Source organism: Engystomops pustulosus, chromosome 6 (genome assembly GCF_040894005.1).
Source record: "Engystomops pustulosus chromosome 6, aEngPut4.maternal, whole genome shotgun sequence".
Taxonomy (NCBI): Eukaryota; Metazoa; Chordata; class Amphibia; order Anura; family Leptodactylidae; genus Engystomops; species Engystomops pustulosus.
The window spans coordinates 57,386,770-57,675,127 of NC_092416.1; the positions used below are offsets into that span (position 1 = coordinate 57,386,770).

Here is a 288,358-nt window from a genome sequence, read left to right on the forward strand (position 1 = left end):
AAAAACGTGGCAACCATTTACTTGCCACAGTTGTGACAATTAGCAGAGGAAGAAGAAAAAAAGTCTTGATGTTGAGAAATCAGCAGAAGAGAGATCCAACTGGTAATTCTGACTTGTAACCACTGGAACAAAAAAAAAAACTAAAAAAAAAATCTGTATGTGTAATTATGTCTTCTGAAGTGACAATTGGTTATTAGAAGTTCAGAAATAGCAATCATTGAGATAAAGCAATCACGCCTGGGTTCCTGGTTTCCTGCCTTAGTGCAGCTCTTCTGTAAAACCGTAGAGAGGGGAGAAAAAGAGGGAAAATTGTCAAAGTAACTGCAGTCATTTGTAAAAAAGCAAATTAGGAGATACATTACTCAGAAAGTGTCGTTTACTGGAAGACGGCTTTCTCTTAGGACATCATTATTTTCTGCGGAGAAAGTTAATAAATATTCGTCGGAGATGCTTATAGTCTGTCTACATATGTATCACCAGAGACAACACGCGCCATGGTTAGCCAATTATAAATCCAACTCGCTCAGCTAATTTGTTCTTCACTCTAAACTTACGGCGTGGAAACTTCTACATGTGCACAGATTTATGCCAAATTTGCAATGCCATTAAGAAAATTTAATTTTTCACTTGGCTCAGATGTCCCAAGATGTCCATTCATTGTATACAGATTCCCATAATAAAAAAAAAATGAGGCATATAAATCTATATCTATTTCTGTCTTAAGAACCTGGGTCCCCTTAAATTATTTTCTAAGTTGTACAGTATTTGTTGACATGTCTACATTGGTGATGAGTGAGTATACACATCTTGCTGATGCAGCCAATCTGTGAGCTTAGCAGTCATTCGTTGTGTACTTCTGTGCAATGTCTTCACTGTAGGTATGTACAAACAGAAAGTTCACAGCAACACAAGTTGCACCCCCATAGGGGGGTGCGAGTAAGCCCCAGTGTTCAGCTTAGGAACCCATTTAGATCTCCAATTCCAAAGCAAGGCAGCACTCCATATCCAAAACAGGCCACATATTGTTTTTCACTTGAGAAAGAAGGTAATACACCGAAATGTTGCCTGTTTTGAAATAAACTCATCCCTATTTTTTCCCCATTTTGGATATGGAGTGCTGCAGGTATGTAGACAAATCCCTACATGGAAGTCTGATGTCCAACAGTGGGCGTATCAGGCATCACTTTGGAATTGGAATTCACAGATACATACATTCTCTCAATGCAATAGAAGAGAAATCAAGTGGTATGGATTTTCTCTAGGGACTTGTTGTGGGTTGTGGGGATATAGTTTGGTATCATAGTTTCATAACCAAAAATGCATGTTTGCATACCACACCATAACCCCTAGTTTATTTAGCTTATATTGTCCCATTTTTTGAAGAAGCCCCCTCCTCCACTTATATTGTCCCCCTTTCCCGCAGCATGCCCCACCATGTCCCCTTTCCTTTAACTGCCCCCACCCTCTCCTTTCAATGTCCCCTTTCCCAGCCAAACTCTGTTAAAAAACAAAATCTAATACTCAACTTCCATGTTCCTCTGCAGCAATCTTCTCTACATGAATGTGGAAATGAAGTAAAGGAAGAGAAGACTGCTACAGGAGAACATGGAAGGTGAATATTGTTTTTTTTTAAAAAGATTATTTACGACCCAGAACCAGGTGTTCCACGGCCCGGTCTTGGGCCGTGGACTGGAGGTTGGGGAACACTGCTTTAAACCTTTTCCAGATTGATATGCATAGTGCAACAACATTTGCTTCTCTAAACTATTGTCTGAAGTCTTTCCTCCTTGGCATTGTGTTCACATATGCTTAGAAACTCCAGCGCAACAAACTAACAAAGCTTGTGATTTTATAGAGCTGGTCTCACTTTCTGATGATCAATCAGTCAAGGGATTTGATTTTAGCAGCAATAGGACAGTTATCTGCAGTTAGGATGTACTTAGTGTTACACTGCTTCTACTTTGATTTTTGTTAGATATGTACTGATATGATGGAATCTGTCTGTTGGGTTCACTTTTTAAGATCTTCTTTCGGTATAAGTACCACTTTAGTCAGCATTGTGGCTGCTTGTTAGGGGGCAGCAGTTCAGGCCAGTCAGCAGACAACAGTGATGAGTGAAGGATGCAAAGACTTAATGCATGTCCATTCCTGGGACATAGAAACCATACAATTCAGAGGGTGCACTTCCTTTCTCTTGACTCTATTGATCTTACAATCTAGCTATACTCTACTCTAATCCTGGTCCATCTCTTTATCCTCACTACATCTATTTTTTGGTTAATAAATCTTTGGTTAAAAAAAAACCTTTTTTTTTTTGCTTTGTATGTTTCCATATATTATATGATGCCCATAAACACCATTGACTAGAGACCACATCACAAATACACATAAAACATATTTATTATAGGTTGCTAGATAAAGCCACAGAGACTTTTCATATCCATTATTTATACATTATTTTATCTCTTTATTTTTTTTTCATTTTGGTTTTATCATTTTTCTCTTTTTTTCTCTTCCTCACTTCAAACCTTCCATTGATGCATTGTGTGGACAAAGCGGGGAAAAAAAACCTCTTCTTTTTTTCTGTCACCCATATGACATTGCTTTTAAGATGTGCAATGAATTTCTGTCTATATGGGAAACTAAATTGCCTTTAGTGCCTTTGCAACATTTGACTTTAATGCATGCTGAGGTAGTCTGGATGCTGTATATTACTTCTTATGTAGCAATGTAAATCCTAGTTCATATCCTGTGGCTATAGAGATGAAGCTGTAAGAAAACAGATACAAAAAATGTAAAAAAGTATATACAAAATATACAATTATATATCACATCACAATGTTCTAATTGTTCAAAACAGCATCACGGGGAAGAAGTCGACAATACTTTACTGAAGGTCAGTGGTCATCTCTAAAAAACCCTTTATCCCCAGTCCTCCTTCCCATCCTGGAAAACAAATTTGCATATTTCCCAGAATCCTTCAGTGGATCATCAATAGCTATAAGTCTCCACATGCCTATAAGGCGGCCTTAATTGGCACAGTCTCTGTAAGGAGATGTTTTACTTCCGTACCTTAGTCACAAGCCTCTGACTCAGCCAAACCAGTTCCCTACACTGTACTGTACCTCTATACCTCCTAAACTTAAACAACTGCCAAAAGTCTTGGGTTCAGGGTCTGTGAATTAATTTATAGAGGAGGCACATTATCCTAAAGGAAAGTATGTGTTTTAAAGGGAACCTATCACCAGCGAGCTTCCGCCTCCAAACCCCACACAGTACCTTTTAGATGTTTTATGCTTTTGGGCATCAATAGAAGTCTTTTTTAGAAGAATGGTGGCTCTAATCCCATGGATAGAGCCACCAGCGCAACATGTATAAAGACATCTAACAACTACTGTGTGTGTCTTGTGGGGGTCGTGGGAGTCATTGGTGACAGATTCCCTTCAAATGAAACTCTACCATGGGAAATTTACTTTCTGAGATATTCCCAGTGGTAGATTCCCCATCTGGGCAGCAGCTGCATTCTGTTTTTCACTAATTTAGGGATGCAGCTGCTGCAGAAATAAAGTTTAATGCTGGAATATGCAAATTAATTTCTAAAGCTACTGGGGACATTCAGTAGGCTGGGCCCACCTTTAGCATCATTTGAGCTTTGCGCGTCATCTGCCATCAATGCACCTGATGCTGGGCAGCTCTGCGCATGCATAGTAGTTCCCGATCATCTGTCGGTGGCGTACGGCAGCAAGCTACTGTGCTCAAAGGGTCGGAGCGGATACAGGGAGGTTCATCTGTAAAATTAGTTAAAATTTATGACTAGAATGGATTACCAACCTGGTGAAAGAGGGCTTACAGTAGATCTGTCATGGATGAAGCTCCAACTTTGAAGGGTTTATGTAGCAAAGTGGAGAAGGGGAGATGATGCATCACCCCACAGCTGACAGACTACGCCCTAAAATTATGACAAATAGAATCCCCACCAGGACTACTGCAGGTATAGTAATGCAGTCATATTACTGTATTGTTCATATAATGAAACCCACAAAGGAACATTCCCAGTGCATGGAAATCCTGCCAGATAAGTTGCAACTCAGTAAAAAAAAGTAATCAAAATCTTTATAAAAACACAGACATGAAAAAACATCTGACGCCAGAACTTCCTTGTCAGATCTGCACTTTAATGCTGTTTTTCTAAAGACAAGCTCTGTTTTTATGCACGTGTTATAAGTCATCTGCTGCTCTGAGATATCTCCACTAACAGCAGATGCTATGCAGCAGATTCTTTGTGTTTTACAGCGTCACGCTTTACTGTAAATATCTGCTCTTTTCTTGGTGAAATGATAAATTACATATAGTGGATACATTTAACTGATTTTCCTAAATTGTATAAGATACAGGGCTCATCGTGATTACTTCATTACCACTACAGTCACATGGATCAGATACTGTGTCCAATAGGAAGCTCACAACATCCCAATATCATCCTCTAAAAGGGAACGTGTCAGGGGGATTTGGGACACTAAACCCAACACAGGTCTTTATGGAAGCTGTGGTCGCATAGCATTGGGAACTTCAGATGTGAGTCATTCTACTCACATCTAGGTAAGTACAGGCAGTCCCCTACTTAAGGACACCCGACTTACAGACAACCCATAGTTACAGACGGACCCCTCTGCCCACTGTGACCTCTGGTGAAGCTCTCTGGATGCTTTACTATAGCCCCAGACTGCAATGATCAGCTGTAAGGTGCCTGTAATGAAGCTTTATAAATAATCCTTGGTCCAATTACAGCAAATATTTTGAAACTCCATTTGTCACTGGGGCAAAAGAAAAAAAATTGTCTAGAACTTCAATTATTAAATATACAGTTTTGACTTGCATACAAATTCAACTTAAGAACAAACCTCCGGACCGTATCTTGTATGTAACCTGGGGACTGCCTCTCCTAGTTACACCTCTGTATAGCGGCCAACTTCTAAGACTTTATATAGATAAATCTACCGTATATGCTCGAGTATAAGCCGACCCGAGTATAAGCCGAGACCCCTAATTTTAACACAAAAAAATGGAAAAACCTATTGACTCGAGTATAAGCCGAGGGTGGGAAATGCATTGGTCACAGCCCCAGTATATAGTCTGCCATCCCCCTGTAGTAGCCAGATAGCCTGTCAGCCCCCTGTAGATGCCTGCCAGCCCCCTGTAGATGCCTGCCAGCCCCCTGTAGATGCCTGCCAGCCCCCTGTAGATGCCTGCCAGCCCCCTGTAGATGCCTGCATGCCTGCCAGCCCCCTGTAGATGACTGCATGCCAGCCCCCGGTAGATGCCTGCCTGCCAGCCCCCAGTACTCTGTACTCACCATTCCGACGGCCCGAGCAGCGGCAGGTCCGCGGCAGCTACGCCTGCAGTGCATCTTCTTACTTCATGCTGGCGCCAGGTTCGCGACGGCTCCCTGCACGCGACCCGACCTACACACAACAATGATGTCAGCCGCTGCTGACATCATAGTTGTGTGCAGGTCGGGTCACGTGCAGGGAGCCGACGCGGGCCTGGCACCGGCATGAAGTTAGAAGAGGCACTGCATAGTTGTGTGCCAGTCAGGTTGCGTGCAGGGATCCGTCGCGGACCTGGTGCCAGCATGAAGTAAGAAAGGGCACTGCAGGTGGACCTGCCGCGGACCTGCCCCTGCTCGGGCCGTCAGAATGGTGAGTACAGATTTTTTTTTTTTGTATAAGCCGAGTGGGGAATTTTCAGCACAAAAATTGTGCTGAAAAACTCGGCTTATACTCGAGTATATACGGCTTATACTCGAGTAGATACAAATATCTCCATCCATAACTTAGCACTCCAGTTTTACACAAAACTATTTCAATATTGCAACAAGCTGGCAAAATTATCACAATAAAACTGCTATGTGGAGTCTAAAAAATATGTTGAATTATGTTGTGCATTGTACCCTGTCAAGGATTCAGTTAACATGCAATGGTTTTTGTTTGTGAAAATGCAATATGCAGACTAAATTAGGAAAAATTAATAATAATCATTAATAAAATACATTAAAAAATTATATATAATAACCCACTCTACTAAATAATAAAATGTATTCAAATGACTGACTTTAAAGCACACCTGTCTTACTTGAGACTGTGTAATGGATGTGGCAATCAATGAGTGGAAAGAAGCACTTAAAATGCCCAGTATGGTCTCAAGTAGCACATACTATAATATTGCTCAATAATTCCTTTTACAAAATTTATATTATACACCTAAAACTATAAATAGCTTCAGAGGATCCTAGAATGAGAAATGTGCTAGGTGAGGCAAGGTGGATACATATACACATTACATGGAGCTGTCACGGATATTGGGTGGATATAGCACAGTAGCTTCTGTAGGCTTTTAAGGCAATGATTCCTTTGGCTGAATAAAGTTGTTTGTTGGGTATTTGGAGTCAGTTGAAAGGCCTATCAGTCAATGTCTTGTTCACAATGAAAGGGCTAATGATACCAAGAAGAAATATAATGTTTAAATGGAAGGATACAATCATTCCTATGGTAGAGGAATGGGAAAGAAGGATGGATATGGTAATGTTGGCTGAATGAAAAAAAAAAAAAAAATGTTGGCTGAATGGTACGCAGCGGTAGCGTCGGGTAGGACTGGAAGGGTTTGCCTAAGCTGGGATAAGACATAAATTAGCAGCTTGAAATGTATATAAGGTCAAAGAGAGATGAATTTTACTATCTTAAACTCTAGCACCCTCCGAGGGAGAGGTTTGTGGTGTCCAAAATAGACCTTAAATATCTGGAGCTATTTGGGTTGGGTTGGTACTTTCTGCAGAGGATATTCTTGCATAATAGAAATCTGTAATTTGGCTCGCCCACTTTCTCCTAGCAGGGAAGCAAATAATAAATTGTTTTCCTTTATTCATCTGCAAACCTATTTGTACAATCATTTGAATCTTATGAATCTGACCACTGCCCCCCTGAACCTGTGTGTCCAGAAGGTGTATGTGAAAACAATAGATAACTAATCTTGTGTACCTCTAGGGGTGCAGAACATCATGGCCACCTTTTTAGGTTGACAAAGACTTATGTAGGCCATTCATGTTCGCCTTTGATTTTTGGGGAAGCATATGCCAATATGTTTTCCCAGATGGAAAAAGGAAAACTGTGTTTCCATCCCCACCACAAAAAAATATTCAAACATGATTTGGTGACATGTAACTGTATGACGTTTGTTTATTGGTAAATTGAAATCCTAACCAAATTTGTGCTAAAATAATGGTGGTCATATATGTTTATCGTTGCTAGCAGAAGAAAAAGGCAGCATCAGTAGAGAGATCTTAAGATGGCTGATTGTCATGTAATATGACAGTTCCTTTTACCATTTCCCTCAATGTTATACCCCATAGGCATAAACCTAATGACTGCTAATTTCCTGGCTCAGCTTTTCTACCATATTGCTTCAGGATTAGTCTTTTTAATCATGCCTCAAACTTATTAAAGTTGTGCTTGACATATGTTCCCCAATGTCTTTTATATGGACAATGTTCATGATTATGCTACAGGATCCTCAATAGATAAGTTTAAATACTTGCTTATCAAAACTCAAATATATGTTTGCTCTGGTTGCTTAATTATTTTCCATTTCCTCTGAGATATTAATCAAATGGATCTACAAATTTGTCTTTTCTTTGTTTTTCTTGGCTTTGCAATTTTTACTGCTAGTAATACAATGAGGAGCAGAACTTTTGATCATGTAAATTAATCGAATATGTTTATTAGATGCTCAACTATGGAAGACATATCTTGAATGCTTATGTATATATAGATTATCTTGACATTTATTTGTTTTTGGTCTTTATGGGTGTCATTATGATTCTGGTGTCCAGGGACACATATATACATGAAGACTACCCAGTGGTAAGGGCAGCAACGGTTTCTTTAGAGTTTAGTTGTAGCTTGAATTCATTAAGCATTATTTTCTCAAGACTGTGTCATACTAGTAAAATCATGCAACACAGCACAACTAATTGGAGGCTACATAAACAGTGTGCACGCCGATCTTAAACCTGGAATTTGCAGTAGCTCTCGTCATCTGATTGCTTGTTCATGAAAATACTCTGCAATACTGATGTATTGCAGGGTATTAGCAGTGCCAGCCTATGCAGATGCCATAGCAGCGATCGCCCCCCCCCCCCCGAAAACGGCACGGGGGGGGGGGGGGGGGCGATCGTGGAGTAAAGACCCCCGGAAGGCATGTTAAATGCCGCGGAGCCCACTCTGTCCGCAGGTGTTAGCCGGGGATATCAGTGGTCGATTACCGTTGAAATCCCGCGGCTAACGATGCCGGTTCGGCTGCCGCTGAACCGGCATCGTCTCTGCGCAGTAGCTGTACTGCGCTGAGCGCTATTCGCGGGACTCAGCGCAGTACAGCTACGGCGCAGAGCGCTAAGGGGTTAATACTTCAGCATACAGAACTGTGTTAGGTATCATTGTTTGGGGGATAAGCTGATGTTTTGATTGATACCATTTTAGGAAGTGTAGCCCTTTTGATGACATTTTATTAAAATGTATGAATGAAAGGCTGCAGCCTGCTCATAGTGCTATGTTACAAGCTGTAAACCACTACTACATAGTCCAGACGAAAGTCTTTGCAGCTGCCAGAATTTCGACCAATGTCCTTTGGCCTCTCTAGTCGGTTCTCTATCACTGTGCTATGTACCTGTCTTTTTGTTGCCTGTGTTCCTGCGTTACCTGCTGCTGTTTTTAGCTCTCAGCTGTGTTAATTTATGTTATCCTATTAGGAGTGGCCGGGCTCCATTTAAGGCTGGTTGTGTCATTCAGTATTTGATAAGTATTGATAAAAGTTGTATCTCCAGCTTATCCCTGGCTCTGTTCAGTAGGAATATTTATTCTTACTTAGTAGCTTGTTTCTTTGACTGTGGTGAGAGATTCTGTGAAGTTTGTATGTTCTCTTGTGTTCTCTCACTACTTTCATATCCATTCCACTTTTATCTAATAGTGAGTGTTTTGTGGACCTGCTCTGGTTGTTAATCAGTATTCATGTCCTTCCTAGTTCACCAAACCCCAGTATCCCTTAGTCCTTTTCCCTACTATCGGGAGAGGTCTTCTTGTTCAAAGAGAGAGAAGTTGTCGCGTCTGGAGCTTGTCCAGGGATGCTCACCATCACCCGCAGGCAGGGACTAGCTTAGCCTTAGAGTAAGAGACAGTTCTCCCTTTGCTGTTTCCCTAGTTCTTGCTGCTCTCTTAATACCGTTTCCTGCTTCCATGTAAACAGTGACAGCATTGGGAGGTGCAGAGTTAATTCTAGCACTAAATAGCTGTTGCTTGACTGACAGCTCAACCAACCAGTGCATACCAGATGATAGTGCCTGTGTAATGAACAGTGAACGGACAGATAAATAAATGCATCTTTCAGGTGGACAGCTCCTGGAAATACAGTATGCTGACAAGGTACATTGGCTTTGCCCTCATCCCCAGCTATTTACTATGTTCTGCAGGCCAGGGTGCCTGCAAGCACGATGAGAGGAAACCTAGCAGAAGCTGCCACATGGTCACATGACCGTTTAGTGTTGGGGCCCACCAGATTCTCCAGTCCAATGCTGTTCATAAAACACATTTTTGGGCATGTCCATCTAAGAAGAAAGCAAAGAAAAATGACTGTACCTTGGCAGTTACAAGGCTCTGATTTATTTACTTTCTTCTTTCATAATGTCAACTACATAAAATAGTACAATAGAAACTGGTTGCTAGTAAAAGAGCCTGTTTTCATGTAGAAAATCTTAGTACAGGTCTTTAAATAAGAGTTGGAACTAAACTGAGGGCAAAGAATGGTTATAAAGGCTTGGCAGTGGCCATACCACACTATTTCCTCTCTCTTACTGCTATGAGACCCAGTAGATACTAAAATAAAATGAGCAGAATAAAATGCACAGCTGTGAGACAAACTTTCTAGATGAAAATAAAGTTTAAAACTTCCTATCAGGATATAGGTACATTATGTTGTAAGCCAAGTTCTGCACAAAGGAGTATGAACTTCTCCAATATAGTGCCTTTTGGTTCTTGTGCCAGGATCTTTCAATATCATTGCCAGGTAGAGCAACATCATCTTTGTATTTTCACACACTGTACTGGATTTCTTAAAGGAAATCTACCATAAAAATCCATCATGATAAACCAGGGACACTCATAGATCCAGGCACAGTGACTTTGGTAATCTTCTAATATTTTTTGTCCATGGCCTCCTCCATACCTCCTCTATCTGTGTACTAAAACATCCTGTGTATACCAGGGAGTGGGTAAGGGGAAGTGATGAATGAGCAGGGGGAGGGTGATATAGTTTATAGGGTGTAGGGGCCCTTCTGACTGATTTAGCATAATTTTCAAAGTTGAAGGAAACCATAGATAAGAAATATAAGAAGATTACCAAAGTCACCGTGCCTGGATCTATGAGTAAGTGTCCCTTATCATCCTTGATTTTGATGGAAGATTTCCTTTAATTCCTTTAATTCCTGATCTTTCAGTACATGGATCTGCATGAAAGCTGTGTCAGCAAAAGTGACTTCTAAGATATGATTCTGCCAAGTCTGGCGTGCATTACTAATCTAAATTAACAAGCGTTTACCTTCGGAAATCCATTGCTGGACATATGTCAAGTAAACAAATTAGGAATTAGGGATATTATGTACAGATTATATTCTTGGTGCAGTCTGTCCAAAGAATATTTTGAGAAAATGACAATGTCAGTATATGCTAGGCATGATTCATGTTCTTAACTGGTTGCCATGTACATTTTCGCTTTAAACACATTAATGCACCCATCAGAGTCTCCTGTCAAAGATTTAATGTTTTTGATTTGTTCTCCAAATGGTGGGGCCAAAAGTAAGAATCAAAATGTTCCATCATCCTAAAAAAAGGAAAGCCTGGCACCCATATAGGTCATCCTATAAACCTCTGTAATACATTACAGAGGTGTGAAGTCACTTCTGTATTAAGAATGATATTGACTTAATCTTTTGCAACAGCAAATATTTCTCTAAGGATGTGCAGTTGAATGGGAAAATTTGGCCAACACGTTCGCAGGCAGCCAGTGTTCTGAGCTGAATGAAGCATTTTGGTAATCTGAGTACAAGGTAATTGGGCATAGTTTCGCATAACTATGACACCTTCACCACTCTGTAACAAACCATGGTGCATCTCAAATCTTTGTAGAGTTTCGAATATGGTCTGTTTGAGTGGTGAATGGGATAACAGGGAAGTTGTTGAACAAGTTTTATTCAGATTTAGAATCTTAAGGACTTTTCTCTGCCTTCTTTTGTCAAATCTGGTACTTTGTATCAAAACTACAAATGATGAAGAAGCCATAATTAAAGATTGGAGAAGTTTGTGAGTTTGTGACAAAACAAATGTAAATGAATAAATGTTGGCATCCTGCTGCGTTATACTTCTTTTAGTGGGTCATACAACAGGTAGAGAGCACAGTGCTAAAGTATTTTGGGTGCATTGTGCACACTCCATTTAGATTAGAAAAGTTCAGGTGATTCCTGCCAACAAGTGTCGAAGTGCCAACAAGTATCGCCAGCAGAAGCCCCACTTTTAAACCACCAGACCAAAAACCTTCTTCTAAGCAAGGCAAACTCCTTGTCAAATGTCAAATAGAATTCTAAAATATAAATAAATAAATAAAGCTAATAATTGAGTAGGAACTGCAGAATTGGCAATGGTTTCCCTATAGTGTGCCCTAAATGCCTGCACATTATATGGTCATTGGTGGCACTCTCCTTTGTCAGAGGTATTGTTGGCCTTAGTCCAGCAGGTCTATACAATGATTTTGGGTCTGCCTTTCAGATTTAGATCAAACACCTTGTATAGGGGAACTTTAACAGTAAAGTGGTCATTACTGACACAACGCTCTGTTTCCACTCTCTACTTTGGCTTTATACAACTACTAAAAAAGTAACTGGAGCACCATCCTATCTGTCCGAGGAGTTCACCTCAAGTGCATTGTTCCAATGATACGATTCACTAAGATCATGCATCCAATATCCTGCATATGTTGCTTCCTGGGCTCAGGTCCGACAGAGTTCACCTTCTTCTTACTGTTGCATGTAAGATGCTGACATGGTAACTGATCGCCACTCCCCAATGGCGTCACGGGGAGCGACGGTCCCCAACAAGATGGTGGCGCCAACGCTCCATCTTTTTGAAGCCGCCGGCGGCTTTGCTTGCGGCAATGTGCAGGTGTTACCAGTAAGCCTTTGCTGTGAAATGCAGCAAAGACTTACTGGCTATGGAGAGGACTCAGCCCGTGAGCCCTCTCCATGCAACCGCAGCCGACCCGTGACGTGCCATTACATCACGGGTTGTGAAAGGGTTAATGGAGGCACTTGTAAAATGAAGGTAAAACTTAACATATATTAGTGATACTAAGAATACAAGCTCATGCTAAAAATGCATAATTGGACAAACAAATATATAACGAGTGTATTACTGGAACATTATATCAATGTATGCCCAATATTTGTGTCCATTAGTCTGAAGTGAAGTGTATGGGAAAGTAGCTGTATTAAATGGAGATGAACAGACACCCCCTATTTTATACCACAAGTGGAGATGTAAACCTCTGACCGGGGCTCAGAACATACACACGGGCCCAGATTAAGCCCCTGTGCCAGTTTTTTTGTCTGACTTTTCACTTTCTTTTCAGTGCAAACTGCTTGCCCAAGTGTCTGCACGATGCCTGACACAAAGCTCTGCACATAAAGGGACGTTCTGAAGCTCAGTCGGACCATGTGGCACATTTATTAAGCGGCGTCCAACAGAATTCTGTTGCATGCCCTACATTAAAGGATGCACCAAGTTTAATAGAGACACACCTTACTCCCGACACTACGGCCTGGTTAGATAGAAGGTGGGCATCTTTTGTTTTTCATTCTTGCGGGTCCGCATTCTCCAGGGGAGTATCTGTTCTTATTCATAATAGGGTGGATATTAAAATTTTAGCGGTTAAGACAGATAAAAAGGGGAGATTCATCTTCTTATTCTGCTTTATATAAAATCCTGTGTGTCCTGGCCTTTATATACATCCCGCCCCCCTTTTCAATGGAAGTTCTAAATGAGTTAACTCAGTTTACTAGAGATAGAGAGGACAATCCGGTTCTGGTCCTAGGGGATTTTAACGCAGTTCTCGATGGAGATCTGGACAGACGTAGCCTGAGCAGTTCTGCCGGGCATAGGGATAGGGGGTCCTCAGGCTTAAGAACTTTCTGCGAGAGTTGGTCACTTAAGGATGTCTGGCGCACTAAATACTTGGATAAACCTGCGTTCTCTTGTTTTAGTCGGACTCATTCATCTCTCTCCAGGATTGACTTATGCTTGGCTAATGATGCCTTCCTTGGCTTTATTGCGAGAATGAAGTATGAGTCTATAACGGTCTCTGAGCATGGTGGGATATCCCTCTTATTGAGGTTACAGAAGGGATCATGTTTGGAAAGAGGAAGCTTTTTTAGACTTAACCCTCATTGGCTTGCAATCCTGAATAATGAGGAGAAGATCAATAGACTGATTCAAGAATTCTGGTCTCGTAACTCAGGGAGCGGGGAACCATGGAGGGTGTGGGATTCATTGAAAGCTTATCTGCGCGGCATCTTTTTTTCAGAGATTAACTGGAAGAAAAAGGAATTTAGACAGATGGAGCTTAAACTTAAAAGAGAATTAGACCTTAACCAAAAAACCTGGGCTGCTACCTCTACGGAAGCAGATAGAGATAAGTTTCTGGAGTCCCAACTGGCTTATACCACCTTCATGACAGAGAAATCCCAACATAGAGCTTTCTTTAGGGGATATAGAAATTATGCGGAGGGGGGTAAACCGGGTAAACTTTTGGCTAACTTTCTTAAAAAAAAAGAGAGTAACCAGGGGGTTCATGCTATTCTGGACCATACTGGGAAACTGGTCCAAGATCAAAGAGCAATACTGGAGAGCTTTAGGCTCTTTTATGAGGCGCTCTACGCATCTGAAGTAAGGTATATGGATGGTCAGTTAAATGGCTTTCTGGAATCGATCCCTATCCCTGGTTTGTCAGAAGAAGAGAGGCTCCCTTTGAATGACCCTATAGGGGTAGAAGAGATTTTGGAGGCCATTAGGACTTCAACATCAGACTCAGCACCCGGACTAGATGGTTTACCCTCCGCCTTCTATAGAAAGTATCAAAATGTTCTGTCTCCAATATTAGAATCGGTGTTTACAGCAGCATATGTAGAGGGGGCGATACGGGGATCAATGACGGAGGCTGCCATAGTATTGATCCTTAAGAAGGATAAAGATGGAGCTGAGATGGGCTCTTATAGACCAATTTCTCTATTGAATTCTGACATAAAAATTTTAGCAAAAATTCTCTCCTCCAGATTAAAAAAGGTAATCTCCGTCTTTGTTCACCCGGACCAAAACGGGTTTATCCCGTCAAGGAGCACGGGACATAATCTCCATAGGCTGTTCTCAGATATGCAGTTGGGAAGTAGGGGGGACCGCTCCATCCTGTCATTAGACGCTGTTAAAGCGTTTGACAGGGTGGAGTGGCCTTACTTATGGAAGGTGATGGACAGATTTGGGTTAGGTGGGGATTTCGCTAGGTGGGTTAAGATCATGTATCACTCCCCCATAGCGAGGATGTGTGTTAATGGTTTGCTTTCTGAACCTTTCCAACTGTATAGAGGGACTAGGCAGGGATGCCCCCTCTCCCCCCTCCTCTTTGCCCTATTTATTGAGCCATTGGCTATTTTGATTCGGGAGTCCAACCACATCAAGGGCTGGGGGTGTGGGGGAGAGGGGGACAAGATTTCGCTTTATGCGGACGATATTTTGTTGACGATCCAGAGTTCAGATGACTCTATAAAGGAGGCCATTAAATTGGTGGATGGGTTCGGATTCTTTTCAGGATTAAAGATCAATTGGGGCAAATCAGTCCTCCTACCGTTGGATGGAGTGGGAAGAGAGGAAGACCTCCCTATTTCCCGGTTAGAAAGGGGTGCTTCCTTTAAATACTTAGGTATATGGGTTTCCGGGGATTTTGGAAGGTTTGTGGAATTAAACATAACCCCGCTCATTAATAAGTTAAGAAGGAATATTTCGGGGTGGATAAAAATGCCCTTTTCTAGAGCTGATAGGGTAGCTATTGTCAAAATGATCCTCCTCCCACAGCTCCTTTACCCTCTAGCGGTGTCCCCAATTTGGCTCTCCGGGAAACTGTTCAGAATTCTTGAAGGTTTGGTCAGAGATTTGATTTGGGGGAAAAGGCGGGCCCGGATCGGGTTACCCTCTCTCTATTGTTCTCTGGAGGATGGGGGGCTGGGGGTTCCCTATTTCTTTGGTTATTTTTTGGCCTCCCAACTTGCTTTCTTAGTTATAAGAAAGAACTGCAGTGCCTATGGTAGGTTAATAGAGCTTAGTGTGGGAAGCAGGGATTCCATCTTTTCTTTGTTAGAAATTGGGGAATTTAGATTTAATAATTATAAGAATATTCACATGGCGAAGTTATTGGATAGAAGTTGGGGAACATATAAAAAGTTAAAGGGTATAAAGGGTATTTTGTGGTTTACCCCAATATGGGAGAATTTTCACTTTGATGAATTTAAATCTATTCCAGATAGTGAGCACTGGTTTAAGAAGGGGGTTCGATTTTTCTCACAGATTTTGGATGGGCTTCATTTATGTGATTATAGGATGTTTGGGAATCGTTTCACAGGGATGGATTCGAGTTTTCTTCGATTTATGCAGTTGCAGCACGCATTTAATGCGGTGAGGTGTAAAGATAGATTTACCTTATGCACTGATGTAGGAATAGAATTTTTGACTAGCACTAGTCTTAGGAAGAAGGTGACTTCACAGATGTATAAATATGTTATGCACGGGTTTGCGAAAGGGGTGGTTCATCCCTCGAGAAATAAATGGCACATGCAAGTTGGGGAGATATCGGAAGAGCACTGGAAATTGTGTTGTAAAGGTATCGGATTGTCCTCTCAGTCTTGGAATCATAAGATAGTTCAATTTAATTTTATTCACCAGTTATATTATACGCCCAGGGGTTTATTTAAAATGAAACTTAGGGCCGATTCTAGATGTCGAAGGTGTGCCCTGGAGAATGCGGACTTTTTTCATGTAGCTTTCGGTTGTCAGAAGTTGTGGGACTATTGGAGTGAGATACTGGACTTTATAAATGGTACTTATAATTTGAGACTTACTTTTTCAGCCCGGGTTCTGCTCCTAGGTCTTATAGACTTGGGGAGAGATGAGTCTAGGAAAAGGCTGATAGTCCATAAACTTCTGTTCCTGGCTAGATTGATTATCGCCAGGAAGTGGGGTAGTGCAGTAACCCCGTCTTGCGGAGAATTTATGGCAGAGGTACAAAAATGTAAAAGCTACGAGAAACTTACCGCAGAAAGAGGTGGATTTATAAATAAATGGAAGAAGATCTGGTGTGTGGGTATATAAGACAGGTTTTTTTGTTACTATTACTATCATTATTATTTTTTTTATCTTATTTTTATGTTTTACTCTTTTTATTTACTTTTTATATATATATATATATATATATATATATATATATATATATATATATATATATATATATATTTTTCTTTCTCCTCTCTTGCTTAGTTCTGGTCTAGATGGTCAGTCTCGAGTCTCCCCATCATCCTCCTGGTAGGGTGGGAGGGGGAGGGGGTGGGAGGGTAGGGGGAGGCGGTATGGGTTTCATAAGTTTAGATCGCACTTTAATACTATGTGCAATATTGCATAACTTATATGGTATTTATTTGTTTGTACATATGTATTTTTGAGGAATGGTATTGTACATGTATATTAGAATTTTTTCAATAAAAAAAATTAAAAAAAAAAAAAAAAAAAAAGGATGCACCAAAAAAAGTGGTGCGCACTTCTAGAGCTGTACAGGGTGCACCGAATTCATGAAGAACGTGCACCACAATTCATGAATCTTCACTTTTTCTCCATATAATGCAAAAACTTCATAAAAATATAGAGGACATTCACACAGGAAATTCAGCCTATGTTGGAGACTTCTTAAAGGGAACATGTAACCCCAAGGCTGTTTTTCACGGGTGACAGACCCAATAGGCATGGTATAGTACATTCCATAACTCTTACTTTTACAACTGAGTTCCCCTCCAATTGTGTAATATCCATTGCTAAACCTGACCTGGCTCCCTCCCTGCCAACAAGTCCTGGTCAAGTCCTGGGGTTATGTCTCAAATCACAACGTTCACTTGGCTATTTCCATTGCACTCAGTCTGGGCCCCGCTGATATTCCATTTCTTCCCCTCCCACATCCTCCATGTGACTAACCCTCCCTTTCTGACGTTGGCTCACCACACAGGAAACCTCGCACCTGCACGGTGAGCTCTACACCCTAGTTGTGAGCCTAGTTGGAAAGATCAGGGATGTTGCGCATGCGCAGTTGGCTGAGAGGTGCATCGAGCCACTGAGGAGCTCACTGTGAGGGTGTACGGCTGTGAGCTGACGTCAGAAAGGGAGGGTGGGTCACAGAGAGGATCGAGTGTTCTGCTAATTACCCAGCGAATGTTGTGATTTGAATAGCGGGAACACTCCAGGACTTGAGCAGGGCTTGTTGGCAGGGAGCCAAGTCAGCTTTAGCTGTGAATATTACTCGAACAGAGGGAAAGTCAGTTGGGAAAGTAAGTGTTATGGAATGTACTATGCAGTGCCTATTGGGATCTCTCACCAGTGAAATTCAGCCTTCTAGCGGAAAGTTCCCTTTAAGCAGCTTTATTGTAGTGTACTCACATTTAAAAGGTTAAAAATGTGCATTTAAAAATCCATCTAACCACAAGGATGCAAACCATCAGTGCCTGACCCTGGGTATTGCCTACGTGGCTTCTTCCAGGGCATTGGTCCTCCCACATCATTTATAGACAGTTACAACATTAACATCAGATTTATTAACACATTTGCCATAAGGTGAATCTCTCTAACAACCTTATACATTACAAACCTCTCTTGCCTATTCAGAAAAACATACTGATTAAATATGTATATTCTTCAATATACCTGCCACAACTCCGTAGTTTATCTTTAAAGTCCCAGTATAATTTTGTCCTTTACTGGGAACCACAGAAAATAATGCCACTAGAGTCCTGCCCCCTGTCACCAGTTCTGTGTCTTATTTACACTATATTCCTGCTGACGTATCTGCTGCATTACGACCTATGTGGATTTGGCACTTATTGGTGACAAGCTGACTATGGCTGATTCTGCCTAACATATATCCACCCGAGGTCTATGTTAATCTGGCACAATCCTAATCTGATTGCCAGGTTCAATTTGCCCTAAGGAATGATGGATACATGAAATATATTAGGCAAAACCAGCCATAGTATCACCTTGCCATAGCCAGCTTGTCACACTCCAGCAATTAGTGCCAAAGTGACATAGGACGTAAGGCTGCAGATACGTTGGCAGGAATCTAGTGTAAGTGGACACAGAACTGCTGAGAGTCTAGTGGAATTGTTGGTCCCACAGTTGAGGACTAAAATAGCTAAAATATCACATGTTTGTCGATCCTTCATCAATATAGCTACTGTCCCTTGTACTTCAGACCTCTCGTGGACACAAATACTGGGTGTTCATTGATATAATGCTGGAATTATACATCAGATTCCTCTACACAAATCTATACATCATTACACGCTATTGTTTGTGCATTTTTAAGCATCATTAATAAAGGTTATGTTTTAACTTCTTGCCACATGTGTCCCCATTAAAGTGAGTGAAGTTTTCAAAGCGTAAGGAGAAAAATTGACCAATACATACTGCGGTAAATCTGTACTATTCTAAATATCCCCTCCACCATGAGTCTTACATAAGAACACAGCCTTTGGCAAGATGTAATATAAAACTATATAATACAGCAGACACCTGCCCTGTATGGAGGGAGCTCAGCTCCTAATCCCTCTCAGTTGATGTAACTTGACTCATTTTACTTGAATGCACTTGGACAAGCCCCTTAATAAAAGAGCAGATATAGTACCTATAGATTGTATACCAGTCACAAAAATTATGGCACTTTTACAATGCTTAAATGGTACAGTATGGAGAAGTAACCATCTGAAACTTAATCAGCAGCAAGTCCCTGGCATTTATATCTACCTAGAAACCTAAACCCAGACAGAAACACCGCACTATTGGCTAAACTGAAGACCTAGCAACCAAGTGACTAGAAGTATAATTCTAATCTCTCTTTACCTAATCACCAGGGGCTCCCCTATGATACCCACCCCAATCACCACCCCAGCAGTTGACTATATGTGTATCCTACATGGAAGAATTACAGACACTGTCATCAACAGAGAGTAAAGAGAGTAACAAATAGTTAATAAAATTCGATAGAAAGCCGAAGTGATGATCCTTCGCCCTGCAGCTATTAAGGCACAGCATTTCCATCAATTTAACACTAGGTGTATAATCCCAGGCTGCAAACCACTAGAATGATCTCACAGATATAGCAGTGCTGAATGTGTCACGTGTTGAAACTGTGCGTTGATAGCATATTGTGATATCACTATGAGTTGTAGCAAATGACACCCTCAGATCTGCCTTCTCCACAGAAGAATAGGTCAATTTCCATGATTCATAGGCAGAGGATGCATTACACACTGAGCGTTACATTGTGACACTATAAAATTTGGGTTACCTAACACAACAATTCTTAAAAAAGAACTCCTTCAGGCACTCCTATCAACACTAAGCATAATACGATTCTTTCAGTCAGGAACAGGAATTGTTTAGGGGTAAGAGAGTAGGGAGTCGACCGGAAAAAAAACATGCTCCTACCCAAGGACTTCCTATAGATAAATGCATTAAAAATTCTCAACAAAATTTTGTGAGAAACCAGTTTTGGACATAAAAGGGAGTGCAAAAGCAGCGTCCAAGAGTTCATGCGTCCAGAGAGATATGTTCAAGCGTCCAGAGAGATATGTGGAGCTGTGGTGCTTTGGGTGCCAACCTTGGACCGATGTCCACCAAAACCCCTTGCAAAGTTTAACACACATAATGGGGCTCATTTACTAAGGGTCGCACTGCTCACTTTTGTCAGACTGTTCGCCTTTTTGGGGGAGTGCATGGCTTGGACAGGTATTTAACTACTGTCTCTGCTGGGATTTTGGTGCAGACGATCCTATTGTGGCTCAGCTGCGCTGGTTTCCATGCAACATATATTAGGGGGCGTGCCGCTGGACGATCCGACTGATTTGGACTGAGCGCGGGATTTAACTTTCAAATTGAGTCGCAAGCCCAAGCACGTACATGCACCAGGAAGAAGAAGGTGAACTCTATGGGACCTGAGCGGGGATGCGACACATGCAGGATATCGGCGCACAATCTTAGTGAATCACTGCTGAGTGCATTATCGTCGGACAATGCACTTTCGGTGAACTACAGTGGAGGGGTAAGTAAATGTGCCCCAATATGTAGAAGTAATAAGTAAACTGTCTCTAAGTCTACAATCCTCTTTCCTGCTACTACAAGCCTGCATATATGCACACAAATTACTACTACTCTTGTATGTATGGCCAATGCACATATAACTACTCTCATTCTGCATATACAGTATATGGCCATGGAGCAGAACTACTTCTATGAACCTGCATATGTGACACTACATAGCACTACAGTTCTCATCCTACATACATGGGCAATGCAGTACTATTTCTCTTATCCTGCATATATAGGCACCACACAAAACTACTACTACTGTAAATCTGCATATCTGCAACATCACAACACAGTTTAGTTCTTTTTTGTGGGGGGGAAGGGGCGCAACTCCCCTACAGCCCAGGGCCTATGGCGGTGTTAATCTGCCCCTGCCTCTGACATGTGGTCATCTTTACTTAAGAAAATAGCAGCACCACAGTTTTATTACTCAATTTAACTCTTCGGAGATTGACATGGAGTAAGTGTATAGTGGGTAAGTAGCTTCACTGTGAGACGTATACCGGTAAACAGCAGCGATATCTGCTACAGAACAAGACATAGCAGTCTCCTATCCTCACTATTCTGTGTAATATCACTATCCTCCATTAGATTGTAAACTCTGAAGTCCAGGGTCCCCTCCACCAATGTGTCTTTTCTAATCAATGTTTTGTTTTATTTTCTTTTATTATATCCATTTTATTTGCAGACTATGGACAATATTCACTCTAGTAGTACTGATGAATAAATCAATCCGCTCCACTTGCTGATTCGCCCGATCTGCCAGCCTATAGTGTACAATGACTGAACTGAGTCTCCAATTATTGGCTAAAAGTGAATTAAAAAATGAGCAAATTGATTCAATAGATTCTCTGTATTGTAACAAATGCTAAAAACTCATATTGTAGGAATAATAATAATATTTAGACTTTTCTATTATTAGTTTGATAATGATTATTGTTATGATTATATTTTGTACATCTGTAATGATTGTTTTGGTTTTATTAGCATAATTGTGATCATTACAATTACTATTATTTTCTATTATTACTATTATTAGCATGTTATTCTTTATATTTGGCACTCATACTAGTATTTTTGCATTATTTTTTATTTAATAACAATATCTTTGTATTATCACTCCTTCTAGTTTCTTAGTAACTCCATCCCCTTCTCATACTTTGAATACTTGCCTCAGGTGCATTGGCTTGCGCTCAGCTGGCCCTTAAATCAGTGTGAAAGCTTGATATGGGGAAATTAGATAGTGAACCTCATTGGGGACAGGGACAAATGAGGCAGCATCAGCATCCGTCATTTTGTGGCTGAACTACACCCTCCATGAGGCAAGGAGAGAATTTTGCTTAGTTTCAGGTTGCAGCAGCTTGGCAGATATACAGTCTCATCACCAGTTTGGGGAAGGGGGGGGGGTTGTGCATTTTCCTTTTGCTTCAGGCAGCAAAATGACATATATATATATACATAATGACCTCCTTGGTACCATACCCAGCTCTGCCATAAAAGTTGCAATTTAGGATTTCCCCTTTACCACCAGTAAACCACTACAGCCAGTTCTGGGAAAGCTGTGGGATAAGTCAGTATAATGTACTAACTAGAAGACAGGAGACAAGTGCAAGAAATCCAGGAGAGCAGAGACAGGTGCTGGATGGGGGCATCACAAGACTACATTATTAGAGATAGGGGATTGGCCATAGAAGTCAGGGAGGAGATAAGGGTCAGAGCTGGGGGGACTACAATGTAGCAATAAGGTGAGAGTAGGAAGGTCACTGTAACTATAGACTGTCAGACAGTGTGACCAGGTGAGGACAATAGGAGCTCCCAGGGACAATCAAAAAGAGCTCCAGTAATAAGAATCCATGTTGGAAAAGAAGGGGTTAAGTGTGCATGCATTGCCTGTTACAGACAGCAGAGACCAAATTGCAATTCACTGGCATAGAGATTTGCAAAGCACAAGACAGCACAGTGCTGGAGATCTCTGGTCTGTGTAGGATAATAGACTGGGACCTTCATGGACTCTTCAACTTAGAAGCTGGGTATTTATCACTTACCTTGAACACCACTATTACCACGGGGACAGCTGGCAGCTAGCTCTCAGTTCTTGCTCTGTGAGGCTCAGTACAATGCTTTCCACCCATTCTCTCCTCTTCCTCTTCTCTTTTGCAGCCCAAAATATGAGACTCCTCTAAGGAAGTGGATGCAAGATCTCATCATCATCATCCCCATCATCAGGACCAGGCTGCACATCTTCAGAACTTGCTGCTACTGGCACTCAGCATCTCATCCTTCACCCTGGCATCTGGATGGCATTACTGGCTGCCTCTCTAGATGTGGACATGTGCATATAAAGAGCAGGACCCTCATGAGAAGGCTACATTCCTCATGCCTGCTGCCCAAATTTCTCCCCAGCACCACCCTGCCCTTCTCTAAACAAGATCTGAACATGTCCCTATAAGCAATCTATGCAGGAATGTCCTTTATGGGAGCAGCTGCTACTTCTCTGTATACCAACAGCTAGAACACATCTCCAAGGAATATCTCTGCTTTGTTTTTTGCAAATATCCTACATATATTGTAGTGAATAGTCATTCTGTATCTTGTACAATCACATCCTATTCTGGAAGCAGCACAGATGGATAAGTGCATGAAGATCTGATCCATAGAAACGTGACCATGTGGATTAAAGAGCTTTTAGGAATCAGGTAAGAAGAAGGGACATTGACAATGAACCTACATTATATTATGTCATGTAATAAGAAGAGGGGGGGGGGTGTAGACTTTTGCAAAGGACTGAATGATGTCTGCAAGAAATAAGGATTGCTCTTTATTCACATAGAATGTTAATGGATGTTGATTAACCTATTCAGTACTGAAGGCAAGTTGCTTTACCCCTTCCAGGGCTCATACTGGACGTGATTTGGCTAGTAAATATTATTAGTACAGTAGTGGACTTGTACTATTAGCGATGCAATAGAGAACAAGCATTGACATGAGTTGCCTTGACCTCTGTCTTAGAGAGAACTTGGACAGAATGTAATGTTATTGTGATCTTTATGATATACTAGGTTATTACTCCAACCATTGACTCACTCATGTAAAGCAATGTTCTGTCAAGGTCACATGAGCTGTGGGGGGCATACAGGACTGGGTATACCTGTGGCATACATGCTATAAGTGCTCCCTGTCTGCATGCTGTCATGTCTATACAGACAGTGGCAGAATAAGTATCTATACATAGATTCTTGTCTTATAATCCAATGTCTTTCCCTATAATACTCATTAAGTATTCCCAGGGTATTGCATTTGCTGTTTAGTCATGGTGAATGCATTTTGGGTATATACAGAAGGTTTACATTTTTGTCTGTAGCAAAACCTAGGTGTCATCATAGATTGTGCATTGCAATTTTACTCTAAAGTTATAACTAGACCTGAGTGTATGTTACTTTAAGGAATCTCTATAAGTCTGCTTATAGATTAATGACTCTACAGATAAGTCTACTATAGAAAAACTGAGTGTGATATTTGTAATCTGTCAAGGTTAATAATAGGTAACACAACATCTTTCTGATACTGTTTTTTCCAAGTTTGAAACAAACATGTTGTTTCACTTTTCGCCACTAGGGTGCGATAGACTCCAGGAAAATATCTCTCATGGCAGATTGTAAAATTCTTTTCTGTTGAGTTTTCCCTATTCTGTATAAATATATATATCTACAATTCTTCATAGATATAGATATATATGTTAATTTGAAACCATTTCTGTTGTGTGCCACCTAATAGGGGAACAAATGCTCTTACAAAAAGTGCAACTGCCAAAGCAAATGACTGTTATCCTCTAAACATCACTGGATTCAGTGAACTGAGGGAATTAGAGTGGACAGGAACAGAGACACAGAAATATGGGATTCATGAAGAGGATTCAGGTACAGAGGAGTTGCATAAATCCTTTGGACAGCGGTCTCCAATGGCATAGAAAGTGGCATGTGCATTCATATTTTGGGCATTTTTGGGAAAACTTTGGGCATTTTTTTATTTATTTGTTATTTTCTTAATCAACAAATTTACTTTAGGTATTCTTAATATATATTTAGATTGAAATATGTATCAGATTGACAAAATAACTTATTCAAAAATAAGATAAGATAGAGATAACCTGCAAAGAGTCAAAATAACAGTTATTGACTTGCTGTCTGTTATTTAAGGAGTCATTTTTCAATGACTCACGGATACAGAGAGATCGCCAATTAGAGGCAACTGGAGAGAGGTGTTTGTCTAAATCACACTAAATCTATCTCCTATCTATCTATCTCCTATCTATCTATCTATCTATCTATCTATCTATCTCATATCGATCTATCTCATATCTATCTATCTATCTATCTCATATCTATCTCATATCTATCTATCTATCTATCTATCTATCTATGTATGTATCTCTCTATCTATCTATCTATTTATCTATCTATCTCATATCTATCTATCTATCTATCTATCTATCTATCTATCTATCTATCTATCTCATATCTATCTCATATCTATCTCATATCTATCTCATATCTATCTATTTATCTTTTTATCTATCCATCATCTATCTATCTATCTATCTATCTATCTATCTATCTATCTATCTATCATCTATCTATCATCTATCTATCTATCTATCCAATATATATCTCATATCTATCTATCAATCTAAAACCCCTCATGTATCTATAATAGAATATATATCTACCAAAAAATGAATCAACACTCCAAATTCAAAAGTGAAGACAGGAAGGGTTTACTCCAAACCCAGCAACGTTTCGGTGTGTTACCACCTTTTTTAAAGCGATCTATCATACATATATATATATACTATTTTTTATCTTTCTATCTAAAACAATCCTCAGTATTACAAAACTTTTGTTTTACACCAATCTGGTAATGTAAAATGAAGCAAACAAAATCTAATCTTCCAATATCAGTGAAAATGCCTGAAAAGTGCTGAATTATCAGAATTCTGGATTACTGGATGTTCAGAGAAGAGTATATAACACTCCTTCCAGTCTAAAGAATAATGCTTAGATGAAATATGCTAGTATCCTTCATCTCATAGTGGTTATGCAGATTTATGCATCTGGCCTGTCAGATTCAAGATGTTATTGTAGTCCCTTGTCAGTCCCCCAGGCCAGAGAATTGAAATATATATTGATCATTGGATAGGCTACAGGAATTTATGCCTCATATTACTTTGATCTGGTATCATTGGTTACATAAGTGCTGGGTTATTAGATATGTAACAAAATATCAAAACGCTTCAATGACTTACAAATAATCACTGCAATTTGTATATTAGAGTCACATTTGGTTCAGAGTTTGGTGAAATGAAGAGAGAAACAGAAATTGGACAGTAGCAAATTCCAGGTGTAAGATCATTTATATTAAATGCATACATTAGGGTTGTTCCCTAAGGTATATTGCCACAAAGAGTTAATAAAAGAGGGTCTGGACTCTCATGTCTTGGTTAGAACGCACAGAATTCACAAAGACTTCTCTTCTCCTTTGGAGAACTAGTCCTACATTACAGACATAGCCCATTGATATTAATAGTGTAATGCTTAGGTACTCGTGTTCTGGAGCTCAAGACTTGGTTCACCTAAACATCTGCCTGAAAATCTGATCCCCAAAACACCTACTTTCTTACCACTACACTATGTCAATGCAGAACCCCAGGAGTTTCTGCCATGATTCCTCCTGTGAATAAGCCTCATATAATGAGAATTGTTGGCGCTTTTAGATTACAAAGAAAATCCTCTACAAACAATTTAGAACTTTGTTACTATTAGAACTAAAAGTCCTATTTTAGGAATGGTTTAAAATATGGAAGCCTTTCATACTCCAAGATATTAAACTAGCCTATTTCTCTGCTTGACTGGGGGCTTATGACTACTCATGTGGTAAAAAATAGTATGGTGGAGGTATTGGTTCAGCGTTGGTCATGCTTGACCTTGTAGTCGAAACAATGCTGTGTGATGAATAAAACACTTGGAGGAGTAGCACTTCACCTTGTGCTGTACTGCAGTCCTTTTACTAGTTATTGCATTACATTTGGACTATCACCATGGTCAATGAACTGTGGGCACCCTCCTCATCTGAAAGGTATGATGTCTACATTTTCTTTCTCTTGTTACTTCAGTGTGGTCACTTCTGTGGTCTATATATGATGGTAGAATCATACTTCAAGCACTTTATTTTTGAGTTGTTTTTTCTTTACGTTTGGTAAATCTATTTTATTACAAGTGACCCCTGATAATAAGCTCTTGACAAGGTGTTCAGCTTCTGCTACCCCCAGAGGTCACCCGTAGACTATGGAGCAACTTGGCAAGTTCCTCCAACTATTCATTTTCCCTGCAGCAGCCCACAGGATAACTGACACAAGACATCATTTTAATTGGAAACCTTTGGCAAGGTCCTTCAGAGCAAGAGTTGCACCTTCCCTTATGTCTCCTGGCAGGCTGATAGATAAAGATCTTATCTGGAGATTCAGAACGTTGTATGATTCTTCAGCCTGAAAATCTAGTCATATAGACAAAATGTGTGCTGTAGAATGTCATGCTTCCTGTTAGGTCCACCTAGATATGGGATTTATACAACGCACAGGACATTTTATGGCATCCACATAACATTTCAAAGTACTACATGGGAACCTATAACACTGAGGGTCAGATAATTGTAACTTTATTGAGAATATAAAAACTACAGTTCAATGATGATTATAGACCGGTCTTCTAACATGGCCTCATTAACACGTCCCATAAAACCTTTGTACACATCTTGTAAAGGTTTATCTCACACTTGCACACCTTCCTTGTACATGGTTTGGGGGTTTAATACCATTGACATTAGCATTATCATAAAATTCGATCTCTTAGGTCAATATTAGAACAAGAATGTAGCAAACCATAACCATTCATAAAATAGAAGACCACAACCACAGCATAACAATAAGGTCTACAAGGTAGAGATCAATGTATTATTTGGTTGTAAATATAAAATAACTGTTGGCTGGATGGAGTAGAACCTCTGATTCATCCTTGAATTATACCTATTGGTCAGCTGAAAAATGGACAATAAGGTCTAATGGTGGCCATGGATATAGTGGCATCAAATCTTCCCATAAATGTCATCCCTATATGATAAATATAACATCTGATCTATAGTGCTCCATATCAACTCCTCTGACCTCCCCTGAACGTTTTTTGGTTTTCTTATAAATCATCTAAAAGATTATTAGAGAAAATCATAAAAAGTGATTTGACCACAAAATACATACAGAGGAAAGCCAAGTCTTTAGAAATGTGTGGGTTTTTTTTCTTTTGTTCTTCTTTTTCTTTTCTTCTTTTTCTACTTTTTCTTTTTCCCTTCATTGAATTTTTCTCATAACATAAAGAATCAGATCCACACCTCAACACAACCGATCCGTAGAAACAGGACCAGCAATTGTTTTATAGGAGTCCCCCCATATCAGTATAAACATGACTTATCCATCCTAACCCATTAGTCTCAGAAACTTTGTAACTTTTTCTCCTCGGTGTTTGTTTTAACTTGCTGCTTAGGCCCAATTCACATCTCTGTGAGTGGCACAATGGCAGATTTGCATTGGGGCCAATAATTAGTCCAATCATAATGTTCTAAACTAAAACAGGCAAGGTCTTCAGTTATTGTAAGCCAAAAACAGGAGCTGTTGGAGACACAGAACAAGCTCAAGTCTTTCCATGGAATACAAGGTATAATAGAAAGACTTCCACCTGCCCTGTGTTGTCTACCACTTCTGGTTTTGGCTCACAATATCTGAAGAAAGTAACCGAAGACCTAAAGGAGATGTGAAGTGATCCTTACATGCTTATTTTAGTGTTTGAACTAAGATTAAAATAATTAAAGACTGTCCCTGGGTTACGTACAAGATGGGTTCTATAGGTTTGTTCTTAAGTTGAATTTGTATTTAATTCGGAACTGTATATTTTATAATTGTAACCCCAGAGATAATTTTTTTTGGTCCCTGTGAGAATTGGATTTTAAAAATGTTGGGTCGTCATAAGAATCAGGATTAACAATAAAGTTTGATTGCAGGCACCTGTGATAACTGTTACAGCTGTAAGTCAGATGTTCTTAAGTCGGGGACCGCCTGTATAGGACACAATGCAAATCTGCCACAAGTCTACCATTTATCAGCTTGCTATGTAGGAAATGGGCATTAGCTACCATGTTTCAGGGGCAAAGCGCTGCAGTTCCCTTGTAAAGTTTAGACCTCAGAATGAGGAATTGTAAGATTTTGACTATTTAAAATAACAATTAAAGTGTTTACCTGGGGATAATTTTCAAAAAGGTAAAATTTATCTCAGCCACTGCTGCTGTGTTGATGCTTCTTGATTCCCTTGTGACTCTCTAATTCCTGGCCCCTCTTGACAAGCTGGAAATATTGGTCAGCAAAATTGCAAAGGTAAAGGTAAGGATCAGTAAAATAATGCATATTTTATTTTTCTTGAAAATATGTTTTTTTGTTATACAATTTTCCAATATATTTTCTTTATATATATTTTCCAATATATTTTCTTTTCTACATCTCTGCTTGCTAGCCTCCTTTAGAAAGCTTAATTGTCTTTTTCCAGTGGACAGAAATCTGACCCTGGTCACGCAAGTGCGTGGCTAATTATAACCCACAGCTCTGATTACTCTCTATGATATTAAGGAGTCGCGCACCTGTAAAAGTTAAGCAAATATGCCCCTCAGGCTAAATTGCATAATTTATAAAGCCTTTTTTTGTAAAAAAAAAAAAAAAAAAACAGGGGCGACACACCAGCATGTAAGTGTGCTTGGTTTACAATCTTTATCCTGGTGGTAGATGTCTTTTAATGTTTTAAAGTCCAAAACTAAAGTAAAACAGGTAAGTCCACATCTTTTAGGTTTTCAGTTATTTCCTCCAGTTATTGTAAGTTAAAACCAGGAGTGGTTTAACATAGAGAACAGGTGGAAGTCTTTCAAAGCACTATAAAGTAAGACCTCCACGTGCCCTGGATGATGTAACTCTGATTATGATACTAAAGAGTTTTGATCAGATTTCTGTCCAAAGGAAGTAGTCTAATCTTAAACATAGAAGCTTTTCTATAGAAGGAAAGCAAGCAGAGATCTAGAAAACCACAAGGAATTGATACAAAAAGTATCATGGAAAATTGTTTAATTTTTCATCATACAAAGAATAACATTGATTTACCGAAGTGGGAATATCCCTTTAAGACAACCCTTTTCAGAACAATATTGATCATTTCTACACGATATAGATCCGGCTGATTATCTTAAGAGCTTCTTAACTTAATATCATTGCTGATGGAGGGTCCTTTAGTCTGAAGCCATGGGATTTTCTCTTTCATCACTTTTGTAGTCATGAGTTTTATCTTTCCCAATGATGATCCAACGAGTTTTCAGTCTTTATATGTCCCTATTTCTAAAGTAAAAATAAAACAATTTACGTTTCTTGCCTCATACAAAAACAAAAGTTCTGAATGAATTGCTTGTACCCTTAAACAGCACCACTCTTGCTTAGAGGCTGCCCCTGGTATTGCAGCTTAATCCCATCTTCATAAATTACAGTGGAACAGTTTTTCAAAAATTTTAAAAATCCTTCTCCCCCCCAGCACTTAGCAACTGTGTCCAACTTGGGGGGTTATCTAAACGTGTGGTACTCCGAGACCCGCATTTAATCAATGTTTTCAGAAAAAAAATTCTCTGCCCTTCAGTAAAGTTACAGGAAGGAGGATTCAAGTACATTAAAAAGTCCGATTTTATTTTTAATCTCCAGCATTGTCTTGTATCTTCGTGGAAGCTGCCGATTCAGCAGAAGCGCTGGCTGTGATGCCTCCCACCTCGTGCTTAGTCCTGACAGTATGTCATCACATGTCACTAGGAGACATGCCTTAGGTCACTGCTGACTGGCACCAGACGATAAGGTAGAGACAGTTATAATTGCTAAAGATGCAGGGAGGTTGTACGCTGCGGCCTCTGAAGAGTCTGATAAATGCTCGGTTATAGTAGCCATTTAGTCGAGTGAAGGGCTCTCTCTTTTTTGATGTTGCGCTTTTGTGGAACATAGGAGATAGTTTTACCGTCAAACCTACATAAGAAACACCTCCTGTAATGGTTTAATGAAGGGTATTAAATGACCTTGGAAAATAAAGTAATTTCTGCTTTCTCCTTTAAGATAAGAATACTTAATATAGGGATATTCAAGTATAAGTAAACGCTTTCTTATTCACGGGATATGAATCATTGATAAGTGCCCCCCATAGATATGACAACTGCCATAGACAAGGAATGGAGCGGCAGCGCTCGTGCTTGTCCTGACCATCCACCCATTAGTGAGACTTCCATTCCCTGGAGAGCTGGGGGTCCCATTCTCATGATCATTGAGTCAGACCATCAATGATCAGCTAATTATCCCTTATCCTGTAACTTTAATACTTGGGACAACTCCCTTTGGCTTATCTAGTAGTTGAGTGTGGCTTAAAAAAGGAAAAAAGGGGTGGAAAGATTGCAACCACACGTACAAATATTCATCAAACAATACTGGCAAGAGCTGAGCCAACCAGTAGGTGATATACTATCTAAGATAAATTCAAAAGATGTCATATCCACTGTTATAAATCTGGTGGATTTTCAAGTGGATTAGTCTAAACTTACAGGAGCACATTTACTAATAGTACAAACTGCACTAAATGCAGTTTGCCTGTGTATAGTGCAGGGGGTGCTGGATTCAGGATTTCTGGTGCATGTTCTTCATGAATCTGGTGCCCCCACACTGAACGGGCAGAGTGCTACAACTTTTTTTTGGTTCACCTTTAACATGGGGCATGCGACACACTTCTTTGCATGATAAATCAGGCTTTTTTAACTGAAGTTGAACACACACTATAGGGAAGGGGAGAAAACAAGGTAATGAGGATTGCTAGTGCAAAGAATCCACGATAACGTAATTAGCCTTCCCTGTAATATACCGCATGGGGCTTGTTGGAAAACATTAATCAAAACCTATCTTTCAACCCCCGAACAAAAAGGGGTGAAAAAGACCAACATGTACAAGTATAAATTTTATTGGGTCAAATGACAACAAAAGTGGTTAAAAGTGAACCCACTATGAGAGGGGACACAAGCAAGAGTTGCATCGCAGGCAACTGATCATAACACCTAGATAAATGGTATTGTAAAGACAACAATGGCCAAATGAGGGTGTAAAAACAGTCATAATGGGAAGCGTGGAAAATAAAGAATTGGTTACCTAATAATCAATACATAAGAACCTTGTAACGAGCTTACCCATATTGTGATCGTTGCCCAGGATAGCTGCTATCCTGGGCAACGATCACAATATGGGTAAGCTCGTTACAAGGTTCTTATGTATTGATTATTAGGTAACCAATTCTTTATTTTCCACGCTTCCCATTATGACTGTTTTTACACCCTCATTTGGCCATTGTTGTCTTTACAATACCATTTATCTAGGTGTTATGATCAGTTGCCTGCGATGCAACTCTTGCTTGTGTCCCCTCTCATAGTGGGTTCACTTTTAACCACTTTTGTTGTCATTTGACCCAATAAAATTTATACTTTGTATGACTATCAATGTTTTCCGGCTGGTCATGTTGGTCTTTTTCACCCCTTTTTGTTCGGGGGTTGAAAGATAGGTTATGATAAATCAGGCGCACAGTCCTACTGAGCACCGGAATGCCCCCTAATTTGTGTCGCATGATGCCAAGTGCAGCCGTGCCACAAAAAGGTCTTGTGCAACACAACTGTGGTGCAGACACTTCTAAAATACCTGTATAAGCAGTTTGTACCTAAAAAAACGTACAAAGTCTGACAGAAAACTGGAGCAAGGGCCTTAGTAAGTGTGCCACATTAAACTTTAACTATTTGTGAATGGAGATAGAATGGTTATTCAAGTGATTCACACCTCCCCCATACACTTTGTAGCTGTCGCTTTGAAATGCCAATTTAAGCATGTACCAATAACCTTTATAACTATGACCATTATCGTCTCCCCAAAAAGAAAATCTACCATCAAAATCCATCATGATAAACCAGGGACACTTACTCATCGATCCAGGCACCGTGACCGTGGAAATCTTCTTATATTTGTCATCCATGGCCTCTTTCCTTCTAAAAGCACAGTTTAAAATCATGTTGATAAGCATGAAGGGCTCCTGGGGGTGTTACCAGAGCACTACACTGTACAAGAGTATTTACCCCTCTCACTTTATGAGATTACATCAGGCAAAGGGAGGGAGCAAGTGCTAGGGGAATGGGGGAAGAAGGGGACAGGGTAACAGCCTGGGAATTTACAGCACCGAAAGGCTCTGGTAACACCATAGATAACAAATATAAGAAGATTACCCCAGTCACGGTGCCTGGATCTAAGTGTTCCTGGTTTATCAAGCTTGATTTTAATAGTAAATTTCCTTTATAGAAGACAATCATAGAACCCTTAAAAATGAACAGAGTTCTAAAACAGAGTTGTGCTTTCTGGTGTCGGAGTAACTGTAGTCCACTGTGAACCCACAGATTGCTCATAGAAATGTTCCATGCATTGAGCCATAAGGTACTCTCAGCTCTGCTACATCAGTATTTATTTACTACTATAACCTGTATATATATATTTTATATGCTGTGTCCTTTGGGGGTGCTGGTGATTTGATTTAGCTCCAGGCCCTGTGGTTACTGAACTTGTTACAAGTACACCATACACGGCTCACTGTCCTCCGCTTTATTCTTGATTATTGGGTTTGTTGTGTACTCAGCAGATCAAGTCTACAGCCTGAATAATTGAAAACCTGCAATCAATAAATCAGTGCAATACATGGTTTATTGTTAAAGTAGCAGTGACTACACCATGAACGTGAATAAGGTATAATGGAGGATTAAATAGTATAAAAGCCCTGTAAAATACAATATAATACAATACAGGGATTGTGAATTACTTACGATAAACTCTGCACTTATAGCAGGGCCACATTTTTTTTTTCTGAAAAACACAGTTCATACTCCTCTGGAGCTGATTTAAAGGGTTGGGGTTGATTTAAAGGGTTTTCTCATGTTTTGTGTAATGTGTGTGTAAGTGTGGGGGGAGCAGGATATTGGTTGATAATTGGGTAATAATTCTGCTCCTCTTTCTTCATATGTAAAGTGAAGCCTCCTGTCTTATACCTTATCAAACAGACATTCCTGAACATAAAATGGCTGCAGAGGGAGGGTCATTCTCTGTGGTGGCACGGTGGATGAGTGAGTAGCACTACAGCCTTGCAGCACTGGGGTTCTGGGTTCGAATCCCACCCAGGTCAACATCTGCAAAGAGTTTGTATGCCCTCTCCGTGTTTGTGTGGGTTTCCTCCAGGTCCTCCGGTTTCCTCCCATACTCCAAAAACATGCTGGTAGGTTGATTAGATTGTGAGCCCCATGGGGACAGGGATCAATTTGATATGCTCTGTGCAGCGATGTGCACTATATAAATAAAGAATTATTATTATTAATATTATCTCTATCTGTCCATGAACAATTGCCCTGCCAGGACTTTGATCTCATATTCATGAATACTATCTAAGGTCCTGGCATTATACATGTTTCTATAATGAACAGAGCCTGAGTAGGTTTTCATCATGACTGTTCTCCCATCAGAACACTGAATGAGGACAGAACGAGTGATCGGCATATGTTTATGTCATTTTACTCCTCCATCGTCTGCCAGATCCACGTTTGGTTTAGACCTTCCTATGCAGAATTTCTTAATATCAAAGTCCCCTGACATGTACCGTAAATGCTATGGATAAACATTAATATATAATACATGGAGCATATGCAACGTTCATTTACTAAGTAGGTTGTCCGCCTAGGGATAGAACAAGAAAATGCTCTCTGCACAGCTTAGCATAATAGTCGCTGTTATGGTGGGAAAATACTTTTACAGACCATTAGGTAGATTTGATCTCAGATTTGCTTCATTCATGTGACTGCAGGAGTTTACAACAATAGATATAGAAATATTTCTGTTTTCATAATTTGATAAATAGAGTGTAGAAAGCCATCTAGATGGTCAGTGCAATGATATTACTTTATGAGAACAAGTTATTTCAGTAAAATAAGCAAAAAAAGTGTCAGTGCTCTACTCCACAATAGGCTCCTATTCACATTCCGTCATGAGGAATCTCACCACCCCTTTTCTTCAGGTTAGGAATAGAGGTCTCCTGGGTTCAGCGTCCTTTTCCCCATCTCCACTTACTGGACCGAAGCGTGCACCCCTTCTCACTCTCGTGCCCGAGGTTCACCATCGTCCCTGTATCGGAGATTGCGGAAAAATAGTGTAGAACGCCAGGATAAAGGGTACAAACAATTTATTGTATATACTCACAAAAAGCATTTAAAAAGCGCGCATATCAAATCCTTAAAATCAAAAGACGCCAAACACCTTGCCCACTAAGCCAGGTATATGTGTAAAATGTGCTGAAAAATATTGTTGGGATACTTCCATGAGAATAGCCATGTTCTAAATATAAAAGGGCGGATGTATCATATGATGGTGCATATTGAGCCAGCTTATTATTTAAACCCTGCCGCTGGATCTCCACATATATCAGGAGGCTCTGGCATCCTGATAAATACCCGACGGTATGGGTGCATTTGGCCTGTCATAGGAGTGCACTATACCCTGCGCCTGGACCTTGGTCCACAACCTAGGTCCCGGCAACAACCCCTTGTATACCAGTATTTAGACAGGGAGTGTCATGATAAAGAGAGTAGTAAGCTATAAAAGATTAGTAATTCCTGATTTCTTAGCACATATTTTCAAAGTCTTTAAAAAAATTATAGTTCAAAGTGTCAGTAAAGCAATGGAAGGATAATAGATTTCTACTGTATCTTCTATCGTATAGCTCATAATGTGAGATAAAAGACTCTACTAAATATGTGTTCCTCTTCAGTATTGTATAGGTTTCTATAGAAGTAATACTGCTGCCCGGCCTTGTACCATTGTAACTTGTACTGAATGTTCCAGAGGTTGGTTTCCAGTCTTTTCATGTGGATACATGGTATGGTATTACCCTGTAGCCTGTAAGGTTTTATTTGTATACTCTTCAAGGTAAATTGTCATTGTCCACAGATAAGATACATTAACCTTCACAAGAAACTACAAGACCCTCTTATTCATGAACTACAATGTGATATTATATTGGGAATATCAAAAATAAATATACCAGATATAGTGGTTAAATTGTTGTACATAGGGGGCAGTATTATAGTAGTTATATTCTTGTACATAGGGGCAGTATTATAGTAGTTATATTCTTGTACATAGGGGGCAGTATTATAGTAGTTATATTCTTGTACATAGGGGGACAGTATTATAATAGTTATATTCTTGTACATAGGGGGCAGTATTATTGTAGTTATATTCTTGTACATAGGGGGCAGTATTATAATAGTTATATTCTTGTACATAGGGGACAGTATTATAATAGTTATATTCTTGTACATAGGGGGCAGTATTATAGTAGTTATATTCTTGTACATAGGGGGCAGTATTATAGTAGGTATATTCTTGTACATAGGGGACAGTATTATAATAGTTATATTCTTGTACATAGGAGGCAGTATTATAGTAGTTATATTCTTGTACATAGGGGCAGTATTATAGTAGTTATATTCCTGTACATAGGGGGCAGTATTATAGTAGTTATATTCTTATACATAGGGGGCAGTATTATAGTAGTTATATTCTTGTACATAGGGGACAGTATTATAATAGTTATATTCTTGTACATAGGGGGCAGTATTATAGTAGTTATATTCTTGTACATAGGGGGCAGTATTATAGTAGGTATATTCTTGTACATAGGGGGCAGTATTATAGTAATTATATTCTTGTACATAGGGGCAGTATTATAGTAGATATATTCTTGTACATAGGCGGCAGTATTATAGCAGTTATATTCTTGTACATAGGGAGCAGTATTATAGTAGTTATATTCTTGTACATAGGGGGCAGTATTATAGTAGTGATATTCTTGTACATAGGGGGTAGTATTATAGTAGTTATATTCTTGTACATAGGGGGCAATATTATAGTAGTTATATTCTTGTACATAGGGGACAGTATTATAATAGTTATATTTTTGTACATAGGGGGCAGTATTATAGTAGTTATATTCTTGTACATGGGGGTAGTATTATAGTAGTTATATTCTTGTACATAGTGGGCAGTATCATAGTAGTTATATTCTTGTACATAGGGGCAGTATTATAGTAGTTATATTCTTGTACATAGGGGGCAGTATTATAATAGTGATATTCTTGTACATAGTGGGCAGTATTATAGTAGTTATATTCTTGTACATAGGGGGGCAGTAATATAGTAGTTGTATTCTTGTGCATAGAAAGGCAGTATTATAGTAGTTATATTCTTGTACATTGGGGGCAGTATTATAGTAGTTATATTCTTGTACATTGGGGGCAGTATTATAATAGTTATTTTTTTGTACATAGGGGGCAGTATTAAGCAGTTATATTCTAGTACATAGGGGGCAGTAGTAGAGTTATGTTCTTGTGCAGAATGGGCAGTAAAAAAAGCATAGTTATAATCCCTTTTCCCATAATATTGTCTCACAGGCACAGGAATAAAATTTCGGGTTTTATTTTAAGATCTCAGGAATTCCATCATGGCATGCAGTAACTCTGCTTGTGCATTTGAGGCCCCTAGTGGGAATGTTGAGTGCAATTGTTTTTTCATCATATTGCAAAATACTTGTAATAGGGGCATATTATACTTTCCCTGATAAAGTTTCCTGTTTTCCACCCAGAGCAGAGGGCCACATGACCCCTAGGGGCAAAACTCAAGACTTCCTGTGACATCCCGTGATCTGCTGGGTTCGACCCCTAAACCATAACCTCTCCAGTATCAGTGCAGTAGTATAGTTCTTATAGAACATTATTGTAACCACATTCTTGTCCATTCTTGCTAGCAGTTTTATAGTACTTATATCAAGTCATGTCAGACAATGGCTCTAATAGAAAAATACAGAGCATCAAATCTGAAAAGAAATGGAAGGACTAGAGATTGGTGGAAAATTATAATTCAACCTCCTTAGTAACTGTAATAATTTTCATCATGAGGTAGGAAATCAAGACCTTTGTATTCCTCTCATTATATTATGTGTGTAGTGAAGGAAGCTTTGTGATGTTAAGTGCTGCCTTTGAAGGTACAGTACATCATCAAGTCTGGTGCCCCATGTAATTGCTCAATCTTCCACCCACTATAACTAGTCCATAACAAAGGAGAGTGAAGAATGGCCACCAGCCCATGATGACGGATGAAATCTCCTCTCCAATTCTCATCATAGAGCGCGCTCAGTGTTAATGGTACCTGTGTTCTGGAAATGGAGAAATTGAGTATGCGTTGTCATTTTCCCCTTATAATTAGTATTACCTCAATAAATTGTTTGGGTTAATAGAGTTATAGATAAAGGGATCATCAATTATTCATCTGTATCTCCCACTTCCCCCCTCCTCTAATAATCACCTCCTTGTCCTATTATATATAGGTCATGATAAGCAGATAGGACAGAGTGTAGCTAGATTCTATTACAGCACTCATATGCATGCATATAGAAATCCTTCACACTGTAAATACATCTGATAGATTGCAGATTATCGCCTCACTGCCAAATAAGACAAATCCATTACAATCAGGATGCTCCATGCTTTTATATGGTTTACAGTATATTCTATCTGATCAGCATAATATACTCCACGGGAAGCAGAGACGGGTGTTAACCTTGATTATCATCAGCTTTTGCCCTTTCCCATGTCTCGGCAGTTCTATCTCTTTATGGAATGGAGTTGTGTTTGTTTTAGACACACAGCAATTAGAAGAATTTCTTAGAAGAAAAAGATAAGACTTGACTTTAGAGAGCTCCTGCTTCTTCTTCCTCTTGACCTTTGCAAAATGTTCCTGCATATTTACTTTCGTATTAGCAGAGATGGCTCCATGGGACACCCCAACCCATTATAATGTATTGATTATTATACAAGCCTCACACCTACAAACACACCATCCTCTAAGGTTCATGGGCTGAAGTGCAACTATGTCTTCTGTCCCCCCCTACAACTGAGCCCAACTCCTGGGACGACCACCAACCATGGGAATGAAGAGGCCACAACACTGGATTAACAACTTGTCCTGTTTGGTGGTTCTAACCTATGTGAAGAAAACTGGAAAAGACCTACATTTAGCATACATATAAAGGGCTCTATTCAACCGAGGTAAGTCAGAGACAGTTCCTTTTGGGAATTGTGTAGTTGTTTTACCAGGAAACTACGATGAGAGGACCTGTAACCCAAAGCTCACCCCTACTAGGAACACCCGAGATCGGTATTGATCTCAAGCATTGCCCTTTAAATGCCACTGGCAAAGCATGTTAATCCGGTCACAGCACGCACGCTTCCATTTTCCTGGGGTTCATTGCTCCCCATATGTCACATGGAGCCTATGGAAATGCCAACGTGAACTGGTACCATTTCAGCACTAATCGTGGGTGTTACTGGCAGGGGTTGTGTTTTTTTTTTTTGGTTGAGTCACACCTCTGTTATTGCAGTTTGTGTTTGCTGATCACTACTGGAGACTAATGAGATGCAAAATATGTCATCAATTGTTGGACTGATAATGTGCCTCACCTAAAAAAAAACAAAAGATGTGACAAGTGGAGGTCAGTAGGTAATGGGAACAATTACTGCCCCATAGTGTTAGATGATTAATGACATTAATAAAAATTGCAAAAAAGCTGATGAGAGCCCAGATGGGTCAGGTTTTGTCTGATATGAGTAGCTTTTAAAAGTTTAAAGGGAATTGCCCTATATTTGGTTCTGTAGTAGCTGGAAACATGTTCTTTGTATCTTATCAAAGATAAAACTCAGTTTGTGGGTCTGTGAACTACAGATAAAGGCCGTTAAAATAGTTAGCAATGTAAGCTGCAGATAAAGATCCAGTTCCCGGCTATTTCTTTTAGTATCTCTGGTTATGTGGTACAAAGAAGCGCAATCCTGTTGTGATATGGAATGTGAAATTCTTATCTTGAATATTCTGGGTACTATAGAATCGATGATAGGGGCTTCTGGAGCTACACATCCTCTTCAGCCTCTAAAAGTAACTTACTATCTTCACATGATCATGTGACTTTGGTGGTGATTCTTTTTAAGTAAAGGGGTGAGAGTTCACATCACAGAAGTATTTCTAGAAAGGACATTTCATGCCCTACCCGAGTATTTCAATATCCAATGACAGTTTCCCTTTAAGTGAACACAGACCCTTTAACTGGATGCATTAAAAAGGCTGTATATACAGTATCCCTTCGTCTTAGGGGGTTTGAAAGACTAAAGTATTGTGTTATTAGACAGTAATTATTATTATTATGTTATACATATTACATTTAACTTGATATCTAAACCACACATTAAAGCATTATGATTAGAGATGAGCGAGCACTAAAATGCTCGGGTGCTCGTTATTCGAGACGAACTTTTCCTGATGCTCGAGTGCTCGTCTCGAATAACGAGCCCCATTGAAGTCAATGGGAGACTCGAGCGTTTTTCAAAGGGACCATGGTTCGGGAATAAAATGTGTTAATTAATTGAAAAAGAATGTCTTCTGATAAGTTAGCAGATGTATGCAAACATCTGCAATCTATTCTTCACTGTTCCGCGCGTATATTATCTCCCGACAAGTTATCAGATGTGAAGAACAGTGAAGAATAGAATAAAAACAGTGAACACAAGATCATTTAAGTGAAAAACACAGTGAAGAATAGATTGCAGATGTTCAGCACATCTGCTTACTTGTCGGGAGATACGCTGTCCTGGGATCCGCTGCTCTTCTTCCACTGAAGTCTCCCCGATGTCTCCGTGCCGCTGCCCGATGTCTCCGTGCCGCTGCCCGATGTCTCCGTGCCCCGATGTCACCGTGCCCCGATGTCACCGTGCCCCGATGTCTCCGTGCCCCGATGTCTCCGTGCCCCGATGTCTCCGTGCCCCGATGTCTGCGTGCCCCGATGTCTCCGTGCCCCGATGTCTCCGTGCCCCGATGTCTCCGTGCCCCGATGTCTCCGTGCCGCTGCCTGATGTCTCCGTGCCGCTGCCTGATGTCTCCGTGCCGCTGCCTGATGTCTCCGTGCCGCTGCCTGATGTCTCCGTGCCGCTGCTCAATGTCACCGTGCCCCGATGTCTCCGTGCCCCGATGTCTCCGTGCCCCGATGTCTCCGTGCCCCGATGTCTCCGTGCCCCGATGTCTCCGTGCCGCTGCCTGATGTCTCCGTGCCCCGATGTCTCCGTGCCGCTGCCTGATGTCTCCGTGCCGCTGCCCGATGTCACCGTGCCCCAATGTCTCCGTGCCCCGATGTCTCCGTGCCCCGATGTCTCCGTGCCCCTATGTCTCCGTGCCCCTATGTCTCCGTGCCGCTCCGTGTCGCTGCCCGATGTCTCCGTGCCGCTCCCCGGTGTCTCTGTGCTGCTCCCCGGTGTCTCTGTGCTGCTCCCCGGTGTCTCTGTGCTGCTCACCGTGTTCTTCAATGTGTTCTTCACACATATATATTGTTCTTCACATGCTATTTTGTTCGCACCGTTCCGCGCGTATCTTCCGACAAGTAAGCAGATGTGCCGAACATCTGTAATCTATTCTTCACTGTGTTCTTTACTGTGTTTTTCACTTAAATGATCCTGTGTTCACTGTGTTCACTGTTTTTATTCTATTCTTCATTGTTCTTCACTGTGTTTTTTTAATTAAATGCTCGATCTCGAGCAGGGGAAATACTCGTCCGAGCAACGAGCCGTTTCGAGTACCTTAATACTCGAACGAGCATCAAGCTCGGACGAGTATACTCGCTCATCTCTAATTATGATTATTAAATGTATTACATCCAGTAAATATAATGGGGCACATTTACTTACGCCATTCGCGTTCCACCGGCGGCTTCTCGGACGAGCGCTCGGGTCTTCCGGCGATTCATGAAGGTCCTGCGCCCGATGTCCACCAGGTGTTGCTGCTGCGCCGAGGTCCGCCGAGTTGCGTCGGAGTTCACTGATCTCTTCCTGGTGCATGTGAGTATGACCGTGCGACCAATTTTTTGTTTTAAATGCGGCGTTTTTTCCGAATCCGTCGGGTTTTCGTTCGGCCACGCCCCCCATTTCCGTCGCTTGCATGCCGGCGCAGATGCGCCACAATCCGATTGCGTGTGTCAAAATCCCGGGGCAATTCAGGGAAAATCGGCGCAAATCGGAAATATTCGGGTAACACGTCGGGAAAACGCGAATCGGGCCCTTAGTAAATTACCCCCATTGTCTACAGGCTGTTACTTCCAGGGTTTAAAGCAAAAGTTGTTTTAGAATTTTTTGAAGGCTTTTATATATTTTGTCATTTTTGTTTGCTGGCATGTTGATCAGAATGATTTACATGCTAATTAATGCTTTTTTGTGTGTGAAAATAAAATCTCATTGATATTTTATGTAAAAATAATAAAAGGAAACTGTGGTTCACAGAGCCAGCAAATTGTATTTTAAAGATTCAGTAACTTCTGGGAACTTTCATGATTGCTCTTGATCTTCCTTTTAATCTGTTACTTTATGATAAACATTAATGCAAATTTAGAGTAATATCCCTGTTAAATAAAGGAGTAGAAGGTGGTATTTTTATAATAAATGTAACCTCTTATGTAGGTCACGGAATCAAAAAGTAGCATTTCTGTGAAGTCAGAGGAAAAAGAAATCAGTCACACCAGCGTATGGTCCAAACCCTGGCACCTGATAGATATTCAGCTGTGTGGAAATGCAACTGGAAAACCTGACAGAGGCATTTAAATCCCGGGTACATGCACGCCGCCATGTTAGATTTGATCGCCGCCCCCAGTGATGTTATCGGGAGGGGAGTTGCAATCGGTTACTATGACAGTCGGGAGTCTATAACAGAAGATGGCAAACGTTCTTAGGCCTCTTGCACACTAGCGTTGCGTTTCACGTCAGGGTGCAATGCGTGAAAAACTGACGTTTTGGCTGCGTTTTTGTTCCATTTTTCCTTGGAGTAATTTGCGTTTTTGCGTTTTTCACGCGCGTGTTGTTAGCGTTGTTTTTGCGTTTTCGGCGCATTTTTGACGCGCGTTTCAATGGGAGACTCGAGCAGTTTTCAAAGGGACCATGGTTTGGGATTAAAATGTGTTATTTAATTGAAAAATAATGTCTTCTGCCTGCCTTTGCCCTAATCTGTAATTTAATAATTCGGGACCTAACCTAACTTGTTATAAACTTAATTGATATTAATGATGGTTTATATTCAGCATAGTAGGGCTGCAGGGTAAGGACCAGGGATGAGGTCCAATAATGGTCATTGAATGATCATGAAAATGTAAATATATTCTGACCTTTCATAACAGGACAAAAAAAGAGAAAATATTCTGGCATATAGAAATATACAATACAAGTACAACTTTTACTTTTGATGAAATTCATTTAAGGAGTAATAATGATAGTTAGTCTTTATATAGCACCATAATATTTATATTTAGAGATATTGGGGACATATTCAGACCAAATAAGAAATGACGCAGTAATAACATTGTCATATGAAAGAACAGATCATAAGAGCTTACAATCTATGGGTAACTGTAACATTTGTAATAGTTTGGAGCTGGATGAGGTTTGTACATGGTACCTCTGATGTAATGTATAGTTTTCATAATAAATGAGCCTATATAAATGGTACAGGTTAATCACATACTCGGGAGGTATACTGTATGTATTAATACTAATTAAATATTGATCTTGCTCAGTCAAGTGGCATGTACACAACAGCAGCCTATGTAGCTTACGGTCTTATAATTATAAACATGCGGAAAGGCAACATTTTCTAGACTCATCACCTTTGAATGCAAAATTGCCTATTCAGATATTGGAAGTTGTATGAAATTCATCTCATGCTTATTCATGTCAGTAAGCATTTATAAAATGAAATAAATACACATAAAAAGTGAAAAAATGTAGCATGAATAAATAATCATTAAAAATATGGCATGAATAAAGAATCTAACCTTGAATATAAAAACTGTAGATTCTTTTTATTTTCAGCTTGTAAAGTTGCTTAAAGGGAACCTATCACTGTGATTTGGGAAGCTAAACCACCCACAGGTCCTTATGGACTTGTGGTTTAGTCTCCCAAATCATCCCTGTATCATTTTTAAGCATTCAGGAGCAAAGCAGTGATATTTTTCTAGTTATCTACTATTTGCAACAGGTTAACCAGTTAGATCCCGCTTTAAATGTTGATCTACGTACCTATAGAAGGAGGGGGCTCCCTCCCTCTCCTCCCCTCACCCTGGAATGCTATTGCTGGGTGCCATCTTCATAGCAACACAGCTGGGGACCTAATGAATGTATGGGAGATACATAGGCTGGCACTTCTAATGCACTGCAATACATGGGTATTGCATTGCATTAGTATGAACTACTGATCACATGATCACTAGTTTATATAGTAGTATTGTAAAAATAAAAAAATAAAAAACCCACAAAATATAAAAATAAATAAAAATGAAATTCATTAAAATGTCCCAAAAAAACCCTAACACATATAAAACAATAAAAAATAAAAAGTAAAAAAAAAACACAACATAGTAGGTATTACCGCATCCAAAAATTCCCTATCTATAAAAATTTAAAAACAGTTATTTCTGCCGGTGACCACGTAACGGAAAAATTTGCTCAAATATCTGAATCACCACTTTTTTGCCATATAGCAACACATAAAAAAAATAAAAACTGATCTAAAGGTCGCACAGTCCCCAAAATGGTAGCAATAAAAATGTCAGCTCGTCCTGGAAAAAAAATGACACATTAACCAACTCTGTACTCTTAAGTATAAAAAAGTTATTGGAGTCAGAATATGGTAGCCTAATCATTGCCTGATTTGTGATATATATGTACACAGGCTGATGTTCGCTTATTCTTTTGCTCTTTTTAAGTTTCCTTTAGATGTCAAGAAAAGAGTTGCAATTTGTTGGTTAAGTAGAATATGGTACCTTTTTCGGTACAAAAGGTTTTAAGTTTTTTGTAAAATCTATTGTAAAATGTTTATTATATACAATTACATGTATACTTCCTTTTTTTATTTCCAATAAAATATTTCTTAAAAAAAAAAAAAGATAAAAACTAAAAAAAAATCTATTTACACCTAATAAAACCTACATTAATTTGGTATCCCAGTGATCATACCAAACCAAAGAATATGTTAGAGATGCCATTTGGAATGTACAGTGAAAGACCTAAAAACAGAGCCCAAAACTCAAACACAATCCAAAGGCTCCACTCGTGATCACATATTTTGGTAACATTGGGGCAGATTTACTTACCCGGTCCGTTCGCGATCCAGCGGCGCGTTCTCTGCGCTGGATTCGGGTCCGGACGGGATTTAATAAGGTAGTTCCTCCGCCATCCACCAGGTGGCGCTGCTGCGCTGAAAAGCATCTAAACGCGCTGGAGTTCACCGGCTGGGGCTGAGTGAAGGTAAGCGCGTCCCGAGCGACACATTTTCCGTTCTTAAATGCGGCGGTTTTTCCGAATACGTCGGGTTTTCGATCGGCCATGCCCCCCGATTTCCGTCGCGCGCATGCCGGCGCCGATGCGCCACAATCCGATCGCGTGTGCCAAAATCCCGGGGCAATTCAGGTACAATCGGCGCAAATCGGAAATATTCGGGTAACACGTTGGGAAAACGCGAATCGGGCCCTTAGGAAATGACCCCCATTGTGTTTCCAACATGTTAACTAAATGCATAGTAAATGCAATTTTACCTCAACATGGGATCGCAGATGGATTCTTTGGATTGCGTTTCAAAACGCAACCAAAATGTCATGTGTGAAAGTGGCCTCAGGGGCTCTACAAACACGTAATGGCACATGAAAACTATTCTGCCCTACAAAAGCTCAGTGGTGCTCCTTCCCTTCCGTGCCCCACCATGTGCCCTGACAGTGGGTTACATCCACATATATGGGGAGTCCTCTAACTCAGAAAAAACTGCACAATATATTCTAAGATGCATTTTTTACTTTTATTCAGTTAATGTGAGTAAATCTTGTGGCTAAATGAAGTATTAATGGTAAATGTTAGTGAATTCCAAATCAAACCTTCATTTTGTTTGAAGATCTGTAAAATACTAAAAGGGGTTAACAAGCTTCCTACCTGCTGTTTTGAATAGTTTGAGGGGAGAAGTTAATAGAATCGGTTGATATGTGTGGGATTTCTATTAACAGAACTTCCAAAACTGCTATAGAAATGAAATGGTCCCTAAAATAATTGATTCTAAAAATTTCTTGAAGATTTGAATGCTGTTCGATTTGTGATGTTTCTATTGTCATAATAAAACAAAATGACACTTATAAAATGACGCTGATACAAAGGTGAGATATGATAAATGTTAGTTAGTAACTAATTAAGGTAGTAAGAGTATCAGTTTGAAAAAAAAAGAACATATTGAAGTTTGAAAATAGCAATTTTTTTCAAAATGTTTACCAAATTCACCTTATTTTTCACAAATAACTGCTAAATATATCAACCAAAATGTCACGGAAAAAAACCTCAAACACACTTGAGTAACTTAAAGCGTTCTAAAGTTATAACCGGATAAAGTGACACATGCTGGTTTTCAAAAATAGGCCTTGGTCATCAGGGTGCAAATGAGCTTGGTCACTAAGAGGTTAAAGTAAAACAGCAAAGTATAAAAACTTTTACCTCACTTTGCACTAAGCAAAAGTAAGCAATTCAGTAATTTATTGTAATTAGCCATTTGCAGGTGTTTAAGAGCTAGCTGAGGTTTCACCTTTTCTTACCAGGCTACTCTCCATTTACCAGGCTTTCTGGTAACCATGGGAAATCCTATAGAACAGCTACAGAGGAGGCTTGTTAGGAGTAGCTGTAGGACCTGTAGTGATGTCACAAGCATGTGACTCATCATATGGTTCAGGTTGTCCAATTGCAAACATGCTGTCCTGATTCATATGAATACTCTGGATGCTCTGGCTTCAATGCCCTGAGCTGATGTCACAACCAGGAAGTCCCGCCCACTTCAGGAAAAGCTAAATGGGTTTAATAGATAACCTCCTATATCTATAAACCATTATGTCTCTGGCTAGGAAGAAGCCAGCAGTATGATACAGGTATCATTGTAATTGATGATCTCCAGCTGCACTAAAACTATTTTTTTGTCAGTAACTTTACAGTTACACTTTAAACTCTTACATATTCCAGGCAGAATTAAGTAATGCTGTACTCACATAATATTATTAATAGGTGTAATTATATATATTTATCTTTTGGCACATGGATATCCATTTTGTGGCATATTTTGTGGCACGTTATGATTGATATTCGCCTTCCATATGTTTATTAATGTTCCCTTGTTGTCTGCTAAACAGTTCTAAATACAACCATCATTCATACTCAGCAACATTGACAGTTTTCTACACTTTTTTTTGGTTGCTTACATTATGGAAATCAGGTCCAAAAACGTTTTTTTTTTTTTTTTGTTGTTGAAAAATAATTTCTACCACGTGTATTCACTTAAAATGCATACAGTACCACATCAAGCCAATGTATAGACATTGTACTGCTTCTTTAACCCCTTCCCGATGCGCGCCGTACTAGTACGGCACGCGCCGGGTCCCGGTGTGTGGAAAGGGCTCGCGGGCAATAGCAATAGCATATTGCAGCAAAGGCTTACCGGTAACACCCGTGATCGGTGCAGCCATTCTGATTGTTGCTCCCTGTGATGTCATCGGGGAGCGGCAATCTGTCACCATGACCGCCTCATGTCTAATGAAGACATTGCACATTGTAATGAATGAGGAGGAAAATCCCCATATACTGCCATACTGTAGTATGGCAGTATATGATAGGATCGATATGACAACCTAGGGTTAAAGTACCCTAGAGAGTCTAAAAAATAGTAAAAGTAAAAATAAAAAAAGTTAAAAAAAAATTATAGTAAAAAGCCTAAAAATTAAAATCATCCCCCTTTCCCTAGAACTGATATAAATATTAATAAGCAGTAAAATTCATAAACACATTAGGTTTTGCCGCGTCTTAAAATGCCCGATCAAAATATAATAACGGTTTTTCACTGTGTTTAAACCCGTAACGGAAAATACCGCCCAAAGCCGAAAATGGCACTTTTTTGCCATTTTGAAAAATATTTAAAAAATCAATAAAAAGTTATCAAAAGGTTGCAAAGTCCTACAAATGATAGCAATCAAAACGCAATCAAAACAGACAGCTCCGTACACCAAAGTATGAAAAAGTTATTGACGCCAGAAGATGGCAAAATCAAAAAAAAAATTTGTACAGGTGATTTTAATTTTTGTAAATCTATGAAACATTATAAAACCTGTACAAATTTGATCTCCCCGTAATCGTACCAACACAAAGAATAAAGAAGACATGTCATTTGTGGCGCACAGTGAAAGCTGTAAAATGCAACCCCAAGAAAATGTCGCAAATGCGTTTTTTCACCATTTTCACTGCATGTGGAATTTTTTTCCCGCTTCCCAGTACATGGCATGGAATATTAAACACCGTTATGTGGAAAAAAAGTTATAGATTTTTGAAAGTGGTGAGTGAAAAATGGAAGTGAAAAAACTAAAAAGGGCCATGTCATTATGGGGTTAATAAATGTAACTTTTTTCTCATTTAAATAAGTCCTCTAAGATATGGCATCTGACCAAGCAGCCATCCCCTTTAACACTTCAATTATATGTCTGAAAGTCCTTTAATTATCCAATAATTCTCAGTCTGGAATCCATGACAATGGCTGCTCTTAATTTGCTCTTGTACTGTTATGTTTTGAACTATGATACGGACCCTTGGATATAATAAACTGAGAACAGCAAAGGATTGAAATAGAAAAGCGTCCATGCAGCAAATTTATAGTACAGTAAAACAGTAATTAACCACTGCTGCCTTGTAATTCATGAAATTGCTTGCAGTTTATTATTGCTGAACTGTGATTGTATACTGGAGATTGTATGGAATAAAAACACTGCTTAATGTCAATGAAAACAATAATGATATGCGATCCGATAAAGGGCATGAACGATTCTGAAACAAAGTTTTATAGTCTATAGCAACCTGTAATGAAAAGTAAAGCATCACGCCTGTAGGCAAAACAAAAAAAAGTCCTGCCTTTTGTAGATAATTTGGCGTGCAGACTATGTATCTCCATGGTAACAGACTACAAACAAGCCTGGACTGTGGTCAGTTCCTTTGTCTACTTTTTCATATAGACTGAATTCATCTACATACTGCACCCCACAAATTTACTTCTATATAGCAAAAATTAACCCTTAATTTCTAAACATCACCCCCTATCAATTCATTTATACTCATCACCTCCTTATGAACTCATTTATATTCAGCAAACAATGGCACTTATCCCGGGCTGTAATCTGTAACAAAATAGTAAAAGACACTGATCATGGGAAGATCCTAAAGCTTTCTCTATCACTTGCATAAGCACCATCATAGAGATGGCTCACACAAAGGTATCTCTGCTGCCCTGTTCTTAAAATCAATAGTATCTGCGTCTTGAAGAGACAGTTACCATTGATTTTCTTATTAATGGGTACAGACCTCCCAAATTGCTTTCAGTCAATGATTTGGGTGGGTGGTTTGAGTGTAAACCGCCTATATCCAGTGTAAGCATTGATATTGGCAATTGTGCATATGCTCAACGTCTACTTAGATCTCCTGTACACGGTGCACCAAAATCCACGACCAGTCCATTGATTTTGAAACAGATTTCATTTGATTGAGGGAAGAGAAACCTGCTGCAAATACATAGAAGGGAGTTGACATGCTACAGAATGGTAGATCCACATTGTATGTGTAAGGCGGACCCAGGGGACAGACAGATGACACAGACAGTGGGCCCTTAAACTAAACCTAGTCTCCAGCTATCACTTTCTTCTGCATAGTCCCGGTAGGCGAAAGACAACTAGAAGACGATCCCTCCTTCAGTCTTCATGCACACACAGAACACAACAAACAAACAACACAATAAAAAGGAGTGCACAGCAACAGCATGAGCAAACAATGACAAACTCACTATCCAATAGAGAGACGTCAGAAAAACTGTCCAGGGATCAGAAACCAGGAAGTCAGCAAATACAAGAAGAGAGCAATGTGAACAGTACTTGTCAAAAACTTTGACCAGGAAGGAGTGTAGCCTATACTTGACACTTATAGAAAGGCTAGGCACTTCTGCAGGTGGAAGGAGCAACCCATCACAGGCACATACAGTTAACTCTTGTAAGTCAGGCGCAGAGTGAGGGGTGCTGCCGATACCAGGTGAGTCAGCCACTAGAGCGCAGTTCAGACTGCTGGATGAGACAATGAGAACAAAACTCAATGTCTCCTAAACCTACTAGCACAGACAGAGAAGGAAGCAGGTGCATACATGACAGTATGTCAATTAAGAAATTTCATAGATTTCCAAAATACTATCAAATTCCACAAACTTGCCGTAAAAAAAACCCATGTAATACGGGTGTACTACCAAAGTTTAATGGCCCATACACCCATCGATTAATATGATCTTGTTGACCCACATGAGGTGGTCTTGCAATGCAGGGGGGGGCAGGAGTCAGAGAGCATTGCAGTGTGCAGACAAGAGAAGATATTCATTAGAAGAATCTGACCCTAATCATAAGATTTACAGTTGGATAAAGTGACAACAAACAGTAAACACCAGGATTGATGAAATGCTGTATTTTGTTGTTGTTGTTGTTAACAATTAGAGAATGTTATTTTGTTATCCTGAGTATATTTAAGAATCTTGTCTTCGTGGGAATACCCCTTTAAGACATGTCCACTTACCAAAGCAAGTAAAAGAAATGTTGCTGCTTTTGACCAAGGTAGTGAAAGAACGAAACCAACCAGATTTCTTTGTGCAGGTGCCTGATAATTTTACATTGGTTGTTGCTTTTTGTTTGTTTTGCATAACCCCTTTAACTCAACCATTTTGTAATAGAAAGGACTAAATTTTCAGAATAATTTCTTAATTTCTAAACCTATTCTAATCATTTTAGCTTTAGTGTAAGAGAAATATCATGGTGAGTTGTACCAGTTCGCACCCTCCGCCCTGCCGCATTGGTGGTCCATTAATGATTCAGTAGTTTAGCAGATATAAAAGTGCACAGTATATACCTTTTGCCTCCCAAGCTGCCTGCATAGGAACATTCATTTTGTCTAGGGATGCCGCCTAAGCTCTGACTGCAGTCTTGGCTTTAGGCTAGTACAATTTGTCTGTTTACTTTGCGGCAGACAAGGGCTTTGTTTACCGTTCTTTCACTCTGTAATTTCACATATTCACGAAGAGCCAAGTTCCCTGCTTGTTCTCCACAAATAACATGTTAAGAGCTTCACCAAAACACCTGGGATTTCCTGTTACCTCAAATATTCTTAGTGTTAAAAATAAAATGGCAACATGCAAAAGAACTGTCGTGAGGGGACATTTAGCCTCTGAAACCTTCGTAACAGAGCTTTTGTTTGAAAGAAGCGAAATGCGCCAACCATACAAAATTCTGAATTATAAAATGGAAAATCGAAGAATAAAAATGACAAAGAAGGCTTTGTACTACCCAGCAGCATATGTATTGTATACTCTATATGGCCTGAATGCAGAAAAGGTATTAAAAACAGCTGCAATACCAGACATGGCCTATGGGTAAAGCTGGCTGTGTTTTATGATTAAAATAGCTTAAAAGGACACCTGTCATCAGGTCTGTGTCACTAGTCCTGTCACCTCTACCTGTTGGAGCAGCTCACAAGGATCAAGGATTCCATCCCAGCCTTTATCTAGTCTATTCATACATTAATCATTGTTAAAGCATCTTTTCTTTATTATGGAAATTAGGCTGGTCACATGGTCAGGGGCAGTGATGTCACCCCTGTTACCCCTCCCCTCTCCTCCCCCTGCTTATGTCTGCTTATGTCTGTGTGTAATGTATAGTAAAGCTTTGCTAGTGTGTGCTTTATCTGCTGACATGCTGCATCCTCCCATAGGGAGGACATAGAGAGACACAGACATCAGCTACACAAGTTCCTGACATGTTCTGCTATAACATGGCTGCCTGGAGCTGTTGTATGTCTCCTATACACACACAGGCTCCAGGGGGTGTGGCCACCAGCACCAGGAAGCACATGGAGGAGCCATTACACCATTATACCTCACATCATTATACAGGCTGTCAGTCATGTGTATAGGGGTATCTCATACTCACAGGCTGCATGGGGCGCCAGCACCAGGAATCACATGGAGGAGCCATTACACCATTATACCTCACACCATTATACAGGCTATCAGTCATGTCTATAGGAGTATCTCATACACACAGGCTGCAGGGGACGCCAACACCAGGAAGCACATGGAGGAGCCATTACACCATTATACAGGCTGTCAGTCATGTGTATAGGAGTATCTCATACATACAGGCTGCAGGGGACGCCAACACCAGGAAGCACATGGAGGAGCCATTACACCATTATACAGGCTGTCAGTCATGTGTATAGGAGTATCTCATACATACAGGCTGCAGGGGACGCCAACACCAGGAAGCACATGGAGGAGCCATTACACCATTATACCTCACATCATTATACAGGCTGTCAGTCATGTGTATAGGGGTATCTCATACTCACAGTTTTCATCTTCTCTCATAACCTTCAACAGACCACCCTACTGGGGTCTGACCAACAGTGTCGCTTATTGTCTGAGATGAGTCACTTTTAGAGGCTGGAGGGCTGGAGTGTCACTACAGATGCCCATATCTTTGGTTCTGAAGTACCTAGAACCATTCTTTTGATGTACATTTGAAGAATAGAATCTCATCTTTCTGCTGCACATATCTCAATTCTGAGTCTCATAGCTTTAATAATTTAATAATATTTTAATAGATAGACATCGGACTGTAGCCTCTTAAAGGACACCTACCACCAGGATGAAGGATTGTAAACCAAGCACACTGACATACCCCTCTAACAGGATATGTTCGTTTTGAAGCTTCTCTGCCCCTGTTTTTAAGAATTTTTTTTTTACAAATTATGCAAATGAGTCTAAGGGGCTCCAAGCTCCAATTACATCTACGGAGCCTCTGAGGCACATTTGCATAATTTTAAAAGCCCTTTTCTGTAAAAACCAGGGCACAAGAAGCTAAAAGACAAGCAGATCCTGGGGCACACACCAGTATGTCAGTGTGCTTGGTTTACAATCATCCGGGTGTTAGATATCTTTTAATATGACTTTGTATGGCAAGTCTTTCATATGACTTTGTAGCAGACTTGTTTATAATGTAAAGAGGAAAGATTTCACATAAAAGAGGAATTCCATACTCTTTCAGAGGGTGAAAGTGGGTATTAGGGTAAATCCTGGCAAGCAACTCTAAAAACTGCAACCCCCTCCCTCCCTTCCCCTAAGGAGGGACCTAGGTGTCTTTTATGTCTCACTTTACTGGACTACTGAGCTGCAGATTTTTCAGGCAAGGGGATTCTGCAATTATCTGTAATGACATCTTGTTCCTACATCTGGCCACCCATTGATTATGTTGAGGGCTACAAGTGGTTAAAAGGTTGATAAGCAGGCTACGATATTGCATTAGAAAAGAGAAATTGGAGTCTGTAACCAAATGTAAAGGTTAGAATCATCCATAACCATCCATACTGTCAACTTTATTAGGACATTTTCATGTACCACTATAGTAATGGGTAAGAAAATCATAGAGACTTAAAGGGGTATTCCCATTTCAGCAAATTAATGTTATTGTTTGTGTTATAAAAAGTTATACAACTTTCCAATATACTTTCTGTATCAATTTCTCATGGTTTTACAGATCTTGCTGTAATTCTATAGAAGCTTCTGTGTCTACTTTAAGTGGACAGAAATCTGACCATGGTCACACAGGTGCAGGGCTCATTATAACACCCATATCTGATTACTCTCTGTGACATAACGAGCTGTGCACCTGTATGAAATTCAAAAAATGGACTGTGCACAACCACCAGTTACATATCAAATTCTGTCACAAGCGGTATCTGTCAACACATCAAAACTAGAATCAATTTATACAAAAAGAGCAAGAGATGAGTCATCTGACAAAATCACTTTATTGGAGTAACAAAAAGGCATACATGAAAATTCATTTGTATCCCGACACAGACAAGAAAGGCAGATTAAAAACAATTAAAATTGTACCAAGTACATTAGTAAATTCATTGGCCAGAATTTCCTGTGAGGATAACTGGCAAAACACCTCCTGCACTATAACAGTACTCCAAAAGCACCCATAATCCCTAGTAATCAGAGTCAATGCAGGTTCAATATTTCATATATCTAGGATTAAAGTGCAAAAGTGCGATTATGTGCAACAATCCTAGATATATTTCATATACAGGCGGTCCCCTACTTAAGAACAATCGACTTACATACGACCCCTAGTTACAAACGGACCTCTGGATATTGGTAATTTATTGTGCTTTAGTCCTAGGCTACAATAAACAGCTGTAACAGTTATCACATGTGTCTGTAATGAAGCTTTAGTGTTAATATTGATTCTTATGACAACCCAACATTTTTAAAATCCAATTGTCACAGAGACCAAAAAAGTTCTGGCTGGGATTACAATGATAAAATATACAGTTCCGACTTACATACAAACTCAACTTAAGAACAAACCTACAGACCCTATCTTGTATGTAACCCGGGGACTGCCTGTATCTAGGATTGTTGCACATAATCGCAATTTTGCACTTTATTCTAAAAGTATTCATATTTCACTTTTTTATATTCTTGGGTCTCGTTTCTAATGGACCATTGAGATACACATATATTCTATAGGGTACCCGAGCTATATGCGATTCCAATCAGCTGCTTATCTATATGCGCCGCATTTAGTCTTGTGCAATTTTACCTGTAAAATTTCACAAATGGTATTTATTGTACCTTTATATAAGTGCTGCATTATATATAGTATAATGAATTAAAAGGTTGACCTTGATTTGATATATCTGGCGCTTAATAATAATATTGTATTGGGATTCCCTACCGTTCAAGCGCCGCACTATTTACAGTGTACAATATTTAATTGTAAGGACAACTTGGCTTTGATGTACCTAGTTCCTAGCAACATTGTATCTAGGGATTCTGATACCTTCTTGTATATTCGGCGCTTAGCAACCAAATATCGCAATATCTGATCAATTTCCAGACCAGAGCATGTCACTTCCGGTTTTGGCACTTCCGGTTTCGGCGTGCGAACGACTGCCTCGCTGATTGGGCACATAACAAATTCATAGGTACGATGGGGGGTATTTATGGGAGCCGAGCTTTACAGTGGGCTCTTCTTCCCCTGAGGAAGTCCCCCATTTAGGGTACGGAACGCGTGGGGAGCCCTCCATCTCCTTCACACCAATCATAGCACCCTAAGGCTATCTGACATGGGATGCCGACTGAGACTTCCCTGACGTACACTTAGACATGTATTGAGTATTGAGACCAGTTCACACTTAGGACTTACCTCTGTTGACCTTTTATTTTTTCTACATCAGGTTCTGTGTATTGTTCAGGTTTCTACTCAACATTGACTCTGATTACTAGGGATTATGGGTGCTTTTGGAGTACTGTTATAGTGCCAGAGGTGTTTTGCCAGTGATCCTCACAGGGATTTCTGGCCAATGAATTTACTAATGTACTTGGTACAATTTGAATTGTTTTTAATCTGTCTTCTTGTCTGTGTTGGGATACAAATAAATTTCATTTATGCCTTTTTGTTACTTCAATAAAGTGATTTTGTATATTGTCAGATGACACATCTCTTGCTCTTTTTGTATAAATTGAGCCATGCACCTGTGTGACCATGGTCAGATTTCTGTCCCCTTAAAGTAGACACAGAAGCTTTCTATAGAATTACAGTAAGCAGAGATCTGGAAAATCATGAGGAATTGATACAGAAAGTGTATTGGAAAGTTGTATAACTTTTTATAATACAAACAAAAACATTAATTTGCCAAAATGGGAATACCCCTTTAAGTGATTGATCTTATATAGCAGCACACAGGTAAAATAATATAACACGCTGTGTACAAGTCAGCTATGGAATAAATTCATCTGGAATATTCCTGTTATCTGTACAAGGCTGAGGGAACATAGTAACACAATCCCAGCTTGTATATGGCTGCGGGCTGTGATTAGAGTTGTGGGAACATTGTGAGACATTTTTACCATCCAAACACTGTACAGAAAACCTGCCTGGGCTGTAGTTTACTTCTACTGAGACAAAGTGTTAATAAAATCCTTTCTCTTTTTATGGGGTAATATAAACTTCTGATAAAAACTTTGATTTAAAACACCGTGCTTAGATTCATCATCGTAACAATCTATAAATATCATGTAAATATTCAATTGCCTTTTTTTATCTCATTTAGGCCTCGTGCACTTGAATGGATGCTCGCCCTGGCTGCGGCTCTGGTACATGAGGCCGGTTGGGTGCAGGAGAGAGGGGGGGGGGGGATGAGTGCACCTCACTCCTCCCCTCTCCATAGAAAGATTAGCAGGCAAATATAGGACATATCCTATATTTTTCCTGCATTGTCACGGTGCGATAAGACAGTGGGGCAGATTTATCAAGTGTCTGAAAGTCAGAATATTTCTAGTTGCCCGTGGCAACCAATTACAGCTCAGCTTTCATTTTACCAGTGCTCATATTTTAAAGGGGAGCTGTGATTGGTTGCCATGGGCAACTAGAAATATTCTGACTTTCAGACACTTGATAAATCTGCCCCAGTGTGTGCTCACTGCACCGTGACCGGGTGCCATAGACATCAACGGGGACCGTGATCCGGCTACAAATTGTGGGCATTACATATTCATGAGGCCTTGTACGTACTTGATCAAAAATACATAATATGCTACAACCTCACAGCTTTAGAGGTGAATTGCGTAGCAGAATATACATTCAACTCAATGAAAAGGGACAACATAGAAACTGATTATTAGTAGGGACCTCGGAGGTCACATTTCCTATCGGAAAATACTAATAACTTTATTATGTTCAAGGTTAATTTCTGGATGCAAAGTGTTTTAATCTTTATGCCAAAATTAAATGGCTTTTATCCAATGTATTAATGACACTGATTGGCATCAAGATGGAAGCTAACTCCATCTGCTCTATAACATACTGCCTGCAGAAAGGACATTATATACAATCTGTTCAGCCTTTTCTACTCGGCACTATAAACTGTTTCCTCCAGATAACATGCCACATACAATCCGATTAGCTCCTCATGTTCTATAACATGCTATCTGCAGATAGGACACTATGTACAATCTATTAATTTTTTCTGCTCCATAACATTCTGCCTGGGCATAGGATTCTGTATTTTCCTCAGTAACACCTGCTCTATAACATGGCACTCTAAAGGACATCTACCACCAGGATGAAGGATTGTAAACCAAGCACACATACATGCTGGTGTGTGCCCCTCAGCCAGGATCTGAGGCTTCCTTTGCCCTTTCTAAGAAAAAAAGGGCTTCAAATATTATGCAAATGAGCCTGAGGGGCTCTTGTCATCAATAACACCTATCCATACTACTGTTTGTACTCTGTAATGTAACATTATATATGTATATGTCCCCTATGATATGTAAAGCGCTGCGGAAGATTATTATTATTATTATGGAGCCCAGAGCCCCTCAGGCTCATTTGCATATTTGTAAATACGCTTTACAACCCCCCCCCCCAGAAAAAAACAGTGCATTATAAGTTAAAAGAAGAGCTGCTTGATTTACAATCCTTCATCCTGGTGGCCGATGTCCTTTAAACATATCTACAAGGGGAATTTGACATTCTGTAAGCTACTGTATAACTGCTATAAAGATATATTAAGAAAGATATCAGCACCAGCACCACATTTTGTTTAAGAAAAATGTTTATTTTGTGCTTTAGAATTATTGCTCTCAGTCAAGATTATAACTTCCCATTTGTGCTTTGCATTAATAGTCGGTAGAATCTGTGTATAAAAGGATGGTTGGTAAGATTTAGCCATTCACACCATTATCGATGTGATTTCGTTAAGACTTTTTTTTACAGAATGATCAGTGACACTTAGTTATTGATAGCATTATATCTTCCTACCATACATTCTGTTTTGTATTGTTTTGTCTATAATATTAATGTTTAGTGGACATTAAATATTAAAGTGAAGCTCAGCCTTTAATAAACACTGAGGTCAATAAATATGAACTTTAGCATTTTGTAGCATATTTATCCTTTAATAATTAGATGGTACTTGAAAACCATCAGTACGTAGGGTAGATCCTGAGATCTGTATATCTATTCTTAATATTTTTGAATCCTCAGGGCAGGAAGGATTTTTTCAAAATAAATTACTTCATCTAATATTTATCCAGTATTATTAGCATATGAATACTTAATTCATTCATGTGTTAGTGGGTCAGGCTATAGACTATGTAAACATGTTAATAAGTCAACTAGGTCTACAGACAGTTCATAAAAGCAAACATTGGATATACCATCAGAAGAAAAAAAACAAAAAAGTTAAAATCAGCTTGTTGGTTTCCTGGTTGGTTTCCTGATAGCAGATTTACACTTAAAAACAAGCAGAAAATATGTAGATAGGATCCAGCTTTGAGAGTTTCCTTTTAAAGGTAGTGGAATCATTCCGGAGACAAGTTAACACTGAAAAATTCTTCCTCAAATATAAGACAATATTATTTTTGCGCTCTGTCTCTTAAGGAGGAGTCTTGAGAAGACACCTCCTATATGATCTTCATATGATCTAATTGGATGTTTGGAAGAGGTTTGGTATCCCACTTGGTATACCATGGATGCATTGTGTGCATAGATAGTTTCTAGGTACTTGTTATGCAAAGTTGTGTAATAGACTGGTGAAAAAGACAAAGACCATGTAACTTTAACAATTAAATTAGCTATTCCTGCCTAATTTTCCTACCTGCCTTAAGCAGTACGAGATGACTGGTCAGTGTCCCTTTGCTGTGCCAAAGTGAAAAAAAGACAAGAAGAAAAATTAAATAAGGGTCAGAACCAAGAGGACAATGCACTACAAAATCAAAAGGCAAACAGATATTCAGACAGAAGGTCAAAGATACCAGAATATAAAAGATAAAATGAACAGCTAGATCAGTATCAGACTATAGCAAGACAATATCAAAAGTCCACAAAACCTTTTGAGAGATGCCAGAACCCTGATCCGGAAGAGGATTGAATCAGTTCTCTGACAACATGTAGGGCAGTAATGAGAAAGTGAAGAGGGAGAACACCAGCGTTGAGACTAGCAAGGATAGAATGAAACAAAATTACTTTACGGACAGAAGATGGCACAGGACCTGTTCTAACAGGACTTCTACCGTCTTAGTCCCAGCAGTCTATCTGTAAATAGATCTTTACCTGTGTATACATGGCCGCCCTTCTTTCTAAGCTAAACTTTAAGCTGACGAGTACAACTCACAATATCTGCTCCCTCTAACAATAATGAGACAACTCTTATCCCAGTCTACACAGCAAAGCTTGGAAACAAGATGGAGGAAATACCCATCATGTGTGTGGTTTTTATATCCAGTGTTAAAATTAGATTGTTTTGGCATTTATTTTAGATGATATAGATCTATACCTAAAAGTTAAACAGTACAAAGTAAGAAAAGACTTCTCTAAGTGTCTGATGCAGAGTCTGACATAGGAATTGTCTTGTCTCACTTGTTGGTTTCCCAATGTTGTGAGGCTGTGTCCCTTTTATCATATAATTGTTAAAAACTTTCTTAAACATGTGATATATGCATTGCCTTTGCAAGATTACAACAAATTGATGAATGAGCACTAAATAAAGATCTAATAAAAAAGATTTGAAATTAAAGGAAACCTACGACGTTTAAAAAGGTAGTTATAAGCCTCAAATACCTTGCGCCAGCTCAGGGTGAGCTGGTGCCGGAGCATATCTTCATAATTTTCAGAAACAACTGTATTGCTTGAAAAACTTTTTTATTCATTAGATTTCAACCCCCCTTTGGTGCACCATCATACGTTCTCAGCGCACCATGCATGCGACTGTTCTTGCACCTGAATAGGAAGTGCCGGAGAGCCGGTGATATCCCGAGCTCTCAGGCACCCTCCCGCTTGAGCAAATTCACTTGCGAAGCCGGTAAGGATAAAAATTTGAAATTGCACACCGAGCTCCCCGGCACTTCCTATTCAGGCGCATGCACGGATGCGCGCATGGTGCGCCGAGAACGTATTATGGTGCGGAGAAGGGGGTTTAAATCTAATGAATAAACAAGTTTTTCAAGCAATAAAGCGGCTTCTGAAAATTATGAAGATATGCTCCGGCTCCAGCTCACCCTGAGCTGGTGCAAGGTATTTGAGGCTTATAACCACCATTTTAAAGTGGTAGGTTTCCTTTAAATAAATTCCTGATTATAAACAGAAATTCTTCAATTGTCAGAAGGTCTTGGGTGTCATGAACGTAACAATATGCGATGGCTGGAGGCGTTCTTCATCTGTTGCTGATATCATTCTCTATACTTAGTGTTATATATGGCATTGGATGGCAATCTGCCTTTGTGTGTTGGGGGAAGATTACACTTGTCATTCACCTCTGTAAACTGATTGTATTTATTTCCAGCTCCCCCTGTAAAATATCCAGCAGCACTTGATCCTTTCCTGATAAAACGTCTACTTGCTCATGCAGTGTTGATGCCAGGCCTTGATGGAAATCAGCAATAGCATCTGATTTTGTTGCTAGTTTAACCAGCTGATTCATCCCCCTTCGCCGCTCTCCGAATCATGTTTTGAAAGCTTATGTATTTTTCACTTTCACAACCTCAGATTGTGCTGTCTTCAGTCACGTCTGCTCTTCCTCTAGAGATGACTGCTTCCATTGTCACATTTCATTACTTGCCTGGTTTGTTTTTTGGGTTTTATTGAAAGAGTTGTCTCATTTGGACAATTCCTTTTGTTAAAGCAATCTCCTTTTTGTGACGTTTGAATTAGGTGATACTTTTACAAACCAGAGACGGTTACATGTGGCCAAGAGGATGATACTGCAATCTGCATGTCCCCTGAACAGTCTGGAGATTTACTGCTTACAACCATAAGGAACAACCAGTAGAACATGATCCACTGTTTGGCCACAGCTTAGCTGCAACCATATATACATTGTGTATTGTGATATATTAGATCTGGTTCGGATGGTGTTCATGGGTGTGCCATCAGACTACTTTCTCCTCCCACACAAGAAAAATCAGCAATGATGTAGCCTTCCCTTGGTCCACAGTCAAAGTTTTTCATTAAAAGCTTAGATACCTACAGAGAAAAAAAGATGGTTTCTGCATCTTGAGTTCTTTTGCTCTCTGTTCTCTTTAGACAATTGTGTTTAAATGGTTGTCTGCTGTCATACACATGTTTGGACACCAGCCTTTTTAATCAGCTACAATTTGTATGATCACCTGTTGTTACAGCTATTTTTGACATTTTCACATCATTCTTGGTAGACTTTCACCACATCATTTTGCACAAAAAAACAAATCACTTTTAAAATTCCAGCTCGGCTAGTCTATCCATGGTGACCATGACTTGTTCGAAATTGCTGTGATTGGTCAATTTCTCCAGACTGAACTAAATCTGATCCGCAGAAGATTTTCTCATTTAATTCAATGCTTAAGTTGGTGATTATGATTGCCCACGTGTGAGTACAGTCCAAGAAAATTGCTCTATGTACTGGAGGGATTACCCAGACCAAACCTAGACTGACATGCTCAGTTTAGTCCAGTAATATTTGGTCTAGAAAATCCTACCAGTACATAGAGTAAGCTTCTAGGACTGAACTCATCCCATCCAATTCCTATGCAGGGAAGTTCATAACCAGAAATCGTCCCTAAAGCTCAGTTGACATTTTCGCTAGTGAGTCCCATCATGTTGTTCTGCTAATTAATAATAACAGAAATTTAAAACTGTTTAAATCTCGACATGCTCTACTTCTGCAAGTCACGTGCATGAAATACGCACCATCCAAGTCTATGGAGATTCATCGAAAACGCATCGCACTCTGAGACACATGCAAGTCCAATGCAAATGCAATGCGTTTTTCACTGATCAATTGCCATAGAAAAGATAGAGCTCAGTCCAGAGTCCTTTTCTTGCGCATTATCTGTGCATGAAAACCGCATTGAAAATGCATTGGAAACACCAAACAAAAGAGACATTGACATTGAACAAGCTCTGACTGATTGACCTCTGATGGAATATGTCAGTTTTTCACTGACAAACCCTGATCGCACTGACGTGATCTACCACGCAAGTGTGACAGGGGCCTAAGCCTTTCGGTTTACAATTAGTTACAATAGACTTGTGTACATGTGAGGGTCCCTTCTATCAATGGAAATTATGTAATTTTGGAAAATTTTCAACATAGACCACATCCACATCAGCACATTTTTGTCTCATGTATATAAAAAATTTATGGGAAATACACAAAACTGAACGAACAATATATCACTAGTAAATCCAATGTAAATGGAAAAGATTCACTATGCTTAATACTGAGAAAACTTTCGGAATAGCTTGAAATCAGGATCCTAATGAGCCCTTGCAGCTATAACTTTTATCGGAAGGGTCATTAAGCTGGAGAGAGATTCAGCTCTTGTTTTTGTTGCTTCGTTCTTACTAGAAAGAAATATGACCGCGTTCTGCGGAGAAATGCAATGCATTATGAGGGAATAAGGAAAATCACTGAACATGTAATGTGCAAAAGCAAAAAAAGCACAATGATCAAAGAGGCTGAGCCAGGGAAATGGTGGTGGCCACTAAGTGATCAATTTGAGGTAATGCCGGGCTCTTCTTTTTCTATTCTATTTTTATTATATCGTATTATATATATATATATATATATATATATATATATATATATATATATATATATATAAAGCACCAGCATACTCCACACAAACTAAAATCACCCACATATGCACAAGTTTTAATACAGCTCATCCATGACCTCAGCCTCATGTATACTTAGAGTTACAGGAATATTACAGTTTACGTTTACATCTTTATAAAGTTTTGACTTCCCCGTGTACTTTGTGTTCCAGTTCCGCACTAATCTCAAGATATTTTCTTGCTGTGTGTAAATAGGAAAATTATTACTTAGGTTTAAACATGGTAAGCCAGTTTATTTCTAGTACTTCTTTCCTCTCCATCACAGCTGAGAGCAGGACCGGTTACTGCATATACAGGCAGTCCTTGGGTTACGTACAAGATAGGTTCCATAAATTTGTTGTTGTATGTAAGTCGAAATTGTATATTTTATGATTGTAAATCCAGACAAAAAATATTTTTTGCCCCAGTGACAATTGGAGTTTCAAAATTTTTGCTTTGATCGGACTAAGGATTATCAATAAAACTTCATTACAGACAGTTAACAGCTGATCATTGCAGTCTGGGACTATAGTAAAGCATCCAGAGAGCTTTACCAGAGGTCACAGTGGGCGAGGAGTCTGCTTTGACTAGGGGTCATCTGTTGGGTGTCCTTAAAGGCAGGTTCCAATAGAGCCCTAGTAACTATCTGACCAACTTCTTTTATCTAAAAATAGTTTCCCTCAAATCCCCATAAAATCAGAGTTATTAACTTTCCTGGTACCTATGCATCTTTGGAGCAAGTTGAGGGGCGTGACCTAATGACTTCTACTCCTCTCCAGGCAGGCTGCTGTGATTTCATATGATACAATATGCTGTGATTTCATGAGATACATGCTTGGCTGACAGTTTTCTAATGCTAAAAGGCTGAAGGACCTGCAATGATGTCACCCTTGTCAAGTGACATTACAGCTGCATATAGAGATAGGATGGAGAGTAGCTGCTGGATTCAACCCGAGGTTGGCTTGGCCTCGACTCGCTGTAGCCATGCTTAGATACCAGGTAAAACTATAAAATGGAATATATGGGAATCTGCAACACAATCTGAAGAGGAAATCATTTCTGACAAACATAATTATTGAAGTGGTTAATAGAAATTATATTCAACAGAGAAACAGTGCCACTTTTGCCCACAGGCTGTGTCTGGTATTGCATCTGAGCCTTGGTCACAACTACAGAAAGGATGGCAGTGTTTCTGGTAGAAAACAAACACTTTTATTCATCAATCTCATACAATTTCTATAAACCGAAGACTATGACATTATATCCCTACTCTTAGAAAAACTCTTTCTACTGGATTCCAATATTTCACAGTTGTCATTTCTAAGCCATTCCATCTATTGCACCGTAACAGCCAGGAATGGAGGACACATTGAATCTGAATTTATGGCTCTTTTCCTAAATTTTAGGATCCAGTATTGGTTGTATGAACACCTCTAAATCTCATCTGCCACTTGGCAAGTAAAATGCCTGAATTTGCCTGAAGTCCTCTTTACATATGGCGTCTCTCGCGAGCAGCGCAGAATCCGAGTCTCTGTTGGGCTTATGGCGGCGAGTATCTGACATTTCCTAGTGGAGACTTCTGTCCTGTCTATTTAGGAGCCTGAGTAGTTTAGCATTTTAGGGAAGTAAATCAACAAGGCAGGTGCAGCTCTTAGTGGAAACAGACAAACATATACAATAAAGCTTTTGTCTGGCGGAGACAGCCGTACACTGTTCTGAGACAGTTTGATGAAACGCTCCACTGTTCTACTCCACACTTACTGCAGCCAATAGATGGGAAATGTCTCTTAAAGGGGCCGTGTTTCAAAATGACCAAAAATGAAATCAAAATTAGTCATTTATTTACTATAATGGAGTAGTACCAAAAAAAAAGTAAGACAGCCTTATGGCTTTTGCCGTGTGTTTTTGTTTGTTTTATCCTTTTTCCTGACCTTCTATAGCTATTACGCTTATTGTTTATGCTTTACGTTGCCCCATCATTAATTTTAGTCTTTGGACATATACTTGAGAGCTTTGTTGTTTTTTAATGAAGATTTTGTAGAAGTTTTTTAAGCCAAAACGGAAATAAAATCAGCATTAATTTTCCACTTCAGCTCTGAGGTTAGAGATATCGTTATGGCTATTTTACAGTGGTTTTGTTTTTCGAGACTAAGAACTTTTTTTTTTTCACGCACACACGCACATTTTTTTTAAAATGTGTATTTAAATCTCAGCATGCTCTACTTTTGCAAGTCACGCGCGTGAAAAACTGAGAACTGAGACACTGAACAAACTCTGACTGAAAACTGACTGAATTCTGATGCAAAATGTCAGTTTTTCACGGACCAAACCCTGATCGCACCCTGACGTGATCTGCAATGCAAGTGTGAAAGAGGCCTTAGACTAAAATAAATTTGCCCCCATATACAGGCAGTCCCCGGTTACGTACAAGATAGGGTCCGGAGGTTTGTTCTTAAGTTGAATTTGTATGTAAGTTGAAACAGTATATTTTATAATTGTAGATCCAGACAAAAAATTTTTTGGCCCCAGTAACAATTGGAGTTTAAACATTTTTTGCTGTAATGAGATCAAGGATTATCAATAAAACTGCATTACAGACACTTTACAGCTGATCATTACAGCCTGGGACTATAGTAAAATCCAGAGAGATTCACCAGAGGTCATAGGGGTCTGTCTGTAACTATGGGTTGTCTGTAAGTCGGGTGTCATTAAGTAGGGGACCGCCTGTACTTCAACAGAAGCCAATTAGGAACATGTATCAAACTTTTGGCTTGCTTTTTTTTATTTTTTGTGACTTTTCATGGCACATGTGCTCATTTGCGCTTTTTTTAAGCAGTGTTTCCTGAGTTATCATCTGAGTCTAGATGTGAAAGTTGTGACTTTCTAAGTCTAATGCTGCCCTGATCAAGTGTAGACATTAGCTTAGAGCAGCTGTGACTTTTGGCAACTTTTTGTTTTAAAAGTTGCAAATTCACTAAAGGCCAAATTCCACATGTATCAATAACTAAAAACCACTAAAATACATCTGGCCAGCAAAAAAGCCAAAAAAAGCAGAAGAACAAAACCAAACTTATGGTAATAAACCACAATGAGTCCTCAAAAAGAAAAAAAAGTATAGAGCACAGATGGCAATTATGTGCAGTCTGTTCTTTTTATCTGATGCTGCTTGGGAACCTACCAGCAGTTTCGATCATATAAAGCTGCAGTTATTGGCCCAGGAGAGCGGTGAAACCATAGCTTGTGGCCTGTCCTGTCCTCTGCTTTGAGTAAGAGCTGTATTAAGCTTCTAGTTGGATATTACAGCAGAGGGGAGGGGCTCAGAAGCAGTTTGAATGCGGAGATCAACTTCCTGAGGACACTCCCCTGAGTCCAGCTACAATTCTAGAATATACATGGATTTTTCTCAGTCTCCCCACACACACTATGGTTACAGAGACCTCAATCGCCAATATTATACAGGATCTTTGCTCCTATATGGTAGCAATGTCCTGGTATGGTACAGTAGCATCATGTATACTTTCTTCTTGTTACCTATGGCTCCAAGCCGATTGTACATATAGTTAAAATCGTCCTCGATAAGGGAAATAGAAGTATTGTGTAAGGTTTTACTTCTAAGCAGGTGGCCAATTAGAAGTAGAGGATTTAATAAAACAGTGTTACTTTACCCGTGATTTAGAAATAGTTACACAGTAATATATAGTACACTCTGAAATATTGTGCTTGCTGTCACTGTAGGTAGGCCTGATCAAAACACGGGAACTGAAAGAGGCAATTAACTTAATTACAAGTGGAACGATTAATTATCATACCATGAGCAATAGAAGCAAGATTGTGTTAGCCGACTGCCAGTAGCAATGATTAATTGGATCTATAACACCAATAGAAACACATGTATTAATTACCCAATGTCCATTGCTAAGATACTGTGACAAAAAATGACTTCTCCAGATGCAAGCAAGGTGTTTTTAAGAGTATGCAACGTGATTAAATTGATTCAAGTGGTCTGGCGCCTTGTGAATATTTAATGGTAAGGAGATTTGTTGTAAACCTCCCGCTTTAAGCCTGTTTCTGAGCTCGACATAGTCCAGAAAGCTTTTAATCAATGTGTTTTTGTCTTTACTATTTAAAGCGGACCTGTCACCCAGAAATTTGTAAGTAAGCTAAAGTAAGCAGCTCCTAGTGCTAAAACAAACGCAGCAGTGTTAGAATGATAGCGTTATCGGAAACATTGTGGTGGAGTACAATGTAAATGCTGGACCTCTCTAAAAGCTGTCCGGTGTATTCATGAGTGGGCGGGATTGTGGGCGGCACCGGCCTATGGAGTGAGCAGGCCGGTCTGGGGAAGAGGCAGCGCCATTTATATTGTACTCCGCTGCAGCGCTAGATGTTTCTGATACCGCTATCATTCTAACCCTGCAGCGTTTATCTTAGCACTGGAAGCAGCTAACTTTAGTAAGCTGCTCCTAGTGCCGAATTTCTTGGTGACAGGTCCTCTTTAAAGGAGAATTGCAGTGAGGCAATAAGAGGTTTATAGTATTTATCAAAATCCAAGATGGATCCAGGAGCCCAACAGTAAAAATACCTCACATACACTACACCACAACTCCTTTAGCATCCGTTATCATTTTCAGGAACTTCCTTTTTCCTGTCCGCATTCACAAATTATGTCCCTGTTGTTCCACCAAAAAAATTCTGTAAATTCAACACTACAGTCAGTATCTGTAGTCTGAATAGCTCGGTGTTGATGGAAGAAGACCTGGCTGCCTTCACTCGCTGGTCCCTTTCCCTTATAGAGCTTCTACATAATCTGTAGGACTCCAGTACATCTTGCTAGTAATATGTAGTTGGGGAGAGATTTCAGAGTGAAAAGCAGATAAGAGAGGGAGAAGGGAGGATGATAGAAGCAAAAGTACGTGAAAAAGAAAATATTATAAGGTTCCTTATATTCAGATGTACTATTGCATTATTAAAAAGGGTTGGGCACTTTTCAATAAATCTCTTCTATTAGACATATCTCTGCATCTATATGTACCTGTACCTGCCTCCCTCCAGAGCTTCAGCCTCTCCCTGTTCTCACCATGTTGCCCTCTGCATATATACACAACTTTCTGTTTCTCACTCCTGCAGTCCGTCCTAATTGTGTCTACCACTGTGTCTTTTTTTTCTCATAGTCCGTCTCATTGACAAACATAGGGAGATTGTAGGGGGTAGCAGGATAAGTCATAATCTCCTGCTGCAGCCCCGCCTATTCATCAGTGCACAGACATCAAACAAAGATCAACAGAGAGTTTAAAGGGATTATTCAGGGATTATTATTAGGGCAGTAAAGGCACATGGGTAACTTATGTCAAAGAGTGGCCAACCCATTTAATGTGGTTTTGTGATCGATAATAGTCCATTTCAAGTTCAGAATTTATTTGTGTTTTTGTTTTTCACTTTAGCAAATAAAAAGCATTATTGCTGCGTGGGAACCATCTGCAAGTTGTTGCTTATTGACCTTGACTCAAAAAATAGTCTATATCAAATGTCTGTACATTTGGTCTTTATAGCGCCTATAAACTTTTGCAAAGGGTTTTGGGTCTTTTGTGAATGGGTTGCCACACTTTAACACATCCATAATCTTAAAGGGGCAATCTCGCCTGTGATATTCCTGACAGTTAAATATGGATTTCTTGCAACTGTTAGCTTCGTCCACGTGGGAAGTCATTGCCACATATTTTCCACTATGAATTCACCAGCACCAAACCCATTGGAATTTACAGTTGCAGCATATTGGATCGTAATTAGACAAAAGCCAAACCATATGCTGCAAACTGAAATAAAATCACCCAAACCACAATGTTGGCACGGATCATGGGTGTTAACTCTTTAAATGCCAACGGCATGGACTTAGAGGACACTTTAAAAGACAGTGGGGGTCATTTACTAAGGGCCCGATTCGCGTTTTCCCGATGTGTTACCCAAATATTTCCGATTTGCGCCGATTTTCCCTGAATTGCCCCGGGATTTTGGCGCACGCGATCGGATTGTGGCGCATTGGCGCCGGCATGCACGCGACGGAAATTGGGGGCGTGGCTGAGCGAAAACCCGACGAATTCGGAAAAACCGCCGCATTTAAAAAAAGAAATGTGTCGCTTGGGACGCGCTTACCTTCACTTGGTCCGGTGAACTCCAACGCGTTTAGATGCATTTCAGCGCAGCAGCGCCACCTGGTGGACGGCGGAGGAACTACCTTGATGAATCCAGGCTGGACCCGAATCCAACGCAGAGAATGCGCTGCTGGATCGCGAACGGACCGGGTAAGTAAATCTGCCCCAGTGTGTCACCAGCAGGGTGAGCATCTGGGCTCAGTTTTGGTACCTGTCATAATAAAACCTGGCACCTTTAGAATGCAGTATAACTTTTCTTTTACTTCTTAAATACATGCATGTGTCATAACAAGACAAAGGAATAGTTTTTGTTTCCCCAAACCTTTGTCAGACACTTTATTCTTTATACCTCAGTTGTCAGTGAAAAACAGGGCAGAAAGATGATTTAAGAAAAGGACACATAAACTATTCATTTCTGAAATTTTGTTAAAAGTTTATCTATTCTTTAAAGTTCATCTACCACCAGGATGAGAATTGTACACCCAGCACACTGACATACTAGTGTGTGCCCCCTTTGACAGGATCTGATCCTCTTTAAGCTTCCTATGCCCTGGTTTTTAAGAAAAAGGGCTTTAAAAACTATGGAATAGAGCCGGAGTGGCTCCCAGCTCCATTAACAACTATGGAGCCCGGAGCCCCTCAGGTTCATTGCATTATTTTAAAAAGCCTTTTCTTGTGAAAACCAGGGCATAAGAAGCTAAAAGAAGAGCGGATCCTACAAGAGGAGGCATACACCAGTATGTCAGCTGGGTGTACAATCCTTCATCCTGGTGGTAGATGTCCATTTAGTCTGTTTTGCAAGTCAGAGATTTGTAAGCATGTCTAATAATTAGAGATGAGCGAGCACTAAAATGCTCGGGTACTCGTTATTCGAGACAAACTTTTCCCGATGCTCGAGTGCTCGTCTCGAATAACGAGCCCCATTGAAGTCAATGGGAGACTCGAGCATTTTTCAAGGGGACCAAGGCTCTGCACAGGGAAGCTTGGCCAAACACCTGGGAACCTCAGAAAAGGATGGAAACACCACGGAAATGGACAGGAAACAGCAGGGGCAGCATGCATGGATGCCTCTGAGGCTGCTTAATCGCACCATTATGCCAAAATTATGGGCAACAGCATGGCCATGACAGAGTGACAGAATGAAGCTAGATAGCATCTAAAACATCCAATAATTGACCCTGACACTATAGGGGACGGCATGCAGAGGCAGCGGCAGCAGGCTAGAGAGTGTCATGGCGACATACCCTAAATGGACTCAGGCTTCAAACCAATGGGTGGCAGAGAGGAACCAAAGGAGGTGAGCAAGAAGCGCTCAAATAATATCGGTACATGATAAAAGTTTGCCAGTATATTTTGTGGATTACACAGCAGGGTGGCGACAAAGTTAACATGGAAGCCATGAAAACAACCCAAAATTCTGCCTGACACAGCTCGTTTGATAAGGGGACCATGTATGGAGGCAGTGAACTAGTAGTAGATTAAAGGTGCTGCAGTTAAAACTATGTTAGTTGGATCTTGGCATGGAGCTGGCGCTCCGCTGCCAGGCGAGCTTTCGCCAATCCAAGCCCCTGTCTCTAGGCTACTCCCCAAACAGCACTTCTAAGAACCTTTTGTATAAGATCAAGTGTAGTAGCGTTCTTATAAGTTTGGGATATGACGGGTGAGGGGAATGTAAACAGATGCGCAAGAAGCGCTGAAATAATATCGGTAAATGATAAAAGTTTGCCAGTATATTTTGGGGATTACACAGCAGGGTGGCGACAAAGTTAACAAGTTTGATGTGGAAGCCATGAAAACAACCCAAAATTCTGCCTGACACAGCTCGTTTGATAAGGGGACCATGTATGGAGGCAGTGAACTAGTAGTAGATTAAAGGTGCTGCAGTTAAAACTATGTTAGTTGGATCTTGGCATGGAGCTGGCGCTCCGCTGCCAGGCGAGCTTTCGCCAATCCAAGCCCCTGTCTCTAGGCTACTCCCCAAACAGCACTTCTAAGAACCTTTTGTATAAGATCAAGTGTAGTAGCGTTCTTATAAGTTTGGGATATGGCGGGTGAGGGGAATGTAAACAGATGCGCAAGAAGCGCTGAAATAATATCGGTAAATGATAAAAGTTTGCCAGTATATTTTGTGGATAACACAGCAGGGTGGCGACAAAGTTAACAACTTTGATGTGGAATCCATGAAAACAACCCAAATTTGTGCCTGACAAACCTCGTTTGATAAGGGGACGATGTATGGAGGCAGCTATATGGACGACTTTTGGAGGTAGCAATGGAGACAACGTGTGGAGGCTGCTATGAAGACAATTTAATTTGGATAGTGCCTGTATGTGGCAGTCCAAAAAAGTTTTCAAACCAGAGGAGTAGGTAGGTGGCCCTCCAGAAAAATGAAATAGATTGAGTGCCTGTATGTGGCAGTCCAAAAAAGTTTTCAAACCAGAGGAGCAGGTAGGTGGCCCTCCAGAAAAATGAAATAGATTGAGTGCCTGTATGTGGCAGTCCAAAAAAGTTTTCAAACCAGAGGAGCAGGTAGGTGGCCCTCCAGAAAAATTAAATGCATAAAGTACTATAGCTAGAGCCAGTGGGCCCTGTCAAAAAATAGCCAGTTTCCTCTGCTTTAGTGTACAAAGAGGAGGAGAAGGAGGAAAATGAGGAGGAGGAGGAGTGCATAAATTATTCAGGTTGAGCTTCCTTCACCTGGTGGAGATTGGAAATTATGAGAAATCCAGGCTTTATTCATCTTAATAAGCGTCAGCCTGTCAGCGCTGTCAGTCGACAGGCGTGTACGCTTATCGGTGATGATGCCACCAGCTGCACTGAAAACCCGCTCGGACAAGACGCTAGGGGCAGGGCAGGCAAGAACCTCCAAGGCGTACAGCGCCAGTTCGTGCCACATGTCCAGCTTTGAAACCCAGTAGTTGTAGGGAGCTGTGTGATCATTTAGGACGATGGTATGGTCAGCTACGTACTCCCTCACCATCTTTCTGTAAAGATCAGCCCTACTCTGCCGAGACTGGGGACAGGTGACAGTGTCTTGCTGGGGTGACATAAAGCTGGCAAAAGCCTTGTAAAGCGTACCCTTGCCAGTGCTGGACAAGCTGCCTGCTCGCCTACTCTCCCTCGCTACTTGTCCCGCAGAACTACGCACTCTGCCGCTAGCGCTGTCAGAAGGGAAATACTGTTTCAGCTTGTGCACCAGGGCCTGCTGGTATTCATGCATTCTCACACTCCTTTCCTCTCCAGGGATGAGAGTGGAAAGATTTTGCTTGTACCGTGGGTCCAGGAGAGTGAACACCCAGTAATCGGTGCTGGAATAAATTCTTTGAACGCAAGGGTCACGGGATAGGCAGCCTAGCATGAAATCTGCCATATGCGCCAGAGTCCCAACGCGCAAGAATTCACTCCCCTCACTGGCCTGACTGTCCATTTCCTCCTCCTCCAACTCCTCCAACTCCTCTTCTTCTGCCCATACATGCTGAACAGTGAAGGTCTGAGCAATGCTCCCCTCTTGTGTCCCGCCAACATTCTCCTCCTCTTCCTCCTCATCCTCCTCCACCTCCTCCGATATGCGCTGAGAAACAGACCTGAGGGAATCTTCTTCCCCGTCTCTTGTGACGAGCGCAAAGCTTCCGACTTCATGCTGATCAGAGAGTTTTTCAACAGGCCAAGCAGCGGGATGGTGAGGCTGATGATGGCGGCATCGCCATTGACCATCTGTGTTGACTCCTCAAAGTTACTCAGCACCTGACAGATATCAGACATCCACGTCCACTCCTCATTGTAGACTTGAGGAAGCTGACTGACCTGACTACCAGTTCTGGTGGAAGTTGACATCTGGCAGTCTACAATCGCTCTGCGCTGCTGGTAAACTCTGGATAACATGGTTAATGTTGAATTCCACCTCGTGGGCACGTCGCACAACAGTCGGTGAGTGGGCAGTTGGAGGCGGCGCTGCGCTGCCATGAGAGTGGCAGTATCTGTGCTGGACTTCCTGAAATGCGCACAGATGCGGCGCACCTTCGTGAGCAAATCTGACAGATTGGGGTATGTCTTGAGGAAACGCTGAACTATCAGATTTAACACATGGGCCAGGCATGGCACATGTGTCAGTCTGCCGAGTTGCAGAGCCGCCACCAGGTTACGGCCGTTGTCACACACAACCATGCCTGGCTTCAGGTTCAGCGGTGCCAGCCACAGATCAGTCTGCGCCGTGATGCCCTGTAATAGTTCTTGGGCGGTGTGCCTTTTATCGCCTAGGCTCAGCAGTTTGAGCACCGCCTGCTGTCGCTTAGCGACGGCACTGCTGCTGTGCCTAGAGCTAGCGACTGATGGCGCCATGCCCAAGGATGGTAGTTAGGAGGAGGAGGTGGAGGAGGGGTGGGAGGAGGAGGAGGCATAGTAGGCCTTTGAGACCTGGACCGAGGTAGGCCCCGCAATCCTCGGCGTCGGCAGTATATGACCAGCCCCAGGGTCAGACTCGGTCCCAGCCTCCACCAAGTTAACCCAATGTGCCGTCAGCGAGATATAGTGGCCCTGCCCGGCAGCACTCGTCCACGTGTCCGTGGTCAGGTGGACCTTGTCAGAAACGGCGTTGGTCAGGGCACGGATGATGTTGTCTGACACATGCTGGTGCAGGGCTGGGACGGCACATCGGGAAAAGTAGTGGCGGCTGGGGACCGAATACCGAGGGGCGGCCGCCGCCATGAGGTTGCGAAAGGCCTCGGTCTCTACTAGCCTATAGGGCAGCATCTCCAGGCTAAGCAATCTGGAGATGTGGACATTAAGGGCTTGGGCGTGCGGGTGGGTTGCACTATATTTTCTTTTCCGCTCCAGCGTCTGGGGTATGGAGAGCTGAACGCTGGTGGATGCTGTGGAGGATCGTGGAGGCGACGATGGGGTTTTTGTGCCAGGGTCCTGGGCAGGGGGCTGACTATCAGCTGACACAGGGGAAGGAGCAGTGGTGTGCATGGCCGGAGGTGAATGGGCTTGGTGCCACTGATTCGGGTGTTTAGCATTCATATGCCTGCGCATACTGGTGGTCGTTAAGCTAGTAGTGGTGAAACCCCTGCTGATCCTGGTTTGGCAAAGGTTGCACACCACAGTCCGTCGGTCATCCGGTGTTTCCTTAAAGAACCTCCAGACTTCTGAAAATCTAGCCCTCGCCGCAGGAGCCCTCACCACGGGAGCTTCACTACGTGACACATTTGGCGCTGATGCACCTGCTCTGGCCCTGCCTCTCCGTCTGGCCCCACCACTGCCTCTTCCAACCTGTTCTGCTATACGACTCTCCTCCGTCTCAGAAGCACTGTGTTCACCCGGCCTCTCAACCCAGCTTGGGTCTGTCACCTCATCATCCTCCGATCCCTCAGTCTGCTCCCCCCTCGGACTTCCTGCCCTGACAACAACTTCACCACTGTCTGACAACCGTGTCTCCTCATCGTCGGACACCTCTTTACACACTTCTTCCACTACGTCAAGAAGGTCATCATCACCCACAGACTGCGACTGGTGGAAAACCTGGGCATCGGAAAATTGCTCAGCAGCAACCGGACAAGTGGTTTGTGACTGTGGGAAGGGTCCAGAAAACAGTTCCTCAGAGTATGCCGGTTCAAATGCCAAATTTTCCTGGGAGGGGGCAGACTGGGGGGGGGGAGGCTGAGGTGCAGGAGCTGGAGGAGTGCCGATTTCGGTGACATGGGTGGACTGCGTGGAAGACTGACTGGTGGACAAATTGCTCGAAGCATTGTCGGCAATCCACGACATCACCTGTTCGCACTGTTCTGGCCTCAACAGTGCTCTACCACGAGTCCCAGTAACTTCAGACATGATGAACCTAGGGAGTGTAGCTCTGAGCGGGGTCCCCCTGCTCCCTCATCAGCAGGTGGTGTCTCACCCCACCCAGGACCACGGCCTCTGACCCCTGCAGTAGATGGACGCCCACGTCCCGCCCTCGTCCTCTACCCCTAGCCCTCGGGTTAAACATTTTGAAAATGAAAGTTATATAACTTTAATTTTTTTTTAACTGTTTTTTGTGTTTTTTTGTGTTTTTTAGTGTTTTTTGTGTTTTTTAGTTTTTTTTTGTGTTTTTTAGTTTTTAAAACCAAACAATGCTATCCTATTGCTATGGCTATTTTCTAGCCAAGTATGAAAGCACACTGCTATGCCAGATGAGATGACGCTGAGTTATGAAAAAATAAACGTAAAATAAAAAGGAAATGGCAGACTGTGCCTAATTGAAATCCAACCCCTAATAAATTATCCCACTTCGGTCTTTGCAATGGATATGTGCGTCACTAAGCGCTAAACACAGCGGTCGCAAGTCTCACTCCAAATTCCTCACAATTGGCTAGTATATGCACTGCAGCAAGGACAGCCACCAGCAGATCAACCAGAAATAAAATATATATAACGCTATTGTAGGCGTAAGTAAGCCGTTTGGATTCTCCTTTGGCTATTTTCTAACCAAGTATGAAAGCACACTGATGAGATGACGCTGAGTTATGAAAAAATAAACGTAAAATAAAAAGGAAATGGCAGACTGTGCCTAATTGAAATCCAACCCCTAATAAATTTTCCCACTTCGGTCTTTGCGATGGATATGTGCGTCACTAAGCGCTAAACACAGCGGTCGCAAGTCTCACTCCAAATTCCTCACAATTGGCTAGTATATGCACTGCAGCAAGGACAGCCACCAGCAGATCAACCAGAAATAAAATATATATAACGCTATTGTAGGCGTAAGTAAGCCATTTGGATTCTCCTTTGGCTATTTTCTAACCAAGTATGAAAGCACACTGATGAGATGACGCTGAGTTATGAAAAAATAAACGTAAAATAAAAAGAAACTGCCAGACTGTGCCTAATTGAAATCCAACCCCTAATAAATTTTCCCACTTCGGTCTTTGCGATGGATATGTGCGTCACTAAGCGCTAAACACAGCGGTCGCAAGTCTCACTCCAAATTCCTCACAATTGGCTAGTATATGCACTGCAGCAAGGACAGCCACCAGCAGATCAACCAGAAATAAAATATATATAACGCTATTGTAGGCGTAAGTAAGCCGTTTGGATTCTCCTTTGGCTATTTTCTAACCAAGTATGAAAGCACACTGATGAGATGACGCTGAGTAATGAAAAAATAAACGTAAAATAGAAAGAAACTGCCAGACTGTGCCTAATTGAAATCCAACCCCTAATAAATTATCCCACTTCGGTCTTTGCGATGGATATGTGCGTCACTAAGCGCTAAACACAGCGGTCGCAAGTCTCACTCCAAATTCCTCACAATTGGCTAGTATATGCACTGCAGCAAGGACAGCCACCAGCAGATCAACCAGAAATAAAATATATATAACGCTATTGTAGGCGTAAGTAAGCCGTTTGGATTCTCCTTTGGCTATTTTCTAGCCAAGTATGAAAGCACACTGATGAGATGACGCTGAGTTATGAAAAAATAAACGTAAAATAAAAAGGAAATGGCAGACTGTGCCTAATTGAAATCCAACCCCTAATAAATTTTCCCACTTCGGTCTTTGCGATGGATATGTGCGTCACTAAGCGCTAAACACAGCGGTCGCAAGTCTCACTCCAAATTCCTCACAATTGGCTAGTATATGCACTGCAGCAAGGACAGCCACAAGCAGATCAACCAGAAATAAAATATATATAACGCTATTGTAGGCGTAAGTAAGCCGTTTGGATTCTCCTTTGGCTATTTTCTAGCCAAGTATGAAAGCACACTGATGAGATGACGCTGAGTTATGAAAAAATAAACGTAAAATAAAAAGGAAATGGCAGACTGTGCCTAATTGAAATCCAACCCCTAATAAATTTTCCCACTTCGGTCTTTGCGATGGATATGTGCGTCACTAAGCGCTAAACACAGCGGTCGCAAGTCTCACTCCAAATTCCTCACAATTGGCTAGTATATGCACTGCAGCAAGGACAGCCACCAGCAGATCAACCAGAAATAAAATATATATAACGCTATTGTAGGCGTAAGTAAGCCGTTTGGATTCTCCTTTAGCTATTTTCTAGCCAAGTATGAAAGCACACTGATGAGATGACGCTGAGTTATGAAAAAATAAACGTAAAATAAAAAGAAACTGGCAGACTGTGCCTAATTGAAATCAAACCCCTAATAAATTTTCCCACTTTGGTGTTTGAGGTGGATATGTGTGTCACTAAGAGCTAAACACAACGGTAGCAAGTCCCCCTGCAAATTCCTCACAATATGGTACTAGCTGCACTACTAGTGCCAGCAAGCCCAGCCACAAGCAAACAAAAAAAAAAAAAGTATAACGTTATTGTAGCCCTAAGAAGGGCTGTTGGGTTCTTGTTGAATCACTCCTGCCTAACACTATTCTAATAGAACACCCTAACGCTTTCCCTGACCAGCAGCAGCTCTCTCCCTAGCGGCATCCAGACACAGAATGATCCGAGCAGCGCGGGCAGCGGCTAGTCTATCCCAGGGTCACCCGATCTGGCCAGCCAACCACTGCTATCGACGTGTAAGGGTACCACGTCATGCTGGGTGGAGTGCAGAGTCTCCTGGCTTGTGATTGGCTCTGTTTCTGGCCGCCAAAAAGCAAAACGGCGGGAGCTGCCATTTTCTCGAGCGGGCGAAGTATTCGTCCGAGCAACGAGCAGTTTCGAGTACGCTAATGCTCGAACGAGCATCAAGCTCGGACGAGTATGTTCGCTCATCTCTACTAATGATCCATATGTATTTTACATTCAACAAGCCAGATAGTCTTTGTATGCAGGGTATCATTTCACATTATTCTGTTGACAAACTAAATATGAAAGAATAATATTTTACTCCAGTTGCCGCTTTTCCTCATAAGTCCTCGGCTTATTCTTATTACCTGGTCCCAGTGGCTTTGGAGGATGTATATTCAGTTCACTGATCTGAAGACTTACAAGATGAATTTTAATAGAGCAAATTAACAAATGACATCTCAAGGGCCTTGCCTCTTTTCTTCCTAAAATAGACTTCTTAAGTGAGCAGCTGATAGCATTGAAATGAATGTAGAGAAAATACCAAAATTATGTAAATGGGTATTCTGATATTCTTAATTTTGAGGGTTAAGTTGTTTAGACTTTTTATTCAATAATTTGTAATATTTAATTAACATATTACTGAACAATACAATTATAGAGAAACAGGTTGCAAACCATATATGATACTTGTTCCTGGGAAAGCTGTATGAGATCAGTAGTTGAATTTAACACATTACATAAAAAATAAAAAAAACTAATGAATTCTTACCAAAAATAAAAATTAAATAAAGATGAAAAAATATAAACATATGCTGTAAATTTAAAATATGTTAAAATGGATGAAATCAGCAAAACAAAAAAGCAGAAACACAGAAAAAGGGAGAAACTCCTTTTAAAGCATATTAAAGCACCACAAAAATAATGAGAAGAATATACATACAGTTAATCTAAATGGTCAAAGTCGAGTATAGTCAAAAAGTAGAACTAGTGCTTATAGTCCAATTAGTAAAGGGAACTTTATGTCCTTATTTTAATGCATTGTCATATTTACACAGGTATCATGGGTACTCCTGCGACCCATATCTCGGGTCGCAGGCGCACCCGTATACCTCTGGGTGCCCCAGCGTCTGCTAAGATCCCCATGATGTCCATGCTGCAGCACGCGCTCCTGTCTCCAAGGGTGCGCATGCGCCAGCTCTGTAAATTTTAAAAGGCCAGCGTGCCAATTATTGGCATCTGGCCAGCTGCCTTCCCTAATAAATTCCAGACCCTTCCTGTGTCCCCTGTCGCATCTTTGTGCCTAGTGGCCTAGAAAAAGCTGTGTTTATGCCTTGTGCTGTTTCTGAGAATCCATTTCTGACTTTGCTCCTTTGTCGGCTTCCCTGACCTGTTGCTACGTCTCCGATTGCCTGCCGTTCCTGTACCTAAACCTTGGCTGCCACTGCGGACAATTCACTCCTGTGGAGCGACCAGGCAGCATCACGCGGCAGCAAGTCCAACCTGCTTTGCAGCGGGCTCTGGTGAAAATCGGGTGCCACTTAGACTCCGCTCCCAGGTAGTAGCTTGTGTCATTGTCCACAATGGTTCAGAGGATCCACAACCTCTGAGCCTGACAGCAAGTTTCGGCATTGCCTATTTCTAAAGGTGGCTTGTGCCTAGTGCACCACAGATGCTGTATAACCAATAATGAGGAGTTGCTGGTCTTTCATTCCCATAATGGTGGGACTGTATCTTGGCCCATGGTTTAATCTGCAACTGAAGAGGAAGTTGGGGATAGACAGTTGTCCAGAGTTGAACTACAGCTGCACAGATTAGCAGCAGAACCTTTGGTAGAGATGAAAGCAAAATTCATAAAATATTATAATTTTTTGGATAAATTCCTAATTTGTTTAAAGCATATTTCAAAGGTAAACATTATTACCAAAATTTGCTACCATCTATCTATCTATCTATCTATCTATCTATCTATCTATCTATCTATCTATCTATCTATCTATAGCAATGTGCTGAACTCAACTATCTACAGGGGAACCTTATGGAGAGACCTGTAGTTCTATTCAAAGAGAGGAATAAGCTATCCATTCATGTGATAACTGGGGATCCCAGAAGTCAAAACCCACCGATCATCATATAACCCTATTACCCATATTACCCCCATATTACCCTCTAGCAGTAGTAAGGAGATACCAGCATGATCTCTTATTCTCACTGAAGACATTACGACACGCATATTTAAGAGTTAGTATGTTTCCAAATTTAACCTCTCAACTTTTTCCCATTAGATAAAGCTGCCAGCAATTCTAATCATCTCTACGGCAGAGGGTGGTCAATCATATCAGCATCACCTCGTAATGTTAACTCTATGACTATTACAATCTGAAAATGGCATTCCAAAAATAATTAGCAGCTACATTTTATCGATTCCCCAAAAATGCTCAGTGTGAGTCTCTGTGGAGAGAAAAGGTGACATTTCTTCACACCGACTGTACACGAGGAAGTAACCTTTAAAAATGATTCAACATTTTACTGTTTGCTTATCTAAATGCAAATGCAGGCACTCATTCCGATCAACACGGAGACGCTGCGTTTACTGAGCCAATACACTGGATTCAATTAAGAGCCTTGATTATATTAACCAATGGGGAATGGCTACTTCTTCGGCTTAGTTTACCTCTTCAATGGCGCTTTGATTTTTCTTATTTACTTAACTTACACTTCTTCAAATTATCACGTGCCCCTGGGAGATGTATAGATTTTACTGTTGTATGAAAGCCAAGCTCTTCAGGTAATGTGTGCCTTCAACAGATACCCAGCGTTCAACCTCAAAGAATACAAATCATAGAAAGAGTTGAGATATTGTCTGAACGGTTAATTACTTGAAAGGAAAAAGCGTGGTCTAGAATTAAGGTATATTCCTCTGGAGGTTATAGGAAGAAAACAAGGCTCCTTTGAATAGCAAATAGTATGAATGCTACCCACAGGCTACGCTTGGTATTGTAGCTCTGTCTTAATATATAACAAGGGTAAACAGCAAAGGGAAAAACCATTTTATGGACACTTTGCTCATAAATAGTTCATCTTAAGACTCATCATTTATCTCTATCCACCAGTAATCATGAGCCATGACATTCATTCATTTGCATCCTTACATACAATCTTGGAAACAAGAGCGATCTTGTGTTTAATCAAAAAGAATTAACCTTGTAAATTAAATATTGACTTATAATGTTTCCATAGTTACAGACTACAAATAAAATATGTGTGGTCTGAGTCTGCAGTCTGAAAATTTTTCCCTCTGGATGTGGTAAAAGGGGGGCAATGGGGTATAGAATAACAGCTGGATAAGACTTCAGAGAAAGGATCTTCTACAGAGTGTGAACACACTCTAGATTTTGCTTAATCTAGACTATTGTTTTCATATAGAACTGTATGGACCATATGACAATGTTCAAGGAGAATAATAAAATATTACATTTTAATCTCTCCTTGAACATAGGTGTATAATACAGGGTGTAACTTGGGATCAGTACCAGGGGCGTAACTGCAGTGGCAGCAGCCATAGCAGCCGCTATGGGGCCCACAGTGTCAAGGGGGCCCCGTCATCAACCTGACAATAAAGAATAAAGGATATGCACCATTATATATATGCTGTACATTTGTATATGGCACTGTATGTGTGTATATGTGATGTGTGTGTGTGTAAGAGTGTATAAATGTGTGTGTATGAACTGTATGTTTATGTATACAGGTATATAAATGTGTGTGTTTATATGTGAATGTAATATGCAAAATTTTAAACGGGAAAGGGGGTCCCTTTCAGAAGTCTGCTATGGGGCCCTGTCTATCCTAGTTACGCCCCTGATCAGTACCTGTGAGTAGGTAATGTATGTATACAGTAAATCTACCAGCAGAATAGTGCTTGCAGCTCTGGCATATAATCCAGGATTTGTGAGTAATGTAATGTATATACCACCAGTAGAACAGTGAGTACAGCTCTGGATTATAATGCAAGGAGTAAGGCTACATTCACACTGCCGTTGCCCGCCCGTACCGTACCGGGCAACGGCAGTGCACGGGGAGAGGAGGAGGAGGTGAGCGCAGCTCACCCCAGCCCCTCTCCATAGGGCTACATGGCGCATGGCGCCGTATTACGGGTAAAGATAGGACAGGTCCTATCTTTTTCCCGGGTACGGAGTGGTATGGTGCCGCACGTGTGCTGCACCGTACCGCTCCCGTAGGGGGCCGTGCGCCCATTGCCGTCTATGGGGGACGTATATCGGTAGAAGTCTGCTATGGGGCCCTGTCTATCCTAGTTACGCCCCTGATCAGTACCTGTTAGTAGGTAATGTATGTATACAGTAAATCTACCAGTAGAACAGTGAGTACAGCTCTGGATTATAATACAGGGTAACTCTGGATCAGTACAGGATAAGTAATGTGAATAATGAGTGCACCTCTGGTGTACAATACAGGATGTAATTGAGCTATTGTAAATATTTAGTATACATTGTATATAATGTTTGGCTTATGGTATGTATTGTTGTTATGTTCTATACTTCTACATTTTAACAAAAGACCTGCAGGATGTTACTCCTAATTTAATATACTCACACAACTTTTTATGTATACGATTATAGCCTCAAAGGTGGCCATAACCTATAAAAATTAAGTTATAAAGCCAGATTGCAAAACAATATTTGTGCTTTACTAGGATACAGGAGGTAATGATACTAGAGAAGGTGATGCCCATCTTATGGATCTGACAGTGTGATTGTTACTGGCATTGATTACTACTGGCACAGATCATGCCACAATCCCACTTCATGTCCTCCCGGGGCTCTCACTTCTGTTCCGCAGCTCCTATACTTTGTGACTATCCTGTTGTGTTACATTTAAAGCTGCATTTTTAACTGAAGCCACTTTCTTATAGACGTCATAAATGTTTATGTGCACTCGGCGAGATGGCTCCTCATTAATGCTTCAGAATGCCTCCTGGCAGCCTCCTTAATTGTAGTGCGTTTATCTGCTTTCCAGCTTTTTCAGCCTCTTATCATGTTTAATAAAACATCTTCAAGATTCTTTGCATTAGTTGTTTTTATAGTTGTGTATGCTGGATAAAAATGGATGACTGTTGCCAAAGACTTCACCGAGCCTGGGGCCCAATAGACACCAGACAGGCTGCTCACACGCTCCTGCCCACAGCTTCAATCACCCACTAAGCTTTCAGAGAATTTGACCCTCCTAGTGTCCTCTCCTCTACTAAGCCATGGCCAGAACTATGCATATGTTTGAGATTAATACACCATTTACATTAACTGGCCCTTAACAACACAACTTATAAATGTATCCCCACAAGAGCTTTAGAACAGCCCTCATAAAAAATGTCTATACATGTTGTACTTTAAAAGTGGGTCAGAAACTGCTTTATCTATTCTAATCATACTTACCCATCATACTTACCTCATTTCAATCAATTTTTCCACAGACCGAGTGTTCCAGACCAGTATTTTTAAGATATTATGGGGATATTGTTTAATATTGTCCTCTCCAGTTTCTTAAAGCACATTCCAACAAATAATTGATATTTTTGTGTAAAGAAAAGTTATACAAATTTCAAAAGTCAATTACAAAGTCAGCTCACTGACACACGCTGGAAATTTTCAGCAGGTACATTCCTGCATCCCGTTGTATCATCATGGTCCTCAATAAAGCATGAAGCATTGTCTTTAAAGAATTGGTGAGATTGTACTGTTACTGGATGCAGCAAGAAGCTTCACTGTTTACTTCCTGTAGATAATGATCAGTCCATGGTAATGTGGTCTGTTATAACACACAGCTCTGATATATAATGAATACATCTGTACGACATCATATGACCAGGGAGCGCTGTTTATCTACAGGAAGTAAACAATGAAGCTTCCTGTTGCATGACAGCAAGGACACAGCAAGCAGAGATTCAGAAAAACTGTAAAGAATGAATAGAGAAAGTATATTGGAAAATTGTATAGCTTTTTAATACTCAAACAATATCAATTATTGGCAGGAATGTGCTTAACTTGACCAACCCATTTAAGGAGAGAATAGCACCACCCTGCATGTTCTATCATTTCTGCCAAATAGTTTCACAGCCCCACATTTTCTACATATCTTTTAGTTACACTTAATGATTGCATTGGCTTGATCGCCTAAAAATAAAGTATAAAACATTATGTAACTTAAGTAGATGCTACATGTAGAGCGTCCTGCCGCTCCATTCCCTGACTCTGGTGCTCCCATATAATTGAATGGAGTAACAGGATATATGCTCGTCCTACCACTCCAGCATTAGTTAGAGAATTACCCACACAGATCACTTTGTTATTCCCTCTCCAAACTCCTACACTTGGGACTCTTTAAGGTAACAATTTTATTCCTACACTACTATATCACTTATCTCATTAGTATGTATGATAAGTGCGATCCCAGCCCTCAACCACCACGCACATACTGTATACCTGACCTGTGACCTGTGAACTGTGACCTTGCTGTTCACTGTTCTTGTATTTGTAGCACAAATTCAAGGCTGTATTATGTGACTTCTGTCTGTCATCTTCCCGCTTCTTCTGACATCCACACCAAAATGTACATTTTAGAATTCACCTTTCAGGTCAGGACTAGAGATGAGCGAGCACTAAAATGCTCGGGTGCTCGTTACTCGAGCCGAACATTTCCAGATGCTCGAGTGCTTGTTTCGAGTAACGAGCCCCATTGAAGTCAATGGGAGACTCGAGCATTTTTCAGTAAAATTATAAACTGAACGAGCACAGTGAAAGAACACAGTGCAGAATAGATTGCAGATGTTCGGGAACATCTGCGATCTGTTCCGGAGACACGCGTGCAGAACGGTGTTCTCCGCAATAGTATTTGAAGAACAATATGTGTAGAGAACAACTTGCAGATGTTGCCAAACATCTGCAATGTGTTCTTCACACATATTGTTCTTCAAATACTATTGCGGAGAACACCGTTCTGCACGCGTGTCTCCGGAACAGATTGCAGATGTTCCCGAACATCTGCAATCTGTTCTGCACTGTGTTCTTTCACTGTTTTCTTCAATTAAACAATTAAATTAAATGTTTTAATTGTATCTTTTTACTGTTCTTCACTTTTTTCTTTTTAATTAAATGCTCGTTATCGAGCAGGGCAAATACTCGTCCGAGCAACGAGCCGGTCCGAGTATGCTAATACTCGACCGAGCATCAAGCTCGGACGAGTATACTCGCTCATCACTAGTCAGGACAGCTTCAATCATGACAATTGTAGGACTTTGACGCAGCACTAGGTAATGTTTATTCAATCGAAAATGTCACTGTTATCAATTTTTCCTACGAACATTTCAATAAACCGCCATAAAATAAGTATGATTTAGTTAAGCCGTAATACCAGATTTGACCTATTGACAAGGTTAGCGCAGTTTATGATTAGGCGAAAAAAAAATTAAAAACTTTGTAAGTCACTGCCCTCGTCAGTGTATGGGAAGTGCAAAAACTAAGTTACTTTCAGAAGGTCAAAAAAAGTTCAACTTTGTCCTGTGGTGTCATGGAATTGCGCGCTTATACTACTGTGACAACGAGCCAATGTTTAAAGGTTAAAGATATTAAAGTCTACCCCAAGGAGAAGAAGTGACTTCAATGGATAGGTTCTTTCGAAACCCAGAAATGACAGCATAATATTAGACGACCGCAGGAAAAAGCTTCTGGTGAGGATTATAGGGTTATAAAGGATGAAGGTGAAGAAAGAAGCGATAACTTGGGAATTATCAATATCAATGAACCCCTCCCCCACTATTATCACATAAAGTACATGTATGTTGTAGCAAGAAACCCGTACAAGCATCTTGAAATAAATGCATAATGGTGATTACGTGGGAAATGCAAGTTGTACCTGTCTGACCAACTACTAGAAGTGAAGCATTAAAGAAATTTTCAGTCCAAGGGTTATTTATAGGGTTATAAATGATCATCGGGGGTAATTTCTCATTAGTATTTTTGTCTAGGTTTAGTGTTGTGTTGGCGCAAGTGGGTTTTTACTCAGTTTTGAGCATTTTAATTGTGACTAATGAAATAACATTTCAAAGTGATTTTGACATAGCCCTGGTTTGCGCCAAATTCATTATTATGTCTTTGCGTATTCCATGCTTTTAGACTGCATTCATGTTTTGCGACTTTTAAGGGAATGTTTGGCCATAAAATGACTCCAGTAACCCTCTGGCATATAAATAAGAGAAAAAGCACTACAAAATTTATCAAGACCAATTGTTTTTCAGAGGGAAATGTGTTCCAAAAAAAAAGAACATTATGTGACAAATGCAAAAACGCCCAATATTAAGCGACAAGTGTAAAAAAAAAATACAACAACATACATAGACTCACTTGATAAATTCAGATAAAACATAAACAGAATCACACAACCAATTCAAAGACAAATTGTAATAACAAAATCCCCCCCTCGACTTTTTAGTAAACTTCACAAAATTCATTGGTACAAGTGACTACTAATAATCTCATCAGAGGAAAGTTCTTCCTTCTCCACTTTGACTCTTATCGTCCTCCTTCCTTCCTGTTCTAAGTTTTACTGTACATTCCATCTTGCTTACAACAAGACAGAAGTTCCCTGAAGTATCAGATTGCTTAGAACTTATAAATTATATGGAGGTGGGTATTATTTTAGCTCTAATTGGTGGAAATTACTTCAGTATCACTGTAGAATAGCATATTGTTATTTTTAGATGAAATTATATTGAAATGTGGAATATATATTTCTAAATGACTTTCTTTTATGAAATCTAAAGTCTAAATGACCGTATGTCATGACTCTTGGCTTACAGGTCAGGGGACTAGTGACCACTAGTTTTGAGCAGACCCGAAACACAAAATTAAGAGTCTTAATGGGTTCATAACTTCCCCCCACAGTTAATGGCAGCACCAATTGATGGCATTAACTGTATAAATGCTGCTGACAAAGCCGCCAATGGCATTTTAATTGCTGCGGCCGTGCGTGGGGGGCGACCATCACTACCTGATGACAACGTGGCGCGCAAAAACTATCCCTAAAATGGGGGTGTGCTGAGCTGTTGTTATGTGAGTTCGAGCACATGCATGCCCAAATTTTAACAAATTAGACCCACAGATTGGTACCCGCAGCGGAACAGGATTTTAAAATTCGGATCTGCTCATCACTTGCAATAACTTTTTGCTTGACCCATTCATTTTCTCATTGTAATTATACTTTGAATTGCATTTACACTGGGGAATGCCCATTAAAGTTATTGTCTATTAAGGGGGCTGAGCAGGAATGTATTGATACATTCTTGTTGCAGTATAGATTATCTTTATCAATTTAGGAGTGAAGTCCAGTGGTGTCACTTCAAGTTACTGAAGTCTAGAGGTCATTACACCCCTTACATACCGGGTGCAGTACACCTGCTATGCATACACCCCTATACCCATTCCCCAGCTCCTATGCATTTCATACATAGTTGGATTTTACTGTAATTTATAGAGTATATACACTCACCGGCCACTTTATTAGGTACACCATGCTAGTAGCGGGTTGGACCCCCTTTTGTCTTCAGAACTGCCTCAATTCTTCGTGGCATAGATTCAACAAGGTGCTGGAAGCATTCCTCAGAGATTTTGGTCCATATTGACATGATGGTATCACACAGTTGCCGCAGATTTGTCGGCTGCACATCCATGATGCGAATCTCCCGTTCCACCACATCCCAAAGATGCTCTATTGGATTGAGATCTGGTGACTGTGGAGGCCATTTGAGTACAGTGAACTCATTGTCATGTTCAAGAAACCAGTCTGAGATGATTCCAGCTTTATGACATGGCGCATTATCCTGCTGAAAGTAGTCATCAGATGTTGGGTACATTGTGGTCATAAAGGGATGGACATGGTCAGCAACAATACTCAGGTAGGCGTTGTAACGATGCTCAATTGGTACTAAGGGGCCCAAAGAGTGCCAAGAAAATATTCCCCACACCATGACACCACCACCACCAGCCTGAACCGTTGATACAAGGCAGGATGGATCCATGCTTTCATGTTGTTGACGCCAAATTCTGACCCTACCATCCGAATGTCGCAGCAGAAATTGAGACTCATCAGACCAGGCAACGTTTTTCCAATCTTCTACTGTCCAATTTCGATGAGCTTGTGCAATTTGTAGCCTCAGTTTCCTGTTCTTAGCTGAAAGGAGTGGCACCCGGTGTGGTCTTCTGCTGCTGTAGCCCATCTGCCTCAAAGTTCGACGTACTGTGCATTCAGAGATACTCTTCTGCCTACCTTAGTTGTAACAGGTGGCGATTTGAGTCACTGTTGCCTTTCTATCAGTTCGAACCAGTCTGCCCATTCTCCTCTGACCTCTGGCATCAACAAGGCATTTCCGCCCACAGAACTGCCGCTCACTGGATGTTTTTTCTTTTTCGGACCATTCTCTGCAAACCCTAGAGATGGTTGTGCGTGAAAATCCCAGTAGATCAGCAGTTTCTGAAACACTCAGACCAGCCCTTCTGGTACCAACTACCATGCCACGTTCAAAGGCACTCAAATCACCTTTCTTCCCCATACTGATGCTTGGTTTGAACTGCAGGAGATTGTCTTGACCATGTCTACATGCCTAAATGCACTGAGTTGCCATCATGTGATTGGCTGATTAGAAATTAAGTGTTACCGAGCAGTTGGACAGGTGTACCTAATAAAGTGGCCGGTGAGTGTATATTCTATGGTCTCTACTGCTTTTCCAGCAAGAAAAAACATCATTTCGGAAAGAAACTTTGTAGCGAGGCGAGAAATGTTCTCCAAAGTAAATCGATCAGCGTCCAATCAATAGTTCACTTAATTCAGGATCATTTACCAGGCAATATATTTTTTCCTTTCTGGCTGGAAGGTAAAGTAAAGCTTAGTGCTAAAGGACAAATGATGTGCACTTACAGACCGGCAAAAAACGCTCATTTAAACATTCTCTATTATTGCAAGCTACAAGGTTCAGCATAATAACCAATGTGTACAACTTGGTGGAAACAAATGTGCGATAAAGAAGTAGCACAGCCAGATGTGTATAAAGGATACGTATTGAAGAATGGGGAACAACAGAATGTACAAGTACTATAGAAAAGGGGAATGTATCTAGGCTATAGAGAAATATAGCTCAATGTACAGGCAGTCCCCGGGTTACGTAAAAGATGAGCACTTTAAGTTAAATTTGTAAAGTTGGAACAGGTATATTTTATAATTGTAACTGCAGATAAAATTTCTTTCTGTCCCTGTCACAATTGGGTTTTCAAAATTTTTTGCTGTAATGGGTACAAGGATTATCAAAAAATCCTCATTACACACACATAACAGCTGATCATTGCAGCCTGTGAGTAAGGAAAAGCATCCAGAGAGCTTCACCAGAGGTAACAGTGACCAGAGAGGTCCGTCTGTAACTAGGGGTCACTGTAAGTTGGGTTTCCTTAAAGGACATCTATCACAAAGGTGAATGATTGTAAACGAAGCCCACTGACATGCTGGTGTGTGCCCCCTCTAGCAGGATCCACCCTTCTTTAAAGGAAACCCACCACATGATATGGTAAGATGGAAATACAGAGCACCAGCTCAGGGTGAGCTGGTGCCGGAGCTTATTTTTGTTAATGTCCTAAACCGCTGCATCGTGGTTTAACCCCTTAACGACTTGGCCTTTTTTAGTTTTTTCACTTCCATTTTTCACTCACCAACTTCAAAAATCTATAACTTTTTTATTTTTCCACATAAAGAGCTGTGTTATGGCTTATTTTCTGCATAACAAATTGCACTTCATAGTGACAGTATTTAATATTCTATGGTGTGTACTGGGAAGCGGGAAAAAAATTCCAAATGGTGAAAATGGTGAAAAACCACATTTGTGACGTTTTCTTGTGGGCTTGGATTTTACAGATTTCACTCTGCGTCCCAAATGACATGTCTACTTTATTCTTTGGGTCGGTACGATCATGTGGAGACCAAATTTGTATAGGTTTTATAATGTTTTCATACATTTAAAAAAATTAAAACCTCCTGTACAAAATTTTTTTTTTTTATTTTGCCATCTTCTGGGGCCAATAACTTTTTCATACTTTGGTGTACGGAGCTGTGGATAGTGTAATTTTTTGCAAATTTTGATGCCGTTTTCATTACTATAATTTTTGGGACTGTGCGACCTTTTGATCACTTTTTATGAATTTTTTTATATTTTTCAAAATAGCAAAAAAATGCCATTTTCGACTTTGGACGCTATTTTCCGTTACGGGGTTAAACATAGTGAAAAAACATTATCATATTTTGATAGATCAGGCATTTTTTGGACGCGGCGATACCTAATGTGTTTATGATTTTTACTGTTTATTTATTTTTATATCAGTTCTAGGGAAAGGGGGGTGATTTGAATTTTTAGGTTTTTTTATTGCCGGGGAGCAGTGATCCACGACAAGATGGCGGCGCCCATGCGGCGCCATCTCTTTGAAGCCGCCGGCAGCTTTGCCGGCGGCGATCGCGGAGAAACACCGGAGGGTGTTACCGGTAAGCCTTTGCTGCAATATGCAGCAAAGACTTACCGGCTATGGAGAGGGCTCGGCCGTACTAGTACGGCGCGCGTCGGGAAGGGGTTAAAACACTTTTTAAACTTTATAGGCGAAGTTGCTTCAGCGGACGGTGGAACGCGCTCGGCGCACCATGCGCGCAGCTCTCCTTCACTTCCTATGTAGGCGCGCGCACGGTCGCGCGCACGGTCGCGCGCATTGTGCACCGAGCATGTACCACCATGCGCCGAAGCAGCTTCAGCTTTAAAGTTTAAAAAGTGTTTTAAACCGCGATACAGCGGTTTAGGACACTAACAAAAATAAGCTCCGGCACCAGCTCACCCTGAGCTGGTGCTCGGTATTTCCATCTTGCACCTACCATATCATGTGGTAGGTTTCCTTTAAGATGCTGATGCCCTTGTTTTTAAAGAGGACCTGTCACCCATAAAAAGGCACTAGGAGCTACTTACTAAAGTTTGAGCGCGGTCTAGCATTCCTATTTTACTGCGCGTCAGTGTCTGCTAGCTTTATTGGAAGGTTCCGATAAAGCTAACGGTTTATCACTGTTAACAATGGGCTAGGGCTAGGCGCTGCTTACTTTAGTAGGCAGCTACTAGTGCCTTTTTTATAGGTGACAGGTCCTCTTTAAGAAAAAAAGGCTTTGATATTATGCAAATGAGCCTGAGGGGCTCCAGGTTCCTTTCACACCTATGGAGCCTGTGACTCTTTTGTATAATTTGAAAAGCCTTTTTTGGGAAAACAGAGCATAAGCTAAAAAAAATAGCTGATCCCACCAGAGGGGCACACACCAGTATGTCAGTGTACTTGGTTTACAAACCTTCATCCTGGTAGATGTCCTTTAAGTTAAGGACAGCCTGCATAAAGGAAATAGGGCTAGTTTACATATATGAGATAGCAGAGGATGAAGTAAAGCTAGGCATGATATGTTAAGGATAAAGTGTAGATATATGTGTATGGAAGGATCCAATATGATAGAGGATATAATACTGAATGTATCTGGAATATAGATAATAAATGTATCTGGGATATAGATGTAGCACAGCCGAGTATGAGGTAACAATAAACTGTAATTTGTAATCAATCTGTTAATGTCCTTCTCATCTGATGTAGGACTGCTGTTAAACTACAACTCCCAGCAGGCATCATAGGACAACTGGACAGCCACAAGTCAAAGGCCAGTGGTATAAATGATACTATAGCAAAGATCCAATGTATGAGGTCAGCAGTCGCTGGAAGAGATGATGGCAATGAGTCGCTACTTTAGATGATTAAACGTTTGTAGGAGGAGAGGCGGCAGCTTAACTTCGCTTTCATGTGCATCTCTTTTTGCAAGAAATTCAGCTCCAAAAAATCCCACGCTCCCTGTTCCTAAGCATGAATCTGGCATGGAGCGATCGCTACCTACAGGACAACAGAAGCCGGCTTTAAAAAGCAACAATTAGTCAGTATCAAAGTCGCAGCTTCGTTCTGTGTAATGCTCTCTTATGTCAGCTGAAAGAGCACGTTGCCTTTTCACATAAATAGTAAAGTCATGATTCACCAAGCAAATCACAGCTGGCACTAGGCGAACGTACACCAAGTCACCTACTACTGAACTAATGCTTTCTGCTACCCCACCAGCAGGAGGCGCTGTGTCCAATAAGATACATTTTGAGTAAAGGGAAGCTACATTAGCATTTGTGAAACAGCAAATGAGTTGTGATAACATTTCAGTGAACACAAACAAAACCTAGAAGAAGCCTGCCAGGAAGTGTTACAGGGAGCAGATTTAGAGACATTTGGCTGAAAGTTTGTTCAAGCTGACTACGGCATCCCTGCCATTACTTGGAACAGTAAATTCTCTTCTGTAACACCTAGTACTACTGTGTCATTAGTTTTTCAAGAGTTTTGAGAATCTAGAAACTTTGGGGGTCATTTTAAGGGATTTGCACCTTTTTACGTGTTGTTTTGTATATTAGGTTATGTTAGGTTCTGTGTTAGGTTTATCTTATCCTCGGTTTATCCATTTATCTTAGCAGAACAGATGTGCTCGTTTGATTTGCGCCTTTTTTTGGGCACAAATTGTTTGAATTGCACCAAAAATCGTCACAAAACTATGCCAGAAAAGCCATGGCTTTAGCAAGATTCTTTAATGGAAGGAGGAAAAGGCACCAAAGGGGCACTAAAAAGGTGCAAATTGTGACATTTTGATCAAAGGACATAAGACTTTTACATTTAAAAAAGACCAATCATGAGATTGAACACAGTTATCAGCAAAAAACACCAAAATAATCGCCAAAAAAAAAAAGGAAAAGAAAAATAAACGACAATAAATTACCCTTTTTGACTTTTACCATTATAGAAGATCCATCTCCAAAGTGGGAATTGTTAGATAATTCCCTGGGGCGGTGTAAAATAAAATCCATATTTTCTGCAAATTTTGGTAACTGTGGCAGCTGCTCCATTATTTTCTGTCCTCTAGCACCTCATTGATTGTACACTGATGCTCTGAAGATACCAGTCTCATCATGGCACTTGATAGGTGGACACACCTTTACACACACAGATTTTGCCCTGGAGTTCTAAGTTTCATCCCCGGTCCATATGAATACCATATAAAAATTGGGCAGACTTGTCTACAGTTTTATAGAAAAGTACAAAAAAAAATTGGGGCCAATGTATCATACCATGTGTGCCAGTTTTCTATTGTACAAGACATGAAAAAGTTGGTATCCCTGGTGCATGCATTGAAAATTTGTGACTTTTTGACCCATTTGTGGCCCTTAAAAAATGCCTTGGCCAAGTATATTTACAAGAACCTGTACCCAAGGGTTATAACGAAAATGTACCCCAGGTCAATGTGCCAGTCTTTTTACATCTACCCCATTGGAGGCAATTCGTGAATTTGCTGTAGAAAAGCTCATACACCTGGTTTGGATCTCTTTCTACTCCATTTCACCAACAGTTTTGCACTATTGGAGAGGAAGGTGTGGAAAAAGCAGGAAATTTGGGCCCTGACAAATTTTTTAACTCTCATAGTGGCTTTCTGGCGTAGGAAGCCGTGTAATGGGCAAAGGAGTAGCAGACCCAGTGTGGTTTTGATAAATACCTGTCATTGAGTTTTGCCAAATAACAAATTTTACACTACACTACTATAATAATGTTCTATTAATAATATAATTATAATTACTTTATTTATATAGCGCACACAGAGCTTGCCAGATCAGTCCATGTCCCCATGGGGCTCAAAATTTAACCCCTAGCTCTACGGCGCAGAGGTATAAGGAGTGTATGAAGAGGGTTCACGGGCTGAGTCCTCTTCATACAAAGGTGGGGGTTTTTGCATATTGCTAAATATGCTATTAACCCCTCCGTTGCCGCTGGCAAAGTCGCCGGTGGCATTTAAAGGACGGTTGCCATGGTAGCCTCGGGTCTTCGTTTGACCCGAGGATACATGGCTTCTGCATATCCATTACAATGAGCCTGTGGCTCATTGTAATGTATAGTGTGCAGAAATGCCATATACTGCGATACAGAAGTATTGCAGTATATGGTAGGAACGATCTGACCATCTAGGGTTAATGTACCCTAGATGGTCTAAAAAAATAGTGAAAAAAAAAAGAAAAAAAAAGTTTAAAAAATAAAAAAAATTAATAAAATATAAAAAATTCAAATCACCCCCCTTTCCCTAGAACTGATATAAAACATAATAAACAGTAAAAATCACAGACACATTAGGTATCGCCGCGTCCCAAAACTCCCGATCTATCAAAATATAAAAACGGTTACGGGCGGCAGTGACCTCCGAGGCGGGAAATGGCGCCCAAATGTCCGAAATGCGACTTTTACACCTTTTTACATCACATAAAAATGGAATAAAAAATGATCAATATGTTGCACAGACCTCAGAATGGTAGCAATGAAAACGTTGCCTCATTTCGCAAAAAATGACACTTCAGACAGCTCCGTGCGCCAAAGTATGAAAAAGTTATTAGCGTCAGAAGATGGCAAAAAAATGTTTTTCTTTTTTGTACAAATTCGTTTAATTTTTGAAAATGTATTAAAACACAATAAAACCTATATAAATTTGGTATCACCGTGATCGCACCGAACCAAAGAATAAAGCTGACCTGTTATTTTGAGTGCACAGTCAAAGTCGTAAAAACTGAGCCCACAAGAACGTGCCGCACGTGCAGTTTTTTTTCAATTTTTCCACATTTGGAATTTTTTTTCAGCTTCGTAGTACACGGCATGTTAAAATAAATAACATTACCGGAAAGTAAAATTTTTTACGCACAAAATAAGCCCTCACACAGGTCTGTACACGTAAAAATGAAAAAGTTATGGATTTTTGAAGGTGGAGAGCGAGAAAAGAGTGAAAAAACCCTGCGTCCTTAAGGGGTTAATCAACCTACCAGTATGTTTTGGAGTATGGGAGAAAAACGGAGGACCCGAAGGAAACCCACACAAACACGGAGGGAACATACAAACTCTTTGCAATAAAAAATGTCTGCACACAGCAGCCAAGAGTAAAGTGTACAGGACGCAGAGCTGATAATGTAATTCTCATTTTCGGTTTCCGAGGGCTTTGATATTGGAAGGCTGCAACAGAAATTGATGCTAAGTAAGCAAATGGTGTTCAGTGCGGAGGGTTTAGAGCAGCAATATGTTCCAGAGCTGACATTTTATCCATGGACCAGTACTTTGCACTGTCTGCCGCCTGACTTAGTTCCCCCAGGTGTCTCGGCTGAAGGCATTAGTAAACAAAGTTAAGCTGTTGTTGGAGGGGATGGTGAAAACATGGCCTAGTTTTCAGTACAGCACAGGAATTTTTCTTCCTACAGTAAATCAAAGCATTTAGCAAGTCATGAAGTCTTACAGCTCCCAGAAGAGAAGCCTTTACTTTTACCCAATTATGCAATGCACCAGAACCTTGCAACCCCCCCGCCCCCCAGCAACATGTGCGGCCCCTGGAGGAATACAAAATAATAACAAGAGGTAAATGCTGGAGAGGAGACTGGAATTTAATTGCCCTAATAACATATTCAGTTACTATGATAGGAGGCAGGAGCGCAGGTCCTAGTGCTCATCGCATCTCACTTCTGCTACCTACATTACACTACACTACCATATTGTATTCGCTATATTAATATGGGTTATCTACTTCAGCTTGAGAAAAGGCCTTTAAATTAATTATGCATGAATTAAAGGAACAAGCTTAGAGTTGATCCTTAGAGTTTAATTTTTAAGACCGATAGATATGAAATAGATAGATCGATGACAGTCCAAGTCAGCACAGTGTTACGAAAAAACACCTACAAAGGAGGAGTGCAATGCCAACGGGTCCTGGCTATTTTTATATATTTATAGATAGATATATAGATAAGAAATTAAAGTCCTGCCACATCTCGGCTTTCAGTTGTTTCAGAGGACGGCTCAGATACAGCTCAAGTAGAAAGTCAAGTGTTAGTTCCTAGGGGGGAGTGAAAAAAAATTGATGACGCTGTCTGTGTATTCAAACGCCTTTTATTACATCAGACACCATGTCCTGGAAAAAACCTGAAGAAGCGACACCTGAATTTGGGCAAGTTGTCTTGACATTTTCTAACATTTTAATCTATGCGCACTGTATTTAAGATTGCTTTGTGATTATATGTATAAAATATCTTTTATCCCTACATCGGAGCGATCTATGCAATGTTGTATACCTCTCCTCATGTAGGATTCCCAACTGGAGTGTGACACAAATTTTTTTGGACGCCAGTGGGTGGACGTTCCAGTGAAATATTTATTGAAAGATAGACTTCAACATGTGTAAAACAAAACAAAAAAGCAAGACGCGTTTCGAAATCGGACTGGATTCTTCCTATTCCAGCAGCCTGCATATTCATTACAGGAGGGGCCGTCATGGGTCGATATACTGCACATGCTAGGCAGATGTGACAGCAATGTTTCAGGCCCTTCTCTTCCAGAGGCCCAGTCATGGTCGTACCCTCTACAACTGCAATCATTACACACCTGTTCTTGTTCTACTTGAGAGGGCTAATAGATTTGTGGGGTAAAAGCTGGTGACGGGTTCCCTTCGAGGTTACCAAGGATGTTAGGAACTTTATAGACTCACACTACCACAATGGGTGATGTGTCTGCCTTACTTCAGAATTCAGTATGTGTAACACTTGTATAGTCCATCCTATTATTTTACACCTATGAAGTTTTGTAGCTTTGTTTTATTCTATCAGCTTTTTTCATGGCTGTGAACAACTATTGTTGTGGCCGTCAGTACTGTTATTATATAGACTTCAGAGCAAGGTCATCCACAAGTATACAAAAAGAAAGTGGCAGCACCCAAGATTCCTACAAAAATAGTGTACTTTTATTACTTTTATTACTAGATACATGCATATATGTAAGAAGGACTGCCATGATCACTTTTAGGGCCTTGATATAGAGGGATAGCATCTCAACAAGTTAATGTAATCACTTATAGTGCTATTATATTATACAATTGAACCTCAATTCTTTCCATAAATAAAGGAAAATAAACAGCATGGAAGAGTCGGATTAATAACGGATGATTAGCTTAAAGTGATAGTCATTACCATAATTGCTAATAAATAACATTTCCATAATTGAAACCTGTGCTAAATGTAAAGATAAAAAGCTGAGAACTGATTCAGTTTACTTGCCAGAGGCCATTATGGATATAAAAAACAAGTACTTATAGCTTTGAATCTGCAGCGCTAAATTCCCTGTAGTTGACGTCAATTCCATACAGAATCTGGTTATTGCTTTTTCCTGTAAATATGGTAATTATAGAGAAAAAGCTGGGAACGAAAGAAGGTTCTAGTAAATATTTAGGGTGAAGACTGATGCGGTCATCTACTGAAGGTCTAACCTGAGATTTTTACTGGAAGGGGTCAAATGCGAGAACGATATACATAAAATTAATAACAAAAGCAAATATTTATTTTTTGTATTGAGAAGATAAGATGAAAGTATTTTGTTTAAATACACAAAACCCACACCCAAAGTTCTGTATGTGAATCATGTTGTATCAAGACAAAAAGAGAATAATCGTTATGAAGTTTTTCGAAATGCAAAACCATAAAAAAAAAATCACAAAAAGAGAAATGTCATCCTCAATGGCATCTAATACTGTGAATGGAAATGACCAGTACAGTTGCATTTCATAAAACAACATTTAAAGGGGTTTTCTGGGAATATGAAAAGTTTGATACAAAAATGTAATTAAATCTCTCATTTATATCGCCACATTTAATGACTTTGGCTGTGTGAGGGCTTATTTTTTTGCAAAAGGACATGTAGATTTTATTTGTACACACTTGGGGTTCCTAAAGTATTTTAATCACAATTAATATAATTTTTTGTGTCATGGAGGATTAAAAAATGTAAATTTTTGCATCTTTTCTGCAGCCTGGGTTGGTAGGAGTGTGGCATTATAGTTTTTTGTGTATATTGGTGGGGTTTTTTTTGCATTTTTTAGATGCCTGATGAAAGCTCCGGTACGGAGCTGAAGCGCGTCGCAATATTAAAGCCTTCCTCTTGAGACGAGGCTCTTGATATTCTTTCATTCATTGAGCACTGATCCTCCATCATCCTCCTTCCAAACGGGATCACACACATTTTGCATTTTTTAGACATTAAAGTTTTATATTACTTTGTCCCACAAGGGGACACTGACATGAGATCCTTTGATCTCTTATATAATACATTGCACTGCTATATATGTAGTGCAGTACATACAGTATGTCCCGGATAGGCATGGGCCTAATAGATAGGTACCCCAGACAGGAGCTCTTCCAATCTTAGGTGTTTGTGCCGCTGCTGTGAGAACACAGCCAGGACCCTACGTCCTGCAAACTTCTTCCGATGCAGAGCCATAGAAAAGTGTCACATTATGAGAAGTACCCTTAATGACCACCGTAGAAAGTCAATAGGGTGGTCAATATGGATGCAACTCTTTACAAGCTATCATAGTCAGAATTCCAGTTGCAGGGTAGTTTTAGTACCCAATATGCAGTTTTGACTCTCTACTGCCAGATGGGTGTTCTTGGGCTGATACAGACTACCTGGTTCTGCCCATCGGACTTCAGAGATACAAAATTACTGGAATACCTATCACGGGAATTACCGGTAAAAGGTGCTTGATTGGATACAAGCAGCATCTCCTCTCTTTAATTTTCTAAGTTTGTGCATTGGACATTATTATTCCCTCTCTTCTGTGTGGACTAGAGAAGAAGCACTAATATCATATGTTACCCATGTTACTTACAAAAAACTTTATATAGTTTCATATATAATCTCTAAACCATATTTTTGATGTCCAATGCCACTGCGGCCTCCTGCAGGGTTATGAATATTATTAGGCCGGTAAAGACTGGACAAATACACAAGGGCCAACCAGATACTGATTTGCATATGTCAGTGAATCTCCAGGGTGCTTCTGGTGAAGATTCTATAAGACTAGAAACCAGTCATATGTTTCACCCTCGGTTGTAGACAATAGGTTATACAATGCATGTGATATACATACTGCTGCATCGGTCACAGGGTTCTACCTCTCCTGTGTTCCAGAATCTTTCACACAAGATGAAAAAAATCTATGAAACCAGCTCTAGATCTATGCTATGTGATGACACTACCTGTGTCATATCTGGACACGATATCAAAAGACATGTGGTTATCAGAGTTAAAAAAAATATTTGTATATTTGTATATATATATATATATAAATATATATATTTTTTTTACAGTTATAATGACAGAGACTGGATTATTTTCCTTTTTTATAGTAAGCAGGGAACAATCTATGTACCTGACAAATCTGAAAAATGGAAGGTGTCTTTACAGCAGTAGAGACCCTCACAGTGACTAATGAGGTTCAGTCGATAGTACGGTATTATTCTGCTTGGAAGATAATAACATCCCCTATAGTATTATACAATGTACTGTGGGAGTCCTGATCTTCAGTACTTTGGCATAGGAAAACAGATAAAGAAGAACAAATGGGACCAGATGTATTTTATCTGCTATTGAATCCCTTGTTTATCATACATCAATATTGTATATTATATTATAGTGAGCGCTCCTCATACAGCTCTGTTATCTCCCAGTCCCCAGGGTCTGACTACAATGCAGGTCTGTTACTAATACTCGTACAGTCGAGCAGAATATCATGTCAATTACAGAGAAGTGTCTGTGGTCTTCAAAAAAGAGAGTTATAAAAAGCGAATGTCAAGAGTAAATTGGTTTAGAGGTCTACTGTATGTGGGATAGATAATGAAGAGCTTAAAAATTGTAAACCACATCATCAGGAACCCAGAAAATATAATAAAGTTTCATGCAATGCTGGTCCCATCCACAGAACCCTCTATGTGAAACGCCCCCCCCCCTCCCCCATTTTGTTTTTGAGGAACATTTTGATGATATATTGGATATGGGACATGTTTGAAATATACTGCTACCATATATGGTTGGGATTTTTTTTAAGTGTATATAGATGGGTCTAACTTGAAAGTGCCCTTAAAAAACGTTACGTTGAAAGTTTTGATTACAATGATGAAGAAGCCTTCAGGCCTAGTTGTTTTAAAGAGGACCTCTGTCAGGTCATTTTGGGACCCTAAACCAACTATGAGTCCTTATGCCCTTGTGGGCATGTGCCCTTAGGGTCCCAAATCAACCTTTTTAACGTCTTTTCTTTTAAAAAAATGAAAAATCGAAACATTTGATAAGGCACATCAGATCCACATCTTCAGGAAGTGAAGCTGGGACAGTATGCAGCCAGGTTGTAATACACCGACTTCATTTGCCAAAATTCGCAAGCATCGAGGGAGTTACATGTGTATAAATATTGTTTTTCATCTTAATTGCTTAAATATCCAGGGCAATGCAGGGCGATTTTTGACACTAAACCTCTGGTTCATAAGGACCTGTGAGTGGTTTAGTGCCCATTACCGCCCTGGTTCCCTTTAAAGGAATTTTTACATAAATTAAAAAAATTATCCAAATAAGAAAAATTATAAATCTGATTTAATTCAAAATATTCTACAAAAATGTTAATGTAACATGCATCATTATTTTGGCGTGCCGAATTTTTGCAACTTTTTGCATTTTAGGAACTTTTCACTGCAACTTTTATTGACGTTTTTCAAGTGCACCTCAGTCTGCACCTTGTGTGTTGTGCCATACGTATCATTACTTCCCAGATGTTCTTTTCACTTATGTATCACTTATTTTTTTATTTTTGTGACTTTTAGGCGCAAATCTGCACCTGGTCCAGGGCAGGTGCAAAGGAAGGATTTTTTTCATGGATTTTATTTTAACATGTATATTGGAATTATTTCACATGCTTTAATTGTTTAAAATTTTGTACAGTAACCTCTTTTTGGAAAATTAATCAATATTTGCATTGCCTTTATTAATTCATTTTTTGGTTACATCTAATGGTTAGGGCACATGTTGTGTTTTGATTGCGTTTTAAAACCTATTACAACAGCTAGGAGTGGCGATTTTCCTAATTGCATTACTGTTAACATTTACATTTACAAAACGTAATATAAAAGGGATGTTAACTCATGTGTTAACATCTAGTTTACTATGCATTTTGTAAATGCAAATGCTACAGTAATGTAATTAGGCAAATCACCTCTCTTCAGCTTCTGTAGTAGGTTTCAAAATTCAATCAAAACACAACGTGTGACCACACTCTTAACACCACGTGTGACCGCAGCCTCATATGTAGTCATCTCCCTGGGGTGTGACTTAAAAATGCAAGACACAGCCTCAAATCCCAAATTATTAGTAGTGTCCACTCCGGCATATAACCCCCTCACATGACTTGTGTCCATGTGGATTTGAGACATTTGCAACAAAAACTGTCAAAAAGAAGCCAAAATTTCCGCCTGCCAGGATAGGAAAAACTGAACATGTATCACAAGTAAAAAGCCATGATCATACATAAGGCGCAAAAAAGAGCCGCCAAATGTCTCAAAAATTCCCCAAAAGAAAAAAAAAACTATGATACATGTCCCCCTTCGTGTATTGTTGGGTGACAAAGGTTAAGTTATGCTAGGTTTTCTAGTGCAGGTTTGCTAAGCCGCAGCTCTGACATGCCCCAACCACCAGTGCTTGAATGTGGCAGTCACATGGACTTACGTGACCTCATCACTTTAGACAAAAACCTTCAGGGAGTATTCCGATATCAGAGCTCTGGGGATGTAACCGGTTTGAATTGGTAATTTTTTTATGTTACATTTTCTACTATCAAATTAATTTTTTAAGCTTCTGGAAAACCCTTTAATAACAGTTCCTGTAGTGTACTTATAACATTTATTGAGAACAAAGAAAATTCAATATTTAATATCTTACTTAATCATGCCAGCTCTGTACACTTCCTCTGCTCTGTCAAATTCTCTGTGAGTCTTGGCAGTCAGCTTTAACAACCCTTTCCATGGAACTGTCGGAGACTCGGCGTACCTTACTCTATTATTATTACAATTATTATTATTATTGCAGGAACACTAAATGTGCAATTTGAGGGTTTGCTTATACAAAGCAAGATAAGGCCACAGAAATTATCTAGCTGCTCGACTTAGTGTTTGTCACCTACTCAGACAATGCAAGGCCAATAAATGGAGGAATGGCACATTTTTCCTCTCCTTAACTGTGAATAATGGAGTTCTTTTAGAAAGTGGAGACTTTCACAGAATCTGGACACATAGTAGCAAAAAGTACATAGACTGGACCCCTCTTCTTCAGGGGCCCCAAAGTAGCTGTAGCAACTAGTAGTAGACCGACCAGCCCTATCAGGTACACACCCCATTCACACCCCTCCACAACCACTTAGCATGAAAGTTGCATAAGGGGAGAAAAAGACACAATTCCTGGCCAGGAACATATTTCCTTGTCTGAACAGTTTTGTACATATAGACGTACCCAAAAAGCTAATGACAAATTAGCACTTCTGTATTTGTATTTGGTGATTACTAGCATAAAATGCAAGTATTTTTTAGGTAGGGCAGGACATAGGTTTCCCTTCAATCAATATAATTAATGGAGCTTATGGTTGTGCTGAGACTTCCCACTAGTAGAGAGGAAGAGAGAGTTGCTTAATTCACGTCATAGCAGTGCTAACATTACTGCTTACAATATATCCTGAATGTTCTGATATGTGGCCACCTACAGGTTTTTCAAACTTCTCATAGCCGGTTACAACTGTGTTTTATGTTTATTTGCAGACAAGTAAGTGAGGGAGTGGACAGTTCATTTAATAATAAGCCTTTGGCTTCACACCGCAATGTGCTGTAATTGTTAGCATAAGTTAAGTATTGCTAATTAATGTCTCCTACATTTTTAACTTAAAGGGGTATTCTCGTCTCGGCATTCACATTCAGTTTCATTAATCTGCCATATATAAACATTTCTTCAATTGGATGTTATTAAAAAAAATGTTCCTGTGTGAAGATAATTTCTCATAAATGTAGCCATGTTGTCCCTTAGAAACAAGATAGCTTCCTCGGATACGACCACGTCGCACTCTGGCAGCGGTGGCCAGACTTGCGCTATAGGGTCCTGCCGGACTACCAGGATTCAGCTATCATTACCATAGGATGGCTGTGCGACATGTAGTAACTCCCGGACATTTTATATACAATAACCTTTTGTTTATTTGTGCAATCCCTCCAGCAGAGGTGGCCGTATCCTGGGAAGCTATCTCGTTTCTAAGGGACCATATGACTACATTTATGAGAAATTATCTTCACACAGGAACATTATTTTTAATAACATCTAATTGAAGAAATGTTTATTAATGGCAGATTAATCAAACTGAATGTTAATGCCCAGACGAGAATACCCCTTTAACTTGTTCCGCTACCTTAAATGTCCCTGCTTTGAAAGCTTAGCAATAATGCACATTTGTGATTTTTCTCCTTCCTTCCACTTGACAGGAAGAGAGAATAAATAAAAGAACTTGCAGAAAAACTCATTGATCTCCATGGAAATTCCCTAGTGAAATGCACAGGTTTTCCCAAAGTACTGCAGATGACAGTGCACGCTCTAGTTTCCTCTACTCTACCACGTTCATCGTGTACTTGCTTTGTTGTCTGTGTCTTCAACACTGAATTTTTCCATAGAGAGCAATGATGTGATGTGAGTTTTCACTGCTACATCTTTAAGCCATGGATTCTCAAAAGCGTATGGGCGCCTGCAGTACAACAGTGAGTAGATAACCTAGAGACCAGTGTGCAAGCAGCAGCTCCATCCCTTGAATAGTGGCCAGCTGTGCACACTATGCTTACTCCATGGTTCATGGGAGCCAGTGTCATGAACTAAATACCTATATTACATAAAATGATGACTACAATTCTGTACAATTATTTTATTAATAGCAAGGTAAGGCTTTGCATTCATTATTATCCATTTTATTGATTCAATAAATAATAATTAATCAAATTTGTAGCTGATGTTGATTCAAAATCCAGTACTATTTTTGGCCTACAGCTGCAATATAGACCTATGTGTTGCCATGGTAACAGACTACCATTCAACCCTGTATACACCAACCAAATGTTGCAAAAATAGAGGAAAATACAAATACCAATCTCATAAAATTATATGTTTTATTTAAAATGTACAATTCATAAAATCAAGATGACTGACCACAAAAACAGACCCTCACAGTGACTCTACATTGCAAAGTTTAAGCAAGTAAGCCAATTTGCATAATCTAGATCTTTAGAAAGCTGAGATACCAAACATTACTCCTATTATATAAAAGCTAAATAGCAGGTATTTATAAAATGGCAACACACATTGAGTGCTTCACAGATTGTGTATATGGTTAAGATCAATCATTAAGCAACTCAGTTAGGGTAAGTTCCCTTTTCCAAAATGGCGCCTGTGGAGGAAGCGCATGCGTAGCTTCTTGAGGGGATCTAAGGTCTAATAGACATCATGCCGATGCATCACTGGGATTGCATTGCCTGTAAGCAGTGGGTGGGCTCTCCCGCTCAGGCCCCATGAGTGGTAGACATCCGGTTCGAAAGGATCCAGCAGGTAGCATTTCTCCCTCACGCCCACTTGTAAAGGGTCCCCACTTGGTCCCACTCCCCTTTTGAAAATTGGTTGGCATAAACATCATGACGCTCAGCTGCAGAAGAGATGAGTTGCCTTAGAAATAATGCAGCCGCACCCCAAATTTGATTTTGGCTCTTTTGTGCAGTGCTTGACAAACAATTGGCATGCCAAAATGGGAATACCTTGGCCAGACGAATCTACTATAACAATCCCAGGCTATAGCCAAACTCTAGTAACAGTGATGCAACCTGATTATTTTGGACATTGGTTCTTAACTGTCATGGGTGCTCCTGCGACCCTCGACGGGTCCCAGGCGCACCCGTGCTCCTCTATATGGAGCACGGGTGCTGTAAGCTGGTACATCAGCCCAAATACTGTCATGGCTCTCACCTCTCCTCAATCCAGCGCTGTCTCCGGAAGGCCGATAATTGGTGCTAGCCGGCTGCTAATTCTGATAAATTGTCAGCCCCTTCCTGTCTTCCCTGATGGATCTTCATGCTCTATGCCGTTGAAAAATCTTGTACCCTTGCCTGTAGCTTGTTTTCACATTGTGACCCAGTCCCATGTTTGACTTTGATCCTGTTCTACCTGTCTTCACCTGTTTCTACATCCCTGACTCTGACCTTCTGCCTGTCCCTGACTATCATTCTGCCTAACGTCTGTGTACCTCGCCTTGGCTGCCACTGTGGACAAAGTCGCACCTGTGGAATGACCTGGTGGTACCACACCACAAAAAGTCTAACCAGTTTTGCGGCAGGCTCTGGTGAAAACCGGGTGCCACTTAGATTCCAGTCCAGTCGGCTTACATCATCCACTATCCCTGGAGCCTGACATTAAAGGAAACCTACCACTTTCCAATAGTCCTTCTAAGCAAATACTGTGCACCAGCTCAGGGTGAGCTTATTTTCATTATGCTCATAAACTGCTGTAATGCTTTTAAACACTTTAGTAATCTTTATATTGGAAGCAGCTTCGGTGCACAGTGGTACGCACTCGGCACATCATGTGCGCGACCGTGAGCGCATGAAGTCACCGGCTCTCCGGCACTTCCTATTCAGACTGCTTCCAATATAAAGATTACTTAAGTGTTTAAAAGCATTACAGCGGTTTATGAACATAACGAAAATAAGCTTACCCTGAGCTGGTGCACGGTATTTGCTGCTTAGAAGTACTATTGGAAAGTGGTAGGTTTCCTTTAACTTTGTTTGAGGTACCGAACCCACCAGTTTCATATGCACAGTCATCAAACCCTTCTTTAGTGATAATTCAAATATGTGTGTGTCTCAACCTCTGTAGCAGAGGCTCCGCCAAACCCCTGAGACGCCTCACTGAACCCCAGGGGTTCGAGCCAAGAAGGCGTGTCTGGTGCCAGTGGTGCCATGAGCCTCATTGTATCTTGACCATAACTAGTATATTCAAACAATTCTAGGAGACCTTTTACTTGTTTGAATGTGCTTGTACTTTATTATGCTCTCAAAACGCTTATTTACAGGTTCAGGGTCATAATCCTTTAAATATCACAGTATTTTATCATTTCTATTTGTTGATGATGAGACTTCTCACAAGATCTTTATTCTCTGGGTGTTTTAGCCTTTGGTTTACGGAATCTGCTGTTAGCATAAAACTGACTTTTTAAAGGTCATTCTCTTCTATGTCATGTAAAATTTGTTATGCTTTGCTTATTCCTGTTATTTTTATTCCTTATAGGATGGTATGGTAGGGCAGACAAATAGAGAGTCATGTGGAAGCCATAAAATGGCAGAACTAGCTATTCTGTATAGTTGTTTTTTTCAGTCTCCATGGATATAAAGTGACATCACATCTGGAGGCAGAGTAGGTTGTATAAAGTGCATCCCAACCCTCCCCTCCATCTTTTTTCTCTACTATCTCAGTTATCCTTTAATATGGAGATTTCTTGCCATTATAGATAAAGAAAAGTGCTTCTTGACTTTATAATACTCTTGCGTCATTGTTTTAAATGGAATAGTGAAATCCAGCAACATTTCTATAAAGTGCATTTCCATTTAAAAGATTTTGTCGATGTTCCATGGGATACATCATCTATACTGGATCGGTGGAGGATGCATACCTCATACTCCTATTATCACCTGCATCCAGTGCAAAAAAAATAACACAGAATACAGACAGAAGCACCTTTCTGTGTATATTGGTCAAACTAGGTTATTGTGGCTTAATGCCGTATTTAACAACTGTAACGGTACAGGCTTAAGTGCAATCCGTTGCTAGTAAATTATGCGAGAAGATGCACTACTGACAGCGCTATTGTACTTAGTTTACATTCTTTTCTGCACTAGTCTGAACACTGCCTCACTTCCCTACCGGCTGTCTCAATTGATTTCCAGCCTGCCTCCTGTTGACTTTGTTCTGGGTTGCGTATGGTTAACCTAGCTGTAATGGAAAAATGGAGAGGAGATCTCGACCAATTGTCACGTTGTATCTAGGGTAGGAAAAGCAAATAGCTGGGTGAGTCTCACATTAGGGTTCACTGTTTGTGTCTGTCCATAACTTTTCCATTTTATTGTCCATTCCCAAACAGAAGCATTACAACCTACCTTTTATTTCAGTCTAGTATTTCTGAAGGGATATGGTCTAGTTGTCAAACCTCTCGAAATTGCTGACCTATGCTAATGATAGGTCATTAATATTTATAACTCGTAAATATAATCAGATTATAATTGATATTAGAAATTAGAAAAATAAACCATTTTCCACCAAAATCTGTTGCCATGTAAGCTGGTACATTTGGCCCAAATTTCCACCAAAATCTGTTGCCATGTAAGCTGGTACATCAGCCCAAATACTTGAATGGAGCTATATTGCAATGCCAAGTGAAAGATACAGAGAAATGTGGTGCTATTGAATAAGGCTAAATTGCATAAACAGCCTGCTTTTTACATAGAGGGATATTTGACTATGTAAATTTATATTTCTACACATTAGCGGTAAATGGATATCCTAATGGAAAGAACACAAAGGTCACTAATGACCATTTATTAACAAATGGTTTATGTACAATTTTCTTCTGAATGCCTTATTGTAAAAAAGACTGGGATTTTTTATTTTTTTTCTATAAAAATTGACCTCAATATATTTAATGATAAGCGAAGCATGATAATTGTTTGGAGACAGTAAAAGACACTGAGTCAGACGGGAAACAGAGCAGAGATAATGGGAATGAGCAACCTTATTGAGTCGTAACAATCCAGTGCTGCTGCCTGTGACTTCAGTGACTCAACACCAGGGCCGAGAGAATCTGCTGTCAGCAGCTATTACTCCCAACCCTGATTCCCACTATCAATGGATTGGAGTATTGCGGGTCCACCTTCGTAACAAGCACATACTTGGTGTTTTTATCAGCTCACCCACATGTGTCTATGCTATACTCAGATACTCCAAGCTGTGTGACAAGATCAAAGAAACAATCATAATATTGCAATAGTCATGAAGTGTGTATCCACGAGCTGTCTAGGTGTGGCCCCCTGTAATGTGGATTGCAATCTGTCAAGGGCTTTGCTATCTTATGGCTATATTGAATCAGCACACCACAATGTAACTGTGCATCTTAAAATAATTTAAAAAAAGTTTCAAAAAATTAAATAAATAAAGGCAAATTTTAAATTACTCACTTTTTGCTTGAACACATTTATAAGCTAATAAACAAATAAAATCAAAAGAATGATGATACTGTCTATCCCATACAGGGACCCCATAAGGAAAAAAACATCCAAATAACCAAATTACTATTTTTTTCCATTTTGCCAGCCATAAAAAATATGATTTTTTAATGAATAAGACATTTTTCTTTACTACATATTTTTAGACCCTTTTTTTACAGCATTTCATTGTATATTAACAGATTATAAGCCTTAATACAGTACTGTAAATGGAATAGTAAAAAGAATAGGGAAGTGAAAAATGGAAACACAAAAATGAATTAGGGCTATGTCCTTGAGGGGTAAAATATGAAGCAAATAGATGTATAATAAACTACAGTACTGGGGAGAGGCAATGTTGTAGGTAATGGCTGTTTTCAGATTAGAACAGCTACCTACTTCCCAAGGGTCCCCAAAACTGCTTTTCAAAGAATTGTCTCTTCTCTGTTATTATCCCAGCAGGAAGTGTACCTTTATATTCTCAACTTCCAATTAGTTTTTTGCCAATGTAAACTTTACAGTTTTTGGTGTATTTGTATCCATTACATTTAAGACTACCCAAGTTGTCAAGGAAGAGAAAGAGTTGCAGGGCCTGAGCTCACCCATGACCCTGCCTAATAGCCCAGGCTGCACTAGCCGCAGAGGAGAACTGTCAACTATCCTCAGCCGGTGTAAGTGCTCAGAGCTGATAACAAACAGACAGGACAGTAGTCAAAAAACAGGTCGAACAGGGTACAGAATTGAAGGCAAGCCAGTAGTCAAAAACACAGCAAGGGTCAATATACAGTAATATAGCTAAAAAGAAGTAGAACAACAAGTATCAGGAGAAATTATTTGAAGAGTTCCTGGACACTGCATTCCAGCAGCAGATCTCCTGACACACACAGACCCACATTCATTAAAGCCCCACACAAGTTATTTGTCTGATTTTGCATGTTCTTTTCAGTGCAAACTGCTTGCAAATGTATTGTATTGTAAGTGTCCGCAACTCATTTGTGTCGTGGCTGCAATATTCTTCAGCACTGAAACGGGTGTTCCAGTGCACAGGCGGACCGTTTGTCACATTTATCATGCAGGTTTTTGACAGAAATGTGTCACATGACCTATGCTAAAGATGCACTCTGCCGTAGCAGTGCAGGTAGAGCCAGATTCATGAAGAACGCATGCCACAATTCCTGATGCACTCTGAACACTTCACAGGCAAACTTAGTGCAGTTTGCACTGTTTTTGGAAAATGTCTCCCACTGGGTCCAAAAAGACTCCACCCAGCTTTTCACAGAATGCACAGCCAGCTCAGCCAGGTAAGGCAAGCTGCTCCCAGAATAGTTACCCTGGCTCAGAACTGATCCAGCAACTTCTGGAGATTGAGATAAAAAAAGTTGACTATCCACATAGCCCTATTTGAAAGATGTATAACAGTTTTCACCCCTTTTTTTAAAATAGTTGTGAGAATATTCATAAAAATATTAGTAGTAATACTTCCACTGCTAATAATCATTATTATATATTGAGTATCTTTATGAACCACATGTGTGATGTACTATTACGTCACTTGTCTGTTATAGGAGTATGGAGAAGTCTCACGGGCTAGCACAGATTGTGGATGTTAACCCTTTGATTGCCGCTGGCAAAGCTACCAGTGGTGGTCAAAATCCGGCAGCACGTAGGTGCAGCCATATTGGCTTTGAACCCTGCTCCCTGTGACATCATATGCAAATTTGTTATAATGTGCTGGTGCCACATTGTAATAAATCAGGTGCGAAAGCCACATATATTGTAGTATGGCACTATATGGTAGGATAGATCAGACAACCTCGGGTTAAAGTACCCTTAAGGATGTGAAAAAGGGCAAAAAAAGATCAAAACAAAAGCTTAAAAAAATTTTTAAAAAAATTCAAAAATAAAAAAAGTTCAAACCACCCCCCTTTTCCTAGAACTGATAAACAAAAAAAATCATAAACATGTTAGATTTTGCCATGTCCCAAAAGTCCCAATATATCAAAAAATAAAAAATTTATAAAAAGTGATCAATAGTTCATACAGTCCAAATGGCAGCATAGAAAACCGAAGCTCGTAAATTGAAAAAAAAAAATTTGAAGAGTTAGAGATTTTGGAAGGTGGGGAGTGAAAAACACAAAAACAAAAAGGGCCAAATTATTAAGGGGTTAAGAAGCTTATGAAAAAATAGTTTAAAAGTTTTGGTTTAACTTAGATTGTTATTTTGATAACCAGAATATTAGAAAAATTCGGAATAAGAAAAACTAGAAAGAGTTGCTTCTGTTTTATGAGTGAAACAAGAATTACTACAATGGTTCAGCCAATTAGTTAATTATTATGTGATGAATTTCACTTGTGTCGCTTGTACTTACAAAATTGCTAAAAGTTATGTTGCCATGAAAATTTTTTCTGCCAAAAGAAAAATGTTGAAGTACACTTTAAAATTTAATTGGCGAATCATCATTGCAATATTGAATCTAATTACTGCTCTAGATCTCCAACATGAGCAGGCATTTTTAATGAGTATTATTTTAATGCTTGTGCTGTCAGTACAGATGGAAAAGTATTGTATTGAGGCCATGGGCATGTTTTGGCACCTCACAAAGGAGTAGAGAAAATGCCATTATGCGAGACATGTTATTCACCCCATTATGTGATTTTAAAATGGTTTGATAAAAAATGTGCTGAAAACCCCAAACTCGGCTTATACTCGAGTCAAAAAAATAAATAAATCAAAACTCGCCTTTCTGGTGGCACCCGTAGATCTTCTGTACGATCCATCCGGTATTGTTGTGCTGCACGATGGGGAAGGGGGGGCTATATACACTGGGGCAGGGGCTGGCAGGCTATATACACTGGGGCAGGGGCTGGCAAGCTATATACACTGGGGCAGGGGCTGGCTGGCTATATACATTGGGGCAGGGTCTGGCAGGCTATATACACTGGGGCAGGGTCTGGCAGGCTATATACACTGGGGCAGGGGCTGGCTGGCTATATACACTGGGGCAGGGGCTGGCTGGCTATATACACTGGGGCAGGGGCTGGCTGGCTACATACTGGAGAGGCTGTGACCAATGCATTTCCCACCCTCAGCTTATACTCGAGTCAATAGGTTTTCCCAGATTTTTGTGGTAAAATTAGGGGCCTCGGCTTATACTCAGGTCGGCTTATACTCGAGTATATACGGTATTTATCTAATATCCATTCATCTATGATATTAGCGCAGTACTGAGGTGAGGTTCCAAAGTTAGCACTTTGATATATCTACGTCCAGGGGGGGAATTGTGGGACTGCAGTCAGGGGCCCCTCCATTTTCGCAATGAAAGCAGGCAGGCAGGAAAAGAAAAAAGGAAATGCAATACTAGTGCAATAGAATATAAGAGCAGGCAGGAAAAGAAAAAAGGAAATGTATCACTAGCCAGGATCCTCTGGAGCACTGCTGTCCTCAGATTCATTGGGATTCATTTATCATAGTTATTTTTTGTCTGTCTTTGTCTATACTGTAGTAGTGTGTCTATGTTGTGTAATGCACATAGCTTAGTGTTTATAATGTATTTGACAGTGTTCTGTTTAATTTATTGTTCTTTATGATAATGTGTGCACATTCGGTGGGTTTATACAGCAATTGTATATATAATTTTCAAGTCTCTCCAGAGAAGCTCAATTGGGCTCAGGGCTCTGGCTGGGCCATTCAAGAAAAGTGACAGAGATGTTCTGAAGCCACTGATTTGTTATTTTAGCTGTGTGCTTAGGGTCATTGTCTTGTGGGAAGGAAAACCTTCAGCTTCAGCCCAGTCTGTGGTCCAAAGCCCTCTGGTACAGGTTTTCATACAGGACATCTCTGTACTTGGCCGCATCTTTCCTTGAATTGCAACCAGTCCCAGCAGCTGAAAAACATAGTATGATGCTGCCACCACCATGTGTCACTGTTAGGGTTGTATTTGGCAGGTAATGAGCAGTTCCTGGTTTTCTCCACATATACCGCTTAGAATGAACACAAAAAAGTTAGATCTTCATCCCAACAGACCAGGGAATCTTACTTCTCATAGCCTGGGAATCCTTACTGTGTTATTTTGGCAAACTGTATATAAAGGCTTTCATGTGAACTGAGGAGAGGCTGCCAGTGGCACACTCTGCCATAAAGTCCTACTGGACACAAACGTGCTCATAGGGAAAACACTGCTTGGTTCAAGGGAATCCTATTTCTGATGACTAGGGTCAGGTTATTAGAAATATGAAATTCTTCTTTGCTAATCAAGGTAAATCAGTTTAATTAAACACAGCTGGACTCCAATGAAGGAGTAGAACCATTTCAAAAAGGATCAGAAGGAACTGGACAGCATGTGAGTTAAATATGAGTGTCACAGGTCTGAATTTAAAAGCATGTGATATTTCAGTTTTTATTGTTTAATAAATTAGCAAAAATATCTACATTCTGAGGTACAGAGTGTATATCAATTAGCAAAAAAAATTTTTTTGATCGTACCAATCCGCTGCCATGAAACAAAGAGTGAAAAATTTCAAGAGGTCTCAATACTTTATTTACATGTATGTGTGTATGTATATACATATATATTTCACAGTGGAGCAGTTAGGCACAATCTATCAATACTTATTTTTGTGGCAGTATTTAAAACTTTTTTTATATTTGTAAATTATAAATAAAACAGCAATCGTAGTTATGTTTATCATTACTTTTAAGTTATACTATTTTTTTAAATAATAAATAATGTAATGTCATTATTATTATTATTATTATTATTATTATTATTATTATTATATTATTGCCTATAATAATCATTATTTTCTTAATATAATTTTTGTATTTTAAAAGTGTTTAATATTTTTGTGCTACTTTATTTATAAACATTGCTGAAGCAAATTGTCCATTATGTAATATAAAGAATTTACCGGGCAGATGTTTCTTGTTACCCAAGTGCATGTTGTTATTCATGAAGAATAAGAAAATGAGCTATAAAGACATAATATAAAACAAATACGTGAAATCGGAATACTACTAAAATAATTTTCTTTCATAGGCATTTTAATTTCCAGTATTCCATTATAATAATGTATTCAATTATTTGTATCTATAAAGCCTTGTTTCTATGATCATATTATTGTTCCATACAAATAAGAGAAATCCTATTTAATGTTTTTAGATTTCATATGATTCTCATATACAATGTACATATAAAGTATAAAAGTAGCAAGTGCCAAACCATCATTCGTCAGGCTTTGTCATCAAATTAATCTGCAGTAAATTTTATGCTTGTGACATGTGAGTCAATGAAGATAACATAGTCACATCACCATAATTCTATAATCTGCTGCAGTGCTAAGCAGTGTGGCATTTGCTACAGTACATGTGTAGAGCATTGGCTCATAATGAAGACAATGCAGAAAATCCTACACCATAATGTTGCATAGAGACAGAGCAAAAAATAGCATTAGGCTAGCAGCACATGAATACACTCGCTGTGTAAAAAAACTGACCGTGTCCTGCATGCATTTCATGCTGTGTACAGGGCATCATGCACAGTGATATACACTCACCGGCCACTTTATTGGGTACACCTGTCCAACTGCTCTAATTTCTAATCAGCCAATCACATGGCGGCAACTCAGTGCATTTAGGCATGTAGACATGGTCAAGACAATCTCCTGCAGTTCAAACCGAGCATCAGTATGGGGAAGAAAGGTGATTTTAATGCCTTTGAACGTGGCATGGTTGTTGGTGCCAGAAGGGCTGGTCTGAGTATTTCAGAAACTGCTGATCTACTGGGATTTTCACGCACAACCATCTCTAGGGTTTACAGAGAATGGTCCGAAAAAGAAAAAACATCCAGTGAGCGGCAGTTCTGTGGGCGGAAATGCCTTGTTATAAAGTCTAAACAGTGATTGGAACCGGGGTTCAGTGTGATTGTCCAGCGAATGATGGCGCAAAGAGGAAAAGAAAGGAAAGGCAGTTCAATATTCCTTGCTAGTAAAGAAAAATCCGTAGGTTTTTCCTCTGCCTCTACATCATTCGGACATATAACTATCTAGGTAAATGTCAAGGTATAGCCAGTGAAAACAGTACCTTTGGTAAGGTGGGAATGAGGTTAATAAAAGCCCTCACGTCCTCAAGCAGATCCTTCCTTGTGATGCGATTGTTAGTCCGTTCACAGGACGCAGCGAGCAGCTGTGTTGGTCTCTTTTCCTTCCGGCTCAGAAACCGAGCGACCGCTCTTTTTCGTTCCACCTCGATCCAGAAACGTGTATATAGAACGAAATACAAAGCAATAGTGTAGCACAGCTTTGATTGAAGACAGTAATCTTTAATTTTTATACTCACAATGATAGGAATTAAAAAGGCCTTAAGTAAAAAATCTTTAAATAAAAGAATTCTCATGCACATTCGGCGGTAGTTGCCCGACTCGAGTTTCGCCAATAGCGGCTTCTTCCAGGGCTAGAAGCAGCTGCTATTGGCGAAACTCGAGTCGGCAACTCGAGTGGACGAGTGTGCAAAGGGTGATGTGGGCAAGCAAGTCCCACATCATGGTGTACCTAATAAAGTGGCCGGTGAGTGTATGATGCATGGAGTCCCTTCTTCCCTGCAAAACAGCATTGTTGAACTGTAAGAATTGGAGAAAGGCCCTGTGTGGCACCAGTCTAAATATTTCCATTTAAAGGGAACCTGCCACCAAAAATAAATACTCCAGAAATAACTATGATTAACATGCATTGCTCTTATCCCTCAATGGTTCCTCTCTATGGCTCCAATATTACAAAAAAATCATACCTTATATGCAACTCACCTCAAATGAGTCCAATCACACTGCATATTCAGTGTTCACTGCACTACCCTGCCCCCCTGTTCCTGATTGACAGGTTTCACTGCTACCATCATTCTGCTGGTATGTAACTGGCTCTTGGATACTACCAACATTCAACTACAGACATATATATTGTGTTTACTTATTATCAGGGATAGGAAATGCAGCACAATGCCTTTCTGGAACGCTGGGAGAGAGACAGACAGTGATCATAACACAACCCTGCTACATCATCAGATACTCCCTCAGGATGGAGGGAGTGAGAGTTGCATTGGCTATATGAAGAAAAATGAATTTTGCCCTTCATAACACCTACAGTTTACATCTATATTTCCATCCTTATTGACTCCATTGACTCCTTCATGCCCCTGCATGTGCATTTTACTTTTTTAAAAAACAAAATCATTCCAATAAAATAAAAGAACAATATAACAGGTCTCCACCAAAAGAGACCCCCTACTTGTTTTACAAAAAGAACCATCTCACCAATAATCTACCAACCCCAAGTAAACATGAGCACTATTTGGTTCAGAAAAATATAAAAAGTTACATAATCTCAATAATGTGCAACTTTTTATGTTTTTCTGAATGGTGTGTGCTCTTGTTTTCTTGGGGTTGGTATGTGCATGTGGATGTATAATATAATTATCTATATTTCACAACTTTACAAAAGTATTTTTTTTCTCGAATTACTCGCATAGAGTCTGTTAGTAACACGTTTTCACATCTACAACTAATAAAATTCCTGAAGAGTAACACCTTTATTCTTCTAGCAGGATATTATTCAGTGATAAAGACACTTTGCCAGTCCTGAGCAGGTGGCTTCTTACACTCAGTAATACTAATGTTAGGTTCAGAGCCACATGAAAGCATAGCACTCTGTGTGCCAGCAGAATTCAGAATAATCCAGTAATTGCTCATTTGCATACATTAAAATATGACTCACAGTAGTATTGTTATATGTGAGATGAAGAAGCTTTTGGAGTAGATAAAAACAACATTGCAGCTGATGGTAATGATATCAAAAGGTAACCTGAAAAAACCTGTCAGATTGTATAATATTTCCATTTTTTGTCCATCATGTCTATTGCAATTTTTGGTTCATGCGGACTGTATTATACATCCGAAAACTATTTAGATACAAACTCAACCCCAATGCACAAATTTTGAGATACAGTATAAAATTATGTCTTCCTATTCTTTTATTACTGGCTTCATTGTATAAATGACAGTACTCTTCTAGCTCCCTCTAGTGGAGGCTGAAGAAAGCTTGAACTTTTCTCCTTTTTTAAAACTTTTTATTTGACAAGCCTACTATTATGCTTTAAGGAATTTTGTATACTTGACAAATACCTTGCATTTGCCAGTTCATTCTCTAATTATTAGAGACTGAACTGAAACTTTGAACATGTCCCAGACCAAAAAGGAGACTATGCTTGCAAAATTCTGGCTTAAAGTAACTAACCTGCCCTATTTGGCGGCAAAGCATATAATTAGTGGTCAGGACAGAAGATGGTTTATTCAGTCCTTGACTTAAAAAAAGGCAAATTTGGTAAATATTATTTTGTTACATGCGTAGTTGTAGTGGTTATAGTTCTGTCTTTTTTATTGCATCAAATCAAATTTGAATATTAACTGATTCTCTTTAGACAAAATTTTCAAAACGGTGACTAGCTAATAATGTGATTCATCCTAAAGGTTAGGAAAAGGAGACGGGAAAGGAAAAATGAATGGGTTATAAATAAATTGGACAATTAGAGCAACATTGGTTCGGACTGATTCAATTCCAATTAGTTCAATGATGGGGGCACTCGAGATGACTTTAGCAATAAGCTTTTTGGCTCCCTCGGATTTTGAGCAATCTACAGTGGGTACAGAAAGTTTTCAGACTCCTTTAAATTTTCTACTCTTTGTTTCATTGCAGCCAATTGGTAAAATAAAAAAAAAAATATTAAACAAGAAAAGCTGAAATATCACATAACCATAAGTATTTAGACCCTTTGCTGTGACACTCATATTTAACTCACATTCTGTCCATTTCCTTCTGATTCTCCTTTCTATGGTTTTAACTCTTTATTGGAGTCAAGCTGTGTTTAATTAAACTGATTGGACTTCATTAGGAAAGGCTACCACCTGTCTTTATAAAACTTCAGAGCTCAAAGTGCATGTCAGAGCACATGAGAATCATAAGGTCTAAGGAACTGCCCAATGAGCTCAGAGACTTGTGACAGGACATAGATCTGGCCAAGGTTACAAAAGAATTTCTGCAGCACTCAAGGTTCCTAAGAGCACAGTGGCCTCCATAATCCTTAAATGGAAGAAGTTCGACCTGGCTGTCCAGCTAAACTAGGCAATTGAGGAAGAAGGTAAAAAGGAAAATAAGAACTGCAAGATCACTGTGGCTGAGCTCCAAAGGTTCAGTAAAGAGATAGGAGAAAGTTCCACAAAGCCAACTTTCATGGCAGCCCTACAACAGTCAATGCTTTATGACAGAGTGTGCAGATGGAAGTATTTCCTCAGTGCAAGACATCTGAAAACCTGCATACTGCTTGCAAAAAAATACTTGAAGGAATTAAGAGTCTCAGCACACAGCTAAAATAATAAAGTAGAGGCTTCAGAAAAACTCTATGAGCATTATTGTCTAAAGAAGGAGCGACATCGTTACTAACCAGGGAAACATCACAAACCATATCATCTAATGTCTTGATGAGCCACAAGTATTCAGTATGGACTGATTTTATATTTATGGGCTTTATTCTGCTACAGAAAACTATGGTGATGTAATTTAATATTTTTCCATTTGTATATGCTGAGAATATATAAAGATGAAGTAAACATACATTTCCCATAGTTGTCTCTCTTATCATGTAAATGTGTGTTTGGTGAATTTGAAGAATTAGGCATTCCTGACTGGTCAAGCCAGAACCCTGACCTAAAAACAATTGAGCATCTCTAGAGAGACTTGAAAATGGCTTCCACCAACAATGGCTTACCATCCAACCTGAGAGAACTGGAGAGGATCTGCAAGGAAGAGGCAGAGTATCCAGGTGTGAAAAACATGATGCATTATTAACAAGTAGACTCATGGCTGTACCAGCTCAAAAGGGGCTTTCTACTCAATACTGAGCAAAGGGGCTGAATACTTATGGCCATGTGATATTTCAGTTTTTCTTGTTTAATACATTGGTAAAAATATTTACATTTCAGTTTTTTAATGTCAAGATGGGGTGGAGAGTGTACATAAATGAGCAGAAAAAGAACGTTTTGGATCTTACAAATTGGCTGAAATAGAACAAAGACCAAAACATTTACAGGCATAAATACCTACAAACCAGATATTAAATTACATAAGCAATGCCTACAAAAATCATGAAATAAATACCTACAAGTAGACTATGCACTTTTTCATACCAAAAAATATAAAGGAATCAGTATTAACTCACTACAAAATATGTATATTGTATTATGCATACAAACAATTTCATCGTTACCGTGACTTATCATTTTATTATTACTGTAATCATTATTACAGTATCACAGTATCAAAGATATAAATGCATATACATACCTTGTTCTGTGGTGGCACCTGTGGTCCAATACACCATGCAGTCTGGTTGGTATGCTTTTTGAATATGTACATGCATTTACAGTGCCTACAAGTAGTATTCAACCCCCTGTAGATTTAGCAGGTTTGATAAGAAGCAAATAAGTTAGAGCCTTCAAACTTCAAACAAGAGCAGGATTTATTAATAGATGCATAAATCTTACAAATCAAAAAGTTATGTTGCTCAGTTAAATTTTAATAAATTTTAAACATAAAAGTGTGGGTCAATTATTATTCAACCCCTCAAACCACCAGAATTCTGTTTGGTTCCCCTAAAGTATTAAGAAGTAGTTCAGGCATAAAGAACAATGAGCTTCACATGTTTGGATTAATCTGTTTTACAGCCTTTTCTGACTATTTAAGACCCTCCCCAAACTTGTGAACAGCACTCATACATGGTCAACATGGGAAAGACAAAGGAGCATTCCAAGGCCATTAGAGACAAGATTGTGGAGGGTCACAAGGCTGGCAAGGGGTACAAAACCCTTTCCAAGGAGTTGGGCCTACCTGTCTCCACTGTTGGGAGCATCATCCGGAAGTGGAAGGCTTGTTAGCTGTCCACGGCCTGGACAGCCTTTGAAAGTTTCCTCCCGTGCCGAGGCCAGGCTTGTCTGAAGAGTCAAGGCTAACCCAAAGACAACAAGGAAGGAGCTCCGGGAAGATCTCATGGCAGTGGGGACATTGGTTTCAGTCAATACCATAAGTAACGCACTCCACCACAATGGTCTCCGTTCCAGACGAGCACGTCAGATACCTTTACTTTCAAAGCGCCATGTCAAGGCTTGTTTACAGTTTGCTCATGATCACTTAGAGGACTCTGAGACAGACTGGTTCAAGGTTCTCTGTTCTGATGAGACCTAGATCGAGATCTATGGTGCCAACCACACACGTGACGTTTGGAGACTGGATGGCACTGCATACCACCCCAAGAATACCATCCCTACAGTCAAGCATGGTGGTGGCAGCATCATGCTGTGGGGATGCTTCTCAGCCAAGGGGCCTGGCCATCTGGTCCGCATCCATTGGAAGATGGATAGCATGGCCTACTTGGAGATTTTGGCCAAGAACCTCTGCTCCTCCATCAAGGATCTTAAGATGCGTCGTGATTTCATCTTCCAACAAGACAATGACCCAAAGCACACAGCCAAGAAAACCAAGGCCTGGTTCAAGAGGGAAAAAATCAAGGTGTTGCAGTGGCCTAGTCAGTCTCCTGACCTTAACCCAATTGAAAACTTAACCCAATTGAAAACTTGTGAAAGGAGCTCAAGATTAAAGTCCACATGAGACACCCAAAGAGCCTAGATAACTTGGAGAAGATCTGCATGGAGGAGTGGGCCACGATAACTCCAGAGACCTGTGCCGGCCTGATCAGGTCTTATAAAAGACAATTATTAGCTGTAATTGCAAACAAGGGTTATTCCACAAAATATTAAACCTAGGGGTTGAATAATAATTGACCCACACTTTTATGTTTAAAATTTATTAAAATATAACTAAGCAGCATAACTTTTTGGTTTGTAAGATTTATGCATCTGTTAATAAATCCTGCTCTTGTTTGAAATTTGAAGGCTCTAACTTATTTGCTTCTTATCAAACCTGCTAAATCTGCAGGGGGTTGAATACTACATGTAGGCACTGTATATCTTTGATACTGTGTTATTTTGGGGTGACCAGCCGATGATATTTATATTGATGTTGATGTCTTATGTGGTGATAGTAGATACTTTATGACTGTATGTTGGATCATGATGTGCACCACCTTGTCTTTACCACCTTTTGTGATATTGTTTTAAATGGGTGTTTTTAAGTAATGGTGATGATGAAATTGTTTGTATACATAATAAAATATACATATTTTCATAAAATCCTGGTTGGTATGTCACTTCCGAATTTGCCCTTTACTATAAAGCGGCTCAAATAAGCTAATTTGCCTCCACTGCCGCTCCCAAAAACGCACCCAGATGGATGTTGCTTGAATCCCAGCTAATCCTACGATTGGCATTACTTAGCCTGGTCTGGATGAAAGGCCCAATGCCAACCTTATTGCAGACCCTTTCCCCCTTCTCACTTCACTCCTTAAAAGTTTGGCGCTGTCTTAGATTTCAACATAAATTGCAGACTAATCCTTCTCCATTGTTACCCCTTTTTCATAACCCCACTTTTCCCCCAGGACTAGAATGGAGGGACTTCTGAGGGTGGGTGACAAAGGGCATCACCCATTTGCGGCACCTGATGTTAGGAGGTAAACCGCTGTCTCATAACAAGGTTGCATCCAAATATGAGCTTCCTCCCTCAGAGATACATCCTCAATCCCCTACAAGGCAAAATGTCTGTGTAAATGACCCGTTCATTAAAGGAAACCTACCACTTTAAAATGACCCTTCTGACCCACAAATACCTTAAGCTAGCTCAGGATGAGCTGATGCCGGACCATATTTTCAATTAAACCAGAAACCGCTGTATTTGTACAAAAATGATTTTCTTGTGGTAGTAAAATCTCCCTTCGGCGCTTCTGTGAGCGTCCTACAGCGTGCACCCTGGACCCTGCTCCGCGTTCACGCTTGCGTCAGCGCCGCTCCCGTCGGTAATTTTGCTGTGCCCGAGAGCCGATGACGTCACCGAGCTCTCGGGCACACTAGCACATGTGCACCACCTCCTCCCGGCGCGTCGCGGCCGGATCCCATTGCGCATGCGCGAAGTCCCGAAGCCTCGTAGTATCGCGAGGCTTCGGAGAGAAGACCGTGGGGGTGAACGCACATAGTTAAAAAAACTATGCTCGCCGCTCCCACCAACGAAAGGGGGAGTTCCCTCCACTGCCACCAATGAAAATTAAAGTTTTAATGCACAGGCACATTAAAACATTCTTCTCTCTTAAGACGGTCTTCTCTCCGAAGCCTCGCGATACTACGAGGCTTCGGGACTTCGCGCATGCGCAATGGGATCCGGCCGCGACGCGCCGGGAGGAGGTGGTGCGCATGCGCCCGAGAGCTCGGTGACGTCATCGGCTCTCGGGCACAGCAAAATTACCGACGGGAGGGGCGCTGGCGCGAGCGTGATCGCAGAGCAGGGTCCGGGGTGCGCGCTGTAGGACGCTCACAGAAGCGCCGAAGGGAGATTTTACTACCACAAGAAAATCTTTTTTGTACAAATACAGCGGTTTCTGGTGTAATTGAAAATATGGTCCGGCATCAGCTCATCCTGAGCTAGCTTAAGGTATTTGTGGGTCAGAAGGGTCATTTTAAAGTGGTAGGTTTCCTTTAAGGGAACGATCTCTCTGCTATACTCTATTTCCAATATCAAGCCTTATGGAACAATGGGAGTCTGACTTGGGTTTCCATTTCTCCCTGCCAAGGTGGAGACACTGCTGTACCACTCTAGCGAAAGGCAGCCAGCAAGTTTCAAAATTTTGAGACCTCTCTTAGGATACTCCATAGAAAGTTTTATGTTCCCACACATCTTGCCATTATGTACCCCCACCTGCCCAACATTTGCTTCTGATGCTACAGTGCCCTGGGCTATATGGCCCATATATGGTGGCACTGCCCCATAGTTGCCTCCTTTTGGAATTGCGTGAAAACCCTCATCAGCTCTCTGTTAGGTAAAGCAACACATGTAACCCCAACAGTACTCCTACTAGGACATAAACCAGCAAAGGTTCAAAACAGAGCCCATTAGTCCAATATATAGCTTTAGCAACTAGAATTCACATAGCAGCTAAATGGAAATCTCCAGACCTATCCTTTACCGTGGTTAAGAACAGAATCAACCTACTGATGCTGTTTGAGAGAATTGAGGCGACTAGGGCAGACACCTTACCACTTTTTGAAGGGATCTGGAACCCCTGTATCGATTCACAAGGCTCCCCCACACTCGAGAGAGCTCCATCCCTGTCCATTATGCATCGACATGGCTCCATCACTTCTCCACACATAGTCTTGGTCTACCCATATTCTACACTGTACAGTTCTTCTGATCTTGTTACCTGTATGCTTTCCTTCCCCCTCTGTCTCCTTTCCGTCCCTGGTTCCCCTATGTTTTATTGTTTTGAACGATACAGAAGCTGGTTATGTATAAAAAAAAATTCTGCTTGCGCCTTGACCTATTGTAAGGCATTTTCCTATGTTTTTCCAACAATAAAACCTTGTTGAAACTAAAATATATATATTTTGTAGTGAATTAGTACTGATTCTTTTGTATTTTTTGGTATGAAAAAGTGCGTAGTCTACTTGTAGGTATTTAAAACATTTAAAGGGGTCTAAACACTTTTCGCATCCACTGTACACGGATCTCCTATATAAGTTTAATGATTCTTATCCTGGTGTTATATGACTTTTTTATGTACTAAGATAGTCTTCCTCCTGCTATCTCCCAAACTGTTGAGACATAATACAGTCCCATTATGCTGTATCCAATGACTTTATTGTTGGAAATGAAAACTTTAGCGTATAATAGAGACATATGTACAGTTATCATTTACGATGTCTCATTCTTTGCTATGTATTTGCATTTGTATGACAAGTCATTTTTCAGTAGCCACCAGTGAGCGGCAAAAGAAATGGCACTTTCAACAGAAAATCGACTGCTGTTTAATTAGATGAAATCAGCTGCCGCTCAGTGATTCCGCAGCAGTATTTAATGGGCTCCATAGCATCATAATATTGTAGCACAATGTATAGAAACATAATGTAACCGCAGAGCAAAAATAATTCTACTGCTTTCTCCTGGACAATTATAATTTGTTAGTAAAATGTAAGACACAATCTCCTGCTGCTAAGCCGATACTTCACTAGACTCTGGAGCGTGGATATAACTCATCACCGCTATATTTTCTGTATTAACATCTCATAGAAGTAGTTGAATGTAAAAGCTAAATTCTGGCTGCAAATTAAAAAGCTGTCTGGTGAACTAGATCCATTAAAAAAAAAACATGTTAAGGAAATTTTAGAGGTCCTGTTAGGGACCTTCATGTAACAAAGTGAAAAGTAGCTAAGAAACTGACACCACATTACCAATCATGTCCTTCTGTTATAGGCAAAGCGTATTGTGGCAGGTTAATTTATTAAAATTAGAATTCAGTTTTTGCTGGTCTTAAAAGGAATCTGTCAGCAGTTTTGACCTTACAAGCTGCCAACAGTGTTATGCACCAGACCTGGATATCTGTGTAGTCATAACATTGTGTAAGTTGAAAGTACTAACAGGAATGTAAAAAACATTAAGGTTCCAGGATTGTAGCTGGACTTGGAGCACTCTGGTCTATTCATATAACACATCACAGCCCCTACACTCTGCTGTGAGTAACAACTATAACAGGCCTTTACCTTATCAATACAGTGGTATCCCAGGGGGAAGGGGCTGTGCTGTTTTCAGTGAGGAGATCTTACACAACAGTGCACCAGAGTGCTTCAAGTCCAGCTACAATCCTGAAATATAAATGCATAACTACTTATCCTTATGAGGGAGCTCCTGCTGTGCTAAAATGAGTTGCTATACTGTATTTAACTGAATAAGTGGTTTATGAATTGTGCCTTATTTCTTGACTATGTTTGTGTGGTCACGCTACGTCCGCTGAAGGGATCTACCTGTGAGGTCCATGGTTCTTTGAACTGTAGCACAATCACCTCCTAATACCTCCCCTCCCAGATATCTTCTATATCTATATGAGAAACCAGAGGACACATAAATAAATATGTGCCAGATTATTTGTGTAACACGTTGTATAGGATTTAACTATATGGAGGCTCTCAACTAGATATACGGTAGTTCAGTGGATAGAGTAGTGCTGCAGGCTGAAATTGTTAATATTTTAGTGAAAAATATGGGACTTTCAGCCAACATACAGGATGATAGACATGAATCTGTGCATTTGTCCAATGATAAAAACTAGGGTCTGCGCCAGGAACATGAATTTCTTGGAACAGGTTTTAGAAAGTGAGACCCAGAGATGTTTGGCTATTACTGCCTGTTCCCGCAGATATAAATCATGCATTTTAATTATTTACAGTGTTTATCTGGAGAAGACTAGTCTAAACTTCTATCTTTTGGCCGACCTATCCTATATATCCTTCTGTCATATCTATTCTATATATATATTTATATTCTTCCTCAGGTAAATATCTGAGGGATTTAGAACCTTTGTCAAAAATGTAAAAATTTCTTAGTTTTGTAAAGGAATATGAAACTAAAAACTTGTTGCTGCTGGACAGCCATCTGTAAAAATGCCTTCAAATTGAGTAAGCCAGCATTGTACATTAACTGTTTGTAGGGACCACATCCATTATTCCATTCCTAAAGCTGATAACTAGAGATAAAAGTTGGACCCCACAAATGTGATATAAACAAACGGTCCATTGTAAGAAAAGAAAATGAATATCCTTATCCCAGAAAACCAGTTTTATTCTTGCAGTGGGCAACACTTGATCACCTAATTCTCTTTGACATTCAAATAGTCTGAGTAAAAGATAATCCCACCAGAACAACTCAATATTTCTTATTAAGTTCAGGTAGTAAGTGTTCTCCTTACTGAGACTTTGCCAATTAAGGCCAGCTTGCAGGCGTCGTAAGACTTATAGCCATTGATGCTCCCCTAGGGGATTCTGGGAAATATGCAAATATGTTTTCTAGGATGGCACAATGAAAATAATGCCTTGTTTTGCTTGTTGCATCCTGGAAAATGTATTTGCATATTCCTTATTAAAGTATAGAGATGTAGCAGACTCTAAATTATTTGGTTAGTAGATCAATCAATTAGATTAAACTCATTGGGGGTTATTTTGCATGCTGATATGAAATGATACGCTCGTATGATAGCCACACCACTGCTCTTCCACAGCCCGATACATCTGGAGGCTTGATGTATATGACTGGGTCTTGCGCGGCTCTTATCTCTACGCCAAGCCCTGCCTGGCATAGAAATATATGCAGCTGGCGAATTTTCAAATGTGAAAATTTTCTGCGCGCCCCCACTTAACAGCCCACTAGCGTGAAGTGGTGGAATGGGGAAAATATTCGTGATTATTTCAGGGCTTCTACGCCACTGATGGAGAGAAGAACCTCTCAACCAATCCCACCGCACTCTGCATTTCTCATCAAGGTGATGATTAAAGGGTATGTATGTTGCAATTCATCATAACTGTAGTGATCCTTTAATTTTTGGAAAAAATTTTGAATACCAGCTTCCCCTAGTAAAAAAAAATCAAATTGGAATTGTGAATATTAACTGTCTTGGCCCTCCTGTTTCAATAAGTCAGGTTGTAGTGTACATTGATGAATTAATGATCAAGATCTAACCACAGTTTATTCACCACCCAAAATATCTGAAGATAAGATCCACAAAAGCATATTATAAATATTTCTCTTGTATTGGAAAAAAATCAGTAAGGCCAGACGTTACATTAAAGTTCTTAGGCCATGTTGAAATAGGTTTTTTTCAGGATGGCTCATCAGAAAGTCTGGAAACCTTATCAATCACCTGATTGCAGCATTCAGGGCTAAAATACAAAGAATAGAAGTCCATCTAACTGTAGTGGCAGGCCGCAGGAACTGAAACGGAGCTCAGCTGCAGTTCATGGGGTCGACCCTACACAAATCACAGAGCTGTACTTAGGGATGGGTTCTCTGTTATTTTGATGCTGGGGGCTACAGTACCAGCTTATCAGTTTGCATCTCTAGTATAGGATCCCTGCTGATCTGATATTGACTAACTATGCGGGAAAACACCTTTAATTGGTGTTAAGGTGATTATATCATTCATGTTTGTGATATTGTTGACCTATCCATAGGATAGACCATCAATAACAGATCAGTGGGGTTAACATTAAGTCATGAAAATCACAAACCTGAAAAACTCCTTCCATCCAGAATACATGTTTACAGAGGAGTATGCATTGACTTGTCTTTGTGTTTTACTTGTCATTTGCCTGTGTGAACATATAGACATATAGATTGCTGGGTGATTTGGAGTTGTGCACCACAACTCAGCAAATAAATGTTATTGCTGGTATAATTGAAAGTTACAAAATATTCCAATATACTTTTTGTAACAATTCCTTCCTTTTTCTACATCTCTGTTATTTTTCAATAAAAAGCATCAATGTTTATTTCCAATGGACAGAAATCTGACCATGGTCACACAGGTGCACGGCTCGTTATAACACACAGCTCTGATAACTCTCGAGCCGTGCACCTGTGTGACCATGGTCAGATTTCTATACACTGTAAGTAAACATAGAAGCTTCCTATAGAATGACAGCAAACAGAGATCTAGAAAGCTGTGAGGAATAGATACAGAAAAAATATTGGAAAATTGTATAACTTTTCATTATACCAACAATAACATTAATTTTCTGAAAATGGGAACACCCCTTTATTGTTTTGATTATTGTCTCCTATAAGTGTTTGGTTCTCATTCAGTCCAGTGCTGATTTTAGTTTTGCTTGATCTGCTTCCTAACCCAGTTAGTTACTCAGTTTATTGCTCTTTATATTTTACAGTACTTCTGGTTTTCCGATTTCCGGTTATTGCTCTGAGACCATGCCTTTGTATCTGTGATTTTGTTCCTTATCTGCCATGTCTGCTGTGACCCGTATCTCTAACTATACCGTATTGTGTTCTCTGTTTGTTTGTCTCATTGTATATATGCATTGTGACCTAGGGAGGGACTGTCTTCTAGTTGTCCTGTATCATCTAGGATACTCAGAGGCAACAATTTGTAGGGTCTTAGTATAGGGATCACTGCCCTGTCTGTCCTTCCCTTGTCCACTGCCCTCATTACAATATTTTAACTTTTCACCCAACAGTTTTTGTGTTAGCAGGATCCAAAAAAAAAAGAAGAGTTCCGTAGCGCATCCAGATAAAATAACGATTCTTTCCTTTATTTTGTCATCATTAAAAATTGTACATGGTGTACAGTAGGTTTCGGCTATTACTTAAGCCTTGGTATGTTAAAATGAGGGTGGACAATCCTAAAAATACCTAGAACTAATCAAATGCAAGATATCTGGAAAACACGCAATGGCTACTAGTAACAAGCATAAGTGATATTGAACATATAGGGGCAGATTTACTTACCCGGCCCATTCGCGATCCAGCGGCACGTTCTCTGAACAGGATTCGGGTTCAGACGGGATTTATGAAGGTAGTTCCTCCGCCGTCCACCAGGTGGCGCTGCTGCGCTGAAAAGCATCGGAACGCGCCGGAATACACCGAGCTGGACCAGGTGAAGGTAAGCGCTTCCCAAGCGACACATTTTCGGTTATTAAATGCGGCAGTTTTTCCGAATACGTCGGGTTTTCGTTCGGCCACGCCCCCCGATTCCCATCGCGTGCATGTCAGCGCCGATGCTCCACAATCCGATCGCGTGCGCCAAAATCCCGGGGCAATTCAGGTACAATCGGCGCAAATCGGAAATATTCGGGTAACACGTCGGGAAAACACGAATCGGGCCCTTAGTAAATGACCCCCATAGAATAGAAAGTTCTTTGAATTCATACCATTTGGATATCTGGCTCCTAAAGCAAGAATCCAATATTCCTCTCTTTTTAGAAGTTTCTTTTTCCAGTCTTCTCCACGGGCTGGACGCTGCACCCTTTCCATGCCGATGAAGGTGAATGAAGAAAGATCCCTATTAGGACACTCCACAAAGTGTCTAGCAGCTCCTGAGGCACTGGATTCACAGTTCTTAATGCTAGTGATATGTTGTCCAATCCTTGTTTTGAGTATTTAAATGGTGCAACCAACATATATACAACTACATGCTGTGCATTGGATCCTGTATACTACATGGTGTGAATTGCAATTGATGAATGTGTTTATCTTTTGATTTTTCTCTTCATTGATATTGAAAGTAAATATTTTGTTTACAGCAAATGAATATGCATTACATCGGGACCCCCTGCATGTGAAAAAACTTTTCACCGATAGCCAAGTTTTGGCTGTCGGCTGGGTGTTAACCATGCTGGGGGATAAAATATTTGCCAGAGATTGGCCCCTTTTTGCCATACCTCTGTACCCATTTTTTGTGTTACTGTTGACCTATCCAATTGGAGAGGACATCAATAACATGTCATTGGGGGTCAACACTCATGAACGTCATGAAAAATTACAAACCTGAAAATTCCATTGCATCTTGAATGTATGATTAGTCTATTAGTGCCAGTAAATTTGCTTGACTATTATCATAGCTCTAACAGATGGACTTAAGCAGTAAGCTTCAGTAAGGAAAAGTCACCTTGAGGGACTGTAAACCATGAAGTAAGGAATTCTCTTCATGTAACCTTCCCATTTCATGCACCTCAGGAAGAAAACCCACTACGCACTTTGGTTTCCTTTTGTAGACAAAGTGTTAAAATTGTATTTGTGAATATTTCACGTCTTGACTGTAGATGAGGGAACGGAGACAATAAATGGAATCCGCAGCTTTGAAAAATAAAACTATAACATGCCTCAGCATGACAAGCAGATCAAAGACAATGGAGAGACGGCAAAGAAAGCTTCCAAGCACAATATTGTTCTAAGACAATACATGGAGAAGAGCTTCTCCTCCGCTGCTGTGCCAGCTTTATTCTCCCTCATAGGCATTATTTAGATATAGATCATTACTTCTATTAATGTACATTCATTATTTCCGTTTTATTTATTTTTTTCTCTATGTACTTCTTATGCAATATTCCATTCCTTACATGTTATGTTAATCACCTGTGGTTTTCTACCAATTGTTTGGCTCATCTTAAGTGACCAGACCAACCATTGGCAAAATTCGATGAGTTACCTGTATTTTCATTAAAAATTCACCACAAGATCAGAATTATTTCAGTTTCTTATCTACACAACAATATTTTTAGATATCTTATGCCTTACCATTAGAGATTAGCGAGCACTAAAATGCTCGAGTGCCCGTTACTGGAGTCAAACTTTTCCCGAAGCTCGAGTGCTCGTTTTGAATAAACGAGAGACTCGAGCATTTTTCAAGGGGACCAATAAAATGTATCATTTTATTGAGAACTCAGTCCTGTTTCTTATTTTTTTTATTCAATGGAATATTCGTGAAACTTCAGAAAGGAGAATGACCCGTGTTAAACATCTGCAATGTGTTCTTCACACATATTGTTCTTCACACACTATTGTGAAGAACACCTTTCTGCACTAATGTCTTCGGATAAGTTAGTAGATGTACGGAAACATCTGCAATGTGTTCTTCACTGTGTTCACTGTGTTCTTCACTGCGTTCTTCACTTAAATGATTCTTAATGATCCTTAAATGATCCTGTGTTCATTGTGTTCACTATGTTCTTCGCTGTTCTTCACTGTGATTCCTTAAGTGAAACCTGTTCTCGACCGCGCGAAATACTCGTCCGAGCAACAAGCCGCTTCGAGCACGCTAATAGTCGAACGAGCATCAAGCTCGGACGAGTATGCTCGCTCATCTCTACTTACCATCAATAAGCCCTCAATATATCTTACGCTACCATCAATAAGGCATTTTCACAAGCAGGATATATATGTTTATAAGGACTATTTTACATGTTTGTATATCCATTTGGAAGGGCTCCAAGAAATACAGTCTACTGTAAGGATAACAAACATTCCAATATTCCATAAAACGTTCCCCCTAAATACCAGGTTTAGGTTTATAACAATCAAACAATTTCTAGGATGTTGTTGCAGGTACATGGATCCCATACATGGTGGTGCTGTATGACCAGTGTTAGGTAGCTACACCAGAAAATGAAAAGCTTGTGATTAGTTTCTCTGTTTTCACAAAGTGATATCACAGTAATTAAAAAATTCATAGTGATGTCACAATCACAGGGATGGTGAATACAGTGATTTAAAAGTACAGAGATTATGCACACACCATGATGTCACAGTACGGGGATAATACACACTGTGATGTCACAGTACAGGGATAATACACACTGGGGGTCATTTACTAAGGACCCGAATCACGTTTTTACGGTGGGTTACCCGAATATTTCCGATTTGCGACGATTTTCCCTGAATTGCCCCGGGTTTTTGTCGCACGCGATCGGATTGTGGCGCACCGTCGCCGGCGTGCACTCAACGGAAATCGGGGGGCATGGCCAAACGAAAACCCGACGGATTCTGAGAAACCACCGCATTAAAAAAAAAAGTGTCACTGGACACGCGCTTACCTGCACCCAGCAATGGATTGTGTACTCCGGCGGACCTCGGCGGACTTCAGCACAGCAGCGACAACAGCGACACCTTAGTGAATCGCCGGAAGACCCGAATCCACTGCAGAGAACGTGCCGCTGGATCGCAAATAGACCGGGTAAGGAAATCTGCCCCACTGTGATGTCACAGTAGAGGGATAATACACACTGTGATGTCACAGTAAAGGGTAATACACACTGTGATGTCACAGTACAGGGATAATACACACTGTGATGTCACAGTACAGCATCCATACACACTGTGATGTCACAGTACAGGAATAGCACACACAGTGACATCACAGTACAAGGATAATGCACACAATTTTTCACAGTACAGGGACTGTATTAACAGAGCTGTCACAGTACAGGGATAATAAACAGTGATGTCACAGTACAGGAAAAATAAACACAATGATGTCACAGTTCAGTAAAAATACACACAGTGAGGTCACAGTACAGCAGTACATGGATAATAAACACTATGAAGTCACAGTACAGATAGTAAACACACAGTGATGTCACAGTTCAGGGATAATACACACAGTGATGTCATATTACAGGGATGAAAAAATGCAGTCATGTCACAGTACAGGGATGGTCCACACAGCGGTGTCATTGCACAGAAACAATACACAAAGGGGCACATTTCCCGGACTGGAAATGCACTGTTCCACGTTTCGCTAAGATTGTGCGCCCGATATCCTGCATGGGTCGCTTCTCCGCTCAGGTCTGAAGGAGTTCACCTTCTTCTTCCTGGTGCATGTAAGGGCTTGTTCTTGCGACACAATTTAAATATTAAATCCAGCACTCAGTCTGAATCAGTCAGATCATCTGGCGACCCGCCCCCTGATTTCTGTCGCATGAAAGCTCGCGTGCTACACAAAGCCCTTCTAAATAGCCGTCCCAGCGGCGCAAATCCCGAAAACGCCAGGAAGTCCGTCAGAAATGCCATCCGCTGACCCGTAGTAAATAAGCCTCACAGTGTTGTCACTATACATGGTTAATAAACATAGTGATGTCACAATATAGGCATAATGTACACTATGTTGCCACAATACAGAGATAGCAAATACAGTGATGTCACCGTACAGGGATGATGCATGCATTGTTGTCACAATACAGGGCTTGTCCATTATATGTATACAGAAATGTCACAATATAGGGTTATGTGATTTTTAACATCAGGGAAAAAATACAATATTGCTATGCAGAAGAGATTATATACAAATCAGTAGTAACCAAGAAAAGTACAACAAGGGTCCACATCTGATTCTACATCAGTGTAATGGGTACTTCTTGTTGCTGGGCTCCTTTGGGACCCTCATTTACAGTATCCTAGAACAGAGATCCCATCTGCTATTAGGTGACAGTTCTGAAAATACAAGCATGCTTCCATAACATATGCATATCTGAGATGGAAAATACCTTTAGAAAGATCAGAGCTTTACTTTCCTGATAAGGAGCTCCAAATCCTCTGCATAGGCCCAGAGTTTACAGCTAAAATTCTGGCTGCAGTATGTAGATACCATCCCGCAGACTCCTACTGATCATGGAATTATGCCACATCCTAGGATAAGCAAAATTAATGTGACAAGTTCGCTTTGCCAGGCAGTTCCCATCATGGTAGGGAAAGAAAATAAATTTAAAGAGAATTTGTCACCATCTATGTTAAAAGTACTATATCTGAACACTAGGCTCAACAATAGACCAGTGCAGCAGTCACCTGATTTACATCACAAACAGAACTCCAATAGAAGATAACATCCATCATTACATCCACTATTGATAGTAGACGATGTCACAGCATATCTACAGCTGCTATCTTCACACATCATGCCTGAAAAACTCTCAATATCACTCCACGTGTAATTTATCAGAGCTTGTGCTGAGTGAAGAGATATGAAGGGGGTCTATCCAGCGGTGGAGTGGGCCGGTGCAAGACGACTGAGGGGAGACCTCATTACAATGTACAAATACCTGAACGGACAGTACAAGGATCTCTCCAAAGATCTTTTTATACCTAGGCCTGTGACCAGGACAAGGGGGCATCCTCTACGCCTAGAGGAGAGGCGATTCTACCATAACATAGACAAAGGTTCTTTACTGTAAGAGCAGTGAGACTGTGGAACGCTCTGCCGCAGGAGGTTGTTATGGCGGACTCTATGTACATGTTCAAGAGAGGCCTGGATGCCTTTCAAGAGAGCAAAAATATCACGGGTTATGGGGATCACACATTTATCTAATTCTTAAAGGTTGGACTTGATGGACTTGCGTCTTTTTCCAGCCTTATATACTATGATACTATGATACTATGACATACCTGCCCTGCACCTGCGCACTACCTTTATCCTGCCCCAGTAATTGGTGCAGGCTGAAGCCTCCTGATTTGTTGGGGAGGAACATCAGCACTAGAGATAAGGAAATACAAACTTAAAGTTTGGGTCCGGGGTGTGTCACACCATGTCCCCCTGACCAATGTTATCAATTTTTAGCAGTTAGGGGTGTCAGTTTAACAACTGCACGGTGGCAAATCTGGGAACGCAACCCAAACCCTGGACCCAAACTTGGTTTGGATCTGCTCATCTCTAATCAGCACCATGCGCCAGCGTTTGATAACCCCCCAATAAGGCAGATGCAGACTATTGCTACCTATTACCATAAGACTTCTGTAAGGCATATCACACAAGTTTCTAGTAGATTTCAGGCAAGGTGATAGCCCCCATAATCATTGTCAAATAATTAGAAGACAAATCTACAATCAACAAATAAAAGCAGATTATAACATGTGTTATATTTTGTTTTCACAACTGACATTGGTAACACATCCCCTTTAAGTTCTGTAATGACCATAAAAAGTAGCTACCTTTCCCCCAATCTGTGATCACCCTTAAGAAGAAATAGCTTGCACATTCATATGCAGTCATCGTAATAAATTCACCCAGCGCTTTTGTCATTCATTGGGCATGATGGAGGATGTGTTCCTTTGCTCTTACTTCCTTATTTCACAAAAAAATTTGTGTAAATGAAATTCAATATTTTTATGAAATGCTGTTCCACTCTCTCGTGTAATGTTTCACAACATGATGCTACACAGTTTTCATTAAATAACATGAAATATTTAGATGATGTTGCTTTCTATCAAGATATGTTGAATTGCTTATGATTTATGTATAAAGAAATCCAACAAAATCTTTTTGATACTCTTCCTAATATGTCTTACATATCTATCTGCAGATCAGGCCCTCCGATAGGAAGCCATGCTTGGATATTGATAGCCATTTTTCAACTAGCCATGGATTTCATTATTTGCGAATCAGGACCACCAAGTACTGCATACAAATACCTACAAAGACCATCACTAGAACATAGGATACATCACACAGCGTTATGGAACCCAAAGGGGAGGCAGAAGCCAAGAAGTCTGAAATATTTTCAGAGTCCGTTTACAAATTTTGAACAGATATATCTCAAAGACAATGTGGACCACAGTTTTTCTAGAATGGTGCCAACACAGGACTCTTTCAGAGCAAAAACACGTCCTTCAACACGTGTAGTAAGAGACACACTAAAAATTACTCATTTGCAAAGGAATAAAAGACAGGTCCAAAGGAGAAGTTGGAATATAAGACCATTTTTGGGCAGTGAAAGCCAACCAACTACAGTATCAGAATTTATTTTATGGGGTCCAACAGGAGATGATGACTATGTGGAATCTAGCACAATCCCTGGGATTTATGAGACCACTAGAACCTCCACAACACAAGGAAGGACAACATTATTGGGAACTACCACTTCCACCACAATGTCCATGACGACACAAAGCAAGGAGATGACTTCTCAAAACCCAGGGGTTCATAGAGGTAAAAAGCCCCCGGGGAGGATTAGCACAACAGAACCTTTTCCAGGGAATGGAAAAGCTGCAAGACCGAAAATACCTAATGAAACCTCAGGTATGTTACATAGGTTATAGACAATGAAAGAAATAATATATAATTTAGAATTACAACAGATATGTATCATGGTAGAAATGGTTCAATGAACTATGTAAATAAGTAATGTTCACCTAAAATGTAACATTGCCTTCCTTGGGATGGGTCATTTATATGTCAAAAAATTACAACGTATATATATATAGCTCTTTAGCCATGTAGAGTTTATAGCCTTTTTTAAAGGGATGGTCATTTTTAAACGAATCTACCATCTAAATCTGGCATGATTAACCAGGAACACTTACTCATAGATCCAGGCACAGTAACTGTGGTTATCTTCTTATATGGTCTCTTTCCTTCTAAAATTAACTTTTAAAATTATTTTAATGAACCTTAAGGGCTCTGGGGGTGTTACTCGAACCACCTATGTACTGCAGATTTTCAGCCTGTTACACTGTGCAGGAGCACTTCCCCCCCTCTCACTGCCAAAACTTTCTCTGCTGCTGTGAGATTACCTCAGGCAGATTGAGGGTGGAAGAAGTGTGAGAGTGGGAGGTGCTTAGATAACACTTGTTGCACTTCTTGCTCATTAGCATAAATGTAAAAGTTGATTTTAGAAAGAAGGATATGGATAATAAGTATAAGAACATTACCCCAGTCATGGTGCCTGGATATACGATTATGTGCCCATGGTTACCATGCCTGATATTGATGGTACATTAAAGATAATAATTAATTAATTAATTAATTAATTTTTAAGAAAGAGGGAGTACTTTACAAGCATACAACTTGTGCGGCTACATAGGTCACTCCTGCTGGGTCTTCACATTGGTCTTGGATGACTAGCACACAATGAGAGCTATAATTGATAGCTAAACCTGAAGAAATTTTATAGCAAAGGGGGTGTGGCTACATTTGTAGTTTTATTAAAGGAATAGATATATGTGTGGGCCTTACACTTTAGCTATGTTACTTGTGCACTGTATGTTTGCATATTTTGGGCACCCTAAAGGGGTATGAATAGAAGGCACAGCAGATAGCACCTACCAAGCTAAGGCCTACCATGCAGGGGAAATGTACTATTATGTGCCAACCATTTAAATAAGAGCTCCTATTTTGTGGCTCCCCACTATGGTTTATAAAGGAGGGGGTTCCATGTTATCATGCCAGGTAGCTGCATGTTTGGATATACAGTATGAACACTGATAATAGGGGCACGGACACAATGTACCCCCTCTAGATTAAATACATTGTTCCAAAAATCATACAAGGAAACAATAACCAAAATGAATAAACCATAAAATATTTTAAAGAACTTTATGCTTTATACATTTTGGTTTTTGTTTCCTTCTTTATGGTGTTGTATATACAGTATGTTTTATTATTTACTTCAATTCACTCTCGGTATTGTAGATTTGAATATGATGAGCATCGCTCTGTAGATTAGGCAGGCGTCTGTCTATTAGTGATAAGATATTGGGCTCACACTAAGTCAGAGACAGGGAAAATGTAATTGGAATTCTCTTTATTACAATATCATTACTATCATTGATCAGAAGCAGCAGTTACAGTCTATGTACTATGTTGTGGTCAATGTAGAAGCTGAAGGTACATTTTTTATCATAGGTTTGGAATAATTATGTTTAACATAGATGTCATTTACGAACTTGTACCTTGCGTTATTTATATATTCAAAGTTATTATTAATTGATAGCATTTTTATTTATCTGGGTCAAACTGTCATGATAGACTGCCTTAACAGCTGAGATCCACAGTAATGGACAGAATCAAGTAGGCAGAAAGTGTGTCTAATAGCTTATGATTTTATCTGTTGGAAAAAAATATGTTTTTTAAAAAAAAAAAACCTTTAAAGCCATTTTAGTCTGCATAGGGTATAGTAGTATATATAGCTGTATACCCATTTTCAGTGAGCTCCACCTAGTGGTGACAGCAGGATTACTTTATTGTTTAACATTATCACAGGGTAAAGAAGCAGGGACTCGCAGCTCTGTATATCTAGACTTGGAGATGTACTAAAATCCTTATATTGATATAATGAAATTAATGAGGAAAGATTTCAGAACTTCTCCATCTTGCTGTGCACACCAACTGGTAGAACACATTCTCAGTTTGTTCCAGCTATGTAAATTTCCACAGGTCTTTTATAAGTTTTCTAATTATAGGCTTTTGATGGCCATGTAGGAAAGCTATCATAGATGACATTGTGTGTGACAACAGTATACAAAAATATCTATACAAAATTACAGTGGAAATCACATAATACATTAAGCTTGTGGCTGTTTCTTTCCATACTGGTCTCCTGGCAAGGTTTATGCCTGCCAAACGTGGATAAAATTGTGGATAAACTGCTGCACATTTTTAACATCTTTAGCATAGGTATGTGCCTCTCATGCAAAGAGCTCGATAAATTGCAAAACACACCAAAATTGTAACTAGAAAGGGAGATGGCAGGGCCTTTGATATGTGCCTATGTGGTCATCAAAGGTTACATGGAAGGTTAAATTCACACCACCTTTTCGGGTGGGTTCCATTATTAATGTGAAAATAGCACTGAAGCCTGTGTACCTCTTCCCTCTATAAATAGTGGAAGCATGACAGAAGTTCCCTCCTATACATGGAACTCTATGGGGCACATTTACTTATCCGGTCCTGTAGCGATTCCCGATCCGGGCGGTCCGAGGAAGATGAAGTCCGACGCGATTCACCAACATCGTGCGCCTTCATCTGTCGCTTCCCCTGCTGAGGTCCGCCTGAGTTCACCTTCTTTTTCCCGGTGCTTGTATGTGCGTGTCTTGTGACACAATTTACAATCCTGCGCGTTGTTCGAATTCATCGGATTGTCCGACGGCCCACCCCCCAATTTGTGTCACATGAAAGCCGGCGCCGATGTGCCAAAATCCGATTGCGTGTGCGCCAAAAACCCCTGTTAAATGTGGCGCTAATCGGAAATTGTTGGGAAACCCGATGAAAATGTGCTCCGCGGACCCTTAGTAAATGGGCCCCTATAGGTTCAACTTTAGTATTTAGTTCATTATGCTTTCAGGAGAAGTCCAATGTGAACAGGGTGATGAGGAAAGAGGACCAAAGAAAGTATGTAAGAGAATGGATGCAGGGAGGTCAATATGTCTGAGCGTGAGGGGGACCATGGGGGCAGTCTATGACAGAGGGGGGTTATGGGGGACAGCCTACAAAAACAGTTACACTGATATGTAAAGTGGAGTCATAGGGGTTTTCTATATGGGAATTGGGACAAGGGAGAGACGTATTGGCACCTGTCCATGTGTGAGGAGCAAAGGGTACAGTAAATTTGAAACACCTGCCTCACCTGTCAGCTTACATGAATATCTGAGGGTGGCTAGTATGGGTGCAGGGGGGGGGGGCAGAGGTAATCTGGGTGATAGTGGAAAACTTTACAGGGCAGTCTGGGTAAGCAGGGGAATCATGAGGGCAGCCTGTTGCGAGGAAAGTGCTGTATGTGTAAAAGTGATCACCATAAGCAAAGTCTGTATACAGAGCAACTGTTTTGGGGAAAAGGAGGACAATGATGGCAGTATATATATATATATATATATATATATATATATATATATATATATATGTGAGGAGATGGCCGTGGAGTGAGAAATCCTGTTGAGAGGGGAGTCAAGAGATGGACTGTGCCATGGGGAGACAGTTGAATGAACGATGACAACATAGACAGGGTGAGAGAAAACAAAGCCTTGACAAGAGGGTCTACCTGTGGTCTTGTATAAAAGGGGGTAATTGGGGCAGTCTGTTCAGGTGAGAAGGAAATGTTGGGGTAGCACAGCTGGAGAGAGCCTTTGACAACGATTTCAACAATACCCTTATCATGTTGCTGGCTTCTTCCTAGCCTGAAAAAAGGGTTAGTAGATACATTTTTCTATCTATAAAATCTTTTCAGCTTCTTCCAAAGTGGGTGGCACTTCCGGCTTGTGACATCAGCACAGGGCAATGAAGCCAGAGTGCTCAGGGCATTTGTATGTATTGAGAAAGCAGCTTTTTAATTGGACAACCTAAAACATGTGATGATCACCCAAGGTCCTATTTTCTTGCATTTTTAGTCCCTCCCTTCAATCCTTCTCTCATTTCTAGCTGTCTTATAAGGTTTCCCATGGTGACCAGATAGCATGACAAATGGAGAGCAGCCTGGGGGGACGAGGTAAAACCTCTTCTAGCAACGAAACACCTGGACATAGCTAATAAGAGTTAATTAGAGAATTGCTTATTTTGATTGGTGCAGAGTTAGGCAATAGTTTTTATACTATACAGTTGTACACATTATAGATACATATATCACCTTAGGTGGTCAAAAAGGCCCATATCTGGATATTATTAAAACATAGCTTTTGATTACATTCTTCATAAAATGGTCTAACAAAAAAGGTGACTTGAAGAACATCTAGTTTCAGTGATAGCTGTATGAAATATGACTTGTTGGGTGCCTATGAAATTACAGTTGAACATATCAACATCCTATTGATTCTAACATATGAAATCTGCAGTGCTACATACTGTATAATAGTGAGAATTCTCATCTACAAAGAGTGTGGATACTTATGTTTCCTTGACATCTATATGAAATACAACATTGTGTGCATTCATTTTTTTAATCACCGAGTTAACCACTATATCACACATTTTGTTAGACCATTTTATGAAGAATGCAATTAAAAGTTAATGTCCAGATATGGGCCTTTTTAACCACCTTAGGTGGTTTATGTATCTATAACACTCTGCAGAGTCCCTCTGAGCATCTGGGAGCTAACCAATGTTATATAGTTGATGTACTAATGGTTTAACTTGTTAAAAAGATTAGGATGTGAAAATACATTTAACTACTCATTCAGGCACATAAAGGATGGCACATGGGTGTGCAAAATGAGAGCAAATGAGAGTTGTGAGGAGATAATGATGATGACACAAACAATCAGACACCCCCATGACTTCATGCATTTTGCTGTGAAGCGGTAAAGTTAGTTATAATGTTAGTTATTAATAAAAACAGATTGTGAATTAGTATTAAAAAGGCTATGGGAACCTGTGATTAAGACAAAATGTGTGATCCTGACTACCAGTTTCCTTTAAGAGATTAGGAGGAAGACAGTTTGGCTGCTGGAGTAGTGACATAGTTCTACATGGGAGCTTCAGATGCTTTTAGGTGTAAAAATGTGAATACCTTTTAAGTATTATTATTTTAACAGGAAACCATAAATGTCCATTACACATTCCCTCATATTTGTTACATATAAGCATTGCTTGGTATATCATAGTTATACAATATCATGGCTTCAGGCTGTGTTTTATCTAATCCTTCATATTCTTCTTGTTTACTTAATGCAGATCTAGTAAAATATACAGTAAATTCCATCTAGATACATATTAGAGGTCTGCAAAAAAAGATATTTGGGCTATGTCTAAAGCTCAAGCGCTTTGAAGCATATCAAAGAAATGCTAATCCGCATTAAGCATAATTTAAGAGATTTATTAATGATGCGCTTCCTTCTGCAATTCTGAAATGTAAGCTCAATAAAAATTCTTCAAAGAGTCCACTGGATCATTCTGCCTGCATCTGCAAAAAGAACTAGAAAAAGAGTCACTAGGTGGCAGCATATGAATTTGTATGTTAAAATTTTTGATTTTTTTTTGGCCTTTAGCACAAATATTTAATATATATAGGCCTATTATAGTATTTGCTTGTGAGTCTAGGGCCTACCATGCAAGTGGACTACATGCTGAGTGTTTCTTAAAGAAAATGGGCGAAATCCTGGTTGATCCAATCTCCTGTACTACGTTTGTCCATGGTAACAGACTACAGACTTACATGATGTGTAGTCTGATCCTGAGGTATGCAACTGGTTGTAAAGATATTAAGGTATGCTAACACAGCACACAACAATTTTTAATAAGAACTAAAATAAAAAAAATTCATATGTGTAGGTATTGTTTTTACGTCCTTGTTTTAGTGCCTACTGGTGCCCCTTTGACTTTCTCTGGGAAATAATTCATATTATATGGGCAGCTTAATACAACATATCTGCTGCTCCTTGGTTTAATATTGGATTCGTGAGATCCAAATCCAAAACACTATTTGGATGCCATGAGGGGAATCAAAATGGCAGCATTGTACTAAATAACAAGCGTGGTATCAGGCACCAGGGGTAGTGGACCCACTGGACTACCTTGGACGATGACACCTGGGAGCAGAGTCTAAGTGGCAACCGATTTTCCCCAGAGCCCGTCGCAAAGCAGGTTGGACCTGCTGCGGTGTGGTACCACCAGGTTGCTCCACAGGTGCCACTTTATCCGTTGCGGCGGCCAAAGACAAGGACAAAGTTGTATAGCAGAATCATAGTCGGGGGACAGGCAGGAAGACAGGACAGGCAGCACAGGTAACGGAAGGTCAGGACAGGAAGCAGGGGATCGAAGTCAATATCGGAACCGGGGTCACAACAGGAGATCGCAATATCATCATAGGGCATAGAAAACAAGCTTTTTCTATGGCAGCAAGGCAAAAGATCGGGCAGGGGTGACAGGAAGAAGCAGACCATTTATAGGTCAGCGGGTGCCCAGCACAATTTAGCGGTGCGCTGGCCCTTTAAATTTCAGAGAGCCTAGTAGGCGGGGATGCGTGCGCCAACCCACGTCACTGGAACCCTGAGAGCTAAGTGAGGCAGAGTGGCACACGGGTGCGCCTCCGACCAGAGACATGGGTCATAGGGGTACCTGTGACACGTGGACTGCTTTATCTAGTGACAGAATAATTTTTAAAAATATCTCCAGTTAAAAAACTATTATTTCTTACCTGCTATGGCATCCACTTGTGAAGTAATGTCCATAGTCATAGCTCCAAATGGTCTTGGTTGGTCATCAGGCTATTACTATTAGTCTGTACTGGAGGCTAAAGTAGAGGAAACAATTTGGAGACTGGCCATTGGCCCACTGTGTGATAGTTTCATCTTTACTGTGAGGTGGTAAATTAGAGTTCCCTTACATTTGAAATAAAGACTAGGAGAGGCATCACACAGATTCTACAGAATCGATCAACAGCTTTTGTTCTTTTGGGGGGGTGTTGGAGGGGGGGCAAAATATTGGTCTTCATTGTAAGTAATCCAGTTTTTAACGTGGTTCTTCTATCTAGATAATCTTCGATCTAAAAACAACACCACACACATTTATAGAATTTCCTATCACAACTCTTTTTATTCCACCCCTGGTAACATGCAGTGCTCTGTCATCTCTGGCCTGCAGTCCAGGTGGTGCCATTTGTACAGTTCATTGCATTTCAGCCTTGGTGAGATTATGATGAATGTAGGCTACGTATCAAGAAACCACATCTGTCTTTTTATATGTGTGGAAATAACTTTTCTGTAAATAAATATGTCGCCTTTAGCGGTTATGGCTTTTGCTTGTGTTACTCATCTCAGTTTAGAGAGATAATGATGAATGACTGATATAGAGCAAATGGCACATTCAGTCAGAAGTGTATCGTGAACAGTAAATCTGAGCACTACTTTGGTATGAATGTTGACATGCGGATGGATTGATATGGAAAATTCATTGCACAGTCATTCAGGAAAGCTCAATTGGTGGAGTAGATGTACTGTAGGACTTCATAGTACTGGACCATTCATCCACACCAATAGAGTTACAATGTCTGACCACAAATCATCCAATGCCATCATAAATGTTAGCTCAGATCCTCAGAAGACCTTCCGATTCGCTAGAATTGCCACTCAATAACTCGACTGCTGTTCTTCTACCCTCCAATATTCAGTAGATTTTGAGCCCTCACAGGCAGGGTCCTCCTTGCACTTGTGCTAGCTAAATCTAGTTTTGTATATATTTTTATTTGCTTTTATGTAATATATGTGAATTTCTTTTCAAATATATAGAACATTGAATTAACCCCTTCGTGTCGCAGCCTTTTTTTTTCAGTTTTTGCTTTCAACCTTCAAAAGTCTATAACTTTTTCACTTTTACGTGTACAGAGCTCTGTGAGGGCTGTGTAACAAATTTGACTTCTTGGTGATATTATTTATTATTCCATGCTGCGTACTAAAAATTTGAAATATGGTAAAATTTGCAAAAAAAGACATACGCATCAGTTTCTTGTGGTCTCAGTTTTTATGACTTTCACTGTGTGCTCCAAATGTGAGCTCTGAGTTACAGACGACCCCTGACATTCTGTGGTTACAGTATTTTTCGGACTATAAGGCGCACCAGATTATACGGCACAGTATCAATAAATGCACGGCACACTGGACTATAAGGCGCACCTTTGATTTCTGAGAAAAACAAATTTTTTTGTGCGCCTTATAGTCCGAAAAATATGGTATGTTTGTATTGTACATCAATGATAAAGAGAAAAAATAGCAAGTATTTGAATATTTTCCACAAATCATCTGTTTTTGGCAGGCAGCTTGGTCATATAATAAAAGTGGTCAATCATTCTGGCTTCCGTGAAAGCTAACGACAGCAGCAGGAGGTAAAGTAGAACCATTTTGTCCTAATTCTGCTTACTGTATATTTTAGAGATTGGCGACGATCACTGTGATCAGACCACCAAGGTGTATTACACCACTGTTTGTCATGAGATAACCTCTTTGATTTAGTAGAGAGGGTGTAACATGCCCCTTTTCCTCTACGTGTAAACGCAGTAAAGACAAATATCCTAGCAGGGACTGTGTTTTTCTGCCTTGTAGAAATTGAAACATTGTGAAAAAGGTTGTGCATCAACAAAGCGCTGGGGCTTGTCAAAGCGTTCTTCGATTTTCTAATTGCTGGATCGGTTATAAGAGACCATCGCAGGTCTCATCTAACAATCCTTGCAGTATTTATTTCATTTGTGAAACTGCCTCATATAAAACCTCTGTCAGAATCACTAAAGGGGTTTTCTCATCTGGGCATTCACATTCAGTTTCATTAATTAGCCATATATATACATTTCTTCAATTAGATGTTATTAAAAATAGTTTACCTGTGTGAAGATAATCTCTCATAAATGTTGCCATATGGTCCCTTAGAAACAAGACTGTGTCCTTAGATACGGCCACCTCTGCTGGAGTGATTGCATAAGGAAACAAAAGGTTTTTGTATATTAAATGTCCGAGAGTTACTGTAGATCCCGCAGCCTTCCTGTAGTAATGATCGCTGAAGCCAGGTAGTCAGGCAGGACTCTATAGTGCATGTCTGGCCACCACTGCCAAAATGTGAGGTGGTCATATCCGAGGAAGCTATCTCGTTTATAAAGGACAACATGGCTGCATTTATGAGAAATTATCTTCACACAGGAGCATTTTTTAAAATAACATCCAATTGAAGAAATGTTTACATATGGCAAATGAATTAAATAAAATGTGAATGCCCAGACGAGAATACCCCTTTAAGCTATGATAGGTTTTAAATTTTATCATTTTTAATTTTCAGTTCCTACAGCCACTACAATAATGTCATCCCAGTAATGTCCCTACAACTACCACATTAATATTCCCACAGCCCACAGTAATGTCCTCACAGCCCATAATTATGTCCCTACAGCCTTCACAATAATATCCATATAGCCCACAGCAATGTCCCTACAGTCCCTACAATAATTTCTCACAGCCCCCACATTAATGTCCCAACAGTCCACAGTAATGCCTCACCAGCCCTCACATTAACCCCCAAGCAATGAACCTATAGCCCATAGTAATGTCCCTACAGCCTCCTAAATAACGTACCTGCAGCCCAAAGTAATTTCCCCACAGCCCCTACAATAATGTCCCCACAATAATGTCCCTATTGCCCCCACATTAATATCCCCACAGTCCACAGTAATATCACAACAGCCCACAGTAATGTTCTCACAGCCCCATAGTAATACCCATACAGCCCATAGTTACATCCCCACAGCCCACAGTAATGTCCCTACTGTCTTCTACAAAAAAGATGGCTATTGTTGGGACTAGCAGTAAAGGTAGCATCATGAAGATTGGGTCACCAGGGCTACATGTCCCTATGGTGGTGTGATTGATGGTCCAAAACACTGGTAATATCACTCCCACCAATCACTTTTATAAAGTATAATACTTTTTCATTTGTTGGAGATGAGCCTTAGATGCTCGTTGCCATTGAAGTCGTAGAACATGCATATTTACGGACCTGGTGACAGATCATCTTCAGAACTTAATATAAAGACTTCTTGATTCCCGCAATAGTGAGTATAGGCCGTATTACATGAAAAGACCTTTGATTGTAAAAAATGACATGATCCATATCTGAGAAGATTACATTACAAAGACCTTGCCATGTCTGTGCCCTTAGTGATGCCTAAAATAAACTTCCAGATGTTAAATCCCTCTGAAAGTCCTTCTAGGACTCCTGGTAGATGTATATTTTTCCTTGATGACTGTCTTCATGAATTACTCTCACTGTCAAAGTAGAGCAACTTGAATACGAGATGCTTGGAGGCAAGATGAAGGTGTTAGATATACTGTACACACTAAAGGAAAGAGCCAGAAAGTATGGAAAAGTCTAGCACAAGATAACATTTCATAAAGGTAAATCTACATTTTGCTTTGAAATATATGACATTCCTTTTATAGAAAGAAAGAGTGAAACTCTTATTTAAAAACTCTGTGTATGCCAGTGATCGAAGGGTGTTAACTTTTTAAATGCCACTGGAAAAGTCACCAGCAGCTTTTAGGGAAGGCCATCGCTCCCAATGACGTTATCAGGAAGCTACAATCCTACCCAAAATGGCGCCACCTGCGTCAACTTTGCCTGCCAGTACCGATTACGGGGGTTGGTGGCAGGGGATTGAGCCAAACCCGGACCCAGATCACAACTTCTAACAAATGGTGGTTCGGAGTTGGATACAGTGGGAACGTTGTAGTTTAGGTCCACTCAACACTAGTATACACTTTTGGGTGCTGGTTCTTTTGAACAAAACAGAGTTCCATAGTTGAATCCATTCGGAGCACAGGGAGTCTTAGACTTCCTGCACTCCCATTTCTTAAGCTTGAGCTGTGCACTAGCCAGGGCACTATTGAGGGGGTCATTTAGAGGTGGCACATTTTAGGGTCCACTATTAAGGGAGCCATAAAGAGTAGAGGGGGCTCATTAAAGGGTTTGTTGGTGATCAGGGTTATTTTATATATGAGCCCAGGAGGTATAAAAATAACACACAAGCTATACACTCAGCAGCTGTAGTGGGTGCGCTTTGTCAATGCCATGTTCAGATGCCCTTTGTAATCTTACAACATTAATCACAGCAAGCATCACTACTGAGACCTGAAGGCCCATGAATCATGTATGCAATGCTACCACTGCAGGACCAGCAATGTCATCACATATTTCCTGGTTTTCTGATATCATAACATTTTCTGTTCTTTTGAGTGTGGGAATATATTAGAATGTAAGTAAAACTGTGAAAAGAGTTTCAAAATGTTTGACAAATAAAACTTTTGATGTATGTGCATTACCTGCCAATCACAAATAAGAATGTGGCACATGGTAATGTACCTGCTGACAAGTACCAGAGGGTGAAATAACAAGTCTTCCAGTCAGACGTTACAGTGAGCCATCTGGAGGGAGGATCATTGCCAAGATTTAGTACCCCTCAATGTAACGTCTGACTGTCTCTTTGTGTTTGTGTATGGATTACAAAAAGCATCAGCAATATGTCCTAAGGTTTCTTTTCAGACATAAGCCGACAAAATATTCTAAAGCAATGAAAATGTAAATTAAGCTAAAATTTTCTTATTTCTGTATTATAGTCTTTGTCCACGATCAATCTCCATCATATTATGTTATAGGAGATCTACCACCAGTATGCAGGTCTGTAAACCAAGCACACTTACATGCTGGTGTGTGCCCCCTACTGTCTGGATCTGCTCTTGTTTTAAGGTTTTAAAAAAAGGTTTTAAAAGTTATGCAAATGAGCCTGAGTGTCTCCAGGCTCCATTGACATCAATTGAGCCTCATTTTAAAACCTTCATTTTTTGTAAAAATGGGGGTTTGAAAAGCTAAAACCAAAGTAGATCCTGTCGGAGTGGAAAGCATGCAAGTGGGTTTGGTTTACAAACCTTAATCTTGGTGGTAGATTTCCTTTTAAACGATAATTGAAATATGTTTCAAATATTACAAGCAATTATGATTTAGTTCAATGTAGGAGTAGTATGCAGTGCACTCCCCCTCGGGGTGACTGCAGAAATCTGGGATTTTATCATGAACATTGGGGCACATTTACTTACCCGGTCCAGTCGCGATCCAACGGCAGGTTCTCCGACGCTGATTCGGGTCCGGCCGGGATTCACTAAGGTAGTGCGCCTGATGTCCACCAGGTGGACACTGCTGTCCACTGTCCACTGCTGCGCTGAAATTTGCCAGAGTTCACTATCCTATCCTGGGTGCAGGTAAGCGAGTGTCAAGCAACACATTTTTTTAAAAAATTCAGCGGTTTTTCCGAATCCGTCGGGTTTTCCGACACCCACGCCTCCGATTTCCGGCGCATTCACGCCTGCGCCGATGCGCCACAATCCGATCGCGTGCACCAAAGGCCCGGGGCAATTCAGGGAAAAATGGCACAAATAAGTAATATTAGGGAAACCCGACGAAAAATAGCGATTCGGGCCCTTAGTAAATGACCCCCATTATGTTTATACAGGGATTTCAGATCTTTGTATCAGAAATACTGAACTCAGCTTCCTATGAAGAACTGAATTAGCACAAAAAGTAAAAATCCCATGGTATGAATGGGTAGACATCTACTGCACTGTTAGCACTTTACACTATGTATAATGCAGACAGTGATAAGTGGAAGTACTGGAGAGCTGTATATAATAATAGCTTTATGTATGTTGGTATTGTGAATGCAGATTGTAAATACTTATTATTTCATCAAGTGTATCCTCAGACTGTTGTGCTCTTAAAGTGAACCTGTCACCAGGAATGTCATTTTTAGCTGGTGACAGGTTCCAATACACTTTTTAAAAATGTCTTTGTCAGCATTCTGAACCATTTCAGTACTTTATAAAACTCTATTTCATATTACCTGGCTCCCTTTCAGCAGTGTGTTGTGGGCACAGGCGGTAGGGGAGGGAGTGTCGGGGGAAGGGAGTTAGCTGCAGCAGCCTGTGTTTCGTCTCCTCCATACATTCTTCCTTTACTGCACACCAGCCTCCTCCCTCCCCTCCCATATGTCAGGAAGAGGGGAAGGGGGGAGGGAACTGGATGAGTTTGGAGGAAAGAAGACTGACACAGGCACACACAGGCTGCTGTAGCTTCCTGCCAACCCCTCCCCCCCAAACAGGACTCACCCCACACTGCTAGCAGGGAATCAGGTTATGTGAAATTCAATGTGCATTGTTTTCGCTCTTCTTCCTTCAATGAGAAGTGTGTCTGAAAGCCTTAAGGAGGTTAATGATTAACCCTTTAAAACCTCTAGAAAATATTTCCCTTGACGATTCATCACTCTGATATGATAAGGCTATCCAGGGACAAGTAGTGGATTATATTATATAGGCAGTTAGGCCGATGGGTGCCAAGCATTCTAAGGCGCCTTTGGCTACCCATACCAACTACCAAATTTTATACTCAGGGGGATCTGCACCCATGAAATCCTTGTACATCTATTGCTGCTCTAAAGACATATGTACCCAAGAGCCATTTCAGGACCTTTGAAGTAAATTCCGGACCTGTTTATTCAAACAGCACAGGGCCCATTGCAATCTTAATCAACCCTACTAGGGACAATCTGTAAAGCATTAAGTCACTAGACACTTTATCAGGTTCCTGTATCTCTCAGCTATCAGTGGAGAACAGGACAGAAACCTGATTTATACAAACTGTTTAAATAAGGAAGAAAGGCAAGGGAAAAAGAAGGCCACGGGAACATTTTTTTACATAAAGAACAAAGTTTACTATCAATCTATCTATCATCTGCACTATTTATTTATAACATTTTATTGAAAACTTAGTTGCATTTTTGTATATCTCGTGCACTAGTTAAGCATTTAAATGTCATATTTTAGCCTGTTGTGGCCTCACAACAAACAAAATATCTGTTATAATTTCAATAACTCTTAAGGATCTATCTCTGCACAAGCCTTATTCCAAGTATGTTATTTAACAAGCCTGGAGAGAAAAGCACTCCCAGTCTGTAAGTTCTCAAAAGCTGGCGGGATGTGATCTCATGAATTTGTGCCATATTCACAACCGCATGCCAATTAATTACCAGAGTGGCAGCTGGTCTAGCATAATAATGATAGCAAATGCGCATCTATTTTGATGCCCACATATACTGATGTACTGAGTGTATTTGACATGGTTTACATTTCATATCACCTAATAATACTCATATATTAGAACACCGCAGAGCGGAGTTTGTTATTTCATCCTTATTTTAATAAAGTTTCTAAGCAAAGACAATGAAGTAGGTTGCCCACTGTCATAGTGAAAATTTCACATGGCACATACTGTTATCACAGTGCCAAGTGACAAACCCATCTCTGCTTCATCTCTATATACTGGAGCTTCATGCTGTCCATAAACCTACTTTGATTGCACCTGTCACAATCATTCAGACAATGCACATATTGCTTGGAGGATATAAGTAAGTCAGCTTTACCGCCCATGGATGGATCATATTCTGCTTGTTTCAGCACCCCCGTTGCTTCCCCTCCTTTGTCACTGACACAGTGTGTTACTTAAATTGCTTTCAACCTCCTTTTAAACTCTTTGACATAATCACAGCGAGCCTCCTAACACAGCTAAGCCGATATTTAGGCCCCGTACAGTATGTCAATTACTGAAACTGCACCGTATTATCCAAACTACATAAATATAATGCACTGGCTTTATTTTGTAGCCCTATAAAAAGAGAAATAGCACAGACGTGTCCCTATGATGTCTCGGCTATCAATGAACAATTGTTACACTGATTGTTGACCCAGTGTGTTGTCCGCTATCCCTGTAAACCAGGTTACATTGATATTTAATACATTATATGGCGCCTTAAACTCCCAGCATCGGTCTGTTTCATTGTTGTGTGCTAAATTTTGTAAAATATTTTTCCGGTAGAATGATGAATACTGTCTCTCTAGTGCCACCTATGGGTACATACCCTATATACATCAATGTCAGACCCTTTAGTAAGCCTTGATTGTCACCTCATTGGGGCTCATTTATCTTATGTTTTGGATTGTTTTTGCCCGTCTTTTTTCCATCTGCTACTTTGGTAATTTATTAATCACATTTTTGTTAATTTTTTTTTTTTCAGATATCTTTTTGCGACATTTTTGACAAGTCCCAAATATGTTGCACAAATGCCTCAAATCACTTCTTTCCTTTTTATAAAATTTTCCTTAAGTATGGAGTTTTTTGCGCCAAAAAATGTTGCAAAGTTTAGACAGTATGAAAAGACAAATGTCATTTTTGACATTTAGCACATCTGGAATAGAAGATAAAAGTGACTTACTGATGACGGACTTCAGTGTACGTTTCAAAAGGTCCCCTAAAGGGCGCAAAAATTGCAATGCACTAAAAGAAGTCAAAAAGAGAAAAAAAGGAGGAAAAATAAAGATAAATGAACCCCATTCCACATTAAAACCCTCACAAAAACCTGTCACAAGACAGTCATTTTACAGATTTTTAGTAACTTCCTTAATATTCATATTTCAGATATTTGGATTTCTTAGGAATATTGCCATGCTCAAAATGTATCCTCATTATCCAGAGCAAAGTTCTAAGAATTTCTATTTCAATAAAGGTCAAGTGTTGCTATATTTCTCCTGTAGTAGATACTTTTCACTCAATTTTTGAATATGAGGCAATGGAATATGGTTACTTATATGGATGGGAGTCCGATGCTCAGGATCATATTGGAGAGCGTGTATGGTCTGGGGGATTCAACACATCCACCTAAAATACATTGAGGTCAAAGTAATGTAGTACTTAATTTCCCCTGTGGAGGCACTGCAGGAAAATTGAGCCCTGGCTGATCCATAACAATAGCGGCAGCAGAAAACAACTGTATGTAAATATACTGGCAAAAAGTTACCCCTGTAATCAATGCTCATTATGGGATTAGGACACGTTTACCATTGTGAATCATTTACGGGACTGGGCGCTAATGATGTTTCATGTTTGAGTTACAATGCGGGATCTTTATTACGCAGCCTTCATTTTTTATTTTCTTTTGCTAATGAGTAATCATGAGAAGTCTATGAAATGTTATTCCATGAAATGTTAAAGGCAGTAAACGCTAATTAAACATGAATTATATATGATCCATAAAATATCCCTACTAGTAATGAATATTAACAAGAAGAAGACATTGATTTCTAAACCAGTCCTTGCACTGAGGCTGATGGCCCTGATTTATAACACAATTACCACTTTCTTGTCTTGATGCTGTTGTGCATTTCAGATAGGGGATATATCTTTAGTTTTCTTCATTGTTGTGCTGTCTTCAGCTACAGAAGATAGTAAATGCATCCAAGCGTCTTACGCAGGTAAAGACAATACACTTTGAGATACATAATAAAGCAAATCTAGCATATCTTATAGTTAAATTCTATGTTCGGTTTGGCCATTTGAAGAGGTTACACCCACGTATGGTGTTGGCAGCCAATCATGGGCAGCCAGAAGGAGGGAGGGGTGAGCCGGACACCAAACCTGGACTTCTGGCTGAAATCAGGGACCCAAACCCGCATTGTTGTTCCGGTCCACTCATCACTATAATAGATCAGTTTAGAGGATAGGTAAATAACTATTGGTCGTTGGGCATTAAAAAATGTAGCCCATGTCATGCAGTTGTGCCTATAATCCTAACCCTAACAGCTGTTCAAAAGAGTCACATGGTATTGCATCCCCACCAATGATCCTGAAGATGGCTTTATGTATGGCCCGGAGAAGGGGTTGCAAGCAAATGGGTATGTGATTGAGGGTTAATATAATGGGACACCGGATGTGTGAAAGGGCCCTAAGATACCTTAGCTACATATAGGATTAGAGCAGGACTAGGGCACTAGAATGGAATCCCCTCCACAGGTGATTTAATTTTTAAAATCTATTGCATTTTTGGTTTATTTGTATTTAAGGTTAAGGGAAACAGAGAACTCATTGTATTGCCTAGTTTTAATGTCCAAAATAACAAAAATCATCTACTGTAACAATCTTGTTCCTGTAAACAGATAACACAAATCACACTTCGCTTTCCTAAGAATTTAGATGCCCAAAGCTTATCTATATTTGAAGTCACTTAATAGTAGAAATAGGGACAGACGGATATATGGTGACAAAGGGACAAGAACAACAATAAATCAATATCAGAATGAACTGGTGAGAGGGATAGTAGAAAACAGGTGGGCCTAAACAAATATTTGGTCAGGTCAGGAATATGTAGGTCAGGAATATAAGGGAACTGGATCACAACAGGTCAAGGTTATGACTACATAGGCACATTGGCTTTTCCATTCAGCAACACAGTACTCGAACTCAAACTAAATAATGGTGGACAATTATTATGCCTTGTCCATCAGTTTCTGCCAGTAAAGGCATGAAGAAAAGTCATAATTCCTGGCATTCGGCCAGGAATTGTGACTATTTGTCCATTTTCCGACTTGTAGTTCTTTGACAATAAGTGTAATGGGTCAAGGAAGAGGCGGCCCGGGGAGTAGGGGTAGCTCGACAACTATATCTGAAAACTCTGCCAGGTCTGATCTGGTGGAGATTTCATTCTGGCAGCCAGAGCCTCCCATTTAATCCACCATACAGTCTGCTGGCGGTGGTATTAAGACTGTTGCTTATTACCTCAGTCTTAATAAATTCCCCCATTGTCTTACCATTCTAGTGAAAATGTTGGATATGATCTAAGCCACATGAGACTTGCTGGACTTGCTCTCACTTTTCATTGCTGTGTACCATCTCAACATGGAATCCAAAAAATTGCAAATAACAAAGGGTTAGTTTGTACCTATTGTATTATGTCCTGAACAGAAGGCAGAGAGAACAATGATGATTGTTGAATGGTGATTAATAATAAAAGGCTCTGACGTTGCCAGCGATAATATCATTTAAGGACAAATTCAAATAATCTGGCAACTTCGCCGCGTTCAGCTACAACTGGCATCAATGATTTGGCTGCATAAAGTTACTCCTGAATTCATCACTTACTTGCTTCTGGGCCATCTCTGAATCACTGCATATAATATTTCAATTCCTTTCCATGCTTACTGTCAGTGAATGGGGTTGATAGAAATACATTTGATGCAAAGAGGCTTAATGTAATAGCAGCAAAAATATCTTTTATTTGCTGTAATGTATCTTTGGAGTTCGTATCAACAGCTGAGGATGCAACATATTCTCCGCTGTAAGAAGTTAGAATGTCTGCCTCTAAATATATAAAATGAAGTTCCCATTTTAATCCCATTGTGACTGGATTCCTAACTTTCCCCTTTCCAGTGGGATCACAGGTAATGTAATAATGGCTACAGATATACAGAAGCAGAAGTGACTTTGCTGGTTGGCACAAGTCATTGTGGGATTGCACATTGCAGGTACACATATTACATGAGATTCTTGGCATAGAAATTAAGTAATTAGTACCTTCAGGTACACATTTTGGGCACAATGCAGCAGCACAAAAATAAAAATACAAGTGCAAGCAGATTAGATGTTCTTCCCAGTGCAAAGTCAGACAGAAAACTGGCGCAGCCAGATTAATATATCTGAGATTATTAGCGCACCCTGCACCGCTCGGGGAGTCCCCTGCACTGCCTGCATGTCCCCGTAGAGAATAGTGTACACATTGCCAAAGAGTTTTTATAATAAAACTATCTTTTTCCAAAAAAAAAAGATACGTTTCTGTATGCAGAGCTGTGTCCCTACTCCCATGGGAATGGCCAGTGAGGAGTGGGGCAGACATGTACAACGTTCTGAGGGGGAAAGGGGGAGGAGATATGGGGGACATGGGAGTTTTTTTACATTTTAAATCAATGCACAACAGAGCAGTTTCCCGTGGGTGGAGGGAGACCAATAGTCATTGGCCACTCCCATGGAACTAGGGACACAGCTTTGCATACAGAAAGGAAAACTTGCATCTAACTTTTTTTTTGGAAAAAGCCAGTGTACACAGTGGCAATGTGTACATAATTCTCTGTGGGGACAGGGGGAGCCAGAAAAAGACCCCGACAGTGAACCTAACAAGAATGCAGTGAAATACACTCATTTAACTAAAAGTCAAAATTTTTCCTGGAATGTTTACAATGTACTGGCACTAATTTTAGAATATTTTGGTCTTGATAATACACAAACCAAAAACGTTTGTGTTTTTCAGTGATGTTTGTCTGTGTTCTTAACGATGCTGATAAATTTACTTTTAATTGCCAATGCTAAATAAATTGATTTCATTTGGATAAAGTTTCAACACAAATTCTCAGTCTCGCAATTAGCGGTAATTGAAAATTAATTGTTGTCTTCACTTGAACAGCTATGAGTGGTGCTCTTACTAGAAAGGAAAACCGTTTTTAACTACTTTCAAAGAAACTACTGACCTTTGAGTGTTGTCGCCATCTAACACAGGCTCCAGAAAGAAAAGCGTCTCAACCCAAGAGACCAGGGGGAAACAGACCTGAGGATTCTGAGAAAGAAATATGCAAATACATTTTGTGGTGGGGAGGATATACCACCAGTGCTACCTTAAATCTTTCAGCTCCTCTACAAAAATGCTAGTGACATTACATTGGATAAAAGCCTAGCTTTTAAGTCTGTTTTAAAAGGAATAGACTGCTAATTGTTGACAGCACAGTTTCAACATAGTTAGATCTCATCAGCACACTAGAGGGAATAGGTTTGGTGAGCTGAAAGGCCATTAACGTGGAAACTAAGCTTCTTATGGAGATTTAACATAAAGGTACAGAATAGAAAAAATGGCGTCACATGTGGCATTTTGAACCTGTTTTTGGGCCGTTTTCAAGCATTTTTTTGAAAATGCATCCATTTTTGACCCATTTTAATGAAGATAATTGGTAAAACTGGTCAAAAACTGATGCATTTTCCTTAAAAACGGCCCAAAAAAGTTTTGACCTTTAAAACTTCATGCATGACCTTGTGAAGGTAAATCTCCAGCTAAGAGAATGAATTTCTTCCTGACCGATGTCCTTGGCCTCTCATGTAGCCAAACCATTTCTTTTGTTGTACTAACAAGGAACAATAACATCAGAGTAACCTTGTCTACAGTGAGGCGTCTGTTCCTTTTTGTAAAACAATTAATGACTTAGCTATTATCTCACATCATGTCACTAGGCTTCTTGAAAGTTAGACATGGATCCATAGATGGAGCTGCATTATTCAACATGATTATTACGGTATATTTATTTATCTAATAAATATGTAAAGATGGAGCATTGTGGGAACAAAATATTGAAGACTCATAAATATCAAAGTAATGGAAGTCTTAATCTGCAGATGTCCACCATTGAGTTGTATACAGGGGGCCATAGAAATTACAACCCTTTACATGTAATCTTTTGTCCACATACTTTCACACTGACTATTTAGTAGAGGTGGTGCAACCTCTTTAACCCCTTGCTGCGGAAGGCACTTTTCACCTTCCTGACACGGCCCATTTTTACACATCTGACATATGTCACTTTACATGATGGAACACTTTAACATATCCAGGTGATTTGGAGATTTATTTCTCATGACACATTGTACTTCATGTTAGTTGAACAACATTACAGTTATGTTTTTCACTAAAATGGATATTTGGTGAAAATTTTAAAAACATTTTGACTTTTTAAACACATAGTAACACCAAACTAACTCAATGACTAACATTTACTGAATGTCTGCTTTATGTCAACATGGTTTTTATATGGATCCTCTCATTTTTGTAGGACGTTATGAGGCTTAGAACTTTAGGTGCAATTTTTCACATTTTCACAAAACTTCACATACGTTTGAGGGACCTGCTCAGCTTTTAATTGACTAGCTCACTTTCATAGGTCTAAATTATAGTAATAAAACTCCATAAATTACACCCCTTAACGTATACAAAGCTTTTATGAAGTGTGTTAACTTTTTAATTGTTTTACAAGGCTTAGGATAAAAGTTTGATACCCAATTTCAATATGTGATGGTAAACTGCTGTATGGGCACGCGCCAGGGCAATGGAGGGAAGATGCGCAATTCAAAGCAGATTATGCATTGTCACTTTTTATTGGCAATACAATCTATTTTTTTCGTCAATTTGGACATATAATGGCTTCTTTTCTGCAAGTTAGATGCACTTTACAAATACTTCATTTTAGTAGGTCATTAGCTTATTGATGATATTTTATTAACTCCTGAATGTATGGAGGAAAAGGTAATCACAGATTCTGGTTTTGTATTGTTTGCATTTTTTTGAGCCGTTCACTGCACCATACAAATAATATATGTTATCTTTATTCTATAGATCATTATGAATACGGTGATACATTATCCACATAGTTTCTTATATACTTTTACGCAATTGTTTTAGTATTGCCATCTTTTCAGAGACTTACCGTATATTCTTGTGTATAAGCCGAGATTTTCAGCTCAATTTTTGAGCAGAAAAATCCTGAATTGGCTTATACACGAGTCAGTCTTCATATGGGCAGCTGTCTTTGCCGCGGAAACATACTAATGACTAGACAAAGATCAGACAGGGGCTGCTGATGGTATATGTGTGCGGCAGCCCCTGTCAGACACGCGGCACCCGGCACCACAGCACTAACCCGGCACACAATGTATGCGCTGCACAGTGCATCTTCACTCTTACCGGGCCCCTGGGTATGTGGGAGCAGAATGGAGGGAGTGTTCTGCAGCTGCAAACTGTAGGGATGAAGTATGCAGCCGCGGCTCCTGCTGTTCAGGGGCTGTCAGTCCCGCGGCTGCATACTGTAAGCATGCACCGTGGACTGGGAGGAGGTGGAAATTATTATAGAGAGAGACACTCTAGGAAAGCTGATCTATTAGATGAGAAAGGGGATTATATTTATAATACAGAGTGATGCAGAAGTAGGAAATTAAACCACTACTGTTGCCATAAAACACCTCCACCAGACACCAGTAGCTGCGGCATTTCCCACCCTTTGCTTATTCTCTAGTCAATAATTTTTCCCAGTTTTTTTGTGGTAAAATTGGGTACCTCAGCTTATACTAGAGTATATAGGGTAACTTTAGTATTTTTTGGTTGCAAGAGCTGGTTGAGGGCTTATTTTTTAGATATATGGGGAGATTTATCAAGTGTCTTAAAGCCCATGGCAACCAATCACAACTCCCCTTTAAAATATTTATGAGCACTGGTAAAATGAAATCTGAGCTGTGGTTGGTTGCCATGGGCAACTAGAAATATTCTGACTTTTAGACACTTGATAAATCTGCCACATTGAGTTCCTTCCAGTGGTACGATTTCAACACACAAAACCTTTATCACTTTTTGGCACTTTTGGCACTTAGTCATAGATAAAGGCACCGTGACTGTGGTAATATTCTTATATTTGTTATCAATGGCCTCCTTCCTTCTAAAATCAATTTTTTAAATTAAGCTATTGAACCAGAAGGTCTTTGGTGGGTTTTACAAGAGCCCCTCCGTGCTACAGATGCACAAGCTGTTACACTGTGCAGGAGCACTTCCTCTTCCCAAGGTGTCGAAACTCACTGCTGCCAAGAGATTATATCAGGCAGAGGGACGGGAGGCATGGTGAATAACAAATATAAAAAGATTATCACAGTCATGGTTCCTGGATCTACAAGTAAGTCTCCCCGGTTTATCATGATGGATTTTGATGAAGATAATATGCAGAAAAACAATCAATAAGTATACACTTTCTTTAAGAGACAATGGGGGTCATTTACTAAGGGCCCGATTCGCGTTTTCCTGACGTGTTACCCGAATAGTTCCGATTTGTGCCAATTGTACCTGAATTGCCCCAGGATTTTGGCGCACGCGATCGGATTGTGGCGCACCGGCGCTGGCATGCACGCGATGGAAATCGGGGGGCGTGGCCGAACAAAAACCCAACGTATTCGGAAATCCGCCGCATTTAAAAACCGAAAATGTGTCGCTTGGGAAGCGCTTACCTTCACCTGGTCCAGCTCGGTGTATTCCGGCGCGTTCAGATGATTTTCAGCGCAGCAGCGCCACCTGGTGGACGGCGGAGGAACTACCTTCATAAATCCCGGCCGGACCCGAATCCTGTTCAGAGAACGCGCCGCTGGATCGCGAATGGGCCGGGTAAGTAAATCTGCCCCAAAGTTTCATCTTTCACCAATTGTGTCTGTTGAAATAAAAAATAATGTGGCTGAATTGCATTACCCCTTGGTGTTCAGAAGAACTCATACAGCTCTTTTACCAAAATCTTTATACTTTGTACAAGAATAAAGAATCAATAGAATCAGAAAAACCATTTTCCTTTAAGAACCCTTCACTGAAGTCATTTTCTTACATACGTGCCAACTACAGTAAGTGCAATGATGTCACACAATTACTCTCGCACCAATTTATGATGAAAATTGAATCGGCGCTGATCACGGCATTGCGGGGGTCAGAGGCTGTGCAGCTACTCAGGAAATTGAAGATGATGACTCGATTTCTTAGGACAGACACATTTATTATGCTTAGCTAAATTATATTTGGCTTTAATGATATCCTCCCTTAAAAAATATTGCTGCAGAAAAATAACTGATGGCGTAAGATGTAAAAGGCTAGAAATAAATACAAGAGCGCTGAACTACTTCATGTGAAGTTGAGAAAATGATTCATTAAACCTAAAAGGTCAGGAGACAATGCGCAGCTGTTCTTTCTGCCGGTTTCTAAGATGCAGATTCTTGTTTGAAGAATAATTCTGGCTTTTTTACTTCTCATTTGAACATAAAAAGCTTTCTTGATGAGAAGATCATCATTCAGGGGGAGTGGAAGTTTTTAATACTCTTCTCTCGCTGTAGGGGGCACCATTTATGAGAGGTAAAATTAAAATATTCCAAGAAAGCCAGCTATGGCTGCTTTCATATGGTGTTTTTGAGCTGTGCCCTCCATTTGTAGGTTACGTAGTACAGATTCTTGATGTGTTCTTATAATGAAGGGCAAAGACGTATCCCACTATATGCACAAAAGTGGGATAAATTGCCCTTCTCCTCTGAAAGCAGGAAGAGGAGTGAACATCAGCAGCAGCCAGTGATTGGCTTCTGCCGATATTCAGGGTGTGATTTTGCCGTCTTTATATGGTCAGTGACATCTTTGGGGATCTCCCTGATCCTGAGGATCTCCATGAGTGTATACTCAGCTCAGGCCTTGGGAGGGATGCAATGAGTTGCATCCATCTCCCATAGGCTATAATACAGCGGTTCTCAACCTGTGGGTCGGGACCCCAGCAGGGGTCGAACGACCAAAACCGGGGGTCGCCTAAAGCCATCGGAGCCGCAATTTTATTGTGTTTTTACTGCGAGTTGCATGGTTTGGGGTCACCACAACATGAGAAACTGTATTGCGGGGTCACAGCATTAGAAAGGTTGAGAACCACTGCTATAATACATACATCTCTCAGCAGGAGGAGAGGTATAGAAAGAAACAGCTTGCTGAGTCTTTCCATCCTGTGTTCTACACTGTATATGACGTACAGTTGTATGCCGTCGTCTGCCAGCATATGTCTACAGATACTCTCAATGTATATGTTGGGAGCTTTCCTGCTATATACACTGAGTGTGATGGAAGCATGATAAAAATGTAGCCATCTACACATATTTTTATTACTACAAAATGAATAGAGATACCAGCTGCAACAATGTCAAAGTAAGATCACAGCATGGCTGACAAGGCCATACCATTAGAAATAAATATATGCGCCCCCTTTAGAAGCTTTTATGTAGGCAGTGAGTTACTTTTTTCCTTTTTTTCTTTCTCTCAATATGAATTTTTTCAATATTTTGCCTATCATAAGAAAAGCCCATCGAAATGATTTTACAGATAGAGAAACCAGACTCAATGTTCTCCGAGCTGTTTTATTAGAATTGTGAACATAAGAGAATTTCCATAAGATCATGTCAGTGATGAGGTGGCTTATAATAGCATATGGCACTAGAGGAGAAAATGAAATATGCCAGCCCATGTTCATCTACTGTACTTACCCGGGAAGTCGATAGATGAGCCAATGAACGAGAGAAAGAGAGAGAAAAAGGCTTGAGAGTCAATTTGCGGATGAGCTATTCCGAGCTTTCATCATCGTCTTCGAACTGATGCCTTTTAAATTGGAAAGTAGATTCTACAAAATGTTTAGGACACTCGGCGTCTTTGTGTAATTCTCCTCCGCAATTGGATTACGGCTATGGATTTGCATATCACAGAAAATCTACTTGACAGAAAAGTATTTCTCAGTGTTAGTGGAGAATATATCAAGATCTGGATGGTCCTCATACAATCGGTCATTGGATTTAATTGTGATACTTTCAAATGTCGCCATAGACATATCTATAGATTTACATTAAAAGTTAACATCTTATGTGCAGTCTCTGTTTTATTTATTAGATGTAAGTCTGTAAATGTAAGTCCTATATATTTATTATAGATATGTATTTTGTTAATGTTAAAGGTTATCAGTGGTAGAAGCCATATCGGAAAAACAAACTTACTTCATTTATTGTTTGTGCACGTAGTGCTGAAAGGTGGATGTTCTTCCCATGAAAGATGCTTATAATCTATCTAGATGATGGATGAGTGTCAGAATGCTGAGAGTCCAACCACTGGGATCTTCAGCAATTAGAAGAATGGTGGAACAAAAAATCTCTGAGTTTTGCCTTTGAATATATTGAATATGGTGTTGATGGTGGACTCAAGAACTTTTTGGGGCCCTCTTTGCAAAGCTAGTATGGATGGCCCTACAATCAATTCTGTGGGGGTGCTGGGAGATGGGGAACCAGGAGAAATACAGACCTTGGGGGGAATTTATGTGATGAGAGGAGGCTTCGGTGTATGTAAAGTATGCAGCGGTTGGTTTGTGCATGGCAGGGCCTGGCATGGAATTGGCATGGAATTATGGAATGAAGAGTTTATTGCTAGTGCGCAGGCCATAGACAGGAACACCCCGCTATGATCCACTCCTCTGCCAGCATAAAGGGGAGTTGGCAGAAAGGGGGAAATAATCACAATTACTGGCGGTTCACAAGTAGTTGTGATTATTTCAGGGCTTACACGCAAGAATACAGGCATAGAGTTCCTAAGAAATCTCCCCCCACAAGTAAGGCCACACTGGTCATTACGCATTGGTCAACAGCCTATTTACAGTATTGTCCAGTTTTAAATGATTAAATAAAAGTGTATATATTATATCTGTTCCGAATGTTGGATCAATTTTATCACACTACAAAGAAAGATACATGTTACATTTCTTATGCAGTAGAGTATAAGCAGTGAAGGGTCAGTGGCTACAATAGGGGATGGAGAGCATATTGATGAACCCCTATGAACGGGGCTCAATACGCTTTTTACGCTATGAAACAATGCCATATTATGATTATGCTTAGCTTTCATTAAAGGTGTTTCAGGGATGTTGGAAATAAAGGTTGCTGCTTACAGAATGTAGAAACAAACAAAAGGAGCGTTGTATATAGAATTAAATCTGTATTAAAAAAGTGATCACACATTAAAAATTAATATTTGTGTTCACTTTTTTTTAACACAGATTTAGTAAAAGTTATGTCTTAAATGTATTTATACCGCAACTTTTCTTGTTGCTTGATGAGTTGGTTGGTGCATTTGGCCCTAGGGGGGTAAATAGGAGAGGCAGGGTCCCATAGCAGACTTCTGGGCCCTCTTAAAAAAAAGACTTCTGGGGTAGTTGGAGCCCCCCTAAAAATGTACATATTACACTCATATATACAAACATTTATATACTTATATACATAAACATACATTTCTTCACTTACACACACACATATACGCACATGTACATAACATATTCACACACACAAACAGTGCCATATACAGATATATAGCATACATACACACATGCAGTATATACACAGCATGTATACATCACATATTTGCTATATGCATATTATGCAGTACAATGTATATACATTGTATAATATATGATGCACATCCTCCATTCTTTAGTGTCAGGCCAGACGATGGGGCCCCCTGACACTGCGGGCCCTTATAGCATCTGCTATGGCTGCTACCACTGTAGTTACGCCCCTGTTTGGCCCACTGCTCCTCTCAAAACTGGGTACATTAGGCTTGTTCCCCTCTTTTTGTGTTTTCTGCTCACATAATGTACTTGTCCAGAGATATACTGATCAGGATTATACATTGTATAATTTATGTAGCAGAGCTGTGTTTGTCTGTTACACTGTAAATTACATTGAACCACTGTGTAACACAAGACTTTCACTTGACATATATGAGAACCCTATGCTAGCTGTATGAAGCTGGTATACGGTTGCATGTGCATGGCTCACCATACAGTGAGCACAGACGTATTTCATCGTATAGTGCTGCCATTTGAAAAATATAGAGCAAGCATTGTAGTATGGCCAGGCAGCACGCATCCTTATGGGGAGGGGATACACTCTGAGCCAGGCATAGCCTTAAACTGCACAGTAAAATAATGAATTTCAACTTTCACTTATCTGTGTCTTGTCCAATGACTCCTCTTATGCACCTGCTGGTGCAGCTACTGAGATATTTCATTATACTTTGAGCTAAATTTACACAAGCACCTCAGCGATTTAAGCCCCAGTCCACAAGATCAGCTCTGAGGACTGAAAAACTATTGTTTTGTATAATAGGCATTTTTTACTGTAATAAACGTGACTGAGAGATCAGCTACATAACACACTCATTGGGGGACACAAGTTTTCTGGCTTACCCGGACAAAATCGCAGTGTCTTGTGAATCGCCAACCATTGAAATTATTTTGCCCTTCACGTCACCTCTATGTCAGGAGGGGGTGTAATCGGCAGCTTAGTGAGCTGGCACTGGGCATTCCTGCCCCCTGCACTCACTACTGCCCTGCACACTCACTACAACTAGCGACCATTTAAGCCGGCCCCCTAAATACATCAGGAGACTGGAGTGGGACACAAAGCGCCAGTGGACTAACGGTTGGTTGATACTTCGCCAAAAGCTGTTGAAAATGTAAAACTAACTTAGAAATACCAAGAGTAGAACCTTTCATACTATATATCTAGATTTCCCACCGTAGGAGGTTTATCCATGTCTGTATATTGTATGCTAGAACAAATAATAATTCTGGTAGAATATATATCACAGGGAACCAATAGAACATTATAAGACCATGCAATGCTCCTGGCCTACAAAATTTGTCCCCAGGGTCGCCCAATAATTTTAGATCACCCTGTTGAGCTTTTCTACATCTTTATTGCATTTCCTGCTACTTTATTACTTGTTATTAACTTTGTTTTCTCGCTCATATATCACATGGCTTTTGCTTGTGTCTTTGCTCTCTGTACAGGTCTAGCAGTACACCAGATTATCACCATCACTGTCTCCCTAATCATGGTCATTGCAGCCTTGATAACAACACTCGTCTTGAAAAATTGGTAAGGATGACTTCTACTCATTTTCCACTCAATGTTATGGAAGTAAATAAATAAATCTTGTAATATATGTATACTGTACATGTTGCACAGGGGGGGGAGGATAAGCTAGCTGTGTCACATTCATAGACTCTAAGGTTACATTGAGTTTTCTTAACTTCAAATAGTGATCAACAAGGGACATAACAAAAGGGGAACTATTGAATATATTCTTCAATAGAGTCTATCAATAATACCTGCATTTTAACTAAATTTATTAAATTTAGGGCTGAATTATACTAGATTTGCTAGCTGTACGAAGAGCATAGAAGTGCATTGTTCAGGTGACACGTGTGTACCGTGCCTCCGTTCGAAAAAAAGATAGAGTATGCTCTATCTTAAGCCATATGTATGGCCTGGCAGCACAACTGCCTATGGAGAAGGGAGGGGTGAGGAGTGCTGACCCCTCTGCCTCTCTAGCCAAATGTATGCTATGGGTCCTGGCCCAGGGATACCATATATTCATGTGTTAGGAGCCTTATTCTGTACTTGTATTGTCATGTAATATTTTCCCATGCTATGTGCCCTGCCCAGTGCCAACTATGTACTAGAACCACTTCAGATAGTAGTATGCCTTATGTTGCAGTCAGTTATTACATACCTCAAGTGCTATGTATTTTCTATTACAGCAAAGGAGTGCATGATGACCTAATGAAACATATGCCCCCAATATAAGAAACCCCTAAAGGAATAAGATAGCTTTGGGTTGGAGATAATACAAGTGTAGAGAGAAGACATTTTGCAGGCTCCATTACTTTTAGTGCACCAGGGTTACAGAGAGCAATGACAAAGTTTGCATGGGGTCAGCTTAGTGTGCATTCATATTCCCTCGTAGATGTCTAGAGAAAATAAAAAGAGAAAATTCATTCCAGAAGGGTTCAGACCTGCAGACATCACAAATAGACCAAGAAAGAGGAGAGTATCCACTGTATGCTCCACTAGAAAGCTTGTAAGTGTGAGTTAGTTATCACTTCCTATACTGGCCTAGGATGATGTCCAACATGAGTAACTATGGTATTCTACCCCATGTGAAATTACTACAAGGTCCAATTTTGATGGGATGAAGGATCCAAATCATAGTCTGGAAATTGATACTGGTGTGTAACTGTATTAAGTTTCATGATATTGGCTAAAATAGACTTTGAAAATTTAAAAATATCAGGAAAGTAGAGGTTCCAAAACTACTGCAAACACCAAAAGGTAACCCACCCTGTTCATAAAATGCTAAACTCCTAGACTGAGATGGTACTGAAAAAGCTATTGTCAGCACAAGTGTCAAAAATCTAAGATCATAAAGTGTGATGCGTCCATGTGTGTATAGTTCTATAGTTAACCAAATTACAATCTGAATAGGCCATGTTTATTAATTTTTCATTTAAGGGTATTTATATGTTATTTAGTGTTACAAAATATGTGGCTGTGAGACAGAAAAAAAATATGTCAGAAGTCTTGGGGGTGGGTCAGCGGTATACAGTTTGTAGCAGAAGACCATTTTTGAGTTCTATAAAGAGTGGGTCTTGACAGTGTCAGTGGCTTCTGATCAGACCACTGAAATAAGTAAGCGATAACAATTGCTAATGATATGTTAGAACTTCTCCATTTACTAAACATAGCCTTTGCCATAAATGGAAGTAATTTCCCCAGTCACATCAATATTCTACTTCCCAAGATGCAACTATCATCGCTCTTTACCAGTACTACAGTGAGAAGTGTCAGCATTGTTTCTGTTGTTGATCCACTTTTACTCATAATTGAGTATTTTGAAGGAAAACTTCTAACACCCTCTTCATGTCCTTTAAAACGATACAAAGTAATTCATGCGCGCATCCAGATACATCTGGGATTCAATTTTCTCCAATCCATTTCTTTTTCTTCCCTTTTACGCATCCTTAAATAAGCTCTTTGATTTTGCAAAAATACTGTAGGGAAAAATAAATTATCGTTTTCCTCAACAGTGTTCTTGCAGACTACCTGTGGAGCTTTTTATTGGAAGTTGCAGTATTTTTGCAAACATGAATAAACATAACGTTACAGTAATTATAGACCGCAGTTGCAATGTCTGGAGGCCTGGAGACTATAGTTTCTTTTTAAAAAAAATAGAATGTTATACAACATTAGCTGAGAACAAAAGAAGTTTTTGGAACAAAAGTTTTTTAAGCTGAAAAAAATTCAATAATAATAAATAAAAATAATTAATACAAAGAATTTTAAAAATGTAATCCAAAGTTACCGGAAATTCTAATTAAACAGGCCCCCCCAAAATATTCATTTTACCAATTAATAGCTATTGTAATGTAGGACACCTTTAATTATTATCTTGCATTATCTTCTTCTGCTATATTCTGCAGTTTAACCCATCAAATCAGCAGTCTGTCAATTGTTTTCTCCACGCTTTGTGCTAATTATCTCCATGAATCTGTAGAGTACAAAAATAAGCAGCAGGATGGTGTCCAACTTCTAGTTGTAAAGAGTTGGTGCTCCCAGATCCTGCTGGATGGAGGGGGAGACCATGTGATGCTACACTTTATAGCTTGAAGGAGAGCCTTTTGTCTGTGCATCACTGTGGATGCAAAAGTCTCCGGTAAAAAACAGGGTTGACGGAGGGTCCCTATCAGTCCATCCGTCCCATTTTGTGATCTTGCACAAAAGAAGTGCTAAATAAAAAAATATAGTATATGTATGTATATGGCAGATGAATGAAATTAAACATCAATGCCCAGATGAGAAAACCCCTTTAACTTCTAAAGAGAAGCTGCAACATCATATAGCAAAGAAACTCATTAAGGGGAATTTTTCATAGTTTATGCACCAGTTTTATCTCTCTACCCCCCACCAAGTGGGTGGGGCTTGGAGTGGGAACAGGATGTGGACGTTACCTGCCCTATTTGCAATAGATTATGTCAGGCTCCTGGTCAGGCTATAGCAGAATTTTAGCCCCGGCTGGACATATAATTCATTCATGTGAATGAGTAGAGCCTCTTAGTATATCGGATAGCTGTGATAAATCCTCTCCATGCAAATCAGTAGAAAAAAGACAAGTTAATGTTGGCTACAACTGTTCACTCAATGCATTAGCTGTCAGGTTTGTTGGTCATTTGTAATCCCAATAATAATACTATATAGGGTCACATATTTTGTTTTATTTTGTGATTCTACTTCTAATTTTCTTTCTGCTTTTCTGTTGGTCAGATTTATCTTAGTGGGTTTTACATATTAATAAATTTGATGTTTGAGGAGTGTTTTGATGGGTGTTTTTGATATGTAATGGGTGTTGGCTGTATAAAACAGCTGACACCCATCACATATGGAGTGGTTAAGCTTAAAAAAAGGTGCAAGTTTGGGCATATGCCAAAACGGGGCAAAAGTAGAAGAAAATGCCAAGCCAAATAATAGATACAGGTTGTCTGTAGTATATTAGACAGTTTTTGTTGTATGTTAACCATGGATGTGTTTCCATTTCTTACTCCCCACACTAAAAAATCCATAACTTTATTTTTCTCTGTACAGAAGATATGTTGGTTATGCAACAAGTTGTCCTTCCTAGTGACGGTGCATAATATTCCATGCCGTGTACTGGGAAGCTGGAAAAAATTTCCAAATGTACTGAAATAGGCAAAAAAACTTATTCTGGTGGGCTCTGTTTTTACAAATTTCACTTTGTGTACCAAATGACACCTGAAATGTATTCTTTGGGTTGGTACAATGAGATACCACATTTACACAAATTTTTAAAAATAACTCTTTGTACAAAAGAGAAAAATCTTACTTTTTTCCTATTCTGACGCCAATAACTGTTTCATACTTTGTTTTATGGAGCTGTTAAAGGTATCAATTTTACAGGACAAGTTGACATTTTCATTGCTACCATTTTTATGAATGTATGACCTTTTTCTCACTTTTTATTCAATATTTTAAGTGAGGCAAAAAATGGCGATTCGGACATTTGGGTCCTATTTTCTATTACAGGGTTCAATGTCAGAAATAATTATTTTTATATTTTAATATATCAGACATTTTTGGACATCAGAATACCTAATATGTTTATGATTTTACGTGTTTATTTAATTTTATATGTGTTCTAGGGAAAATTGGTGGTTTGTATTCTTATTTATTTAATTTTATTTATTTATTTAATATTGTGGGGGTTTTTTTAAACTTATTTTTGAAGCCCCATTGGGGATCTGATCACTCATAGACTGTACTGCAATACAACTGTATTGAAGAATGTGGTAAATATACTGCTTGTGTATTACAGTCTAATGACAGCTAATGACAGTCTTCAGCCTGCCATTTCAATTGATCAATGCCCTGCAATGACGTCACAGGGGTGCCGACCATAATATAAACATGGCAGCACCTGTGATCAGAGCAATTAATTGGCAGCACAGATTGTAACAATTACCAGAACTTGGTAGCTGTATAATACAGCTGCCAACCGCCTCGCATGGAGTGCTTAAGTGAAAAAACTCAAAAATGTGGGCATGCACCAACAAAGGAGCAAGGTAAAAGGAAAATCCAAGCCAAATAAAAGATACACGTGCCCCATAGTATGTGATCCAGCTTCTATTATATGGTAGACATTTAAAAGGAGTCTTCCAGTAGTTTTGATCATCTAAAGCAGCAGACAGTGTAATGTAGTAGTCCTGGAGATCATTGTAATTTTCAAGGCAGCTACTTAACATTGTATGCAGCTATGTATGGTCAAAACCACCCATAGAGTTCTTTACTCCATACTTGGGTGACATATAGACACCAACTAGGCTTGGGAAGGTCTTATGGTTGTCAAGTCAGAATCAGAGTAAACTGCAAACCTAAAGACCTACAGTGCTAACAGCTCCATATTTAGGGTATGAAGGATTAACACTAAATCCCTAAAAACTAAAGTGGCCCTACAGTGCTGTAACCTCATCAAACAACTCCCATACCTCAGCTTCCTGTTGGAGTTCTTCTTTTTGGGTGGAGCTAGGCTTTAGATTAATGGTTCCTACATAGTTTATTGTTGAAAGCCCCGGTAAAGCTTGTTTCACTTCAAAGTCATTCACCTTGTTAATACTTTGTTTGCTTTTGTGTTTGCTGGCGAATAAAGCATTGTTCACACACTATTTTTGTCTGAGGCAATTTACTCTCTGCCTTTATCTGCAGCCATTGAAGCGTTGGACGCAGATCATGGCAGGTGCTGATTACTGCAGCGGGAGTAATAAGCACAGTCAGGAAAGGAAGCAAACAAGTAGAATCAGGTCAGAACCAATGGTCAGAGGAGCAGGAAACAATCAGTGGTCAGGAATCATGGGATCAATCTACAGTACAATGAAGCTGTGAAGGGAGCAAGACATTGACCGAGCAAGAGAAGGTCAGACTCTAGTGAATTATCCCAATGATACGTGAATCTTTAACTCTGTGCATAGAAGTAAACAAGCAACAGGAAACAGGAAGAGCAGGAAGCAGAAGCGTTAGAAAGGATGATAATGGCATAATTGCCAACAGATGTCACATTGCCAAGACATCTCTGCAGCTTTACTTTACAGACTTCTAAATGGGAAAACTGCCTGCTGTACTTGTCACGCAATACATTTCCTTCACCACGTGCGCAGTGCTGTTCTCTGCACTTAGGATGCGCCTTAATGTTATACAGAAATAGTAATCATATAATAGCAAATGTTTGATATGCATCACATGATATATTTGTTATGATATACAAGTTGTGGACACAGAAAATACATTGCTATTGTTAGTGATGGTAAAAGTAGAAATTTGGGCAATATCATTAATATTGGTGTTTAAGCTTTTCTTAAATATAACACACCAGATTCCCTCATCCTATTCCAATTGTCATGAGATTTATTTTTACAAAATTCCTATTTTCTCACGGCATCATTTTGTGAAACATCAAATATTTAAAGGGGTTGTCCACATTCAGCAATTGTTAATTTAATGAAAACTTATTCAACTTTCCAGTATACTTTCTATACTATTATCCTTGTGGCGTTGTAGAACTCTGCTTGCTGTCATTCAACAGGATAGCTTATTTTCTGTGGATTAAAAAAAAAAAGGTCTAGAAAAGAAAAATACAACAATAAAATATTAAACAATAATTTTTCCATGACTTGTTTACTTAGTAATTACATGGTGCAGAAAAGAACGGTTCCAGTAACGGTTATCCAGACAGTTTAACAATTTCTATACAATTTATTACAAAAAGATGATGTTAAAGCTGAAGGCGATCTATTAATGTATCCTATGTTACAGTCCACAGGAGGCAATAATTTACTTCTGCTTGATTTAGCAGCAAACATAAGATATCCAATAAACTTTATGTGCTGTATTCTTCTGCATGCTGTATTATATTATTTTATAGCAAAATATTGATTTATATTTCATTTCTATTATAAAAATTGTTGTGGCTTATTACAAGTAATACTTCAACCCTGAAATATATTAACTCTAAACTATTTATGGTCACTGAATTTCCATTATTTGCATTTTTTCTAGTTTTTTTATATTTCCATAGTTTACAATTTCTAGACTTTTGCACAGGACTTCCTGTAATCCCCTCATTTGCACCCATTTTAGATTTAAAGGATCTCACAGAGATTTGGGGCAATTACCCAGCTACAGGTCTCAAGGGACTTGTGGCTTAGTGTCCCAAACAAACCTGTAACATCTCTGCCAATGGCTTCTACAAAAAACACACCTTACCTAGAGAGGACATTGTACTCATCTGCATGATACTGCAATGAAGCCGATGTAGTTCACCAAAGCTTCATATCTACGGCAAAAGTGCATTGTAGTCAGGGTGTACTATTTCAGCTTCACTTAAAGGGGTGGCTGCTAATACAAAACTTTACCATGGTAAGTATAAGACCCTAATAAGGTAACGCACATCATACTTGGTATACTCTGGTTAAGCTTCTGTGTCATCAGCACTTGTCCTGATGGCTAGCATTATTTTATCAAGACCACCATTTTCCAAAGCAATCTTCATAGACCCTTACCCCTAAAGCCCAATATATGCTTAGGCACAGACCTCATCATATATTGGGTGCACAGCTCACTTGTAGCAGGAAATTGGAGTTGATTTTGGCAAGCTTTCACGTGAAAAAAATTCTCCTTAAAGTTTATAGCTTCATTGGAATCCAATGACCCAGCGTTTAACTTTCCCCAGTCATGCACCTTTCCAGGAACTGGCAAGGGCATTGAAAAATTCCATTTGTAGCTTTTTGGCCCAGATTTATTAAAGGCTTTGCCCCAGTTTCCCCCATTATTTTCAGTGCAAAGCGCTTGCACTATACCCGACGTGACACAAAAATCTGCCCTGAAAGGCGCATTTCAGTGCACAGTCGGACATTGCAGCACATTAATCATACAGATTCCAACAGAATTGTGTTGCACGCTCTGGGGGGGGATTTACTAATTTTGGCGCAAGCATTAAAATGGCGCACGGCTATAAGTAATTAATGGGTAGACAGAACTAATCAGTCGTGCGCCATAAAAATGAGATGTGCGCCAAAAGGTTACATGGACTGTGCCTTAATTTTGCTTTCTGACCATCCGGGTCTATTGTGCACCAAAATTTGCACCCAAAACTGCCGACAAAATACACATAAATGTGAAGGATAATGTGGAAAAGTTAGGCCACGCCCACTTGCGCAAAAAAATACGAATAGTTGGAAACATCTGTTCTTTCTTGCTCAAATTCATTATAAATGATGTACAACACTTTTGCGCAAAAAAAAACATGAGTTCACAACAATTTTTTGGCACAGATACGATATTACATGCCTCCTTCTATGTTATAAAAAAAAAGTTGGTACACTCTGTCGGAGCAGATTCATGAAGAACAGCAGCCACAATTTGTGAATCTGGCACTCCCTGCAAAACTCACAGGCAAACTCCACTAAGTGTAGTTTACACAGTTTTTGATAAATGTGGGCCTTTTTGATTTTCTGTTTGTCTAATTTTGCATTCTTGTATTTTTCCCTCAATATAGCTGGTTGAGGGCTTATTTGTTGTAATGCAAGTCATATTTTTGAATCGGACTATTTAGTGATACACTTTTTGAGTAAATTTTAATAAAGAAATACTCCAGTTAAAACTAATTATTGTTAATATAAAAATTTGTGTTTTGTTTTACCATTTACCATTTTAATGTTTATCAGCCAAAACATTGGTCAATGTGCCCATGTGGCAGCCATTATTTTCTGGTTGAGATGCATTTCTTTGCAAGATCATTTTGGGAGACATAGAACTTAAGTAAAATGAATTTTGAAAGTGCTCTATAGTTTAAAGGAAATCTACCATCAAACTCAAACATGATAAACCTTGAAACTTACTCATAGATCCAAGCAATGCAACCTTGGCAATGCTGGAGATTCACAAGCTGCTACAATGAGCAGAACACATCTCTCCACCCAAAAGTGCAGGAGAAGCGAGACCTGGTCTGCTCATTGTAACAGCCAGTGAAGCTACAGCACTGAGGGGTTTTGAATACAACTATAGAACCCTTCAGGCTCATTAGCATATTTAGAAAAGTTCCTTTTAGAAGGACGGAGCCCAGGATAACAAATATAAGAAGATTACTACCACAGTCACATATATGAGTAAGTGCCAATGGATAATCATCATGGATTTTGATGATAGATTTTCTTTAATTACAATTAATCTTAATTGTTGGGGTTAATACAGGCATAACACGTACATATTATCCTTTTTTTAATATATTGTATATACTCAACTATATACCGACCCGAATATAAGCCTAGACTCCTAATTTTACCACCAAAAATTGGGAAAACCCATTGACTTGAGTATAAGCTGTGGGTGGTAAATGCATTGGTCACAGCCAGCCAGCCCCCAGTTTAGAGCCAGCCCCCAGTAGTATATACCCAGCCAGCCCCCGGTAGTATATAGCCAGTCAGCCCCCAATAGTATACAGCCAGCACCATGTAGTGTATACAGCCATCCCCCATGTAGTATACAGCCAGCCAGTTCCCGGTAGTATACAGCCAGCCCTCATGTAGTATACAGCCAGCCAGCCCCCAGTAGTGTTCAGTCAACCATCCCCCAGTAGTATACAGCCAGTCCCCAGTAATATACAGCCACCAAGCCTCCATGTAGTATACGGCCAGTCAGCCCCCATGTAGTATACAGCCATCCAGCCCCCAGTAGTATACAGACATCCAACCCCCAGTAGTATACAGCCATCCAGCCCCCTGTAGTATACAGCCATCCAGCCCCATGTAGTATACAGCCAGCCAGCCCCATGTAGTATACAGCCAGCAAGCCCCATGTAGTATACAGCCAGCCCATAGTTTGCCAAGTACATAGAAAAACAAACTTGCACACTCACCTTCCGGCGGTTGCCTGATGCAGCTCCCAGATACTCTGGTTTCTGTGGCTCCTCTTCTTTCTTCTCTTTGCTGTAACAGCTGGCAGAAACTGACAGCCAGCACACACTATGATGTCATCAACATCAACACTACTGCATCACAGTGTGCGCCGGCCGGCAGATTGCATGGGCGCGACTCTGCCGGCTTATACAGCAAAGAGAAGTAAGAAGAGGAGCCGCCTGAAGCCACGTTGAGTATCAGGAGCCACGCCGAGCATTGGGGTGCCAGAGGGTGAATATGTAAGTTTATTTATTTTTTATTGCCTCGTGTATAAGCCAAGGTGAGGTTTTTCAGCACATTTTTTGTGCTGAAAAACTCGGCTTTTACACAAGTATATACAGTAGTTATTTTTTACTATAAAATAATAACTTAATTATTTTCAAGTAGTTGATTTGAATATAATAGGTATTAAAAAATAAATGCCAAACCATTGAAAAGTTAGAGGCAGTCTATTAGTTTAATAGTCAATTATGCATGGCAGCCCAGGCAGCCTTGACTGCCATCAACACCCCATGATCGCAGTGTAGGAGTGGCAAAACTGATGGAGGAGGAGCACAATCTAACGGTTTAAACTGTCAAATCCATGTTCTCACTGGCCGTGGATGTGAAGCAGGAACCCATTAATCTCAGGGTCAGGCTCCTGCGTGGATGATGGGGGCACAGCTTCTGTAACTGCATGACTAGGTGGAGAAAGAGGTTAAAATAAAATACATTAATAACAAAGAACATTACATATTATTTGGAAGCATGAAAATATCAATTGGTAGATGGATAGATAGATGAAAGATTTTATAATCCCTTGTACTTTAACTGACATCATTCTGTACCTTGATACTTCTGTTTTATAACTTACTGAAACTCACCATCATTTTAGTCTGACTAGTTGCAGTTGACTTACTGGAGACAGTTCAGGTAAAATTGCTTTTCCTTTTCCATAAATCAAGTGAATAGATTTCTTATCCAGTGTCACAAGTAACAGGATGCAATGCTTTCCCAGAAGGCCATAAAATATCCGAGGACCACTATGAAATAAATGGTTCTAATGTCCGGTCACTTCTCTGGAGAAGGAAACTTTGGGATGATATATGTAATTGCTTCAGAACAGGCATTCAGGTTTATAGCCAAGGGAGTGTAGAGTTGTAGGAGACATCTTAAATCTGGGGTGCATTCAAATGGGATGAATTTGCTGTGGAGACAAGAAAACTGAAGTCAATGGAAAAATTCTGCAACAGATTTGCAACAAACCCATAAATAAATATGCTGCCATGTTTTCTCAATGACAAAGATCATTCTGTCAAGTGCTCTGGGGGATTGATTCATTCATTCTTTTCCTTGAAATTGTTATTTAGATTGTAAAGAGAAAACGTATAAGTCATAAATACCCCTTTGGTGGCATCACCACAGGGTCATGTCAGTCATGCAAGGACCTACTGGTTATTGAGGCCTTATGGTAATTTACCTTAAACTGCAAATCCAAGGATAGACTGGACTAAGAAGCCATTATGAATCTGTAACCCAAAGGTCCTCAGATAACTTATGGTTGCCTTTGATTGTGTTTGGGTTTTTACCTTCTGCAAGAAGTTTAAGATTATTATTATTATTAATACTATTATTATAAAAAAAAATATGTATAAAATAATGAAATGGTCGCATATTTGTTTATTTTCTATTGATTTATTGATTGGGACCAGTTTTCTGATAAGTACAGCATGTGGAGGCACGACAAACCAAAGGGAACCTATGTTCTATTTTTGTATGATACTTTCTGTCACATTAAAGTGCAATTGTAAAGTATAACAATGTTTGCCTAACTCTGCACCAAGCAAACATAATATAATAATATAATTGTCTAATTTACTATAATTAGCTATCTGCAGCAGTTTAGAAGCTCCATTTTCCATGCTTTCTGGTTGCCATTGGAAACCATATAGTACAAATAGAGATGGTAGAGAAGGGCTGTAGGACCTGTAGTGATGTTACAAGCAAGTGACTTATCACATGATTCAGGTCGGCCAATTACAAACAAGCTGTCCTGCATTATTTCAAAGTACTTAGTGGGATGCAAAGGACCTTCATTGATGACACTAATTATGTGCTTCAGATTGATCAATTACCTGTTCTGGCTTCATTTTGGTGAGCTGATGTCACAACCAGGAAGTGCCCACCCACATCAGGAACAACTGAATCTGGATCTAATGTTAAATATACCAGATGTATCTCAGGCTAGGAAGAAGCCAACAGAATGATACAGATCTTTAGAATTGTTATCAAAGGCTCTCTCTCTCACTATTTTTGTCAGTACATTTTCATTTACACTTTAAGATATTAGATCTTAAAAACCACATTTTTTTACCATTGTTGGCCAACCAGGTGCACCACAAAGCAAAAAAAGATGCCCAGGCTATGGTGCCCAGTAATGCTTGTGTACATGATTTTCCACGGCTGTAGTGGATTGTCTTTATGGACTAAACTTAACATACAAAATGTGAGCCTTTTAGTTAAAGAATTATATTTAGCTCCATGACTGTCCACCTTTGGCTTAGCAAATTAGATAATGTTTACCCAAATCAAAATAAACTAAAAAATCTAAACCCAGCATCTTCTGACTGCCTCATCATTACTTCTGTATATCATGACCCGATATAACCACAAAAATGTACTTTTCGCTCTTGTACATGCCTGAGGCTATTATAATCCAAATGAATGACCATGATCTTCTTTCTTCACTATAGCTGTGCACAAAGTGGAAACGCCAGGAGGAACAGCCACCAGCGGAAAATTACTCAACAAGAAGAGAGCTGCCAAAACCTGACAGACTTTACACCAGCTCGTGTGCCCAGCAACATGGATATATTTACTGCATACAACGAAACCCTGCAATGTTCCCATGAGTGTGTAAGGACCCCTGTACCTGTTTACACAGATGAGGCTTTGCACCAAACCGCAGCATATAAGACAACATTCAATGGCAATAGGTGAGAGACCAACTGTCTTAAATGGATTTTTTTTTGTTCATTTTGAATCCAAACCAAGATGTTCTATCATACTCTATTTTATTGTATGTGTATTGTTATTTGTGTTCAGTGTTGTTTTATCATGTAGGCCTGCGCAAGATAGTGTGAGTTTTAAGTACTGGTGACAATCATTGCACCCTTTATGATCATACATATTTGCCACTTAAAGGAAGTTAAACTTTTAGGACTTCTCCTATTAGTCAAATTTGAGAATTTCAATTTTTTTATAAGAAAAGGTCCAACATTTTATACAAGTTAGTTTCTAATATAGAGCTCCTCTGTCTCATCACAGAATTATACAGCAAATGTTTTGTCTGTATACAGCAATTATACAGCAAATGTTTTGCAATTAATGGAGCCTAGGAACTTACTGCACAGTTTTTACACAATTTACTGAAAAATAAAAGAGGGGAATTTCTATTCTCCTTCTTAGTGGAGCCTGCAGGTAGCAAGAATTTAGTTACTATAATATGTGCTTTTAAGAAGCTTGGAGCTCTGTATAAAATAGAATCATATTAAAATATATAAATATATAATACAAATATATTTATAAAATATAAAATCTAGTCATGTAATAGAATTTTGGTTTACAAATTACACAATGGACATTCACTTTGAGGGAAATCTACAGCTTACAATACAGCTTTTTAAACCACACATAACGTTATAAAGCTGAAGGTATGCAGAGGAAGTATATTAGCTTCTGTAGTCAAAAAACCCAAGGATTTCACAAAAAATCTGGTTTTAGAAGTATGCTCATTACTACGGAGCTGCTTGGAGCTCTCCTCTACCCTGAATTATGCACGCCTCCAGCCTGCATCAGATAACACCTCCCTCCTATTCCTCTTCCTAAAAGCAGGAGACATCACCAAGCTCTCCTTTGTCTTTATAGCAGGGCTGAACAGAGCCTCACACTAGGCAGCACAGCAGGCAGTCATTAGTGAACCTCCGGGCTGCAGTGTGATGGATGTTACAAACAGGGGGACTGTTATTGTGAAAGCCGCTGGACACAGGACTTATTTCTTGAAGCTGCTTCCCCTGCTCCTCCTGACTGCACAGGTCTCAGGAAGGGGCACTACAGGGGTAGCAGCTATAGCAAATGATATGGGGCCCACAGTTTCACGGTGCCCCGGCATCTGGGGTATTGGGTGTGTACATTCTGTATGTGTATGTTTGGTTTGTAAATACTATGGGGCAGATTTACTTACCCGGTCCATTCGCGATCCAGCGGCGTTCTCTGTGCTGGATTCGGGTCTGGCCGGGATTTAATAAGGTAGCTCCTCCGCCATCCACCAGGTGGCGCTGCTGTGCTGAAGAGCATCTGAACACGCTTGAGTTCACCGGCTCGGGCTGAGTGAAGGTAAGCGCGTCCCGTTCTTAAATGCGGCGGTTTTTCCGAATACGTTGGGTTTTCGTTCGGCCAAGCCCCCCGATTTCCGTCGCGCGCATCCCGGCGCCGATGGGGTACAATCCGATCGTGTTCGCCAAGATCCCAGGACAATTCAGATACAATCGGCGCAAATCGGAAATATTCGGGTAACACGTCGGGAAAACGCGAATCGGGCCCTTAGTAAATGACCCCCTATATGTGTGTGAATATTCAATTTTTATATGCTGCATGTGTGTATAAGGTGCTGTATGTATATGTCTATATAATGTATTTGGTGTGTGTAAATACTATATATATGTATATATATACAGGCAGTCCCCGGGTTACATACAAGTATAACTGTGATAACTGTGATAACTGTTATAGCTGTTTATTGTAGCCTAAGGATAAAGTACAGGAAATTACCAATTACCAGAGGTTCGTTTGTAACTAGGGGTTGTCTGTAAGTCGGGTGTTCTTAATTAGGGGACTGCCTGTATATATTGTGTATATACTGTATGTGTGGTTAGGCTGTATGTATATAAATATATATTTTAATGTTTAAATGTGTGTGATTGTAACTCATATGAGTGAGTATACAAATATGTATATATTTTTTAAGGGAGAAGGGGATCCTTATTCAGAATTCCGCTATGGGGTCCTGCGTTACCTAGTTATGCTCCTGGCTGGAGGCTGGAATCGTGCATATTTAGGAGCAGAGCACCCAGCAGCTCTGTGTGTGACGAGGCAGGAGCCTATGATAATAATTAACATCGTTCTTAAAGCAGTTGTTTTGTGAAATCCTTCCACTATCCCTTCCAATATCTTTCAATAAATTTTTTTTTAAAAAACAGCGTTCCTAAAACTATCTATCTATCTAATATCTATCTATCTATCTTTCTATCCATCCATCTATCTATCTATCTATCTATCTATCTATCTATCTATCTATCTATCTATCTATCTAATATCTATCTATCTATCTATCTATCTATCTATCCATCTATTCTATATCTATCTCATATCTATCTATCCATCTATCTACAGTATCTATCTATCTATCTATCTATCTATCTATCTATCTATCTATCTATCTATCTATCTATCCTATATCTATCTCATATCTATCACATCTATCTACATTATCTATCTTTTCTTCCACATTTATCCATTTGTCCATTAAATCTATCTACTCTTTCTAATTATTTCTGCTGTTCAAAATTTGAATACAACCTAAATACAAACTAGAACTTTAAGGGGGATATATTAAAATATAAAAGATTGCATAATAAATATTAAAAAAATCTAAATATATTGGATAAACTTAAAACAAGTGAATTTCTTATTAATCCCAGTCAGTATATCAGTTTCATTATCAATGTAACAGGACTCATGACTTGAATAAAAGGGATAATGTGTAATGTAGGATAAATATTTTTGAATACTGACACAATAACAGTTCTCAGGATCTCAAGTTATGAAACATTTTCATTTTATTAGAAATTAAAATACAAAATGTATTAAGGAAGCTCATATTGGAAACAAGGTACTCATTGTTATATTATTATGTTTTATTATTAAAACATCAGCAGTTTTTCTATATTATGGATTTTTTTTATACTTTGTTTTTCTTGGTCAACAAATACATTTTAAAAGCAAGTAGCAACTGATCGCCTGCTACTTAGATTACCTAAATTTAAAAGATCCTACTTCAAAACAAAAATCAAAAATAAATTAGTCTGACCACAGGGTTTGTTTGCAGTCTGTAACCATGGGGACATATAGTCCTGCAGAGAAGCTGTAAATAAAATATAAATTTAAAAACAAAATAATTTTGTTTCCAAAGTGTTTGTTATTTTATTCCACAATTAGAATGTTATGAGAGAATATGTCATTGTTGGTATTACAGCCAAAGCTAGATTTTTGCTGTCTAGTAGGCTGGAGCTACTAATTTCAATAGCAGTTAAGGATTAGGATTAATGAACAGGTCTGAAATCCATTAGTAATGTTGTCCTACTTTAGGCTAGGGAAGTTAGGTAAGAAAGTCAAGAGGCAAAGATTTCCTTATCCCACCCTGGAAAATATATTGTGTAATGTTGCATATTTAATTTCCTAGAATCCTCAGTGGAGCATCAATGCATCCTGCGGTGGCGGCCTTTCATGGCACATATTATTCTACATATACTTACCTACGCTCCTTTTGTTCTTGATCCTGGTGGTGTCCTTCTCTAAGCTTGGAGAAGAAGGTGACATCATGTAGGAGGCATGCATAACTAGCCTTCTGGTGCACCGGACATCTTTTCAGCGTGTTAAGCTTAGAAAAGGACACAACATCAAGGGGAGCGTAGGTAAGTATTTGTAGTTTAATATGTCTACCAGCCATTGTTAGATTTCCTTTAAGGAGTCTTCTTACATCCTTGACCTAGTAAACAACCTTTCCCTTGCCCACAATAGTTTATAACATGGCGCTAAAGAGATGCGGACACATTAAAATTATACTGTTTACAGTTAGGAGTGTGTTCCTTATGGTTTGGCGATTTTCCTGCAAAATGCTTTCTGAAAAACTCATGCTTGATGCTAAAGTGGGTTGTCTTATAAAGGAGCTTAAAGGCAAAGATTTCCTTATCCCATCCTGGAAAATCTATTTGCATACTTTATGTCCCTTGTTTTGTGCATTACTGCTATTTACTGGATTTTTATATGAGGATACATTTTTACAGGATGTTTTACATTATTTATCTGTTCCATGATTCTCAAGGCTCATGCTACTGTATCAAAATGTGAAACAGATATATTAAGTAAATAAATGCAAATATTTCTTAGGGTACATTCAGAAGGCCATTGTGGGGGCAGTGTTCTGGAAGCATAAATTGTGACCAGATCACTGCTCCCATAGACTTCTTTGTCTCCCGCTATCAGTGAGCACATATTGTGGCATTATACTATGACCAAGTCAGGCGACTGCACCATTTGTCTGCCTATGGAGGGAGGAGGAGTAAGGAGCGCATACCCTTCCCACCTCCTCCACTCGGTCATATGCTCGCTCAGACCATATTACAAGCAAGCACAAGGCCAAGAAGAGGAGGTGGGAAGGGTGAGTGCTCCTAGTTCCTCCTCCCTCCATAGGCAGACAAATGGTGCAGCTGCCCGACTTGGTCATGGTGCAATGACACACCATGTGCTTACCATAAGCGGCCCTCCACATGAACCCTTATAGTTATTCTGTCATTAGCCCTGATGTTGCTATATAATAAAGTGTTTTTTCAATGAATTAATGGACCATGGAAATATGTACTTTCCCTTCTTATTTGCTCACCTAAGATGTGTCATTTTCCTTATATGGAATAAATATAGTGAATATAGTGAATGTAAATGGTATTATGCATGGTTTCCATTGATAGAACTAAATCTCAACATTAAAGTATGGCCACAAAAAGTATCCAAACCTCTGGAGGAGTTTTCATGCCAGTACATTGCTTTGAATAGCAGTGCAATACCTCATTTCTCCTGTGGGGGCACTGTAGGAAAATTGCATCATAGATTACAGGGAACTTATAATAAGAAGGACCCCTCTAAGTAAAATTGTTCAAATATACAAAATCGCTAGATAACAATAATCTCAAACTATAAAAATATTCCACAGAGTTTGTAAAATTGAGGTAAAACTCCATCAGAATTTACTAACTTTTGACAGAAGACCTATCTAGAGTATTTTCCTTCCTGACAATCAGCTGATCTTTTCTTGAAAATTTTGCTGAGCTGCTGGAGATGAACTCCCTCAGAACTGTCTAGTGCAAGGGGGATGAAAATAAACCCGATATAAAATTGAGTCTGAGAAATAAAAATGTTCCCGAAAGTTTTTCTCCTTTTTTATTAAAGATTTGATATGCAGTCAGTCTAGCACTGTTCTCTGCATCTCAGCAGCAAATGACTACTTTCTGAAACGCTCATATCAATTATTTTTTTGCCGTAAACTCTTTTTAAACTTATTTTATACTTATTTTAAACTCATGAACTCGTAAAAACTGTTAGTGTAGTTAAAACTTTAGTTAATATGTTTTCTCGCACAACATACTACTGCCTTAAAAGTTTGAACCTTTTAAGGCAATTTCATATGTTTTCCTAGCATACAAAGGAAAAACACAAAAAATGCTAAATTGTTGGTATCTGTTGGCTGGCTAAATACCTACATTCATTGACATTTGTTGATCAAGAAAAAAGTTTCACAAATTTTCTGTTTGTTTTTGGACTTGCTAGGCTCCTCCTGAATACAGCATTTAAATAAAAAGTTTTAAACCTGAGCCTCGCCACAAAGTAGGATTCACAATTCAAATAAAATGTTGATTGGTTATGTTGACCATCTCTGAAATTTTTCTATAAGAGCTTTTATTTTGGATTTTAAATATTACAAGGTGTAGGAGAAGTACACATAGAGGATACGGTATATAACTGCTGCCTTTTTAAAGCTTTTGTTGGTTACACATTCTTGCATTACAAAATAATTTAATCTACAATTAAATATTCTAATTAATCTAATTTTTTAAACTATTGTATCTATTCAACGGAAAATTTGTGTGTGGAGATGTAGTCAATGAAATGATTTGTTTGTTGAGACTGATTTTTAGAAAGTTTCTTTACCTTTTAAGTCTTTCTTTTTAAGGATTGTTTTATTGGAGTCTTTTGTTGCCGTTTTTTTTTGTTTCGTTTTAGGACCAAGAACAATAACAAACATGTATAAATTCAACTAAAAAACCTATTATTGTACTTATGGGTAATTATCAGATAATTATGGCAGGTATATGGCATTTATATATGGTAAAACTAACGGCTAAATCATAATATTAAACCCAGATAGCAAAACCAAACGACTTTGTGCAAATATTTCGAGGAAGAATGTAGAAGTGCCTACCAATTACTGTCTTTTAGGTTAGAGTATAAAAACCCCAACATCAACCGTTGGACTTGTTGAGATTTACACTTTAATATACATGTTAACATGGAGTATATTATGAAGTACATTCGATCACTAGACTTAGTGCACAAATATTAAAATCGTTCCATAACACCTTAACCAATATCCAAAATATATACACCGAAAAAAAAGCACAAAGGCCTATGTGCTTTTCAGAATATCAATATATCAGAGACAGCCAGAGGAATTTAAAGACGCCCGGACTCAACCATATATGCAAAAATATTAAATAATCCTCATTAGACATACATGGAAACCATCATAGCATTACATTTTTGACCATGATAAGACCATAAAATCAGCCACCTGGGAACACATACCACTATTATACTAGCATGTGGTACAGCAATCTTCATATGAGCCTCAGGGTTAGACAGCCTTAGGGTCACAACACAGAGATACATATCTGAGATTCTACTACTACGGCAGTCACAATAGCAAACACAAACAGGGTAGTTACCAACCAGGTGGTGCTCTCCCCAAAATGTGATTCACTTAATGTTCTTCAAGAGAGCCTGTTGTATGATGGATTTTTGGCTTTATACTATGTAATAGTATGTAATACTATGATATGATAAATTCTCCGGAAGCTCTACAGCCATAGAAGTCACTGTACCTGCATATGGGAACAGACAAAGAGTGTAACGTTTAAAACTATTACAGGACATATCTGCCATTTTATTAGGCCTTAGAAAATGTTAATGTTGCTACTCCATAGCCACTTTTGAAAACAGAGGATGGATCTGGATCAAGGAGGGACACTGATGTGAACCCTCGGTCCAACATATTTACCAGTGCAGGTAATAATTGAAATGCCGCCTCTGGGCAACATAGTTTTCAATTCTTGTGCTAGGGACTTGCCAGAATTTTTAAATAGCTGGAGTCTCCTAATAATTCTGGCACTTCTCGCATCAGGTGGCCAGATGGTTGTGATCGGAGAACAAAACACAAGTCTTAATATACTGTCCCCAAATGCATTTTATTCTAATGCCTACAGAGTCTTCATAATTAAAGCACCACTTGTACTATACCACATGTTAGGGGTTTTTATTCATAAGAAATTACACATAGATTTTTTCCATTTTCTTTTTTAGCAATGGATGCTAATATAATGATAACAGTCTTGTATAACAAATAATCTCAGTATCAATGTTAATCATTTTATTTTACACAACACCCATTCATCATGAATGCTAGGAAAGTTCCCAACATGTATGCCAAACGTCATCATAGGCATGTACAGTCAGACAGAGCCCAAAACAGTATCCTTAGAGCACATAATGAAGAAAGCATATTAAAATACTTAATTTCATCCTACTCTCGGCTGTAAAAGAATGGTATCAATTAAGTGGAGGTCATAATAAGTGCAGTTAAGTGGAGGCCTATGAGAGACGGATGCATCCATCCCCAGACTAGACATAGACATTGGGTGTGCCCTAATTGATATAACTGCCCATTTATTTTCTATATTCATATAGCACCTATCTGTAGGTGCTATATAAATAAATAATAATTATTATTTATCATTATTTATTATTATCTATGAACAGCTACATCAGTAGGTAGACACCCTAAACATCAGAATGAGCAAATCACTGCCATATTCACTCCTCCTCCTGCTTAGAAAGATGATTACTTTACAGTCCTCCATCGCAAGTTTATGTCAGGAATCCATGAGAGGAGAAACTTAACTGTGACCGTAACTGTTGCCGCTTATTAATTATTTCTCTGGTAGACTAAAAAAGCCTAGCACTTAACTGTAGATAATTTGAATATTATATTATTGCCACTTATTATGTAAAAATGATATGTTCACTCATACTTGTTCTCAATGTTTACTATGCAAATTAAATATGATTTGCTCCTGTAATCTCATGAAAAAAAGATTGTGTTTGGAGCATTAGATAATCAAGTGGGAACCCCTTAATTTCAGAAATCTATTTGCAGTTTTGTTTGTAATTTATTTGATTTGTGCATTTACAGGATAGACCAACATTGATGCCTGGATAAATTATTTCTTTAAGACAATTCCAGGGTTTTTTGTTGGTTAGTTCATTTTTTATTATGTGTTCAGATCTCTTTTACTTGATATCAAGTATCAAGTTCTCATTTCTGGAGACCCATCTTTGGGATCCTTATCTACCTTATTAAGAGAAAATTGGTCATCCGATTCTCACCCACTAAGCATCTACATTAAATAGGGAGATGGCCATGCCGTTGTTCACAATTCCATAACATCACTAGCCACTACATTTTGAAGAACAGGGTTCAGGGTTTTTTGTAATATCTGGGAGCTCTACAGATAAAATACTACACAGTATCCTCAGGGTATTTATAGGGTTAAAAAAAACATAAGTAAAGTTAAGAATAGAGAGCTATAAACAAATTTGGAAGGATCAAACACTCAAACTGTAATGATAAAATATGGTAGGTGTAATTGTGTATGTGCTTTCACAATGAACTCTAGGGTATAAGTGAATGTAAAGATGATAGTAAGACTAAAATAATAGGAATATATTAAAACCAAATGAGATACACTAAAGTGCAAACTCAAACAGCTAAGCGGAGGACTCCTTAGTTGTAGCACTGGCATGCATGTATACATTATGATCTTCAAAAGGCCACGTTAACACCTCTGAACGCATATGGTAGGCCATACATCTGGATCTCATTTATAGTGCCATAAACAATGATCAGTATGGCATTTGGGCTACAATACTGAAGACTTTAAATGCAGCATTGAGATAGTAAAAACTTTGAGCTTTGTTTCACAGCAAAAGTAGTGAACTGGTGACTGTGGGTATAATTTAACAAACCGATTCTCCCTTATATAGCAAACTTTTATTCAGATAATATAAGTTTTATTCAGATAATATAATGCTTGCTAAAATAAAAACAATATAAAACTAAAATGCACATCAACAATTCACACTTTCTTCCTAATCTTATTATGGACAGGGGCGTTCCTTTATGTTTGAAGTGCCAGAATCCTTATTATTTTAGCAATCAGTGAAGTTTGTGCAAAAATGAAGCATTATTCATATTTTTGTATATCTTTTCTAACTCCTCCAATAAGGACAATTGTTTAACTCAATGGAATATTATAACGACAGATAGATACAATTGGATGTTTTCTTATTTGGATGAAAGAAGTTACAAGTAAAGACTTGTATAACAAGACTTTTTAATGGAATTTATAGAGTGTTCATGTAAAATAATTTGGATGAATTAAACCAGATACCACCCAAAGACATCTCAATTCTTCCTGGAATTTTTGAGCTTTAGAGAATTCTGCAATGCACCATTGTTTAACATGAAGCGTAGTTGTGAAGTTGGGGGGGCTCGGCCGGTGGGGAGTGCAAATTTGGCAGCCGCCTTTAGAGCAGGTAGGGTCTGGCATACAAATTAGCTTTGCACAGGCCCCCGCTGGATACATTAAGGGATTGGAAACTCTTGATCTATCCGGCTGCACCTGATGCTTGGCGGGGCTGTCACACGCCTGTGCATGAGTGCCGGCTTATGATAAATATCCCCCTATATTTATATTTTATTGAACACTGAATAATTTATAATGCCAATAAAAATAACAAATATTATTTAAAACTACCCTTTCTATTTGTGGTCAGTAAACACAATTCTGCTCAAGCTCAACAATGTACCCTAGGTAACATATAAAATAGTAGCCCATGAAGCAGTCAATAGCTGGTCATTTTACTTGTGTCTAAGGCCCCTTGCCCAAGAGTATGTGCAGAGAAAATGGCTCCATGCAGTGAAGGGATCTCCCGGACTGATGCTGAGTTCAGTTAAGTGATACAAGGTTTGGTCTGCAAAATCCCTCCAACCCACAGAGCATTTTTCTTGGACTGCAGTTGCTCCTACACAAGGGACTAAGGTATTAATGGTTCATGGTGTCTGTAATATTGAGAAATAGGTGCCCAATGTAATTATATTTATGCTTCCACTTTACTATATTGTAAATTGATTTATTTTATGACGTGTTTGATAATAACCCTTAAAGTATAGATAACTTTGAAGCTGAGCTCATTTACCGATCCCCATTTCTGATACTGATTCTGGCATTTCTTTTTTTTTTTCCTGGAACCTGTAGAATAAAAGGAAAAAATGCTTTATAAAAATTAAATGAGGGTCTGGTGCTCTGGAGCGTAACAAGTATCCCGCCTGCTTTAGATAATTATTCACACCTTTTGCTATAAGTATGACCTCAACCCTGGCCGAGAGCCACTTATGTCAGCTGCATTGGCTCTCGTAGCCACACTATGCAATGAGAATCACGAATGAACATACAGCCGGCTCTCATCAAAGTACTGCACATGCGCAATCATGATCCTCATTGCACCAAGACTATGCTGAGGACCAGCTAACCTCAGTAGCTCTTGGCCCGGGGAGGAGGCCATATAGATAGAGGTGTGAATAATTACCTACAGCTGGAGTGACAAGCATGATACTATTTAAGCCCCAGAGTGCCAGATCCTCATTTCAACATTTTTGTAAAGCATTTTTCTATTTTACTGTGCAGGTTTCGGGTACAAGAAAAAAAATGCCATCATCAGCATAAAAATGATGTTTGGTAAGCAAGCTCGGCTCTAAACTGGTTTTTCAAAGTGGTAGATTTCACTTAATTACTGATCAATAACTGCATATGGTCCATTCATATTAATTGGTGGTTTGTAATATATATATTTTTTGAGGGGACAGCATTCTGTTTATAAAGAACATCTACCACCAAGATCAAGGTGTGTAAACTAAGCACACTGGTGTATGCCCCCTCAGAATCAACTCTCTTTTAAGCCTCTTTTGCCATGGTTTTAAATGCTCCATAGGTGTTAACGGAGCCTAAAACCCTTCAGTCTCATTTGCATGATTTTAAAAGCATTTTTTTTTAAAAAACCAGGGTATAAGAAGCTAAAAGAAGATTGGATCCTGACAGAACGAGCACACACCAATATGTCAGTGTGCTTGGTTTACAATCCTTGATCTCGGTGGTAGATGTCATTTAAAAAGTATCATTATTGTCCATTGGTGCCAAACTTTCAAGTTTTCTTCAACTTTTTAACTTTAAAGTTGCATATCCACTGCAGACATCAACTCCCCATGTGACAAAGATATCCTACTGTCTTAGACATTTTAATAAATCTAATGTGCAGAAGACACCTTAAGAGCTCATAAGTCACTCTAAAATACTGGAGTAAAATCTTGTCTAACGATAAATCTGCCAGCTGAAGCAAGAAACTTACTATGCAGTATTTCTGTTCTCTGGCTCATAGACAAAGGACCTCAACAAATGACTTACTTCTCACTACAAAACAATTAACAGTTAAAATGGGTGTTATAAACTTATTTTATAAAGGTATAAAAAAAGACACACGGTAAAGCATCCTCAAAGCAGATACCTAAAAAGTGATAAGATATTATAACGTGCATAAAAGTGAGTGTAAAGAAACTCAATTCTGCCTACATAAAAGTGATTCTAAATTATAAACATAACTGAATGAAATATTTCCATGTTGGTTTAGTGGCACAGATTTCATTTTGTGTTTGCTTTATCACCTATCCCCATCAGAAGTTGTGCTGTACCACAGAGCACTGTGCTTGATAGATCATATCAAGCACACCATCTGCCATTCTCCCTGAAGCTACTGCCTCTGTTCTTGCTGTGTTGCCAAAAGAAAAGAAGTTTGATTGCAGCTACACACAGTATGTGGACAACAATCAGTGCCTTGAAAGTGTAATGATAATGTGTTACATGTTCAGATCCCAGAGTGACCGAATGTATGAATAGAGATGATGCATTAAAGAAATGCTATAGGCAATGCATAACAAAAGACGGTTATTCATATCCAAACACAATTGCCCAGGAAATTCATTTTCAAGACTGTGTTGTCTATTAATTGAATGTTTATAATTGAGGAATAAATATACACATAATATATATTTTTGAATAGGCTCCTCTCTGTTACTGGTTTTGCCTCTCTAGGCCCCTTTGACACAGGGTCGTATGTTACCCCAACCGTACCTTTCTCATACAGGCTCCATGCGGCCACATTCATTTCAATGGGCACTACGGCCTTCAATTTACATGCTGTATTGTCCACCATGCCATACTGTACCATGAGCAAAACGTAAAATACGTTCTGTACACCCTGTTGAAGTCTATGGATAAATTTATAATATGTCTTGCATATGGCTGTACGCCGGGTGCTGCCTCATGCACCTGAATTGTCCATCAGCCAGCCAATAGTCAGCCATCCATGAGCCAGCTATCATTTGCCAGACCACCATATTTTATACGACATGGATACAGTTACATACTGAACATACAGATGAAAAATGTCATGTATATACAGATTCATACAGCACAGAAATACAGGACTGAATAAATCATACATATGAGTGAAAGGGGCCTAATTCCTAGCCCCAGAAGATGAACATGACAGTGAAAATCAATTATGAAGCCATTGCACACGTACACTATTGTGCAACCGATCCATTAAAATTTGGAGTATGTCTTAGTAATTTTTTCTGGATTCACTCATAAAGATCCATGAAAAACAGATGCCTGACTGCTTCAAATCGGCCATGTGAAAATAGCACATCCCAGCTTTCAACAAACTTTGAATAAATCATGCACTTGAGGAATAAAACAGTTCCTAGACATATGTACTGTGTTTCCTTGTTACATCTCTTTACCTTTCTGAACTCTGTATCTGTAATTTGCGTCATCTCATAGTCGGGAGGTAAGGACCTAACTGCTGTGAACCACTGTTCCCCTTCCCTTCTGCAAAGGGGTTCTCGATAATTTGACAAATTAGCTTCTGTTTTATGAATATTGTATTTTCCCTGGTAGCTGGGTGATTGAGGGTGTTAATGGTGAGCCTTTGGCTCGGCTTTTCCTGGCTTGGGGTTTTATATATTGATCTTATCAGTGTAGTTTCTACCTATATTTTTTGATCTTGATACATATGGGTTGATTATGATATAGGCGGTTTGGGCAGTATCCCTGGGCTGCAGCCTTCTAGGGGACCCATGACCATCCAATTCTATACTCAGAAGGACCTTCTCCCATGAAAACCTTGTATATCTGTTCCTACTCTCAATACACATGAAGGTCCTTTAAAGACCCTGAAAGCAGGAGAAGGGATGTGCCGTCCATATGCCAAGAAACTTGATTCTGGTACCATATATAGGATGTGAGTCCCAGACTAGGAGGGTCTATAATATTCATATAGCCTAGAACTCATGGAAGTCTTTATCCACCTCTGGGTGGATATTATTTTATACCATAATACTAAGGCCATGCCTGTATTTGCTATGTGATTTTCATTAATATCTATATCTTTATGTCATTTGACATTTGTACTACACTATAAATTCCCCTATAATGAAAGTAGATGGTATAACTGGTATTACACTGTCATTCTTATGCATGTTGGACGCTGGCCTACTAGGGAGCTATTGGTTTGCTTGGTCCAGGGCCACCTTTTGTCTCTTCTATTTATTAATATTGGATCTTTTATTCAATTTGTATTTATCGCTTATCAATTTTATATGGTATGGTATGTATTTAAGACAAAGGTCATTAGAGAGCAGAACCTCTGATTTCCTATATTACATGCAGACTTTAGATCAGGGGTCCCCAAACTACGGCTCGCGGGCCACATGCGGCCCTGGACCGTTTCTAACCGGCCCCTGACGCTTGGAGCGCCAGCATCGGAGCCTTGAGGCTTGGAAGCTCCTGCCCGTCACTGTATAGTGCTCGATGTGGCCGGAAACGGTCGCTTGAGCACTATTACTAGGATGTGCGGCCGCGTGATGACGTCCTTCCTGCCCGGACGCAGCAAAAAGATAGAAGAAGCGTGGAGACTGAGGTGAGTACACCTATAACGGCAGGAGAAAGATTGTGGTGGCTGGGGGCCCTAATATATAACATTAATTATCATGGGGAGCATAGGAAATAATTATTAGGGGCATTATAGGAAATAACTAATTATGAGGGGCAACATAGGAAATAATTAGTTATGAGGGCAGAATAGGAAATAATTATGAGGGGCAGCATAAAAGGGGGGAAGCATAGTAATTAATCAATGGTAGGGGGCATAAGAAATAATGAATTATGAGGGTCAGTCTAATAATTAATGAGGGGGAACATTATTCAATAATTAATGGAGAGGGGTCCCAGTATATTTAATAATTAATTGACCCATTAATTAATAATTAATTAATTGGGCCAGTATATAAGAATAGTTCACAAGGGGGTGCAGTATATTAAATAATTAATTGAGTGGGGGCCAAGTGTATTACGGATGCGGTCACATGTACCACTATTTATTTTTAAACTTTAGTCCAGCTCTCCAACGGTCTCAGAGGGACAGTGAACGGCCCCCTATGTAAAAAGTTTGGGGACCCCTGCCTTAGATGATGCATTAGATTTTATTTTTCTTTCCTTCTTGTAGATAGTTTTTTCACACTCATATTCTCAAACCTTAGATGATGCATTAGATTTTATTTTTCTTTCCTTCTTGTAGATAGTTTTTTCACACTCATATTCTCAAACCTTATCTGAAAAATCTGAATATATTTCTCTTCATGTTTATATCGAAGGACAGTCTACTTCAAGTTCAAATTATGCATGATTTTACTAGTACTTGTGAATAATAAATGTAGAAAAGTATAGTCGTTTTCCTTTAATCCTTCACTAATTTGACATTTGTTCACTAAATAAAAACAGAATAGAGAATATGCTGGATCATCGGAGAATATGCAAAAAAATGTGTAGAACATAAAACAAAAGTCAGCAGTACATGGCAACTTTCACATTAATATTAAAATTTCTCTAGATGCTAAAATGGAACCAGTAATATGATATGCAAGACAAAGAACATCGTTTTTAAGATCTATTTAGTGTTCTGATGTCGTTCAGACACGCTATTTTATTGTAAAATATTGCCACAAAACAATTGGCATGAAGTTAAACAAGAGTGTCTAAAGATGCAACAAATTTAGTATTAAACATGAACCACAAAATTTGAGGCAACTTAAGACTAGTTTCGAATTACAAAGTATAAACATTATACTATACAAGTGGGTATTGAGTGATGTGGAAGGGGCCATGCCTGCGCACCTGGCATACAATTTACTGGCCGCGTGCCAGTGACTGCATATATCAGTAAGCCATAGGCTCTGTGTACCATGCACAGGCACATAATAAATCTTCCCTATATGTGTAAGCACTTTCATCAGGCAAGTCAACAAATGAACTGAGAGAAGAACATATTAGAAATGTTACACCAAGATAAGTATGGAAGAGTAATAGGGATGAAGGCTTAGAAGTACAGGCCTCTGGAGACAGTCTCTTGTGGGTTTTTTAAATAACCCATTGTTCAATTCAGGCAAAATACACTCAATATAGCACATAAATTTATGACAATTAGAGATGAGCGAACATACTCGTCCGAGCTTGATGCTCATTCGAGCATTAGCGTACTCGAAACTGCTCGTTGCTCGGACGAATACTTCGCCCGCTCGAGAAAATGGCAGCTCCCGCCGTTTTGCTTTTTGGTGGCCAGAAACAGAGCCAATCACAAGCCAGGAGACTCTGCACTCCACCCAGCATGACGTGGTACCCTTACACGTCGATAGCAGTGGTTGGCTGGCCAGATCAGGTGACCCTGGGATAGACTAGCCGCTGCCCGCGCTGCTCGGATCATTCTGTGTCTGGATGCCGCTAGGGAGAGAGCTGCTGCTGGTCAGGGACAGCGTTAGGGTGCTAGTAGATTACTGTTAGGCAGGAGTGATTCAACATGAACCCAACAGCCCTTCTTAGGGCTACAATAACGTTATACTTTTTTTTTTTTGTTTGCTTGTGGCTGGGCTTGCTGGCACTAGTAGTGCAGCTAGTACCATATTGTGAGGAATTTGCAGGGGGACTTGCTACCGTTGTGTTTAGCTCTTAGTGACACACATATCCACCTCAAACACCAAAGTGGGAAAATTTATTAGGGGTTGGATTTCAATTAGGCACAGTCTGTCATTTCCTTTTTATTTTACGTTTATTTTTTCATAACTCAGCGTCATCTCATCAGTGTGCTTTCATACTTGGCTAGAAAATAGCCAAAGGAGAATCCAAACGGCTTACTTACGCCTACAATAGCGTTATATATATTTTATTTCTGGTTGATCTGCTGGTGGCTGTCCTTGCTGCAGTGCATATACTAGCCAATTGTGAGGAATTTGGAGTGAGACTTGCGACCGCTGTGTTTAGCGCTTAGTGACGCACATATCCATCGCAAAGACCGAAGTGGGAAAATTTATTAGGGGTTGGATTTCAATTAGGCACAGTCTGCCATTTCCTTTTTATTTTACGTTTATTTTTTCATAACTCAGCGTCATCTCATCAGTGTGCTTTCATACTTGGCTAGAAAATAGCCAAAGGAGAATCCAAACGGCTTACTTACGCCTACAATAGCGTTATATATATTTTATTTCTGGTTGATCTGCTGGTGGCTGTCCTTGCTGCAGTGCATATACTAGCCAATTGTGAGGAATTTGGAGTGAGACTTGCGACCGCTGTGTTTAGCGCTTAGTGACGCACATATCTATCGCAAAGACCGAAGTGGGAAAATTTATTAGGGGTTGGATTTCAATTAGGCACAGTCTGCCATTTCCTTTTTATTTTACGTTTATTTTTTCATAACTCAGCGTCATCTCATCAGTGTGCTTTCATACTTGGCTAGAAAATAGCCATAGCAATAGGATAGCATTGTTTGGTTTTAAAAACTAAAAAACACAAAAAAAAACTAAAAAACACAAAAAAACACAAAAAAAAGTTAAAAAAAAAATTAAAGTTATATAACTTTCATTTTCAAAATGTTTAGCCCGAGGGCTAGGGGTAGAGGACGAGGACGAGGGCGGGGACGTGGGCGTCCATCTACTGCAGGGGTCAGAGGCCGTGGTCCTGGGCGGGGTGAGACACCACCTGCTGATGAGGGAGCAGGGGAACGCCGTAGAGCTACACTCCCTAGGTTCATCATGTCTGAAGTTACTGGGACTCGTGGTAGAGCACTGTTGAGGCCAGAACAGTGCGAACAGGTGATGTCGTGGATTGCCGACAATGCTTCGAGCAATTTGTCCACCAGTCAGTCTTCCACGCAGTCCACCCATGTCACCGAAATCGGCACTCCTCCAGCTCCTGCACCTCAGCCTCCTCCCCCCCAGTCTGCCCCCTCCCAGGAAAATTTGGCATTTGAACCGGCATACTCTGAGGAACTGTTTTCTGGACCCTTCCCACAGTCACAAACCACTTGTCCGGTTGCTGCTGAGCAATTTTCCGATGCCCAGGTTTTCCACCAGTCGCAGTCTGTGGGTGATGATGACCTTCTTGACGTAGTGGAAGAAGTGTGTAAAGAGGTGTCCAACGATGAGGAGACACGGTTGTCAGACAGTGGTGAAGTTGTTGTCAGGGCAGGAAGTCCGAGGGGGGAGCAGACTGAGGGATCGGAGGATGATGAGGTGACAGACCCAAGCTGGGTTGAGAGGCCGGGTGAACACAGTGCTTCTGAGACGGAGGAGAGTCCTATAGCAGAACAGGTTGGAAGAGGCAGTGGTGGGGCCAGACGGAGAGGCAGGGCCAGAGCAGGTGCATCAGCGCCAAATGTGTCACGTAGTGAAGCTCCCGTGGCGAGGGCTCCCGCGGCGAGGGCTAGATTTTCAGAAGTCTGGAGGTTCTTTAAGGAAACACCGGATGACCGACGGACTGTGGTGTGCAACCTTTGCCAAACCAGGATCAGCAGGGGTTCCACCACTACTAGCTTAACTACCACCAGTATGCGCAGGCATATGAATGCTAAACACCCGAATCAGTATCACCAAGCCCGTTCACCTCTGGCCGTGCACACCACTGCTCCTTCCCCTGTGTCAGCTGACCCCCTGCCCAGGACCCTGGCACAAAAACCCCATCGTCGCCTCCACGATCCTCCACGGCATCCACCAGCGTTCAGCTCTCCATACCCCAGACGCTGGAGAGGAAAAGAAAATATAGTGCAACCCACCCGCACGCCCAAGCCCTTAATGTACACATCTCCAGATTGCTTAGCCTGGAGATGCTGCCCTATAGGCTAGTAGAGACCGAGGCCTTTCGCAACCTCATGGCGGCGGCCGCCCCTCGGTATTCGGTCCCCAGCCGCCACTACTTTTCCCGATGTGCCGTCCCAGCCCTGCACCAGCACGTGTCAGACAACATCATCCGTGCCCTGACCAACGCCGTTTCTGACAAGGTCCACCTGACCACGGACACGTGGACGAGTGCTGCCGGGCAGGGCCACTATATATCGCTGACGGCACATTGGGTTAACTTGGTGGAGGCTGGGACCGAGTCTGACCCTGGGGCTGGTCATATACTGCCGACGCCGAGGATTGCGGGGCCTACCTCGGTCCAGGTCTCAAAGGCCTACTATGCCTCCTCCTCCTCCCACCCCTCCTCCACCTCCTCCTCCGAACTACCATCCGTGGGCATGGCGCCATCAGTCGCTAGCTCTAGGCACAGCAGCAGTGCCGTCGCTAAGCGACAGCAGGCGGTGCTCAAACTGCTGAGCCTAGGCGATAAAAGGCACACCGCCCAAGAACTATTACAGGGCATCACGGCGCAGACTGATCTGTGGCTGGCACCGCTGAACCTGAAGCCAGGCATGGTTGTGTGTGACAACGGCCGTAACCTGGTGGCGGCTCTGCAACTCGGCAGACTGACACATGTGCCATGCCTGGCCCATGTGTTAAATCTGATAGTTCAGCGTTTCCTCAAGACATACCCCAATCTGTCAGATTTGCTCACGAAGGTGCGCCGCATCTGTGCGCATTTCAGGAAGTCCAGCACAGATGCTGCCACTCTCAGGGCAGCGCCGCCTCCAACTGCCCGCTCACCGACTGTTGTGCGACGTGCCCACGAGGTGGAATTCAACATTAACCATGTTATCCAGAGTTTACCAGCAGCGCAGAGCGATTGTAGACTGCCAGATGTCAACTTCCACCAGAACTGGTAGTCAGGTCAGTCAGCTTCCTCACGTCTACAATGAGGAGTAGACGTGGATGTCTGATATCTGTCAGGTGCTGAGTAACTTTGAGGAGTCAACACAGATGGTCAGTGGCGATGCCGCCATCATCAGCCTCACCATCCCGCTGCTTGGCCTGTTGAAAACCTCTCTGATCAGCATGAAGTCGGAAGCTTTGCGCTCGTCACAAGAGACGGGGGAAGAAGATTCCCTTGTTGACAGCCAAAGCACCCTCAGGTCTGTTTCTCAGCGCATATCGGAGGAGGTGGAGGAGGATGAGGAGGAAGAGGAGGAGAATGTTGGCGAGACACAAGAGGGGAGCATTGCTCAGACCTTCACTGTTCAGCGTGTATGGGCAGAAGAAGAGGAGTTGGAGGAGTTGGAGGAGGAGGAAATGGGCAGTCAGGCCAGTGAGGGGAGCGAATTCTTGCGCGTTGGGACTCTGGCGCATATGGCAGATTTCATGCTAGGCTGCCTATCCCGTGACCCTCGCGTTCAAAGAATTTATTCCAGCTCCGATTACTGGGTATTCACTCTCCTGGACCCACGGTACAAGCAAAATCTTTCCACTCTCATCCCTGGAGAGGAAAGGAGTGTGAGAATGCATGAATACCAGCAGGCCCTGGTGCACAAGCTGAAACAGTATTTCCCTTCTGACAGCGCTAGCGGCAGAGTGCGTAGTTCTGCGGGACAAGTAGCGAGGGAGAGTAGGCGAGCAGGCAGCTTGTCCAGCACTGGCAAGGGTACGCTTTACAAGGCTTTTGCCAGCTTTATGTCACCCCAGCAAGACACTGTCACCTGTCCCCAGTCTCGGCAGAGTAGGGCTGATCTTTACAGAAAGATGGTGAGGGAGTACGTAGCTGACCATACCATCGTCCTAAATGATCACACAGCTCCCTACAACTACTGGGTTTCAAAGCTGGACATGTGGCACGAACTGGCGCTGTACGCCTTGGAGGTTCTTGCCTGCCCTGCCGTTAGCGTCTTGTCCGAGCGGGTTTTCAGTGCAGCTGGTGGCATCATCACCGATAAGCGTACACGCCTGTCGACTGACAGCGCTGACAGGCTGACGCTTATTAAGATGAATAAAGCCTGGATTTCTCATAATTTCCAATCTCCACCAGGTGAAGGAAGCTCAACCTGAATAATTTATGCACTCCTCCTCCTCCTCATTTTCCTCCTTCTCCTCCTCTTTGTACACTAAAGCAGAGGAAACTGGCTATTTTTTGACAGGGCCCACTGGCTCTAGCTATAGTACTTTATGTATTTAATTTTTCTGGAGGGCCACCTACCCGGTCCTCTGTTTTAAACAATTTTTGGGAGTGCCACATACAGGCACTCAATCTATTCAATTTTTCTGGAGGGCCACCTACCTGCTCCTCTGGTTTGAAAACTTTTTTGGACTGCCACATACAGGCACTCAATCTATTTCATTTTTCTGGAGGGCCACCTACCTGCTCCTCTGGTTTGAAAGCTTTTTTGGACTGCCACATACAGGCACTCAATCTATTTCATTTTTCTGGAGGGCCACCTACCTGCTCCTCTGGTTTGAAAACTTTTTTGGACTGCCACATACAGGCACTCAATCTATTTCATTTTTCTGGAGGGCCACCTACCTGCTCCTCTGGTTTGAAAACTTTTTTGGACTGCCACATACAGGCACTCAATCTATTTCATTTTTCTGGAGGGCCACCTACCTGCTCCTCTGGTTTGAAGACTTTTTTGGACTGCCACATACAGGCACTCAATCTATTTCATTTTTCTGGAGGGCCACCTACCTGCTCCTCTGGTTTGAAAACTTTTTTGGACTGCCACATACAGGCACTATCCAAATTAAATTGTCTCCATAGCAGCCTCCACACGTTGTCTCCATTGCTACCTCCAAAAGTCGTCCATATAGCTGCCTCCATACATCGTCCCCTTATCAAACGAGGTGTGTCAGGCAGAAATTTGGGTTGTTTTCATGGATTCCACATCAAAGTTGTTAACTTTGTCGCCACCCTGCTGTGTTATCCACAAAATATACTGGCAAACTTTTATGATTAACCGATATTATTTCAGCGCTTCTTGCGCATCTGTTTACATTCCCCTCACCCGCCATATCCCCAACTTATAAGAACGCTACTACACTTAACTTGGTGGAGGCTGGGACCGAGTCTGACCCTGGGGCTGGTCATATACTGCCGACGCCGAGGATTGCGGGGCCTACCTCGGTCCAGGTCTCAAAGGCCTACTATACCTCCTCCTCCTCCCACCCCTCCTCCACCTCCTCCTCCTCCGAATTACCATCCGTGGGCATGGCGCCATCAGTCGGTAGCTCTAGGCACAGCAGCAGTGCCGTCGCTAAGCGACAGCAGGCGGTGCTCAAACTGCTGAGCCTAGGCGATAAAAGGCACACCACCCAAGAGCTATTACAGGGCATTCCACATCAAAGTTGTTAACTTTGTCGCCACCCTGCTGTGTTATCCACAAAATATACTGGCAAACTTTTATGATTAACCGATATTATTTCAGCGCTTCTTGTGCATCTGTTTACATTCCCCTCACCCGCCATATCCCAAACTTATAAGAACGCTACTACACTTGATCTTATACAAAAGGTTCTTAGAAGTGCTGTTTGGGGAGTAGCCTAGAGACAGGGGCTTGGATTGGCGAAAGCTCCCTGGCAGCGGAGCGCCAGCTCCATGCCAAGATCCAACTAACATAGTTTTAACTGCAGCACCTTTAATCTACTACTAGTTCACTGCCTCCATACATGGTCCCCTTATCAAACGAGCTGTGTCAGGCAGAATTTTGGGTTGTTTTCATGGCTTCCACATCAAACTTGTTAACTTTGTCGCCACCCTGCTGTGTAATCCCCAAAATATACTGGCAAACTTTTATCATTTACCGATATTATTTCAGCGCTTCTTGCGCATCTGTTTACATTCCCCTCACCCGCCATATCCCAAACTTATAAGAACGCTACTACACTTGATCTTATACAAAAGGTTCTTAGAAGTGCTGTTTGGGGAGTAGCCTAGAGACAGGGGCTTGGATTGGCGAAAGCTCGCCTGGCAGCGGAGCGCCAGCTCCATGCCAAGATCCAACTAACATAGTTTTAACTGCAGCACCTTTAATCTACTACTAGTTCACTGCCTCCATACATGGTCCCCTTATCAAACGAGCTGTGTCAGGCAGAATTTTGGGTTGTTTTCATGGCTTCCATGTTTACTTTGTCGCCACCCTGCTGTGTAATCCACAAAATATACTGGCAAACTTTTATCATGTACCGATATTATTTGAGCGCTTCTTGCTCACCTCCTTTGGTTCCTCTCTGCCACCCATTGGTTTGAAGCCTGAGTCCATTTAGGGTATGTCGCCATGACACTCTCTAGCCTGCTGCCGCTGCCTCTGCATGCCGTCCCCTATAGTGTCAGGGTCAATTATTGGATGTTTTAGATGCTATCTAGCTTCATTCTGTCACTCTGTCATGGCCATGCTGTTGCCCATAATTTTGGCATAATGGTGCGATTAAGCAGCCTCAGAGGCATCCATGCATGCTGCCCCTGCTGTTTCCTGTCCATTTCCGTGGTGTTTCCATCCTTTTCTGAGGTTCCCAGGTGTTTGGCCAAGCTTCCCTGTGCAGAGCCTTGGTCCCCTTGAAAAATGCTCGAGTCTCCCATTGACTTCAATGGGGCTCGTTATTCGAGACGAGCACTCGAGCATCGGGAAAAGTTCGTCTCGAATAACGAGTACCCAAGCATTTTAGTGCTCGCTCATCTCTAATGACAATCCATTGACACACTTTAAACATTCCTTAAAGGGGTATTCCGGGAATATGAACGTCTGACCCAAAAACCCATGATGATATAAATAAATGAATACAACAATACTCAATGTTATTAGTCACAAAACGGAGCTTAAAAAGTTTGATTTTATGATTTACAAAATGTATGGCCTCTCTAAAGTAAGTGGAGTTATCACTAAGATGGCCACCACTGGAAACTACAAGTTCCATGATCCTTTAGTTCTCAGTAACTCCTCCTCCCTCTTATGCTCTGCTCCTGGTGATGATATAACAGACTTTCTTGCTCTGTTTCCATAGTAATGATGTGTAACTGCCATCCCTGCACATCACCACAACCGGCCATACTGGATGCACTGCAACCAACCGACTACAACATAGTGGTGATCACCCAGACAGGTGCAGGACATGTGATGTGGACATGTGACCAATGGCTATCTTCTGTCCTGTGTCTTCTCCACAATGGACCGCGCGGAGGAAATTAATAGACCGATAAAAAGGGCCAGTAGCATTTTAATTCTTTATTACAGTCTATGTCACCAGCATTTTCTGCTAAGGGGAGCAACATTTTAAATAACAACTAGCTTATATTTTGAGTATCCATTTGTATATGAATTATGCTTATTCCTGGAATAGCCCTAAAGAGACTAAAGTAATATCCTTGCACTTCTTAGCCATCATCATATGTTATAAAACCTTAAATTTTAACCCTGAGATATTCGTGAGATAACAACTTGTGTAATTATCTTGGTGTAACATCTCTTTAATGTTGCGTTCCTCTCTTGCTGAAGCTTCAAATGTAATTTCCCTTGTTCTTGTTAGTCATACAAGGTATCATTTGATAAGATTTGTATTTTTTTCACCAAAATATTCAATAATGTGTAGAAATTAGATAGAATATAGTAACCTAGAAGCAGAATAAACAATTTTAAAGTTTTATGGATAACTGATGCATATACTAACACTTTTGGGTGAAGGAACATAAACTCAGATCATCCTCCATGGCCGACTTACATTCTCTGATCATTTGTCATGACTTCAACAGATATTGTGATTAGGTGGACCCGAACCTCAATACCAGCAGCGATAGCAGGTGTAACTAGCAGGGGTGAGGGTTTGGATTTGGGTTCGGCCAAGTCTGAATGGGTCTGATACATTTATAATTCTTGGAAGTAACTAAGAAATTATCTAGATATTACAGTGAACCAAATATGGTGATATACAATATATGATATTGCTTAACTGTTTGTAAGTTTTTAAGTTTTGATTTTTATTATTTAACATTTGGTTAAATCCACATTTTTCAATATTTTGAATATTGTTTTTTGAATATTTCTTTTACTTGTTTGGGGAAATTTGTTTGTTGTCCTTTGTTTTCTCTTTGAATGATTTATCAGAACTTTGTAATATATGGAATGAGAATCTCACATTTGGCAGTGTATATTAGAAGAAGGAAACCGGCCATTATTTTCCGTTGAATAGAGCCTACAAAAGTTTAAAATTGGAATTATTGCATTTTTGCTGTAAAATTTGGCAAGAATTTTCAAACCATTTCGTATGTAATAACATTATGATATATTTTGACCACTAAAGGCTTGGTGTTAGGTATTTCATTTTTAATATGGCTTTTCTTTTATAGGGCTCATTTGTGTATCATTGTAAGCATTGTATTTGTAAATCACAGTTATTTTTCATTACTGTATAGCATTTGTTGAATATAGTTCATTGCTTTATGTTGCCTTAAACCTATGCTTTATTGGATCTCTTGGCCTCTCAAAATGAGTTCTATAAACTATGTTTTATTCAATAATTCAACTCACCATTTTGCTTTGAAACCATGCAGAAATGAATATTTATATTATTATTTTGGCTGTATGTGATGAAATGGCATAGGGTATTAGGTAAGACTAGTGTCTTTTTGTAAATAAATACTACATTTTAATGGTTAAGACATGTTTAAAGATTCATAAGGAAAATAGATTTTTTAAATGTATTTTTACAACATTGACAAAATTGGTTCCCCACAAGGGTTGGCTTGAGGAGAGACCCTTATCAATTGAGGCAGTTCCAGGTATCAGACATACTTGGGGTGAGCTTTTAGTTTTGGATGAAGCTGCTACTTTTTCAACATTGATAACAAGACATGTCTGACCACTGAGTGAATGGACAGTTGATGTCCATCAGAGTGAAACCTTCTACGGCAGTCCTCTGAAATGTGTCCTAAGCAGACATACCCCTCTTTGACCTCCAAATATCCATCTCAGACACAAAAAATATTGCTAAGGTTATCCTATCTATTTTTTAAATTGAATTTATGCCCTTGAAAAAAAAACGCCAATTTTAGGAATTTCCCAAATCTGTGTAGGACAGAAACAAAATTATCAAAGGGACCTCATATTTCACTTAAGACAGGCTGCAGTGCAAAAATTCATTTCTGCCTTTTCTAAGCATTTGCATTACAGTATAATTGTGTGTTATAACTTACCTTGCACCCTGACAAAATCCTGAGGTAGTCACAAGGGTTATATAGGACATTATAGATAGGGACACATTTACATGTCATGGAATCCATGGAATGGCTTATGGCCCCTGACATCCACTGGATTCCAATAAAGCTTCAAGCCATGGCAGCGCAGGGAGCAATTGACGCCTTGGCCATTTAGAGCAAACCTTGATACGACTATGTGTGTAGTCCAATACATACCAAATAAGCCCAAATAAGTGCCACTGATCTGTAGTGAAGTTTGAAGTATCTGAAGTAATGGAAGTTTAGGAAGAGAGGAGGAAAAAAAACTGATTCAAAGGGAAAGAAACATTTTTCTCTCATAACATATATAAAAAAAATATTTTATTCACTGCAAATGTTTGTTAAAAGGCTATGAACTCCAGTCCATCACAGGTCCAAGACCTGTGATGGGTGTTTCAAGAGCTCCCCAGAGCAGGTGGCCCAACCCCATGCCCTTTCTGCTGCTGCAAGATTACACAGATAGAGACATGAGAGAAGGTAACAGGGGAAGGCGAGGCATGATCTGCTCATTGTAACAGCCTGTGAATCTGCAGCACTGAGGGGCTCTGTTAATGTATTTCCTCCTTACCACTCTGCGCTCACTACTGCTGCAATTACAGGAAGTACAGGGGATAAGACTGAAACCTGCTACTGCACAGTGTGTCACAACATACAGAATACAATATCAGAAATGGTGATTACACAATGAGGTATGAATACTGTAGAAGAAGAATATATCCAGGATGTGGATATAATCAATTTAGATGTTATTCCAAAAGTCTTTAAAGGGGTTGGTCACTCTTTTACACAAGTTGTCCATGTGCCTTTACGGACTTGTATATAATCCCTGAATGTTCAAGTGATTTAGCAGTCCTACTACTTTTGTGCTCTCTGCAGACCCTCCATGCTTCTTTGTTTACATCTCTTTACATCTATTCAGCTTGGCCTCTCAGTGCTGCAGATTCACAGACTGTTACAATGAGCAGAACATGCCTCACCATTCCCTGTTCTCTTCCCTCCTCCTTCTGTCTGTGTAATCTTGCAGCAGCAGGAAGTATAGGGGGAGGGGGGACCTGCTCTGGGGAGCTCTGGAAACACCCATCAGAGCCCTTTAGATTCATTAGCAACATTTGAAAAGTTGTTTTCAGAACTAGGGAAGCCATGGCTAACAAATATAAGAAGATTACCACAGTCACAATGCCTATGAGTAGGTCCAGACCCTGGTTTATCATGATTGATTTTCATGGTAGGTTTTCAATTGTCAATCAAGTCGATTGAAAATGTAAATTTAAAGCAATTAATTATTTTTATAGAAAATATATAAAAGTTCAATGCCCATGTCAATTTGGATGGACTGTGAGGAGAGAGAAACAGTGGGTGACACCATAAGGATGGTCTGTAGCGGTGAGAAAGACAGCAGCTGTGTGTATATGCAGAGGGAAGCATGCAGAGAAAGGCTGCAGCTTTCAAAGGAGGCAAAGACACGAGTACATGAAGACATTTATAATGGAAGATATTTATTGAAAAGACACCAACCCCTATAAAGGGTCTACTGTTAAAAAGAACTAATGAATTTTGAGGTTGAAGATGGAGCCATATTTGAATCCATATTAAGTTTCTTTAACTATAAAAATTCACATATGATCTATGATCTGCCAAAATATTAGCAATATCTTCAATTGTCATATTTAAATGAGGCCAACTTTCCAGTAAAGCATTTGTTTGGAGCGTGTGTCTTATAAGTAGCGATTTTTTGCAGCAGGCCTGACCAGGCTTGCTTGTTGTGTGTTACGTACCAGCACGCGCAAGCCCTTTTTTCTGCTCGCTGCAGACCTACTTCTTCTGATCGGCATCTAATTCCTGTGGCCTTTGTGTCTGAGAAATGGTTTGAAATCTCCTGCTGACTGGCTGAAGTATGTTTTTCTTCCTGAGGGCAGGGCAGACGCCATGTTTCTATATACTGGTACGTACCGTTCTTAAAACAAATTAAGGTTTGAGACTGGTTAATGCAAATGACTGGAATTGTATGTGGTCAGTTAGTTATGAATTTCATTTGTTCTTCATAGAGAGTTTCTTTTGGAGCCAAACCAATATTGAACTCATATAGAAGTGCAGTTTACACACCAGTATTGAATTAGTACAAAGATAATAAAATAAAATTATGTTTTTTTGAGGCCAGACATATGCCCCCATAGACACCTATGGCTCCCGGCCAAGGTATGGTAACCACACACATGTATCACCATATTGTACCATGCACAGGAAAGAGATAGGGCATGCTCTATTTTTACCTGTTTTACGGCAGGTCGTCATGCTCACATGGCTATGGCCGGCCAAGAATACATCTGTGTGAAGAAGCCTTAAACTTCTAAATAACACACAATGTGGCAAGATCTGGTACTGCTAGTAAAAAAAATTCTATTGTTTTTCGTTTTATCATGTTGTGTATGAATTTCAAGTTTTACAGACAAATCAATAAGCTCCATCCATCTATATGAGAAGGGACATTGGTTTGGCCCAATAAATTGTTCACTTTACAGTAATTCAATGTAACAAAACCTGGGTAGTAAATGGAACCTGCAATGTTATAAAAAATGAATAGAACAATTTCATGTGGAAGATGTGAAAATGTTATTGAATTCTTTTTTCCTTTTTTTGTGAATAGTCTTACCTCATCCAGTGAGTTACCTTAAAGGGGTTATCTGCTGTACTGTGTTAAATTATGGGTAATAGAGAAATACATGGTTAGTAGACAATGGTAGACAAATAATACAGGCTGATCAAACCCAATAACAAGAGGAATCATTTCCCCAAATTCTAAATCCAGTAATCGGAATAGATCCCTGGATAATCTGTTTCCTAGAAAAAATGTACCATCATTTACAGTATGACATGATATTTTTGTAAAGAAAGGCATCTGATGTAGACCCCCCCTTTAACCTTCACAACAAATCCACCAACACCACATGCTGCTTGTACCTTAAAGAATAAATGTCTGCATTGGTGGTAATAGTCCTTCTATTGTATAGAAAATCCCTTTAAAGGGTTTGACAGACAATCCACAATCATCTTTTTTTTCCAGTAAAGTGCATTGATCACGACAGACATATTCAATTCAAAATATTTTATGCAATATGTAGTAATGTCTTTGTATAATGAGTGTAAGACTACTAGAGCAAAAATAGGCCCTATTGTTAGAGGACCCCAAAGGCTATGCAGGAGATTGCAAGTGTATGTAAATGTGTTTTAAATATTTATGGGGGGTGGAGCTAATTCTATATTCAGCTTGAATCTCTTCCTTTGAGAAGCATGACTAGGCACTAGACGTGAAGGGCTGATGACCACACATACAACTGTCTTCCCTCTCCATCTATTCACAGGGACAAGATAACCTGATTCTGTATAGTTGCTCCGTATGCTATGAACCTTTGAGATATCCTCCATGCTCATCTCCCTTCTCACTGCAGATGAAGAGATACTTTCACCTAAATAATTTACATTGTAGAAACGTTGCAATCAACCAGTTTGTCAGCTAGGTTTCTGTACCCTATACCAAGTCAATGACTATCATGTAATGCAGATAGCATAAGGTATATTTGTGGAGCAGTGGGCAATTCTGATTAGCTTGGGGAATGTTACATCTCAGTTACAACATTTCACACATCTTTTCATGTATGTAAAAATTAAATTATGTGCACTTTATATATGTCATATAATATGTATTAGTACTTGGATAATTCCATTCCCCATGCAAACCTCATAATCAGCTGTAAACATGCGGCACATTTTGTTCAAAGGGATCATTTTACTTACAATTCACTTATACTGCGTCAAGTAGAACAATACTTTTTTAGTACTAGTAGTAGTTGATTTATACCTTACCTGACAGAATGCCAAGTAAGTAGTAGAATATGACCTTTGATGTATTAACTAGAGTCTTCCTAGAACTCAAGAGTAACCCGTTTTAGGTGCTGTTCAAGTACAAGTGTGTCACTTGAAAGTGACACTAAATTTAGCTCCCAGCTCTACAATGTTCTAGTTTTCAGAGTAGTCTAAGAGAAGTGTACCTGGTCCACATGTTCACTATACTATCTGTCTATTTATCTACACAACATGATCCATTTTTAAATTGGCGTCTCAAAGGGTCACACTTCAATTGTTGGGACATGCTGAAACTAGGTTTCAGAAGCTAAACTTTAAATAAATATTTTGGTTAATTAATTGGATTGCTAGATTGGTACATGGTCCAACCATTGGGACCAAAGTTTTGTACTAAAAAACTTCAACCTTTTTTTCTTTTTGAACCCCTTCCCCCTTTTTCGTTTTTGCGTTTTCAGTTTTCACTCCCCACCTTCAAAAATCTATAACTTTTTTATTTTTCTATATAAAGAGCTGTGATGGCTTTTTCTGTGCAACAAATTGCACTTCATAGTGATGGTATTTAATATTCCAAGCCATGTACAATGAAAAAACGCATTTGCGACGTTCTCTTGTGGGTTTGGATGTTACAGATTTCACTGTGCAACCCAAATGATATGTCTACTTTATTCTTTGGGTCAGTACGAGCACGTGATGTCAAATTTGTATAGATTTTATAATTTTTCATAGATTTATAAGAATTAAAACCTCCTGTACAAAAAAAAAATATTTTGCCATCTTCTGGCACTAATAACTTTTTCATACTTCTGTGTACAGAGCTGCGGTGGTGACATTTTTTGGACTATTGATGTTGTTTTCAATGCTACCATTTTTAGGACTGTATGACCTTTTGATCCCTTTTTATTGAATTTTTTTATATTTTTTCAAAATGGCAAAAAAAAGCCCATTTTCAACTTTGGTCGCTATTTTCTGTTACTGAGTTAAACACAGTAAAAAAAAAGTAATATTTTGATAAATTGGGCATTTTTGGATGTGGTGATACCTAATGTGTTTATGATTTTTACTGTTTTATTGTAGTAGATAGCCAGCCAGTTGACTGTAGTATTTAGCCAGCGCCCTTTAGTATATAGCTAGCCCTGTTTTGTATATAGCCATTCAGACCCCTTTTGTATTCAGCCAGCCCCCTTTAGTATATAGCCTGCTAGCCCCCAGTTTGCCCAGTGCATAAAAAATAATCTTACATACTCGCCTTCCAGTGGTCCCCGATGCTCGGTGTGGCTCCCCGATGCTCCGTGCGGCTCCCTGCGCCTCCTCTTTTGTCTTCTCTCTGCTGTAACAGCCAGCAGAGATATGTCCTGCACATGGCTGCATCTCTGCTGGCTGTTATAGCAGAGAAGAGACAGAAGAGGAGCCGTGGGGACCGTAGCATCGTGGAGCCGTGGCAAGCATGGGGGAAGTTTGTTTTTTTTAATAGACTCGTGTAGATGGGGGTTTTCTGTGGGGAGCAGAAAATGTTTTTATTCTGCTGCTTCTTAATTTAATCTTTTACATAACATACAGTATAACAATACAAATTAAAATACAATTATTAGGTTAGTATGATTAAGAAGACACCAAATGGTAAATAGAGACAGATTTTACTACTCTAGGAAAAAAGCACCCCTTATTCCACAAGCTTTTTTCTAAAAGCTATAACTTTTTAATTCTGCAATAAAAGCATTATTAGGGTTTGTTTATTGTGGGATCAGATAACAGTTACTTTTGTATTTTAATTTTTATTCATATTCCACAAGAGGACTTATATTTGGGATATATTGATCTCTTACACAGTACATTGTACTTGTTACAGTCATGTAACTGTAAGTATTAAATTGACAGTTTGCCTATTAGACCCAATCTTGGCCTGGGCCTAATATCCAAGGAAAGTAGAGAATGACCGGCACTCAAAAATTGCTTTAAAACTCAAGGCTTTATTCCATATCCATTAAAATCGGAGTGTACATTTGCAGGTAGCAGACGACCTACGCGTTTCGAACGTAGATATTTAGTTCTTATTCATGGTCTAAGACAATACTGCATGTGTTCAAACTTAAAAAGGTAGATAACAGGTGCAGTGAAGCTGTATAATTAGCGCACGCGCCGAGTGTCCTAAGCTTCGACTACTACAGCGCATGCGACTAAGTATAGCAATTGACATAATACTCAGGAAAGATTGATTTTGGCCGAATATCTAATGTATCTTCAAGGCAACAGAGATTGCTCTATACGTAAGGCAAGAAAAAACCATGTAAGCTACCTAATATAAATACATTGTATCCGTTCTATAATTAAGTCCTTTAGGCATGCGTGTTTCCATCTGCAGTATCCACAGCATCTCCCTATTACGTAGTTTTTGAGTTCTATCCCCTCCCCTTTTGGGAGCGGTAACCCTTTCAATTCCAGTAACTACCTGAAATCTCCTGCATGTTTTTGTAAAAAATGTTTGGATAGTGTGGATATATTTTTATCTGTCTGTTTAGTACCATCAGAAATGTGTTCCGCAATCCTTTTTTTTCATTGATCGAATTGTGCTACCCACATATTGCACTTTGCATATTGTGCATTCCGCCAAATATATCACAAATTTTGTGTTGCAATTAAGAAAAGATTTAATGTACCAGGATTTATTGGCATGAGGACTGAAAAATGTGTTGATTCCTATCTACAACCCATGGTAAAAATGTTACTGGGATACCTACAGGATACTAAACAAGTACTCCAAACCATGAGTAACTTACAATGGGAAGAAGGGTAAATCTGGGTCACATGTGACATCGTGTCTTTATATACCAATATACCTCATGACAAAGCTTTACTAGCCTTGGAGCAACATATGAAGCTATATACTGACTATACCCATGATCTGCAACAGTATATTCTGTCAGTAACGCACATTCTGCTGAGCAACAACTTTTTCTCATTTAATGACACATTTTATGTACAAACCCATGGTTGCCCTATGGGGTCCTGTTTTTCGCCATCACTGGCAAATATATATGTGGCATGGTGGGAACGAGAATATCTGCATACCATGTCCAATCCGTTTAGAACATCCATATATTGGTACGGCAGATATATTGATGACGCTCTGCTCATATGGTGCGGAGGTGAGCAGAGCGTCATTTGTCATTTACATATGAAGTGGATAAAGACAAAATACCATATTTGGATGTTATGCTAAAGGGGAACCTTAACAAACATTGCATCGATACAGAAATGTTCCGCAAACCCACTAGTGGTAATAAGGTTCTACAGGCAACCAGCTGTCACCCGCAGCATATCATCAAAAATTTGCCAGTAGGTGAATATATACGGGCGAGAAGGAGCTGTAGTGCGGACGCATCTTTTCACAAAGAATGCCAGGTTATTACCAATAGATTGAAACATCGAGGGTATCGGGATTCCACCCTAAATAGGGCTAAACACATAGCCAATAACAGAACACGTCAATCGCTGTTGTCCGACACAGCAACTAAAGACCGTGGTAAAAATACTAACACATCACAACCAGTGTTCTCCACTTCCTTTAGTTCCCAATACAATGAAATTGTTACAATTATTAAGAAATATTTACCTATGTTAACAACAGATCCAGATATGAGACAGGTGTTGAATCAGGGATGCCGCTTTGTGTCACGAAGAGCACGCACTATTGGCAACATAGTTTCCCCTTCTCTGTACACTTCTCTGAGCAGTGCAGTTTAAAGTACATGGCTTAGCACCAAAGGCTCCTATAAATGTGGAGGTAATAGGTGCAATATCTGCCGATACATGCAGAATACCAACACATTTTTCAGTCCTCATGCCAATAAATCCTGGTACATTAAATCTTTTCTTAATTGCAACACAAAATTTGTGATATATTTGGCGGAATGCACAATATGCAAAGTGCAATATGTGGGTAGCACAATTCGATCAATGAAAAAAAGGATTGCGGAACACATTTCTGATGGTACTAAACAGACAGATAAGAATATATCCACACTATCCAAACATTTTTTACAAAAACATGCAGGAGATTTCTCAAGTCTGGTAGTTACTGGAATTGAAAGGGTTACCGCTCCCAAAAGGGGAGGGGATAGAACTCAAAAGCTACGTAACAGGGAGATGCGGTGGATACTGCAGATGGAAACATGCATGCCTAAAGGACTTAATTATAGAACGGATACAATGTATTTATATTAGGTAGCTTACATGGTTTTTTCTTGTCTTACGTATAGAGCAATCTCTGTTGCCTTGAAGATACATTAGATATTCGTCCAAAATCAATCTTTCCTGAGTATTATGTCAATTGCTATACTTAGTCGCATGCGCTGTAGTAGTCGAAGCTTAGGACACTCGGCGCGTGCGCTAATTATACAGCTTCACTGCACCTGTTATCTGCCTTTTTAAGTTTGAACACATGCAGTATTGTCTTAGACCATGAATAAGAACTAAATATCAACGTTCGAAACGCGTAGGTCGTCTGCTACCTGCAAATGTACACTGCGATTTTAATGGATATGGAATAAAGCCTTGAGTTTTAAAGCAATTTTTGAGTGCCGGTCATACTCTACTTTCCTTGGATATTTAAACTGGTCTCCGACAAGCCGTCTTGGACTCGTGCACCGGGACTATGCAGAAACTCCTACCCTCTTTTTAAGAGCGGCACACGTGAGTGAGCGGACAGCTCTGTAAACCTTTTTGTTTTTCTACATTTGTTTTTCTGGGCCTAATATGCCTGTGCACATTGCAGTTACAGAGGTTTTCTTCAGACCTCTGGCTGCTGTGGGAACCCCCTTCCATCCTGCTATTGCGTTGAGAGGTGCTGGCGAGTTACATAGGAAACCCTATTCCATGTCGGTGGTCTCCTGCTGCTGATAGTGCTGACATTCTCATAGTTTCTGGCCAATCATCAGGACAAGATTGTTCGTCCTAATGCGGCAACAGCCCACTATTAGGATTAAATTATATTTTTTTCAGTCAATTGAAAAATCTGAATTTCAAAGTTTCAGAAGTCTTTCACTTTCCCCAGCTAAAATCTTGTGCTGAAAGAAATGTGACGGATATAAATATTAAAGTCATAAGTGGGAATTAAACTGTCAGTATCTGAACTGTGAAATCCAGGACATGGCGTATGGAAAGTATGGTCACCTGAGTCCAGGGATCTCACTTGACCACAATCTTTTTTTTATTTAAAGGGATGATATTATAATCCATGATTTACTATAATTACTGAAAGAGCTGAGGAATAACTGAGGAATTTAATGCTTAAGACTTGGATAAACAGACTAGTAATACACATGTGGGCATTTCTCAGAGGGTGTGATGGTTTTCTGGCATACAAGCCCTGAAATAAGAGCAATTCCTGGTGTACAAACACTTGCACAGGTATATGGGAACTGGCACAAATCTACCCGATGTAGAACTGCCTGGCAGCATAGCCACGACTAGATGTATAAGAAAATGTTAAATCTCCCATTTACTTCTATTATTCTATTTAATACAATCTACAAAGCTTCTTTATAGCAGTGGATAAATGTGAATAATTAGTGCTCAAATGTATATGAAATGTTGCTTTATATTTATATTTACATTGTGCTGTAAATAGATTTATACCACTTGACCTTTTCTTCATTTCTAAATGTTACAGCCACAAAGTAAATGTTTTTATTGATATTTTATGTGATTGAGCAAAGTATCAAGTATGTAAAGAAAATTATAGTCATGGCCAAAAGTTTTGAGAATGACACAAATATTATATTTTCACATGATCTGTTGCCCTCTGGTTTTTATGTGTGTTTGTCAGATGTTTTTATCACATACAGAAATGCAAGTGCAATCATATTATGAGTAACAAAAGCTTTAATTGACAGATAGAATGAGTTGATGCAGCAAGTCAATGTTTGCAGTGTTGGCCCTTCTTCTTCAGGACCTCTGCAATTCTCCCTGGCAGTTCTCAATCAACCTCTGGACCAAATCCTGACTGATAGCAGTCCATTCTTGCACAATCAATTCTTGCATTTTGTCACAATTTGTTGTTTTTTGTTTGTCCACCTGTCTCTTGATGATTGACCACAAATTCTGAATAGGATTAAGATCTGGGGAGTTTCCAGGCTATAAACTCAAAATCTCTATGTTTTGTTCCCTGAGCCATTTAGTTATCACCTTTGCTTTATGGCAAGGTGCTCCATCATGCTGGGAAAGGCATTGTTGATCACCAAACTGCTCTTGGACGGTTGGGAGAAGTTTCTCTTGGAGGACATTCTGGTACCATTCTTTATTCATGGATGTGTTTTTAGGCAAGACTGTGAGAGAGCCGATTCCCTTGGCTTAGAAGCAACCCCACACATGAATGGTTGCAGGATGCTTTACAGTTGGCATGAGACAAGACTGGTGGTATCGCTCACCTTGTCTTCTCCAAACAAGATGTTTTCCAGATGTTCCAAACAATCAGAAAGAGGATTCATCAGAGAAAATGACACTACCCCAGTCCTCAGCAGTCCACTCCCTGTACCTTTTGCAGAATATCAGTCAGTCCCTGATGTTTTTTCTGGAGAGAAGTGACTTATTTGCTGCCCTCCTTGACACCAGGCCTTGGTCCAAGAGTCTCCTCCTCACAGTATGTGCATATGCCCTCACACCTGCCTGCTGCCATTCCTGAGCAAGCTCTGCACTGCTGGTAGTCCGATCTTGAAGCTGAAACACTTTTAAGAGACGGTTCTGACGCTAACTGGTCCTTCTTGGGTGCCCAGGAGCCTTTTTGGCAACAATGGAACCTCTCTCCTTGAATCCCTTGATGATGCGATAGATTGTTGACTGAGGTGCAATCTTTCTAGCTGTGATACTCTTCCCTGTCAGGCCAGTTTTGTGCAGTGCAATGATGCATGTGTTTTTTTAGAGATAACCATGGTTAACAGAACAGAAACAATTATGCCAAGCACCAGCCTCCTTTTAAAGTGTCCAGTGGTGTGATTCTTACTTAGTCATGACAGATTGATCTACAGCCCTGTCCTCATCAACACCCACACCTGTGTTGCTGGAGCAATCACTGAAACGATGTTAGCTCCATTTAAGGCAGGCTTGCAATGAAGTTGAAATATGTTTTGGGGGAAAAAGTAAATTTTCTAGGCAAATATTGGCTTTGCAATTAATTGCTGTTAAGCTGATCCCTCTTTATAACATTCTGGAGTACATGCAAATTGCTATTATAAACTCGGACCCAGTAGAAAAATTAACATTTGTATCATTCTCAAAACTTTTGACCATGACTGTAATATAAATTTGACTTCACCAGCCTTATCCATATTCATAGTAGTGAGAACTCAGACCCCAAACCTTTCTTTCTATGAAGACTGTGTTTTCTAAAATGTTTGAAAATCTTTTTCCTTCACCTTTTCTTATTACTAAATGGGCTGACAGAACATAGGGCAAAGCTAGTTCGACAGCTTTTAACACCTTATTGCTATTGCAGCTGGTGTTCCAACACATAAGACACGGCTATTCTGGCAGCTGATGAGGGAATCGGTGGGAGGCTTTTACTAACTCATCAGGAATCACAGTCCCCGCATGATGATAGGTACTTACTTTACACCAGCCATAAACCTGCCACCCTGACAATGTCATTCTACTCTTTAGTTACACTACTTTTATTAAATTCTTTCCTTGCCTATCACTATAGATTAATTTTACTATTCTTTCCCGCATCCCACTGGCAGAATATGACCCTCAGTGTTAGCCTTTACCAGTGCTGAGATCCCCTTCAGATTTCTACTTGACCTAATTCGTCAACATTTTCTGATTCATGTCAGTGCGTCCACCTCTTGTCATGTTATCTTTCATTGTGTTTCAAATCTTTGTTTGTAAATTTGAATTGACTGGTCAATCTCAGTAGACTTGTAGAGTTTTTTGATTTTCAGTTTTTTTTTTAGCTATTTGTCAAAATAAGATTGTAACAATCCAACTAAAACTAAAAGGCCTGGTAATATTATATTTAATGATTGTTACATATTATATAATTTTATAGTAAAAATTTAAACCTTTGAGGTGTTATCCTTAAGTATATGGTAGATTGTTTTATTTTAAATTCTCACAATACAACTATTTTATATAAAATAATCATTTAAATTTTGCCCCCATGTTTAAATCCTGAACATCAAGTGACATATCTGAATGTCACGGGTCGGATAAGGATGTATTGAGCGGGCTCACGGGCTGAGCCCGCTCTTTAGACAGTTCGTGTTAGCTGCATTATACAGCTAACACCCCCAGCTGACAACTGCAATAGGTGCCGGCACCGATCGTGGGTGTTAATCCCTTAAGTGCTGTCATTAAACTGGAAGAAGACACTTAAGTGAAGGTGCTGCCATCTTAGATTCGGTGAAATCATTGTCATTTTGCAACACATACAAAATTTTATAAAATGTCATCAAAAGGTAGTATCATCCCCAAAATGGTAGCAATGAAACTTTATCATATCCCGCAAAAAATAACAACTTGCACAGATCCATACACAAGTATGAAAAACTTATGAGCGTTATAATATGGCAAAATTAAGAAATCTTTTTTTACACAAAAGCTATTTAAACCAAATAAAACCTATAAAAATTTGGTATCCTCCTAATTGCAACAACCCAAAAAATACATGAGAGGTATCATTTAGAGTGGACAGTGAAAGCTGTAAAAGAAGACATTTTTTGTCAAGTTCATTGCATTTGGATGTTTTTGCCATTTCCCAGTACATGGCATGGAAAATTAAATAATGCAACTAGGAAGTACAATTAGTACAACAATTAGTACAACAAGCCCCTAGGAAGAAATAAAATAGTTTGGTATTTTTGAAGAAGAAGGGGAGCAAAAAACGGAAACACAATATAGAAAAAGGGCATATGCGGAAAGGTTAAATTACCATTTAACTGTACTTACTGTATAGGAAATTACCATTATTAACTTCATTATACTGATCAGTACAGCTGACGTTGCCAGAATAACAATGTCCATTCTGTCATCATTTCTTGCTCTGAAACTACTAAAGTGTTACTCTTAATGCTGTTAGTACTACGAGGTATTTTCCCAAATTCAACATCCCCAACTTTCTGGTATTGAATGTAGGAAAGTAGTAAAACAGAGCTGAGAACACTTTGTAAAATGTGAGTGAATGCTGGAGAGGGTTATGTGCAGAGCATAAAATCTGGGAGGTGTAGCTTTAGCTCTTAAAGGGATGTCATGGAAGATGCCAACACCTTTTGACAACTTTTTAAAGTCTTCATACACATTATATTTACAGGTTGCATTATTTATCATATTCCAGAGCTGCAGTCACAAAATTGTTCATCACTACAACAATCAACAAGGATGGTGACATACGCCGAAAAGCTCTGAAGCATGCTCAATCTACCAGCAAAATCAAACATAGTAAACCAGGGCACTTACTCAAAGATCCAGGCACCGTGAATTTGTTATCCATTCCTGGCTTTACAAACTGTTGTTACACTGTGCAGTACACCCACCCTCCTGCACTTCCTGTAATTGCAGCAGTATTGAGCACAGAATGGTGGGGGAAGCTCTCCTTAACACTATCAGCCTGTGTAGTTACAACACAGAGGGGCTAGAGAAGCACTTCTGGCTCATTAGCATAATTTGAAAGTTGATTTTTAGAAGGAAGGAGGCCATAGATAACCACAGTCACTGTGTCTGGATCTGTGAGTAACTGTCCCTGGTTTAACATGATATATTTTGATGATAGATTTTCTTTAAGCTTGATATATAGATTATAATAGAGGTTACTATGAGAATGAAAACAAGAGAAACAAGGGCTTGATGGCAACTTCTGTATGGACAGTAAATAGCAGGGTATAGTAACTATTTTGCTCTAGGTGTCTGTAAGCTTATTGAATAGTAAAGTGAAAGAGGTTGTCTGGAACAAAAACGTTTTCCACTCCTGGCCACTGGAAGTGTGAAAATAATAAAGAAATTATAGTTGCCTCGGTCCTTACCGCAGGTCCAGCATGGCCTCTTCATTCAGAAAGGATGCACCAACTGCAGCCTAAAAACCCCAGAGGTTGTATCAGGAGTGCACTGTCAAGACAACCTTACACAATGGCTGGTTTATATGGTAGTTTCCACGTTGGAGGTCGAGGGTAAAGACCCAGGAAAGTACAACTTCTTTATTATTTTTACACCAACAGGGGCAATTGTAAAAAGTTAATGGACATAGATGACCCCTTTAATAATTAATTATTTCCGTATAACTTCCTAGTAGGCATAATAAAAGTAATTACGCTTGATATTCTGCTGCAACAGAAACTGTAATAATTGTACTAACTTGTTGTTGTGTTTTTTATTTTCCTTCAGGATTCCCTTAGTGAACCTGTAAAAGATATAACAGGTATCTACTATTTTTGTTTACCAATGGGACTCACAGAGCAGAACTCTACTGGACAAATATATTTTTTTAATATGTACAATATACAGACAGTGTAATTTTTTTTCCTCAAAAATATGTTTTTTGTTTGTTTTAAATAAAACACAAATGAAGAAAAAAATATTTCAATGATTAGAAGAAGTAATCAAACAAAAGACTGACCATATGAATTTTTGGATTTGGACTGTGATTTCTGAACCTGTGCCAATAATACCAATATGTGCCATGAGTCGGTGGGGGAGACTTCCATATAAATTGAAGTTAAGTGATTACATCATTGTACGTATAGCGACAAAAAAAAAGGATCTGGAACTTGTTTATTGGGAAATATACATTGTATAGAGACAGTAAAACTACATTTATTTCCTTTTTTATACTTTTTCTTTTATTTGGTGGAGTAGAATTTTAAAAGCTATTGTTTTGTTTATCGTATTTCTTTTATGTCACTCAGAACTTTATGTATAATTTTACAAACAGTCATTGCTACTGCTTTAGACAAGTAAATACTCAAAGATATCCATGTGAAAGTATGACTTTTTTAAGAAATCAGTATTTGAATTGTTCTTTAAAGTATTGAATTGCTTTTTAATACCGAAAACCTATATGCAACAATACTTAGTATTTTCCTTATTTATTAATTTTATCTAAAGGGGAAATATTATGTGATACTTTCTTTATTTGAATTTTTTTTTTAATTTGTAAGGAGTTGACAGGAAATAAAAGAATATTCAGAGTAAAAATATATATTTAATCTGAACTGATAAATAAGTTAAAAGTTTTCCCCATCAATGGATGAATTCAAAATGGGTAAACAAGGACTTATTCTACATATATATATATATATATATATATATATATATATATATATATATATATATATATATATATAATTCATAATGAACTTATATAAAAAGTAAATGATGTATTCAATTCTAAAACCTTGATATTTGATACATGTTCCCTTTACATGAAGGTGTGTCTGTATAATGAATTGAAGGGAGTTTCAAATAACACATTTGACACACAAAAAATAAAATATAATAACCTCCTTATCAAATTGTACAATTCAAAAATTTGACAAATTTTGAAGAATTTATACAGTGACTAAAATCAAAAAGTAAGTTAATTAATGAAAATTTTTTTCCCAAAAACAAAAATGAGAATATCCAAACATTTCATAAAATGATCCAGCAAAGAGTGACTTGCTAAATAATAGACAACTCTCTTTTATGTATTCTTTCCATAATAAATATTAGGAAGACTGGCTGATAACTCATTAACCTAATGAAAAAAACTAGCTAAATCCCAGGCCTAAGAAAACTACAGGGATGCCCAAAATTTGGGGATTTACATATTACATACTGTGAGTTTATATTGTAAAATAGAAAGGGCACTTTTATTTAATTCTGTGTACAACTAAAAATGACTTTATAAAGCACAGTTATAAATGCTAAAACATAAAACGCATAAAGTTTTGGTCTGCTTGTTTATTCTTTTTCATTTTTAGAAATTTTTATACACAGACGTTAAACTGATTGAAGATGGGTTAACACACAGTTTTTTTCCATACTTTGTAAAGATATGTAAGGCGGATTCCCAATGTGTCTGTTGCTTATACAGTGGGATACGTTGCCCAGTGACTCCTACAACCCCCTGAATGCAGAACGGAGGAATGAACAATGGCAGTAGCTGGGGATTGCCTGTTGTCAATGTTTGGGGTGTTTCCTTAAATGGGCAGTGACATCAACAGCATCCTCCCACCTGATGAGTGACATATCCGATCAGAAAGCCTGAAGGAGGAATGCAATATGTTGCATCCACTGTTGTCTCCACTAAGCCTATTGTGTCATTTAGCAGAAGGAAGTAGGATGGAAACACGTAGCTTGCTATGTCTTTTTATCCTGTCTTATTCATTGGATGTATGGTATACTGGTCAGACAGACAACAACTATGCCTCCGTCTGCCAGTATATGTCAATGGATATGCTGACCATATAAGTCGGGAGCTTTCCAAAGCTTACCAAAAACAATGGCCTGTACTGATCAGTCTAATAGTCAGAGTAGTTTTATCTTTGCGTTTTATCCCTGTTATTCTTAATTATTTTTACTTTTACTCCCAGTTGTAAGTTGTTTGTGCAGTAATTCTATCTTGAACATAATAACATATTTCACATTTGAGTTGCCATGTACAATTTTCAACTATACATATAGTCAAAATAAAAAATTTTTTATAGATACAATTCTTTTTGTGTTGGTGTTAGACCCAAAATCCTCCACTCCCCCTCACCAAAAAAAAACAATCACCATTATTTAAAGACTTTATTTTTCTGCAGAGGAATTGATTGAGCCACTTATTCACCTCAAAAATGTATATGAAGGTTTACTTGCAGTATATATCTATCTACAAAATTATTCTGTCTGTTGTTATATAATAAATGGAAGAAATACTATAAACTTTGCTTAATTCTGACTATAATTTTATTGGTATAAATCCAGCTCCTTGTGAAAGTTGCCAGCAACTTATTCCTTAGCCCTGACACTTGACGTTTGTGTTTGCTCTTCTCTTAATCACTTCCATGTCATAAAAATCTCTATGGACATTTACAGTACGTGGGCTGATTTCCTGCACTACTAGTGCTTATGGAGGACCTCTGTGGGCATATGCTTGTACAACATAGTTTAAACCCTTCTTTTACACTTGTGCATTACTTACTCATTCTTATAACATTTTTTTATTTTTATGCACAAAAAATAAAAAATATATTATTACATCTTTCTGACACATGTAAGAAGCATTATTTCTGACATTATCAACATTTTTTTCACTATTTACTGCATGTTTATGCCCCTTGGAGTACTTGAACTTCAATCGGTCTGCAATACTACATTATTGCATTTTTTTGGTAAAATTGCTCTAGCTGTAAAACTTCCAGGCCCCCGATCATCATAGCAACTCGTCGTCACCCTCTGATAACTTCTTGGGGAGTGATGACTGAATCCAAGATGATGGCTCCCATATGCTGCCATCATTTAAGCGTTGTTATTGATGGTGGAGCTTAAAAAGGGTAATACCCATAATTGGTGCTCAAACTGATTGTTGGTGTTTGCAGCATAATCCAGCTCCACTATATATGGAGAACGCTCAGCCCAGTGAGCCTGCTCCATAACTCCTTAAAAGAAATGAGACGGAACTATACGTCGCATGTCATTATGAAACGCCTTTGAAGTCGACACCTAAAGGAGATCTACTATCAAAATCAAGCATTAAAAAATGGAGGCACCTATTCATAGACCCAGGCACTAAGACTGTGGTAATCTTCTTATATTTGCTTTCCGTGGCCTCCTTCCTTCTAAAATTGACTTTTACAATTATGCTCATGAGCCTGGGGGTACTCTAGCCTCTCTGTGCTCTGGATTTACAGGTGGTTATACTGTCTATCCACCCTGCACCTTCAGCACTGAGAATACAGAAGGAAACACTTACTGCACTAGTGCTGAGGAAGCAGGGGGAGTGTAACAGCTTGTAAAGCCAAATCCCAGAAGGGTTAAGGTAGCCCCTCATGATCAGTAGTATCATTTCTAAAGTTTATTTTAGAAGAAAGGAGGCAAAAGGTAACAAATATAAAAAGATTACCACAGTCCGGTGCCTGGATTCCCTTTTAGTGTGGGGTCTTCCCAATTCTAAGATTTCACTCTTGTTAACATTGACCCTTTAACCCTAGAATGCTAAAATTTTTGATATTGTACTGAAGACCCCAGGAAGGTCAGACAATGGATCCCCCATAAACAAAATAACACCATCCAATGCCAAGGTAAGATTGTGGTGGGGGGAACATAAATATTCAGTTACACATATCAATCAGCTACATAATTATAAAGCCACAGCAGATATGAGCTAAAACGGCATATTTGTTTCTATATAAATATATCATTGAACATTTACCTGCAAGGTACATATTGGGTAAAGTCAAGGTGACACTATTTGTCTATAATAGTATATTGCCAAGGCAAATATCCTTTACCCATAAGCTAAAATGCCTGCACACTGGCTCCGACGCACCTTTCAGCTGTCAAGTCTTCATTTGAGGGTGCTATGTATGTATTTACATCTAGGTCTCAATAAAAAAAACTGTTTGACAAGAAAAAAAAAGCCTTAAAATGACAATATCTAGACAAATTGAAGATTTGAGGAAACTGAAGAAATTGAAGGCATGAGGCCAAAACATGATAAAGCACTATTAATGAACTTGTTACTAGCATATAGCTTCACTGTGGCGGCACATCTTTACCACTTTCTCACAAAACATTGGCTTACTAAGCAAAGAAAGACACCTACAATCTCTGGGCTTGTTTGCTACGCCATGTGTTGCATGTGACACACACCGTGCCAAAACATGAGAATTCAAAAAAGCTGTGAACATACAAGGATAGGATGAACGCACACCATAGGTTGCCTGCAGGAAGCGGAAATCACTGATTGTATGGAAGCAACTGGACCGCCAACAACTTGACCTGATATGAGTTCAGTTGATTTTATTTTATGAAAGGTATCACAGCTTTGACTCGTTTGTTGTCTTTTTTGAAAAATAAGTTGTAAGATGTTAAATGTATATAATAATGGTGAATAACCAGGTAGGTTTTTTTTACAAAAAATATGTTTTACATTAGAGACTTTTTACACAAATGTCTTGACCATGTCTACATGCCTAAATGCACTGAGTTGCCGCCATGTGATTGGCTGATTAGAAATTAAGTGTTAACGAGCAGTTGGACAGGTGTACCTAATAAAGTGGCCGGTGAGTGTATAATGACAGGGAATAAGGTAAGTGTTTTTCATCTGACACTTTCCAAAGAAATACCGGTATGTTATACACTGAAGATGTAACAGCAGTGAATAAGTGTCTGGTTTCTGCTACTTTGCCACAGAAAATATGTGATATGATGCAAATGTCCCACAAATGTTTATAACGGTGGGGAAAAAGTGTCTGTTACCTGCTACTTCCCCATAGAAAGTACATTAGAGGCCTCAGATATTTCTTGTAGCTGTGAGAAATTTCTTTGATATGCCTTTTTGCTACAAAAATTATGTTACATAGTGGAGGTATTTCTCACAAATGGATTCACTTGGGGGAGGGCATGTATTAGTGCTTGCATAGTTTGTGCCGTAGAAGCACTGAAATACTCGCAATTTCTTGTGTGCTGCATGCAATTGGGATTATTTTTGCCTTCTGATGTATCCGCCACAACAGAGGGAACCGTTATCATTATAAATACCCCCCATTTGGTGTAAATAAATGTTGTGCATCCACCTTATTACCAACTACTAAAGATTTTATTACAGGCTACGCTAAGTTCCTTTGTGTAGCAGAGGAGTCTGAACCGTGTCCTATTTCCAGGAATTCAAACTTTGATGTCACAAGGAACCTGGATCTGAACCCTTTTTGTAGCTATAGACTTTTTATGAACAATTTTGGAGTGTTGAGCTACAGCTTGGAGGCTTACTCTATATTTTATGGATTTTCTTGTGGACTTGGGGGATCAGTCTTTCCATATTTTATTATAGATGTAGAGAGGCTAGATTCACCCATGCTATCAAGTGTTACTTTGTATCTCTTATTTGGAGGTTAAGTTCACCCCAGAAACATGCAGCCAAATTTTGGAGCACTTCCATACCCTTCTTATCCCTTAACCATCTTATAGTACAAAACATAAAAGAGTCTAAAAAATTCTGTGATAAATGTGGCGCAATACATTTCAGACTAATTGATAAACATGACCTTGAAAGTTCAGTTGACCCTTAATAATTAAAAAAATGGAAAAAATAGAAATTAAATCATGGTAAAATATTTAGTGCTTTTATTGTTATCTCTGCATTGAACTTTTCCGATATAATTTCTTATATTGTATAATTTTTAGGTGTACAATGTATAGCAACAATTATGACACTCAGTTGGGTAAAACTTTAATGTATTCAATTCATATCTGCTTTATTTGTTTTCTCTGCTCCATAAAATAATCATTTTCTCAGCAGGTTGAATAGAGGATGTGCTGCAAATAGTAGCTGGCATCATTTGGTCCACTAAATAATGATATTGGCATAATTCCCTTAGGTGGGACACCACAGAGCATCTGAATACCTGCATCTATTTGAATTTTGCATTGAAATGTTTTCATTTTCGGATGTGGATCATGGAAATCAGTGGCAGCTTTGATCATTCAATCATTAATTCATGTTCAGCAAAACAACAAATAAGACATGTTTGGTTGCCTTCATTATTTAAAGTTCAATGTATTTGCTGACATTAATTATTCTGGAAAGGTGTTCAATGCAGCCACATAGAGAACAGATTTTGTTATATTACATTTTTAATGGTTGGTTTCACATGGCTCACAATGATTTATATCATTATATTGACCATGGTATAGTATTAAATAAAATGATATTCTTATTACTTTTTAAAATTATATTTTCCACAATTTATCTGGTAAGCAATTTAGGGGTGACTGGGGGAAGAGACAATTCACAATTTACATGATTTATAAAAAATATTGGGGATCATTTACTAATGGTCCGAATCATGCACTTTCGCTGTGTTTCCCGAGAATTTCCGATTTGCAGCGAATTGCCCCGGGATTTTGGCGCATGTGATCGGATTGTGGCACATCAGCGCCGGCTTTCACGCGACAGAAATTGGGGGATGTGGCCGTCAGATAACCCGACGGATTCAGAAAAATGGCGGAATTTAAAAAAGAATTTGTGTTGCAAGATCAGCACTCACATGCACGAGGAAGAAGTAGGTGAACTCCGGTGGACCTCAGCGTAGCAACACGTGCTGGATATCAGGCGCACGACCTTAGTGAATGCCGGGAGACCCGAATCAGCGTCGGAGAATGTGCCGCAGGATCGCGACTGGACCGGGTAAGTAAATGAGCCCCATTGTATTTTTCCTGACTATAAGATACAATTTTTATTAACAAAAACTCTTATTAAAAAGTTCTGTATCTTTCAGTCTGAAGTCAGGAGAGTGTTTTGGATATCCTGAGCTGTCCTGGTACAGTCTCTTTTCCTCTCTCTACCCATCCCAACATAAGAGATACCTGAAGGACTTTGGAATGATGAATGAATCATGTGATTTATCACTTGCTTCATCATTGTAATTGTCTTAGTCGGGACAGAACCATGGTATGAGAGGTTATGTTTTTAAAGGAGAAAAGGGGTGAATAAAGACACTGGGACTGGGTATGTGTGAATGGATGTATAGTAAAGCTGTGGGTGTCTGAATAAATGGATGGAGCAGACCTATATGTATGAGTGGATGGATGTAGCAGGGCTGTATGAGAGAGGATGGAAGTAGCAGAGTTGTGTGAGTGAATGGATATAGCAGGTTTGTGTGTGAGTGGATGGATATATAAGAGCTGTGTGTGCTTGAGTGAATGAGTGGATATAGCTGGATTGTGTGTGAGTTGATGGGTATATCAGAGCTGTGTGTGCTTGAATGAATGAGTAGATGTACCAGGGCATTGTGTCATAGAGTAAATGGATGTAGTAGGGCTATCAGAGTTAATGGATGTTGTAGAAGTGTGTGTATGCAGCAGTGCTATGCCTGTGTCTGTGACCGCCAAGGAATTTCTAATTGGTGAAAAAAATATTTCTCCTTCTTGGGTGTTTCTTGAGTGTCACCTTATAGTCCGAAAAATAAGGTAATATATTTTAAAGTAAATGAGACAGGGAATCTGGTTACATGGTAGAACTTGTCAGTAGCGTTCCTAACCTACACCTTCAATGTTGATACATGAAAACGTGGCTGAGTGGGTAGCACTTCTGCCTTGCAGCACTGGGGTCCTGGGTTCAAATACCACTCAGGTTGAACTTCTGCAAAGAGTTTGTATGTTCTCTCTGTGTTTGTGTGGGTTTCCTCTGGGTCCTCCGGTTTCCTCCCACACTCCAAAACATACTGTTAGGTTGTTTAGATTGTGAACCCCATTGGGACAGGGACCAATTTGGCTTTGTGCAGCGCTGCGTAATCTGTAGGCACTATATAAATAAAGAATTATTATTATACAGAAACACTAGGGATTTACAGTAGGGAATTATTATTCGTCCAAGGGCTCCTGTATCATGCTGAACTTTAAAGTTCAGTGTTGATGAGGGTTCATTCTTAAAACCCTGCCTTGGGCACCAAGGGACCTTCAACAGTATAATACATATAAATAAACTTCAAAGGTAATAAAAAAGTATCATTATTAAAAACTTATAGCATTAGTTAAAGAGCTCAGAAATTCATAGGAGAATCAGGTGAATCAATGAGGGTTAGTTCTTGTGAAGTATGTACAAACATGACATAACATACCCCTCTGGGACCCCCAGTAGAGATATATCTTTGGGGACTGAGCTGAGAATCTTTGACTCTTTACTCTTCTGCAGCTTTTAATTGCATATTACATCCCGTTGGCAGCATCACAAAACTTTGGTCCAATATATTGGATGTTTTGTATTATAAATACATTATTTAGATATCATTGCACGGACCCTTACATCTATTCTATGAAGCCACAGTTCATCTTTACACTGGTCACTCTGGGACAACAAATGTAACAATATAATATACAGTATGAAAATATAGATTTTTATACATGTAAGAACGTACAGTGGTAAAAAAAAATATTGGAAAAGCAAAAGAATATAAAATCTATATGATATAGGTATAATTGTTGTCCAAAATTAGCATTTGGGTAAAGTTTGGCATTTTTTGAAGTTATTTTAGAACTCTGCAAACTACATTGTAAAACAGCATAATTGGCTCTGCTACCCATAGTAATTAATCACAGCTCATTCTTTTTTTCTAAAACATTTTTAAAAATGAAATCTGTGCCTAAATGTATGTAGCTTATTAGTTAATTGTAGTCAATAAGAGGTTTCCAAGTCATTTTTCCAACTATTCTGCTTAAATAATAGTGCACATTGGTCAAAATTTCCAGAGGATATTATGTTTTACGAATTTCATCCCTCCAAAAAAGAGTGAAATAATGAAAATTTTGCATTGCAAGTTTTTAAAACTTTTTTTTCTGGAATGAATCTAAGGAATAAAGAGTTAGAGTTCTCCTTACAGAGACATTTCCAATTAAGGCCGACTTGCAGGTGTGTGGAGACTTAGAGCCATTGATGCTCCACTAAAGGATTCTGGGAAATATGAACACAGATTTCTGTTACCTCATTTATTGTTCCCATAGTGAATTACTGAGTGGTAGCTGCAGAAAACCACATTTTATCATTTGCCCTTATATCCGTGCAGGGCTTTGGAGCTCAGCAGCTGGATATTTTCTGCAAAAGAACTACAAGTTAAAATCATATTTGCAAGTCTTAAGTATTTCATATCAGTATGTGACATTTGTTTCACTTACATTAGTAATAATGCGTAATAATAATTATATTTTCATTTATTGCTTTACCCAGTAAATATAATGTTGTCTCTGCTGGCAGAAGTCTTACAAAACTGTTTCCTTTTTGTGCTAAGGAACTCTAAAAACAACAAAAAAAATAAAAGCAAAAAAAAAAAGTTAATCCTGCAAGGTCGGAACAAATGTAAAGGTTACTGTATTTGTCATTTTTGCAATACGCACAGTATCATTTTTCACAAAGGTTACAGAAATTCCATCTGGGTTTAAAGCTTAAAATGGGGAAAAAAAAGCATTTTATTTAGTTTTCTGTTAATTTGTAGTACATCCTACACCCCTAGCACACAGCACACACAGTCAACTCAATTCTTGTGTCAGGGAAACAAAACACATTCAAATCCCAGACACCATGCATGCACAGCCCAGGGGGTGCACCACAACCCCAACCACTTACGTGCCTATGGAACGCTAAAGCACAGAACCACTCTGCACCCTGATACAGTCACCTGCTATTCCATACAATTGGATGCTACCGCCATTCGTAATTATGGCTCACAAGACGCCAATACCAGGACTGCACACATGCACCCAGATACACACTCTTCTAGGTGCTGTACAGTTCACCTGAACCTACACTGCTTATAGCTACTGCTAGCACAGAGACACACAAGTCCTATTGCTACTACTAACACACAGACACACATGGCCTATAGCAGTGATGGCAAACCTTTTGGAGACTGAGTGCCCAAACTACAACCAAAATCCACTAATTTACCATGAAGAGCCAACATGGTATTTTAAGCAGTAACTTATTGCTACCTGTTCTTCCACATTTTTCAATCGTATCGGCCCCCTGAGGTCACCAATATAGTTGAAAGAAGGATGGCAAATTCAGACTCTCGTTGTATCTTCTCTCCAGCGTCTCTCTCTACAGGAAGAATGGTGGGTCCAGAATAAGAACCTCTAAAAATATTGCAGTTCTGTCAACACCTTTTCACTTTCCAAACAGTCAATGAAGTGTCTCTTTATTTGGTGAACTCTGTCCTGGGGCGATGGCCTGAGAGACCTTTTACTAATTGGGTTTGCATACAAATCCACTATGGAGAAATTGTGAAAACCCTGGAAAGTCCTGCAAGCTTAAGGCATCTCCATAGACTAAAAAGAATTGAATGATGGCATGTTAATTTTAACTAACCACCTAATCCGCCCCCTTGGTCATGTGAGAGGGGCGTGGCTACCCCTGAATCAACCTGGAAAGTTGGGGACATATTTCCCAATTACATCATATCTTCCTTTTTGTGTCTCCTGAGAAGAAGATCTGCCCGCCACCCATTTCCCAGCATGAATGAACAAATCCAACAATATCAAACACCATTATGAAATTTTGTCCCAAAGGTGTAATAGCTATTTTCTTGGTTCCCTTCCTTTAAATCCTTGGTGCACGACATCCTTGGACTTTTCTTTGAAGTATAATTTTGTTATGTTCTTAAAGGGGTTTTCCCACAAAGAAAAATTAGGCCCTATCCACAGGATAGGGCCTAACTTGCTGATCAGTGGGGGTATCAGTGCTGACCCCCACAGTGACCCCCACAGAAAATAAAAACGAGGGGTCCGTCGAACCCCTCGTCGCTCCATCACATGTGCGGCCATCTGCTCCATTAATCTCTATGGAGTTGAATGAGATCGCCAAGTGCAAAGCTCGGAAATTTACGTCAGCTCCATAGAGATTAATGGAGCAGAACGGTCATGCGCGACCGTCTGCTCCATTAATCTGACGGAGCAACAAAGGGTTCAACAGAGATGCAAGGGACCCCATCGGACCCCTCATTTTCATGATCTGTGGGGGTCTCAGCATTGAGACCCCCACTGATCAGCAAGTTTGGCCCCATCCCGTAGGTGGGGCATAACTTTTCTTTGTGGTAAAACCCCTTTAAGTAGCAATTTTAAGACACATCGCCAACCATGAGGGGGTTTGGAGCCACCAAGTCTGTATCCATTCAAGGTACACAGGAAACTAATTAACATTTCTAAGGGACAGGGAATCACAGAGGGGTGGGAGCAGTTGGTCTACGGACCAGGTGCTAATTACGTTATCTCATAAGTTGATCTCCCCTCAAAACATGACTGGCAGAGAGGAGGCATTCCAATCCATAATTTATGACATATAGTATATAGTAGTATACTAGTATAGAATTGTTTGGTGTCCAAAATTTTATTTTTGCCTCTTTAGAAGTTTATAAAGATGATTTAATGAGAAGTGTATGTACTCTAAGCATGTAAAGGAAAAGTAAACAATGTGTGTGGCCAAAAAAAGGGCACAATATATCCATATATCAAAAATGTGCACAAAATAAAACAAAAAGATATAGGGGCTTATTTACTAAGGGTCGCGGCTCACACTTTCATCGGTTTGTTTGCTGTTTTCGGATTAGCGCAGCTTTGACAGGTTTTTAACAGTGGTTTTGTGGGATTGTGCTACGCGTCATAGGATTTTGGTGCAGCTGCACTGGCTTTCATGCGACGGAAATCGGGGACTTGGCATTGGTCGATCCAACTGATTCGGACTATGCGCGGGATTTAACTTTCCTGCGGGATTTTAACTGTGTCGCAAGACAATGCACTTACATGCACCAGGAAGAAGAAGGTGAACTCTGGCGGACCTGAGTGGGGAAGCGACACATGCAGGATATCGGGCGGATGATCTTAGCGAATCGCGTCAGAGTGCATGATCGTCGGACAATGTGCCCCATAAGTAAATGTGCCCCATACTGTAGTTATTAACATGACACTATCACGTTACGTCACCTTTCTACTGAGCCTGCTTGTCAATCTTCTTTCTGTTATTTTCTTTTTCTTGTGGAAGAGGCTAAAATTTAAAGGTTAAAAAAAGATAAAGCTTCAAAGTTGGATGGGGAAAAATTAAAGTGTTGCTTAAAGTGCAGCCAATATCTGGTAGGTGTCATCGATGTGTGAGGTCCACTCACATGCAGATTACCACACATAATTAATACATATCAGCAGGAAAAAGAAAGGAATAAATTATGAAGTTATCCCCAATCCACAAAATGAAAAGCAAATTGTGAGGGTCCAACAAAAATGTGACCCCTAGCTCTCCACAGAATGGGGATCCTAATCTCACTAATGGGTGGAGAAGCAGAACAAGCATGTGTTCTGCTGCTCCATTCAATTGCATTGGAATGTCAGAGATAGATGAGCGTACAATCTGCAATCTCCAATCGCATCCATAAACTATAGATAGTAAATTTGGTCGTAGGACCCCCGCTTGTCCTTTTTTCCTTAACATTCCTCCCTACACGACAAACTAAGACATCCATAGCCTCAGTTCTGGAATATTATGTTGGAAGTTATTGGTAACAATGGAAAACAGTAACATATTGCAATTTCAAATTCATATGGATAATTACAAGAAAACTTGGCAAGAATTTGTTGTATAATTTCAGATTCTTTCAGTTTATATTTCAGGTAAGAGATGATGATTTTATTGTTGTATAAATGCATTGCCTAAATTATCATTGTGTTAATAATGCAATGGATTTTGTTTGAGTATGAAAGAACTGTTAATAATATCTTGCAATGTTTCAACATAACAGCTGTTCACAGGAAAATATGCATGGGAAAAAACATAGGAAAAAAATGGGGCAGAATAAAAAAATTAGCAACAGAAATATTTAAGCTAGGCCAGAAATCAAGAACATTTTCCTCCTCAAATTTATTGTACACTTTAATTGTGGGTTGTGTTGGAAAACCCCTCAGTTCGATGGACAACAGCCAAGAATTTTGGCATGATGTTAGTTTTTTTTACAATTTACTGTGCAGTAAAAAAAATAAAAATAAATGGGTTACTTGAGACCCTATGAAGAATATGAACAATGTGGGGGAGGGGACTGCTTAAAAAAAAATGTGTACTCACCTCTGTGGTCCTACTGGTGCCATCTCTCCGGTCCATGTCCTTGTTTGTTTACAGGGGCAAGCCAATGTGGCTGCCCACGCCCACCCGATACCATATCTCAGTGCCTGATACAATGAGGCACAATTACTTACCTGTCAGACGAAGTTCACTAATATTGAACACCTGATATCCTGTATGTGTTGCTTCCCCGATCAGGTCCAATGGAGTTCACCTTCTTCTTCCTGGTGTATATAAGTACATTGTCTTGTGACACAATTTGAAAGTTAAATCCTGTGCTCAGTCCGAATCAGTTGGATCGTCTGACGGCACGCCATTAATTTCTGTTGCATTGAAGCCAGCGCAGCTGCACCAAAATCCGGTCACGTGCGACATATTGCCAGTGCAGATACCTGTTAAATACCTATCCAAGCCATGCAATCCCTGAAACAGACGAACAGTCCGCCGAAAGTGCGATCTTAGTAAATAAGCCCCAATGCTGAGAATGGTGTCAGGCGGGTGTAGCTGGCCAGAAGCTGTTCACAGCCCAGGAGGTGGCGGCGTGGGATACCTGGTGGGACCATTGATGTAAGTACCAGTTTATTTTTTAAGCAGACTCCCCAGCAACATATCTCTTTTTCATAGGGTCTTGGACAACCCCTTTAAAAATTGTATAGTTGTATTACGGATCCAGCAATATTGTATTATTTTTCTAAAATGTTTATTTATTTATCAATTTATCAACAATTTGGGGCAAATTTGGGTTCAACCATTGAGGGGGCATCACTGCTGATCCTCTGAACCTGCATAATGCTGAACCTGAAGTAAGTGTTTGGCTATAAAAAAATAATTTAGATCCCAGACAACCATTTGAAAACTAGTACTTAGTGGATGATTGCATCTGGCTCACAGGTGCAAAACATGTCTTTTATAAGACATCTACAATCAGATAACCGGATGATAGATGTTTATACTCACCTCCCCATCCCATCCCGATTGCCAATAACCTTCTTTTTTCATCTTTTAGAATGGCTGGATCTTACTACATTCTGCTATGATCGGACATAGAAACAGAATAGCAGAGGGAGAGCTGGTGACATTACCGTCTCTCTTAGCATAGTGTGGGTATGCCAATCGGCCAGAGGAGCGAACATAAATGACTTATCGGCAGAGCCATGAGGCACTCAGCAGAGCTCATTTGCATAGTTTATAAAGCTTTTTTATGTATTCAAGTGCTATTCAATCTGAGTTTTATAACCTTTAAAATATACCATTAAGTTATTTTGAATGCAGGGAGGGTGTTTAGATATGTAGTGTTCATTTCAATAATTCTTGTCCTGGTTACTGGCTTCTTCCCTCTGCAGGCTTGATGCAGCAGTCAACGCCTCCTTGGACCGCCCCCTCAAGAATATACTGGACCGCTGTAAGCTTGGTCCAGCATTTGGAGGGCTATGTACTGCAATGTTTGGTAGCTTTATTGGTATGTTCCCATAAAGATAGAAGTTGGGCTAGGAAGCTGCTTACTTTAAAGCCAATATTTGGGTGACAGGTTGCAGACAATAAGAGGGACAGGATGCAGACAATAGGTAATTGTAAGTGGAGTTTCTAAAACTCTTTTTATACATGATTTAGCAATCCTGATAAATCTTCTGTTCTACAAATGATAGCTTCTCAATAGGATTTACAGACCACCGATCATGGATTGTAGGCTTTTAGAACATGCTTAGAGTTGTAGCTCCCCAACAAATGGAGAGGCTCAGGTTGGAGACCATTTATGATTGCGTTATAAGCTGGAGACTAGTATACTAAGTTGTATCTATTTCTTTCATGCATTGCACATCAGAGACAAGCTAAAATGTAATATCTATGAACAAGATACTTGGTGCGTATGTAGTCTGAAATAGCTATTATCCTAGAATTTAAAAGAAATGTTCTCTTCAGTTTCATTTTAGGCAAACACCAGACACTCAAAACCCCCTTTATGTGCGTTTACTGAAGCGTTAATACGCCTTCTAGAACGTGTCAGTATAAATCACACTATCACTTATCCTGTAAAGCCCAAATGTAACATTGTAGCAACAAGTAACACTTTGTCGTACTCAGATCGGCAAATCAATGTGAAAAGAAGCTTCGGGACATACGAACGTTATTGATGGAGGAATTATACTATTACCCACATAAAGGTGTACCAGCCCAAAGATACTTCAACCATTTTACTACCTTTCCTGCCAAATGTTTTGATGTCTTCTGTGTCGCTATAGCAACATCATTGTGACTTAACTGCTTCTCATCTTATATCCAGGAGAGAATGACTGGTTTGTGATTTGCAGAAGAAGTCGGGGGTCACATAATTCTTCCTAGCTAATTTTACTTTGCTTTTATAGTGATAATCTAAAACATATATAAGTTGCATTAAAATCTAAAAGCTTTGCCCAGTAAATAACACTGTAATAACAGGATAAATCTCGTTCTTGAACTAGCAGCTGGAATGCTGGAGGAATCACATTACAATAATGACAAGATTCCGACAGCCCGGGAAGCAGGCTCGTCGTATTAAAATGAAATGTTAAAGGCTAGAAAAATTCATCATAGCAAAATCCTTCATTGGAATTTAGTTAAATGAGAAAGTAGAATAAAGAAGTATTTTTTAAAGAAATGTAATAGTAAACCCATTAATGGCCCTCTGAAAAAGAAAGTGCACCCTATGTAGAGTGTTACTTCTTAGGGAAATTGTTCTGTTTACCCATAATGTGACCCAATGGGGCAGATTTACTTACCCGGCCCATTCGCGATCCAGCGGCGCATTCTCTGCGGTGGATTCGGGTCCAGCCGGGATTTATTAAGGTAGTTCCTCTGACGTCCACCAGGTGGTGCCGCTGCGCTGAAGAGCATCGGAACGCACTGGAATACACCGAGCCGGGCTGAGTGAAGGTAAGTGCAATTTTTGCAACACATTCTTTTGTTAAATGCGGCGTTTTTTCCGAATCTGTCAGGTTTTCATTCGACCACGCCGACTGATTTCTGTCGCGTGCATGCCGGCGCCGATGCGCCACAATCCGATCGCGTGCGCCAAAATCTCGGGCAATTCAGGGAAAATCGTCGCAAGTCGGAAATATTCGGGTAACATGTCGGGAAACCGCGAATCGGGCCCTTAGTAAATGACCCCCAATGAGTCTTTGGTGAACAGCAGGGGCAGATTATGGCATGGGCCCTGGGCTGTGTGAATATTATATCCTCTACAAGTCTGGAATTTGATTCCTACATATGGTACTAGAATCAAGCATCTTGGGGAATGGAGGATGCGTCCCTTCTGCCTGCTTTCACTTTGTGGTTTCGGGATCTTTGGAGGACCTTCAAAGGTCCTAAAATGGGTCTTGTGTACATGTGTATTGAGAGCAGGAACATATGTACAAGCATTTCATGGGTGAAGATCCCTCTCAGAATAAAATTTGGTTGGTGGTTTTGGTGGCCATTGGCTCTTTATAACCCTTCTATATTATAATGCACTACTGATTATGATTACATTTTTCAGAATTGATACTGAGTGTGCCTTGTTAATAGAACATCATGTTTAACAGTTAGCATGTTCAGCCAATTTTCCATTGACTTCTATGGGATTCACACAGTTGACCATTTGCAAGAAATTCTTAGGAAATATGGGAGTGACAATGGAGCAGTAGGCAAATATCTGGACCACTCTATCCACTTTATTCACCTTGGGCAGAGCAATGGAATTTGTGAAGCGAGAGAGGCTTGTGTTTTCTATAATGACTTCTACACTGAAGAGAAGGACAAAAAACTGAATGTGTAGCATGACGAGCAAAGTATTTCTTTATGCGGCACCAGCTGTTGGCATGCACTAGTTTACAGGCAACTGTGGCTGGCACTTACTGATATGGTCTAGTATATGTCTGGTACTTACTTTTACCTGGGTATTTAGATACCTTGACTAGCACATGATTATTGGGCAGCTGTGGCAACAAAAAGTGTTGAGGAGGCATTTGTGGCAGTCACATGGGCAATGTCGGCATCATGCCACAGTCTGGCATTTGTGAGTAATTTAGCAACACTCAATGTAATTCTAGTTGTAGTTCTATTATATACAGCTCCCTTGTAAGTTATATTATACACAGCCCCTCATATTTTCATGAATTACAGCCCCACATAGTTACATTACCGTATTTTTTGGACTATAAGGTGCACTAAAAATCCTTTGATTTTCTTAGAAATCAAAGGTGCGCCTTATAATCCAGTGCGTCTTATATATGAACCATAGTTACAGACAACAGCTGCCTTGAACTGTGCTCAGGTCTGCCACCTGCTGGTCATTCATCCTTATAATCAGGTGCGCCTTATACTAAAGGAGCGCCTTACATATGAACCTAGACGATTTAGCAGGCATTTATTGATGGTGCGCCTTATACTCAGGAGCGCCTTATAGTCCGAAAAATGCTGTATATAGAGAGATTTGGCCTGGTGGGGCCCTTCAGAAACTATGTGCCCATGCACTTGCCCAGGTATGCCTGGTGCTGACGCCAGCCCTGTGTAAAATGTAGTTGCATGGGGGCTATAGAAAGAAGGCATAGTATATATCTGGTATTTTACCATTATCTTTTATATAAAATATGCTGAAATACTTTTATAGTAACCTCTGTTACAATGTTTAAAGCCTTTTTTTATAGACAAAAACAGGGCATAAGAATCAAAAAGAAGAGCAGATCCTGCCAGAGGCGGCACACAGCAATGCTTCATCCTGATGTCCTCTAATATGAATCTATACAATTTTTGTATAGCGTATTTTGGAAGGTGTTTTACTGTAGTACCAATTGCACTAACTTTATGTATCACCCTCCAGCCATTGTACTTCTCAGGTGTGAAAGACTTCCCCATAAAAAAAGAGGAACTTGTCTGTGACTTCCAATACCATGTACAACCGAGTGTGAAATTATTTTTCACATGAGTGAACATGGCATAAATGTATCTGACACAATTGTATCAAAAATGGATGAAATCTATGATAATGTGGAAAAGTGGAAAAATAATCTGGAATGAATAACATTTTGGATCCAAATTTATGACCTTTGCAGAAACTAATTTATCATCATCCTATGCTTAAAAAGCAAAGGAGAATTGTGTAGTTTTTATGAACTCTTAACCAATGTATTTAAAATTTGAAGATAATGTAAAGATAAAATATTTTATTACAATTTATACCTCAACCTCATTGTCCCAATTGGTGTGTGATTGAATGTCTCCATCCTTCAAGCAACTAATGGTTTAACCTGGCTTGTATTATGGCCTTTTTTATGATAGGGTTGACTTCATTTTCAATATATTTCATATCTTCTGAAAATTGGCGGGAAAAAATGCATTTGTTTTTGTCTTAATGGGATGTATATGAACCCCTACGGATTGTACAGCACCAGGGAATTAATGGTGCTCTATAAATAAATAAATTAATAATATTATAAATATAATATAAATAACCAACAAACAACACATATTTGGTATCCCCAAACCCGTGCAATAAAATTAAATCATTACTGAACTCGTATGGTGAACGCTTTAAAAAAATAATTAAAAAACAAAGCAAAAATTATGATTTTTATGCATCCAACCAAACAAATAACATCATGAAAAGTGACCCTGCATGGTACCAATAAAAAGTATAACTCACTGTACAAAAAAGAAGTCCTAAAACAGCTCAATCAACAAAACCCTAAAAACATTATGCCACTTAGTAGACGGCAATGCAAAATCATGGAATTTTTGTCTCTAAATGAGTTTTTATTCAGACATAAAAAGCGTTATAAATGAGATATCACCGTAACCGTACTGACCCATAGAACATAAGTAACATGTTTTCTATACTATTTGGTGTATAAAACATACAAAAAATATAGTGTTACTGCAATCCTTGAGAGTGGTTTAGTTCTTGAAAGTAAAGGAAAGCATTAACGTGAATTACAACATGTCATGAAAAAACTGTCTGATCTTAAACTCAGTAAGATAAAGCATTCCAAAGTTATGACTGCTTATCATGACATAGGCAGATTTGAAAAATTGTGCTGTGTCCTTAAAGGAAATCTACCATTTGATATTGTGCATTTGTGAATTATGAAACATACCTTGAGAATGCTGTAGCTACACTGATGCAGAAACATATATTGTTTAATCCCTGAGTTGAGTGGTTTTGCTGAAAAAACAATAATAACATTCAGGACCTTGGGAAAGCTGGATTGCATACAGGCGAAAACATTGCACAAAGCTTCCTGAACTGTCCAGACAGGACTAATTAACCTGAGCTGAGTCACTCATACACAGCAGATGGGGGATGGTGCAGTGATTAATTACTTCTACCTGTCAGGCGCAACATAATGATTACATCATTCTCTGGAGCAGTGCATACTTAGGCTACATTCACACATTGGGGTACGTATATGCTGCCGCCGTATATAGGTCCCCCGTAGGCCGGCAATGGGCACACGGAGCAGTACGGTGCAGTACACGTGAGGCACCGTACCGCTCTATACCCGGGAAAAGTTAGGACATGTCCTATCTTTCCCCGTATTACGGTGTTGTGTGTCTTGTATCCCTATGGAGAGGGGTGGGGGTGAGCAGCGCAGATGCGACAGGGCTTCATTATCATAATTTTGTTTTTTGTTTTTTCAGCAAAACCACTTGGTTCAGGGATTAAACAAGATATGTTCCTGCATCCGTGTAACTACAGCATTCTCAATGTATGTCTGCTTCATAATGAGTTAAATCAATTGGTAGATTTCCCATAAGGTAAAAATTATCTATGTCCTTAGGGTTAATAAACATTGCATGGCCCAACCTAAATTTCCAAGGGCTTCCATTCCTGAGAATTCCTGATTATTCACAACTGTTTTCCACTTGTAAATAATCTCTTTTACTGTAAAGAGAGGGACTTCACATAATTTAAAAATGGCCTAAAACAATCCCCTGATTGATGAAGAGCAATTGTTGCTGTAAGATATTTGCTTGCATCTATCTTCCTCTCCATTGTTTTGGTACATACCTGAATAAAACCTGACCAGCAAACTGCCAACACATCTGCTTTCACAGAGGTGGTCACACTCACTGATGATAATGTAATCAAGGACATAATTCTTAATTCCTATAGAAGAAGTATATGTTCACAAACTTTGTACCATGGTTCTGCATTTTACCATAGTGGAATCTAAAGTATGTTTTTTTATCTGCATGTATGTACCTAATTTTAAGACTTTCTAGGTACCGTAACCTGCTACTTAAAGCCACAGAATTCAAAGGGGATGTTCTTTACATTCCCAATGACATGTAAAAATGTAATGTTGTGAGCCGTGATGGTATTCATTCTGCTCCTATTAATGGTCCCTACATTGAACTATTGTTGGTTTGAAAGACAGTATTTTATTTTATTTAATGATTTACAATAACTAGAATTATGTCTGTCTCCTTTTTCTTAATATTTTTTCCCTTTTAGAAAAGAAACTTTGGAAAACAAAAATATATAGGTCATTGGAGTGAAATGTTGAACAATGGCAGAAATCACATCACAGACATATTTAGTTATACAATGGTGAAGAATTTCAAAAATAGTTTACTTCAAGCCCACAGGTATATTCACAATAAAAAGACCTTTTGCATCACATGAGGATACACACTCACTGTGTTGGCAGCAAATAAAAACCCATTTTTCCTTCTTGGGCACAGTCATCTAAAAGCAGATAACATTAATGTCAATCAAAACTGGTGGTAAGTGGGTTCAAGCAAACTTGCACTGTACACACCAAATATACTTAAGCCACTTACTTTTGAAAAAGTGAGAAAAGCCAGAGAAGGTAGGTTGAGACAATAAATGCTGAATGAAATACCTTGTTTACCGCTGTGCTCTTGATAAATTTAGTGTTTGTTTTATGTGAACTCATCCACCCATTTAAGAGATATGGTTCTAAAAATGTACATGTGAATTAGCTCATAGTAGTCAATGGATGGTAACATTTTACTTTTACGCAGCACACAGAGACAAAAGAATGTGGGATGTTGTACATAGTGACAGATCCTCTTTAGGCCACATTCACATGGATGCAATGTGGGCCATGATCTGGTCACTATTTATGCCAGATCACAGCCCCCATTGAGGTTTATGGCAACCAGTGACAGTGTAGTGAGCATAAAAGGTCTGCTGCACTGCAACCGGACTGGGCAGCCCTAAGGCTACGTTCACACGGCAATGTGGTTGTCTGGATATCCTGAGTGAGCAAAGGGCTGGGTGGAGAAGGAGTGAGCTCTCCTCAAACCTCCCCTTTCTATTTGAAGACGTGCCATAGACCTCAATGGTGGCCATCATCTGGCTGAAAATCGTGACTTTGTGGTAACAAACCCCGTGTAGTCATATGATGCAGTCAAACTTGTTTCAGTGAGACCAAATGGTTGTAGATGTAGAGTAGAGGAGTTCTTGCAGTGTAAAATATGCTCTTTGTAGCTACTTTCTATTTTTGATGATAATGACTATGACTATGGGATTGTTTTCTTCAGATCCTACTCCTTGTTTGTCTTTTAGCTCAGCTCTATTAGGGTAGATCTGCAAATACAATCTACTCTGTCTACTGATGCACTTTAAAACAAACCCCCTGCCTTAAAATTGGTTTTGGCAGCAATAGATGACATCCTTAGCAATGAGCAGACAGGAGGTATGTGATAGAATACCCAAGATACCCTGTGGGCAATGTAGCAAAACTTTAGTTAAGTGAATAAATAAGCATCCTATGAGCAACATCCTTAAACACATACCAGGTTATTACCATATATAAGTACTGACTTAAGAGACTATTGCACTGTGAATATAGCTGATGGCCAATGTAAATGTGTTCTTCTGCTGCATTAACACCTTAACGTAAGTGTCAATCCATACATAATGGGTGTTAGCAGCAGTATGCAGCTAACACCGGTGGCTAACACCTGCAATGCTGGCACTGATTGCAGGTGTTAAGTGCCACAATCTAAAGCAATGGCAGTACTTAAATCAACAAAGAGCATTGGCACTTCTTGGATCTGGCCAGTGCCCTGTAGACATTATTGGAAGCCACTGTCCCGAGGGTCCTGTATTATAGCAGGATCTTTAAGGGAGTATGATGTTGGCCAGCTGGTTTTTCAACAAGTGGTATTGCTGTTTATTGTATAGGTGATCCATCCCCATAGGGTTCAAGTACCCTCCCGGGTCTAGAAATATAGTAAAAGGTTTTAAATAACGTAAAAAAAAACCTTATCCGCCTCACGTTCCTAGAATGAAAATAAATATAAATAAACAAACATAAACATGTTAGGTATTCACACATTCCTGATCTATCAAAATGTAAAAGTAATTATTCTATGCGGTGATCAACAGGTCATACAGTTCCAAAAGTGGAAGAAATAAAAATGTCAGCTCCTCCTGCAAAAAATTTTACCTTACATGGCCCCATAAACTGAAATATTAAAAAAGGTGTTGGTGTCAGAATATGACGAAATGAAGCAGTTTTTGTACAGGAGGTTTTCATTTTTTTTTAAATCTATGAAAACCCGATAAAACCTATACAACACCTTGGAATGCTGCCTATCTTTCTATTCGTAATCAAACCTATATAAATTTAGTATTCTGTTATGTTACAGAAATGGTGTCATTTGGAGCTTACAGTGAAAGCCATAAAAACAAAGCCCACAAAAGTATTGTACAAATCCGTTTTCTTCCACTACATGTTATGGAATATAAAATACTGTCACCTGGAAATGTTAAGCAGGAAACAAGCCCTTATACATTTCTATACACAGAAAATACAATGGTATGGATTTTTGAAGATGGGAAGCTTAAAACAAAAATGGGGAGAGTCCATTGGTGACATGAGATATAAGAAAACATAAATTAGGATTTGATGACAACGATGACAATGATGAATCAAACTTATCCTCTACCATCGTGCCAAGAGCCATATGACATATTCAACATTAACTAGTATACGTTGTTATCCTGCTTTGATTTGGTATAATAGGACAATTACTATTGTTTTTCAGTTCATGCTTGATGGGTAGCTTTAATTCAAGATGGCCTAATAGGTAGTTTGATGATAACAGATTGATGATAAACCTTTCTAACTTATTAATGCTGACAGGCCACAGACAGACCTATTATAAATTGGAGCTTTGGGTGGGAAGCTCCATAGCAATAATAATCAGTTTAGATTGCTGGAAACATCATTTGTATCTTTAATGATATTGCTTAATTCTTTAAAATTTGTATTAAAATCAATGAGTAAAATCAATATCAAATGCATTTACAGTAAAGTGAAGAAAATTCAGCATGCTCAGATCCTGAAGTGCTGAACTATCAGATTTTGGGCCTAATGGATATTCCGGAAAAATAATTTTCTATCAAGGGTCAAACCTTGATCCTGAAATGAGTTTTCATCTAATCTGCAGTGAACAAGGAGTTACATGAGGCCCGCCTAAATCTCTTGTCTATGTCTACACTTTCACACAGTGTGCAAGAAAAATAGATGGGTTTTGAATTGGCCTTTTTGCTGTCCAATGTTTTTGGGCACATTAAAAAATTTTCTAGCAAAGGAATCAAAAAACTTGTCACTTAATACCCCTGATCCATTAGTCATCATGGAGGTGCATTAAACATGTTCCCATATATTCTTTACATATTCTTTACAGATGTTTCTACAAGGGTTGGTCTCTTACACTACACATTAACAGAGTAAGTATAAGAACCTAATAGAGTCATCTTATACTAACATAGTTAAAGTTTGTTGTTTGCCGCCCAGAGCCACGGGTCATGTCAGCAGGACTCTGGACTTTCTAAGATGTCCTGGCATACATATGGAATAACAAATGAGTTAATATTATCATATTACCTAATGATATAATGGGATAAGTTGCTTATCTTGTAAAACACAACTATGGACATGCACAGCCATGTAACATATGTTGTGGTAGAATCTGTATCATAAGACCTGTACTTTGAAACATTGGGAAGAGTGCTCTTTAATTACTACAAGAAAACTGTATTGTTATTGGCATGGCTAATAGAATGCCCAGCCTTTAGTGTTCTTTTTAGGAGATATTACAGTCCAGTACAAAAAACGAGATATAAGTATGTAGAGGTATTAAATAGAAATTGGTCTAGGACTAGAGGATCTCCAGTTCCTCACAAAAAATGCATAAATGAACAGTGTCCAACAATATAGACCGTAGGAAATTTTTAGAATACATTTTTCCATTTTTTTACATCTGCTTAGTATCATACAGTGGTTACATCATCATATATGGGTAATAAAGCTTGCAGAACTTATTTCATAGGGAGTGCAGTAGTAGCAAGTACATATCAATCGCTCCATCTGCGTAGTATAAAGTTCAATGGTACATGTAAAGTAAAATTGAAGTAAAATGGAACTATTTATTCTAAAAGTTTCCTATGGTCTATATTGTTGGACACTGTTCATTGATGCATTTTTAGGAGATATAACATTAAGCTCTTTAGCCCTTAATGCTTTATATTTCAATCGCAAGGCTACTCCTGGACATGCAACCTTAAACCATGCATGTCCGGCTACATCTGAAGACTGAAATTGGGGGCATCAGAAGATTACTAATGCTTCTTTAACACCACCCACAAGTACCAACATTCTGTGCCAGCTGATATGCCCAGTCGTCTTATACGCCGGAATATACAGTAGATTTGAGTGCCAAATTATTATATATTTGAGGTCTATGGAGAAATAAATAATCTACAGCAACACAATGAGTTGGGGGAATAAAGTTCCAAACTAGGGTGCAGGCATCTGACTCAAAGGTGTGTAGGGTACAACAATGAAAAAATCACAGAGGCATCAGTTCAAAACAGTGATGAAGGTAAAAGTGTGACATCTCTGCTCCTCAATTTATCTGAAAATTTCTCCATTTAGGAGCTGAAACGTTGCACCTTTACCATGGATAAACAAACCATCACTTTTGGAGGGCTTTTCTTTATTTTAGGGCTAAAATTCATGTGTTATAGAAATACATTTCTAAATTGTACCTCGATTCTCTTGTAACTCCTAAATAAAGTGTTTAAAAACTGGTGTCAGAATTTTTCTTGAAACTTTGGAAAATTGCTCGTAAGTTTTAAATCATCTAACACCCTAAAATTATAAAATAAAGAATTTTGAAAGATATCAATAAATGGAAAACAAATGAGCATAGAGTACATTATGTCACAATGTTTTTTTTAATATTTGAGTTAAAGTTTTCCAAAGATATTCCCACATAAAGCGACAGGTGTCACAATGAAGAAATAGGTCTGGTCAGAAAGTCCAAAACTGGCAGCAGCAGCAAGGGGTTAATGGCTGTGCATTCTAAGTGACATATTTAATTTAATTATACTGAATGCAGATGAAAAATAACATTTCCGTTCCTTGAGATACATGCTTTAAAATGACTCTTCTGAAACCATCTCTTTGTTACAAATTTGTCATCATTAGACCTGCAGGATGACATTATTTCCACAGCTTATAATTAATTGAACATAGAAGAAAACCCACATCCAGCGCTGGAGGACATTAGGAACAATTTTTTTTATATGTGACATTTGTTCAGCCCTTTACCTAAAATTATCCCCTTTTGTTTGGCTGACACGAGGAGGACACTGCCAGAGTGAAATACATTCCCTCACCACAGAAGCCATTACATTGATTTGTTGTAAAAAAAAAAAATCGGCTGATCCTTAATGTGTATTTCACAATGCATCCTCACTCCAGCTCTACAATTTACTAACATTTACCTGAAGTGACCATAATATGTTGATCTGTTTTTCTGTGCAAATTGCAGTGGAGCAAATTTGTAAGATTTGCGAAATGAAAAAGAAATCAATGATATCCACTGTCTAAGTTCAGAAAGGGCCCATACCAAGTTTGGACAGGAGAATGTATAACCAGCCTTAGTGAACTGGAGATTAGCTTTTTCCCCAGATCCTGAACCCCAGCCAGCAGCTTACCAGCTAGCCCATGCATCACCTTACCCACAGTTGAGACCAACACTGAGCCAAAGAATGAACCACCATAACTTTCCAGGGTTCAGACACTGCATGGTAGCTGCCAGCAAATGCAGCCCGGGGTGTGGCTCACTGGCTCTGAACTCAGCTAGATTCTTTCAGTGGATTCTGATAATTACATGAAATTAACATGAAAGTGACCAATTGACCCCTAAATATATATTGCCTACAGAGTTTTGCCATTTTTCATTTCACAGTTTTAATGACAGAGTGTGTGCAGGGGCAGAGGATGTGTGCTGCATAGAAGGTGGTAGCAGAGGAGGGTGCACAGGGGGCAGAGGAAGCGTGCTGCACAGAAAGTAATTGCAGACAAGTGTGAGTAGGGGGCAGAGGAAGCACGCTGTACAGAAAGTTGTAGCAGACGAGTGTGCACAGGGGAATCATTCTGTATAGAAGGTGGTAGCAGTTGAGTGTGCACAGGGGACAAAGGAAGCATTCTGTATAGAATGTGGAAGCAGATGAGTGCGTGCAGGGTGCAGAGGAAGCATTCTGTATAGAAGGTAGAAGCAGATGAGTGCGTGCAGGGTGCAGAGGAAGCATGCTGTACAGAAGGTGGTAGGTAGTGTCAAGACAGGTTACTGGGCCGCAGAGTAGCCTTTACTCCTGCTCCATGCCTCTTCTAATACATACCCACAATAGCTTCTGGCACTCATTTGCATAAATCATAACATAATTTAACAGGATATACTTTATATAATGATTAAATAAAAAAAACAATGGGGATCTATGTTATGGCAACAACCTATCATGGGATCTTCCTGACAGCGTAAAGTGCACTGCAGAGTCTGCAGAGATTAGAAATTGCATAATGAGCACAAACCGTGTTGCTCCTTATGTAACACACTGGATAACTGATTTATACAATTTGTTTTCTGTATGTTGACTATGATAATTAAATAAGCTAATTTAGTTAATAAGTAATGAGTTAATTTTTATTTTAGTCCATAAAATTACAAATCTACAAATGTTTTGCTCTAATGTTTTCCTTTTAGAAGTTCATGTCATAATAAATGGTAAAGTGGTGGATGACCATAGAGATACATCTACCTTACAGAAGTTTGCTATATATTTAATTCTTTATCCCTTTAAGTCTAACAGTAATTTTCATTAATGATAGAACATTAATCAGGCAATTCATTGCCACCATTAGATTTTTCTTACAGCAGCAGGAGCATAAATTGCCCTCCGTGTCCCTCTCTCATGACTTTCCTGTTTGGACCACTTTTTATTACTATCACGGAATGTACTTTGGTGACCTTTGCTCAAATGTTTTATTAATTGAAATTGTTCCTGATTAAAAACATCGTCAACGCTGCTTCAGACACCATATTTCAGATGACAGACTACTATCATAAGGCTCCCGAAGAATCAAGGTCAATGAGGTAAGATAAAAGAGAGCAGAGAGTGTTAAAAAGACTCATAGGCAGAACAAAATGGGAAATGCTAATATGACTGGTGGAAAATGTATAGAAATTTATCTGCAGTTTGCATTTACTGTATAGATGTTGTAGTGGAGAGATCTTATAGTTGAAGCAACAACTTTTATGGAACCTTAGTTCCATTAACCACGATTAAGTCTTAGGCTATATTCACTCTGCCGCAAGGGGGACGTATATACGGCGGGAGTATATACGGCCGATATACAGTACGTCCCCCATAGACGGCAATGGGAGCACAACGCCTTACGGGAGCAGTACCCGGGTAAAAGATAGGACATGTCCTATCTTTTCCCGTATTACAACGCAGTGCGCCATATGTTCCTATGGAGAGAGGCGGGGGTGAGCAGCGCTCACCTCCTCCTCTTCTCCCTGCGCGCTGCCGTCTGTCCGCCGTGCTACAGGCAACGGCAGTGTGAATATAGCCATAATTGAAGAAACGCTTTGTTTTTTGCCACTGTGACCGGGTGCATTTAAACTGCGTTCTTTACACTGCATTCTTTATGCCAGGGTTCATTTTTCTTAGTTGAAAGGGTCATCTGGTTTTTAAAAAATTATCACCTATCCTAATTTTTTTGCCAGTGGCAGTTTAGAACTAAATATGGCCAAATTGGCAAAAAGCTATTGACTGGTCAGTACTATTTAAAAAAAAATGAATACAGGCGGTCCCATACTTAAGGACACCTGACTTATAGACAACCCATAGTTAAAGACAGACCCCTTTGCCCAGTGTGACCTCTGGTGAAGCTCTCTGGGTGCTTTACTATAGTTCCAGATTGCAATGGTCAGCTGTAAGGTGTGAATAATGAAGCTTCATTAATAATCCTTGGTCTAATTACAACAAAAAATTTTGAAACTCCAATTGTCACTGGGGAAAAAAAAATTGTCTATATTTACAATTATAAAATATACAATTTCGACTTACATACAAATTCAACTTAAGAACAAGCATCAGGATAGCTGTGCATAAATAAATGTCTACAAGGATTCGCAGGGACAGAGAACAGTCATGTTGGTGCGATCCCCTCATTGTTTTATTAATGTCCCCTAGTACATGATCCACTAGTAGCTGCCACCTTGATTTGATGTACCTGGGCTATGGAACATCCCAGTATAACAGTTCTTCACCACTGTGGCCCCCTAAGGACAGCGCTTCAGGTGATAATGTCAACACAATAGAATAAAAGCACAGATTCCCCTGTAGGGAGATGCCCAACTGGTAACCATTTGGCTGTGAAGCCTATAACCAACCAAGTGGTACATCAAGTATTATCTCTTCCTGGTGGGATCCAGAACTTAAAGGGGATACAGTATCTTGCATCTCACTAAGATAAAAATTCTTGTACTAAGGGAGCCAGTGATGATCAGCAAGAAAAATGTAAAAATATAGGGACGTTGATACTTTGATATAAAGTATCAGAGAGTATCTACATTAGAAAAACTGATTCAACTTCAATGGTATTTTAAAGTACAAACAGGTAGTTTTATTGCTAGAAGTATTATAAAATATACAGTATATATATCTTTTGACCTATATCTGAGGAAGGGTACAGGGCACCTGAAATGTGGCATAAGGTGCTATTCCAATGTATTTTATTTTCAGGTTGATGGCAGTTTGTGGGCCTAAATCGGCACTTCCGGTTTACATATTGATAAAAACTAAAGTTGTTATATTCGTCAATTAGTCATGATGAAGATGATGAAATGGAGTGTAGGGAAACTGGCCAATTATGTTAGTTGATATTCCACAAATGGGCTTTTGTTAAATATAGATTTAAAAAAGGAATTAATTATTGATTATAGATAATTGGTGGGCTGTGTAAACATGGTAGAAGAGGTTTTGAATACAAGTATTTGGAGGTCAATGCTGCCCAGAGATTGGACTGGCAGTGGCATGTAAATAAAAAAACTGAGAGTTGATCCAAAATAGAGATGAGCAGTAAATGGGATATTTGCATGTCCTCTGTGTTCTGTATTCACTCCTGCTTTTGGCTATTAATCCTGAAGCTTTTCATTCCTTCTGACAGATGAAATTAAGGTGAAAACCAAACATAGTGGCAATGTCATAGAGTGGTGGAGGGTGAAAACAGCATTATGGAAATCACAGGGTATTCCAGGGAGACAGTGGTCAGTTGGCAGCAGCAAGCAGCATGAGTAGGCCGCAGAGTGGCACAATGACAAATTATGGAGGTGGAAGCAAAATGGTAGGCCACAGAGTGGCAGAATGACAGAGTGTGGAGGTGGTGGCAGTAGCATCATGAGGTCAGAGAGTGGCACAATGGCAAATTATGGAGCTGGCAGCAACATGGTAGGCCACAGTGCGGCACAACGACAGAGCGCCGAGGGGGTGGCAGCAGCATGAGGTCAGAGAGTGGCAAAGTGACAAATTCTGGTGGTGGCAACATCATGGTAGGCCACAGTGTTGCACAATGACAAAGCGTGGAGGTGGCGGCAGCAGCAGCAGGAGGTCAGAAAGTGGCACAATGGGAGAGGGTGAAGGTGGGTGACAATTTCAGTCCCTGGTAAAGATTATGGAAGGCAGATGGAGCAACTGGCAGCAGATGTATGGCATCAGGCGTGTCGCAACATCAGGATAGTGGATGAGGCAAGTAGTTAGAATCCAGAATCTACGGGCAGGTGTCATGGCTGATCTAATCTGATGCATAAGGCATTGGTGTGTTGAAATCCTTGCCGATCCACGCCCGATTCATCTTGACAAAGGTCAGTCTCTCCACATCACGGGTGGACATGCGGGTCTTCCTTGGGTTAACAATGCCAAGTTGCAGCCACACATCAAGTTTGGCTGCTCAGTAGTCCATTGAATCCATTAACTGGGGTGGTAGAGTGCTGTCCAAGTAGGCCACCACCTGCTGGTGCAGGATCTGCTCCATGTCCTGCTGCTGCTGGTGGCGGCTACCCTCCTCACTAGGCGGGTGAAGGACGCAGCTCATTAAGGACTATAGACTGAAGCTGCTGCTGATGGAGCTGCTACTGCTCTTACCCCCCCATCTCCCCACAGCAGCCATGGCAGTAGTACGTGATCGATCACTGCCAGGAATTCCCTGGTCAAACCTGACAGAGTGGACAATGGCGCATAAAGACAGTGGCCAACTGTCTTTTCAGTATTTCTCTATAGTACTCCAGTTGTTCCTCCCTCTCGGCAGCTGGAAAAAAGGCACCCATTTTGGACCGGTAGCCTGGGTCCAAGAGGGTGGAGAGCCAAAAGTCATCCCTATGCCAGATGTTGACTATTCGGCTGTCACTAGTGAGGCAAAGCAGCATGCTGCTGGCCATCTGCGCAGGTGACTCTGAGGGACTACTGGCCTCCATCTCTACTGTATTCTGCGACAATGCTGCTGGGTCATCTGCCTCGTCTTCTACCTCCTACAGATGCTCCTGCTCCTCCTCTTCTGTAGAAAACCCACTAATTTCACCAGACTCTGCTTGTGCTCCAATGTCCTCCTCCATTTCAGCCCACACTGGACTCATGTGGCCAGGAGATGTAGTCGCCACTTCTCCAGTGCCCTGACCAGACAGATTTTGCAGCATGAGCTCCAGAACATGAAGCAATGGAATGACGTTATTCATCCCATAGTCCAGGCGACTGACAAATAACGTGGCCTCTTCAAAGGGCCTTAGAAAACGGCAGGTGTCACGCATGAGCTGCCAGTGGCTGACATCAAAATTACACAGTGGAGTACTCCTGTCCGCTTGCATCATCAACAAATCATTAATGGCTTTTCTCTGTTCATACAGGCAGTCTAACATATGGAGAGTGGAATTCCAATGGGTGGAAACATCGCATATCAGACTATGTTGGGGGAGGCAGTTCTGTCGCTGCAACTCAAGGAGGGTGTTCTTGGCTTTGCAGGAATGGATGAAGTTCATGCACAGTTTCCTGGCCATTTTTATATGTCTTGAAGAAGGGTGACATACTTCAGGAGCCTTTTGACAACCAGATTGATCACATGCAGGTTGCATGGACCTTCCCTGCTCGGTGGACCATGTTCCTCCCATTGTCTGTCACTATGATTCCGATTTGCAGTTGTCGCGGAGAAAGTCACAGATTGATTTCTTCTTGCATGACGCGGAGCAGTTCCTCCCCTGTGTGACTTAATTTGCCCAGGTGTAGAACTTCATGACACCACTGTGTCCTGCACATGTGGTATGATGGAGCAACACTGAAGTGGTGGAGGAGGAGAGGGATATTGGCGCAGGAGCAGCAGTTTGACAACGTGGAGGAGAAAGCGGCGTCTCCTGTTCAAGTTGTTGGTATGGCTCGGCGGGAAGCACATTCACCCAGTGGACCGTAAAGGACATGTACTGGCCCTGACCATAGTTACAGCTCCACACGTCCGCGCTGCACCTTGGAAGAAAACAAATAAGCTCAAGGACTGGCCCACCTTCTGTTCTACATATTTATCAAGGGTCAGCTTCAGCACCTTAGGATGGCTGGACGCATACAGTTGTCTCTTTGTAATCGCCTCGTTCAATGACTGCTGGCGCCATGTGTAGCGAGGCCCAGGAGCATCTGGACTGGGAGATGATGTCAAAGACAAACAGCTCCCTTTGGCAGAGGTGCTGGAGCCTTGACTGGCTGAAATAGCATGTGTGCCACTAGGTGCTGCTGTTGTTGCAGCGGCGGCAGGATGGACCACCACATCTGAGACGTTTCTCCCAGGCCATTGGATGGTGATGCTGCATGTGTTTTGACGTAGGGTCGGGTAGTCAATGTTAGCTCCTTGGCCACGCTTCACTTTCTGCCGTAGACTCTACATATACACACTTTCGGCTCCTCTGGTGTCTTGACAAAAAATTGCCACAGCACCGAGTAAGTGATTTTACTGCCAACACTGAGTGATTACTAACGCCGCTCCCAAGTGCAATTGGCTACGTCATCATCGATTTGTGTTTTCCTGTCACTGCTATTCTCCTCAACGGTCTCAGTATGCACAGCCTGACTACTGGCATGTACAACATAACCTCCCATGCCACTCTCCACATCTTTAATTTCCCGCCTACTGCACGAAGCAGCGGATGTCTGCCCCACCTCTTGACACGGATTTATTGTTATCTACTTTGGCAACTAAAAAGAATTTAAATTTGGGGAATACAGAACTCCAAAAACTGACACACTGGATTTTGAGAAAAAAAATCACTCCAGCAGCTATGTTGATTTGACACAGATTTCTTGATATCAACTTTAACAACAAAAAAGAATTGACATTTGAGGTATACAGATCTCCCAAAATAGACACCCTGGACATAGGCTGGCTGGAGCAAAAATCACTCAATCAGCTATTGAGTACCAGCAGCTAGACGATAGAGACAGCACATGCAGTGTGAAATGACGAGGTTGGAAATGGCTGCCTGTTTTTATAGGGCTGTGACATCACATAACCCTGCCAGTCGCTGATTGGCTTACATGTCTGCACATGTGATCGAGGGTCTTCCTTTGTTCCCAGAGTTCTCTGCCCATGTAACACACTTTGCTCGCGGCCATTTTGCTAATAAAGGGAAAAAATAAAATTAATTCCCATGAATCAGCGCAAACTTCGGATTCGTGCCGAACTGAAGTTTTCCTGAAATTCAAAATTAATTCCACTTCGTTAGAATCGATTTGCCCATCTCTAGAAGTGAATATGTGTATATATCTTTATTATTTTGATTACAAAGTTTTATACTAATTCTATGTTTTTATGTTGTGTTTTATATGTGTTGTGTGGTGTATCTTGTGGATGTATTGTGTAGTTGATCCATATACAGTAATCATGTACAACATGATTCCCTTTGGGGAGAAATAGTATTATGTATAGTCATAGAAAAAACTTGTAATGGACAACCATAGAAGCGTACTGCTGTGGAGATAAGCTGCTTCTCTTACATGTTGCACTAATTGCACAGAGAAGCCTTTACAGATACTACCAGATACAGGTGAATTTAGATAATATTGAGTCCAAAATTCTGTAAAATTCCAGTTTTACCTTATATACTTGAGTATAAGCTGAGTTTTTCAGCACAAAAAATGTGCTGAAAAAACCTAACTCGGCTTTTACTGGAAACTCCTTACTCACCTTTCTTCTTTTTTGCGATGCTCCGGCTCTGTTTCACTGCACACTGCTGTCGCACACACCATGAGGTCAGCTGCTTGCTATTATAGTGTGTTTGCGCTGATGGCCGATGTCTGCACCCCAGTATGATGTCAGCAAGCGACTGACATCTTTGTGTGTGTAACAGCAGCACACAATGTCACAAAGCCGGAGCATTGCAAGAAAGAAGAGGACCTGCAGGGGGGCTAAGAAAGGTAAGTACAGAGTTTCTTGTTTTTATAGGCTGGGCATACCTCAGGCAGGGAGCTGGCTACATACTGAGGGCAAGGGCTACTGGCTATATACTTGTGGGCATAGACAGGCTTGCTATACACTGGAGGCAGAGGCTGTTGGCAATACAATGGGGGAAGGGGCTGCTGGTTACATACTGGGGGCATGGGTTGCTGACTTAATACTGAGGAGCAGGGGGCTGGCTATATAATGGGGGGCATGAGCAGGCTGGATGTATATTTGGAGGCATGGGTTGGTGGGCTATATACTGGGGTCATTGAACTGGCTGGCTAAATGCTAGTGGGCAAAGGCAGGCTTGCTTTATACTGGAGGCAGGGGCTGCTGGCTATATAATGGGGACAGGAGCTTCTGGCTATATACTGGGGGCAGGGGTTGCTGACTATACTGGGGAGCAGAAGGCTGGCTATATAATGAGGGGCATGAGCAGGCTGGCTATGTACTGGAAGCCATGGGTTTGCTGGCAATATAATGGGGTCATTGGGGTGATGGGCTTTATACTGGTGGCATTGGCTGGCTATATACTGGGGGGTATGGGCTGGCTGGCTATATACTGGGGGGCATGAGATGGCTGGCTATATACTAGCGGGCAGGGGACTGACTGGCTATATACTGGGGGGCATTGGCTGGCTATATACTGGTTGAAGAGGCTGGCTATATACTGGTGGGGTATGGGCTGGCTTACTATATACTAGGGGCATGGGCTGGCTGGCTCTATACAAGGAGAATGTGGTGGCTGGATATATACTGGGGGTCAGGGGCTGGATATGTACTAGGGGCAGGGGGCTGGGTATATACTGGGGAACATTGGCTGGCTGGCTATATACTGGGACAAGGGTCAAATTGGCTATATACTAGGGAACATAGGCGGGCTTGCTATATACTGGAGGCAGGAGCTGCTGGCTATATAATGGGGGCAGAGACTGCTGGCTATATACTGGGGGTAGAAGTTGCTGACTAAATACTGGGGAGCAGGAGGCTGGCTACATAATGGGGGGCATGAGCAGGCTGGATGTATACTGGGAGGCATGTTCTGCCAGGCTATATACTGGGGTCATTGAGCTGCCTTGCTATATACTAGTGGGCAAAGGCAGGCTTGATTTGTACTGGAGGCAGGGTCTGCTTGCTATATAATGGGGATAGGAGCTTCTGGCTATATACTGGGGACAGATGTTGCTGACTATATACTTGGGAGCAGGAGGCTGGCTATCTAATAGGGGACATGAGCAGACTGTCTCTATTCTGGGAGCCATGGGCTGGCTGGCTATATACTGGGGGCATTGGGATGGCTGGCTATATACTAGGGAAATGGGTTAGCTGGCTATATACTGGGGGTATGAGCTAGCTGGCTATAAACTAGGGGGCATGAGCTGGCTGACTGTACACTGGGGCAGGCAGGGGGGTAGCTGGCTATATAAAAGGGGACATGAGATGGATGGCTATATACTGGAGGGCAGAGGGCTGAATGGCTATATACTAGGGGCCATTGGATGGCTGTATACTGGGGGAAGGGGCTGGCTATATACTGGAGGTATGGGCTGGCTGACTATATACTAGGGGGCATGGGCTGGCTGGCTATATACTGGAAGTCAGGGGGCTAGCTATGCACTGGGGGCAGGGGGCTGGATATATACTGGGGAACATTGGCTGAATGGCTATATACCGGGACCAGGGTCTAATTGCCTATAAACTAGGGAGCATAGGCTGGCTGGCTATATACTGGGGGCATTTGGTGGCTGGCTATATACTGGGAATAAGGGACTGGCTGGCTATATACTAGAGGGCATGGGGTGGATGGCTATATACTGGGGCATGGGCGTGCTGGCTATATATTAAAGGGCATGGGCTGCTGGCTGTATACTGAGGGCCAGGGGGTTCGCTAGCCATATACTGGGTGGAGGCTGTGACCAATGCATTTCCCACACTATTCTTATAATCAAGTCTATAGGCTTTCCTTATTTATGTGATAAAATTAGGTACCTTGATTTATACTCTGGTTGGCTTATATACTGTAATTTGCTTTCCCTGCTGCTGTACAGAGTAAAAAAAAATCCTCAGTATGGCTGGCGCCCTGATTTCATATTGCAATATTTCTATAAATGGCCCTGTAAACAGTATTGCTATATACATCATGAGTATTTGTAGCAATTTCTAATTTAGACCAATATGTCTCCAATGTTTGCAATTCCAGGTGCTTCACTATTACAAGGTCACCGAAAACTGGGAGACATTTATGCTTTTTTTCTCTTGTAAGTGGTCCGATTTTCGTTATGTACATAATAGCTTTTCCCTTCAAGCTGGAGAGCTTTTACTCTAGAGAAGGAGCTTAGTTTTGGATGATTCACTTTTCACTTCTTGATACTGTATGAGCCACGGATTTACTTTCTTATCAGGTTTACCGGGGGCTTATGGTCAATTTCCAATCATTCACTCGCACAGAAGTACTGAGTATTGTGCTGCGTCGTCTTCTTCTCCCCGCTGTGCAGAACTAACCTTGTGAAATATTGTCCTTTTAAGTTTTGGACACGACTTCTAAGTGAGGGCTGTAATTTACAGTGATATTGTTGTTGTCCTTTTAAGTTTGGAAATTGTTAGATTTAAACTGTGTGATTTCACAACAGGATTATATATATCTCTTGAAATTCTTAACATTATCGCCACCATCATCGAAAAAAAATTCTGTTACCTAGGACATGGAAAATAATTATCTGATATATTCTGATATTTTCCAAAACAGTTTTCCAAAATAAAAATGTCAGGGGTCTCGATCTCGATGCTACTCACTACATAATCTTAGCATGGAGAATTCTGAAACTCCAGTTAAGAGCATGAAGGGTATTTTTTACTTTAGAAAGTCATACATGGGCACATATTGGAGCCTATATAGTAAGAGTGTCCTAAAATTGTTGATTACAAAGAGGTTTTTCATGGTAGTAAAAATATGGGGCGTATATACTCCCAACCTATATAGCCGATATTCGTCCCCCATACACGGCAATGGGCTCACGGCATCGTACGTTTGGATTGTCTAAAAATCAATGTACAAAAAGCATCTCAAGATTCCAAATAAAGCCATGAAGCAGATGCATAACAAACATGGGCAGTAATGAAAAAGTACAAGCACAATTGCAGCCAAGTTTATATGTACCACTGTAATCCCCTCTAAGTCTTGCTAATTTCAAAAAGTACTTTAGTCTCACATAGTAGGTTACATGCCTTACAGAAAAGTAACATCCTTACCCATGTTAAACATCAGCACCGCCTGGCGCCCGGGCCGGGCTGAGAATTAACATAGGTAAGGATATTGGCTGCAATTGTGCTTGTACTTTTATATTACTGCCCATGTTTGTTATGCATCTGCCTTATGGCTTTATTTGGAATCTTGAGATGCTTTTTTGACATTGATTTTTAGACAATCCAGTAAAGATATACTGTTTTTGAGACTGTTTACCTTGCACCTTGTACTCCATTTTTTTGGTAAAATGTATATTGTAGGAGTAGTTATTTGTTCATGATAGGAGGTCAACGATTGGTGACCTAACCCATATTGAAAGTTGGCAAATGAAGATGCGTTTGTTACTCACCTATATAAATTGCACCTGTTTGAACTTGTTTCCTGCAGAAAAGACACCTGTCCACACAATTAATCAATCACACTCCAACCTCTCTACCATGGGCAAGACCAAAACACTGTCGAAGGATACAATTGTAGACCAGAACAAGGCTGGTATGGGCTACATGACAATAGGCAGTAGTTTGGTGAGAAGACAACAAGATGACTGTCAATCTTCTTCAATATGAGAAACCATGTAAAATCTAACCTTTTGGGATAAAAGATGATTGTGAGAAAGGTCAGGAATCAGTACAGAATGGTAGGACCTGTCAATGACTTACAGTTTCAAAGATTACCGTTAGTAACACACTACTCCTTCTCCTGGGCCATCAAGGTCCCCCTGCGTATGTCAGTGTTTGCCAAGCCCACTTGGCATGGGACTGAGTTGCAGGAATGTCACATGCCAAATAAATGTGTTACTGATTTGTGATGTTATATATACTAAGGATAGATTAACTCTTAAAAAAATCCCCTTTAAGACATTCTTACAACATTTATAAAATGATTTAGTAAAGGATAATACCACACCTATCTACAGGAAGTGTGCCACTTTACTTCATCCATTAAATGGGCAGCAATACCAAATAAATAGGAAGCACTGTTTTTTTGTGGGAAGCAGCTATGTTTTTTAGAATCTGTAGGATGCCTTTAATCTTCTCCAGGCTTTTAAATTTAAAATGTTTTTTTTTTTTTGCCAATGATGGTGAAAATATATGGCAACCCTTAAAGTTGACCCTCAGTAGTTTGACAGGAGTGTATATGTTCATAAAGAATTGAAAAATAAAGAGAGAGTCCTCCGTGGGGGTTGTAAAAGGAAAAGAACAGTCAAGTATAATAAAACAAGCAGAGAGGGATTTGAGAGTGACAGTAAAGTATGAATAATAAGAGACACCGGGAAGCGTCGGCTCTGGCTGTACAGTATATCTCTAGATTCAGCCCCGCATAACATCTACTGAAGCAAATAAGAAGATGAGTGATGGGGAAAGACTCCTTTCACAAACAGCGCACAAAGAATATGCTTCACTGACTAAATGGAAAATAAAATAGGGAGCTTTGAAATTCTTTAGCGGCGGTCTATTCACCAGCACCTTTCAATGTTATGTTAAATAGCTTTTGTTGCTTTTTATACTGAATGAGGAACAGACAGAGAAAGAGATTTCAAAAAAATCTTTGCAAAGTACAAATGTAACACAGCAGCCCTATCTCTGAAAGAGGATACAAGGACAATATCCACTATAAAAAGCTCCATTATTGATATGTAAAAATACTACCTTTCAGTCCCAATAGACCAGGAAAGCTCAATTATGGTGAAGTCAATTGTCCTTTGGTTACTCTAAATACAGAGGTCACCATGGATTATATTTCATACCTTCCAGTATATACTAAAGTCCCACAGAATAAGTCAAATTAAACCCTCGACAAGGTAATTCCATCTTCTATATTTCATGAACACTTCCCAGGTGACTCATAACGTGATCATTTCCCAGTATAATCTCTAATAATCTGCTTGCAAGACCCATGAAAAAAAGATGGTCATGAATATGACAATTTGCCCTTAAGTCAAACCTATCACTAGGAATGTAATTTTTAGCTGGTGACATGTTCCAATAGCCTTTACTATCCTGATTGTAAATATTTATCTTTGTCAGCATTATGAATACTGCAACTACTTTATAAAACTTTTTTTCACATTACCTAGCTTCTTGCCAGCAGTGTGTGGTAAGTCCCAAGTAGGGCGTGACAGCATTCTGTTTGCCTCTTTCACAGTCTTCTTTCCTCTCTACTCATCTAGATCTAGGGGGTGGTGTGGAGTAGAGGAGTAGAGATAGAATGCACTAGGAGACTGAGACACAGTCATAAAGGCTGCTGCAGATGCTGCCTCCTCCATCTGGGATTCACGCTTCATGCTGTTGGCAGGGAGCCAGGTAATGAGAAATACATTTTATAAAGTATTGAAATGATGCAGAATGGTGACAAATGCATTTTTAAAATTAGCATTGCATAGTATATAAGGCTGGAAAAAGACGCAAGTCCATCAAGTCCAACCTTTAAGAATTAAATAAATGTTTTATCCCCATAACCCATGATATTTTTTCTCTCCAGAAAGGCATCCAGGCCTCTCTTGAACATGTACATAGAGTCCCCCATAACAACCTCCTGCGGCAGAGAGTTCCATAGTCTTACTGCTCTTACAGTAAAGAACCTTTGTCTATGTTGATGGTAAAATCGCCTCTCCTCTAGGCGTAGAGGATGCCCCCTTGTCCTGGTCACAGGCCTAGGTATAAAAAGATCTTTCGAGAGATCCTTGTACTGTCCGTTCAGGTATTTGTACATTGTAATGAGGTCTCCCCTTAGTCGTCTTTTTTCTAAACTGAATAATCCCAAATTTTGTAATCTGTCAGTGTATTCTAATCCCCCCATTTCCCTAATAATCCTGGTTGCTCTCCTCTGCACCCGTTTCAACTCTACTATATCCTTTTTATACACTGGTGCCCAAAACTGTACACAATATTCCATGTGTGGTCTGACCGGGGATTTGTATAAGGGCAAAACTATATCTTTATCATGAGAATCTATTCCTCTCTTGATACATCCCATAATTTTATTTGCTTTAGCAGCAGCCGCCTGGCTCTGGTCAATAAAATTAAGTTTACCATCCACCAATACCCCAAGTCCTTTTCAGCTCCAGTTTTACCAAGTATTTGACCATTTAGAACATAATTATACTTTTTGTCTCCATGGCCCAAGTGCATAACTTTACATTTATCTACATTAAACCTCATCAACCATTTCTCTGCCCACTCCTCAAGCTTCCACAAATCCCTCTGTAATACTAAACTATCGACCTCAGTATTTATTACTTTACACAGCTTAGTATCATCTGCAAATATTGAAACTAGACTGTGTAAACCCACTACAAGGTCATTAATAAAAATATTAAAAAGAAGTGGCCCCAATACTGACCCCTGTGGCACTCCACTGGTAACGTCAACCCAATCTGAGAATGTGCCATTAATGACGACCCTCTGTTTTCTATCACTAAGCCAATTACTTACCCAAATACACAGATTTTCTCCTATTCCCAGCAGTCTCATTTTATATACCAACCTTTTATGTGGCACAGTGTCAAATGCCTTTGAAAAGTCCAGATATACAACATCCACAGCGTCCCCCAGATCCAGTCTTGAACTTAACTCCTCGTAGAAACCAATCAGATTAGTCTGACAGGACCGATCTCTCATAAACCCATGCTGACGCATAGGCTATTGAAACCTATGACCTTGTGTGAACTTTCATTAAGGAAGCATCATTCTGTTTGGTAGTGTCATGTTCAAGACTTTTACATTTTTCACACTAGGCCATGATTAGGTTACAAGGAATGACTTAAAGGGAACCTGTCAGCTCTACCCATCTTGACTACAGTGTTGAACTCTCCGCCTCCTTGAATTTATACAACCAATTTACAGCTCACGTCAAAGTTGATTTTTTTTGGATGATGCCATCACACCGGATCATGAAAAAAACAAAAAACTAGAGGGTGTTATGCTGTTTGATAATAGTCTGATAGGGGTTTAGTAGGTCATTTGGTAGTAATTTAAACTTATATACTTACCGTTTCCAGATCCCCATTACAATCCAAAAGTTACTAAATAGAACTAAAGAACCCATTGATGAATAAGAATGGCCTTTTATTTATATAACTTCAATACAGAAGGGTATTATGATTTTTTTAGAGAAGGAAATATTTACAGACAGTGGTTACTCTGGCGGCAGGAGTAGCTGTCAAATACGCAAAGTTTGTCGGTTTACTGTATCCAAAAGCGATAACGTATTGTTCTGTATTTAATTGTAGGACAATACCATGTATAGGTAAGTGAGGACAAGTAGGCTATCTGGAGAGGGAAATAAAGGGAGGGTAATATAAAGATAAGGGAAATGACAGGGGTGCTCGTGTTATAAAACCGTTTATTAGGTCTGTATAGTTTTTATTCAATCAGAATATCAGACTGACAAATTGCTTAGCGCTCTTGTAGTTTAGTACTCCTGTAGTTACCACAACTTTACATAGTTGCAATCAATCCCTAGTTACTGGGTTAGTAATTAGTGCATTAGTGGATTAGTATTAGTGGATTAGTACTAGTGGATTAGTATTACCGTCGCATATACTCGTGTATAAGCCGAGTTTTTCAGCACAAAAAATGTGCTGAAAAACGTCCCCTCGGCTTATACACAAGTCAATACGAAAGTAAAAATTACTTAAAAAAAATAAACTTATATACTCACCCTCCGGTGGCCCCAATGCGCAGCGCTGCTCCCCTGATGTCCACGCGGCTCGTCTTCAGGTATCCACGCCCGTCTTCTGTCTTCTGCAGTGCGCTGCAATTGTTTTTCTCCCGGGCGGCGCCTAGTTTGACGTCAGCAGCGGCGCGTCATACTATGATCCTGCCGGATGAGAACAATGGTGGCGCCCTGCAGAAGAAAGAATACAGGCGCGGAAGCCTGAAGACGAGCCGCGCGGACATCGGGGGAGCAGCGCTGCGCACCGGATATAAGTTTATATTTTTTAATGATGGGCTCGCTGTATACAAGCTGGGGTGACTCTATACTACTGGGGGCAGGCTGTATACTACGGTATACTACTGTAAACACCGAGCACCAGCTCAGGGTGAGCTGGTGCCGGTGCTTAGTTTCGTTAGTGTTATAAACCGCGGTATCGCGGTTTTAACACTTTTTAAACTTTATAGCAGAAACTGCTTCGGTGCTGCGTGCGCACGGTCGTGCACGCGACTACATAGGAAATGCTGCAGGTGTTGCGCGCGCACGGTCGCGCGCAGCGCCGAAGCAGCTTCTGCTATAAAGTTTAAAAAGTGTTAAAACCGCGATACCGCGGTTTATAACACTAACTAAACTAAGCACCGGCACCAGCTCACCCTGAGCTGGTGCTCGGTGTTTACAGCTTGCACCGACGATCTGAAATGGTAGGTTTCCTTTAAATGTGCCCCTACATATTGGTACCAATAGTTATACTAATATTTCTCAAAACAAAAAGGTCAACATAGAGTCCCATTTATTGCATACAAATACCGTAAATTGGAATAAATATATATTAATATTTAGAGATGAGCGAGCACTAAAATGCTCGTGTACTCGTTATTCGAGACGAACTTTTCCCGATGCTCGAGTGCTCGTCTCGAATAACGAGCCCCATTGAAGTCAATGGGAGACTCGAGCATTTTTCAAGGGGACCAAGGCTCTGCACAGGGAAGCTTGGCCAAACACCTGGGAACCTCAGAAAAGGATGGAAACACCACGGAAATGGACAGGAAACAGCAGGGGCAGCATGCATGGATGCCTCTGAGGCTGCTTAAATGCACCATTATGCCAAAATTATGGGCAACAGCATGGCCATGACAGAGTGACAGAATGAAGCTAGATAGCATCTAAAACATCCAATAATTGAACCTGACACTATAGGGGACGGCATGCAGAGGCAGCGGCAGCAGCGGCAGGCTAGAGAGTGGCATGGCGACATACCCTAAATGGACTCAGGCTTCAAACCAATGGGTGGCAGAGAGGAACCAAAGGAGGTGAGCAAGAAGCGCTCAAATAATATCGGTACATGATAAAAGTTTGCCAGTATATTTTGTGGATTACACAGCAGGGTGGCGACAAAGTTAACATGGAAGCCATGAAAACAACCCAAAATTCTGCCTGACACAGCTCGTTTGATAAGGGGACCATGTATGGAGGCAGTGAACTAGTAGTAGATTAAAGGTGCTGCAGTTTAAACTATGTTAGTTGGATCTTGGCATGGAGCTGGCGCTCCGCTGCCAGGCGAGCTTTCGCCAATCCAAGCCCGTGTCTCTAGGCTACTCCCCAAACAGCACTTCTAAGAACCTTTTGTATAAGATCAAGTGTAGTAGCGTTCTTATAAGTTTAGGATATGGTGGGTGAGGGGAATGTAAACAGAAGCGCAAGAAGCGCTGAAATAATATTGGTAAATGATAAAAGTTTGCCAGTATATTTTGTGGATAACACAGCTGGGTGGCGACAAAGTTAACAACTTTGTTGTGGAATCCATGAAAACAACCCAAATTTCTGCCTGACACACCTCGTTTGATAAAGGGACGATGTATGGAGGCAGCTATATGGACGACTTTTGGAGGTAGCAATGGAGACAACGTGTGGAGGCTGCTATGGAGACAATTTAATTTGGATAGTGCCTGTATGTGGCAGTCCAAAAAAGTTTTCAAACCAGAGGAGCAGGTAGGTGGCCCGCCAGAAAAATGAAATAGATTGAGTGCCTGTATGTGGCAGTCCAAAAAAGTTTTCAAACCAGAGGAGCAGGTAGGTGGCCCTCCAGAAAAATGAAATAGATTGAGTGCCTGTATGTGGCAGTCAAAAAAAGTTTTCAAACCAGAGGAGCAGGTAGGTAGCCCTCCAGAAAAATTGAATAGATTGAGTGCCTGTATGTGGCAGTCCAAAAAAGTTTTCAAACCAGAGGAGCAGGTAGGTGGCCCTCCAGAAAAATGGAATAGATTGAGTGCCTGTATGTGGCACTCCCAAAAATTGTTTAAAACAGAGGACCGGGTCGGTGGCCCTCCAGAAAAATTAAATGCATAAAGTACTATAGCTAGAGCCAGTGGGCTCTGTCAAAAAATAGCCAGTTTCCTCTGCTTTACTGTACAAAGAGGAGGAGAAGGAGGAAAATGAGGAGGAGGAGGAGTGGATAAATTATTCAGGTTGAGCTTCCTTCACCTGGTGGAGATTGGAAATTATGAGAAATCCAGGCTTTATTCATCTTAATAAGCGTCAGCCTGTCAGCGCTGTCAGTCGACAGGCGTGTACGCTTATTGGTGATGATGCCACCAGCTGCACTGAAAACCCGCTCGGACAAGACGCTAGCGGCAGGGCAGGCAAGTACCTCCAAGGCGTACAGCGCCAGTTCGTGCCACATGTCCAGCTTTGAAACCCAGTAGTTGTAGGGAGCTGTGTGATCATTTAGGATGATGGTATGGTCAGCTACGTACTCCCTCACCATCTTTCTGTAAAGATCAGCCCTACTCTGCCGAGACTGGGGACAGGTGACAGTGTCTTGCTGGGGTGACATAAAGCTGGCAAAAGCCTTGTAAAGCGTACCCTTGCCAGTGCTGGACAAGCTGCCTGCTCGCCTACTCTCCCTCGCTACTTGTCCCGCAGAACTACGCACTCTGCCGCTAGCGCTGTCAGAAGGGAAATACTGTTTCAGCTTATGCACCAGGGCCTGCTGGTATTCATGCATTCTCACACTCCTTTCCTCTCCAGGGATGAGAGTGGAAAGATTTTGCTTGTACCGTGGGTCCAGGAGAGTGAACACCCAGTAATCGGTGCTGGAATAAATTCTTTGAACGCGAGGGTCACGGGATAGGCAGCCTAGCATGAAATCTGCCATATGCGCCAGAGTACCAACGCGTAAGAATTCACTCCCCTCACTGGCCTGACTGTCCATTTCCTCCTCCTCCAACTCCTCCAACTCCTCTTCTTCTGCCCATACACGCTGAACAGTGAAGGACTCAGCAATGGTCCCCTCTTGTGTCTCGCCAACATTCTCCTCCTCTTCCTCCTCATCCTCCTCCACCTCCACCTCCTCCGATATGCGCTGAGAAACAGACCTAAGGGTGCTTTGGCTATCAACAAGGGAATCTTCTTCCCCCGTCTCTTGTGACGAGCGCAAAGCTTCCGACTTCATGCTGATCAGAGAGGTTTTAAACAGGCCAAGCAGCGGGATGGTGAGGCTGATGATGGCGGCATCGCCACTGACCATCTGTGTTGACTCCTCAAAGTTACTCAGCACCTGACAGATATCAGACATCCACGTCCACTCCTCATTGTAGACTTGAGGAAGCTGACTGACCTGACTACCAGTTCTGGTGGAAGTTGACATCTGGCAGTCTACAATCGCTCGGCGCTGCTGGTAAACTCTGGATAACATGGTCAGTGTTGAATTCCACCTCGTGGGCACGTCGCACAACAGTCGGTGAGCGGGCAGTTGGAGGCGGCGCTGCGCTGCCCTGAGAGTGGCAGCATCTGTGCTGGACTTCCTGAAATGCGCACAGATGCGGCGCACCTTCGTGAGCAAATCAGACAGATTGGGGTATGTCTTGAGGAAACGCTGAACTATCAGATTTAACACATGGGCCAGGCATGGCACATGTGTCAGTCTGCCGAGTTGCAGAGCCGCCACCAGGTTACGGCCGTTGTCACACACAACCATGCCTGGCTTCAGGTTCAGCGGTGCCAGCCACAGATCAGTCTGCGCCGTGATGCCCTGTAATAGTTCTTGGGCGGTGTGCCTTTTATCGCCTAGGCTCAGCAGTTTGAGCACCGCCTGCTGTCGCTTAGCGACGGCACTGCTGCTGTGCCTAGAGCTACCGACTGATGGCGCCATGCCCACGGATGGTAGTTCGGAGGAGGAGGTGGAGGAGGGGTGGGAGGAGGAGGAGGCATAATAGGCCTGAAACACCTGGACCGAGGTAGGCCCCGCAATCCTCGGCATCGGCAGTATATGACCAGCCGCAGGGTCAGACTCGGTCCCAGCCTCCACCAAGTTAACCCAATGTGACGTCAGCGATATATAGTGGCCCTGCCTGGCAGCACTCGTCCACGTGTCCGTGGTCAGGTGGACCTTGTCAGAAACGGCGTTGGTCAGGGCACGGATGATGTTGTCTGACACGTGCTGGTGCAGGGCTGGGACGGCACATCGGGAAAAGTAGTGGCGGCTGGGGACCGAATACCGAGGGGCGGCCGCCGCCATGAGGTTGCGAAAGGCCTCGGTCTCTACTAGCCTATAGGGCAGCATCTCCAGGCTAAGCAATCTGGAGATGTGGACATTAAGGGCTTGGGCGTGCGGGTGGGTTGCACTATATTTCCGTTTCCGCTCCAGCGTCTGGGGTATGGAGAGCTGAACGCTGGTGGATGCTGTGGAGGATTGTGGAGGCGACGATGGGGTTTTTGTGGCAGGGTCCTGGGCAGGGGGCTGACTATCAGCTGACACAGGGGAAGGAGCAGTGGTGTGCACGGCCGGAGGTGAACGGGCTTGTTGCCACTGAGTGGGGTGTTTAGCATTCATATGCCTGCGCATACTGGTGGTAGTTAAGCTATTAGTGGTGGAACCCCTGCTGATCCTGGTTTGGCAAATGTTGCACACCACAGTCCGTCGGTCATCCGGTGTTTCCTTAAAGAACCTCCAGACTTCTGAAAATCTAGCCCTCGCCGCAGGAGCCCTCGCCACGGGAGCTTCACTGGTTGACACATTTGGCGCTGATGCACCAGCTCTGGCCCTGCCTCTCTGTCTGGCCCCACCACTGCCTCTTCCAACCTGTTCTGGTCGAGGACTCTCCTCCGTCTCAGAAGCACTGTGTTCACCCGGCCTATCAACCCAGCTTGGGTCTGTCACCTCATCATCCTCCGATCCCTCAGTCTGCTCCCCCCTCGGACTTCCTGCCCTGACAACAACTTCCCCACTGTCTGACAACCGTGTCTCCTCATCGTCGGACACCTCTTTACACACTTCTTCCACTACGTCAAGAAGGTCATCATCACCCACAGACTGTGACTGGTGGAAAACCTGGGCATCGGAAAATTGCTCAGCAGCAACCGGACAAGTGGTTTGTGAGTGTGGGAAGGGTCCAGAAAACAGTTCCTCAGAGTATGCCGGTTCAAATGCCAAATTTTCCTGGGAGGGGGCAGACTGGGGGGGAGGAGGCTGAGGTGCAGGAGCTGGAGGAGTGGCGATTTCGGTGACATGGGTGGACTGCGTGGAAGACTGACTGGTGGACAAATTGCTCGAAGCATTGTCGGCAATCCACGACAACACCTGTTCGCACTGTTCTGGCCTCAACAGTGCTCTACCACGAGTCCCAGTAACTTCAGACATGAACCTAGGGAGTGTAGCTCTGCGGCGTTCCCCTGCTCCCTCATAAGCAGGTGGTGTCTCACCCCGCCCAGGACCACGGCCTCTGACCCCTGCAGTAGTTGGACGCCCACTTCCCCGCCCTCGTCCTCTACCCCTAGCCCTCGGGTTAAACATTTTGAAAATGAGAGTTATAACTTTAATTGTTTTTTAACTTCTTTTGTGTTTTTTGTTTTTTTTTTGTGTTTTTTAGTTTTTAAAACCAAACGATGCTATCCTATTGCTATGGCTATTTTCTAGCCAAGTATGAAAGCACACTGCTATGCCATATGAGATGACGCTGAGTTATTAAAAAAATAAACGTAAAATAAAAAAGGAAATGGCAGACTGTGCCTAATTGAAATCCAACCCCTAATAAATTTTCCCACTTCGGTCTTTGCGATGGATATGTGCGTCACTAAGCGCAAAACACAGTGGTCGCAAGTCTCACTACAAATTGCTCACAATTTGCTAGTAGATGCACTGCAGCAAGTACAGCCACCAGCAGATCAACCAGAAATCAAATATATATAACGCTACTGTAGGCGTAAGTAAGCCGTTTGGATTCTCCTATGGCTATTTTCTAGCCAAGTATGAAAGCACACTGCTTTGCCAGATGAGATGACGCTGAGTTATTAAAAAAATAAATGTAAAATAAAAAAGGAAATGGCAGACTGTGCCTAATTGAAATCCAACCCCTAATAAATTTTCCCACTTCGGTCTTTGCGATGGATATGTGCGTCACTAAGCGCAAAACACAGCGGTCGCAAGTCTCACTACAAATTGCTCACAATTTGCTAGTAGATGCACTGCAGCAAGGACAGCCACCAGCAGATCAACCAGAAATAAAATATATATAACGCTACTGTAGGCGTAAGTAAGCCGTTTGGATTCTCCTATGGCTATTTTCTAGCCAAGTATGAAAGCACACTACTATGCCAAATGAGATGACGCTGAGTTATTAAAAAAATAAACGTAAAATAAAAAAGGAAATGGCAGACTGTGCCTAATTGAAATCCAACCCCTAATAAATTTTCCCACTTCGGTCTTTGCGATGGATATGTGCGTCACTAAGCGCAAAACACAGCGGTCGCAAGTCTCACTACAAAATGCTCACAATTTGCTAGTAGATGCACTGCAGCAAGTACAGCCACCAGCAGATCAACCAGAAATCAAATATATATAACGCTACTGTAGGCGTAAGTAAGCCGTTTGGATTCTCCTATGGCTATTTTCTAGCCAAGTATGAAAGCACACTGCTATGCCAGATGAGATGACGCTGAGTTATTAAAAAAATAAACGTAAAATAAAAAAGGAAATGGCAGACTGTGCCTAATTGAAATCCAACCCCTAATAAATTTTCCCACTTCGGTCTTTGCGATGGATATGTGCGTCACTAAGCGCAAAACACAGCGGTCGCAAGTCTCACTACAAATTGCTCACAATTTGCTAAAAGATGCACTGCAGCAAGGACAGCCACCAGCAGATCAACCAGAAATCAAATATATATAACGCTACTGTAGGCGTAAGTAAGCCGTTGGGATTCTCCTATGGCTATTTTCTAGCCAAGTATGAAAGCACACTGCTATGCCAGATGAGATGACGCTGAGTTATTAAAAAAATAAACGTAAAATAAAAAAGGAAATGGCAGACTGTGCCTAATTGAAATCCAACCCCTAATAAATTTTCCCACTTCGGTCTTTGCGATGGATATGTGCGTCACTAAGCGCAAAACACAGCGGTCGCAAGTCTCACTACAAATTGCTCACAATTTGCTAGTAGATGCACTGCAGCAAGTACAGCCACCAGCAGATCAACCAGAAATCAAATATATATAACGCTACTGTAGGCGTAAGTAAGCCGTTTGGATTCTCCTATGGCTATTTTCTAGCCAAGTATGAAAGCTCACTACTATGCAAGATGAGATGACACTGAGTTATTAAAAAAATAAACGTAAAATAAAAAGTAAATGGCAGACTGTGCCTAATTGAAATCCAACCCCTAATAAATTTTCCCACTTCGGTCTTTGCGATGGATATGTGCGTCACTAAGCGCAAAACACAGTGGTCGCAAGTCTCACTACAAATTGCTCACAATTTGCTAGTAGATGCACTGCAGCAAGTACAGCCACCAGCAGATCAACCAGAAATCAAATATATATAACGCTACTGTAGGCGTAAGTAAGCCGTTTGGATTCTCCTATGGCTATTTTCTAGCCAAGTATGAAAGCACACTGCTATGCCAGATGAGATGACGCTGAGTTATTAAAAAAATAAATGTAAAATAAAAAAGGAAATGGCAGACTGTGCCTAATTGAAATCCAACCCCTAATAAATTTTCCCACTTCGGTCTTTGCGATGGATATGTGCGTCACTAAGCGCAAAACACAGCGGTCGCAAGTCTCACTACAAATTGCTCACAATTTGCTAGTAGATGCACTGCAGCAAGGACAGCCACCAGCAGATAAACCAGAAATAAAATATATATAACGCTACTGTAGGCGTAAGTAAGCCGTTTGGATTCTCCTATGGCTATTTTCTAGCCAAGTATGAAAGCACACTACTATGCCAGATGAGATGACGCTGAGTTATTAAAAAAATAAACGTAAAATAAAAAAGGAAATGGCAGACTGTGCCTAATTGAAATCCAACCCCTAATAAATTTTCCCACTTCGGTCTTTGCGATGGATATGTGCGTCACTAAGCGCAAAACACAGCGGTCGCAAGTCTCACTACAAATTGCTCACAATTTGCTAGTAGATGCACTGCAGCAAGTACAGCCACCAGCAGATCAACCAGAAATCAAATATATATAACGCTACTGTAGGCGTAAGTAAGCCGTTTGGATTCTCCTATGGCTATTTTCTAGCCAAGTATGAAAGCACACTACTATGCAAGATGAGATGACACTGAGTTATTAAAAAAATAAACGTAAAATAAAAAGTAAATGGCAGACTGTGCCTAATTGAAATCCAACCCCTAATAAATTTTCCCACTTCGGTCTTTGCGATGGATATGTGCGTCACTAAGCGCAAAACACAGTGGTCGCAAGTCTCACTACAAATTGCTCACAATTTGCTAGTAGATGCACTGCAGCAAGTACAGCCACCAGATCAACCAGAAATCAAATATATATAACGCTACTGTAGGCGTAAGTAAGCCGTTTGGATTCTCCTATGGCTATTTTCTAGCCAAGTATGAAAGCACACTGCTATGCCAGATGAGATGACGCTGAGTTATTAAAAAAATAAATGTAAAATAAAAAAGGAAATGGCAGACTGTGCCTAATTGAAATCCAACCCCTAATAAATTTTCCCACATCGGTCTTTGCGATGGATATGTGCGTCACTAAGCGCAAAACACAGCGGTCGCAAGTCTCACTACAAATTGCTCACAATTTGCTAGTAGATGCACTGCAGCAAGGACAGCCACCAGCAGATCAACCAGAAATAAAATATATATAACGCTACTGTAGGCGTAAGTAAGCCGTTTGGATTCTCCTATGGCTATTTTCTAGCCAAGTATGAAAGCACACTACTATGCCAGATGAGATGACGCTGAGTTATTAAAAAAATAAACATAAAATAAAAAAGGAAATGGCAGACTGTGCCTAATTGAAATCCAACCCCTAATAAATTTTCCCACTTCGGTCTTTGCGATGGATATGTGCGTCACTAAGCGCAAAACACAGCGGTCGCAAGTCTCACTACAAATTGCTCACAATTTGCTAGTAGATGCACTGCAGCAAGTACAGCCACCAGCAGATCAACCAGAAATCAAATATATATAACGCTACTGTAGGCGTAAGTAAGCCGTTTGGATTCTCCTATGGCTATTTTCTAGCCAAGTATGAAAGCACACTGCTATGCCAGATGAGATGACGCTGAGTTATTAAAAAAATAAATGTAAAATAAAAAAGGAAATGGCAGACTGTGCCTAATTGAAATCCAACCCCTAATAAATTTTCCCACTTCGGTCTTTGCGATGGATATGTGCGTCACTAAGCGCAAAACACAGCGGTCGCAAGTCTCACTACAAATTGCTCACAATTTGCTAGTAGATGCACTGCAGCAAGGACAGCCACCAGCAGATCAACCAGAAATCAAATATATATAACGCTACTGTAGGCGTAAGTAAGCCGTTTGGATTCTCCTATGGCTATTTTCTAGCCAAGTATGAAAGCACACTACTATGCCAGATGAGATGACGCTGAGTTATTAAAAAAATAAACGTAAAATAAAAAAGGAAATGGCAGACTGTGCCTAATTGAAATCCAACCCCTAATAAATTTTCCCACTTCGGTCTTTGCGATGGATATGTGCGTCACTAAGCGCAAAACACAGCGGTCGCAAGTCTCACTACAAATTGCTCACAATTTGCTAGTAGATGCACTGCAGCAAGTACAGCCACCAGCAGATCAACCAGAAATCAAATATATATAACGCTACTGTAGGCGTAAGTAAGCCGTTTGGATTCTCCTATGGCTATTTTCTAGCCAAGTATGAAAGCACACTACTATGCCAGATGAGATGACGCTGAGTTATTAAAAAAATAAACGTAAAATAAAAAAGGAAATGGCAGACTGTGCCTAATTGAAATCCAACCCCTAATAAATTTTCCCACTTCGGTCTTTGCGATGGATATGTGCGTCACTAAGCGCAAAACACAGCGGTCGCAAGTCTCACTACAAATTGCTCACAATTTGCTAGTAGATGCACTGCAGCAAGTACAGCCACCAGCAGATCAACCAGAAATCAAATATATATAACGCTACTGTAGGCGTAAGTAAGCCGTTTGGATTCTCCTATGGCTATTTTCTAGCCAAGTATGAAAGCACACTACTATGCAAGATGAGATGACACTGAGTTATTAAAAAAATAAACGTAAAATAAAAAGTAAATGGCAGACTGTGCCTAATTGAAATCCAACCCCTAATAAATTTTCCCACTTCGGTCTTTGCGATGGATATGTGCGTCACTAAGCGCAAAACACAGTGGTCGCAAGTCTCACTACAAATTGCTCACAATTTGCTAGTAGATGCACTGCAGCAAGTACAGCCACCAGATCAACCAGAAATCAAATATATATAACGCTACTGTAGGCGTAAGTAAGCCGTTTGGATTCTCCTATGGCTATTTTCTAGCCAAGTATGAAAGCACACTGCTATGCCAGATGAGATGACGCTGAGTTATTAAAAAAATAAATGTAAAATAAAAAAGGAAATGGCAGACTGTGCCTAATTGAAATCCAACCCCTAATAAATTTTCCCACTTCGGTCTTTGCGATGGATATGTGCGTCACTAAGCGCAAAACACAGCGGTCGCAAGTCTCACTACAAATTGCTCACAATTTGCTAGTAGATGCACTGCAGCAAGGACAGCCACCAGCAGATCAACCAGAAATCAAATATATATAACGCTACTGTAGGCGTAAGTAAGCCGTTTGGATTCTCCTATGGCTATTTTCTAGCCAAGTATGAAAGCACACTGCTATGCCAGATGAGATGACGCTGAGTTATTAAAAAAATAAATGTAAAATAAAAAAGGAAATGGCAGACTGTGCCTAATTGAAATCCAACCCCTAATAAATTTTCCCACTTCGGTCTTTGCGATGGATATGTGCGTCACTAAGCGCAAAACACAGCGGTCGCAAGTCTCACTACAAATTGCTCACAATTTGCTAGAAGATGCACTGCAGCAAGTACAGCCACCAGCAGATCAACCAGAAATCAAATATATATAACGCTACTGTAGGCGTAAGTAAGCCGTTTGGATTCTCCTATGGCTATTTTCTAGCCAAGTATGAAAGCACACTACTATGCCAGATGAGATGACGCTGAGTTATTAAAAAAATAAACGTAAAATAAAAAAGGAAATGGCAGACTGTGCCTAATTGAAATCCAACCCCTAATAAATTTTCCCACTTCGGTCTTTGCGATGGATATGTGCGTCACTAAGCGCAAAACACAGTGGTCGCAAGTCTCACTACAAATTGCTCACAATTTGCTAGTAGATGCACTGCAGCAAGTACAGCCACCAGCAGATCAACCAGAAATCAAATATATATAACGCTACTGTAGGCGTAAGTAAGCCGTTTGGATTCTCCTATGGCTATTTTCTAGCCAAGTATGAAAGCACACTACTATGCCAGATGAGATGACGCTGAGTTATTAAAAAAATAAACGTAAAATAAAAAAGGAAATGGCAGACTGTGCCTAATTGAAATCCAACCCCTAATAAATTTTCCCACTTCGGTCTTTGCGATGGATATGTGCATCACTAAGCGCAAAACACAGCGGTCGCAAGTCTCACTACAAATTGCTCACAATTTTCTGGTAGATGCACTGCAGCAAGGACAGCCACCAGCAGATCAACCAGAAATAAAATATATATAACGCTACTGTAGGCGTAAGTAAGCCGTTTGGATTCTCCTATGGCTATTTTCTAGCCAAGTATGAAAGCACACTACTATGCCAGATGAGATGACGCTGAGTTATTAAAAAAATAAACGTAAAATAAAAAAGGAAATGGCAGACTGTGCCTAATTGAAATCCAACCCCTAATAAATTTTCCCACTTCGGTCTTTGCGATGGATATGTGCGTCACTAAGCGCAAAACACAGTGGTCGCAAGTCTCACTACAAATTGCTCACAATTTGCTAGTAGATGCACTGCAGCAAGTACAGCCACCAGCAGATCAACCAGAAATCAAATATATATAACGCTACTGTAGGCGTAAGTAAGCCGTTTGGATTCTCCTATGGCTATTTTCTAGCCAAGTATGAAAGCACACTACTATGCCAGATGAGATGACGCTGAGTTATTAAAAAAATAAACGTAAAATAAAAAAGGAAATGGCAGACTGTGCCTAATTGAAATCCAACCCCTAATAAATTTTCCCACTTCGGTCTTTGCGATGGATATGTGCATCACTAAGCGCAAAACACAGCGGTCGCAAGTCTCACTACAAATTGCTCACAATTTTCTGGTAGATGCACTGTAGCAAGGACAGCCACCAGCAGATCAACCAGAAATCAAATATATATAACGCTACTGTAGGCGTAAGTAAGCCGTTTGGATTCTCCTATGGCTATTTTCTAGCCAAGTATGAAAGCACACTACTATGCCAGATGAGATGACGCTGAGTTATTAAAAAAATAAACGTAAAATAAAAAAGGAAATGGCAGACTGTGCCTAATTGAAATCCAACCCCTAATAAATTTTCCCACTTTGGTGTTTGAGGTGGATATGTGTGTCACTAAGAGCTAAACACAACGGTAGCAAGTCCCCCTGCAAATTCCTCACAATATGGTACTAGCTGCAAATAAAAAAAAAAAAGTATAACGTTATTGTAGCCCTAAGAAGGGCTGTTGGGTTCTTGTAGAATCACTCCTGCCTAACAGTAAGCTAATAGAACACCCTAACGCTTTCCCTGACCAGCAACAGCTCTCTCCCTAGCGGCATCCAGACACAGAATGATCCGAGCAGCGCGGGCAGCGGCTAGTCTATCCCAGGGTCACCTGATCTGGCCAGCCAACCACTGCTATCGACGTGTAAGGGTACCACGTCATGCTGGGTGGAGTGCAGAGTCTCCTGGCTTGTGATTGGCTCTGTTTCTGGCAGCCAAAAAGCAAAACGGCGGGAGCTGCCATTTTCTCGAGCGGGCGAAGTATTCGTCCGAGCAACGAGCAGTTTCGAGTACGCTAATGCTCGACCGAGCATCAAGCTCGGACGAGTATGTTCTCTCATCTCTATTAATATTGTTAGTCATATTAAGCCTTGTTTAGGCTTTATTAAGGGTGCCAGTCATATTGAAGGAATAACAAGTTGAGTGATGAACTACTAATAATTGCCAGTTTCAAATCTTTCATACATCATTTGATCACTAGACTAGTGGGTACATGTTCATGCTTCTGGAAGATGATGCCTACAGGTAATTGTATTTAGTTACACACAAATGGTAGTTTTCATTTAAGGCTTTCTTTATTTAAGAATCCATGTGTATAGAAAATCCAAAATTCATTCATGAGCGCTCTTAGCAATGAAAGGCATGTGTCAAAAATTTTGACTCAAAACCCACACTGCTATCTAAAAAAGAAATCCTGCCAATCATGGGTTGGCAATGTGACAATTTTGGATTTACTGAAATGGAATATAATGAAATAAAGAAGTCCACGCTGCTGCCCAGGACTTCTCTGTGTTATTCCTTGTATTCTTCTGCCATACTGGATGAGTATATCCACATGGATGAGGTAGTGTTTTAACTTATCTTTGTACTGTTTTCATGAATAGGTTATATATATAGGCTATATGTTTACACAAAGTCTTATACATATGGAGTATTAATAGAACATGTCTTGGTGGCTTCTAGGCTCACGTAGTGCTAAAACACTTAGATTGAATTAACCCAATTGAAGTGCTGTAATATTGGTGAAATTTACCATATACTGGCTCTAAATGCACAAACATATGATTTAATCTCTGTCTGCCCGCTGAGCCCACTGATGAATCTGCTTAGCAGCACCTAGGTAATTTATAAAATCTCAAGTTTATTACAAATTTTCCAAAAATTAGCAACTACTCACTAAGGAGCGAGATGCATTATGTCTTATTATTTCACACCGCTACTTTACATTGTCAAAGAGATACATACAGATAGACAAAACGAGTGAACAAAATACGGCTAACAACAAAACAGGTATGTATATATGGGCACAAAAATGCTAGGTGGCAGATAATGTAATCGTGAAGAGTTTAACAGCCTCAGGTTGGCTGACATTTTACCTTCAACTGATATATGTTGTTTCTAACCTTACCAGCATACGATACCCGAGGATGATGTAGGGCTGGATGGAAGCCTATTGTCATTACAGACAGGAAGGTGTAGGGTTCTAAACAGTCTAACCCTATTACCCCATGACTCCCACCCTTACAAGGGCAGTCCCAAAAACTGTCCCTTGTACTAAAACACGTATCACACCTCCCTGACGCGTTTCGACAGAGGTCTCATCAGAGGGAGAATATATACCAACACAGAAGTAGCCCTGCAAATAAGTATGTGGAAAAAGCATATTGTTTAGTTGAGCCCAAATAGTTATAATAAATAAGGGCAAAATCACAATGTTGCTTACCATACAGCTAATGCCTCCAAGTCTGGTTAGCCTGAAGGGGGAGGGGGAAGGAGTGCCTTCATCCCTCGGTAGAGCCGTGTGTTCACACCAGGTGTTGACCAAAGTGTGACATCTAGCTCCTATGTGAGTGAGATTAAATAGGGAGAATATACCTGCCCCCCAGTGACTTACCGAATCACGGTGTAGAGCTCCGGTCACCCGGACGACGGCACGGCTTGTCAGCCATCTGCACCTGTGCCGTAGACCGTGGCGACCCGGAAACTCCCCATTCACTTCCGGGTGATAGTCTCAGATACTGAAACGGGTTGCCATGGCAACCCGCAAGGCTGCGGCTGCGCAGTGGTTCTAGATAGATAGATAGATAGATGCTTGCTGTGATTTCTGTTTTGAGAAACTAACTGAAGGCATTTCAGTCTTCAAGAAATGACTGGGCCAAGGTTACAATCACGTTGTAATGTAGTGATGACCGGACCTGATAAAATTTTAACATCCTGTTAGGGTTAAGGTACTGATCGCATTGTTACTGTTTAAGAGCTGCTGGCAAAGTTTCAGCTACATTTGAACTACTGTGGCAGCGCTATTGCTAGCAGTAATAGTCCGGCAGTGCTCACACTAGCACTAACATGCAGCACTCATGCTAGCATTAACATGCCGGTAGCACTCATGCTCGCATTAACATGCCGACAGCGCTCACGCTAGCACTAACATGTCGGCAGTCTCACGCTAGCACTAACATGCCGGCAGGGCTCACGCTAGCACTAACATGCCGGCAGTGCTCATTCTAGCACTAACATGCTGGTAGCACTCATGCTAGCATTAACGTGCCAGCAGCGCTCATGCTAGCACGAACATGTTGGCAGTCTCACGCTAGCACTAACATTCTGGCAGCGCTCGCGCTAGCACTAACATGTCGACAGTCTCATGCTAGCAATAATATGTTGGCAGCCCTCACGCCGGCAATAAAATGTTGTCAGTGTTCAAGCTAGCACTAACATGTCAGCAGCACTCATGCTAGCACTAACATTCTGGCAGAGCTTGCGCTAGCACTAACATGTCAGCAGCACTCATGCTAGCACTAACATATTGGCAGCCTCACGCTAGTAATAACATGCTGGCATCGCACACGCTAGCACTAGCATCTCGACAGTCTCATGCTACAACTAACATGCCGGCAGCCCTCACACTAGCATTAACATGCCATCAGCGTTCACACTAGCACTAACATACTAGAAGGATAAACACTAATATTCTGGCAGCCCTCACACTAGCACTAACATGCTGGCAGCCCTCACATTAGTACTAACATGGCTGCAGCCCTCACACTAGCACTAACATGTCCTAACAGGCCAGCAGCCCTAAAGCAGCAGTAACATGTTGACAGTTTCATGCTAGTACTAACATGTTGGAAGCGCTCATGCTAGAACTTACATGTTGGCAGCGCTCACGCTAGCACTAACATACCGGCAGCACTCACGCTAGCACGAGCATGTCGACAGTCTCACACTAGCAATAACATGCCGCCAGCGCTCACCCTATCACTAACGTGCTAGCGGTGCTCGTGCTAGCATTCACACTAGCACTAACTTGCTGGCAGTGCACATATGAACAGTAACAAGCTGGCAGTTTCATGCTAGCACTAACGTAACGGCAGCGTTCATGCTAGCACTGGCTTGTCTCACATTAGCACTATATTGCTGCCAGCACTCACACTATCAATAACGTGCTAGCGGTGCTCATGCTAGTGTTCACACTAGCACTAACTTGCCGACAGTGCTCCTACGAACACTGACAAGCTGGCAGTTTCATGCTAGCACTAACATGCCAGAAGAGCTCATGCTAGAACTAACATGTCAGCAGCGTTCATGCTAGCACTAACATACTGGCAGCAATCATGCTAGCACTAGCATGTCGATAGTCTCACGCTAGCACTAACGTACCGTCAGCCCTCGCGCTATCGCTAACGTGCTAGTGGTGCCCATGCTAGGATTCACACTAGCATGAACATACCGGAAGCGCTAACACTAACATGTCAGTAGCCCTCACTCTAGCACTAACATGCCGGCAGCCCTCACGCTAGCACTAACATGTTGGCAGCCCTCGTGATAGCACTAACATGCCGGAGCACTCAAGCTAGCACTAACATGTTGATAGTCTCACGCTAGCATTATCATGCTGGCAATGCTCACGCTAGCACTAACATGCCGGCAGTGCTCATGCTAGCATTAACATGCCAGCAGCCCTTACACTAGCACTAACATGTCGTAAGTGCTAACACTATCAGGCCAGCAGCCCTCACGCTAGCACTAATATACCGGCAGCACTCAGGCTAGCACTAACATGTTGGCAGTTTCACGCTAACTGCCAACATACCAGCAGCACTCACACAAGCACAAACATGCTGGCAGCGCTCTCGCTAGCACGAACATGCTGGCGGTGCTTTCGCTAGCACTAATATGTCGACAGTCTCACACTAGAACTAACATGCTGGCAGCACTCACGCTAGCACTAACATGCCCGCAGTCTCACACTAGCACTAACATGCCGGCAGCCTGCACAAAAGCACTAACATGCCGGCAGCATTCACACAAGCACTAACATACTAGAAGCACTAACACTAACATGCCGACAGCCCTTACGCAAGTACTAACTTGCCGGCAGCCCTCATGCTAGCACTAACATACCCACAGCACTCACACTAGCACTAGCATTCCGGCAGCACTCACGCTAGCACTAACATGTCAATAGTCTCACACTAGCACTAACATGCTGGCGGTGCTCAGTTTAACACTAACATGTCGACAATCTCACACTGGTACTAACATTCCGGCAGCACTCACGCTAGCACTATCATTTCGGCAGTGCTCACGACAGAATTAACATGCTTGCAGCGCTCACGCTAGCACCAACATACCGGCAACGCTAAGACTAATATGCCAGTATCCCTCACGCTAACAATAGCATGCCAGCAGCCCTCACACTACCACCAAGATGTTGGCAGCCCTCACGCTAGCACTAACATGCCGGCAGCACTCATGGTAGCACTAACATGCCGGCAGCACTCATGGTAGCACTAACATGCCGGCAGCACTCATGCTAGCACTAGCATGTTGGCAGCACTGCACACCACAGCAGGGATGCTTGTTGCAGTTTGTGTCTGCTCAATACTGACATAAAATGATAGCATTTTGATGTATTTAGAACTGTAACCTCCATTTAGAGAGCTGCTATTTTTGGTCTTTTTTTCTAGTTGTCCACAGGGACCAAAACAAGGCACAGTCCTAATCAAATTCTATATTGAGAAGTTCTACAAATAAATCCAATTATAAACATTTCAGGGTTTTACTTGTCAATTCTGTGGTGACAGACATTGTATATACCATGTTCCAAACTATTACTTTACATTCAGTGCCATGATATAAAAATAACATATTCCTTCAGCCAGAATATCCTTTTAACCTGTTTCTAACATTTTGGAAAAGACTTGTATAGTGCATCTTCATTGTACGTTGCCCTGGAGATGCCAGCTGCATTGACAGTGCCAGACTCTTGCATCCATAGGGGGAACAAAACAGCATTACTAATGTAGGAAATATTGCTAGCAATCTTGCCCCAGGAGAGGTCCCGGACAAATAAGTTAGGAACAGGCCAAAATGTATAAGTAGACGCAGCTGTCTCTTTCTTTTTTATATTTTATATATGTTGGTTTAAAGATTAAATAAATGACCATAGAGAACATTCTTTTATTTGGATAGATATAACCATGTAGATAAGGAAGAAATCACAGTATGAAATGATGCTGTATTTGAATACTTGCCATAGACTAAAATGAATTAAAATATAAAATTTACATTCTTCAATCACTTATCCTGCACTAGCCTAGAAAGTGCTAATATATATTTGGTGCCACATAAATAGGTTCATAGACTTATGTAATAATAGTTGTTTTGTGATAACATTTGTATATAGCAGATGGCTCACTACTCCTTTTGAGAACTGTAACCCATCACACTGCATCTATAAGTTTTATAAGTTTATAGCACATAGGAAAGACAAATCTCAGTGACAACAAAAGGAATAGAAAAAACATAGTTTTTGTTAAAATTGAAAGCTATTATACTGGTCATGGGTGCTCCTGCTCCTTGCATCCTAGCTGGCCCCTTCCTTCATACCCCGCTGGATCTTTGTGCTTCGTGCTTTGGAGAAAAGCTGTATTTGATTCCCTGTGAATTTATCCTGTTTTCTCGTTGTGACCCTGATTCTGTTCCTGACTACACCTTCTGCCTTTCCATTGACTTTGATCCCGTGCTGCCTGTCCCGACCCCCTGCCTGTCCCTGACCACGATTCTGCTCTACAACTCTGTACTTCGCCTTGGCCACCACTGCAAGTAAAGTCACGGCTGTGGAACAACCTGGTGGTACCACGCCGCAGCAAGACCAATCCACTCTGGTGAAAATCGATTGCCACTCAGATTTCGCTCCCAAGCAAGGCCGGTTCTAGACAAAGTGGGGCCCTGGGCAAAACTAAAAGTGGGGCCCCAAAATAAAACTATTTTATGACCAGTCACAGTCAGCAAGAGGCTCCCTTTAGTATGGCAAATCAAACTGTAATTTTGGAGAATTTTATAGGAGATAGATCATAGGGAGATTGATGGGCAGTACAGTGGCTCAGTGGTTAGCACTGGTCAATATCTGCAAAGAGTTTGTTTGTTCTCTTTGTGTCTGGGTGGGATTCCTCTGGGTCCTCTGGTTTCCTCCCACACTCCAAAAAATTACTGGTAGGTTGATTAGACTGTGAGGCCCATTGGGGACAGGGACCGATATTTTCTGTAAGCACTTGCCCCATTTTCAAAATTGCCTCAAAGAGTTCATAGACATAGGCGCCTTCATGCAATTTTGATTCAAACTGAAACATTTTATAAAAAATACTTAAAATTTGACTTGGATGGCAAAAAAATGTGCTCCAAGGAGAAAATATTTACCTTCACATCTCCTAAATGTAATAGATGGACATGTGTAGAGTTCACAAATGTACATAATATCACTAAAACTGTAATAACTAGATACAGGCAGAACAGATTTGTTCTTAAGTTGAATTTGTATGCAAGTCGAAACTGTATATTTTATAATTGTAGATCCAGACAAAAAAAAATTTTGCACCAGTGACAATTGGAGTTGAAACATTTTTTGCTGTAATGGGACCAAGGATTAACAATAAAGCTTCATTACAGACACCTTACAGCTGATCATTGCAATCTGGGACTATAATATAGCATTCAGAAAGCTTCACCAGAGGTCAGAGGGGTCTGTCTAACTATGGGTTAAAATATAGCAATAAAACAGAATAAAAAGTAAAGGCGCCATAAATCCTATATAATTTTGAAAGCAGACAACCAGGCAATGCATTTGGCAATTAACATTCAAAATTTCCTCTAAAATATGTAAAAATCCAGAATACTTATATAAAGAAAGTATACTTTCCTTAAACAGTTCACCAAATGTGCAGCAAATGGAACTGCAGACAATTGCACTGTACTTCAGTGCAGCCTGATCGGGTAGGACAATTCAAGGGGCTGTATCTTTGGCTCTGTGACACATAGAACCTCACTTCTTTTTTCCTATAAAAGAAGAAAGTCTCCTCTTTTATATGAATATAAAAACAGAGATATTAACTGTTAAACTGCCATTGGGAGTGATTTTTATATTTAAAAATTGCACCTGATATTCTCACTTTAAACCTGAATATCTCTGGATCTATAGCACCTAGAAACAAAATTCAAGATTCATTTAAAAGAAGAGATTCTCCCCTTTCAGGCCCCCTTTGCCTACCCATAGCGCCGGCCGTGCTCCCAAGTGTAAATTGACAAGATCCTGACGATACTAAAAGGCCACCTTTAAAAAAAAAAAATTTAATTTGCCAATACACTTTTTTTATGCTGCTCTAATTGGATAATTTTTTTCTGATAGAAACTGAAAGAAACTTTTGATTCAGTATATAATCATTCATAGCACCCCCACAAAATTGCCAGGCTTTTCGACACTTTCCACACGATGTATATAATGCGTACATTTCATATTTCATCTTTTCTGACGTTTGTAAAACACAGGGGCACATTTACTAAGGGCCTTGCGCCAGTTTTCTGTCTGACTTTCATGTTCTTTCTAATGCAAACTCCTTGCAGAGGTATTTAAGAAGGGTTCACACCAAATTAGTGTCACACGTGGCCAATTTGTGCCGCAGCTACACTATTCTTCATGCAACACAAATTTCTGCACTGAAGGGGGCGTTTTGGTGCTCAGTTGGACCGTGCGACAGAAAGACCAATGAATTGTGTTGCACTCCATATATTAATATGGTGTAGCAAAAAAAAGTGGTGCACTCTGTGGGGGCAGTGCAGGGGCACCAGATTCATGAAGAACAGGCGCCGAATCTGGCAGCCTCTGTGCCAGTGCAGTTTGCACTGTTCTTAGTAAGTGAGACCCACAGTGTACAATTAACATAAATATATGAACAAAGCAAGTACATAGGAAGCCTGGTATATAATTAGCAAAAATATGTACATTGAATGCACCCGTTCTATATGAACCATCTTTTTTCCGTCCAGATTCAACTCCATTGAGAAAGCACCAGGTGCATTTTAACTGGCAAAATTGGGAAACATTCAACGGTTTAATGGTATCAATTAGCTTCACCAAATGAATGCCTAGATTGCATCTAATTAAGCAAAGCTCCATTTCTAGGGTAATGATCTCATTTAAATTGTATCCAGAACATTTTAAAAAAATAAACTTGAGAGCTCTAGACTATTATTCACACATTATTACATTCACAGAGACTACAAACAAACAGCAGCGAATACAGAGTTAGTTTCCTAAATCATTTCAGCACTCTCAACAGCAGCATTTACCATCTGAATAGCTGAGTAGTACAGCTGCGGAGGTCCTCATTACTCCCAGAAAACATAGGAATGACTTACAGGACCACTTAAGTTATACAGCTGCTCTCCTTAATGGTACATGCATTTTTCTGTATACTTGAATCCAGGTTGAAAATCATCATTTTGTGTATACATTGCTTGTGTAGGGTTGTGTGTCTCCATAGTTACAGACTACAAACAAATTCTGTAGAGTATGGTTCTACGGTCATGTGTTACCCTGTACCCTTTTCTTTCTCTTTATATTAATTTACAGACATTAGGTGGGAAGGGGATTGGAATGGGTAAAGACTTACAGTAGGGTTCAACATGTACATCTTATTGACTTTCTCAAAACTTCCAGCCAAGTCAGGGCTTTGCTACTTTTTGAAATCCACCCTATCTTCACAGAAAGGCTGTTACGTGGCAACAGGCCATGCTGCAAAGGCAACCAGGATGTTGTATAGGACGTCCACAACCTATTGGTCTTCCCACAAAGCCCAGAATCTCTGGAAAAGTCTCTTCTTGGGGTGTCCCATTGCTCTCACCAAAAAAGGATACAAAAACAATTCAATGTCTTCAGCACTCCAAATATTAATAAAAAGTTATTCTTTTTTAGACTAGGTCAAAAAATGAATGTACAGCCACACCTGACATAAAAATAAAGATGGAACATCCATCTTGGTCTGTCTTGGAATCGCTTTAGCCTTTTGCTGGTTTCCCATAGCTGACACAGTGTTGTCCTTTCCCTCTCTCTCTGTGCACCAGTTGATTCACATGTATTATGGTGACACAGACCTTGGAAGGTACCTGGAAGTACAAGGGAGGAAAGTCTCTGTGGGAAGAATCCGGAAGGAGGAGTCTGTGGACTGTTGGACCCTCTGGACCACGTGAGATGATGATGGTGCTAGCCGCAACTCGGGACCGGAGTCTAAGTGGCACCTGGTCTTCACAAGGGCGGGATGGTCTTGCTGGGGTTGAGTGCCACCAGGTCGTTGCATGGGTGTGACTAAGCCCGCGGTGGCAGCCAGGGAAACAGGGAGTAGCAAAACACAATCTGAGCCTGGGATGACAACAGGAATGTGGCTTGGAAAGAGGAGCTGGAACTCACAGCAGGAAAGCAGGCAGGAGCTGGCACAGGACCCAAGTGGAAAGGATCAGAGAGGTCCTTGGAGGAGAGCTGATGGCTAGGAGATGCCAGGAGTCACCAGGAGCATATGGGAATGCTGGAGATGGGAGCATCTGGAAACGCTGGGGAGACACAGGAAACATAGAGGTCTGGAAATGCTGGAGGAAGGCAACAAGGAGGCGTCTGGAAAAGCTGGAGAAAGGCAACACAGAGGTGTCTGGAAATGCTGGAGGAACACAGGGAACACGGAGGCATCTGGAAACGCTGGAGGACAGGAGCGTCTAGAAACGCTGATGGGCTTTCTTCTTCAACAGGAAACGCTGTGGAAAGTGAGGTCTGGAAACCTTGCAAGTTCATTGGTAATGCTGAAGATCTGGGCAGGAAGGAAGGGAGATGCCTGATTAAAAGGGCAAGTCGGATTAGCCAGAGCCAATCAGGAGGACACTACCCCTTTAAATCTTGAAGAGTGGACGCATGCGCACCCTAGAGAGCTAGGACGCGCGCAGCCTAGTCAGGCAGCAGGAGCGCGGCCTAGACGGGACTGGAGCAGAGCCAGGAGCTTGGAGAGGTGAGTACGGGCTGGGGGGACACCGTGCCACATGGAAGGGCACGGGTGTACCTACGATCCATACCAATGATCAGGGGTACAGCCGTGACAACATGGATGTGTTTGTCATGAAGGACAATATTCTATTGAGCTGACTATTTTTTAAATTTACTTGTTATCCCTAAGGATGCACTTTGTAAGAGAAATGGAACAAGTTTGGGTAGGTTACGAGAAACCAGGATGTTGTGGAAGCCCTTTACAACCTGATGGAGTCCTTTTTGGCATTCCCTGGGACCACTTTGTTGCCATGGCAGAAATTCAAGGACTGGAAGGCTGTCAAAAAGTCACTCTTGGAAGTGGTTTCCCACAAAAAATTAGTAAATTCAGATTCAAACTTTTCATGAAGTTCAGTTTAATTTTACTTCATCAAATTCTATTCATTAATCTGTAAAGAAATTACAAAGGTCTCATTATGCTCTACATAAACAAAATGGTGCTTATGATGATTAATTCAGGACAACCTATGACTTGCAGGGAAAGGGTTTTCACTGGAAAACCACTTTAATTTGATTGATCTTAACGATGTTTGTTGCATCATTTGCATATCATCCACTATACATATACTGTATGTATAGTAATAGTAGAAATTATGTTGTTAGTAGACGGGCACAGAACAAAGATGTCATCCGTAAGAAGTGGTTTGAGATGATTGTGGAAGGTGTTTGTGCGCATCTTCTTATGTTAGGTTTTCTGATTAGTTTAAGTCCTTAAAATAATTGGAGCTGAAAAGAATGTTGAACTTATTGCCTTCCTAAGTGAGATCCATCAGAATTCACTGTTAGCGTAATTATTTATGCCCACACTAATTAAATCATTTCAAGCACATTTTTATGATGTTTTGAAATTCATTTTTTAATAGACCTTTTTTTACAAATAATAAAGTCTAAAATTATTTCATGATGGAAAATGTTTAGATGAGATGATGGGGCAGCACGATGGCTCTTTGTGTGGGTTTCCTCCGTGTACTCCGGTTTCCTTCCACAGCTCAAAAACATACTGGTGGGTTGATTAGATTGTGAGCACCAGTGGGGACAGGGACAGATTTGGCAAGCTCTGTGCAGCGCTGCATAATCTGTGTGTGCTATATAAATAAAGGAATTATTATTATTATTATTATTATTATTATTATTGAAAAAGAAATAAATATTAATGAACATGGATAAACGTCATTGCACAATCGCAACTTGTTTTCATATGACATAACAAATCATTCCCAATCACTTGATCTCACAGATTCAGAACCAATCCTATTTTTAGGATGATTAACAATTTAGAAAACCCTTTAACAAATTTCCTATTAGGGAATTTTGAGTTACTAGATAGTGGTCTGTTGTCGGGAACCTGATATATTAGATAAATATGAAGGCAGCTAAGTACTACTCATTAAATTTTGGCCAGGTATTAGGGAACAATAGGATTCCAGGGGATCAATTTATTATTTTAAAATACTTGTAAAAAAAGTATACTACTTACCACCCTGCATACCTCACTAACATGGATTGTCCACTTCATACATAAAGGGGACAGCAATGTTTCAAAATACTTGGATCCCCTATTGCACTTCCAGCATCTTATTACCCAAACCAGAAACATGTGCTAGATTTTTTCTCAGAAATATCATGAAATGTTTCAATATTTGATTTCCTACATCTAATATTCTCTGACTATTAGACAAAGGTTTTCTACTCACAAACAGAGAGAAACCTTCAATTGCACTATGTGAATAGGGAATTGGTGAAGTTTACATAACAAAGGCTGACAGACCTTTTACTCGCTAGATTGAGGTTTTGCCGGAGAGGACTTTTAACCAACTTTGTGAATAGTAGTATCCCAAGGTTCAGTGTATTCACAGAAGTGTCCTAAACTTTTCCTAAGCACCACTGGGAATTTGACAGTGTGTCAGACATTGCTGGGGAAGCTATAAACCTAAGCTGTATGTAGCCGCAGCCTAATTATCTGAACCAGGAGACAGCTGAGACTGCAGGGTGGTTATATCAGATGTCAGATACCTATGTTCTATTTTCTTTGTGAGCCCTGGTTCATCTGAGGTTATAAGCTGCTCACCTGTAATTTGTTTATAATGTCAAACTTAGTCAAACTTAGAATCATACATTAAAAATTGTTTAGGGTAAGATTTACTACAAAGTTAAAGAAAACCTGCCGTTTAAATTAACCCATTCAAATAAATACTTAATAAAAAACAGTGATTAAAAAGCATTGCCCTTATTCCTAAATGGTTCCTTTCCATGGCTGCAATATTAAAAAATCAGTTTGTAAACTTAAATGCAACTAACCTGATGTCCTGAGTCCAATCACACTAAGTGAGTCCTGCATATATTATTACATGCATTACCCTGCCTCCTTGTTCCAGATTGACAGGTCTCACTGCCTGGGCATGCTGCTGTATGGAACATTGAGAAAGAGTTCTGTTACATCATTGCACAGTAAATATAATGAGACCAGGGTGATGTCGTCTAAGGTTCTATAACATACCTCTATATGACCACATGAAATCATAGCATGCCTACACGGACTTCTACTCCTCCCCATGCCTCCATGGAGGCATTCTGTGATTTTGTGTGAGCAGATACATACATGAGCTAGACGTTGCAAATGTCTATGGGTAAAGGATCTTAGATGACCTGGTCACATGATATACTGAAAGGAGGCATGGAACATGGGAAGGAGTAGAGTAGGAGCAGGCTGGATGAGCGTGACATGCCCCCTCTGATGCCAAGTAATATCTAAAGTTGATATATGGAGATGTATGGGAAACAATTTTTAGCTAAAACCACATTAGTACTGTGGTGGAGTGCCCTGGTGAGGGCACCTGGTTATGGCATCCAACAGATAAAGAAGGAAACCATAAGCGGGTCACTCACCGAAAATGCAGTCTTTTTATTTACGCCAGCAGGATAACAGAGAGAGGTGCCGGGCACGCCACAAACAACAGGCTGTTTCGCGCGTAACGCGCTTTCTCAAGTCTGTGACCTGGTTATGGCCCTTGTACAGGCTGCCTTTGTAAAGCAGTGGGCATAGGATTCCTGAGCCTGATGCATCAGGCAGTATATTGCTGCAAGCTGACATCCCTCAGTGGTCAAGGGGCTGACACATGGCTGTTCAGGTGCCACCATACTGCTGTTCGTGGGTGATCAGCCTGCCTGGTGGAGGCCAGGGCGGGCCAGAAATGTGGCTGGTTAGAGACCTCCTTGTGCTGGTGGTGTGGCCCTGTTCTGCCTGACATTGCTGTATATTTGGAAGTGGATGGTGTGGGATATTTGGCACGTGTGCATTGACTGTACAGGGGCAGCCTAGGTTGCATATATTCACTAGGAGGCCACGTTCCAGCTGCTAGTTCCCCTCTTCTCTCTGCCCCTGTATTCTTCTATATGTGCTCATACCTGGGGATGTAATGCAGGTAGATGCCTTTGATTCCTGGGGTGGGTTGGGCACAGGTTGGGGTGTCGGAGCAATCCAACTGGGTGGCGGTGATTAGGTGGTGAGGCCACTGAACTCTGTATCACAGATGATGAGGGCCTACGATGGCTGCTGTGCTAATGTCTCCTCGTTGGTGCAGAGCCAGAAGCAGGATACCACTGTGTGCCTCCTGGCGCTTTCGCCTCCCACGTTGATGTATTTCCATGTTGATGCTGGCATACCGCACCGGGAGCCGATTCTCCTTGTATGCTGGGGGAGTGGTCCCATCTTCAACAGAAGCAGGTGGTCCAGGCACAAGCTGTGACTACCTTGCAAGCATAACAGCAAGCATCGCTGTGATGCCACACCACACCAGGTTCCAGAGCAGGGGAGAAGTACATAGAGACTTGTATTACAGTTGAACTGCTACAATCGGGGGGTTTTCAATCAGGTTTGTGCGGTGGGTGTGGAGTGGAGGCAAATGGTTAGCAAAAATGGTGATAACTGGGGGTAAAGGGGTGGGTAAAAAGGGTAAAAAGGGAAGAGGAGCTGAAGCAGGATGCACGGGCAGCTGCCTATCACTGTGCTGTTTTGGTACCTATACCACATATCTATACCACATGTGCCTCAACCATGATGTTTATAACATGTAGTTGAACATTTTTTTTTTTTACTAGAAAGTAGGACCTTTTGTCCCCTCAAGTCCCCACCATCATATCTGACTTTATTTATCAGTGCTTATGCCCCAGGTTTCTGGTGTAGAAGCACTGAAATAATGAAAATTTTTTGCATACTTTAAGAAATTGTAAATATTTTTGCAATTATGCCACCTCCATACCATATGGATGTTGAGGAGGCTTGAAGATTAACAGCCACCAGCTGAGTGGGTTGGACCCAGGCATTACTGCCTCATTTCTGTGCACTTTCTAAAAGCCTGCGAGTAGTCACTGCTGAATGTTCACAGGTTGTTAGGCCCAAAGGATACATCAAGAGGTCTAAGCCTCTTGATGGGTGCACCATGACAGGAGGGCACAGTTTACATCTTACATCAGTGCATGAGCAATGACATATGATAAATTCCTAACTTTGATCATAAAACTTATTTATAGTGAATTTCCCAAAGTTTCCAAACCCATTTGTTTTCGAAAAACTCTGCTCTTTTTCACTGCCAGTCTCTTTAAACTGCTACTACATGAGGGTGTCAAAGGTGCATGGCTGATGCCAGGGCCGCACTGTTTACAAACAGAGACCATCAGGTGGTGCCACAGCTGAACGGGAGCACAGAGAGAGGTGAGAAAAAAATTGTTTATCATTTTATTTCCCAGACAACCATAGCAGCTGCAATGGGGCCCGCAGTGTCAGGGGGCCCCAGGATCCCACCTGCCACACTAAAGAATGGAAGATGTGCACCATTGGATACATATTGTGCTTCACATTGTACAACATAATATGTATATATCAACATGGGGAGAGAAAAAGAACTGGACCGCACATCCACACATCACACAATGATCTAATGCCGCTCGGCTACATTATATAACGAACTCGAGGTTCTTAGTTACATTTTGATCAAATTGTATAAGCCCACCAACCACTTCACGGTGACCTCTTTATGGTGGGTCCCTACGCTATTTTGTGCAGCATCACATGGCGTCCACCCCTGCTGCAGCACAGCGCCGGCAGGGACCAAGACCCGGTTGCCCCCCAGTACCCATACTGGCGGGCATAGCCCCCATGGCTCCGGGCCCAGGCCCCCACCAGCACCGCGCCACAGAAGCGGCGGACGCCATGCAACACCGCACCATGTGAACAGGAAAAAAGGCTCACCATGTGTGAACAGGTGTTAAACTCACCGTTCCATGTGGTCTCAGACACTGGCTGAGAGGAAGTAGGTGGTGCCACAGCTGAACGGGAGCACAGAGAGAGGTGAGAAAAAAATGTTTATCATTTTATTTCCCAGACAACCATAGCAGCTGCAATGGGGCCCGCAGTGTCAGGGGGCCCCAGGATCCCACCTGCCACACTAAAGAATGGAAGATGTGCACCATTGGATACATATTGTGCTTCACATTGTACAACATAATATGTATATATAACATCACACATCTTCCATACAGCATGAATCAGATAAGCTCAGCTCAGATAAGAAATGTCAGAGATCCTTTAATCTTTCCTTCCTGACATGTACTTCCACCATGTAGTTAGCAGCAACTGGGAGATATATGTATAAATCTATATATTAGTGCATAAATATGTGAGCATAAGTGTATAAATAGGTGTATTTGTGTAAGAGTGTATAAATGTGTTAGTATTAAAATGCGTAGGGGGCTCCAGTGGCGTAACTTGAACCTGATGGGCCCCATTGCAAAGTCTGTGCCAGGCCCCCGACTATAATGTATGGTTCATAGTACTAGTCTTCCCATATGCGAAAGTGAGACCTCATGAGCCCCCTAAGCCACTTGGGCCGGTTGCGACCGCACCCTCTGCACCCCCTCAAGTTACGCCCCTGGGGGCCCCCATTCAGAAGTCTGCTATGGGGCCCTACCTGTCTTAGTTATGCCCCTGTTCCCAGACAACCCCTTTAATGGGTTACGATTGATTATATACTATGTACTGTTCTTCATTTAGAATGTTTCACCTAAATCTTGTCAAAGAACGTTCTGGCAGTGTAGATGGCTCATGTGTGTCCCAATTCCTCAGTAGCTCCTCTCTGCCTGTCTGTATTATGTGAGATTTCTTCCACTTTCCTTTCTTTGGAAGCTTTCACTTCTACAATAATGTCATGCTGTTGGAGATGTTCAAATAAATTACAAACTGCTATAGATCCCCCTTTGCAACTATTTTTCATTACATCTTCTGTTCCTGGAATCCCCAGGTATTTCCTGCTTACTGGAGACCAAAGTATATTTTTATAATGATGCGAGAATCTCCAGCTCTGGCATTGACTGCTCAATGGATGATACAAAGTGCACAGTATATTGAAGCTATTAATGATGTACGGCTCAATAAATCTGGGCAAAAAAACTGAAGTGTTCTGCTGATGATAGACAGATGTAATAAATTCCACCTTTAGGGATTCAAATAGCGCAGTTTATTACCGTTTCACCAGGGTTTAGGAAAGACAACTGTCATAAATAAGAACTGAATTCACTTAAACCAAGTTCTGAAATTCTGAAGACATCCAGAGGTATAGTATCAGAAGACCCCACAAGGAAGTTTGTCTTGTTGCTTTAATATACACTTGGTTCTATGACAATATGCTTAGGACCCTCTCCACGCAACTATATTACCCATGACAGAGATATGCCTCCCACAGACCATGTATTAGTTGATGATCCATTCACTTGATAGCTTCATAGCTTCATATATACATAGATTTATGTACAACAAGTCAAGCTGATTATTACAAAGCAACATGATCGGGTGACAATTTAATACAAAGTGATCTACAAACTATTCTATGCATGGGAAGTTAGGGTGTAGATGTGAATTACTGCCTTTGATGGTTTTTATTATGTTGTGATTTAGTAAGTAGGATTAATAAGAAATGTGTAGCCAGACAAGTTGAAAGCTACTAGTAATGGCTCATGATGAACGTCTATTACCAACATGTACATAATTTATAAGATTAATGTTTAAATTCACAATCCTTTTTTCCATCGAGGGAGAGTCAGACATGTACAGAATGGGGCACATTTACTTACATGTCCTGACGCGTTCCCCAAAAGTGCATTGTCCGACCGGAATGCACTCTGCTGCGATTCACTAAGATCGTGTGCCTGATATCCTGCATGTGCCGCTTCCCCCCTCAGGTCTGCCGGAGTTCACCTTCTTCTTCCCGGTGTATGTACGTGCATTGTCTTGTGACACTTCTTGAATGTTAAATCCTGCGCTTAGTCCAAATCAGTTGGATCATCCGAGGGCACACCCCCCAGTTAAATAAATGTCAAAGGCGCGCAAATCCCGAAAACGCAATAAAAACTGTCGAAAGTGCGGCCGCAGACCCCCATATAAGCCCCCATATGTTTTGGGTATGTACACAATGCCAGACGAGGGTTTCTTGGGCCGGCTAATACACTCCAAAGTAAAGGACTCTCTAGAAATACACATGTACACATTTACAAACACATTTGTTATTATTGAATTATTCCTGGCACCCAAAATATGAGAACACAGGATTTATTGTGAATGCAACATTTTTATTATTGTTTCATTAGCATATAAAAGGAAAATAAATAATGTACATCAAAGTGAAA

At 40.3% G+C, this 288,358-nt stretch overlaps 1 protein-coding gene and 2 long non-coding RNA genes across 6 annotated transcripts; 1 reads left to right on the forward strand and 2 right to left on the reverse strand.

Annotated features, from left to right (window-relative positions):
- Nucleotides 1-2,382: 2,382 nt before the first annotated feature.
- On the reverse strand, nt 2,383-22,716 carry LOC140135128 (uncharacterized). Its single transcript, XR_011856471.1, has 2 exons — nt 22,583-22,716; nt 2,383-2,769 (listed from the first exon to the last, which is right to left on the reverse strand). It is a non-coding gene; the product is annotated as an uncharacterized lncRNA (long non-coding RNA).
- Nucleotides 22,717-23,091: 375 nt separating this feature from the next.
- AJAP1 (adherens junctions associated protein 1) lies at nt 23,092-217,548 on the forward strand. Of its 4 annotated transcripts, none has more exons than XM_072156208.1 (6): nt 23,092-23,233; nt 133,459-134,174; nt 162,677-162,764; nt 174,919-175,161; nt 198,690-198,890; nt 215,146-217,548. In XM_072156208.1, the coding sequence occupies exons 1-5, from the start codon at nt 23,205-23,207 to the stop codon at nt 198,700-198,702; spliced, it is 1,089 nt and encodes a 362-aa protein (XP_072012309.1). In that variant the 5' UTR covers nt 23,092-23,204; the 3' UTR covers nt 198,703-198,890; nt 215,146-217,548. The 4 variants fall into 4 exon arrangements, with proteins under 4 accessions (XP_072012309.1, XP_072012307.1, XP_072012306.1 ...); XM_072156206.1 differs by lacking the exon at nt 198,690-198,890 and adding an exon at nt 202,695-202,858; XM_072156205.1 differs by lacking the exon at nt 198,690-198,890 and adding an exon at nt 202,727-202,858.
- Nucleotides 172,644-173,740, reverse strand: LOC140135129 (uncharacterized). Its single transcript, XR_011856472.1, has 3 exons — nt 173,646-173,740; nt 173,050-173,372; nt 172,644-172,866 (listed from the first exon to the last, which is right to left on the reverse strand). It is a non-coding gene; the product is annotated as an uncharacterized lncRNA (long non-coding RNA).
- Nucleotides 217,549-288,358: the final 70,810 nt, after the last annotated feature.

Coding starts and splice junctions, on each gene's coding strand:
- AJAP1 (XM_072156205.1), top strand. CDS start 23,205: ATGTGGATTAAAGAGCTTTTAGGAATCAG. Junction 23,234..133,458: donor AAAGAGCTTTTAGGAATCAG/GTAAGAAGAAGG, acceptor ATCTATCTGCAG/ATCAGGCCCTCCGATAGGAA. Junction 134,175..162,676: donor AATACCTAATGAAACCTCAG/GTATGTTACATA, acceptor CTCTCTGTACAG/GTCTAGCAGTACACCAGATT.